Source organism: Salmo trutta, chromosome 10 (genome assembly GCF_901001165.1).
Source record: "Salmo trutta chromosome 10, fSalTru1.1, whole genome shotgun sequence".
Classification (NCBI taxonomy): domain Eukaryota; kingdom Metazoa; phylum Chordata; class Actinopteri; order Salmoniformes; family Salmonidae; genus Salmo; species Salmo trutta.
In genome coordinates, this window is record NC_042966.1 from 22048471 (window position 1) to 22336828 (window position 288358).

Genomic DNA, 288358 nt, shown 5'->3' on the forward strand with positions numbered 1-288358 from the left:
ATCTCTGAGAAATTGAAGATGGACCACAGGAAGATTGAGGTGGAGCTAGCCCACAGGACTGGAAAACCCACCACCGGCCCAGGTGACAGGCCAAGGCTGATAGTGGTCAAGTTCCTGAGGTTCAAGGACAAGGTAGCTGTTCTGGAAAGAGCCAAGAACTTGAGAGGAATGTATATCTTCCTCAACGAGGACTATCCTGAAGCTGTGCACCAGAAGAGGAAAGAACTGATCCCAGCCATGAAAGCTGCCACAGCGTGTGACATTGCATCAATCTGCCATGACAGGCTCATTGTCCACCCTCCCTCCCAGAAGCCTGGGAGGGAGGGTGGAGAGAGCCATGGGTTCATAGCTTCAACCCCGCAAGCACACACACACACACACCAATTCATTAATGGAATGCTGAATGAATATATTGTTTCTCTTGCTTTGTTTGCTCTTTTCAGTGTTATGTCTATATCTGATGAGCTACCCAGGAAAGGGCTGAAAATAGCCCATATTAATATATGTAGCCTTAGAAATAAGGTTAATGAAATCAATAACTTGCTAACATCAGATAACATTCATATATTAGCCATTTCTGAGACTCACTTGGATAAGTCATTTGATACAGCAGTAGCAATACAAGGATATAACATCTATTGAAGAGACAGAAATATTTATGGGGAGGTGTTTCTGTATATATTCTGTGCCATATCCCTGTAATGCTTAGAGAATATCTTATGTCAAGTGTTATTGAAGTGTTGTGGTTGCAGGTTCACTTAGCACATCTAAAGCCTTTTCTTTTGGGGTGTTGCTGTAGGCCACCAAATGTGAATAGTCAGTATCTAAATAATGTGTGAAATGCTTGATAGTGTATGCGATGTAAACAGAGAGGTCTACTTTCTTGGGGACCTGAATATTGACTGGTTTTCATCAAGCTGTCCGCTCAAGAGGAAGCTTCTCACTGTAACCAGTGCCTGTAATCTGGTTCAGGTCATTAATCAATCTACCAGGGTGTTTATAAACACTACAGGAACAAGATCATCCACATGTATCAATCACATTTTTACTAATACTATAGAACTTTGTTCTAAAGCTGTATCTGTGCGCATTGGATGCGGTGATCACAATATTGTGGCTATATCCAGGAAAGCCAAAGTTCCAACAGATGAGCCTAAAATAGTGTAAAAGAGATCTTACAAAATATTTGCGGTGAGCCTTATGTGGATGATGTGTTTAAATGAGGAGCATCCAGATGCTGCACTTGATGAATTTATGAAATTGCTTCTTCCAATTATTGATAAACATGCACCTGTTAAGAAACTGACTGTTACATGCTGACCACACCGCTCATGTTGTGCCAACGAGTGTTGCCAAGTGCTAAAATAGAAGTCAGTTCTATTTGTGACGCTGAGGTCCTGCCTCTCCCATCTCCTCATTGGTTATACCCACGTGGGTGATTTGAAAGATGAACTGAGTTCGGTCGGTCGTCGTGGTAACTATGAAAGTTAGATGCCAATTGCCATATAAAGTCCAAAGAAGAAAAATCCTGGAAGGAGGAGAGATGACTAGAACGATTCGGTTGACCATTTTATGAGTGGATTAATTGTCGGAGTAGAGGACCTTTTGCGTTTTTGCATTTCAGGTAAAATAACAACTCAACATTTATATCCCAAGACAAATTAGCTAGCAACAGCTGGCTAGTTAAATAGGAGAAATTAGCTAGCAACTGCAAGCTAGCTAGCTAAATTGCCATAAATGTTTAATGCTTTTCGACCTGTCCCCAAATTAACATAATTGGTTCAGAGTTTGTTTTGATATTTAAACCTGCGTGTCGTGATCACGTTTGGTGTGGGGGGACAAAATCAATTTGCGCATGATGGCGCACGAGCACAGCCAGTTTGGGTACGGTGTTAGAACTGTTATGGCTCCATACAACAATAATCTTTTCACCTCTTTCACACTCACTTAAGAGAATAAAAACATTCAGTAATGGGGATCCTAATCACAGCTGCCACCCTAGTGTTTGAGCTTCCAGTTTCTCCAGTAGTCCCAGAGCTTTTCCACTCTCCTAGCCCAGAGTTTCCCTGTCAGGACAAAAGTTTTCAGCACTACAGTAGGCTCCCACCCTTCAGCCATTCTAGTTTCGCTGTCTCCAGCTCTACTCAGCCCCTAGTCCGCTGCTCCGACAGGCTTTAGGTTCTCTGCCCCACTAGGTCTGCAGTCTCTGCCATTAGTTGGTCAGCTGCCTCCAGCCTCAGTCAGCAAGCAGTCAGCTACGCGCTAAACCTCCTGCCCTAGTTCTAGGCCCTCTATCTCCTGTCCCGCTGGGTTCTGAGTTATTTGCTCCTTTAGATCTGCAGTCCCTGCCCTTTGCCAGTTTGCAACCCCCAGGCTCAGCCTGCGCCCAGTCACCTGTCCTAGTGCCAGGCACCAAGATCCCTACTCAGCTTGATTCTGATTCCTGACGTACCTAGCTTGTAGCCCTCAGTCTTAGATTTGGGTCATATGTCCCCTGCCCTGTCAGGCCCCAAGTTTCCTGCCCTGCTAGGTCCTCAGCCCCTTGACCTGGGGTGCCCACTGTTTCCTGACCCAGGGGGCCTGCTGTTTCCAGCTCTGGGTGGCTGCCCACCTTCTGCACTAAAATACCCTCTGTCCCTTGCACCTGGGAAACTTCCTGACCTCATCTCTGGGCCCAGCCTGCCCCTGCCTACGGATCCTTAATGGGCCCCGCTCCTGCTCCACCGTGGTAGCCATTGCCTTGCAATTTAAAATACTTTGATTGCCTGAGTGAGTCACCAACTTCAGCCGCAGGCAGTATCCTGCCAATGACAGTTGTGGCTAATTCATGACTCTGGCACCAGAGGGACATTTTTTTTGTTGTTGTCAGGGACTATGGACAACATGCCATTGCACCATATTCCTCTATTGTGATGGCAGCATCATGTTATGGGTATGTTTGCCATCGGCAGGGACTGTGGAGTTTGTCAAGATCAAAATAAATATAAAAGGAGCAAAGCCCGGATAAAACGTTTGAAGAAACCCTGCCTCAGTCTTCTGATTTCTTTTTCTTGCGGGACAATTACACAAATTTAAATGCCAAAGACACACCAGATGGCTTTCCAATAGGTGTTGTGTTCCTGAATGTTCCAGTCTCTGTCCTGACATAAATCAGTGTGCGAAACAAAGACAAGATTTTAATATTGCTGTCCTTTAATGACCAACAGAATTTGCTGAGCTTGAGCAATTTTGACAAAAACAATGAATATAGTGGGGTCCAAAATGTTTAACACCCTTGATAAAGATGAGCAATAATGACTTGATAAAATAATTCAAATACTGAGATATTGTATGATAACAAATTTGTGAACTTATGTTATACTAATACAATTGCTCAAGTAATATACACTGCTCAAAAAAATAAAGGGAACACTTAAACAACACAATGTAACTCCAAGTCAATCACACTTCTGTGAAATCAAACTGTCCACTTAGAAAGCAACACTGATTGACAATAAATTTCACATGCTGTTGTGCAAATGGAATAGACAACAGGTGGAAATGATAGGCAATTAGCAAGACATCCCCAATAAAGGAGTGGTTCTGCAGGTGGGGACCACAGACCACTTCTCAGTTCCTATGCTTCCTGGCTGATGTTTTGGTCACTTTTGAATGCTGGCGGTGCTTTCACTCTAGTGGTAGCATGAGACGGAGTCTACAACCCACACAAGTGGCTCAGGTAGTGCAGCTCATCCAGGAAGGCACATCAATGCGAGCTGTGGCAAGAAGGTTTGCTGTGTCTGTCAGCGTAGTGTCCAGAGCATGGAGGCGCTACCAGGAGACAGGCCAGTACATCAGGAGACGTGGAGGAGGCCGTAGGAGGGCAACAACCCAGCAGCAGGACCGCTACCTCCGCCTTTGTGCAAGGAGGAGCAGGAGAAGCACTGCCAGAGCCCTGCAAAATGACCTCCAGCAGGCCACAAATGTGCATGTGTCTGCTCAAACGGTCTGAAACAGACTCCATGAGGGTGGTATGAGGGCCCGACGTCCACAGATGGGGGTTGTGCTTACAGCCCAACACCGTGCAGGACGTTTGGCATTTGCCAGAGAACACCAAGATTGGCAAATTCGCCACTGGCGCCCTGTGCTCTTCACAGATGAAAGCAGGTTCACACTGAGCACGTGACAGACGTGACAGAGTCTGGAGACGCCATGGAGAATGTTCTGCTGCCTGCAACATCCTCCAGCATGACCGGTTTGGCTGTGGGTCAGTCATGGTGTGGGGTGGCATTTCTTTGGGGGGCGGCACAGCCCTCCATGTGCTCGCCAGAGGTAGCCTGACTGCCATTGGGTACCGAGATGAGATCCTCAGACCCCTTGTGAGACCATATGCTGGTGCGGTTGGCCCTGGGTTCCTCCTAATGCAAAACAATGCTAGACCTCATGTGGCTGGAGTGTGTCAGCAGTTCCTGCAAGAGGAAGGCATTGATGCTATGGACTGGCCCGCCCGTTCCCCAGACCTGAATCCAATTGAGCACATCTGGGACATCATGTCTCGCGCCACGTTGCACCACAGACTGTCCAGGAGTTGGCGGATTCTTTAGTCCAGGTTTGGGAGGAGATCCCTCAGGAGACCATCCGCCACCTCATCAGGAGCATGCCCAGGCGTTGTAGGGAGGTCATACAGGCACGTGGAGGTCACACACATTACTGAGCCTCATTTTGACTTGTTTTAATGACATTACATCAAAGTTGGATCAGCCTGTAGTGTGGTTTTCCACTTTAATTTTGAGTGTGACTCCAAATCCAGACCTCCATGGGTTGATAAATTGGATTTCCATTGATTATTTTTGTGTGATTTTGTTGTCAGCACATTCAACTATGTAAAGAAAAAAGTATTTAATAAGATTATTTCTTTCATTCAGATCTAGGATGTGTTGTTTAAGTGTTCCCTTTATTTTTTTGAGCAGCATATTTTTTCTCCCGAAGAAGTAGGGGTTCAAATGATTGACATCCCTAAAGATTCTTATAATGTATTTGGTCCCATATTCGTTGCATGCAATGAATACAAACTTGTGACAATCTAAGCTTGTTGGATGCATTTGCAGTTTGTTTTGGTTGTGTTTCAGAGTTCAAAGATCATACCCCCATGCTAACCTCCCGTTATTGGTAATTGTGAGAGTTTAGCATGTCTTGGGGATATGATCTTTGACCTCTTTCTTACTCATCATTGTTCACGATTTTTCAAGATTATCCGTAATCATGGTTGCATCCACATTAATGTGTTTAGAAACATATTCTATTCTTATTTATAAAAAAGTGACACAATAAATGACATTTATATTGGGCACAAAATAAGCTGAAAAACCAAAACTAACTGCAAATGCATCCAAGTTTGTAGTCACAAGCTTGTAGTCGTTGTGTGATAGGAATATGGGACCAAATACTGAACTACTTTATAAGACTCTTTAGGGGTGTCAATAATTTTGACCCCTACCTTTTTTGAGGAAAAAAATGATAACTTGTTAAACAAAATCTCTTTCTCTGATCAATTATATTAGTATAAAGTAATTTCCCAATATTATGAGCATTGAGCATTCAATAAAGCTCAATATTTGAATTATTTTATGCAGTGATTATTGCTCATCTCTATGAAGGGTGTAAAAACATTCAAACCCCACTGTATGTCACCCTAATTTCTATTTATTTACAAGTCATTTGGAAAATGTTCTATAATTTGTCGGTTGAGTACATTGGGAGGGGAAAAAAAGTAATTTAATCAATTTTTGGGGTTAAAGTTTAAGGCAGTAAAATGTGAAGACTGTGCAAGGGGTGTGTAGACTAACTAGACACTGTATTTGTGTTATAAACATCTCTCTTCTAACATCACTATGTCTTCACTGTTCTAGTGCTGCTATCTGTATCTCTTCCACGCTGTATACAAGGTCATATTGGGTTAATGTTTCTCTGTAAAACACAGGATCTGACCAGAAGGACATAGGGAGACTCAAACTATTCCATGTGTCATCCATGTGGAAATTGACTTTCATGGTATCTAATGCAGTCTGACCATAGTTAATAAAATGGAGGTCAGGTTTTCAAACACATTAACAGCTTTATTCAACCGCTAGACCTGCATTGTCATGTCATTGGTACTGTTGTATCACCCGCAAGGACTTGAAATGAGTTGGCTCTGATTGAAAATGCCACTCCTATTTCTTTCAGACTAGAATCCTTGTTACATGCAAATGTATCTATTGCTACTGCAAATCCAGCAATTTCCTAATTGAATCAAATAAATCTTTAAGTGCATTCAAGGTATTAACTTTACATTTCTATTCGTAAGAAACTATCGGTCTTGGCAATACATTTTTAGACTCTGAATACATAAACACTTTTTAGTTCACAAAACAATGGCACATTAAAAACTTGACTGGTACCTGGCTTGCACTTTCTCCAACATCCAGCAAACCTGCTCAATGTTGTCTGAAGGTACATTTAGAAACAATGAAATGAAGTCTAGGGGTACAGTCCTTTCCAATGTCTTGTCATTCATATCACACTTCCAGCACAAACTTCTCTTTCCTTTCACAAAAACATGCTGGGAGACAGTGGGTGCACTTATGAGATGCAAAGGAAACACATTAAGTAGAATTCTTCTGATGCCAGAAGTTTCCCATACTTTATTTGAAGCAAAGACAGACAGGACTGGAGTCTGATGTGAAGGTGTTAACGGGTTCCTTCTTCCTTACATGGTGGTGTTGATCATGGCACAGAGAAACAGGCTTAAGACAGACGGTGCAGTCCAGGTTCAGAAAGCAACTTGTGAGAGTCCTGGAACAAGCAGACAATAGTGTCATTGGTGATCTTATAATGAACAGCAATTTAAATTAAAAAACAATGTTCTGTATCCAAATGTAAAGACTTAAAAATAAACTTTGTGGCAGTACTCTAACCCATATGTACCTAGCTTGAGCTTGTCCTTGGTGGCCCAGCAGATACTGTAATGTTGGAGGAGCTGCTGCAGAAGTTCCTTCTCATCCAGAAATTCCAGACGCTCTATTCTGTATTAAAAAAAGATGGAGAAACTAAAGAGTTTAACAAAACAAACTTGAGCTAAACAATGTGAAACTGACAACGGAGAAATAACATGATGCCTAATGTATTGAACAGACTTTATACAACAGGTGGGTCTAATCCTGAATGCTGATTAGTTAAAAGCGCATTCCAGCTGGTGTCTATTCCACAAGTTACCACCGGCTTAATCTATGATGTTAAAATGCCTATTTACTCTGTTCCATCTGACTGCGCAATCGACTCATCAGCACAGCCAGGCAATTTATAAACTTGATCTCCACTATAAAAATCTAGACATTATCTCATTTCTTTTAGACTAACATTTAGTTTTCAACAGCGGAGATTTGTATAAACCTTGCTTTCTGTCTCTCCGAAATTTTCAAATTTCGATTTCCAACTGTCCCACAGTAATGAATGTGTAGGGGTCGGGACGAGAGAGGCAGGCAGTGTTTCTTAGCCAGTCTAAATCATTAATCAGCTGGCATCATTTTTATAATTAATATATACATACATACATACACACAAAGAATATACAATCGAAACAAAGTGCAGATAGTTTGCAGTCTTTCCTGCTTCAGTTTGAAGTTGTGTTAGCTGTGTCCTCTGAATAGTGTCCTAACAAGAGAGCACATTTTCTATGCCAGGTAAAATCGTCCCTCATTAGCTCATTGTTATGGATGTATCCAAATAAATGTCACTAGAAAACAGCTTAAACAAATGCAGCTACTGTTGTTAGTCACGTCAAACAGTGCAGACAGAATAAGTTAGCCAGATAGCAAGCAAGGGATAAGAAAGTTGCCAGCAGGTATAGCAATGGAACATTTAGAACGAACGACTGGGTCGTGTCTGTTGACACAGAACAAAAAGACTGAACGACTGGGTCGCGTCTCTGGCAACCAAACCAATAGAACGAACAACAAGTCAGATTGGGTTGCAACCCTATATTTGTTTCTGGACTATATAAATACAATTTAATTTTATTGTTAATATCTAACAATTTCACAACAATACACACATCTAAAGGAATGGAATTAAGAATATATAATTATTTGGATGAGTAATGTAGGAGCGGCATAGATTAAAATACAGTATATACACACACGATGAGTAATGCAAAATATGTAAACATTATAAAAGTGACTCTTGTGGAAGGATGAAATTGCATGAATCAATTTATCAAAATAACGTTTTTTTAATGAAAATATCATTATTTGAATGTGTTATATAAAAGGGATAATGCCCTCGAAGCCAGTGTTTGGAGGATATATTGGCACGGTTTGCAGGCCCTCGACTAACAACACCCGTGCCAATATATCCTCCAAACACTGGCTTCTCTAGCATTAACACTTAAGTGTCTTACCTTGCCACGTCATCCTGAGGTATAACACTGTACACAGTCATCATGTCCAGAGCATCTGCATTCTCCCAGCCCGTCTTTAGGAAGCGCTCTTTCTACAAATGCAAGCATGTTTCACTTCAGGACATGTCTTGCACAAAATCAACACTTGGGATTTGTTGTTTAATTGACATGATTGAGTACCTATATGTTTGGGGTGACATTTGATCAAATTTCAATACTGAATATTTACAAGCAAAGGATTTAAGTCATAATGACTGTGAAACTTTTTCAAAAGGAAGTGAAACTCTTGACCAAGTGACCTCATAAGTCTTCGGCCCTGGGACCTTAAGTTTGGTTCCACAGACAGAGATCTGGAGACTGACACAGCTGCTGTAAATACAGAATTGTGGTCTTCTAATCACAACAGTGTTGCTCTATGCAGGCCTGGAAGGCACCCACTCAGCATGTATATACAGTGCTTGGGTCACAAAGTGAACCTCATCTAACTGTGCTCCATAATCACTGCTGCCTTCAGATTTATTTAGCTAATTCTGTAACTTCACTTCTGATCTAATACAAAGGTGTTTTAAAGTGTTGTTGTAAAGTTGCTGTACCTGCGATTCCAGTGACTGACACACCTCCACTCCTGCCAGATTACACTGACGACGCTGCAGATTCTCAATCATCACCTGGCCAAAACGATCCAGCATGTTCACCTAGAAAGAGAGAGAGAAACAATTAGCCGTGCAGCAATATAAATGGAATCAGCAGAGGCAGTCTACCTCGCCATAGTTCAGAGTCTGATCTTGTTCCTTTACCTGCTCATAGTTGACGAACATGGCTGTGTGGAAGGTGACTGAGGCCCAGTTCACCAGCTTGGATGACTGATCTGGAGTCATGTAGACCAGCACACACTCTGACAGGAACAACGTAGGCAACCTAGAAGAAGGAGAACAAAACATCCCCAAGTTCGAAAAAAGCAAGAGGATTCCTAATCAGTTCTGCATGTAAAAAAAGGTATAAATTTCATGTCTGGGATGCATCCTACATGTAACAAAGGTGAAATAGACAACATTTATTTGCATCTGCTTAATTCCTCCTTTGAATGTCAGAATCTGTGACATAAAACACCACATCCACAAAGCCTTTGGCACGAGCGGCAGACATTTTTGAAGACACTTGAATCCACAAAAAAACGTATTCTAACGTCATTGAGGCTTGGCTGGTAGACCAGACCTCACAGGAAGACGTTAATACATGCACTAAAACAATAAGCTCGAAGAAAAACAGAACCCTTGGTTGACACTGGGCCAGTGACTATGTCTCATAGGCTGAGATCAAAGGAGATGGGGCTCTTTTACACACAGGTGGAAAGGATGGAAAATCAAAGAGCACCCAAGTGTATGATTGTTGTCATCAGGAACTGACTGCCAAACACTCAGCCACGTCTGGCCAAGACCATAAATATGAGTTAGGTACAGGGAAAGAACACAGTCAGCCCAAGACATCAATAGCATGCCAAACATCCTACTGTAGAGCTACAGCAAAACTAGTGATCCACTGATATGGTTGGATACTGCTACCTCAAATGGCTAGACTCTTGCAAAGCTGTCCAACAAAATGAAATAAAAATAGTGCACCGGTGAATGCTAGGCCAAACATATTCAATATAATGTTATTTTCACTGACTCTGGGTTGAGGTGGAACTTCTTCAGTTTGTCATCTAGGCCTGGGATGTCCCTGAGGTCAGCACCGATGATGCAGTACCTGTCTGAGTCTAGGCTGTGGCCATCTGAAACAGACACAGACAATACAAATGAAGACTAGGTGAATATCAAATGTTACCATAAGAGACAACTACATACAATTATTATGTTGATTTGTATCAGCCAATGTCTTTTACGTCATTACCTAGTAATAGTGAGTCTGTGGAGTGGGTCTCAATGAGAGGTTTTGACAGTGGTGGTTTTGTCCTGAAGAGAAGGTTCACAACATTATAACTACACACTAAATTCTGTTTCTTATTAACAGATTATCACACTACAAGTGTAGCTGGACAGACCATTTCCAAAAGTGTTTATAGACAGGCTCTGCTTCCCTCTACAGGTAAATTTCTGACATTACTGAGACCACAGTGACATCAAAACAAATTAAACCAAAAACTGATGTATATGAATTATTCTAAAGAGGATAAGTAGAACATCTTACTTTATGTTGTGTATTTTCCTGGCAGCAATCATTGGAAAGTCAACTTCAAAGTATTTTCTAGGCATGAGGTTTTCATCCTAAAAACATACAAACGACAAATGAAAGACAATGCAAGTAAAAACCCAGACCAAGCATGAATTGTACTCTAAGATTAATACATTTCTTTAATGGGATTATTAGACTATACCTTTAGCCTCCAGAAAGTGGTGTCCAGCCCTGCCCCCAGGTTCACTATCTGACAGTCACACTTTGTTTTCCTGAGGAAGGCATCCAGGAGATGGTTCATTCCCTGCACGCGGGCATAGTAACCTAACAGAGGACAACAAAGATTTAGTAATACATTTAAGCAAGCCTTCTTCACGCCAAAAAATTAAATAAATGTGTTTTTGTCTCTGGCCAACATTGACTTGCCTCTGTTAATTTCTGGAGCTTTTCGTTCCCCTACCGACCTCACAAAATACTGGACATAGGGGTCTGTCCAGTAGCCTTTACTGGTTGCATATCTGAAAATCAAACAAATGGTAAGTATTGCATGTCCAAATGCAGTATAAAAAAATACTACACTCCCATTTATGAAATAAGTCTTATTGAATATGGTTGTGTCATTTACTGTGTAAAATCAGAATAAATACTAATGGCAAGCTGATTATTTATTCCACCACTATGTGGTTCAATATATACACTTTTCATGTTGCTGGTAAGCAGGTGGCTACAACTGGGGGAGGCAATTGACGTGTTGCAAACGCACAGCAACAATGTTGCAATTCGGATCACCTAGCTGAGCAGCAGCTTGTACATGTTATGAATCTAGCTAGCTAGCTACCTTTTGCATGTCGTTGCATCATCACAAGTCGACCTCACTGCTTCGTCGGCCGTGTCTAAATCTGTGAAGGGTTGTCGGGCAGCCATCTAACAGTTTCACACCTCATACAAAAGTCCCTGTTGTTGATATTTGAAGAAAAAAAACGGTATTCTCTGCAACTCCAAATGCATCAGCTGTTCCAATGTGGCTAACACTGTATAACTTTGACCGTAGCTTTGCTGCCGGGCAAAACAACTTGACCAGCCGGTTGGTCAAACTCAATAGTAGATGGACGAATTGATATTAGAAGCAGTTAAATCATTTAACTACTGCCACATAACATATGCAAGAAATTCTGTTAAATTGGCATTATTTAGCTACCACTGCTCAGCTGAAGGAGCTTGCCAGTCTTCAACATCCGGTGCCTACAATGTATGTGTTCTTCTTCGATGAGGTTAAAGAGCGGTTGGCATCCTTTAAATGATGCAGTACCGCCACCTACTAGACTGGAGTACAACTCCCTTATACCTTGCTTGAAAATAAATAAATAAACAAATACCCTACCATCTAAGACTACAATCACAAAAATAATAAAAAATAACACCACCCTAATCCTCTATTTAAATATATTTAGTCCTACTTCAGGCCAACAACCTGAAAGGATGGGACACCACTTAACACACCCCAAAGCTTTCCCTCGCCCTCCATTTGGAAAATCTGACCATAATACTATACTCCTGATTCCTGCTTACAAGCAAAAATTAAAGCAGGAAGCACAAGTGACTCGGTCTATAAAAAAATGGTCAGATGAAGCAGATGCTAAACTACAGGACACTTTGGCTAGCACAGACTGGAATATGTTCCTGGATTCCTCCGATGGCATTGAGGAGTACACCACATCAGTAACTGGCTTCATCAATAAGTGCGTCGATGACGTCGTCCCCACAGTGACTGTACGTACATACCCCAACCAGAAGCCATGGATTACATGCAGCATTCGCACTGAGCTAAAGGGTAGAGCTGCCGCTTTCAAGGAGCGGGACTCTAACCCGTTAGCTTATAAGAAATCCCGCTATGCCCTCCGACGAACCATCAAACAGGCAAAGCATCAATACAGGACTAAGATCGAATAGTACTACACTGGCTCCGACGCTCGTCGGATGTGGCAGGGCTTGCAAACTATTAGACTACAAAGGGAAGCACAGCCAAGAGCTGCCCAGTGACACGAGCCTACCAGATGAGCCAAATAACTTTATGCTCACTTGTGCCCAAGAACACTAAGGTAACCTGCCTAAATGACTACAACCCGTAGCACTCACGTCTGTAGCCATGAAATGCTTTGAAAGGCTGGTCATGACTCACACCAACACCATTATCCCAGAAACCCTAGACCCACTCCAATTTGCAGACCGCCCCAACAGACCCACTGATGATGCAATTTATATTGCACTCCACACTGCCCTTTCACACCAAGATAAAAGGAGCACCTATGTCAGAATGCTATTCATTGACTACAGCTCAGCGTTCAACACCAATCTCATCGCTAAGTTAAGGACCCTGGGACTAAACACCTCCCTCTGCAACTGGATCCTGGACTTCCTGACGGGCCGCCCCCAGGTGGTAAGGGCAGGTAGCAACACATCCGCCACGCTGATCCTCAACACAGGGGCCCCTCAGGGGTGCGTGCTCAGTCCCCTCCTGTACTCTCTGTTCACTCATGACTGCACGGCCAGGTATGACTCCAACACTATCATTAAGTTTGCCGATGACACAACAGTGCTAGGCCTGATCACCGACAACGATGAGACAGCGTATAGGGAGGAGGTCAGAGACCTGACTGTGTGGTGCAAGGACAACAACCTCTCCCTCAACGTGATCAAGACAAAGGAGATGATTGTGGACTACAGGAAAAGGAGGACCGAGCACGCCCCCATTCTCATCGACCGGGCTGTAGTGGAGCAGGTTGAGAGCTTCAAGTTCCTTCGCGTCCACATCACCAACAAACTAACATGGTACAAGCACACCAAGACAGTCGTGAAGAGGGCATGACAAAACCTATTCCCCTCAGGAGACTAAAAAGATTTGGCATGGGTCCTCAGATCCTCAAAAGGTTTTACAGCTGCACCATCGATAGCATCCTGACGGGTGGCAACTGCTCGGCCTCCGACCACAAGACACCACAGAGGGTAGTGCGTACGGCCCAGTAAATCACTGGGGCCAAGCTTCCTGCTGTCCAGGACCTCTATACCAGGCGGTGTCAGAGGAAGGCCCTAAAAATTGTCAAAGACTCCAGCCACCCTAGTCATAGACTGTTCTCTCTGCTACCACATGGCAAGTGGTATTGGAGCGCCAAGTCTAGGTCCAAGAGGCTTCTAAACAGCTTCTACCCCCAAGCCACACGACTCCTGAACATCAAATAAAATGGCTACACAGATTGTTTGCACCCCCCCCCCCCTTCTACGCTGATGCTACTCTCTGATATTATTTATGCATAGTCACTTTAATAACTCTACCTACATGTACATACTACCTCAATTACCTCGACACCGGTGCCCCGCACATTGACTCTGATCCGGTACCCCCTGTATATAGCCCTGCAATTGTTATTTACTGCTGCTCTTTAATTATTTTTTATTTTGGGGGGTATTTTCTTAAAACTGCATTGTTGGTTAAGTAAGCATTTCACTGTAAGGTCTACACCTTGTTGTATTCGGCGCATGTGACAAATACAAATTTATTTGATTTAACTCTTCTGATGTCAAGTCTCGGACACCCAAATACCTCTCTGCAGCTGCCACCACAACCTCAATTGTCTGCGACTTACATTCCATCCCTGCAGTACAGTTGATAACCATTGCTATCAATGCTCAAAATCCAATCTTACTAAAACATGTATCACTTGTTGGCCTATCCCTCTGTACTGGTACAGATCTACTACTCACACCACTCCTCTCAGGATCCCTCCCCCTTGACCCATCTTCCTCTACTTTCTTCACTGCCTCAGTATATGACAACTTCTGCACTATTCTAACCCTGGAAACCTGCCTCTTCCGCATGGGACATTTCTGATCCCCAGCCCCATGGGCACCCCTACAATTAACACGTACCAATACTTTCCCCAATGCTACACATTCCTTTGTCTCATGCCCTTCTGTACACTTCTCACACCTAGGGACCTCCCTCCTACACACTGCTGCCACATGCCCATAAACTTGGCACCGCTAACAACGTAATGTATTCGGCACAAAATCTCGTACAGGATAACTTATATATCCTAATCATCACTTTGTTGGGCAAAGACTCAACATCAAATCTCAAAAGAACAGATAATGACTCTTCTGTTTCACCACTCACGCCACCATGTCTGTGTCGCACCAAACGACGAGCATCTTCCCCTTCTGTTGGTCAACTTCTACATTTACTGCTACCCCAGTAATCCCTCTTTTCAATGGCACCCTTTTCTTGAGAGCAAAACAATTCACATTTCTGGCCCCTATTCGTTTAATGCGGAGCGCCTTCTCCCTCTGACCAGCAGAAACACAAGACCACTTCTGGTTACCCTCACCGATTCCACAGCACCCACCCTGAAACCACAAATGGATCAGCCAAAAGGCAAGGGACCACTTTTTCCAAAAACTTCACTCCTACTGCCACAGACTCATCTTTATCCTGACCCTCGGTGCAAGCCTCGGGCTCTGAGAACTTCACTACACCTACCACCTCTAATACTTCAACCTCGTTCACTTCCATTTCTCCTCCTGTCTTCAGCTCTCTCTGCTTACACTTTCTACCATTCTTCTTTAACAAACCATCTCCCTTTTTTCCCGACATTTTTAACAGACTCAAGCTCACCCTCTTCCTCCCTCCCTCTCTCTCTTAGACCTCCTCTGCCTCTCTTTTTCCCTCCATTTCTCCTCTGTATTCCAAGTATACATCTCCTTATGATAATACTGCACTTCTCCTGACATACATATTGTTCTTGCCTTCTCAAGGGACGCCATTTAACCAGTTGTCACAATCTCCGTACAATCAGCACGAACCCCTCGGGATGTAGCGCTCAACAGTACATCCCACTTGTAAAGCAGCCGCCTCGTCTTGATGTTCTTCTTTATGAAAAGCTACCGCAAAGCATTTTCCATTTCAAACAAGCGCGCTCTTCCAACCACCATCCACCGTCCACTGTCTTGCTTCTTCGGAACTTGGGCTACGGGTATATGTGTCCCACAATGCAACGTATTCATTTTTTTAACGTTTTCATTGCCCTACTCTCTAGCCGCCACAACCAATAGATTAAATGCATTATAATGACATCAGATAACCTCTCAACAGATCTGGGATTGTTATTTTAGATGCATCAAATTTCATTGGGATTGTTACGATGTTACACTTATATTTTATCTCTATGGTATTAAGTATGGTCATATTATGATCATATTGACTTCAATTAAGCCATATAGTTTTGTGCATGCAATAACGACATTTAGTTTAATGCCAGGCTTGGTGGGCTCAGCCTCGAGGGCAAGTGTAAATCTGGTTGTCACCTAACTCATGATTTGCGTCAGCCAGGCTAGGCAAGTGCTGCTAATCCAAGTGGAATTGGATCAATAAAGAATGGCAGCCATACTAATAAATTATCCATACTCCCCGTGGCCATGGCAACTTTATCAGTAAAACCTGTCTCTCTCTTCTGTTTTTCTTATCTTCAAGATTATTTTAATAAATTGAATTGTTTTACATTTTTCATGAGGAATCAAATGACAACACATGTTCATTAGGGCTGAATATTTTCCCGGGATATTTTAGAAATGTTCCACCCCGAGAATAAATAGGGCCAAATTTTTCTCCCGGGTAACCCGGTATTTCCCGCCAAAACCGGAAGTGCCATTCAAAAGTATTATAAAGCATTTAAATATGTCTGGGTTTGATTAAAGCTTTGATCAGCATGAGAATTCAAACCTGATGCTACCTGAGCCTGATGAGCCATATATTAAATACATTTTACGAACCCTACATTAACAACATTTAATGTTAATGAGCCCAAGCCCAAAAAAGGCCAAATGATTGTGCCGTTATCCAATATATATTATATAGATTTATTTATATTATATATATATAGATTTATTTTATATTATTATATTATTTATATTATATAGATTATATAGATTTATTATATAGATTTAATATAGATTTCCGCGCTTATAAACCCAGGGTCATTACAGTATAGAGAGTGATCATTGCAGGTGAGCTTTCATAACTCATGCATATTGTGCAACTTGATTGTATAGCAGGGCTAAGTGTTAAGTATTCAATGATTTTCTTGTTTTTTGCCCCTAAACAGAAAATGTGTGTCAGTCTGTCTCTTGTGAAAACAGTGAACAATTTGTGAACATTTCTGAATTATAATATATACTGTGGCTACTTCACATTACGCACGGCAGAAAAACATGAAAGCCATAAATGTAACTAGCTATATGCTCTCTTGGGTAAATAAATTAATCAGTAGGCTAATCTTTTTGAGTGTGAACTGTATTACTGTACTGTATTGTATTATGCAGTATTTTATGGACTGGAATTACGCACATAGTTCAAACCAGGATAAAGCGGAAGAGAACATGCGATTCTGCTGCCTACAAAGTTACAAGTATAGGCTAGCGAATTTTATTTCATTTTTGAAATATAATATTTCTATAATTAGTAGGCTGATGCATATATATATTTCCCCTAGTGTTATTAGCCTACCTCTTCTGTCTCTCTCTATTGTTGCTTCAGCCCTTCCTCGCTTTAAACAGTTAAATGAAATACGTTTCCTTGTCCTTATCTTCATCATTCTAATGACACCCTTGAATAATATAGGACTAGAATTAGATGCAGAATGCTTTGACTTCTCTTCACAAAGATTGATTGAATGGTTATGGGTCTGAATAAATAGCTGCTATAACCTATCCCCCATCTCGCGTTCACTCTTCCTTCAAACTGGGTGAGATCTATTGGCTGCTGTATTTACAAAGACAGCCGTTGGAACCAAAAATCTAAAATGTGGACTCATCAGACCAAAGGACAGATTTCGACCGGTCTAATGTCAATTATTTGTGTTCCTTGGACCAAGCAAGTCTCTTCTTCTTATTGGTGTCCTTTAGTAGTGATTTCTTCGCAGCAATTCGACCATGAAGGCCTGTTTCACGCAGTCTTCTCTGAACAGTTGATGTTGAGATGTGTCTGTTACTTGAACTCTGTGAAGCATTTATTTGGGCTGCAATTTCTGAGGCTGGTAACTCTAATTAACTTCCTTTCCTGTGGCGGTCCTCATGAAAGCCAGTTCATCATAGTGCTTGATAGTTTTTGCGACTGCACTAAAAATCTTGACATTTTCCGCATTGACTGAACTTCATGTCATAAAGTAATGATGGACTGTCGTTTTTCTTTGCTTATTTGAGTTGTTCTTGCCATAACTTGGTCTGTCTTCTGTATACCGCCCTACCTTGTCACAACACAACGTTTGGCTCAAACGCATTAATTAAGAAGGAAGTAAATTCCACAAATGAACTGTTAACAAGGCACACCTGTTAATTGAAATGCATTCCAGGTGACTACCTCATGAAGCTGGTTGAGAGAATGCCAAGAGTGTGCAAAGCTGTCATCAAGGCAAAGGGTGGCTACTTTGAAGAATCTCAAATATAAAATATATTTTGATTTGTTTAACACTTTTTTGGTTACTACATGATTCCATGTGTGTTATTTCATAGTTTTGATGTCTTCACTATTATTTTACAATGTAGAAAATAGTAAAACAATAAAGAAAAACCCTTGAATGAGTAGATGTGTCCAAACATTTGACTGGTACTGTATGTCATTGAACAACAGTTTGATGTTTCAACTCAACTGACTGTTTTAATAGCTATGGGTAAATGTTACTGTATAATTCTGTAGGCATGTTCAATGTCTTCATGATCACAATTCTACTGAGGTTGTAAGGTCAGTGCAAATTATTGCAGTACTGTATTGTATCACGGGAGCGAGCAAGATTACTTTCGTAAAGTAGCCCAAGCTACACAGTCTGCACATTTAGCAGTGCTGGTGATGGTGTTAGACGGATGGATGCTTTTGCTACGTATACTTCCTGCCACCCATTCAACGCCCTCAGCTTGTGCTGGCAAAGAGGGGAGAGGTGTGCTACAAGCTGGTTGGGAAAAGCGGTCGACGTTGAGTAGCCAGCCAGATATTCAGCAATGTAAAGGCTGCAATCAGTCAGTGGAACTCTGGATAGCTTGCTAGCTTTTTGATCATATACATAGCTTTAACCATGTCGTCAGCTTGCGAGGGAATAGCTTTTTTCTGAAACAACTACTTGAAGGCTAGACTAAACTAGCTCAAAAGTGACTAGCTACAGTAAGTTAGCTATTTTAATTGGTTCATAGCTTAGCTAGCTGCAAGCTAATCTTCGACAAAAAGCTAGCTGGCTATTGTGAACTTCATGACCAACCTAAGGACTCTCGACTGATGAAGCACATCGCAGGAGTTACTTTTCCAGCTCTAAAACGCAGCAAGACTCCACTGGAGAAGGACGCAAAATGAAGAAACAGTTCAATCGGATGAAACAACTCGCCAACCAAACAGTTGGCAGGCAAGTAATGTTGGCTGTTGTTAAATTTAGCTAGCTAACGTTAGCTAGTTTTGTCTTTATTGCGGCGTTGGGGGTAGGGATGTTGCCCTGATTTTCTATGGCGTTCGTATGCCGTATTGTCAGTTCAGTTGGCTAGAAAATAAATGTTTTGTATCAGTAACTGGTCATGTCAAGGCTAGAGTTAACGTGAATGTTGTCCCATTTTAATTTGGAGCTTTGTTCATCGAGGAAAAAGTGGTGAGGTTTCCTAAACAGTTCACATCTGTTGCTTGCTATGAACGGTTTGTGCCATGGCTGGAAGTCTAAACATGTTGTTTCATGGTGAATTTAGCATCACATCTATACGCCAGCATGCATACCGCACATTTACATCGGTAACGGACAGATTTGCACATCTACTGCTGAGCTAAAGACATTTGACAGCTGTTATCCAAGGACTGTGACGACGTTGTACTTCACGTGGCCGAGCCACAAATGGCTTATGCTGGAAATGGTACAAGAAGTGCATGTCTGCAACAGTTTTTTTTTTTGTCTCCAGTTTTAACTGACATTAACCTGGCTGGTTATTCATCCAACAATTTCATGCGGATAAATGAACGTTACCTGACGCATGAAAACAATCACATCCCGTCTGGTGGAAAGGTGAAATGCCGGAACAATTTTATAAATGCAATTTGTTCGTTCGACATGGTGGGATATTTTTGTGTCGGTAAAATGTATCATGCGAGAAATGGCAGTGGAAACGCCTTCATGCCAAATATTGATATAATAACCATCATATCGAAGTAAACTTGGGACTCACGCTATGATATGTTGCGTGGTCCTCCCACTATGACTCGGGAAAACATGCAGGTTATTAGGCTACAGATGAACTAAATGATGAACTTCACAGGTGATGAGCTTGATGCGCCTTTCCAATGAATATCGAGGGTCTTATTCTGGTGACATGATGATCAATGCTTGGCTGCCGTTTGGCAAATACAAATAATATCGCTGTTATCCATAATAATCTCATACTGTAGGTAGGTAGTCTACCCGCACTGTATCTGCGAGCTGTTGGCTAGAGCTCATGTACCAAGACCAGAGTGGGCACATTTGCTACTGGATATAACGCAAGTTTTTGTGACAACCTCAGCAGAGTTGAAAATGCGATGGAAACCAATTTAACGCACAGGCTTTTATCCACAAAAATGTAGTTCGATGGAAACATCTCTGGTGGGAAAATGCTCATTTTTTTATGAAGATTTTAGAATATTCACATGAAAATCTGTCTGAAATTGGATGGAATCCTACATAGTGAAGCGATTCAAGCAATGTTTTGGGATGCCAGTCCATCAGTGAGTCACCAGTCCTCCAGCTCTGTTGGCTGGCCATGTCACTTCAATGCCATGTCAGCCTAATCTGCTGAGGCAGCCAGGATGAGGGATCAAGTTCATATTAACTGATGCTAACCAAGAGATAACATCCTTGTTTACCCTTGTGTGGCTCAAAAGAGCACAGGTGTGCTTGTGGTAGAAGGCCCCCAGAACAGTTTCACCTCTAGTACTTATGGGGGGGACGGACACTAAACGATCAAGTAATGGAGTCACGCCATGCTCTTCCATTCCACTTTCACTCAGACTAAAACTGAAACTGCCGATTCAAACAGTCTAGAGTTGCATTTGGCATGCAAAATTACACACAGTCAGCAAGACTTAATGCATTAAACAAGCTAGTGTCTAATGCCTGAGATAAGTATGGCACGATAGTGCCTCAATGTCTCTTCTCACTCTCAACCATAGTCTAGGGCCCCTGGCATAATCACCAGTAATGGAACTACCCTTGAGAGAGCAGCCCTTTTGAATAAGTGTAATCTTTGGGACTATCTTGGCAACGGATCACTAATTCCGTAGGCTTTTATCCATGGAGAGAGATATAGAACCTCCCTGTAACAGTATCCTTGAAAAGGAGAGGCCTGCCCTGCCTTGCAGACAGTAGCTAGTAGAATACACAGCCAGTGTTGTTATCTGGCCAGGGCCAGGTTTCCCAAAAGCATCGTAAGGCTAAGTTCATCGTTAGAAGCTTCGTAGGAGCATCGTTTAATATCTGACAGGTTTCCCAAAACCATCGTTATTAATGTTGCACTTGAAAACGCTCTTAATCTACCGCCTGCCTCGTACCACTCGTAGTCTACCGCCTGCCTCGAACCACTCGTAATCTACCGCCTGCCTCGGACCACTCGTAATCTAGCGCCTGCCTCAGACCACTCGTAATCTAGCGCCTGCCTCGGACCACTCGTAATCTAGCGCCTGCCTCGAACCACTCGTAATCTAGCGCCTGCCTCGGACCACTCGTAATCTAGCGCCTGCCTCGAACCACTCGTAATCTAGCGCCTGCCTCGAACCACTCGTAATCTAGCGCCTGCCTCGGACCACTCGTAGTCTACCGCCTGCCTCGGACCACTCGTAGTCTACCGCCTGCCTCGGACCACTCGTAGTCTACCGCCTGCCTCGGACCACTCGTAGTCTACCGCCTGCCTCGTACCACTTGTAGAACGGCAAAGTGTGTCGTCAGATGCTTTATTTTGCTCTCCAGCGTCACTTAATACACAAGATCTCCTCTAAACACAGAATCACATGAGTTATTCGTCTCTCTGACCGCTGATAACTTCAGAACAAAGTTGACCACAAATACAACGTTGCCAATGTCTTTGCAATGGTATAAACAAGCAATGTCTAAAAAAGATGCTTGAAATTAACTGAGATGAGTGCATTAAAATATAAACAGTAGGCTATAGGCCTATATTAATCATATTGAAATACATTTTAATGTTCAATTGAGTTTTATTTAGCAACTTTTAGACCACTATCTAATTTGTCTTGGTATTTCATGTGTAGCCTTTCATGTGCGCGATGATGTGCCAAATCTGTGATTTAGTGAATTTTTATTAGAATAAGCCGCCTCAATATTTGCAGCTATAGGTGGTAATATAATTCTAATGTTAAGTAAAGATTTGAATCACGAAAGCTCATCCAAGAGCAGCACTCCCTTTCTTTCAATCCTATCAGTACCGACATATTCTCTAACGACGCACTTAGCTACCTTTCTCTCTGCAATGGTGTTTTGGGAAACGCATGTTACATCTTCGGCCGTTGTAGGAAAGATGCATCCTTAAAACACCTAAATTCCATCTCTATCGGGAAACCGGGCCTGTTATCATTATGTGGGGCTGTAGTGTGAGGGGTGCTGCGTGGGAGTATGAATATAACTTTTAGCTATGTGCTAGGGGTGAGCCCAGCACGGGATGGTACGGAAGGTCTCCTTGGCTTCTCTGAGTGAACACATGACCAGAGATGACACACACTGCACAACAAGCAACGGTTGTGGCTCTAATAGTTTTAACTAGCTTCATGTTCCTACTGCCATGATCTCTGATCTGACAGAACATAATGATAGGTGAAAGAACAAGTTGGAAACCTATCCAGTCCTTTCAGTGCTGATGGAGAAAAGGTGACTAGGGAAGGAAGCAATTGAAGAGTTTTGAGACACAGCCAAGATAACATCTCAGACTGGGGAATCTTGCTCTGCTCTGGTCTAAGGATCAAAAGTCACCTAGAATGCCACATGTGGATTGTGGAATGGAACATAGCTTTGAATTGGAATGTCCATCCGTTCTACAAACTCTAATTCTATGGGGAGAAACAATGTTCATAGCTCGAATTCTAGAAAATATCTGCAAGGCTAAGCTACTCTGTACTTCTTTCCAATTGGCACCTTTTGAATGGCAGTGTAGTTAGCATAGAGAGGCATCCAAGTTGCCGTACCCAGATAGTCCTGGCGTGTTTGAGTGTAACCGTATCCTGAGTGCTCAGAGTATCCCCTTAACGTACCTTCAGCACTGTGCCACTGGCTCAGGGTGAACAGACAGGACTGCTGGAATACTAATCATTTCCTCACTGTATTTGACTAACATTAAATCAGGAGTGTGTGGGATCCAGAAAGCAGACCTGTGGGAGAGTGTAAGTACAAGTATACATGTGAGGGTATGTGCGAGCTTCAAGCGTGCATGTGACCATGAATGTGTGTGTGCTTGTTGTGTGTGATAGAGAAGGGCCTTTAGCCTGTCCCTGGGTTCCTGTGATTGTGCCGGAGCAGAACACTGTGTTCAGCAGTCAGCCGCTCAGAGGAAATCTCTCCTTATTCTTCTCCAAACAGGAAATGGCCTGCCAGAGAAGTGCTGTTTCTAAGAAGAGAAAATGGGTGAAAAAACACTGGCGTTCCGAACGCTAGAGAAGTACCTGTGTAGAAGAGGATGTGAATGTGAATCCTTGCCTACTCTTGTTTCTTGATTTTAACTCCCGTGTTCTGATGGACTTCAGACAGAACCTGGCGAGGTAACTCTGCTGATACTAGTGTGATTAGCTCTGGTGATAAGACCGAGCCTGTTCCAGCAGAGTGGTAGAAGGATTGAGGAAAGAATCTAGCCACAGTTTGTCACAGGCAGACAGGTTGCACATCTCAGCGCAGTAAGTTGTTTAAAACCACAAGACATTCTTCAGTTCCCTAATTTCTCAAAGGGTTGGGTGTCTAGGTGTTAGGTCCATGCGACACTGAAATTGACTGGTCAGAAGAAGTGGGCTCAGTGGCACAACATCTCCTTGTACAACTGGACATAGTAGGGGTGCTGAAGATACTGCAGCACCCCCTGCAAAATCAGAATAATACAAATAAATAAATAATAAAATCTTCACAAAAGTAGTGCTCTGGGCCTGTTCTAGTCCTGTATTAGCGGACCCCCCCCTCGTTGCTGAAAAAAAATCGCACCACCCTACAACATTTTCCCATGGCTATGAAACCAGACAGCAACAGTATGCTACGTCACAATTGTAAGTATTCAGTTGTGCGCGAGTCCTATCATTTCATCTGTGTCCAACATCCATTATGTTGTGTGCCCTGAGCTGCCAACTGTTGCTAACATGACAAACTCAACCTCCTCTCCAAACTGATTGAGTGGTGAAAAGGCCAGCAACAGCCCCTCTATTGTAGAAACCGGACAGAGTATTAATTTAACCTCTCCAGCACGTTGCCATGGGGATCATTCTTAGGCTGGTGGCGGGGTGCAGCCTAACTTATGTTGTTCAGTGATCCAAGTATCTGTTGTTGCTATAGCTAGCTAGGTCACAAAGCTACCTCGTGGTGAGTGTAACAGTTCTACAGAGCCTGGTGTAGTCACTCAGCTCCATTCACTTTGATAGCCCAGGTCAGCTGAGAGAGGCTAAACAATTGTTTTGTTGTTGCTCCTGGGCTGGGACATTATACTAGGTCTATTTTTGTTTTTAGTGACGCAGTTTAGTTTGTCTGGATGAGCGAGTGTTGATTTTATGTTGTTGGATATAGGCTACTGCTACTCATATTTGTTTATACACCAAATAACCATGCACATATAATTGATTGGTGCTCCGAGTCAATAATTCCATGCAGACGCATTCCATGCACTCTGAACTGTTATATAACACAGAGGCAATAAAGGGGAGACAGCTAGAGGGATTCTGACCTGTGGTTTAGTAATATGTTTTAAAGTGTGTTTCTCTCTGGAGTGCTGTAGATGTGGTGAGTGACGTGAGTCTCATATGTCCCCTCTGGCCCTGGCTGCCTGCTGTTGCTAGAACCATGCATGTCCCAAATGGCCCCCTATTAGTGCACTACTTTTGCCGTTTGGAACGCAGCCCATGTCTTCTGGTTTCTGAGGTTGAATGTCCACACACTTCATGTGACCTCACCAAGCTGCTTGGCTTCAGGCACTTCTCCAGAAAACTTCTCGACTTGAATCCTCGCTGGATTTGGTTTTGCGGCTTGGCTCGCAGCCCCTTTCTCTCGTTCTCCTTCTCTTTCTGCCTCCATCTTTCTCTCTTAGCCTCCATCTCTTTCTCTGCTTTTTTTCTCTCTCCCCCAGCCTCTCTCTGGGTTATAATTGGAAGCAGCTGTCCACCACTGTCACAAGGTTACTATAGTGCACAGAGCCCAGTTTTTGGAGGAGAGGAGGGACTCTGCTGAGTTTAGGGCTCCAGTTACTGACTGTCTGCTTTTTAACATCTGACCTGAGAACTTTTTTTGCTGTACATCAGCCTAAACCTAAGCAGTGTGACCTTAACAGTGAAACTGTACCAGGACCAGTTGGCAAGGGCAAATGTTACAAGCTACAAAATGGGTTAAGTTACTTGTAGGAGTAGAAAGGCATGGGGTAGGGGGAGAGAGGGAATGGACTATGGAGTCTTGTGTGAAAGCACCATTTTCAACATATTGGTCACATGCAATATTACACCGTCTTTTTGCTGATGTATGAAATGACAGAATCCTACTCATTACTTCACATGCTTAATCTAGCCTAAGTTATGTCAATTTTGTTTTGAGAAAATTTCACTTCACCATTGGCTTTGAACGGGGCACCTGGCTCCCGCCCGGGAAGCAGCTCGATTCCTAAATGAATGCAGCCTGGAATCGAACCAGGGTCTGTAGTAGAGGTCGACCGATTAATCAGCATGGCTGATTAAATTAGGGCCGATTTCAAGTTTTCATAACAATGGGTAATTGGCATTTTTGGATGCCGATTACATTGCATTCCACGAGGAACTGCGTGGCAGGCTGGCCACCTGTTATGCGAGTGCAGCAAGGAGCCAAGGTAAGTTGCTAGCTAGCAATAAACTTATCTTACAAAAAACAATCTTCATGTAATCACTAGTTAACTACACATGGATGATATTACTAGGTTAACTAGCTAACATCAATGCCTTTCTTAAAATCAATACACAGAAGTATATTTTTTTTAAACCTGCATATTTAGTTAAAAGAAATTCATGGTAGCAGGCAATATTAACTAGGAAAATTGTAACTTCTCTTGCGTTCATTGCACGCAGAGTCAGGGTATATGTAACAGTTTAGGCCGCCTGGCTTGTTGCAAACTAATTTGCCATACATTTTTTTTTACATAATTATGACATAACATTGAAGGTTGTGCAATGTAACAGCAATATTTAGATTTAGGGTTGCCACCCGTTTGATAAAATACAGAACGGTTCCGTATTTCACTGAAAGAATAAACTTTTTTCTTTTTCGAAATGATAGTTTCCGTATTTTACCATATTAATGACCAAAGGATCCTATTTCTGTCTTTATTATAATAAAGTCTATTATTTGATAGAGCAGTTTGACTGAGCGGTGTTAGGCAGCAGCAGGCTCATAAGCATTCATTCAAACTTTACTGCGTTTGTCAGCAGCTCTTAGCAATGCTTGCTTCACAGAGCTGTTTATGACTTCAAGCCTCTCAACTCCTGAGATTAGGCTGGCAATACTAAAGTGCCTATTAGAACATCCAATTGTCAAAGGTATATGAAATGCAAATGGTATGGAGAGAAATAGTTGACGCGTCATAATTCCTATTACTACAACCAAAAACTTCTGGATCGGATGTTTACATACACTTAGGTTGGAGTCATTAACTCGATTTTCAACCACTCCACAAATTTCTTGTTAACAAACTATAGTTTTGGCAAGTCGATTAGGACATCTACTTTCTGAATGACACAAGTAATGTTTCCAACAGTTGTTTACAGACAGATCATTTCACTGATAATTCACTGTGTCACATTTCCCGTGGGTCAGAAGTTTACATCCACTGAGTTGACCGTGCCTTTTAACCTCTACGGGCCACGGGGGCAGTATTGAGAATTTTGAAAGAAATATGTGCCCATTTTTAACTGCCTCCTACACCAACTCAGAAGCTAGGATATGCATATTATTAACACATTCGGATAGAAAACACTCTGAATTTTCTAAAACAGTTTGAATGGTGTCTGTAAGTATAACAAAACTCATATTGCAGGCAAAAACCTGTGAAAAATAGATTTAAAAAAATGAGAATTTTGTGACTGTACTATTTAGTGTCATTGTTTTAAAGATACCACAGTGAGAAAGGATTCAGTTCGCAACTCCTACTGCTTCCACTAGATGTCAACGATCTTTAGAAAGTTGTTGGAAGCATCTGTCATGAATACAGACCGAATTAGAAAGCTTACAAGTTGACACGTCATCACTTCATTTTTTGCGCCTGCACATGAATCTGAGAAGAGTGCCTTTGTCATTATCGTTTATTCTAGACACTTGATAGGTTGTGTGAAAATATTACTGATGTTTACTGATGTTTCACGTTAAAAATGGAACAAAAGATTAGTGCTAAACAACGTTTGACATGTTTAAACAAACGTAAATAGATTATTTACTAGCTTTTCTTTAGCTTTTCGACGTGACTTTACACTGCCCACCTCATTTTGTGGGAGCCTACTGAACGCTAACTATTTGGACATAAATTATGAACTTTGTCAAAAGAAACCACATTTGTTCTGGACCTGGGATCTCTGGCAGCGCCTTCTGATGGAGATAATCAAAGGTAAGGGGATATTTAGAATGTTATTATCGATATTAGATGATGCTAATGCTAACGGTATAGCTTAGCTTAGCTTAGCATATAGCTTATTGTTGTTAGCATAGTACCCAGTTTATGCAAAATGTGATTTCCCAGTAAAGTTATTTTGAGATCTGGCCATTCGGTAGCAATTACGAGATGATAATATATTATTCTTTGAATGACAATATTATAATTTACCAATGTTTTCGAATAGTAATTCCGTGATTTGTAATGCTGGATTCACTGGGTGCATTCGAGCCGAAAAAAATTCTGAATTTCACCGCGACTGTAAATGCTGTTTTTGGATATAAATATGAACTTGATGGAACTAAAAATGCATGTATTGTATAACATAATGTCCTATGAGTGTCATCTGATGCAGATTGTCAAAGGTAAGTGCATAATTCTAGCTAGTTTTCTGTCTGTTGATGCCCTTCTTTGAATTGGCTAAACATTACACGCAGCTATTGTCAATGTACTCTCCTCACATAACCTAACTTTATGCATTCTCCGTAATGCCTCTGAAAATCGGACAGCGTGGTTAGATTTAGGAGATATATCTTTCAAATGGAGGAAAATAGTTGATTATTTGATTTTTTGAAATGATTACTCTTGCAGTTTTGAATTCCCCGCCATGGTCACATGACAATGAATCCCAATACCGGGATAAGATCGGGATAAGATCCTCAACAGGTTTTAAATAGCTTGGAAAATTCCAGAAAATGATGTCATGGCTTTAGAAGCTTCTGATAGGCTAATTGACATAATTTGGGTCAATTGGAGGTGTACCTGTGGATGTATTTCAAGGCCTACCTTCAAACTCAGTGCCTCTTTGCTTGACATCATGGGGAAAATCAAAAGAAATCAGCCAAGACCTCAGAAAAACAATTGTAGACCTCCACAAGTCTGGTTCATCCTTGGAAGAAATTTCCAAATTCCTGAAGGTACCATGTTCATCTGTACAAACAATAGTACGCAAGTATAAATACCATGGGACCACGCAGCCGTCATACCGCTCAGGAAGGAGACGCGTTCTGTCTCCTAGAGATGAATGTACTTTGGTACGAAAAGTGCAAATCAATCACAGAACAACAGCAAAGGACCTTGTGAAGATGCTGGAGGAAACAGGTACAAAAGTATCTATATCTTCATTAAAACGAGTCCTATATCGACATAACCTGAAAGGCCACTCAGCAAGGAAGAAGCCACTGCTCCAAAACCTCAAACATAAAAATGCCAGACTACGGTTTGCAATTGTACTTTTTGGAGAAAAGTCCTCTGGTCTGATGAAACAAAAATAGATATTTTTGGCCATAATGACCATTGTTATGTTTATAGGGAAGGGGGGGGGGGTTTACAAGCCGAAGGACACCATCCCAACCGTGAAGCACAGGGGTGGAAGCATCATGTTGTGGGGGGTGCTTTGCTGCAGGAGGGACTGGTGCACTTCACGAAATAGATGGCATCATGAGGAGGAAGGAAAATTATGTGGATATATTGAAGCAACATCTCAAGACATCAGTCAGGAAGTTAAACCTTGGTTGCAAATTGGTCTTCCAAATGGACAATGACCCCAAGCATACTTACAAAGTTGTGGCAAAATGGCTTAAGTACAACAAAGTCAAGGTATTGGAGTGGCCATCACAAAGCCCTGACCTCAATCCTATAGAAAATCTGTGGGCAGAACTGAAAAAGCGTGTGTGAGCAAGGAGGCCTACAAACCTGACTCAGTTACACCAGCTCTGTCAGGAGGAATGGGCCAAAATTCGCCCAACTTATTGTGGGAAGCTTGTGGAAGGCTACCCGAAATGTTTGACCCAAGTTAATCAATTTAAAGGCAATGCTACCAAATACTAATTGAGTGTATGTAAAATTCTGACCCAATGGGAATGTGATGAAAGAAATAAAGCTGAAATAAATCCCTATCTACTATTCATTCTGACATTTCACATTCTTAAAATAGTGGTAATCCTAACTGACCTGAAACAGGGATTTTTTTTTTATTAGGATTAAATGTCGGAAATTGTGAAACTGAGTTGAAATGTATTTGGCTAAGGTGTATGTAAACTTCCGACTTCAACTGTATTTTGATTTAACACACTTTGGGTTACAACATGATTCCATCTGTTATTCCATAGTTTTGATGTCTTCACTATTATTCTACAATGTAAAAATTACGAAAAACCCTTGAATGAGTAGATTTGTCTAACTTTTGACTGGTACTGTATATAATATCTGTTCATTTTCTGTGGAATAAAGACCTATAGAAATATTTCTGTGAAAGGCTAATATCAGCCGACAGTATTGGTCAACCTATTTATCGGTCGGGCTCTAACCCCCACCATGTAAACCGATAGTGCTCAGGCTTTCATGTGGTTTTCTATACTGGGTGCCAGTCTGTGCTTCAACCAACTCCCTGTTGTCTCACCAAGCAACAATGTACTGTAGTTGTGTTGTATAATACATTTCAACAGTGTGGTTGGTAACCAGGCTGGTGCAGTGGTTCACATGAAGAGATGCCTGCCCATAATACTTGACCCTGTTCTTCTGCACTGTGTGGAATCTAGTCTGTCTGGAAAGGCCTCATTGCATTGACAGTGTTTGCACATACAATCAGTAGCTGTCAAACCAAATCTATCTCCTGTTGTGTTTTCTCGTCCACAGAGCAGAGAAAACAGAAGTTCTCAGCGATGACCTTCTACAGGTAAATAAATCATTACCTAGGCTACATTTTATGCATTTACTCCACCAACTCTCCCATTACGTGCTGTACAGTAAGTCAATGGAACTGCGGACTCAGCATATGTGAATACAAGAGGCTCTTAGCTGAGTTAGATGTCATTCTTCCTCATGTTGGTAACAATCTGCCAGGAAATCTGACAATCTTTGGTACTAGTAGTGCCAAAATAATGACAGTGTGTATATTCTATTCATTTCAGTTCAATTTAGTTTGATGCTCTAGGTCTCCTCCGGTGCTGTTCATAGTCTGGTTCCCAGAGAAATTCCCATTGAGTCTAGAGACAGCAGGTGGAGTCCCTCAGAATTCCTGTTGCTCAGTGAAGACATTCCATACACTCAACACTTTATTTCTGTCATTCCGGAATGTTATTGTTCTTTTGGTTTTCTCCACCCCATTTAAAGTCAGAGAGTGCGTGCGTGTACGGAAACAATGCTATTGAAAAGAGACAGCCTCCTGCTGTTGCTTCAAGCCTTTTTCTCTTTGTCATGTTAGATAAATAACATGCGTTTGACTGGAGAGAAGTATACTGGAACAAAACAGTCATGGGACCCAAACACACAGCATTTGAGTGACAACTAGCATGACGGTGTTCTATTTAGAAGCAGTATGAGGCGTTGTCATGGAAGGAGTAAGTGTCTGTCCAACAGCAGTTATGAATAGCTGCTACTGAGGTGGGGACACTTTATCGTATCTGACAGTTGACTCCGTTTTCCCTCCAAGGCGTTTTGTGTGCGACCTTCCTTTAACAACCTTCCATGGCCCACTGTGACTCAGACTCCTCTGTATTCTACATGTCACATCTCTCACGCTACCATGTCAGTCTGAGAACACACTGTTGGATCTTTCTCCTGTCCCTAGAAGCTCTGGAGTGTCTGGTGCTTGATCATCACTGATCGGTTTTCTGCTTCAGCCAACTCCTCTCTGCAGTGTTTGTTGTCATTCCATACGTGTATGCTCTGGGTTAGTGGGTTTGGCATCATGTTTGCTCTGGTTTTGCCTGCTGTAAATGTATGGCATGCATGAGATGACATGAGTAGGCTAAAGAGTGGTCAACAGCACAAACAGATGAGACATCTAGTAGAGCTGGATGTGTAGAATTGCAGAATATGCGCTTTAAAACTGTCAACTTTTCTCTGCCTCCCATGACAAAATGTATAATATATAGAACTGCAGGAAAAAGCTTTAAACCTTCAAAATGTTCTCTCCCCCAACGAGGGGTGTGAACAGTTGGTCATGAACTGTGCTTGTGCCCATAGAAATAGACGTGGAGGTGTTCCCCAATGCTGGGAGTGGAGCCGGAGTGATACAGTTTGGGAACCCCTGGTTTAGGCTACTGCTGTTTTTGTTTGGACACAGACAAGCTCTCACACCCTTCTTTGGCTAAGCGTGTTGTGCACTGTGTGCTTGTCTGGACGTGTTCTCATCAGTCCTGGCACACACACTCCTCAGTCACATTACAGTGGAGATTCCCAGCTCAGTGGATGCGTCATAGACCTAACTAGGCTCTGAGCTGATCACAGTTAGTACAACAACTTCTGTCTGGCTCTTTCACATCCTTCTGGTTTGTTTGTTTAGTCAGTGTTTTCCGCTGCAGTCATTTAGCTGTGGTGCTACGCCACGGCATAAAAATATGGAACATGTAAAAATAGGCGCACTTTAAAGATGCTAGGACAGTCCACATTTTACTTTTCCTCTGCAAACAAAATGAGTAATGAATAGAAAAGTCAGACAACCCATAGTAGAATAGTTTATCTATTTACCTAGTGTGCTTGTTGTGCCTTCAGAAAGTATTCATACCCCTTGACTTATTACACATTTTGTTACAGCCTGAATTCAAAATGGATTCAATAGATGTTTATTTTGTCACCCATTTACACACAGTAATTACAGTGAAAACATATATTTTTTGCAAATGTATTGAAAATGACATGCAGAAATCTAATTTACAGAAGTATTCACACCCCTTTGCTATGACACTCCAAATTGAGCTCAGGTGCATCCAATTTCCTTTAATCATCCTTGAGACATCAGTACAACTTGATTGGAGTCCACTTGTGGCCAATCCGATTGTTTGGACGTGATTTAGAAAGATGCACACCTGTCTATATAAGGTTGCCACCCGTTCGATAAAATGCGTAATGGTTCCGTATTTCACTGAAAGAATAAACGTTTTGTTTTCAAAATGATAGTTCTGGATTTGACCATATTAATGACCAAAGGCTCGTATTTGTGTGTTTATTATATAATTAAGTCTATGATTTGATATTTGATAGAGCAGTCTGACTGAGCGTTGGTAGGCAGCAGCAGGCTCGTAAGCATTCATTCAAACTTTACTGCGTTTGCCAGCAGCTCTTAGTAATGCTTGCTTCACAGAGCTGTTTATGACTTCAAGCCTATCAACTCCTGAGATTAGGCTGGCAATACTAAAGTGCCTATTAGAACATCCAATTGTCAAAGGTATATGAAATACAAATGGTATGGAGAGAAATAGTCGACGCGTCATAATTCCTATAATATCTACAACCTTAAACTTCTTAACTGGGAATATTGAAGAACTGGGAATATTGAACCACCAGTTTTCATATGTTCTGAACAAGGAACTTAAACGTTAGCTTTTTTACATGGCACATATTGCACTTTTACTGTCTTCAACACTGTTTTTGCATTATTTAAACCAAATTGAGCATGTTTCATTATTTATTTGAGACTAAATAGATGTAATGTATTCAGTTAAAATAAGTGTTCATTCAGTATTGTTATATATAAATAAATAAATAAATAAATAAATAAAAATTCGGCCAAAATCGGCATTGGCTCTTTTTGGTCCACAAATAATCGGTATCGGCGGTGAAAAATCATAATCGGTCGACCACTAGTCTGTAGTGACGCCTCTAGCACTGAGATGCAGTGGCTTAGACCGCTGCGCCACTCTGGAGCCCCGAGATTAAGCATGTGGCATAGGAGTGGGATTCTATGTTCTCACATGCAAAAGTGATTGCTTTTGATGCTTTATCTGCCTTCCAAATGAAAACTAGTTAGAATTTTCTAACATACACTATATATACACGGAAGTATGTGGAGACCCCTTCCAATTAGTGAATTCGGCTAGGTCAGCCACACCTGTTGCTGACAGGTGTATAAAATCAAGCACACTGCCATGCAATCTCCCTAGACAAACATTGGCAGTAGAATGACCTTGCTGAAGAGCTCAGTGACTTTCAACGTGGCACCGTCATAGGATGCCACCTTTCCAACAAGTCAGTTGGTCAAACTTCTGCCCTGCTAGAGCTGCCCCGGTCAACTGTAAATGCTGTTATTGTGAAGTGGAAACTTCTAGGAGCAACAACGGCTCCGCCGCAAAGTGTTAGGCCACACAAGCTCACAGAAAGGGACCGCCAAGTTCTGAGGCGCGTAGGATAAATATCGTATGATCTGTTGCAACACTCACTATCGAGTTCCAAACTTCCTCGAAGCAACGTCAGCACAAGAACTGTTTGTCGGGACGCAGAACACGCCTAAGATCACCATGCGCAATGCCAAGCGTCGGCTGGAGTGGTGTAAAGCTCACCACCATTGGATTCTGGAGCAGTGGAAAAGCGTTCTCTGGAGTGATGAATCATGCTTCACCATCTGGCAGTCCGACGGGTGAATGTGTGTTTGGCGGATGCTGCGAGAATGCTACCTGCCTCAATGTATAGTGCCATATGTAAAGTTTGGTGGAGGAGGAATAATGGTCTGGGGCTGTTTTTCATGGTTTAGGCTCCTTAGTTCCAGTGACGGGAAATCTTAACGCTACGTTATACAATGACATTCTAGACAATTCTGTGCTTCCAACTTTGTGGCAACAGTTTGGGGAAGGCCCTTTCCTGTTTCAGCATGACAATACCCCCGTGCACAAAGCGAGAACTTGACTGTCCTCACAGAGCCCTGACCTCAACCCCATCGAACACCTTTGTGATGAATTGAAACGCTGACTGTGAGCCAGGCCTAATCGCCCAACATCAGTGCCCGACCTCACTAATGCTCTTGTGGCTGAATGGAAGCAAGTCCCAACATCTAGTGGAAAGCCTTCCCAGGAGAGTAGACGCTTTTATAGCAGCAAGGGGGAACTAACTCCATATTAATGCCCCTGAGTTTGGAATGAGATGTTCGAAGAGCAGGTGTCCACATACCTTTGGTCATGAAGTGTGTATTTTATGGAAAATAGATGTTTCTGGACAATGCACAATGCTGTCTTGTTGACAGCATGACTGAGCAGTGCAGATTACTGTTCTATTTAAGAAGGGCACTCCTCCCTCACCGCGTTTGCCCATTCACGTCACGGGCCATAGACCCGGTACACCACGGCTCAGGTTAATAGAACTCCCTCAGTGACTCGGATAATCCTACAGTAGTATCAGTGTTGTCCATGGCAACTGTAGCAGTCAGCTGCCCTTCTGTGTGCTGTGCTTAAGCGCCATGCTGAGGGTATTGATCAACTATTTAAGCTCAGCCAGTGTTTTCTCCTCTCCCTTTAAATGAATCTAATCTGTCTGACCCTCACTATGTTGACTATTAATAGCCCTGGGCCCGTGGGTAAAGGAAGGCAGACACGCTGAGGCCTGGTCTGGCCCTGGGAAAGTGGACCTGAAGAACCCCTTACCCATGTCTCTTAACAAAAAAACAAATCAGATGTGTGTCACATGCTTCATAAACAGCTGTAGACTAACAGTGAAATGCTTACTTGCGGGTCTGTTTCCATCAATGCAGAATTAAAGAATAATAAATATTTTATAAATATAAATAGTGACATGAGCAATAAATACACAGTGAATAACAAAACCTAGTAAAAATAACATGGCTATATACCGGTGAGTACGAAGTAATTGAGGTAGCTGTTAGAGGTCGAACGATTAAAATCGGCATGGCTGATTTTTAATTAGGGTCGATTTTCAAGTTTTCATAACAATCAGGTAATCAGCCTTTTTTGGACTCCGATTATGGCCGATTACATTGCAATCCACGAGGAAACTGCGCGGCAGGCTGTGACCACCTGTTATGTGAGTGAGCCTGCCACGCGAGTGCAGGGTCAAAAGGACCTTGTGGATGCAAGGAGCCAAGGTAAGTTGTGTAGTTAACCACCATGTGTAGTTAACTGGCTTTTCCTGCGTTGCATGTAATCAATGCGGTGCCTGTTAATTTATCATCGAATCACAGCCTACATCAACTTCGCCAAACGGGTGATGATTTAACAAAAGCGCATTGCCGAAAAAAGCACAATCTTTGCACAAATGTACCTAAGCATAAACATCAATGCCTTAAAATCAGTACACAGAAGTATATCTTTTTAAACCTGCATATTTAGTTAAAATAAATTCATGTTAGTAGGCAATATTAACTAGAGAAATTGTCACTTCTCTTGCGTTCAGTGCAAGCAGAGTCAGGGTATATGTAACAGTTTGAGGCGCCTGGCTCGTTGTGAACTAATTTACCAGAATTTTACATAATTATGACATAACATTGAAGGTTGTGCAATGTAACAGCAATATTTTGAATTAGAGTTGCCACCCGTTCGATAAAATGCGGAATGGTTCCGTATTTCACTGAAAGAATAAACGTTTTGTTTTCAAAATGATACTTCCGGATTTGACCATATTAATGGCCAAAGGCTCGTATTTGTGTGTTTTATTATATAATTAAGTCTATGATTTGATATTTGATAGAACAGCCTGACTGAGCGGTGGTAGGCAGCAGCAGGCTCGTAAGCATTCATTCAAACTTTACTGCGTTTGTCAGCAGCTCTTAGCAATGCTTGAGGCACAGCGCTGTTTATGACTTCAAGCCTATCAACTCCCGAGATTAGGCCGGCAATACTAATGTGCCTATAAGAACGTCCAATAGTCAAAGGTATATGAAATACAAGTGGTATAGAGAGAAATAGTTGACGCGTCATAATTCCTATAATAACTACAACCTAAAACTTCTTAACTGGGAATATTGAAGAACTGGGAATATTGAACCACCAGCTTTCAAATGTTCTGAGCAAGGAACTTAAACGTTAGCTTTTTTACATGGCACATATTGCACTTTTACTTTCTTCTCCAACACTTTGTTTTTGCATTATTTAAACCAAATTGAAAATGTTTCATTATTTATTTGAGACTAAATAGATTTTATTTATGTATTATATTAAGTTAAAATAAGTGTTTATTGTTCATTCAGTATTGTTGTAATTGTCATTATTACAAACGTGTGTGTGTGTGTGTGTGTGTGTGTGTGTGTGTGTGTATTCAGCCGATTTAATAGGCATAGGCTTTTTTTTTTGGACATCCAATAATCGGTATCGGCGTTGAAAAATCTTAATCGGTCGACCTCTAGTATGTACCTTATTTCAGTCCACTGAATCAACGCAGTCTTATCAGTCTACTCTGGCCTACTTGGAGTAGGCTAAGGGAAAGGGGGATACCTAGTCAGTTGTACAACTGAATGGATTCAACTGAAATGTGTCGTCTGCATTTAACCCAGCCCCTCGGAATCAGAGAGGTGCAGGGGGCTGCCATAATCGACATCCACGTCTTCGGCGCCTGGGGAACAGTGGGTTAACTGTCTTGCTCAGGGGTAGAACGACAGATTTTTTTACCTTGTCAGCTCAGGATTCGATCCAGCAACCTTTCGGCTACTGGCCCAACAACACAGTGAGAGCGTGTGTAATTGTACATGCTGAAAGGCTTTCAATATCTGGGAAAATATCCACATCGGGCAGCAGGTGAGCTAGTGTCGGACAATGTGGTGATGCGGCTTGTAGAACCTTGTGTTGGCAAGGGGAGCCATTTATTCACTGTCATTGGCAAACAAGTTTCTTGCAAAGAAAACAAGTCTGGATGGCACCATGAACAAAATGGGACTGGAGCTCCCTCCCTCTGCGCAAACAAGGCACCTGCACAGCCGTTGTATGCCTTCTAAACATTCCATCTCTGAGATCTATGGACAGTTCCTTGGACTTCATGGTATAGTTTGCCACCCGTATGTTAAAGTTCTAACTAGTTTTCATTTGGAAGGCAGATAAAGCATCAAAAGCAATCACTTTTGCATGTGAGAACATTGAATCCCACTCCTATGCCACATGCTTAATCTCTGGGCTCCAGAGTGGCGCAGCGGTCTAAGCCACTGCATCTCAGTGCTAGATGCGTCACTACAGACTAGTGGTCCATCGATTATGATTTTTTACCGCCGATGCCGATTTATTAGAGGACAAAAACAGCCGATACCGATCAATTTTCCGAATTTTTATTTATATACACTGCTCAAAAAAATAAAGGGAACACTTAAACAACACATCCTAGATCTGAATGAAAGAAATAATCTTATTAAATACTTTTTTCTTTACATAGTTGAATGTGCTGACAACAAAATCACACAAAAATAATCAATGGAAATCCAATTTATCAACCCATGGAGGTCTGGATTTGGAGTCGCACTCAAAATTAAAGTGGAAAACCACACTACAGGCTGATCCAACTTTGATGTAATGTCCTTAAAACAAGTCAAAATGAGGCTCAGTAGTGTGTGTGTGGTCTCCACGTGCCTGTTTGACCTCCCAACAACGCCTGGGCATGCTCCTGATGAGGTGGCGGATGGTCTCCTGAGGGATTTCCTCCCAGACCTGGACTAAAGCATCCGCCAACTCCTGGACAGTCTGTGGTGCAACGTGGCGTTGGTGGATGGAGTGAGACATGATGTCCCAGATGTGCTCAATTGGATTCAGGTCTGGGGAACGGGCGGGCCAGTCCATAGCATCAATGCCTTCCTCTTGCAGGAACTGCTGACACACTCCAGCCACATGAGGTCTAGCATTGTCTTGCATTAGGAGGAACCCAGGGCCAACCGCACCAGCATATGGTCTCACAAGGGGTCTGAGGATCTCATCTCGGTACCTAATGGCAGTCAGGCTACCTCTGGCGAGCACATGGAGGGCTGTGCGGCCCCCCAAAGAAATGCCACCCCACACCATGACTGTCCCACCGCCAAACCGGTCATGCTGGAGGATGTTGCAGGCAGCAGAACGTTCTCCACGGCGTCTCCAGACTCTGTCACGTCTGTCATGTGCTCAGTGTGAACCTGCTTTCATCTGTGAAGAGCACAGGGCGCCAGTGGCGAATTTGCCAATCTTGGTGTTCTCTGGCAAATGCCAAACGTCCTGCACGGTGTTGGGCTGTAAGCACAACCCCCACCTGTGGACGTCGGGCCCTCATACCACCCTCATGGAGTCTGTTTCTGACCGTTTGAGCAGACACATGCACATTTGTGGCCTGCTGGACGTCATTTTGCAGGGCTCTGGCAGTGCTTCTCCTGCTCCTCCTTGCACAAAGGCGGAGGTAGCGGTCCTGCTGCTGGGTTGTTGCCTCCTCCACGTCTCCTGATGTACTGGCCTGTCTCCTGGTAGCGCCTCCATGCTCTGGACACTACGCTGACAGACACAGCAAACCTTCTTGCCACAGCTCGCATTGATGTGCCATCTTGGATGAGCTGCACTACCTAAGCCACTTGTGTGGGTTGTAGACTCCATCTCATGCTACCACTAGAGTGAAAGCACCGCCAGCATTCAAAAGTGACCAAAACATCAGCCAGGAAGCATAGGAACTGAGAAGTGGTCTGTGGTCTCCACCTGCAGAACCACTCCTTTATTGGGGGTGTCTTGCTTATTGCCTATCATTTCCACCTGTTGTCTATTCCATTTGCACAACAGCATGTGAAATGTATTGTCAATCAGTGTTGCTTCTTAAGTGGACAGTTTGATTTCACAGAAGTGTGATTGACTTGGAGTTACATTGTGTTCTTTCAGTGTTCGCTTTATTTTTTTGAGCAGTATATATTTATATATAACAACAATACTGTATGAACACTTATTTTAATATAATAGTCTATTTAGTCTCAAATAAATAATGAAACATGCTCAATTTGGTTTAAATAATGCAAAAACAGTGTTGAAGACAGTAAAAGTGCAATATGTGCCATGAAAAAAGCTCATGTTTAAGTTCCTTGTTCAGAACATATGAAAGCTGGTGGTTCAATATTCCCAGTTCTTCAATATTCCCAGTTAAGAAGTTTTAGGTTGTAGATATTATAGGAATTATGACGCGTCAACTATTTCTCTCCATACCATTTGTATTTCATATACCTTTGACAATTGGATGTTCTAATAGGCACTTTAGTATTGCCAGCCTAATCTCAGGAGTTGATAGGCTTGAAGTCATAAACAGCGCTGTGCCTCAAGCATTGCTAAGAGCTGCTGGCAAACGCAGTAAAGTTTGATTGAATGCTTACGAGCCTGCTGCTGCCTACCACCGCTCAGTCAAACTGCTCTATCAAATATCAAATCATAGACTTAATTATATAATAAACACACAAATACGAGCCTTTGGTCATTAATATGGTCAAATCCGGAACTATCATTTCGAAAACAAAACGTTTCTTCTTTCAATGAAATATGGAACTGTATTTATGTGTTCTACAATGTAGAAAATAGTAAAAATGAAAAAAAAACCTTGAATGAGTAGGTGTGTCCAAACTTTTGACTGGTACTGTATACTTAATTATTTGAAACCTGAACATTTTAATAGATCTTATGAGGCATGTCTTACCTTGCTTCAAAGTAGCGTATTAGATCTCCTCTCTTCATACATTTCTAATGGATATTTTCATCTTGGTCACATGAAACCACTTGCATGTGCAGCGCCCTTTTGACAACTCTGTTTTCCCGCAAATTGCGTTATGGAACAAACATTCACGCGTGGCTTATTGCCTTGTGTGCATTGCTGCGCTTATAATGTGAAGAAATAATAGGTTATCAACATTTTTAAGCTAAACGTTCTGATCTGTTTCATCAGACTCATTGCTTATAAACTTTTTTTTATATATGTAATCTAGGCCTACTGGCTGTATGAATTTGGGACCTATTGTCCCCCAACTGTCCCAGAGTATGTTTGGAATAGGCTATTTCTTTCTTGACAAGCTGACCAATAGAATAGTCTAAACTTTTCTACTATAGTAGATTGACATAGGCTTGTGATTTTGCTGTTCGTTACTCATCTTGTTGGCTGAGGAAAAGTCAATGAGGACAGTTATTCTAACATGTTCAAAGTGCACATCAGAGTTCGGTAAGAAGGACGACACATCGTTGCATCATCCACTTCCATGTTCTGTTAATATGAATTACCATATTTTAACTGTTATTTCTGTCATGAGCACCGTAGGTGGACACACTAATCAGGTTACGCACCCAATGCATATGGGTCCAGTAAATTTCTAAAACCTCGGTAAAATTAAAATGTTGCCTGTCAAATGTCCAGCGCCACATTTTCCTAACGGAAACCCTGGATGCAGCTCAATATTAAGGTGTTCCGATTGTTTTGTACACTCAGTGTATGTAATTTATTGTCAGAGTAAAATCTTAAACATTTGCCTATGAACTCACTTGGTGAAGTCCACAGGACTTAAAAGGAATGAATTCAACAACTAACAAATACAGTCATGGTTGGTTACTCTACAATTCACTTGATAATGCAAGGCAGGATCCCACAGAAATATACGAATTAGGCTTTATTGAGACACTAACACCACAGGTGTTAATTTCTTACACTGAGAAAGTGTGACAGCGTCAGCACTAAGCAGTGTTAAATTAACACTGAAACGTGTGGGTCCATATAGACACTGGAATAGTTTTAATTTTAACCCTCAGTGTTGATTCAACACTGGAACATTTGCTGTGTGTGGGAAGTCTTTGTCTCTGTGTCTAATTTAGGGGGTGTTTTTTTTGTGTGTCTCTGCATGTAAGAATATGGTGGAAAAGGGAAACAGTGGCACCCCTAGCTCCATGTAATCAAAACACACACACATTCCCAGGATCTCCCACTCCAGTAAGAGGAATCTCCCTTTCCTGTGCCAGGTACTAGCAGGACCCAGTTTGAACACATGACTTTCCCCCTTAAGCCATGGGCTTGTGGAAGAGGCAGGAGACGCCCTCCACACAGTTTCTGTCATAACAGCTGTTTTGGGAATGCTAGGGGCCTCCTTGAGTCGGCAAGGACGTGTGAGAGAGCGAGAGAGAGGTGGAAAGAGTCTCTGCACACCTCTATCTCCTCTGTCCTAATCCAGCCAGTGGAATTCCAGACTTCTGTTTTTAGAACACAATTGCCATGGTTTCTGTTTCTGTTCTGACTCTGTCTGTCTGTCCCCTGGCTGTTCCGTCTCTTCCCAAGGCATTGTTCTGTTTCTCCCTCCCCCAGCTTTTTAAAAACAGACACACCCCATGTTCCACACTGCGCATGTTCTGTACCTAAGTTGGTACAACCGACACTAGTTATGAACTGACAATAAATGGCATAACAATGCTCAAAAGAAGCGTTAAATACCATACAGTTTCACCATTTACAGTGCAGTCGGAACATATTACTTTTCCCACATTTTGTTACGTTACAGCCTTATTCTAAAATTAATTACATCGTTTTTTTTCCTCCACAATCTACACCCAATACCTCATGACAAAGCAAAAACAGCGTTTTAGAAATGTTTGCAAATGTATTCAAAATAAAAAAACAAGTATTCAGACCCTTTACTCAGTATTTTGTTGAAGCATCTTTGGCAGCGATTACATCCTAGAGTCTTCTTGGTATGACGCTACAAGCTTGGCACACCTGTATGTGGTGAGTTTCTCCCTTGTCTGCAGATCCTCTCAAGTTCTGTCAGGTTGGATGGGGCACGTCTCTGCACAACTATTTTCAGGTCATCCAGGGATGTTTGATCGGGTTCTGGCTGGGCCATTCAGAGACTTGTCCTGAAGCCACTCCTGCGTTGTCTTGGCTGTGTGCTTAGGGTTGTCCTGTTGGAAGGTGAACCTTCGCTCTGGATGAGGTTTTCATTAAGGATCTCTCTGTACTTTGCTCTGTTACCTTTCCCTCAATCCTGACTAGTCTCCCAGTCCCTGCCACTGAAAAACATCTCCACATTATGATGCTGCCACCACCATGCTTCACCGTAGGGATGGTGCCAGGTTTCCTCCAGACGTGACGCTTGGCATTCAGGCCAAAGAGTTTTAATCTTGCTTTCATCAGACCAGAGGATCCTGTTTCTCATGGTCTGAGCATCCCTTAGGTGCCTTTTGGCAAACTCCAAGCGAGCTGTCATGAGCCTTTTACTGAGGAGTGGCTTCCATCTGGCCACTCTACCATAAAGGCCTGATTGGTCTAGTGCTGCGGAGATGCTTGTCCTTCTGGAAGGTTCTCCCATCCCCACAGAGGAGCTCTGTCAGAATGACCATTGGGTTCTTGGTCACTCCCCTGACCAAGGCCCCTCCCCCGATTGTGCAGTTAGGCTGGCGGCCAGCTCTAGGAAGAGTCTTGGTTGTTCCAAACTTCTTCCATTGAAGAATGATGGAGGCCACTGTGTTCTTGGACTTTCAATGCTGCAGAACATTTTTTGTACCCTTCTGCAGATCTGTCTCGGAGCTCTACGGACAATTCCTTCAACCTCATGGCTTGGTTTTCGCTTTGACATGCGCTGTCAACTGTGGGACCTTCTTATATATAGACAGGTGTGTGTGTGTGCCTTTCCAAATCATGTCCAATCAATTGAATTTACCACAGGTGGACTCCAATCAAGTTGTTGTAGAAACATCTCAAAGATGATCAATGTTAACAGGATGCTCCTGAGCTCAATTTTGAGTCTCATAGCAAAGGGTCTGAATACTTATGTAAATAAGGTATTTTCGTTTTTTTTACTTTATACATTTTCAGATATTTCTTAACCTGTTTTTGCTTTGTCATTATGGAGTATTGTGGGTTGATTGCCAAATATTTTGACATTTTTTTTAATCCATTTTAGAGCAAGGCTGTAATGTAACAAAATGTGGAAAAAGTCAAGGGGTCTGATACTTTCCGAATGCAATGTATATCAGCTCTTCATTTGGGAGATCGACGAGGCGGTCCGTCTTATGGCCTAGTATGAAGTTGTTTTCTGCCTTGTCTTCAGAGTGCCTTGAAATCACAACTTCCAAGGGGAGAGCATTAATCTGCCCTTTCACTCTCCAAACAGCAGTCATAGCCCAGCTACGGTCTCCATGGAGATGCTTCTGATGAGTCATCCGTTTCATAGAGAACATTCCTGTGTTGCCCCGCTGGGAGCGGCCGGTATCAATCATGCCTGACCTTTGACATCCAGCCCTGGCCACTAATCAAAACAGGCCATGTATCTGAATGGACTTCCATGAGACAGCAGTCAACAGGCAGGAATGAGGGAGATTAGAGGAATATAGTGACCTGTGGAAAGACGTCAACACCATTCATTCTACAGACAGTTATCATAGGACCAAAATGGCTGGGAAGATGGATCAGGGCAGTTATAAACTACAGGCATAACTTTTCAACTCATTGTCCCTAACCCCGGGAACTTTTGTCTGCATTACAAAGTTCCTCCACCAACATTATTTTTTAAATAAACAACGAGTTGAGTTAACTTTGCCTGTGACAGCAGTGCGGAACATAAGGAATTCATAACCTTTTTACACAATGAACAACAAAACGATGCATTTACAGGAGTTTACTTATTCAACACACTGCCTCAATGAAACTAGTTCCCCATGTCTATAGGCTGTAGTTGCTTTACCACTGAGTTGTATGCTACTTCACAGTAAAGGTCTGTCTATGTAAGTGGTCGTGTGTTTCTCCCTTCTCGTGCACAGATTGAGCGGCGCATGGAGATGGTGCGCGTGGTGTCCCACAATACACACAAAAGGATGGTCACGTGTCTGCAGGGCCACATTGGCACCGACGCAGAGAAGAGACATGTAAGTACACATATTATTAACATTATTCCTGGCCAAATTGTCTGAATTACTAGATCAAATATTAACACATATATTTATGATTTACAGTACCAGTCAAAAGTTTGGACACCTACTCATTCAAGGGTTTTTCTTTTTTTAATAGTGAAGACATCAAAACTATGAAATAACACAATGAATCATGTAACCAAAAATGTTTAAAAAAATCTAATTTTATATTCTTCAAAGTAGCCACCCTTTTCCTTGATGGCAGCTTTGCACACTCTTGGCATTCTCTCAAACCATCTTCACCTGGAATGCTTTTCCAACAGTCTTGAAGAAGTTCACACATGCTGAGCACTTGTTGGCTGCTTTTCCTTCACTCTGTGGTTCAAACCATCTCAATTGGGTTGAGGTCGGGTGATTGTGGAGGCCAGATCATCTGATGGATCACTCCATCTCTCTCCTTCTTGGTCAAATAGCCCTTACACAGCCTGGAGGTGTGTTGGGACATTGTCCTGTTGAACAACAACTGATAGTCCCAATAAGCGCAAACCAGATGGGATGGCGTATCACTGCAGAATGCTGTGGTAGCCATGCTGGTTATGTGTGCGTTGAATTCTAAATAAATCACTGACAGTGTCACCAGCAAAGCACCATCACACCACCTCCATACTTCACGATGGGAACCACACATGCAGAGATCATCCGTTCACCTACTCTGCGTCTCACAAAGACACGGCGGTTAGAACCAATATCTCAAGATTTCCACTGGTCTAATGTCCATTGCTTGTGTTTCTTGGCCCAAGCAAGTCTCTTCTTATTGGTGTCCTTTAGTAATGGTTTATTTGCAGCAATTCCACCATGAAGGCCTGATTCACGCAGTCTCCTCTGAATACTTGATGTTGAGATGTGTCTGTTACTTGAACTCTGTGAAGCATTTATTTGGGCTGCAATTTCTGAGGCTGGTGACTCTAATGAACTTATCCTCTGCAGCAGAGGTAACTCTTGGTCTTCCTTTGCTGTGGCTGTCCTCATGAGAGCCAGTTTGATCACAGTGCTGATTGGTTACTGTGACTGCACTTGAAGAAACTTTCTGGATTGACTGACCTTCATTTCTTAAAGTAATGATGGACTGTCGTTTCTATTTGCTTATTTGAGTTGTTTTTTCCATAATATGGACTTGGTCTTTTACCAAATAGGTCTGTCTTCTGTATACCACCCCTACCTTGTCACAACACAACTGATTGGCTCTAACACATTAAGAAAGAAAGAAATTCCTCAAATTAACCATTAACAAGGCACACCTGTTAATTGAAATGCATTCCAGGTGACTATCTCATGAAGCTGGTTGAGAGAATGCCAAGAGTGTGCAAAAATGTTATCAAGGCAAAGGGTGGCTACTTTGAAGAATATAAATTATATTTTGATTTGTTTAACTCTTTTTGGGTTACTACATGACTCCATGTGTTATTTCATATTTTCGATGTCTTCACTATTATTCTACAATGTACAAATAAAGAAAAACCCTTGAATGAGTAGGTGTCAACTTTTGACTGGTGCTGTATATCCCACTGAATCTTCACTTATCCCGATTTAACACTAGATTATTCCACCCGCTTGAAAATAATATTCTATATCAGCAATTTGTTTGTTTTTTTTACTTCTCATGATCCAACATGTACAATTGTGTCAATGCCAGTCCGTACCACGCCTTTACACAGGAAATGGTCAGGTAAAAACATACATTTTACTTTTCTCATAGCTACATTTCCAGCCTTGCTCATCCCTCCTTCCATGCTTTTCATTCCAGCTTTGAGAATAGAAAGGAATGAAAAGGCATCATACTGTATCTAGTTTTTACAGTATGTCACAGTACTGTAGCTATTAACACAGCAATAACAGTAACATCCTTATTCTTTCTACCATTCTTTATTGTCCAACTTCATTACAGTGGAAATTGACTTTCCACTGAAACCCTAAAAAGCTAATCATAAACATTTTGTTGACCTTTAGAATGAGTAAATTGTTGGTGCCTCAGCTGTGGTATCTAATAAATATATACATCTCTCTCTTCCCTCTTTCTCACACACCTCACAGAAAAAGCTTCCTCTGACGGCGCTGTCTCAAGCCATGGTGGACGGCGGCAGTCAGCTGGGAGAGGAGTCTCTGATTGGGTGAGTGAGGGTGATTGACAGGTTAGACAACCAACCATTTGTCTGACACTGGTTATATGGAACAGATGAACCTTAGAGGGGAAAGGGGGATACCTAGTCAGTTGTACAGCTGAATGCCTTCAACTGAAATGTGTCTTCCGCATTTAAACCAACCCCTCTGAATCAGAGAGGTGGGGGGCTGCCTTAAATCGACATCCACGTCTTTGGCACCCGGGGAACAGTGGGTTAACTGCCTTGCTCAGGGGGATGGAGAATGTGGGGCTATGTTTTCAGAGCTAACAAACTGGCCTTATTATTATTATTATCGACTATTTTCTGTCATTTTTTGTTTTTGTGGATGATCAGGAAGTGCTTAGTGTGGTTGTTTTGTATCCACATAATGAGGATGTGTGCCAGACAGTTCCTCAATGTAACAACACTAGCTACACCGTTGCCTTGTTCGCATGGTAAGACAGTGGCAGAAATGGACAGGCACTCAAACAAGAGGATCTAGAAACTGTGACTGGATGCTACCCATTGATTTTACTGTTACTACCAAGGGATCCATCGGATCTTTTTATGGGAGTAAAGTACATGTTGGATAAAAAATGTCTTGACAGGCCTGATTTGAAACTGAACATTTGTCGTTAACTTTCCAAATGTCATCAAAACAAAATGCGCTAGACAAGGTGGGATCTTTTTGTGTAGGTAAAATTAATTATGTGAGATGTCAGTTGAAATGCTTTTATGCATAAATATTTCTATAAGAACTATCATATCGAAGTAAACTTGGAGTCATGCGATGACGTGTGGTCCTCCTTAGAGGTCGACCGATTATGATTTTTACTCTTTTTTTTCCGCCGATACCGATTATTGGAGGACCAGAAAAGGCCGATACCGATTAATCGCCCGTTTTTATTTTATTTAATATAATTAATTAATATAATACATAATTAAAATCAATTTAGTCTCAAATAAATAATGAAACATGTTCAATTTGGTTTAAATAATGCAAAAACACAATGTTGGAGAAGAAAGTAAAAGTGCAATATGTGCCATGTAAAAAAGCTAACGTTTAAGTTCCTTGCTCAGAACATAAGAACATATGAAACCTGGTGGTTCCTTTTAACATGAGTCTTCTATATTCCCAGTTAAGAAGTTTTAGGTTGTAGTTATAGGACTATTTCTCTCTATACCATTTGTATTACATATACCTTTGACTATTGGACGTTCTAATAGGCACTTTAGTATTGCCAGCCTAATCTCAGGAGTTGAGAGGCTTGAAGTCATAAACAGCGCTGTGCCTCAAGCATTGCGAAGAGCTGCTGGCAAATGCAGGAAAGTGCTGTTTGAATGAAATGCTTACGAGCCTGCTGCTGCCTACCACCGCTCAGTCAGACTGCTCTATCAAATATTAAATCATAGACTTAATTATAATATAATAAAACACACAAATATGAGCCTTTGGTCATTATTATGGTCAAATCCGGAAACGATCATTTTGAAAACAAAACGTTTATTCTTTCAGTGAAATACGGAACCGTTCCGTATTTTATCTAACGGGTGGCAAACCTAAATCTAAATATTGCTGTTACATTGCACAACCTTAAATGTTATGTCATACTTATGTAAAATTCTGGCAAATGAATTAGTCTTTGTTAGGAAGAAATGGTCTTCACACAGTTCGCAACAAGCCAGGCGGCCCAAACTGCTGCATATACCCTGACTCTGCTTGCACAGAACGCAAGAGAAGTGACACAATTTTCCTAGTTAATATTGCCTGATAAAATAAATTCATGTTAACTAAATATGCAGGTTTAAAAATATATACTTGTGTATTGATTTTAAGAAAGGCATTGATGTTTATGGTTCGGTACATTGGTGCGGCGGCGGTGCTTTTTTTGCGAATGCGCTTGTTAAATCATCACCCGTTTATCGAAGTAGGCTGTGATCCGATGATAAATTAACAGGCACCGCATCTATTATATGCAACGCAGGACAAGCCAGATAACTACACATGGTTGATGATATTACTAGTTTAACTAGTGATTATGTTAAGATTGATTGTTTTTTTTATAAGTTTAATGCTAGCTAGCAACTTACCTTGGCTCCTTGCTGCACTCGCGTAACAGGTGGTCAGCCTGCCACTCAGTCTCCACATGGATTGCAATGTAATCGGCGTCCAAAAATGCAGATTACCGATTGTTATAACTTGAAATCGGCCCTAATTAATCGGCCTTGTCGATTAATCGGTCGACCTCTAGTCCTCCCACTACGACTTGGGAAAGCGTGCAGTTTATTAGGCTACAGATGAAATAAATGACGATGTACTTCACAGGGTGGTGAAAGTGCACGGTGATGAGCTTGATGCTCCTTTTCAATAAATATTGAGTGTCTTATTCTGGTTACGTGATCACCGATGCTTGGCTGCCGTTTGACAAATAAAAATGATCTTGCTCTTATGTCCCTAATAATCTCATCTAGTAGTCTATACCCGCACTGTATCTGTGAGCTGTTGGCAAGAGCACACGTGCTAATACCAGAGTGGGCTCGCTATATAACACCCATTGTTTTGGTGCGAAAACCATCAGTAGAGTTAAATGCCATGGAAAGACATCTAACTTGTATTTTTTATTCAGTACATGGGAATTTAACCGCAAAAGGTATTTTTATGTGCAGTATGTCATTACACACAGCCTTTTATCCACAACAAGTCAATTTGATGGAAACACATCTCTGGTGGGAAATTGCCCATATTGTTTTTATGCAGATTTTAGAATGAAACGCTGTCACCATTTGGATGGAAAACTAGCTACTGTCTGCTTTTAGGAGAAGGTCAATCTCTCATTTGACACATTTGTGCAAGATGTGTGGATGATGAATTTGAAAGGTGGTGCCAAAGAAGACTAGTGACGAATGCGACATGTAGATGGCCCTCTCTGCTGTTATCAGTCATTATTTATATTATTTGAAGGAAAGTAATGAACTGCTTATCCGGTGGCTCTTCCTGTGGCGTCTGAATGACCTGTGTGTATGGGTCTCCTCCTGACAGGAAGATGATGGAGGTGTGTGGGGAGGCAGAGAACAGGCTGGCGTCAGAGCTGCTGCAGCACGAGGTCCAGATAGAGAAGGATGTCCTAGACCCACTCAACCAGCTAGCAGAGGTGAGAAGGAGAGATCTAGCTAGTGCCTTATTTCATCCAAACCGGTCTCAAGAGTATCCAATATATAAGTAAATTCTTACTCCAACACAGCATCAAAGAATCATTGAGTCAATATGTATTTGGAAAAGTACCATACCTTATTAATATGCATGTGATCTGTCCATATTCTCAGGTGGACATTCCCAACATCCTGAAACAGAGGAAGCAGCTAGCCAAGCTAGTGCTGGACTACGATTCTGCCAGAGCGAGGTGAGCCTACGTACAGTTGAAGTTTACATACACCTTAGCCAAATATATTTAAACTCAGTTTTTCACAATTCCTGACATTTAATCCTAGTAAAAATTCCCTGTCTTAGGTCAGTTAGGATCACCACTTTATTTTAAGAAGGTGAAATGTCAGAATAATAGTAGAGAATGATTTATTTCAGCTTTTATTTTTCATCACATTCCCAGTGGGTCAGAAGTTCACATACACTCAATTAGTATTTGGTAGCATTGCCTTTAAAATTGTTTAACTTGGGTCAAACGTTTCGGGTAGCCTTCCACAAGCTTCCCACAATAAGTTGGGAGAATTTTGGCCCATTGCTCCTGACAGAGCTGGTGTAACTGAGTCAGGTTTGTAAGCCTCCTTGCTCGCACACGCTTTTCATTTCTGCCCACACATTTTCTATAGAATTGAGGTCAGGGCTTTGTGATAGCCACTCCAATACCTTGACTTTGTTGTCCTTAAGCCGTTTTGCCACATCTTTGGAAGTATGCTTGGGGTCATTGTCCATTTGGAAGACCAATTTGCGACCAAGCTTTAACTTCCTGACTAATGTCTTGAGATGTTGCTTCAATATATCCACATCATTTTACTGCCTCGTGATGCCATTTATTTTGTGAAGTGCACCAGTCCCTCCTGAGGCAAAGCACCCCCACAACATGATGCTGCTGTGCCCGTGCTTCACGGTTGGGATGGTGTTCTTCGGCTTGCAAGCCTCCCCCTTTTTCCTCCAAACATAACGACGGTCATTATGGCCAAACAGTTCTATTTTTGTTTCATCAGACCAGAGGATATTTCTCCAAAAAGTACAATTTTTGTCCCCATGTGCAGTTGCAAACCGTAGTCTGGCTTTTTTATGGTGGGTTTGGAGCCGTGGCTTCTTCTTTGCTGAGAGGCCTTTCAGGTTATGTCGATATAGGACTTGTTTTACTGTGGATATAGATACTTTTGTACCCGTTTCCTCCAGCATCTTCACAAGGTCCTTTGCTGTTGTTCTGGGGTTGATTTGCACTTTTCGCACCAAAGTACATTCATCTCTAGGAGACAGAACGCATCTCCTGAGCGGTATGACGGCTGCGTGGTCCCATGGTGTTTATTCTTGCGTACTATTGTTTGTACAGATGAACGTGGTACCTTCAGGCGTTTGGAAATTTCTCCCAAGGATGAACCAGACTTGAGGTCTACAATTTTTTTTTTTGTGAGGTCTTGGCTGATTTCTTTTGATTTTCCCATGATGTCAAGCAAAGAGGCACTGAGTTTGAAGGTAGGCCTTGAAATACATCCACAGGTACACCTCCAATTATATGGAATACTAAAATTTGTCAATTAGCCTATCAGAAGCTTCTAAAGCCATGACATCATTTTCTGGAATTTTCCAAGCTGTTTAAAGGCACAGTCAACTTAGTGTATGTAAACTTCTGACCCACTGGAATTGTGATACAGTGAATTATAAGTGAAATCTGTCTGTAAACAATTGTTGGAAAAATTACTTGTGTCATGCACAAAGTAGATGTCCTAACCGCCTTGCCAAAACTATAGTTTAACAAGAAATTTGTGGAGTGGTTGAAAAAATAGTTTTAATGACTCCAACCTAAGTGTATGTAAACTTCCGACTTCAACTGTACATGTATCACCTTTATTCATGTTATATTGTGCTTATGACATGTTTTCTGACGTTTATAACAAATGTCTAACCGTGTGTGTGTGTGTGTGTGTGTGTGTGTGTGTGTGTGTGTGTGTGTGTGTGTGTGGTCTACCCCTTCCAGGTGGTTGCAGGCAACCAAGTCAATAATCTCAGGAACAAACACGCAAGCACTGACGGCCAAGGCAGACCTGCTCAAAGAAGAGGTGGACGAAGCTATGAACAAAATGGAACTCTGCAAGGTAAGTTTGTCGGACGTCCAGTCTGCTATATGAATTAGGATAAATCACAGACCTCAATCCCGAATGTTAACTGCTCGCAGAAGAGGAAGTTGAAATATGGAATGTTTGGTACTGTATTTCTGTCAAATCAAGTTTGGACACACCTACTCATTCAAGGGTTTTTATTTATTTTACAATTTTCTACATTGTAGAATAATAGTGAAGACATCACATCTATGAAATAACACATGGAATCATGTAGTAACCCAAAAAGTGTTAAACAAGTCAGAATATATTTCATATTAATGACAGCTTTGCACACTCAAAGGGTGGCTACTTTGAAGAATCTCAAATATAAAATATATTTTTTGTTTATCACTTTTTTGGTTACTACATGATTACATATGTTTTTTCATAGTTTTGATGTCTTCACTATTATTCTACAATGTAGAACATAGTAAAAATGAAGAAAAACCATGGAATGAGTAGGTGTGTCCAAACATTTGACTGGTACTGTACATGAGAGCAGAAGTGGACATTCCAACCTCAGTGACGTTGTGGCTGCTTGCTTTAGGAAGAATGCCCAGTCAGCCGTATGTGTGTGTGCGCGTGTTTGTGGGCGCATGTGGCCTCTCTGTGTATGTTGCTGACTCAGTGTATTGTTTTTGTATGGAGTGGTGTGTGTCAGGTCATCTGTCCAGGAAACTACATGGCTGTGTGTTTTCCTTCCTCTACTCTCCAAGTCTGTTTAGTCCTACGAACCCTACAGCTCTACCAGGCCCTGTTAACAGCAGACAGATTTGATTCACTGTGGGAGGCCCAATGGCCATACCCACCGCTAACACTAACAGAGCTGCCACCTGAAATACATTGATTCGATGTTGATATAATGGAGACCAGAGAGGTGGATAAAAAAAAATACAAATATATTTTACCTTTTATTTAAATAGGCAAGTCAGTGTAGAACAAATTCTTATATACAATGATGGCCAAACCCGAACGACGCTGGGCCAATTGTGCGCTGCCCTATGGGACTCACAATCACGGCCGGATGTGATGCAGCCTGGATTCGAACCAGGGACTGTAGTGACGCCTCTTGCATTGAGATGCAGTGCCTTAGACCCCTTCGCCACTCACCACTTAGGTCAATAATAAAACGGGCATAGGGAAATGACTGTTGATGTGATGTTTTATCATTAAATGGATGATGTGTTTTAAGTTTGAAATGTAAGTTCTGAGAGCTGGTTCTTCTGTCATCTGGTTATAATGATCTCTGGTCTGTGCTCCTCTCTCTCAGGACCAACTGGCTGCAGACATGTACAGTTTCTTCTCAAAGGAAGGGGACTATGCCCGCTACTATGTAATGGTGGGTGTGCATGTGTGGGAATGTTCACAGCTGTAGATTGACTGACTGGGTGAGCTGTTTATTTTTAAGTCCTCATTGTTGATGATTGACACTCTCTCTCTCTCTCTCCCCCCCCCCCCCCCCCCTCCACAATGTTCTGTTCTGTTGTGTTCCCAGCTCTTAGAGGCCCAAGCTGATTATCATAGAAAATCTCTGACTGTGCTGGAGAGTGTCCTGCCAACCATCCAAGCACAGCAAGGTACACTACACTCCTGCCCCCCCAAAACCCTCTGACAGTCAGGTGCAGTACAACAGTCTTCTTCTCCCCGTGCTGGTTGAACATGCCCAGAAGTTATCCTCGTCCAATCCTAGCCTTAACCATGATGGAAAGAAATGCAGTACTACGTCAAATGTGTCTAGGGACAACTTCATTGTACTCCCCCCTAAAACCTCTCTCAGCAGGATACAGTGCATTCGGGAAAGTATTCAGACCTGTGGCTAGAGGGGGGTGGGCTGGAGAGTATAGATTTTTTGGGAAGGATGTGAGGATTGGTCTGTACAGTGCATTTGGGAGGTATTCAGACCCCTTGACTTTTTCCACATTTTGTTACATTAGACTTATTCTAAAATGGATTTCATTGTTTTTTCCCCTCATCAATCTACACACAATACCCCATAATGACAAAGCAAAAAAATGTTATTTTTTGGTTTTTTTGCAGCTGTATTAAACATTTAAAACTGAAATATCACATTTAGACAAGTATTCAGACCTTTTACTCAGTACTTTGTTGAAGCACCTTAGGCAGCGATTACAGCCTCAAGTCTTCTTGAGTATGACACTACAAGCTTGGCACACCTGTATTTGGGAAGTTTCTCCCATTCCTCTCTGCAGATCCTCTCAAGCTCTTTCAGGTTGGATGGGGAGCATTGCTGCACAGCTATTTTCAGGTCTCTTCAGAGATGTTTGATCGAGTTCAAGTCCGGGCTCTGGCTGGTCCACTCAAAGACATTCAGAGACTTGTCCTGAAGCCATTCCTGTGTTGTCTTGGCTGTGTGCTTAGGGTCGTTGTCCTGTTGGAAGGTGAACCTTTGCCCCACTGAGGTCCTGAGAGCTCTGGAGCAGGTTTTCAACAAGGATCTCTCTGTTCTTTGCTCCATTCATCTTTCCCTCAATCCTGACTAGTCTCCCAGTCCGTCTAGCTGAAATACATCCCCACAGCATGATGCTGCCACCACCATGCTTCACCGTAGGGATGGTGCCACGTTTCCTCCAGACGTGACACTTGTCATTCAGGCCAAAGAGTTCAATCAATCTCATGGTCTGAGAGTCCTGACAGGTCTTTTACTGAGGAGTGGCTTCTGTCTGGTGACTCTACCATAAAGGCCTGATTGGTGGAGTGCTGCAAAGATGGTTGTCCTTCTGGAAGGTTGTCCCATCTCCACAGAGGAAGTCTGGAGCTCTCAGTGACCATTGGGTTCTTGGTCATGTCCCTGACAAAGGCCCTTCTCCCTCAATTGCTTAGTTTGGCCGCGGGGCCAGCTCTAGGAAGAGTTTTGGTGGTTCTAAACTTCTTCCATGTAAGAATGAAGGAGGCCACTGTGTTCTTGGGGACCTTCAATGCTGCAGAAATGTTTTGGTACCCTTCCCCAGATCGACACAATCCTGTCTCGGAGCTCTACGGTCAATTCCTTCCACCTCATGGCTTGGTTTTTGCTCTGACATGCACTGTCAACTGTGGGACCTTATATAGACAGGTGTGCCTTTTTCTAAATCATGTCCAATCAATTCATTTGACCACAGGTGGACTCTAAGTTGTAGAAACATCTCAAGGATGATCAATGGAAACGGGACGCACCTGAGCTCAATTTCGAGTCTCATAGCAAAGGGTCTGAATGCTTACGTAAAAAATATATTTCAGTTTAATTTTTAATATATTTGCAGATATTTCTTAACCTGTTTTCGCTTTGTCGTTATGGGGTATTGTGTGTAGATAGATTCGTTTTTTTCCCTCATCAATTTTAGAATAAGGCTGTAATGTAACTGTGGAAAAAGTAAAGGGGTCAGAATACTTTCCGAATGCACTGTACAGACTAGAGGTCGACCGATTTTAATTGGGGCCGATTTTCAAGTTTTCATAACAATCGCTAATCGGCATTTTTGGACAACGATCATGGCCGATTACATTGCACTCCACGAGGAGACTGCGTGGCAGGCTGACTACCTGTTATGCGAGTGCAGTAAGGAGCCAAGGTAAGGTGCTAGCTAGCGTTAAACTTATCTTATAAAAAACAATCAATCTTAACATAATCACTAGTTAACTACACATGGTTGATGATATTACTCGTTTATCTAGCTTGTTCTGCGTTGCATATAATAGATGCGGTGCCTGTTAATTTATCCTCGAATCACAGCCTACTTTGCCAAACGGGTGATTTAACAAGCGCATTCGCAAAAAAAGCACTGTCGTTGCACCAATGTGTACCTAACCATAAACATCAATGCCTTTCTTAAAATCAATACACAGAAGTATATTTTTTTAAACCTGCATATTTAGTTAAAAGAAATCCAGGTTAGCAGGCAATATTAAACTTGGGAAATTGTCAGGGTATATGCAACAGTTTGGGCCGCCTGGCTCGTTGCGAACTAATTTCCCAGAATTCTACGTAATTATGACATAACATTTGAAGGTTGTGCAATGTAACAGGAATATTTAGACTTGTGGATGCCACCCATTAGATAAAATACGGAACGGTTCCGTATTTCACTGAAAGAATAAATGTTTTGTTTTCTAAATGATAGTTTCCGGATTTGACCATATTAATGACCTAAGGCTCGTATTTCTGTGTGTTATTATATTATAATTAAGTCTATGATTTGATATTTGATAGAGCAGTCTGACTGAGCGGTGGTAGGCAGCAGGAGGCTCGTAAGCATTCACTCAAACAGCAGTTTCGTGCGTTTGCCAGCAGTTCTTCGCTGTGCTTCAAGCATTGAGCTGTTTGACTTCAAGCCTATCAACTCCTGAGATTAGGCTGGTGTAACCGATGTGAAATGGCTAGCTAGTTAGCGGGGTGCGCGCTAATAGCGTTTCAATCGGTGACGTCACTCGCTCTGAGACCTTGAAGTAGTTGTTACCCTTGCTCTGCAAGAGCCACAGCTTGCATGGGTAACGATGGTTCGAGGGTGGCTGTTGTCGATGTGTTCCTGGTTCGAGCCCAGGTAGGGGCGAGGAGAGGGACGGAAGCTATACTGTTACACTGGCAATACTAAAGTTCCTATAAGAACATACAATAGTCAAAGGTATATGAAATACAAATTGTATAGAGAGAAATAGTCCTATAATAACTACAACCTAAAACTTCTTACCTGGGAATATTGAAGACTCATGTTAAAAGGAACCACCAGCTTTCAAATGTTCTGAGCAAGGAACTTAAACGTTAGCTTTTTTACATGGCACATATTGCACTTTTACTTTCTTCTCCAACACTTTGTTTTTGCATTATTTAAACCAAATTGAACATGTTCCATTATTTATTTGAGGCTAAATTGATTTTATTCATGTATTATATTAAGTTAAAATAAGTGTTCATTCAGTATTGTTGTAATTGTCATTATTACAAATAAATAAAAATAAAATAAGCCGATTTAATCGGTAGTAGCTTTTTTTTGGTCCTCCAGTAATCGGTATCGGCGTTGAAAAATCATAATCGGTCGACCTCTAGTACAGAACAATCCTCACGTCCTTCCAAAAATATATTTCTCTCTCCACCCACCCCCCTCTAGCCACAGGCTCTTTGTTTTCTACTTCAGGCTTATAAAGGTTTAACTGAGCGTGATACAGGAACTCTGTCCACTATATTATGATGTTATTGTTAAATTAGGCTTAAGTCTTAAAGGAAACATCCACCCAAAACCATCAATTCTTATAATTTGCAGTGTTAAAAATAACACTACGTGAGAACATTTTGTTATAATAAGGTTGGTAGCAACGTGAAACGTTGAAGTCTTTTGCAGCTCGAGTCGACTACAAAACCCACAGTACAATGCTCTCTCTATGGGCTGGCTGGCTAGCTAGCAAACGTAGCTACACACAATAATATAAAAGTCAATATCAGCATATGAAGGAGCTAGTTGTCTGTAAAATCGCTTAAACAAACTGCACTATCAATTTAGGAGTCTACAATCTCACCATGTTCAACCACAGATCGTGTGCCTCGCGGAGTGGAGTGGTTCGCAACAGCAGCATGCAGTGCACCCTGAACTGAAGAAGCAGAAAAATAGGAGAAATGTGGTGGACCCTCTTGTTAAATTATACATTTCTCGAGGTAGGAATATCGCAAAAAATATGATCAATGGCTCATTCAAGAGGGAACAACATCCCGGGTTTTGACATTGGCCAGTATTGAAATCTGACATGTATGATAGACATTTTGGCGATCTAAAAGTAATCTAACATATTAAAGAATGACATGCCAAACCCGTTCAAAGGGTTGGTTAACTCTTCAGATTCCTCGGGTCTCCACGGAACTAGGTAAATCCGCTTTTAGTTTTCACGCCCCAAATGTTTGGAATCAGTTACAAAATGAATTACATTTAGATTCCCTGGTGCCACTAAGGCAGTTTATAACCTTGATGATAAATGAGTTCAACGAGGTGTGCAATTGTTTTGATTGATTTTGAATAACTTGTTTATGATGGCTGATGTTCAAATGTAATGTACTTTTTATTGTATCTTGTTATATGTATTTTACTTTATGGTCTCATGACACCATTGAAAATGAGGTCCTGGTCTCAATTGGTCTACCCTGATTTAAATAAAAGTGAATAATACATAAATAAAACAAATGCTACGCCATACCGGCTATATTTCTGCCTGCGTGAACGGCAAGAGCTCAGATACACAAGAAAACAAAATGGCCCCCAGAATCGATAGAACATTGTTTAGAGATGGCTAAAAACTATATAACATTCAAAATGGGTGAATCTTTCCTTTATTGTCTCCTTTATTTCCCCCTGCCAGCTAGTCTACAGCTGTTTGCTTCTTGTTTATTTCTTAGACCATTTCAATCACTTATAACTATATTAAAATGCCACATCAACCATCTCTCAGTCAAAGTAATTGCTTATTATTCTCAATGGTGGCTGAATGCAACTGGCAGGCACTGTCAAATATAGAAAATTCCTTATTGTTTCTGTAGGACTGAAAAGGATTACAGGAAGACATTTTATTTTGGCGTCTCCACTCTCTTTTTAGTATGGGCATCCTCCCTCTCTTCTCTCTCTCTCTGTGGTTGTAAAGCTGTGTCCTGTTGGCTTGTTTTTATCTAGTAAACCGAACACATTTGGTCTAAATCAGACAGCCTTGCTCTCAGCATGTAAGATATGATGACTCAAAGTCGAACACTATTTACAGCTCACGTCAGACCTACCTGGGCTTTCCTTTCCACAGAGTGGGAACACATACCATGGATGGAGACCGTGTGGTTATTCGTTACAGCTAGCTTTATTGGAGGAGGGAGTGACTGATGGTTGGCCAGAGGGGACATTGTTGACCTAGAAATCGACCATTCCCAGGCCTCCTAACCTCTCATCCACACTGCTCTTCCTGGGGTGACTACCTACCGCCCTCTCTCGCTGCAGACCCGTAACAACTTTAGTGTTGTTACTGCCATGCTTAGTGCTACCATTCTCTCTCTACCACTCTCTCGCTCTCCCTTCAGACTCGTGGACGGAGAAGCCAGCGTTTGGGACGGGGTTGGAGGAGCATCTGAAGAGGAGCAGCAGAGAGATCGCTCTGCCCTTAGAGGCCTGCGTCATGATGCTGCTGGAGACTGGCATGAAGGAGGAGGTAGGGAGATGGAGGGGGGGAGAAATGAGGGGATCATAGTAAGTTGAGGACTGAAATCTAATTATGGATGGGTGGAATAATAGGATGGAGGAAATGGATTGAGCATTTTTGGCGAAAGTGGACCCAAATACAAAACATAAAATGCACTTAAACTGGTCCTACATATAATTGAACCCATCAATTTGAAATGTTTACAAAAATGAACATGAGGAGAGACGGGACAAAAACATTCAAATCTGTTGCAATGTTCTAAGTTCTTTTCACTTATTAGAAATGTCAGCAATTATGCTGCAATTGCGATTTATTAGGATGCTATGTTTGTGTTTGCACAGTTTTAGAATACAACAAAGTATCTTGTTGGTCATAATAAATCAGCTGTGTTTACTCCTCCCAGTCTTTAGTTCTCAACACATTGTTTGTCTTCCTGTTCATTCTATGGGTGAACACAACACAGTCAGTGTGGTGAGAAGAGAAGGACTGTTTGTTTGGGAGAGAGAGTGTGGAGGTGTTTGTGTGTGTGTGTGTGTGTGTGTGCGCGCGCATGTGAGAGAGGTGAGTGATGTGTGTTTGCATTTGTGTGTGAATGAATACAGGGTTGGGTGTCTGTGTAGTGATTTAAAGGAGAATTTAGCTTTTTAACAACCAAATCTCTATTTTGCATTTAATGTTATGTTTTTGTGATTTCACGAATTTTTATTTTATTTACCCAACCAGCGATTCACTTCCTCGTTGTGCAGTATGGGGGCTCGGAAAAAATACATGATCAATAGGGTATAGTGTTTAGATGTAGACATGCAATTGTGTAATTCTGAAATGTATCTGCAACGTTATATTACATTGTTTTGGCGACTTGAACAATACCGCTCCCTCCGTTCTAGCAGCAGGCTACACAATGGAACAGCTGTATGGGGTTAACTGCTCCAGTCATACAAAATGGAATAAAACGTTGCAGATAAAGTTCGGAAGGACACAATTTCACGTGTACAACATCTAAAGACCTGCATCACTATACTGAAAGCGTTTCTGTTTCTAAAGGACGTATTTGGGTGTTTTTGGAGCACTTGTTAATGTTCTTTCAGAGCCCCCGTACTACACAACGAGGATGATTATTTTAATCAAGTGAAATCGCCAAAAAAGTGTCTGGACCCTTCTATGACATGCCATTTACATAAAACAGAGATTTGGTTGTAAAAAAGCAAATGTATCCTTTAAGCATTGTTTGTGGACTGTGTGTCTGTGTGAAATCAATCGTGTCTGTGTTGTTGTATCAGGGCCTGTTTAGGATCGCAGCAGGGGCCTCTAAACTGAAGAAGCTCAAGGCTGCTCTGGACTGTTCCACCTCACAGCTGGAGGAGTTCTACTCAGACCCCCACGCTGTCGCTGGTACGGTGCTAACCCCTACTCACGTTTTATACACGTTTCAGCAGGAGTTTTCAAGTAATAGAACTGAAATGACTGTCAGACCATTCCTCACATAACTGTCCTTTCATTGCAGGAGCCCTGAAGTCTTACCTGAGAGAACTGCCGGAACCTCTGATGAGCTTCCAGCTTTACGACGAGTGGATTCAGGCGTCTAAGTAAGCCACCACACACCGTCTTCAATAGCTGTAAAAGGAAGTGGAACCAAGTAGAGCAGTAATAAAAGAGAAGTATGAGAAATGAAATTAAAAAAGGAGTGAAATTAGAGCAACCATGAAACAGGTCCGTGATTGTCCCTCTGTCCCTCTGTCTCTCTGCCCAGCGTTTCAGAGCCAGACAAGCGTCTGCAGGCCCTATGGGTTGTATGTGATCAACTACCGAAGAACAACAAAGCCAACCTAAGGTGGGTAACCGATGGACTGGTTCACACAACTTTGCTTCACAACAAAGATGTGTGTATTATGAAGATATGCTACCCTGTTTCTTAGCATCTAATGTTTTGCCTTAACTGTGCCCGTCTCTGTGTCGTAGGTATCTGGTGAAGTTCCTATCCAAGCTGGCTCAGGACAGTGAGGTCAACAAGATGACTCCTAGCAACATCGCCATTGTACTGGGACCAAACATGCTGTGGGCCAAAACAGAGGGGTGAGAAAGGGGGAGTTACTTACTTTTCAAACTGAAAAACTAATGTTTGTTAGTGTTTGTTTATAACATGTCTGCTCTCCTCTGTATGCCTGCAGGACTCTAGCTGAGATGGCTGCTGCTACCTCTGTTCACGTGGTGACCATCATAGAACCCATCATACAGCACGCTGACTGGTTCTTCCCTGAGGGTATGTATACATGCCCTTTGACCAGGTCCTCAGGAGGGAGGTACTTAGTCTCCTGTGTACAGGATCATGAACAATGGAAACGGGAATGTCATCAGATTTGCTCTTTCAGTGGTATAAATCTGATTCCCAGGCTACTCAAAAAGATAGATCTGTTTGTTTTTAAATGGCGCCTAAAGGAATTCTACTTGCCTGTTCTCCGCCTTTGCACAGATGTGGAGTTTAATGTATCGGGGATGTTCGCCATGCCCACCCCTCCTTCCAACCACTCGATGGAGTACGACTGTTCCACCATCGAGAGGAAGAGGCCTGGTAGTATGGTGGGGCCAGAGAACGATAACCCTCGCAAGGACAGGTAACCACCAACAGTAGCTAGGGCTACACCGGCAGTCACCAGTCATGAAGGCAGTCAAATTCCACGTGACTGTTTAGTCTTGGTAATTAAGCTTCTCCAAGCTCTGATGCTGCTGGTCATTAGTAGCCAACCAAACTTGCTAACTGCCTGGTACTCAGCACTCTATTGTCTCTAATCACTCTGGCATCAATGCAAATGTCTTTGTAAATCTAATCAAACACTTCATGAGAGCCCATGAGCTCATGTTGCGCAACATTTCAATAGGCCATGTAATTGCTTGAGAAAACAGAGTGATGGTCTCTTAAAAGAGGAGGAACCCATCAGCTTTCTATAGGCTACTATATTTATTTCTCAACTTTCCTAATGTTAAACACATTGTTTCTCTTTACAACAGGAGTATAGCCTACATGGCTGGCACAAAAATTAAACACAGGGGAAAAGAGTCCTCCATTCGCTATTTAAGTGCATAGATGACATACATTTTTTTTCCTGCTGCCCCTATTTCAAGACAGGTGCATTATAATGGTCCATTCTAAATTAAAACAAATTTCACACATATTTATTATTTAGTATATGTAAAGACAAGATGAAATCAACAATAGGCTAATATTTTCACCCATCACACTATCACTTGTGAATGATATATTATCACTTGTTGAATGATGCCCAGCGCAGGCAAGAAACAATGTATACCTTTTTTTGTTGCGACTTTCATATCATCGTCGCACACCTCATGTAGGCCCATAGGCCTATATGTTTTAATAAGGTTTGAATCACAACTAAAGTGGCCAAATAACTTCTTTAAATTTAAGCACATTATCCGCTTTACAACAGGGTGTAGAGCCTAACTGGCATGCATAAGCAGCGCGTGAGTTTCAAGTTTGGGTAAGTACATTTTCACCATAAATGCACCTTTTTATAATAAAAGCATAACATGCATAATCGCATTTGCGGTCACGTTTGATAATGGTGTTTTCATGTTAATGGAACATTCACGCTTATAGCCGACTGCCGTGTGCGCATTGCTGCGCTTATAATGTGAATAAATAAACTATTAGGCTATCAACATTTTTAGCTAAATGTTGTGATCTGTTGCGTCAGCCACATTGCGTAAAAAAGTTTTTTTTGATGCTAGTGGTTGTATTAATTTGGGTCTATCGCAACCCACAACTGTCCCAGACTGTTTGGAATATTTATTTCTCGCACAGAATAGAATAGGTCGACTTTTGTACTATGGGGGATAGTAGATTGACTTAGGTTAGTGCTTTTGCTGTTCGTTAGGTCTACTCATCTTGTTGGCTGACAAAAAGTAAATGTGGACAGTTCTTCCAATATCTTCAATATGCGCGTCAAAATTGGATAAGGACGCGCGCAGTTGCGTCCCTGATGTCTGTCTTCACTTGTAGCCTGTGAGAAAGACCCGATCACGTGACAGAGAGTCATGTGAGTGAGAGGTGATTCGGAGTAAGCAGCACGCAGAGAAAAGTGAATCATAATGATTATATTCAGCCCAAGGGCACAACGGCCACTGGCCGCAAAAGGCATGGACATTTTTAGGGGGCATTACGGCCACACAAAGGGGATGCCGCCGGGAAATTCGAGGCATTATCAAGTGCTTGTCAAATTGGGAATGAGAGACTGATGAAGTGTGTAGAACCTGCGCAAAAAACACAGCAAAGCTCATGCCTTTCATGCAACTTTTCAAGTCATTAGTCGCATCATGCAGCCTTGGAATGTATAAACATCATGCAGCCTTAGAATGTATAAACATCATGCAGCCTTAGAATGTATAAACATCATGCAGCCTTAGAATGTATAAACATATAGCCCAACGTTACATGAATAACTCTAAATTAAGCATATTGGAGTACCTGTTTCTTTGTTAATTGCTCAACGCACTCCCTCAGATCGTTTGGAGAATCTATAATTTATATTTTATTCCATTGTATTCTTCATACTATAAAATAATGCCACGGAATTCTAAGCAAATATTGTCTGCTAAATGAACTAGTGTAGCCCACAGCCATATGGCATAGCCAGATCAGTACCTAACATAAGGACAACTCAGTATGCTATTCTCTTGTACTGAAATACACTACATTTTGTTCATATCATGTTTCTTTAGACCTGTCTAAAATAAATAATGGATTTATTGTGAAGTTTAGGCTATATTACATGGATTTATTAGATGTTTTAAAATGTAGATGTTCTTAAGGTCTGCATCAGTGGCTTGTAGGCTGTGTGGGGAAGCCAGGAGATGCTAAATGTGTTAATTAACGGTCAATTACCATCAGACAGCAGCACCCCATCACCACTAGCTCCATTCCTCTACTTTGAACTGCCATGGGGTGAAAGGTCAGAGGCGGATTCTATACCTGCCAGTGCTCTGAGCTGAGGATATGCTATTTAAATCTAAAGGATTTTCACTTGTGTAACTCAACCAATAATATATTAATTTACACTTTGAATGTTTGGTTTGATTGGGAGCTCTGATGATTATCACTACTTACATGCGGGTCTTTTTTTTATTGTATTTTTGGATATCTTAAGTGCTATAGGCTTCTAGTTGCTTCTAGTTTTATCTTTGTGAATTTAGACTACAAATCTACATAACATCCCTTTTGACTATTTGGTGTGGAGTATCTCTCGCTCTCTTTCTCTCCACTCTCTCACGCTCTCTCTCTACTCTGGGACTTGGGGATTCTGTCCTGTCGCCCGGGTTTCTTTCTCAACGTGGCTCTGCCGTCTGTCTGTCCTCTCTCCTCTCTGTAGTTTTGCTAACAAACTGTCGGACCATAACACCATCCCCCGTAGAGGCAGCAACACCTTAGGTAGAAAGCAGCATGCTTCACCCGCCTTCCAGCCCCCCTTACCCCCGGTGGAGGCCCCAGGGCCTGGGCAGGTTACAGGGTGCGTGGCTGAGCTCCAGGCCCCACCAGGGGGCATGGCGTTGGAGGGCTGCCAGCCTAGCCTGGCACTGGGTATGGCTGCCCTGGTGGCAGCGCAGCAGCTTCTCGCTACTACCACTGAGGAACTCAGGTAAGGGTGTGTAGTGCACTGGGGAGCACAGACACGCATGCCACTCCACTGCATGGGAAGGAAATACCCTTTTGCCTGCAACCTTTTGATGATAATTTGCTGATAAGTGTGTGTGCACTTTTTATGGTGATGTCGCTGCTCTTCTACAAATGGATGCGTTTCATGGTAATTTGAATGTAATTTTTGAATGGAAAATGATTACAGAGCATAGAAAATGTTGAAGTGACCGCATGGGTTTCTCACGCATTATTTTCCTAGAGTTTTTCTCTCGCTGTCTAACTGCATTTTCCTCAAACAATTAACAAGTAATCATTATAATAACACTGTGGGTACATCTCAGTTCAGACCACTGGCTCTACAACAATGGTTGGTGTGAGCCAGCCATCCTCAGAGGGCCCTCCTCACGCCTCTGCTCTCAGGCTAGAACACATGAATCAGCAGAAATGTTGTTTGACCATTAGTTCTGTCCTCTCATTGAGCTTATGTAGCTTTTAAAGGATGTTTTTGAATCCGTTTATGAAAGGTTTCCATTCAATCTCAGTTTGACTGTTCTATTGAGCCATTGGACAGAATATAGAAGGTAAACCGAAGACACCGCCCAGTGCAGTTAAGGACAAAAAGCTCACAGAACAGGCCTTCAATTTGATGGACATTTTCATAGCACTACGCTAAAATCTGAGTGTTGTACTTAAAATTAGGACCTCTGTCTGTCTGTTAAGCAACCCAAAGCGTGAACCCACTTCCACCCCGACCCTCCACCAGAGGAACGGTTCAGGTGGGGGCCACCCTGGCACGGCCAGCTCAGCCGGAGGAGTGGGAGGCCCTGGGGCTGGATCCATGGGGCCCAGTCCACACATGATGCGCAGAGGTGAGACACTCCTTAAAGCAATTCAGCTTAGCTTTATTAGGTTGTTTGACATTTATTTGGAGCTATATGCATAATGGTTTCATGAGGGCATTTTTATCAAGAACCTATTCTTTTCTTTTTCATTAGTAAGCCTCTTATTACAAGGTAATTTCCACTAGCAGTTATATTGTTACATTTGACATAGATTTACAAGCATGCTACACTGGATGTGTAACTTTTGCAGAGTGTAAGACACTCCTATTCATGTGTAAGAAACACAGATCTTTAAGAGGCCTGCGCTGCTTAGCGTAAAATGGCGCTCTGGTTCTATTTTTAGGAATTTAACGCGCGCCTCATGCCAGAGAACACTACAGAAAGTGGCTTGGGCTTTGCTCAGCCTGGCTATAGTTAACCAGTCCAGTGTAGCAGCTGAAAACCCACTGTTTTTGTGACGCCCTAGTGTAGCTCCCCTGTTAGACGGAGACCTACAATTTCAAGTAGCCTAAAATAAAGTATATGTAGACATAAGATCCTTTCTGAAGTCCACCTCTCTCCACTATCCAGGTACAAAGAAGCCGGCCCCTGCCCCTCCCAAGCCTCTCAACCCCCCTTCAGGCCAGCCCAGTAACCCTACCAACCACCACCCCTTCTCAGGCCAGGGCCAGTCCCTCACCCCCTCTCCCAGACCCCTCTCCTCCTCAAGCCACTCCCCTACCTCCCCCATCTCCCAGCCCTCTACCACCCCCCGCCGCCAATCTAGCAACCAGCCCCCCATCCAGGCCCCCAACCACCCGCCCCCACAGCCCCCCACACCTTCACAGGTCAGTCCCCCGCCCCAACCTAGGGCCCTCAGCCAGCCCGCAGGAGACTACCCGGGGGTGGACCAGTCTCCTCCAGACACCCCCACCCCGCCTGACACCCCTCCACCCTCCATCACCCTCCAGGACATACCCGGTGCCCATCCTGGCTCCCCCTCTCCCTTCCAGTCAGGCTCCCTCCCCCGGCCGCGCCCCGTCCCCAAACCCAGAAACAGGCCCAACATCCCTCCGCCCCCTCAGCCCCCAACACAGGGAAACGATACCAACGGGATCTGCAGCACAGCCTACAAAATCATGGGTGAGTCCAGTCAAGTGACGTGTTATTGTCCCATGAAGGGAGATTCATTTGGCAACACGCCACATAAATACATTCACAATAGTCTATGAACAGACATATCACAACAATCCCTTCTTTCAGTTTATAGTATTGGTTCAGTATTCAGTACCTCCTTTTCCTCTAGTGTTGACAGTATATTGACAATGTTTTATCTAAAAGTCCTGTGTCCACAGGTTCAGGAGCCTTTATGAAAGGTTTATCAGGTGATACTTGCATTTTGCAGCTCCTGCACTCCATCTGTTTTGGCATTACTCCATTACCACATCATACTGTAGAAACATGCCACTTGTGCCTGCTGTTACAATTGTTCCCATTGATTGTGAATCATCATGACGTTCAACCTTCATTATTAAATCATTTAAATATCAGTAACATTTTGATGTGGAATTTGCAAAGGACATCTCTAATGGTTGGTCTGTAAATTATGAAAGCATACCAGAAACTAAAGAAATATTTGATTCGTGGAATTAGCAGAATATAAACTTTTTGAATTTGCTTGATTGTGTCAGGATGTCTTTTGCAAACCCTTAAATTGCATTTGTTCGCCCTCTGGAAATGTTTTTTTTGTTAAGACATTGTTGTCATCTTGAGTGGAAGACTTGTCCCCATAATGGTCTGCTCCTTGTCTTGGCCTATACTATTGTACATCAGAATAGTAAGCATGATCATAGACTTTCATACATATTCACTTTAGGCTAAACACACTGCATGCCTAACGCCTAACTTAGGTGTGTTTTAGTGTTCTGCTATGCATGGATTAGGATTGTACTTAAGGTGCAAGCCATGGATGCATTTTGAAGCTCTCTTTAACTCCGTGCTGATGATGGCAGTGATGTGGTTTTCAATAGAGAGGGCTGTGTTATTTGCCTTTATGATGGAATGTGGATAGCATTAGCATGACTCTGTTTAAGAATAAATCTGATGTCTCAGCATCTCTGATATGCTACGTAGTGTGGCTGGCACTTAACGCTACTTGATGGTGCACTGCTATTTTCCTGTTTTTATCTTTAAGCCAATGGAAAATGGCAATAGATTGCATCGGTTGAAACCACTATTTGGATGTCAGATCCTTCAGATGATGGTACTGCAGGTAGTAGCATGGGGGAAGTGATTGTCTGTACTGGAGGTTAATTTTGCATTATGCTTGTCTTTTTAAGCATGTCAACCATCCTTGCCAAAACAAGCTAACATTGAACACAAGTCACCATTTGATTCTAAAATCCACTTTTGTTTTCTCCTTTAGGCATTTCTATTAATTGAATTCTTAGTATTTTTACTTAGTTAATCCACAATATTTAGCTAAAGAATAAGTTAGTAATTTTATAGTCTCTCAACAAACTACTACAGCTTAGCAGACTTTTAACATGAACTCCTCAGTCAGCTGCAGCACTAACATTTCACTGTCTCTGTCCTGTCCAGACCCAGCCCTGTCTCTCAAAGGGTTGACCCGAGCCTTCGTCCCTGAGTTTGCTGTGGACCAGCAGCCAGTGACTGCCCAGCCCAAAGACTCAGACCTGGACACAGAGAGTACCGTTCTATAAAGAGGACTGGCCTTGTCTCTCTGTCCCCTCTCCATCTCCTCTCCAGGCGTGGTTAGAAGTTGACCCTAACCACAGGTCCGGGGTCAGAAATTAGTGTCATCCCCTAATGGTTAACTGTAGGTCTAAGGGTAGGGTGATCCGGTCCTAGACTTGTGGTTAGTGGCAACTTCTACCTCAAGCTCCCCTCAGATCACCACACATCTGCTGCTCTCTCCCAACTCCCGGTGTCCTCCACACACTAACTTTCCCATCACCACCCCCTTGGTCCGCTCTACCGCAGGCCTGTTACAGCTACAACGCCATACAATCAACTCAACCACCCCAGTGGAACTACAGAACAGGCCTCCCCCTGGCCCCTCCCCACCAGGAAATCGTAACTGTAGCACTGATGAAGCCTCTAAAGCTTTGTAGATTTTTTGGGGGGGATGATGAGGTTTGGAATGAAAACTGTATGCATTTGCATGGGATGTTGCACCTTAATGAGTTTTAAGGGCCCGGGGTTGGATTTCTAAGCAAACATACGGAATTGTTTTAAGATGCTTAAGGGACTGCTAGTAGAGTGGGTTGTTAACAGTGGACCGACAGACTTCTTTGATATTGGTGTGTTGTTCTTGATGATGGCCTTAGTTCAAGAAATGAAAAATACTATTTGTAAATGTAAAGCACAGTTAAACGTGGGTAAAAGTAGAAACCCCCAAAAAATAACTGTTGCTGAAATGTAGCTGGTCACTGCAGGTTTCCAGTCACTCTCACAATTATACCTTCTTATCCCTGTTTTTGTATGAAACCCATCCTTCGCTCTCTGTATTTATTTCCTAAAACACATTCCCTGTAGCTTGAGTTAATAATCATGCCGTTTTCTGAAGCATGCCTTACTGGTTCCATAACCCGTTGTAGCAGGGGTAGGTCTATATACTTTCAGTGTACATGCTTGACCCTCTTGGCTTGTAGGTGCCTTCCTAATCTTCTGTGTTTATGTCAATGTTGCTGGGGGCATTAAAGTGACAGTTCCTGTGTAAGTGAATATAGGAAAGGACTGTTTTAAGCGCTTCTACTGTAGCTACCTTGTCATCTGACTAGTGAATCACTTCAACAGTTGATATTGCACTTGAACCAAGTCTAAACCCCACAAGCGCTTGCTTTCCAGGGAACAGGTTTCTATATGGAAGATCATTCTGCTCTACCTTTTCCACTGAGCTGGGTTTTACACACATACCAATGTAACAACCTAGTAGTGAGGTGGTGTTGGATACACTAGACCAGAAAAGCTTCATTATCTTTTATTTTTATACGCGTTGCTTTTTCCTTGAGTATAATGCAGGGTTGTGCTCCTAAAGAACAGCCCCTGAATGGTATCAACTAAAGGGCACATTTCTGGATGCTTTAGTTGCACTGAAAACATGTTCAGTATTTGTACAGCTTTTCAGAGACCATCATCATCCTTGCAGTCTTGCTGAGATTCCCCTCTATCTCATCTTTTACTTGCTGCCTTATCCTTCTGCAGAAAGAGTACCTTGTTTCGAGGCTCTGAAAGATGAACAAATGCCATTAAACTACAAATGTTAAAGCTGCGTTTTGAGCTCAGCTAGTTTTGTATGCAAACTGAGCTGAAACAAGAAATAAATCAAATGTAAAATGACTGCTTGGTTATACTCCCTTTCTGAATAAAGTATATGAAGAAAAATGTGAAATGGTTATGAGTCATGGCTTGATCACTCACATGCTCATTGCTCATACATGAACACAAAATGAGTAAGAAAATTATTAATTTGGTCTTATTGATGGGAGGACGATTGTCTAGTAATCATTTCTTCAATCTCCTTCTACCAGTAAAGTCTGCGGGGTGTCGGCCACACAATTTCTAAAATAAAAAACGAATAGTAGTTTAAAACACTCCTGATTCTGATTCAAGACTAAGGTGTAGATTACTGTATCCTCCTCTAACAGTAAAGCTGGCTCTGAGCATCCTGGCCTGAACTGCTACCCTGTAACACACGCATACACTGAACAACTACCCTATAGAACAACACACACTGAACAGCTAACCCACAGAACCCTCAAATCTAGACCTCGAAGCCAGTTCTGCTGCATTTTTTCATTGCTCCCCTCTAATCAGGGACTTATTTAAGACCTGGGACACCAGGTGTGTTAAATGAATTCTCTACCTCGACTGAGGTAGAGTATCTCATGATAAGCTGTAGACCACACTATCTACCTAGAGAGTTTATCTGTATTTTTCTCGTTGTTTACATACCACCACAGTCAGAGGGTGGAAACGAAGACAGCATTGAATGAGCTGTATTCTGCCACAATAAAACGCTCACCCAGAGGCAACGCTCCGAGTAGCCGTAGACTTTAATGCAGGGAAACTTAAATCAGTTTTGCCAAATTTCTATCAGCATGTTAAATGTGCAACTAGAGGGAAAAAAACTCTGGACCACCTATACTCCACACACACAGATGCATACAAAGCTCTCCCTCGCCCTCCATTTGGCAAATCTGACCATAATTCTATCCTCCTGATTCCTGCTTTCAAGCAAAAATTGAAGCAGGAAGCACCAGTGACTAGATCAATAAAAAAGTGGTCAGATGAAGTAGATGCTAAGCTACAGGACTGTTTTGCTTGCACAGACTGGAATATGTTCCGGGATTCCTGCGATGGCATTGTGGTGGCAGGTAGCCTAGTGGTGAGAGCATTGGGCCAGTAACCAAAAATTTGCTAGATCGAACAACTGAGCTGACAAGGTAAAAATCTGTCATTCTGCCCCTGAACAAGGCAGTTAACCCACTGTTCCTAGGTCGTCATTGTATATAAGAATTTGTTCTTAACTGACTTGCCTAGTTAAATTAAGGTTAAATAAAAAAAGGAGTACACCACATCAGTCATTGGCTTCATCAATAATTGCATCAATGACGTCGTCCCCACAGTGAGCGTACGTACATACCCCAACCAGAAGCCATGGATTACAGGCAACAGTCGCACTGAGCTAAAGGCTAGAGCTGCCGCTTTCAAGGAGCGGGACTTTAACCCGGAAGCTTATAAGAAATCCCAATATGCCCTCCGACGAACCATCAAACAGGCAAAGCGTCAATACAGGACTAAGATTGAATTATACTACACCGGAACTGACGCTCATCGGATGTGGCAGGGCTTGCAAACCATTACAGACTACAAAGGGAACCACAGCCGAGAGCTGCCCAGTGACACAAGCCTACCAGACGATCTAAACTACTTCTATGTTCGCTTCGAGGCAAATAACACTTAAACATGCATGAGAGCACCAGCTGTTCCGTAAGACTGTGTGATCACGCTCTCCACAGCGGTGTAAGACCTTTAAATAGGTCCACATTCACAAGGCCGCAGGGCCAGACGGATTACCAGGACTTGTACTGCGAGCATGCGGTGACCAACTGGCAAGTGTCTTCATTGACATTTTCAACCTCCCCCTGTCCGAGTCTGTAATACCAACATGTTTTAAGCAGACCACCATAGTGCCTGTTCCCAAGAACACTAAGGTAACCTGCCTAAATGACTACCGACCTGTATCACTCACATCTGTAGCCATGAAGTGCTTTGAAAGGCTGGTCATGGCTCACATCAACACGATTATCCCAGAAACCTTAGACCCACTCCAATTTGCATACCGCCCCAACAGATCCACAGATGATGCAATCTCTATTGCACTCCACACTGCCCTTTCCCACCTGGACAAAAGGAACACCTATGTGAGAATGCTGTTCATTGACTACAGCTCAGTGTTCAACAGCAATAGTGCCCTCAAAGCTCATAAATAAGCTAAGGACCCTGGGACTAAACACCTCCCTCTGCAACTGGATCCTGGACTTCCTGACGGATCGACCACCAGGTGGTAAGGGTAGGTAACAACACATCCGCCATGCTTATCCTCAACACAGGGGCCCCTCAGGGGTGAAGGGTCAGTCCCCTCCTACACTCCCTGTTCACTCATGACTGCAGGGCCAGGCATGACTCCAACACCATTATTCAATTTGCCGATGACACAACAGTGGTAGGCCTGATCACTGACAACGATGAGACAGCCTATAGAGAGGAGGTCGGAGACCTGGCCGTGTGGTGCCAGGACAACAACCTCTCCCTCAACGTGATCAAGACAAAGGAGATGATTGTGGACTACAGGAAAAAGAGGACCAAGCATGCCCCCATTCTCATCAACGGGGCTGCAGTGGAGCAGGTTGAGAGCTTCAAGTTCCTTGGTGTCCACATCACCAACAAACTAACATAGTCTAAGCACACCAAGGCAGTTGTGAAGATGGCACAATGAAACCTATTCCCCCTCAGGAGGCTGAAAAGATTTGGCATGGGTCCTCAGATCCTCAAAATGTTCTACAGCTGCACCATCGAGAGCATCCTGACTGGTTGCATCACTTCCTGGTATGGCAACTGCTCGGCCTCCGACCGCAAGGCACTACAGAGGGTAGTGCGAACGGCCCAGTACATCACTGGGGCCAAGCTTCCTGCCATCCAGAACCTCTTTACCAGGTGGTGTTGAAGGAAGGCCCTAAAAATTGTCAAAGACTCCAGCCACCCTAGTCATAGACTATTTTCTCAACTACTGCACAGTAAGGGGTACCGGAGCGCCAAGTCTAGATCCAAGAGGCTTCTAAACAGCTTCTACCCCCAAGTCATAAGACTCCTGAACATCTAATCAAATGGCTACCCAGACTACTTTCATTGCCCCCCCCCCCCCCCCTTAATAACTCTACCTACATGTACATACTACCTCAACTAACCGGTGCCCCCGCACATTGAATCTGTACCGGTACCCCCCTGTATATAGTCTCACTATTGTTATTTTACTGCTGCTCTTTAATTACTTGTTACTTTTATCTCTTATTCTTGTCCATATTTTTTTAAACTGCATTGTTGGTTAGGGGCTCGTAAGTAAGCATTTCACCTTAAGGTCTACACCTGTTGTATTCGGCGCATGTGACTAATAACATTTGATTTGATTCGATGATGGCAAAGGATTTACTGCCATTGTCCTGTTACTATGGCAACTGCATCACCACAAAACAAATTCCACTTTATTTGGTCCATGATTGTCATTAGCGCCAAAGAAGCTCGAGGGTATCAGGCAGATTTATTTGTCAAGCATTCATGTTTTTTTTTACGGATCCATAACAAATACAACTGATCCAGAAGCAACCATATGGCCAACATAAAAAGTCAACATTTTTTTAACTATACAAAGTACTCCAATAATATCAATGAAAACATATAAAAGACACTTTTACAAAATGAACATTTCAATAAATGAACAATAAACTTCAATCGACCAAATGTTATAATAGGCCTACATTTCAGACCCAATTTGTCAGAATAGAATAAAAGTAAACAAATCCAGATATAACACAAAACACCTATACAAACATGCAAATGCTTCGGACAGTTGCAGTACAGTGTCAACACTGTACTGCACTAGTGGCAATATTTAAATGTGCTGCAGTGTCTTTTTGAACATGATGACAAATTGCAAGCCTGGTACGATAGGTCTGTAAATAAATACATCTGTATTTTCATGATGGCAGCTCTGACTGAAATTCAAATGTAAAAAGGAATTATGGAGGGAAAGTAGAAACACGTAGAGTATTAAAGAAATACCATCAAAACAGCTATAAATTAACATCAGAAAAAAGTGAACATTTGTTCTAAAACAAGATACAAAATAAAGTTATGGCAGTGAGATGGACGGTTCATCAATAACAACCACAGTGACAGTAAGAGCTGCCTAGACCACTCAATGCTAAAATGGATTGATGTCTTTCCGTAAGCAGCTATCCATATATTAGCCCCAGTGGGTTAACCCTCTTATTTCATGTGGTTCATCATACTGTAAAACACTTCAAACCCGCAGGAGTCTGGAATTCTTTTTTGTTTCCGCTGCCAAGTGCAACTTTTGAAACGCCAAACGTTAGGATGACTGCGGGTACGTTGGCACCAGAAAGCTTCTAGAATAATTCACAGTACTATTGTCATGCCAATGTAATGATTCTTGGTAGGTTAATACTGCGTTCTATCATCACATAATCTAAGAGGCAGTGAGTGTGTGTGAATGGAATACGAGTTTCTGTTGTTGTGCACTTTTCAGATCAAGTCCATCTGTAAAAATAGTGCTCAGCTCTAGGTAACATTCCTATACGGTTGACTATCAGCCATCTAAAATGTCATTTCCAAATACATCTATGCTTTACAATTTCAATATAATTTCAATTTCATATAATCCAATATCAAATATATACTCTTATCTAAACATATTCATCTTCATTACTAATTTCTTGTACCACTTGACCTTACCAGGGACAACTGTGGGCCCTAGGGCTCAGAGTTCTTTCTGGTCAGATCACATGGTCAGGAAGAACTCCTGGCCATAGGTCATTCCGCAGTGTTGAAGATCATGTTGTTTGTGTCCAAGTAGCTGTGACTGTATCTTTGTGTTGTCTTGGCACTTTGGTTGAGGAGAGCAGAGGGGTTATCCAGTCTCTCGTCTTTACCAGGCCAGGGGAGAGGCCACTCTGGGGATGCAGGGGTTCTCTGTAGCCTGGGTCTCATTCAGTGCTCTCTGGAAAACATGAACCAATCAAAATCATGCATGAGTCACAGACACACTTGAATGCTGTCAAATTGTACGGTCAGAGACCTATCAAGGGCATCACTATGGCTACCGGCTCACCTCAAACTTGGAAGTAAACTCAGTGAAAATGGCGAAGAAGGCCTCAGTGGAGGTGGCTTTGCTGTCCTCTCCGAAGTAAGAGGCCACCTTAGTGAACTCGTCCATGGCTCTCAGCTGCAGAGAGTCCAGAGACTGAACCGCAGGGTGACTGTTCTCCAGGAAGCCCTTTATCTCCAGGGTCAAGGGTAAAACCGTCAAACTGTCAGACCATTTGAAGCACAGTGAAACATTCTGACTAGTAACATCCTGACGACTGTTATGTATGGCTTAATTATATACAATTACAGTGTAATTACTTACTACAAATTACTACAGTGTGTTACTGTGTAGCACACACTAACTATACTGTCTACTATGATTATGTGTGTGTGTGGGAAACGTTCTGTTGTGAAGGGATTTGTTGTTGTTGATAAAAGGATACACTCATGACGGCAGCGAAGTGGTCCTCAGCCGTGGCAGGGATCCTCTGACACGCTGTCCTGATGTCCTGGATGGTGGAGTGGAGGTCACCCAGCTCAGCTGTCAGGATTCGCTGATTCACTGCAGAGACATTTCAATACAAAACCATACAGTATGACTCATATGAGACAAATCCCTTGCAAATCCAAGGGTCTAATGTGAATGCCATTCATTATAATGTAATTGCTGTAGTGTTTCAGTCTTATGCGATAACTGCTGGAAGGCATATTGGAATGTTGAAAAGGAACGATCAGGAAACGACCGGGGATTATCAGGAAACTGATAAGAACATGACTTTTAGTACATATTGTGCACTGTGTAAATGTACTAAATGGAACTTATTCATTCTGCTAGTGAACCTCAGAGTCCAGCTGAAGGACGGAGCCAGGTAAAGAACATTGTGTGGTGTCGTCTTACTGTACCTTTGGCTGCGAGCGGTACGGTTGTGAGGTCCCTGGCAAAGTTCAGCAGTTCTGGGAAGTGTTGGCATAGCGATTTGGCAAGAATGTGGAGGAAGGTGGATTTACCATCCACTGTTTTAGTGGTGCTGAGCTGTAAGAATTAAGGTGAGATAGGATTTGGCATTAGAAAGCAAAGACAACACAAATAATATAGCGCAGGGGTTCTCAAACCTCTCCTCGGGGACCCCCAGCCGTTCCATGTATTATAACTATTCCACACCTAACACACCTGATTCAACTTGTCAACTAATCATCAAGCCCTTGACTAGGTAAATCAGGTGACTTAGTTCAGGGCTACAACAAAATTGTGAAACGTTTGGGGGTCCCTGAGAATTGGTTTGAGAACCACTGCTATAGAGGCAAATGAGGCTAAAGCACAGTCAGCTAGAGCATGAACATCCATCCATACCTCAGTGAGAAAGTTGATCTTAAAGCCAGTGGTTTTGTTTGTCTTGGGTTGACCATTATTCAGGTAATTCCCCATTGCCAGCACAAACTGTCAACAGAATCAGAGGTTTAGAAACCGTTTACAGGTAACACAACACAATAAAAACATTATTCATACCTCGAAGTCTGTTTCTTATTACCTATATGATTTTACAGACAGACAAATCTTCAAAATTGCAATTCTTAACTGAATCATCTTGGGTCTTTGGTCTTAAATCCTCCTGGTTCTTTAATAACCTTAGATTTTGACAGCAGGGTACCATAAAGAATATGAAATAAACAGTCGTTTGCCATTTCTCAAGCATTAAGCTTCTGTATTCCACTCTCACGGAGCGAGTTACAGTAGTTGTATTACCTCGAGGATCTTGGCCAGCTTCTTGCTGCTCCTGAGTTCCACTGAGGCCTTGTAGATACATTCATATCCAGCCTTCATCTCCTCTGCCTTCTCCTGCAGGGTCGTCTTAAAATGGAGGCTCCGCAGACGAGTCTTATACTCAGGGACCATCAGCATCTGGGCACACAGATTATCAACTTGAAAAATATTGTTGCTATTGCTAGTATAGTAGCATACTACAGTGGTAAACTACTACTATAATATACAGTAAAATACTGAAATAGATATTTTTAAACATTCCAGCCACAGCCTAGACAGATTTTCACTACACCCGCAATAACATCTGCTAAACACGTGTATGTGACAAATAAAATTTGATTTGATTTGACTGGACAACGTCATTGGGTGAAACCACCAGTGGCTCCCAATCCACCATTTGGGAAACATTGAGACAACAGTGTCTCAGTTACCTGCAGGACAAACTGGTCAGGGTCGCTGAGTTTGGCGGAGTCCTGGTCGAAGCGTTGATACTGTTTGACCTCCTGGTCATCGGGGGCGTACAGCAGCAGCTGCTTGATGTGGGCCGGCTCTAGCCTGTCTGTGGTCATTGTCAACAGCACCTTACGCAGCTCACCTGGAGATAGCTTCAGGTGGGCGATCAGGATGGCTGGGGAGAGGAGGAAGGGAATGGAGTGATGGAGGAGACTAGCTTTATTTTTTTTATTTGGATCTGTTACAAAAGCAGCTGATACCCTTCCTGGGGTTCACAGAAAACACACTACAAAACAGTCATTGACAGTCACAGGCCTTCATTGATCAAAAACAACAACAATAACAATACCATTCAACTGCTTCTGTAGAAATCAGAGAACCTGTGTTTGAGCCACGTGGCCATAGAGGGTATGTTCAGATCATTGAGATAAAGGTTCAGATCCCTGGGGGCTACGGCATGGTCATACTCACAGGCGTTGTAGGCCTTCTTATAAGACAGAATCTCCACCACGTCTTTCTTTTTGAAGCTCTCGGGCAGGAAGGCTGGCTCTGGAAGAGAGACTGACACATTTAATCACAGTGTAAGGATGCTGCTCTCCAGGCACCAGGGTTGGAAACACTAACAGCCACTAAAGATGGACGGGTAATGAGAGAAGAGAGGAGAGATAGGATGGGAGGTGGTGCCATATGGATCATGGATTTGATGAGCAGGTGAATGGAGGAGCTTAGTAGACCATGGGACAACTTGGTGAACTGTGAAGGCAACAACATGGAATATCAGCAAATCGCATACACAATGAAACACAAAACAAGCCATGTTGAAATCATGAATGTGATGTACTCAAACACAGCGATGATATAAAATCATTATATATGCAGGGCTCCGTTGCAAAAGAGACCTTCAATGGGACTCCATGTTAAAATACATAAATATCAAATCAGAGACAATGACGGTAGAAGGACAATATTAAAAAATTGCATCATAGAGGTGGTTTAACTGGTAAAACAGAAGCGGTGATATGAATACATAATATGACACTATGAGATGTTTGATGAAAAGAGGTCATAATAGAGAACTTACTGGAACTCTGTTGGGTACCAAAGTGCAGCTCTAGATCGAGGTACTTCACCATGTCACTCAGCTTGTCATAGTCAGGGTCCTCTCCAAGCTAAAGCAGACAAAGTATCTGTCGATACATGTCTGAACAAAACAACAACAAACAGTACTGATTCCAGGTTCAGGGTTAATATAATAGACTCCACACGTACCTGTCCCCAGATGGTCCCCTCAGAGTTCTCTACCTGCTCCCAGCGTAGCCTCTTGACACTCATGTGGTTGGTGTCCCCAGCACAGGGACTGGAATTGGGCAGTGGAGGCGGGTCGCACGGGGGCGGCAGTGGTGGAGGGGGCGGTGGGGGCACCTTGTGTTTCTGGAGCTCTGACACTGAGATAGGGGTCTCATAGGTCTTTGAGTGAGGGGGCTGGGACAGGTGAGGGGCCTGGGGGGGGTGACTCTGGGGCTGGGACAGGTGAGGGGCCTGCGGGGGGTGACTCTGGGGCTGGGACAGGTGAGGGGCCTGGGGGGGGTGATTCTGGGGCTGGGACAGGTGTGGGGCCTGGGGGGGGTGACTCTGGGGCTGGGACAGGTGTGGAGGCTGGGGGGGCAGGCTGTGGCTCAGCTGGGGCTGGTAGGGCTGGTGGCTCAGCTGGGGCTGGTAGGGCTGGTTGCTCAGCCGGGGCTGGTAGGGCTGGTGGTGAAGCTGGTGGTGCCTCTGGAGGGCGAGCTGGCTTTGCCTGTTGGGCTGAGGGGAGGGCTGGGGACACAGGATGGGCTGGGTCAGGGGCTGAGGCTGGCTGGCCTGGCGGGGCAGGTTCCTGGGGCGAGAGGGCTGGGGAGAGTAGCAAGGGGCCAGGGGGAGAGTCATCGGGGGTGCTTGGTGGTGGAAACGGCCCTGTAGTTCATCCCTGGTCGGCAGCACCTTGTGTAGGGTCGGCCTGTTGTACGTGAAGGTCCGTGGAGGGGGCGGGGGAGGGGGGATGATGGGGTGCTGCGGCTGGAAGGACATGCGCGCCCGGGGGATGTGTTCAGGGGAGAAGTGAGAGAGGACCGAGGTAATGGGGAGGGGGTCGGAGAAGCCGAATGGTGGCGGGGGTAGGGGGGTGGGGAAGGGCGGGGGCGGCGGGGCGCTCTGGGGGGGCGGGGGAATGGGGATGTGTTCTGACCCGGAGGAGTAGGTGAGGGAGGTGGCGTCATCGTTGCTGCTGATGTCCTCACTGCTGGCACTGCTCAGCTGACGGGGGAGGTAGCTCACTTCCTGCTCATCCTGGAAACTCATCTGGACACAGCAGATAATCATCATTCTCATACTTTATAATCAGACACACCATGTCATCTGATTTACATATTATAACCTTATACAGTTTTCAGAAACCTTACAATCAGACGCACATACTGAATAATCTGATGGTCATTTTATCACTGTATACATCCTGAATAGTCTGCACACACCTTATAATCAACCTTTATTGTACGACGATATTGTATCTAATCATTTCCTATTCATATGCACCGCTTTTCTTCAGAAACAATGGAAACCAACTCCATAAATACTGTATCTGTCGACGCAATAACAACTTCACAAACTGTACCGTCTGTATCTTATTCATAAACATTGAATTTACTACACTGTAGAATCTTAAATAACTTGTTGTACATAACTGTTTCTTCACTCAATGACACTACTGTAGGCACAGACGGCCTGTTGGCGAATTTGATCTGTTATCATTAACATTTCACACCAATTCTCTTAGAGCTCACATTGTCTAATTGTGACTCTCTGGCTCTCTCACCTCCTCACAGTGACTATCTCTTCATCTACTGTCTCTGTCTCTCACCTCCTCACAGTGACTATCTCTTCATCTACTGTCTCTGTCTCTCACCTCCTCACAGTGACTATCTCTTCATCTACTGTCTCTGTCTCTGACCTCCTCACAGTTACTATCTCTTCATCTACTGTCTCTGTCTCTCACCTCCTCACAGTGACTATCTCTTCATCTACTGTCTCTGTCTCTGACCTCCTCACAGTTACTATCTCTTCATCTACTGTCTCTGTCTCTCACCTCCTCACAGTGACTATCTCTTCATCTACTGTCTCTGTCTCTCACCTCCTCACAGTGACTATCTCTTCATCTACTGTCTCTGTCTCTCACCTCCTCATAATCGTTCTCTCCAGGGAGGAAGTTATCCACCAGAGTGACACGGTGTCCCAGCTGTTCGCTCAGAGCATCCAGGAACTTGTCCGTGTCTCTGCTCCGGGGGGGTCTGGAGAAGGTGAACAGCTTCCTGCGTCTGGACAGGGGGCTGGTGGGGTCGTCAGAGTGCTGGGGAGACGGAGGGGGGCTCTCCAGGCTCACGTAGGGGTTGGAGTCAACGCTGCCGGGAGATGGGATGGTTCCCTCATGATAGAACTCATACAGAGGGTCGGGCAGAGGCTCCTTCCATGTCAGAGACAGACCTGATTTACGGTTCCCTGTGTGGGGGAAGAAGAAACGCTGCATTATTTCAAAGATATCTAACAGAGGACTTTGTGACTCAGCGTTTTATTTGGTTTAAATAAAACTTGACCCACGTGGCAGCTGTTTGTTTACTCTAAAGAAGTCTCTTTAAACCAGATGGGTTCCATCTTAAATCATCTCATTTGTCATCCTTAAAGCGAGCATGAGTGACAATGTTAATGGTGATGTTGTTGTAACCTTTATGATATACTGACCATTGGCTTCAAGTGGTTGCCATGTCAACGGTGTGTGTGTGTGTGTGTGAGTGGGTGTGTGTGTGTGTCTGTGTTACCTGTGCTACCTTGACTGAGGGAGGAGCGAGCAGGAGACTGGCCATAGGCGTCAGTCTGTCCCAGCTCCTCAAAGTCTGGTAGGGTCAGTGGAGAGCAACGACTGTGACTCTGTTGCATGGCCTTCATGGCATTCTTCCCTGTGTGCACACTCTCCAGCTCTGTGTACACACTCTCCAGCTCTGTGTACACTCCTGACATCTACGGGTCGTAGGGGGCGTGAGCAGGCCGTTAGCACAAAGCACTAGGAACTCTTTATCACAAGGTCTGCTTATAAACTCTTTCTGAATCATTACTAGAGAGTTTGCTAACCATTATTAACCTTGAGTAAAAATCCTAAACATGCGTCATATTTGTTTTTTTTAAACGTTAACATACTGTAACTATGTAATACTATTTGCAGACAGTTCGTGAGCAGACGTCCAGATAAAGTGTTTCCCAAAGCACTGGTAAAAGCATTGCAGTACAGCAGAGCCCTGTAAGTATTTCTCTTTATAAATAGATGGCTCATAATTAGCACCGCTGGCTCTGCATGGCTGACCATTGTGTTGCAGTTTTATACCCACGTGATTCAGGTCAGGGGACTCTGGGAAGGAGGTGCCGTCTCCACACTGTCTCTCTCCAGGTGTCCCACTCCCTGGTGCATCCACATGAATCCCTGCGTCCACATGAAGGGACAAACAGTCATGAGGATTCACCTCCTCTCAAGCCCAGAGAGGAGGGGAGACAGCGGGAGACAGCAGGAGACAGCAGGAAGCGTCATAATGTCCTTAACAGCATGGAGAAGCGACAGAGGCCTAGTGCATTTTGATAGCTATGGGCTGGATCCTAACTTGAGATTTACTGTGCACTACACAGTACACCTGTAACTTCAATTTCTGCACAAATCTCCCATTGGCGTCAATATGAGGTTTATGCTAAATTCCAAGTTATTGTAGGCATTTCTCAAGTTAGGATTTGGCCCTATGAGAGTAAAGATGGACTTAATGCAATACTTGGCTTGGATAGATGTTCTCTGTTAGAAGCAGCAAGTCAACCCTCAGCCCTGGAGTGGCTGGATGAGAGGAAACCATTCCAATCAAGAATAAGGACAAATAGTTGTTGAGCTGATCACATTCGTACCCATTCCCAGGTGTGTTCCGATGATGCAGTCGTCAGAGCTCCTCTCCCGTACGGTGCCTCTGTAGGAGGTGCCTGACACACGCACTGAGCTGCTCCTCCTGTGGTGCTCCTGTCCTGCACCTGGCTCTGGCTCAGGCTCTGCTGCTGCATACACACACACACACACACACACACACACACACACACACACACACACACACACACACACACACACACACACACACACACACACACACACACACACACACACACACACACACACACACACACACACACACACACACACACACACACACACACACACACACACACACACACACACACACACACAAACACATGCATGCACGCACACACACACAGAGAAAGAGAGAGAAGAATTCAAATTAATTAGAATGACAGGAGAAAATATCTAAGAACATTCCACCCCACTCCCACTGAACAATAAATATATTCTCTAGTTCTCAGCTATTGTAACATCTAGTTCTCTACGTTTTTGCCTCTGCAAAGCCTTGCCTGTAAAGATGCAAAGCAATCTTCCACTATGAAAGACAAAACATGATATAAAATCTAAACCGGTGAGAGCATAGCGAGACAGAGACCCCACATGTAACTCAACTCACTCACACACAACAGACCCAACCAAGCAGGCAGAGAGATGTTGCTAATGGCTAACCCACCTGCGGTCTTGAAGCCCAGGAAGCGTGAGATCTTGCTCTGACAGTGTTCCTGCTCCTCGTAGGTCAGCAGCTGGTAGATGAACTGCCAGATCACCTGCTTGGCTGGAGTGTCCAACACCGGGAACACATCAACAATCAGGGTGTCCACGTTCCTGAACATATACAATGAAAAAGTCACTATTTTAGATACTTCTGAACAGCACAGACAAAAAAATCGAAATCTGACCTTTTTTGTTGCTACAAAAAGTATTTTAAAACATGCTAAAAATAAAAATAAATAAAAAACTCAAGCACACTGGTAATATTCATTCGTCCATTAATTGAATAGATATTTTAACCAATGTTTCATCAGGGTATTGGGGAGGTACAACTCCAGTACCGGTGTGCTGGAGTTTTCCTTCTTTTTATTATTAAGAATACTTTTTCCATGCACCTGGTAGCTTGTTAACGTGTGCAAGTTCACTTTCTCAAACATGCTAAAATAAAAGTATCAAAAGAAAATCCTACTTTCGAAAAGGTTTATTGCTATTCAGTAATGTTGATAGGGAATTTGTCTTGGTGACTCTTTGATTCTGTACTCTGTAAAATAACATGTATTGCTTTAGATTAGACAAATTTACCATTATATAATGTATATAATTATAAAATGTACATTTAGTGCATGTTATTAGCTATCACCATATTAGGATTCAAGCAGATTGTTGAGGGGTAGGATGTTATTTGGTAGGGAACTGTCAGATTATGTTTCTGTAACTTTCCTTTAGGGTAGGTAAACATAAAATGTATGTAATATTTACTATTGATTTGTGAGTCATTTGAAATGAATAAATCATCATTCCTGACATTTGAAAAGAGATAAAATACCTTTATCTCCCTCTCCTACTTCCTCTCCATCCTCTAATACCCCCCCCCCCCCCCCCCCACACACACACCTGTGTTGGAAGAAGGTCTCCAGGGCCTTGCAGATGGTGTATCTCTCCTGTACGGTGAGCAGGTGATCCAGCTGCTGGCTAAAGGTGCGTCCGTGGACCTTGATGCTGGGGGGGAGGATCTCAGCCACCCACTGCAGGGAGCTGAGGGGGACTGGGGAGCGGGACCTTGGGGCCACTGAGGGGGCCACGCTTGGGGAAGTGTCCTCCTGGTCCCCCTGGTCAGGGAGGGAGTAACCAGAGGGGCCGCTTTCCACCACCAGGGTTGGCATGGCACCACTGCCCTGCAGCATGGACACCACCTTCTCATGGGAACAGCTCCTGAAGACCCACACACACACAGTCACTGTCAGTAATAAAATCAATGTGGACACGATCTTGCAAGGATGTTGTCATTGGACTAGCTCCTACAGACACTGATAGGTACAGAGAGTTACTATCTACTGTATTCAGTAGTGCGCTCTACTACTCACCCATGTGACCCATAGTTTACATGGTTACGAGGGTGGTATAATGAGGTATTTGTGGGTGATACTGTGGGTGATATTGTGCTATGGGCGGTGAAATATTGACAGAGCCCTCCTGAACAAATGTGATTCCAGCCAGGCTGTGTTCTAATGGGCACTCCTACACTTCTTCATATTCAGAATAAAAAGGAAAAATAAGTAAGTTTAAAGGGCATAAAAGGACTTCCCACAAGAATTTTCTCAAATACCATTCCACACACACATCCACGCATGTGCGTGCACACAGAAGCACACCAGCTCAGCTTGACTCACTCTCTTGTGTGCATCATAAGGTGAAGTAAAGTCCTAACAGGTTTGTGTACCTCATGTCCAGCCCATTGAGGAAAAGAATACGGTCGCCTGGTTTGAGACCACAGTCTTCAGCTGGGCTGTCTGAAGAGAGACAAGGGGATGAGAATCAGAGAGAAAAGGAGGGAAGACATAACAATCCATGATGATACGCAAAAACATAACATTTATAAAAGCCTCATTAATCAAATCAGCACGTGGTATTTGCCTGTTGTTGTTTTTATGCACTATGTGTTGTCTGATGTATTGGGCTATGCCAGTGGGCCTTCAGGAACCAATTTAGCATAATATTATTATCTATCGTTCTTAAGTAGGTGTACAGTACCACATGGCCATGCAGGCTCTCTGACATGAGACAGTGTGTTCTTATGGATGCCTGTGGGGATGCCTGTACATCACGATCTTATCTCATCCACCCACAGCATCTCCATGTACAGCTGTCCTGAGTCAGTGAGTAACTTACTGCTGGTCTCCGCTCAGATCTGTAGTGGGTGGACGGCATCATACACACACGCACACACACTCCTCCCTGCCTCAACCCTGACAAAGATGAGCATCCGGTAAACCCCATATTATTATACTCTGGTACAACGTTTGACATTTTAGTAATTTAGCAGACACTCTTATCCAGAGCAATTGGAGTTAAGTAACTTGCTCAAGGGCATATCAACAGATTTTTCAACTAGTTGGCTTGGAGATTTGAACCAGCTACCTTTTGGTTTCTGGCCCAACACTCTTAACCACTAGGCTACCTGCTGCCCCAACCTCCACATTTAGAACTACAGCACAACATCTCCATCACCGCACACAGCAACATCCACATCCATCCATGTATTCACCCTCCTCTTATCCCCTTAAATGGCCCTTAATCAAACTAATACAACAATAAAAGCATGACGCAGCATGACTGTCCTGTCTGTCTTATTGTACAGTGGGTGGATGTTGGACAATGTGTACGTAACAAATACAATTTGATTTGATTAGTTATTGACTCAGAGACACGCCTCCACCTCCTGAAACATAGTGTATATTCAGGTAACACCCCTCTAGATCAGATCACCCCAACAACAACCCCCACTGCTGACCACAGCATCCCCAACACCTAACAACCTCCACTACTGACCACAGCATCCCCAACACCTAACAACATCCACTACTGACCACAGCATCCCCAACACCTAACAACCTCCACTACTGACCACAGCATCCCCAACACCTAACAACCTCCACTACTGACCACAGCATCCCCAACACCTAACAACATCCACTACTGACCACAGCATCCCCAACACCTAACAACCTCCACTACTGACCACAGCATCCCCAACACCTAACAACCTCCACTACTGACCACAGCATCCCCAACACCTAACAACCTCCACTACTGACCACAGCATCCCCAACACCTAACAACCTCCACTACTGACCACAGCATCCCCAACACCTAACAACCTCCACTACTGACCACAGCATCCCCAACACCTAACAACCTCCACTACTGACCACAGCATCCCAAACACCTAACAACCTCCACTACTGACCACAGCATCCCTCTTGCCCAGCATCCCAATGACTTGCCTAGTTAAATAAAGGTTAAATAAATAAATACATAAAATACTGATCACAGCATCCCAAACATCTAACAACCCCCACTACTGACCACAGCATCCCAAACATCTAACAACCCCCACTACTGACCACAGCATCCCAAACACATAACACCCACTACTGACTACAGAATCCCCAACAGCCAACAACACCCACCTGATACCAGCCCAGTACAATACAGTGTTACCCAACACAAAACATAGAAGTTCCTTCACCCAACGCACCACAGAGGTGTAATCAGCAGTGCGTCATAACTTACCTGGGATGACAGAGTCGATACAGACAGGGGCATGCCCCCTCAGGGTGAACCCAAAACTCTTCTTCCCTCTGTAAACCCTTACTGTCCTAGGGGGAGCACGGAGGCTGAGGGAACATTACAAAGTGTGTATTATTTTCTGTCAGAACATACATTTGTATACATTTTTACAGTAGAAGTAGTAAAATATATGGTTGTAACATTATAGTTGTAATATTTCAGGAACTACATTACTAACTTTGTTGTGTACTGATGTTTTATCAATGGGCTTTCAACAGCTTTCAACTGTATTTATCAAGTACTACTGGGTGTTTAGAATAGCCTAGCATTCTCAACAGTAAATAACAATTCTACAGGGATTTCATATTATCATGCGCACATCACGCTGTCTGCTATGTAACTTGAATATTGTTATGTAACTTGAACAATAAAGGAATGTGAATGAGTAAAAAATAAACAGCAGCTAGTGTGTCCAGTAGGAATACTACATAACAGGTATAATTTCCAGCTCAGAGAGTGATGCCTCTGTTCCCTGGCTCCCAGAAAGAAGCATTACCATCAAAGACTGGGATGGCGATATCACAGTTGCCATGGAAACTACTCAAGGCAACATCATATGATATAAACAGAGTTCCATAAAGCAGAAGAAGGAGAGGAGAGGAAATGGGTAAAATTCATTATTTGATTGTCTTTATGCTTGTTATGTAAGACGGGACAGATGAAAACTATTCAAATGGGTTTTTAGAGTACTGTACTGTGCTATACGTACAGAGACACAGAGGGTAGGCTCAGCACTGCAAAGCACTGGGGATAAGAAACTGGTGGGTTAGAAAAGATGAAGATAACAGATCTAATCTCTCATTTGTACTTTATATACATCAGTACCATTCCATAACCCAAGAAGCAGCACAAAAGAGGAGCTAAAAGCACGATGTTGATGATTCAATTAACAATCAATCAAGTAACCTATCATCACTGGAGATTTCAATATTGATCTATTCACTATTCCATATTGACTTGAAACCTTACCCCTCGAAAGGCAGTTTACCATAAATAATGGTAGATGATTACACACAGGACATATTCCAACATGCTGCTCATTAGGATATAGGCCATGGGGAGGGGAGGGAGCTGTTTGTAAAACATGGACTTGAGTCTACTGCAAAGTATATCTGTAAAACTGGAATGGAGTGAGCTACTGTATGGCTTGAGCTGAGCCTGCTGGATGGTACTGACTTTCTGAGTCATAATCTTAATTCCTCCATGTTATTATCGGTTGGACACTGAAAGCTATAATCGTTGTGTGGCGTTATAATATTAGGTGAGTAAACAGACTCAATGGTTAACAGGGACTGTTCCCTAATCAACAGGTGCTTCCGAATCATCTATCAACAAACATCACATTTAAACACTTAGAGAATTACCCAGATATTATTGGAACACTTATTTTTTAAATGTCATTCAGTACTAATTTTAAGTCCATTATATGTCCATTATTTCCAGCTCCAACCACACAAACAGCATCTTCTAAATCTTCTCTCTCTCAGGTGAGTGGGAGTCATAGCTAAATACACCATACAGTATACTAACCTCTGATTGGCTCCTGATTGATGCACATGTATGCCCGACATAGACTTCCTGTACCCCCTCTCTCCTCTCTCCTTTCCCCCTCCGTCCTCCCCGGGGTCCCGGGGTACTGAGCTGGCCCGTTTGGAGCCGTAGTGGCGGTCGGGGTGGTCCTCGCTGCGGCTACGTCTCAGACGGCCCTGCGGGCCCGGCTCGCTGATGCTCTTACTGCGACAGATCCTCTGGATCAGGCTCTGGGAAACGGCCTCGTCAAACCGCTGCCGGTGCTTCTTGGGGATGAAGATCCTGGTGAACATGGTGAGAGAGGGACCACCATGTAAAGAGGAAGGGAAAGTAGGGGGAGGGGTGGAGAGGTGGATGGGTGGAGTTCCCCCTGGATCCAAGGGGCTACCACCAGGTAGACCTCAGCAGTCACCCCTCAACAGGTTGTCACCTCTGCCCAGAGGAATCAGAGATGATGAAGACAGAGATTATGTAGATCTCCGGAGATCTCCGGGAATCAGAAGGTGTTAGTAGATACCTCAGTAGTCTGTATCAACTCTGGTGCCCAAAACCACACCACTCATACCAAAGCCCTGATCTGAGATTCAGAGGAAAAAGTCAGAGCTAGAACTGAGAAACAAGCATCCGGTTTGGAGAAGAAAATTCACGCAGCTGAATACATATCATTGTTGACTTGGTGAAAGAGAATCATCATAAAACATACTTGGAAATCCATAGATTGACGAGAAACAAAACAAACGCACTTCTTCTAAAAAGTCGCTACGCTTCCATTTAGTTGCTGTAGTCCATGGATAAAGAAGAGAAGTGAAGGTTGGATAGCGAGAAAGAGGGAGAGAGATGTCTCTCAGCCCTCTGTGCAGTGGCGTCATTTGCTACAGTGTGGATTCACTCTGCTGCAGCTTGAGATACCAACACAGCAACAGCAAAGGTGTGGGAGTCAGCAATATATTACTCTATCACTTTTCTCTCCCTTTCTCCCTCTCTTGCTCTCTCTCTTGGTGTCATCTATCTATCTATCTATCTATCTGCCTGCCTATCTATCTGAGGAGCAGAACAATAGCTTTTCTGAGCATCTCTAGGAACTGTGGGATTCTCAGAGGGAGAATGATATGAGGTGAAGGATTATCATCTTCTCATCATGTAGACAACCACACTGATCAAAGCCATCATCTTGTCTGTCTTTAATAACATAACCAAGAGAACAGTGGTATGGTGTTATTTAATCAGAGAACTAATTGTTTGCTAATTGAAGATATAAAACATACGGTTCATTACAGCAATTGTGACACAGATGTAAAAGCAACAGCTGATGATGAAAACAACACACACACACCCACGAGGGCAGCGGACAGCTGGTTAAACAGGAACGGTGTGTATGCGTTAGCAAATTACAACTGATGAACAACATTGCATTAAAACAGATGGAATTGTTTATGGGAATTAAAACAAATTAACACATCATCCAATACAGATTGTGTGAGTACATACAGTATAAATGTAACGAGTGTGCTGAGAGTCGGGAAGCAAGTTCAGGGAGTGAGTGTTTTTATAAATAAACAAAACAATAAACACGAAACACACCGACATGAAACTGAGTCAATAACACCTGAGGAAAGAACCAAAGGAGAGAGACAGATATTGGGAACATAATCAAGAAGGTGATGGAGTCCAGGTGAGTGTCATGAGGCGCAGGTGACGATGAGTGGCGAGACAAAAATTATAATAAAGTGGAGAACTCCGGGAAACAAACTAACTGGCCACGCAATTAAAATATGACACAAACAGAACAGAGAGAAAGAGAGAGAGAGAGAAAGAGAAGCAACATGCAGAAACGTGTGAAAATGAACTAGCTAATTATGCAAATTCAAACAAGTTGGACAGCTAAATCAAGAAAATTGGACACAGAGAGAAGTTCTTCAGAGACAATAAGAATTCTAGCCACCATAGGGGAATGTTCTGCTAATTAGCCATGATTCTACCACAGTGCTACTGAGTTATCCAGACATGGAGATATATTTGGAACTCGTGTAGAACCTGCTGTTCTATGGAAAGCGATTTGTGGACACTCATTACCGTTGTGATGTACTTATGCAGCATCGTTTAGCTTGGTCTCTCACCAACCCACAGAGTCGCTTTCTCTCTACTAGCTTTTCTACATCTCTAGCCATATTATTATCTGGCATCCTTTTGTCATTCAGTGGTATTTCTAAGAAAACCTTATCTGCCACCACAACTACAATTGAGCCTTCACTGCTCAATACAAGATTTTCTTTTTTCAAACAGCCACCTCATCATAAAAGTTGTCGAAACTGTCTTATCTTTGGAACTAATTGAGTTTTCAACCAATGTGACCTCATTTGCAGCAGAGTAGAGTGGTGCTCTATAATTATCTAAGACTGTGAAGGGAGGATGGATGTCTCCAAAGGGAGAAATGACAAATAGAAATCTAACTGGGAGACCTCGTTTAATTTCTATTCCAGATGTGAGAGACTGTACTGTCGCTATTTATTGCTTTGCATTGCCACACTGTCGCTTGCCAGGCACTAAATGACCGGTGGACATTAAAGATTGAGGGGAGGGATTTAGGAGATAATTATGTGGTTTAAACACCAGTGATTAGGGTCACTATGTCGTTGGTCAGTGGCCATCAGAGCCACATGTTGGACTTTTAACGGATCGCTGACATTAACACATACAGTACTGGAACATAATGGAGATTATGGAGCTTCAAAGAATATCTCTACAACATCATTAGTACACAACAATATTGTGTTATATTGCCAATTTGCCATTCAGCTACCAACAGAAACATCAGACAGCCTTGGTTTGTCTGAACACACCTGTGATCAGTCTCTTACCCACGACATGCAAACAATCAGAGAAGAGAGGGGCACTCTAGAAACAGACATTTGTCACTCTTTGTATCACATGCTGCCTGCATCGCCTACCTATATAGATATAATAATAATAATAATAATAATATGTGATTCTGCTTGTAGTTAAATAGTGCCGTTTGAAGGGGTTGTTGAGTCTTCCAGCATTAGGAAGCTTTTTAAGGCCAATAAAGCATCGTCCAGTAATGGAGGTGATTATGCAGCTGAAACCTCCTTTATTACTCTAATACACCTATCAAATTCACTCCAAACTGTCTGGAAATGGAGCGTTGCAGTGGGAGAGCAATGTGATGATGACCTATGAGGGAAGATCAATGGTTGAGAGTGGATGTAAATTGTAAAGTGATTTGCTAGATGGAGTAATGCTGTAATTTACTGTAAATGTGTGAGGGGGCTTTTGTAGTTACAGTACATTACACTTCTATGGCATGCACCACCACATTAAAGAAGACTGTTTTTGTTGACATTAGTTTAGCTTCCTTAAACACAATCAATATGGCAGCAATAACTCATATACCAATATATCAAACATGGCAGGATCAGTAAATCAAATGATCAATAGCACCTTAAGTTCAGTCATTTTTAGGGTAACTTTTTCACAGACTGCAATTACATAATAGCCTGGAGCTTCCATAATCCACATTTTTAGCTATAGAAAAAACAACAAGAGATTAGATACAAAAAAAGCCCCATCACTTATCATGATGAGTTCTAGGTTACCGCTTATTCTAGGAATCGCTAGAGACAAAAAGTATGAATCATATAATCTGGTTGTCACGCCCTGACCTGAGAGAGACGGTTTATTTCTCTATTTTGTTAGGTCAGGGTGTGGGGTGGGCATTCTATGCTTTAGAATTTCTATGTTTTAGCCAGGTATGTTTTCCAATCAGAGGCAGCTGCCTATCGTTGTCTCTGATTGGGAACCATACTTAGGCAGCAATTTTCCCTCCTTGAGTTGTGGGATGTTATTTTTGTACTGCTCATTATAGCCTGCAAGACGTGACGGTCATTTGTTTATTATGTGTTCTGATTTAAAATAAATATAAAGATGAACACTCACCACGCTGCACCTTGGTCTACTCCTTTTGACAATCGTGACAGAAGATCCCACCACCAAAGGACCAAGCAGCGTGGGCAGGATGACTGGACATGGGAGGACATCCTGGATGGCAAAGGATCCTGGACGTGGGAGAAGATCCAGGCCGGAAGGGATCGCCTCCCATGGGAACAGGTGGAAGCAGCAAGGGAGGAACAGCGACAAGATCGACAGGCAAGGCAACAACGGAAGCCCGAGAGGCAGTGGCACAAAAAAAAAATTGGGGGGGCACACGGGGAGATTGGCGAAGTCGGGGTTGAGACCTGAGCCACCTCCCCGTGCTTACCGTGGGGAGCGAGTGACTGAGCAAGCACCGTGTTATGCGGTGATGCGCACTGTGTTGCCAGTACGCACTCACAGCCTGGTGCGCTCGGTGCAAGCTCCTCACCGTTGCCGTGCTAGAGTTGGCCGTCAGCCAGGAAGAAGTGTGCCGGCTCAGCGTTCCTGGTCTCCAGTGCGTCTCTTCGGCCCAGGTTATCCTGCGCCAGCTCTACGCACGGTACCCCCCCGTTCACCAGTACAAACCAGTTCGTCCTGTGCCAGCGCTCCACCCTTGCTGGGCTAAAATAACCATCCAGCCAGGACGGGGTGAGCAAGCCCTAAGCTCCAGACCTCCAGTGTGCCTCCACTGCCCAGTATACCCTGTGCCTGCTCTGCGCACCCAGTCCCCTGTGCGTCACCCCAGTCCGGTGAGACTGGTTCCAGCTCCACGTAGGAAGCCTCCAGTGATGATCTGTGGTCCGAAGCCTCTAGTGATGATCCATGGCACGAAGCCTGTAGGGATGATCCATGGCCCGGAGCCTGTAGAGATGATCCATGGCACGAAGCCTCCAGTGATAATCCATGGCCCGGAGCCTCCAGTGATAATCCATGGCACAAAGTCTCCAGTGATGATCCATGATGCGGAACCTGTAGTGATGATCCATGGCACGGAGCCTTCAGCGACGCTTCCCAGTCCGGAGCCTCCAGCGACGCTCCCCAGTCCGGAGCCTCCAGCGACGCTCCCCAGTCCGGAACCTCCTGAGACGGCCCGCAGTCCGGAACCTCATGAGACGGCCCGCAGCCCAGAGTCTTCAGAGGCGGTCTGCAGCCCAGAGTCTTCAGCGGCGGCCTGCAGCCCAGAGTCTTCAGCGGCGACCTGCAGCCCAGAGTCTTCAGTGGCGGTCGGCAGTTCAGAGCCTCCGGCGATGATCCACGGTCTGGTTCCTCCGGCAACACAGAAGCGGGGGGATCAGCGGGCGGTGTGGGGGCTACGCCCTGAACCAGAGCCGCCGCCAAGTATAGATGCCCACCCGGACCCTCCCCTATAGGTTCAGGTTTGCGGCCGGGAGTCCGCACCTTTGGGGGGGGGGGGGTACTGTCACGCCCTGACCTGAAAGAGATGGTTTATTTCTCTATTTTGTTAGGTCAGGGTGTGGGGTGGGCATTCTATGCTTTATATTTCTATGTTTTGGCCAGGTATGGTTTCCAATCAGAGACAGCTGCCTATTGTTGTCTCTGATTGGGAACCATACTTAGGCAGCCTTTTTCCCTCCTTGAGTTGTGGGATGTTATTTTTGTACTGCTCGTTATAGCCTGCAAGACGTGACGGTCGTTTGTCATTTGTTTATTATTTTGTTGAAGTGTTCTGATTTAAAATAAATATAAAGATGAACACTCACCACGCTACACCTTGGTCTACTCCTTTTGACGATCGTGACACTGGTAGAAAATCCTAGAATGTTTCATGTTGTCTCATTCAAGTGACGAGAGTCAGTACGCAAGCAAGAAAGTATACAGTTAACACTGAATTCAATTCTGCAAAAAGTCATTCAGACCACTGCATTAAATCATTGCACAACAATAAATGGTAGAAAACATTAAAACAAGTCTCTGAAAAAGAGCATGGGCTGCCAGCCAACACACACTACCCCTCAGATAATTATCTGCCCACCTACGGCAAGTCTGACACACTACACTGCGGTGTCCCTTCCTGTACTGAAACAGATGTGTGCATTCAGCAGTACACCACTGCAAGACAAACGCAAGTACCACAGCCAAAAACACCCAACAGTAAAACCAGTACTCACCCCAAACAGCTCATTACTGTTACTAGTCTGTCATATTTCAGAATCAGAAGGAACGTTATGAGGATTATAAAATAATAAATGTGAGTAAGTGCATAGGTTCAAAAATGGTAATATTGAAGTCTTAATGCAGTATAACGGTATGGGACAGAATCAGCATGGTGCATCCAAGAACCATCGCCAGCAGTGAACTGTCAAGGGGGAACGGTCACCAACCACAGACGAGCAAGAGCTTAAAGCACAATAATTAAGATAAAATCCATCACAGAAAATCCACACAAAGAGGGGGGGAGTGGGGGGGTTAGCGATAAAAAGAGAGAGAGAGAGAGAGAGAGAGAAAAAGAAAGAAAGAGGAGGAGAGGAGGGAGAGAGTAGAATTCAGTGGAATAAAACAAACACATTTTCATGGCCTGTTAAATGCCACTCAGTCTATATTTAGAGAATAAAGAAGGAAAGAAGTCTCGCTGTCCTCTGGGGATCAGGAATCACTGTCGTATTGAACAAAATAGCTTTGCATTTGAATATGAAATTATTCATACACAACCTTATAACCATAGATAGTACAGTATCTTACAGTATAACAATTTCTATAATGAGTATCTAATCATATCACTAAGACTTTTTTTCTGGTCTGGTCATGTGTTCAGGAAAAACTCAGGACCTACATTTTTAGGCATCACTACCTACCTGATATACCATATTAATGGTACCCATAGGATCTGACTTTATATTGCACTGACCCTACGCAGGCTCACCAGACTATATATACACACCATATACATACTCACTCTCACACACTGCATTGACACTCCCACACAAAACCCACACACATTCACATACACTACATATGCATACACACACATAACACACACACGCATACCGACATAACACACACGCGCATTACGACACAACACAAACACACATACATTCACAATACACAAACTTTATTTGACTTTTATTATTATCTATCCTGATGCCTAGTCACTTTACTCTGCCTTCATGTACATACGTTCAAATGTTTGGGGTCACTTAGAAATGTCCTTGTTTTTGAAAGAAAAGCACATTTTTTGTCCATTAAAATTACATAAAACTGATCAGAAATACAGTGTAGACATTGTTAATGTTGTAAATGACTAGTGTAGCTGGAATCGGCAGATATTTTATGGAATATCTACATAGGCGTACAGAAGCCCATTATCAGTAACCATCACTCCTGTGTTTCAATGGCACGTTGTGTTAGCTAATCCAAGTTTATCATTTTAAAAGGCTAATATGATGAGTTTGCAGCATATTTCAGAGATAAGATAACCAACATTCGGCTGGGTATCAGTCAAGCGAGACCTGATGAGAAGTTTGATGATATGTGCCCGAGCTTACCACGCAAAGGCACGATGGATTTATTTTTCCTGGTTGACACAGACATGCTCAGGAAAGTGATATCACAACTTAAGCCTTCTACCTGCCTTCTTGATCCTATCCCCGCCACCTTCTTCAAAACAGTTTTTAATTGCATATCTGAAGAAGTGCAAGCTATTGTTAATCACTCCCTCTTCACACGCACTTTCTCTACTGCACTAAAAACTGCAATGGTGAAACCCCTTCTGAAGAAATGTCATCTAGATTCTTTAGCTCTTAGCAATTTTCGGCCAATCTCCAAACTTCCATTTGTGGAGAAGTTGGTTTTCAAGCAGCAAAGTCATTTTTTAAGTGCCAACTGTATTTTTGAAAAAAATCCAATCTCGTTGTTGTGGCCACCACAGCACAGAGATTGCCTTAGTTAAAGTGGTAAATTATCTTAGAGCCAACACAGATGCCAAACAGCTCTCTGTCCTTGTACTCTTGGATTTAAGTGCTGGATTCAACACTGTTGATCATGATGTCCTTCTGGACAGACTGGAGAGGTTGGTTGGCCTCTTCGTTCGAGTTCAAAATGTTGTTATGTTACAGTCTTATTCTAAAATTTATTAAATTATTTGTTTTCCTCATCTAATCTACACAACACCCTATATAATGACAAAGCGAAAACAAGTTTTTAGAAGTGTTTGCTAATTTATAAAAAAACAGAAATACCTTATTTACTTAAGTATTTAGAAACTTTGCTATGAGACGCGAAATTGAGATCAGGTGCATCCTGTTTCCATTAATCATCCTTGAGATGTTTCTACAACTTGATTGGAGTCCACTTGTGGTACATTCAATTGATTGGACATGATTTGGAAAGCCACACACCTGTCTATATAAGGTCCCACAGTTAGTACATGTCAGAGCAAAACCAAGCCAAGAGGTTGAAGGAATTGTCCATAGAGCTCCGAGACAGGATTGTGTCGAGGCACAGATCTGGGGAAGGGTACAAAAACATTTCTGCAGCCTTGAAAGTCCCCAAGAACATAGTGGCCTCCATCATTCTTAAATGGAAGAGGTTTGGAACCACCAAGACGCTTCCTAAAGCTGTCCGCTCGTCCAAACTGAGAAATCGGGGCAGAAGGGCCTTGGTCAGGGAAGTGACCAAGAACCTGATGGTCACTCTGACAGAGCTCCAGAGTTCCACTGTGGAGATGCGAGAACCTTCCAGAAGGACAACCATCTATGCAGCACTCCACCAATCAGGCCTTTATGGTAGAGTGGCCAGACGGAAGGCACATGACAGCCCACTTGGAGTTTGCTAAAAGGCACTTAAAGGACTCTCAGACCATGAGAAACCAGATTCTCTGGTCTGATGAAACCAAGATTGAACTTTTTTTGCCTGAATGCCAAGCGTCACGTCAGGAGCAAACCTGGTACCATCCCTACGGTGAAGCATGGTGGTGGCAGCATCATGCTATGGGGGTGTTTTTCAGCAGCAGGGACTTGGAGACTAAGATTGAGGGAAAGATGAACGGAGAAAAGTACAGAGAGGTCCTTGATGAAAACCTGCTCCAGAGCACTCAGGATCTCAGACTGGGGCGAACGTTCATCTTCCAACAGGACAACAACCCTAAGCACACAGCCAAGCCAATGCAGGAGTGGCTTCTGGACAAGTCTTTGAATGTCCTTGAGTGGCCCAGCCAGAGCCCAGGCTTGAACTCGATCGAACATCTCTGAAAAGATCGGAAAATAGCAGTGCAGCGACGCTCCCCATCCAACCTGACAGAGCTTGAGAGGATCTGCAGAGAAGAATAGGAGAAACTCCCCAAATACAGGTGTGCCAAGTTTGTAGCGTCATACCCAATAAGACTTGAGGCTATAATTGCTGCCAAAGGTGCTTCAACAAAGTACTGAGTCAAGAATCTGAATACTTATGTAAATGTGATATCAGTTTTCCATTTTTATACATTTGCAAGAATTTCTAAAAACTTGTTTTTGCTTTGTCATTATGGGATATTGTGTGTAGATTGATGAGGGGAAAAAACAATTCAATCGATTTTAGAATAAGGCTGTAACGTAACAAAAGGTGGAAAAGGTCAAGGGCTCTGAATACTTTCCGAATGCAGTGTCACCAGAGGATTTTAGCTCCACGGATTATTAGACTGTATTTGTGATTTAAATACTTGGATGGCTCACAACTTCCTCCAGCTAAATCAAGACAAGACCAAGGTACTTCTTGTTGGTGTCAAAGCACAGAGAGAGAATCTGGCCTCACATTTTAATCCACAGGCAATAAAGATAAAACACTAGGTGTAATTTTAGATTCTGAACTTAATTTCGATTCAAGACAAGACCAAGGCACCGGTGTAGTGTGCTCTCCGTCTGGTCTTGGAGCCCTGTCTGCAGCAGTTGGGGCCTTGTGATAACGTTCACAATGCTTGACACTAAGCAAGCTCCCCGTAATCCCTCCACCAGCAAAATGAGCAAAAGGAAAAGCCTGTTTACACACCCATCGCAAAATAATCCCCATAGATTACCATTACTTTTCATTGGGACTCCGAAATTGGGATTTTAGGAGGCTGCATCCCATCTGGGTTGTACTAGGATGTCTATATGTCGAAATGGGAAGGTTTGAATGTATCTCTGTGGGCATAATTTGAGTCATGTTCAGCAGGGAGTACAGGTGGTAGGCTACCTCCTCTTTCTCAAGAGCCTATACTGAACACAACTGCAGATTAAGTCTACAGTATTTATCTTTATTTACATTCTATGGATGAAACCATTGGGAGCAGAGACTCAAGGGTAGGTACCTGATGTGGCCGATGAGCGTCTGCTGCTCGTCAGTGGTGAGGATGTCTGGGAGGACAGAGGCCAGCCAATCAACCTTCTTCTCCGCAGCATACTGCTTCAGCACTGCAAACAGCTTCTCCTTCACCTCAGGCTCCTCCCCCAAAATCTGGTCAATCTGAAAGATATCAATAACTGTTGTTGGAGGGCCTATATAGTAGTCCCTAAAGAAAGATGGTATACCTTTACAAAAAAGTATCCAACTAGCTAACTAAGGAAGTAAGCTCAGTAGGCTTGCATAATGATTTGTTTTCTCTGGACATCAATACTCCCCTGAATAGCTTCAACTCATACAACAGTTAGTTTAATAGAAAGCCTCACCTTCCTGTTGAACTCCAGGGCCTTGTGTTTGCGGTCCGTCCTCATCCCGTCTCCCTCAAGCTGTATCTCATCCATACTCTCACTGCTGCGTATTTTCCGTCTGGGCCCCAGACACAGCACCCCTAGCCTCAGCGTACGCCCCTGGGACGCCTTGATCAGCGCCGCCGCCATCTCGTGGTGCCTCACCGGGATCCTATTGACCTCCATGACGTAGTCACCGGCCCGCAGGCCACCTCGTCCTGCCGGAGAGCAGGGGGAACAATCCTCCACCAGGAGGGGGCAGTCTCCCACGATGGTGAAGCCGAAACGACCGTCAGGACCCGGGGTGATGTCCATCTGAGAAGCAGAGATTTAATTCTTATTTAACTTTCACTGTATTATATTAAGATAGAGAGAATTTATTTTCACCAATGAATTGAAAAGTATGGCCTTGCCGATGAAATTAGCACGGCAAATCCAGGATTGCCCCTACAATTTCTGAGGTTACATGAGGTATCAGAAATACAGTGAGTCGGGGGCTCCCGAGTGGCACAGCAGTCTAAGGCACTGCATTGTATGCTGTAGTGCTAGAGGCGTTACTACGGTCCCGGGTTCAAATCCCGGGCTGTGCCACAATCGGCCGTGGTCGGGTTGGGTTAGGGAAAGGTTTGGCCGGTGAGCCTTTACTTGGCTCATCGTGCTCTAGCGACTCCTTGTGGCGGGCCGGGTGCCTGCGGGCTGACCCCGGATGCCAGTTGAACGGTGTTTCCTCTGACACATTGGTGCGGCTGGCTTCCGGGTTAAGCTGGCAGGTGTTAAGGAGCACGGTTAGGCGGGTCATGTTTTGGAGGACGCATGACTCCACCTTCGCCCCTCCCGAGCCCGTTGGGGAGTTGCAGCAATGAGCCAAGATCGAAAGAATTGGGGGTAAAATACAACAACAAAAAAAGAAAAAAATAAGAAATACAGTGAGTCAGATTTTCAGTAGGCACAAACAGAATTACAGAAAAAGGAACTTAAAATCAATCAGAAGTATCAAACATTGTGCTACAACATGATGGTGCCAGGTGAGTCCCAGTCAGAGCGAGTTCAGACCTGCTGGATGCGAGACACAACTCCGATGCTGGGAGGAATGTTCCTCTGGGCCTGAGCGATGGCGATGACAGCCTGGAATCCCAAAGTGGACACATTCTGGCCCTCGATCTCCAGCACCTGATCACAGAGAGACAGTATAAGGAAGAGACCGAGAAACAGCTTTTCCAGTATAAATCCCTGTTTATACTATTACACTATTATCATAACATCGTAGTATAACATACCTGTAGTACTATTAAATGCATGTTTGTCAATTGTCTTGCCTTGGTAAATAATGGTTAAATAAAGGATTTAAATAATTACTGATTAGGCCTTTCGGTTTAGCTTAGAATCTAGAATCTCTCTGACCTGGTCACCTGGCTGTAGCCCCGCCAGGTAGGCACTGCTCCCCTCTTCTACAGACAGGATGTAGCTGGGACCACTTCCTCCCAGCTGGAAGCCAAACTCCTCTGGCCAGCACTGATTGGACATCGGCATTGCAATGACTACACGAGAGAAAAGATGAATGACGAAGAGGAGAGGAACATGAAGAAAAACATGGAGTATGAAGAGGATCAACTGAAAGATGTTCTGTCGCCTGCGGATTGAGACGAGAATAAGAGAAGCAATGCAGTGCTCTCAGCCCCTGTCAAACCCTTGGGGTCGCTGACCTCGAACACAACTCCAAAGGCATCTCAGAGTACTTGACCTTGAGGAGCGGGAAGCACTCTCTTCCAAAGTGAATCCAAGTTCACGGAAACTCTATCTGACGGAAGGCTCTGAAATAATACCACTCTATTACTTGTATGAGAATGACTCAAGCGTATAAGAAGCAATGTTTTCTATGCAAAAATATCTGCCATAACCAAACACAGAAAACACATTTAAATCGAGGAGTGCAGATCATTGTGCTTTTTGGGGTAATCCACTCCAATCACTAATGTTTCATTTTGGAAGCTTTATAACATTATATAAACTATAACCGGTATAGGGCATTAAAACAGGATCAGAATGAATACATGAGTTTGCTTCCAAAAACGTCCCTGGTCACACATACCAAATATAGAGTTATACAAATATCTATTCTGTTTGATCATGTGCAACAGATAATCTAACATTAACCCTGCAACAGAAACAGTTTCTGCATTCAACCTCCAAAGCCTTGAAACAGTACAGTCATGTGTTTCAATAAGTCGATAAAAGTCATAGACAGACAGACTTACAGTCATCTTTAGATGGATAGCGAGGAACGGCAGGCTTGTTCTGGTTCCTGAAAGAGTATCTGCCTTTCTTGTTCTGCAGAAATTTCTTCATCTTGTATCAGACTTGATCAAACTGCAGGTGGCCTGCCTGTGAGCTAGTATCCAACCTGGCTTTCTAACTGTATCACAAGAGTAAAAAAAAAACTCGGACCACAACAACAACCCCCATTTAAACAAGAGGGGTTGCCAATTAAAAATGACTTACATTCAGAGTCTTCCACAGAGTCATCCACATTGCCACCTCAACACGACAAAAGGGTGACAGTGCATGAAACACCGGTGAAGACCTGACACAGAGTTGCTCCAGCATCTCCTCTCAGAATGTGCCCTTGCAGTCCTCCAGCCCGTTTACACAGTGTTAATCATAAAACTGGGACACCCTCGCTCCACTCTGCTCCTTAATAAAACCTCTCTCCAAAAAGGGTATTGTGAGGCCCCATTTTCTTCTATAAATACTCCTCTGTCTCTTTTCCTGCTCTCTCTCACGGCTAGGTACCTCTCCAAGGGATGGAGACTGGCCCAGAATCACTGTGTGTGTGTCGATCGGCGAGGGGTCGATGAGCACACTAATTGGAGCGTCTGCCTGGGCGCGTTAATATGTGTGGTGTGTATTGTAGTGTATGTGTTCTGGTGTATAAGTGTGTGCCACAATGCTCAGTCCCATTGAGAAGGAGCAGGGGCAATTTAAGACTTTGCTCTGGATTAGTGGGATTACAGGCTGAGTCTTAAACTCCCCCTCCACCCCCCATCAGGACAGGGACACATGCCCCCCTTCAATAGGGTTAGGGTTGTGGAGATATCCACACGGACTCAGTCACAGTGGTGTGTATGTATGCCTCTGATCTGGGTTACTTTAAAACATTGCTGCAGCAACCTGTCCCTTAGGCAATTTACAGTAAGATAGAGTATTGGGAAACATAGGGGCTATCAGTAGGCTAGTTAGTTAGTCACATGGCCCTCAGTCAATACTAATTGAGCACTGCCAGTGAGTTGTGGAATATATGTCAGTGCATGTGCAGTACATGAATTCAAAACGAAAAAGGTTCATCACACACACAATACGGATAATTGAATTACTGATCAGAGGAGGGTGTAACAATAAACCTACACAAAATAGCAGGGGGTTAATGAGAGGGGTTCATTGTAGAGAGAGACTCTTATTGGAGATGAGGGACTTTATGGAGCATGGCACAGGGTTACTGTGAGAGTAGTTTTCCATTTTACTTCTAAATGAAATCAGTAATAACATTGTAATAGCATAGTAATAACAAATGGATGTAGTAACAGTAATAACACATGGCCTATAATTGGCCTAAATACTGTACACTAGTATGTATACTAAGACAGCTACGTAAATGACTTGTTTTCCAACAGAAAACAGCAGAGGTGGAAACAGTACTCATGTCATATTTAAGTTAAAGAAACAGCACAGCCCTGGTTATACATACAGGGCCAGGTGAATTATTCTCCAGTCATGCTTGTATCTCCAAACACACACTGTTCCCCTCAAACTCTCATCTTACACCTCGCTCAAGATGGTCACTTCACTTGTATAGAGGAATAAGGGAGAGCAAGTGAGAGAAAGTGACGTTATACAGGTCATTGAGCCTGAGGTAAGAAGACCCACCCTGGTCGGTCGGTACCGGACTATTTGTGCATTCAGCAACATTGGCAAGACATTACGTTGTTTAAAGCAGAGACCGACTAGAACAAAATGACAGCAATATTCATTCCCACAGCCAAACAATCAAGTCATTTAGATAGTGAAACAAATGAATACAACTGCGAGAGTTGATAGCTGCTGAAACCATCATCATGTAACAACAGCCTAAATTGAAGCAGCTGGTGACTCAGTGTGGAAGTGAAGACAATGAGGCGATTCCCAACAGTAAACAAACTGTGGAGTCTACAACCAACATTATTATTTTAGAAAGAGTAGAATAAGATGCAGTCTTACCTTTCAAGTCCCTGAGAAGATGAAGGAATACACTACAGAGCAAGTGCCTCTAAGTAACACTCCTCTCACTAACTGTAATGTGTAACATGAGAGCAGGGCCTGTTTGAAAATGCAGGCAAAGCACCGCAACCAGATCCAACAGCTTGTGTCATCATTATGTATTTTGTGTTGTGTGCAACTGAGGAGCAGGTGCACAATATTGAAATGGGGTAAAATGGTGACCATTTCTACTTATTCATGAATTTTCAATGTGTAGTCAATTTGCAAAAAGCTTGAGTTAATGTAAAGTCAAACAAGTCTAAAGCAATTTAGTCTAACTGAATTGAATTTAGAAACTTGACTGTAAATTACTAACAACAAACCTTGCCATGCATAACATAAAATATCAATAATTAATGACTTATAATGTATCCATTTGTTTACAATGTGTCGAGTAACAAGCCGAGATAAGCCAAGAAGCAACACTACCGTTTTTTGACGTCACACCAGCAACAGCTGTGCTAATCGTCCCGGAGGTTACAGAGCAATGGTAGATGTTCTGAGAAACAAGGGACTTTTGGTAGTTTGAGTCCTGTGGGTTTTGAATATGGAGGTCGAGAACGGGAGGTTGATAGGCGTCAAGTACAAAAATGGAAAACAGTATTTCAGTAGCTTTGAAGAAAGCGGAAAAGTTGAAGAAACAAAGGGGGAAAAACCTGGAACAAGAGAGGATGTTGAGAGAGAAGTACAAAAAAGTAAAAATGTAATTTAGTAGCTCAGAACTTGAGACTGATGAGAGTGACATAGAGTTTGAAGGAGGAGCGGATTCGAAGCTGCAAGATTTCGAGTTTGATATGCCTGGGAAGAGTGGGAAGAAAGGAAAGGATGACAGAGATGATTCTTTCCCAGTGAAGGTGAGATTTTTGTAGAGAATGGATCCTTGCCTTCTGACTGATCCATATCTGGTGTCAGGTTGGGTGAAGAAGAGTTTGGGGACTGTTGAGTCAGTGAAAGTAACTTGAAGTGGACTCATGATAATTTTTTCAGTTTCTTCCGTCCAGAGGGAGCAGGCGCTCCGCACCACACGCCTAGGGACAAGAACTGTGACTTGCTTTGATCTCTGGAGCAGGGCACTGGTGAAAGGAGTGATAACTGGGGTGGTGTTAAGGGTTGAGGAGGATCAACTAAAATGGAAGATTCCCGGTGTCTGTGACGCCCGCCGTTTGGTGTGATGCAGACCCGGTGGAGAGCGTGGTGAAACAGAGAAGACACTGTCTGTCCTGTTAAGTTTTGATGCTGAGTCTTTACCCGACAAAGTCAAGTTAGGATGTGTCAGTTATCCCATTAGAGCTTTTGTCCTGAACCCATTATGGTGTTTTAGGTGCCAAGCTTATGGTCATGTTGCAGCAGTGTGTAGGAGGGAGATTCCTAGATGTGAGAAGTGTGCAGGAGGGCCTGAGACAAAGGAATGTGTAGTATCGGTGGAAAAGTTTGTGTGTGTTAACTGTAGGGGACCTATAGTGTTGGAGATTAGAAGTGTCTGGTGAGAGAAAGACAGGTTGGAGTTGCCAGGATCAGCTCAGTGCCATATGCTGAGGCAGTAAAGAGCGTAGTAGAGGAAGATGGGTCCAGGGCGAGGGATCCTAAGAGGCTCCCTATGAGTAGGCCGAGGCTAATAGAGAGTGATAGGAATAACATGTGCTTCAGAAAGGTTGGTTTCCTCCCAGGCAGCCAGGCTGGTGTAGGATCAGATAGGGCCAAGTAGTGGAATAGTGGTGAGGTTTTAATAGGTGTAGGGTTAGTTGATAGGGCAATTATTCTTCCCTTTTCACCAGCCTAACACTACAGTACAATAGGTGGCGGTATATTTTTTTTATTTTTTATTTTTCCGTTATTTTACCAGGTAAGTTGACTGAGAACACATTCTCATTTACAGCAACGACCTGGGGAATAGTTTCAGGGGAGAGGAGGGGGATGAATGAGCCAATTGTAAGCTGGGGATGATTAGACAGCCGTGATGGTATGAGTGCCAGATTGGGAATTTAGCCAGGACACCGGGGTTAACACCCCTACTCTTACGATAAGTGCAATGGGATCTTTAATGACCTCAGAGAGTCAGGACACCCGTTTAACATCCCATCCGAAAGACGGCACCCTACACAGGGCAGTGTCTGGGGCATTGGGATATTTTTTTAGACCAGAGGAAAGAGTGCCTCCTACTGGCCCTCCAATACCACTTCCAGCAGCATCTGGTCTCCCATCCAGGGACTGACCAGGACCAACCCTGCTTAGCATCAGAAGCAAGCCAGCAGTTGGATGCAGGGTGGTATGCTGCGCTATAAAAAAAATGTTACAAACGTTAGCTACATGCTATGGAAGTTTTCCATTTTGTATCGTAAAGTATAATGGATTTATACTATAGTCCAGTTGGGGGCGGTAATGCGACATATTGGATGCCAACCGCTGTTAAACTCCACCGATGAAGAAGAAGAATGCTACGGAAGTGAAGACACCCACACCGTGCAAGAGAATGGTCCAAGGAAGTAAATTAAGTTTACTGCAACGCTAGTTAAGGCACACATTTAAATGATGAATTGTACTTCCCACAAAGAGGGTAAGCAACAAGGTGACTCGATTAAGTAATGGTTAGATAAGTAGCTAACTCTTAGCTACTGTTCAACTTGGCTAGTTATGTCAGTGAAATGTGGAAGGAAGCAAGCTAACTGCTAAGCTAGCTAGTTAACCTGTCGTTGCTAACCAACCTGAGCACCTGCGTCTTTTAACATTAGCAAAGGTTTAGTGTTATTCGTCATCATCGAATAACACTAATCATCGTAGTGTAAGTAGATGTAATTATAAGTTAGCTAGCTAACGTTAGTTATTTCTAGGCAGTGCTTGACAGCCAGTTATCTAACAGTAGGCTGTTTCCTACTCTGACAGGTTAACAAATGGATTTCCTCACACTTTTTGCTATCTATGTGGTGGTTGTGCTGACCTGCATTGCCTTGGTTTGTAAATATTCTGGTCAGCAACAAACTCCTTTTGGTTTACTTTTCGACTCGGTGACAAAGGTAAGAGACTGTACCAGAGTACGGCACTTCTCGAAACGTACACAAAGTGGTGCTATAGCGCCATTGTAATTATAGCCATAACCATAGAGATGTTCATTTATGAAAGTATGCTCTTATTTTGTTTGACAGGTAATTGCACCTTGGACACCACTATGGCTTCAAAGCTTTACACAGAGGACCTTGCACATGCTATTTCATCAACGGTAAGTGAACAACCTGGAAATCACAACTTTTTTCTTCTTTCTTTTAGGGCTGTCCCGACTAAAAAGTCTTCTGTTCTTTCAACCAATCGACTGGTTGAAATTTTAAAACGTAGTTTTCCATATATAGACACCCGACGTGTTTTAATGAAATCAACAAGGCTATATGAAGTCTACTGAGCTTGTCTGATGCTTTAAGCACACTGTGATTAAATAATTAAGAGACACAAATGACTCAAGGGAGCCAGAGATCAAGATTGCCTAACCAGAAGAGAAAAACCTGTTCCCGAACACCACCACCTCCAGCTACTGCTGGACTTCTCAGATTCTGCCATTACCCTCCCAAAATCGGCGGTAACGGGCTACACCAGGGGTCGGCAAACTTTTACATTTAGAGTGCCAATTTATTTGACCATTTCTACCGATCTGCGTGCCAGTTATGATTTTCACATTTTCGTGGAACAGTTTCATTTGTTTTAAAATAAAGTATTCGTATCGCAAAATCATTGTCATGTGATTAATAAAAATGCTATCTAAATGAAAATGAGGCTAAACAAATCTAAAAGTAACTTCTATTGACATTGCCAACTATGTAAAAAAATTGCCTACATAAAAAGCCAACAAATTAAAACATTGCAGCTTGCAGGTAGAACATATCCTGAATTTTTTTATTATTATTGTTTTTTTTGAAATCACATTGGTTAAGCATGGCCTTTCTGCAAGGAACTTAAAACATTGTATCAACTTGGTCCATTCAGTCCTGCTAACAAACTTGCAACATTGTATAAAATATGTTGGACCCTCAGTTTCCCACACCAGTGACCCCGGACAGACACAGCTGTAGGCTATTAGTGAGCTCCGGACAGACACAGCTGTAGGCTATTTGTACAAGGCATAATAATTTCAGGTAGGTCTATTTTATGACTTTTCCACCTGGTCAGAGAATTACATTTTATTTCTTTTTTACACCAAGTGGTTATCACAAGGGAGAGAGCTGGAAAGATTGAGGAACTATTGTCATTCTCAATGGATGTAAAAAATACAATTTTAAAAAACTTGCTGTTTTGAGTTGAAAATATATATTTTTAGAAGCTCTACAGCTCATTAGTGGTGTTGAGTTAAGACAATCAGAAATACTATCAGATCCCCAAATGGGCACATTTTAAGCCTACATTTGACAACTCGTAAATGGAATGAAACAAACCTAAACTGGTTTCTCACGAGTGTAGCCTAGGTTGTGCGCTCTGCAGACAAAGTTGTCAATTGAAAATAAGAATTGTAAAATAAATGACATTAACAGAAATTACAGTAACTAAACAAACATTGTAGATTAGAAATGATGGGAATTAAAGGGAAATGTACTACTGGTGTGCCATCCCCGCAGCCTCTGCAATGGATTGGACATAAAGAGCCGTTGTGTTGAACACTGTGCCGTGTTTAACAGTGAGAATGTCAGAATGGTGAACTTACTAAATGACTGAGAGTTTGACTGTGATATTAGGTTGCTTCTTGTGTAAATATTTTCCATCTGGATTTTAATTTAATGACTTGGCAGAATTGGTTGTTTTCTTTGCAACTTCCCGACTAAAAAAATAAATTAAAAAAAAGTAAAAAATATTGGTTGAACAACAGCCTGTCGACTAAATGGGGTCAACCTTAGTTTTGAAAATTGTTATATTGAATAGATTAAAAAAACAGTCCCTCTGGTTAACTGTTTGCCATTGTCTCCTCATAGGAACAGAATGTTTATCTATCTCCATATCTTACTGGAGGGGGCTGTGTACACAGAGTTCACCTATGAGGTGTTTGGATACTGCAGGGACATGGACACCACTCTCTCCAGCCTATCAGTCCCTTATGTTCTACTGGTGGTCAAATCCTGCTTCTTCTACCTCTGCATTACAAGGGAACCTGGTTAGTCAACTATAACCCAGACTAGGGCCTATTTAGTAGACAGAAAATCACATCAACATAGTAATGTATTATCTGAAGTGAACGATCTGTAAAGTTTCCTCCTGAGGAATATCATGACACCTACTGAACAGGCTCCTGCTAGTCCTTTTATAAACTCTTATGGATGCACATTGTATTGTGCAGGACAATCCCACCATGAATATAATTAAGTACGCTCTTTCTCTGTAGGTACAGTTACAAAGAAGCGACATTCTGGTCAGCTCCAGGTATACCCATATGACAAGAGGATGTTCCAGCCAGGAGTCTGCTGTCCAACCTGTCAGCTGGTCAAACCTGCTCGTTCAAAACACTGTAGTAAGTAGTACAGATTGGCCTTTGGCTTTTAGTCACAGGCATTAGATCTAATACTGTACTTCTGAATGTCTACTATATAGGCATAGTACAGTCTAAACTATACTTCTCAGAACAGTGTATAACATCCTAAGATGCATTGTTACATAATAATGTATAACTGCTATTATTGTCTCTAAACTGTATTGAATAGCCAATGTGTTCCCCTTGTCTTGTCCAGGAGTCTGCAATAGGTGTGTGCAGCGCTTCGACCACCACTGTGTCTGGGTCAACAACTGCATCGGCGCTCAGAACACCCGGTACTTCCTTCTCTACCTGCTGAGTGTGTGTGCCATGGCAGCAGACATGGCACTACTGACGGTGGACATGTTACTGCACGCTGTGGTGAGGTCAGGCATCCTACAAGCCCGTTACATAGATGATGATGGGCAGCAGCAGCAGGCAGGGATGCTCTTTGTCATACAGGTGAAAGACTGGACACACACACACAATGATATCGGTGCCTGATGTTTACATGGAGTTAGTATTTCCTTCTGCCTGTTTAAACCCAGCAAGTCTAATTTAAATATGAATGTCATGAATTAAATCCCATTAATGTGCCACAGAAAGCACCACACACGGTCTCAGTTTAGATGTACTATTTATTTTTTATTATATTTAAATTCACTTCCCACATATAGCCTGAGTGTACAAAACATTAAGAACTCTACCCCCACGCCCATTTTCCCCTCAGAATAACCTCAATTCATCAGGGCATGGACTCTACTACAAGGTGTCGAAAGCGTTCCACAGGGATGCTGGCCCATGTTGATTCCAATGCTTCCCACAGGTTGGCTGGATGTCCTTTGGGTGGTGAACCATTCTTGATACACATGGGAAACTGTTGAGTGTGGAAAAACCCAGCAGCATTGCCGTTCTTGACAAACCGGTGCACCTGGCACCTACTAACGTACCCCATTCAAAGGCACTTAAAAATCCTTCTTTAAGCTGTCTCCTCCCCTTCATCTACACTGATTTTGAAGTGGACCATAGCTTTCACCTGGTCAGTCTCATGGAAAGAGCAGGTGTAAATGTTTTGTACACTGTGTATATTTCCTCCACCTCTCCCTAGCACCTGTTCCTGACCTTCCCCAGGATCGTGTTTATGCTGGGCTTCCTGGTCTTCGTCTTCCTGCTCCTGGCGGGCTACGCCATGTTCCACTCCTACCTAGCTCTGGTCAACCAGACCTCCAACGAGTGGTACAAGGGACGAGGGAATGTCTGCCAGCACTGCCACCCCTCACCTGACCACCTCTGTGGTCTGCCAGCCTCTGACCAGTCCAAAAGGTGGTTCTATAGTAGAGGGGTGCTTAGAAACCTGGGGGAGATATTTTTCCCCCTCTGTCCCGTGCAGAAAAAAGATAATTGAGTTCAACAGAGGCAGTTTATAGGCCCACTAGCTACAATACTGAATGTTTGTCATTTGTATTTATTTTTTAAAGATGTTGGTATGTGGATTTTAAATATTTTTCTAACTGGCAATAAAGCTTCTGTTTACACCTTTTCCCTGTTCTGTTCCTTGAGATGAATTTGCAGATGGTCTATGCCAATCAAGTTTAATTGTGTATTAGAGGAAGCAAGGATTCATATCATGCCTACAGGTAATTCATTTTCATTCAATGCTTGCTGTGTATACACAGACATGCATTTGGAGCTTTGCGCGCTGCTTGCACAACACACCCAGCCATCACCAACCATTTCTTGAGATATCTGAGATGTTTTAAGACGTCTGTCTTTAGACACGTCTTGGAAATATGTCTTGACGTTTTATTAGTTCTAAATACTAATCACTCACTCCAGAACTCATGCACATCCATAGCACAAATTGACCTGCACACCAAATCAAAGTAACCTAGATTTATTGACAAGAGGCAGAAGCAACAATAACTTGGTAAAGGTGTTATAGAGCTCCAAACGACTATCTTCAAGTCTTTACAGCCAGATAGTCATCTCTTGTTTGGGGATCTCAGAGCTTCTATTGCTTAATCTGCTGGAAAGTATGTAGTTATGTATCATAAATACAGCAACATCAATAACAATACTGCCTCTACCCTGCTATTTTCTTGTACCTTAATTCTGAATAGCTCACCTGAAGCAGAAAGCTCTATCATCCACGAGGGCTTAATGTTTGACACCAGATAGGACCCTAGTTTTATTCTATGTCCAGTCAAATAGAATGAATCAGTTAAGCACTGTTCTCATGGGAAGAAATTAACATTGCATGCGCCTTGTTCATTTTTGGATGCACTGCTCTCACTTGTATTTGCTGGGTGACCGCTTACCTTGATTGAGTTGGAGTTGTTGACATGTATTCCATCCTTATATCCTGACAAAAGAGATGGGCCATGTTCATTACGCAATAACTCTTAAAGCACATGTGAAAGCAAAAAGCAGATACAAGCATCCAGTCATCATTTACCTCATCAGCCGATCCATGCATAGAGGTCAGCACTCATAAATCCAGTCTACTCAGCGATGATGATCAACAAAACAAAAAAATCGAATCTACTAGCCATTTATTTTGAGCTCTGAAATCGTACATAGCCAAAGTTAATTTACAAACGCACCCTTAACATGTATATTTTGAACCGAGCAAGGAACATGGAAGAGGGCACATGGATGCAGTGGCGGTTCTAGACCATTTCAAGGGGCCAAGCTGTACTGTTCGAGGGGCCAGTTACATTAGACGTTATTGTTGTCATATCGTTTTCTTCACTGCATTGCAGGCAAAAGACCATGTTCATAATCATTCAACAATTTATTTGCATTTCCATTATAATTTTTATTTGGATTACATATTCAGTATCAGGTCATATCAACTGTATTCTCCAGTTTCTGTGTTTTTTTGCAAAAAGATCAGCAAATTCATCTAGACTCAAAGCCTTTGCCCTCCTTGACTCAATACTTAATATACCTAAATTGCTTAATCTGTCATCTGACATTGTGGACCCGAGATACGTTTTCACCAGCTTTAGTGCAGAAAAACTCTGTCCACAAGAAGCAGTACCAACAGGGATTGAAACAGCTATCTTGCACAGTTTAAAGAGCTCAAAGAAAACTTCTTTATAAGGCTCAATGAATAATGCCAGCTGTACTACACTGGAGGGTCTCTGCATGCCACTCTGTATTCTCCTTTCTAAAAGTCTTCTGAACTGATGTAGTTCATGCCCCAAGTCCTCAATATTTGATTCATACATTCTAGCAAATGGAAACAGGACACATCTCTTTGAGAAACACATCACTTGTAGGGTTTAGAGTTTGGATGCCATTCATTATGTCACAGTTTTTGCTAGGGAACCTTCTGTTAAGCTCATTGAGCATATGATCTAAAACAGGGTAGAAAAGGGTTGTACGAAAACTGCCCTTTTCTTGTTCTGAATCTGACCCCCTGTACTGAGTACAGTCTCCATTAAATTGAGAGCGTAGCTTTTTTGGTCGTTTTGCAGGGGGGTGTATTGCAGTACCAAATTGCTCAGCTGCGTTCAACACTTCATTCCATAGGTCATCAAAAAATGACTCATCCCTGTAGTCATTCAAAGTTTGAACTAAGGCTTCAACTAAATCAACAGCCTTTGACAGGTCAAGTGATGAAGACTGTAGCATATCTGATAGAAATGTTGCTTCTCCAAACACTTTATGGAGTGTAATAAGGCACACAATGACTTGTAAATCTATCTGTGCAAGCAGACCTCGTGCCTCAACAGATCTGTCACCATTGTGTTCTTGGACTATGTCTTTCAGGACTCGCTTAATGGCAGCTAATCTATCCATAATAGTATGTTGAGCCATATATCGACATGCCCAGCGAGTGTCACTTAGTCTCTGAGGCTCTCTAGGTGCACCTGGGTACATCTCTTTTTGTATGCTAAGCCATTTTTGATGCACATATGACCAAGATGTGAAGATGAAAAGTCTTTCTAGTAAGGAGAACTGTCCTACCTCAGGGACAGCTTTGACTGTATCCACTAAAACTAAGTTTAGACAGTGTGCACTGCAGTGGATGTAAAAGGCATGCTTTGCTTGTTCTTTAATGCGTGCCTGGACGTCTGAATGCTTGCCACTCATAACGGAAGCACCGACATATGCTTGGCCTACTAGGTTGTTTTTGTATTCAAGACCATGACTTTCTAATATGTGTATGATTTTGTCAGTAAGCCCTGCTGCATCTAGTCGATCAGCCGATTCAAAGTGGAGAAAGCTCTCATGGACAGCTCCTCTGAAATAGTACCTGAGTACTAGCGATATCTGCTCCTTTAAAAAAAAAATGTTTTGTTGTCTGCCATTATGCTAAAGCCCTCACTGTCTTTCACTTCTTCTATAATTTTTGTTGGAACCATGTCTGCCAAACAACTCAGAACCTCATTCTGAATCCCTTTGCTTGTATATTTTGCATTATGAATGGAAGTCAACCTTTTTTCACAGTTGTGTCATGCTTAGCTGTTGTTTCTGGGATTACCACGAAGTTCCCTTTGTTATCTGACTCTGCAGACTCATCGTCTCCTCTTTGTGCAATGTTTGTGTGGCTGTAAGTAGTAGTACTTCTACTGTTTTAATATAGTCCCGATTTTCTTGAACCTGTTTGTTGTGTTCCTTGTTTAGGACATTTACCAGTGTTGCATTACTTTCTACAGCTTTCTGATAGTCTCTCCATGTGATCATTGCTTGTTTGTGCCGCTCAGACCTTGCATGAATTGCAAATCCTCCCTCTTTGTAAGTTGCCTTCTTCCAGTTGTTAAAACCCAATTGTGAATCAAATACAGTCTCAGACTTTGGGAGGGCTAAAATGCCTGCAGGCGTAACAAAACACAGAGTCTGATTTTTTTGAATATTCAAGCCAGGGGTGGATATGGTACCGGGCCGCCTTGACGCTCCTCCGCCGGTCCCCCATCAGAGTTCTTGTGTATATGTTCATCATTGGCTGCACCGGTGGTTCCTCCCGGGATTTGCTGATATCTGCCAAATAAAATATATATAATTAAAAGTATCTATTTGGGTCATTATCTATATCACAAGCCCAATAGCATGTTAAATAAGATTTCATTTCAATCACACACTGACTCATTTCTATACACCATATAAACTGACTAATTGCACTGCTTTACAAGTAACCACAGATTTATTCAACATCACCAACCTGATGGTCCACTGCTTGTGGACGCACGAGGTTCCTCTGTTGGTGTCTCACTCTCAGCCTCTCCATCTGTCTCACTTTCCTGCTCTACTATGCCTTCACTCTCACTCTCAGTCTCTGCATCTGTCTCACTTTCCTGCTCTACTATGCCTTCACTCTGTCTTTCCAATGGACAAGTCTTCCTGCTCTCTCTCTGCAGGCTCTCTGCTCTCTCCACACCTGAGCCATCTGGCTCTGTCTCACTTTCTGCTTTGTCTTTTCTTTGGAAGAAGGACATAATGTCCTTCTTTCTCTTCATTTTGGTGAAAACTAAAGAGCAAAAGTAATGGGGACCACGCTTATTAATTCCTTTACTTAAAATAACTGACTTGCTAGGTAACTACCCTTTATGTCTAACCGTTTTACGTTACAATGCGTTCAGCACCATGAGTTTGTTGATCATATATTTTATCATTTTTCATACTGCCACAAAGTAACAACCGGCCAGGTTAAGATAAGCTGATCTAACGTTACACTTCTGTAATGCATTTAATACAAATCAACATATTAACAGTTTTACTCACCTCTATATTTCCTTCTTTGTGCTTAAACTATAATATTCGTGCGGAATTTCTTACAACTTCTGAATAGAAAAAAACTTGCAGATGCATGTTCTACGATACTGTTGTGTTCCGCCTAAAGCCGTCCCTCTAGAAAATGTGTGGGTTAAATTAGTGTTCCGCGTTGCTACTGTCTAATAATGGATGTAAAAAAAGAGCGATAGCAAAAATTAGTTATGTAAAAATGATTTTATACTCCACATTTAGGGGGACCACAAGGGGTCCAAAATTGTTGTCACTGGGGAACTGCCCCCCGCTAGTGCATGGATGCTCGTGTCACTTTAAACCGGTGCGGAAGTGTGTTACAGTATGGATTTGATGCAATGATATAAGGTCAGGAAACTTCGCAATAAATCGTTATTGAAGACACCAAATGATTCAACTACAAGATCAAACGAAATAGTACTCGTGCTTAAATTGAATGTCATATTTCTTCGAGGAGATTGTTCTCGTACATTTTGCGCTAAACATCGTGGCTAGTCTGCAAGAAAGTGGTAGCATACAGTGACGTTAGCTAGCCAGTTCTTTTTGAACACTGACTGATCGAGGAACAAGAGATACCGGTAGCTGACAGTACGCACACCTTTTCCCAATGGCTGTGTCAAAATGCACCCGGCTGAACGGTCCCTTAATAAAGCAAATGTTAGATTCTGTGGACAGTGTCCTCTTCGACTGTGATGGTGTCATCTGGCGAGGGGATCAGGCAATCCCTGGCGCCCCTGACGTTATCAACCTGCTCAAGAAGAATGGAAAGAAAGTGTTTTTCGTCACCAACAACAGCACTAAAACTAGAAAGATGTATGCAGACAAACTGGCATTGATGGGATTCAACGCAGCTGAGGATGAGGTGTTTGGGACCGCGTACTGCTCTGCAATGTACCTAAAACATGTCTCCAGACTACAGGGCAAAGTGTATCTCATAGGAAGCAATGCAATGAGGCAGGAACTAGAAAAGGTTGGGATCCAGCAGACGGGTGTGGGGCCTGATCCGATATCAGGTGTCCAGATCGATTGGGCCAACGTGCCCCTGGACCCTGAGGTGAAGGCTGTGGTTGTTGGGTTTGATGAGCACTTCAGTTACATGAAACTGAACAGAGCCCTGCAGTACCTCAACAACCCTGACTGTCTACTGGTGGGAACCAACACTGACACCAGACTGCCCCTGGAAGGAGGCAAAGCTGTCCCAGGTAAGTAGGATGTTGTCTCTGCTGGAGTATGAACCAACAAGACTGTGGTTACCGTACACATGGAGTGCGCACCATCTGTGGCAGAGTCCGTAGTGCTCACATACAGGGAGGCTACATGAGTGCTGTGTTAATGATCTTTAGTAGCTTACAGCGAGCCAGTGTGATGCAATAACATGAGGGGTTTTCCACTGCCCCAAGTCAGATCTTTCATCTCTTACTGTATGTTTAAGCATGTGTCAACAACACTGAATGTCTTCCCCTCTCTGTCTCCACCAGGGACGGGCTGTATCCTGAAGGCTGTGGAGACCGCAGCCCAGCGCCAGGCCCAGACGGTGGGAAAGCCCAACCACTTCATGTACGACTGTGTGGCCAGCCAGTTCGGCCTGGACCGCACCCGCTGCCTCATGGTGGGGGACCGGTTGGACACGGACATCCTGCTGGGGTCCAACTGTGGCCTGAAGACTCTGCTGACCCTGACCGGGGTGTCCACTGTGGCTGACGCTGAGGCCCATCAGGAGAGTGGCTGTCCAAAACGCCTTGGGATGGTGCCTGACTACTACGTAGAGAGTATTGCAGAACTCCTGCCTGCTCTACAAGGATAATCAGTCAGGGCGTGGAAAAGAAAAATAGGTTTTTATCTCAATGAGACTTTAGCCTTGATAGATGATAATTCGATTAATATTGATTAATTATAAAGGACCGTTAAGGACTGTGTGCGTCTGAAAACCCAGGCTTGTTTCCGGGTTACGGATGTGAAAATTCAGGAAGGTACAGAGAGTTAATCAACTGCTTCGATTATACTAAGACTGCAACAAAACAAACCTATATTAAAGTTATTTTAACTACAGTATGCTATGGCTGAATATATATTCAAGATATACAGCCGGTGTAGCCGACTCCTCATGGAGAGCTACTGGGTGTGCAAGCCTTTGTTCTAGCCCTGCTGTAATGCACCACATAGATTCAGCAGCAAAAAAGGAAACAAATAGCAGGGCTGGAACAAAAGCCTGCCCAGCACACCCAGTAGCTCTCCAGGACGAGGGTTAGCCACTCCTGATTTCCAGTGTTGATAAATGGATTTCGATTTTTTTTCAAATGAGTTGTTCATGAAATGGTAGAGAAGTATGTGCTGTGTGTTTGGGTGAAAAGGAAGAAGGGCTATGCAAGGCCTGTGTTCTTTGCTCAATATCCCTCTGTAGCAATGATCTCAAACACAGAGGAAATGTGTACACACTGCTTTTGGGTATTTCCCTCATCTGTGTGCATACATTTGAAATCACGTCACTCAATATTTATCTAAGGCAGAGAGCTATGCAGAAATACAGTAAACTGGAGTGCACTGACAATTCATCAGGAATTATATATCTTATGTTGTCCACTCTCATGTTCACTGTACCAATGCTGTGTTTATTGCCATTTACATTACCCATTCACGTGAGGAAGTATACATAAACTGGGTTATACTCTTATTGTATCCTGATGTATTGTAAATGTAAAAATAGAACTACCTTTTGTTCCCATTCAATTAGAAGGTTAGGGGTTTGCGCAATAATCAATGATCTTGTTAAGTGTGTTTTAATGTAACATAATGTCAGTCTTAGTAACTAAGTGTCTATAATATGTTAGATTGTCTGTACTGCCAATACAATAATCAAACTACTGTATCATCCTCTGTCCTTGACAACAGTATTCACCTTGACTCAAGTAAATCAAACACTGATAAAAAATAAACATACCTTTTCCAAAATGTAAGGCTTCCCTGTGGATTGTGTTAACTTCAACACAGTGGGCTGTGCTGGGCCCTGGTGTTATTATCACAGAAGCTCTTAAAGTCACCTTGGCCTTTCATCGACTGGACGGTCCTTCAGTCCATTCCTCATATCACCCTGCCATGGCCGATGACAGAGCCTGTCCACAGAGGTGAGTTTGTCTCACCCCTTTGTCCATTGTCTGGGGTGAGGGTAGCCGGCCAAAGGGTTTGGACTGTCACGTGTGTGTCTGTGAGGGGGAGGTAGGCGAGGAGAGGGGGAGACGGGTCTACAGAGAGCGAGAGAGAGAAGTTGGCCAGGTGTATTGCAGAGCGTCTCACTCAGTGCTGGTCATGACCGCAGCTCGATGCAGATAGGTGAGAGAACAAGGGTGAAGTCGGAGTGAGAGAAGAGAAGTCACCGGACGCAGGATGGTGAGGTGTTGGAAACGTTCAGAAACCACCGGGTTGGAGGATTCACAACGCATGGTAGGAGTGGGACTCATCTATACCTCGCTCAGTGGTGGTTCAAATGATCTGTGGCAAAAGTCCGATTTGTTTTTGTTAGCCTCAATGATTTTGTTGCTCTTGGAAAAGTTATTTTCATATAGATAGAAAGACTTTTGGTAATGTTATGGTAATGTTATTTGTGCAATACTCACAGAGCAGGGTCCCCAACTTGCGGCTTTATTTGGCCCCCCAAGCAAAAAATACCAGGAAATCAGCTCCAAGTGATTGAAATTTTGGAAATCTGTTCCCAAGCATTATATAGAGAGAGACATGATCGTATAGAAATGTAAGCAAGGTTTGAAATTATTATGTTTTAGTTAAATATGATATCTGTTTGGGCTTGCGGTCAATTTGCAGTCTACAAATGATTTGTCATTATGTTCCGCCCCCCTGACCATCCGCTCAAGAAAACATCCTCCCTCGGCTGAATCCAGTTGATGATCCCTGTCATAGGGTATAGTGTCATTCTATTTCAGTTTGAACAAACTTGTTGTTGAAGTCAACAATGTTGTTGAATCCAGAAACAGTCAGACACTCACCCAGACAAGTGGCTATGTAGATTGTGATAAGCTGTTGTGTATGGTCTCCTCAGGACGAGGGTCCAACAGTGTCCTGCCAGTTCCCACACAAGGCATTCTGGGTGACCCTCAGTGCCACTCTCCTCCTGGTCATCACCGCCCTTGGCGTCAGGGGGCATCTATGGGTCAGACAGCCCGACGCACAGGTGGGAGACACAACTCTCACCTGATTCACCTGTCGGAACACGTTGCTTTGTATTTGGCATTAAAACTGTGAGGTGTTGTAGCCCAATCTAGCATAGATGCATACATGACTGTGGTTGATGTACAAAATATTCGCTCACACTTGTACAATCACAATGTTGATGAGGAGTTTACATTGAGTAAACTTATCCCTCTACTGTGGTCTTTACAGGTTGTCAGAATCACAGTTCCGGATCTGACTGGAACCCTGATCAACCAATCAGCATTGGTTGACAAGCACAACGACCTGGTGACCTATTCTGTGACCTCACCGGCCAACCACACAACCACCGTGCTCTTTGACATCAAACATGTAAGGAGCAGACCTGTTGAAAGTGTATTGAACTGAGGCAAGCTGCAGTGAACCTTTCTGTTTGTATGGCTGTTTCCTTATTCAACATTGTTGCATTGTAAAAGGCTGGTTGTCTAGAAACAGTTTCCCATGCTAGAACTGAGCTTCAATGGATGCTGAGCTGACATTGTGTTATGTTTGTTTGTGCAGGGTTTGATATGTTACAAACCTATGAACCAGGAGACTTGTTACCTGAGTAAGATGGAGAGATCTGACTATGAAAACATGCAGTCCCTTCTCCAGCAGTCAATGCAAAAGGTAAAGATGTTTCACCTTTCCAACATATAACAGCGTATGAAACATACTATTTTGGATTTCACTTTATATGAGCCTGTTACCATGCAAAGGAAATATGTCACATAGGGACTTATTGGCATGGCAACAAGTAAAGAGTATGCAGAAACACCCTACTGTGTCAGCTGGCTCTCAGTTGAGGGTGCCCCGTTACCTTACACTGTTGCTAATGTGTGAGTTGGCAGTGGGGGTGGATCATTGTAAGTGACTGATAGCTTAGTGCCACCTCTGTCTCAGTCCATGGCCAGCCAGACCCTATTGGACTTAGGAGTGTTGATTTTAGCATCCCTCTCCTCTCCCTGTCCAGAGAACGAGTGGGAGGTAATAGACTGAACAAGGCCTTAAATGTTTATAATGTAGTGTCTCTCCAGGACTGAATTCCTCAGGGCATCTGATCCTCCTAGACCTCTCTCTTTTTCTATCCTTCCCTGGATCCCCTTACAGGTTGGGACAGCAGTGAGGCTCAGATCTGCACAATGGCCACTCTGTTTGGGGACTACTGGGTTTGTTAAGGCTTCATTGGGCTGGAGAAAGTGGCGAGACTATGGTTGGTTAGCGAGGGAAGGGCCAGTCCTACAGTGGACATCTTTAATGAGGTGTGCTTTTTTTTGCTATGTTTGGTCAATGTCAATGGTCATTGCAGAATGGACGGGTTGCTTTTCTGCTGTGGTACTGTGTATCTACAGGGCCATGACGATATCTACCGTTGTCCTTGCTGGGTATTTGTTAGTTATTTTATTTTGAGGCCCATTAGCTTTTACTTTATGAGTCGATTACTTGCTCATATCAGATTGAATCATGGTTATCAGGGCCTAGGATAATTCATTTATTCACAAGAGCTGGTGTATGATTACTCATGTCATTAGTTAATTACCGGTTCATTACTCCATAGTTATGGACCATTGTGCAGCTGGACTCGTTCAATCATTAATTGGTTGTACAGACTTAAGTTGCATATAAACTCAAAAGAGAAATATGCCACGTATGTCACAATGCCAAGTGTTTCATCCTTTTCTCATGCTATCTGATAGAAACATAGTCGTTTGTGTTTGCATTTGAGTTCTGACTCTCACGGTATCAAGTATCTCGTAGAACTATACTTCAGCACGAGAACCACCCACTGATTGTGGTCATTAAGTGTCTGATTTAATGGATAGACTTCATCCACATAGAAAAGGCTGAGAGCAAAATATCTGTTCTGCAGCATAATGCTCTTTAGAGTGGAGGGAATCGGGCTGTTAGAAGGCTCGCTCAGGCATAACGGCACTTTAAGTGGTCCCTATCGGACTCATCACCAGTGTAAATGGTGCAATTACTAAATGGCCATTGTGCCAAATGAGAGAGAGCAGAGTTCAGCTGAGAATGATGCAGGGTTGAGTGTTTAACCTGGCATAGACCACTGAAGTGATCTAATAGAGATACTGCTCTATAATGGCAGCTTGAGTTTCATGTCTGCAAAAGCACACTGTTCTATCCTTATAGAATCTTAATTGACACTTGTATTTGTTGTTAGAAAAACCACTGAGGTGACCTCACAAGCAAGTGCAATCATAATTCCTCTTTTGCTGTCTCTTTAGCTTGCTCTCATCATTCATAATCCTGAGAAAAATGTGTTAATCTTCTGCCAGGAGGTGTTGTTGGGGAATGAGACCCAGAGACAGACAGAGTTCCTGGGGGTGATGGGGGGCAGTCAGGTTGATGTGTCCACCCTGGAGGAGCCTTTACAGGCCCTGTGTCGACACAGCTCCATCCACTGGACCAGGAGACAAGACGGTGAGAGTACCCTTCTTCACATCATTATAGCTTCATGCTAAATACACATTCACTTGCCTTGGCATTTATACAATGACATACATTTATGTAACTGTGGACTGTTTTATTTTAATGTGGGTCCAATTTTATATTAAATTCTGGGATAAATCAATAGTCATACAAAGGAAAGACCAGAGGCTCTTTTGTAAAACAAGTTCCTCAGACTGAGGGAGAGCTTTCTCCCTGTGTCTGTGTGTTGGCAGCTCTTTCCAGAATAGGGCAGAGTGAGAAACATAATCCTAAACTACTGTGCTATGTGACCTTTGCAGTGTCGCAGCAGTAAACTTTCAGACTTTTACTCAAGTAATATTTTACTGGGTGACTTTTACTTGCCATTTTCTATTAAGTTATCTTTACGTTTACTCAAGTATGACAATTGGGTACTTTTTTCATCACTGCAAAACCCCAAAGTATGCAAGTCAACTACAGTCTGTTAATGGAATCGTATTTCCAGTTTTACTCACTTGGTGATTCAGAGGAGCCATCCTCTCAAATAGTTAGCCATCAGTGCTCTCTGCTATAGTAAGGCTTAGATATTGCACTAGTGATCTACCTGCTACAGTTAGTTAGCATAATGCTAAACTGCGGTGCTGTGTGACCTTTGCAGTGTGCCAGAAGTAAATAAGAAGCACAACCTTCAGGCTGAACTCACTGCTATTTATACTTAAGTACTTTACACCACTTGGGTTTTGTTGGTCTTCGCTACCAAACTGCTTGTTCAGTAACAAACCCTCTCACTTTCTCTGAAGGTCCAGGTAAACAGCGTCTGGTCTACTTCTGCATTGACATCTGCTTCCCTAGTAACATCTGTGTGTCTGTCTGCTTCTACTACCTGCCGGAGTGACCTGCCATCATCCACTCTCAGGCAGCACATACCAGCGCTGATCAGGGAAACAGAGTGCTCCTTCTCATCCCTGCTAAGTCGCCGGCTGCAAAAAAAAAAACTATTTGAATACAACCGGGGAACAGCAGCCAGCTTTGACTCAATACTGCAGCTACCTTAGTCCCTTCTAAGCTTTCGCCTCAGTCCTTTCCATTCCGATGGACGGAAACAAGCTGTCAAGTTTATCTGCAGCCTCCCCTCGTCACCCTCCCTTGATGTTTAATACCTTCCCTTGTGGCAGAGTTTTGGAGATTATAAGAGTCCGTTTTTTTGTGCTTGTTATTTCCTGTACTGCAACCCACAGCAGATGAGTCATTGTGTGTGTAACCATTCCTGTTTACTGGAGTGTGTTAAAATGACTTGATCCCTCCAATAAAGAACAGTTGTGTAAAACACGGACTGTCTCTTTTACTATAGAGAAATGAAATAGAATCTTTCCAACACTTCATACCAAAAAACAAAGCCTTCTTTGTGGTAGTTCCTGGTATGATGTATTAAAACAGAGAATCAAGACAAAAGCACCACAGAGTAAATGTTACACACCAGTTAGTCTTTACTGGAATTCATCATATCCTGTACAGTCACACATGGGACTCAGTCCACATTTCAGTTTTTCAAAGACCTCACATTTGAGACTTTCCACCTTTGATTAAGCTACTGAACCTAAATACATTAATCTAGCTATGGCCCAGAGTTTTTCATGGTAAGGAAACTCCTCGCCCAAGCTATAAGACACAAACAAGCCCATAGACCTTGTATCCCCAATGTGTTCCTTATGAGAAATATAAAAACAGCCTCTCTCCTATCCTGATAAATCAAAAGCTTTTGTGGAAGCAGAGACAGACGGGTGTGTGGATGTATATACACACACACACACACAGTCACAGAGCTTCGCTGTAGTGCAGCTCCTCCTCATCCACTGGAGTCCACTGCTGCTGTCTCCTCAGCCCAGCACGCTGTCGTTAAAGGCCAGACACACCACAGCTTTCTGATGGCCGCTGTACTCCCTCTTGATCTCACCAGTCTCTACACACCACAGCCGTGCCAGGTTGTCAGAGGAGGCTGGAAGGAAATTCATCACATTTACTGATTGATCCGTTGGAGCACAAGTCAGAACTGCCCAAACGTGAGTTAACTAATGAGTTTGAGGCTCCAAGCTGTCGCGGCTCAGGATTAATCATCACAATCTAGCCACACTAGAAAGGACGGAAGTCAGTCACTTTCCAACAGCAAAAACCAATCCCTTACCCTAGATCAGGGCTCTCCAACCCTGTTCCTGGAGAGCTACCAGCTAATTGTTAAAGTCGGGTGCGCTAGATTAGGGTTGGAGTGAAAACCTACAGGAACAGATCATTTAGTTGTTATCGTGCATAATAAAACCCACTGTGAAGAAATATAACACTGACCTGTTACAATGTACTGTGAGTCTCCAGAGAAGGCACAGTCCCACATCCAGCCTCGGGACGTCTCTCCAGGGTTGTTACTCTTGATGCTCAGCTCCGTCATCAGAGAGAAGTTAGACGTTCTCCAGATCTTACACGTCTGGTCCGCCGAGCAGGTCGCCAGCAGACTGTGGGGAAAAGACACAGTTAAGTCACATATACAGTAACTATACAAGACATGCAATCAAAGCTTCCTACTTCTAAATAGTTAATGTTGGATTATGCACACATTCCTTAAAGAAATGTGTGTGGTGTACTCACGTGGAATCAGGACTAAATTTACAGCGGAGGGAGTAGCGCTTGTGAGCGGGGATCTTGGTTTTGGGGATGAGCTGCGTCACCTCGTCACCCATCCCTCCTGCCAGGTTCCACACGTAACAGTTTCCCTGTGAGAAATGGACAGTGATCACAATTTAAACTCAAATTAGCACTTTTTTTTATTGGTTAATTATTCTGAACAAGAATATAAACGCAACATGTAAAGTGTTGGTCCCATGTTTCATGAGCTGAAATAAAAAAGATCCCAGAAATGTTCCGTTTTCTATACGCACAAAAAGCTTATTTCTCTCAAATTGTGTGCACAAATTTGTTTACATCCCTGTTAGTGAGCATTTCTCCTTTGCCAAGATAATCCATCCACCTGACAGGTGTGGCATATCAGGGTGGTGATTAAAACCTCTACAGGATCGGTGTCCCCCCTGCGGAACAGTTGAGATAACATGCGCTAATGTGATTAGCATGAGGTTGTAAGTAACAAGAACATTGCCTGGGACATAGACATATCTGATATGAGCAGAAAGCTTAACTTCGTGTTAATCTAACTGCACTGTCCAATTGACAGTAGCTATTACAGTGAAAGAATACCATGCTATTGTTTGAGTGCACACAGTTATGAACTTGAAAATGTATTAACAAACCAATTAGGCACATTTGGGCAGTCTTGATACAACATTTTGAACGGAAATGCAATGGTTCATTGGATCAGTCTACAACTTTGCACATACACTGCTGCCATCTAGTGGCCAAAATCTAAAATGTGCCTAGATTACTAAGTCATATATTGGCCTCTCTCTTGCATTTCAAAGAAAGAACAAAAATATGAGCTAACAGATCTAATGTGTTATATTCTCCTATATTAATTTCACATTTCTACAAACTTCAGTGTTTCCTTTCAAATGGTATCAAAAATATGCATATCCTTGACTGAGGTCCTGAGCTACAGGCAGTTAGATTTGGGTCCGATCCTTATTAAACAGCATGATCATTACACAGATTCACCTCGTGCTGAGGACAATAAAAGGCCACTCTAAAATGTGCAGTTATGTCACACAACGACACAGATTGCCACAAATTGGCATGCTGACTGCAGGAATGTCCACCGGAGCTGTTGCCAGAGAATTACTGATTGATCCGTTGGAGCCCAAAGTCATTTTAGAAAATGTGGAAGTACGTCCAACTGGCCTCACAACCGCAGACCACGTGTAACCACCTGCAGGATTGTCTGAGACCAGCCACCCAGACAGCTGATGAAACTGAGGAGTATTTTGGTCTGTAATAAAGCCCATGTGGGGAAAAACGTATTCTGATTGGCTGGGTCTGGCTCCCCAGTGGGTGGGCCTATGCCCTCCCAGGACCATTCATGTCTGTGCCCCTGCCCAGTCAAGTGAAATCCATAGATTAGGGCCTAATTAATTGATTTCAATTGACTGATTTCCTTCTATGAACTGTAACTCAGTAAAATCTTAGAAATGTTTGCATTTATATCTTTGTTCAGTATAGTTTAGCAGCCAGATATCTAAACTTATCATGGTCGAAATGTTTAGAATTGCATGAAATTAGCTCTAAAACAGCTAATTTTCCTCTCCGACCAATTGCAAAATTAGTACAATTGAATGAAATTAGTTATAAAATTGCTAAATCTTCTCTCAGCCCCATGGCAAAATGTGTACAATTGCAGCAAACATGCTTTAAAACATTTGCTCTACACCCCATGGAAAAATGTGTCGTATTAGACAAAATGAACTCTAAAACAGGGATGGGTAACCGGCCATTCTTGAAGGCCCTCAGTCGGGGTTTCAACTTACTGTTTCGAGTTCGAATAGACACGACAGAAGGTGACATTTCGAAATGCGCCTCTTGTTATGTCAGTCAGCTAGCTTTTTTAGATTGCCAAGTTAGTTTAGCGCCCAGCTATCTAAACTTGTTATCAATGTCGAATTACCGGCTGGGGGGCCCCCGTTGATTTGGCTATTGAGTCTCACTCAGATATAATATATTTTGATTTGTTTTAAAAAAAATGGTTACTACATGATTCCATATCTGTTATTTCATAGTTTTGATGTCTTCACTATTAATCTACAATGTAGAAAATAGTAAAGATAAAGAAAAACCCTTGAATGAGTAGGTGTGTCCAAACTTTTGACTGGCACTATAGTTGCACAGACCCGTGAGAAACTGTGGCACCTCATGATGAGTTCAGATTTTTTCTGGCCCCAACCCCATCAAAGTTGCCCATCCCTGTACTAAAGTGTCCAGCATAACTAAATTATATTTTTCAGCATACTGACCGAGCTATTGACTGCTGCCATGTAGCTGGCGTCTGGGTCGATGTGGACTGAGTTGATGGACACTTCTGGTTCAGGAATAAGCTGCTCGTTGTGATCGGTCTTCAGATCCCAGATATGGATCACACCGCTCTGGTCCCCCACGATCAATTCAGCCTGGAAAATACACAAGCCTGATTGAGAATCAATTAGATACAATAAGCAGAATAAAAAAAAAAAGGGGCAATATGCAGTTGCTACATACATTTTTGGACTTATAAATTAATTATATGTACCCATGAGCTAAGTTCAACTTCCATACCCCATCAAAACCCCAAATAAGCTTGTTTTACTCCTATGTCTGTAAACAAAGTAAATGTAAACAAACACTGTAGACCATCAGAACATGGCTAAAACTATAATTGTGTTATCATGGATAGTCAGTCCTTGCATTTATAGCTCTGTCCATGAATTTGAGAGTGGTTACATTTCTCCAGCCCAATCCCTCTGCTATTTACCAAACAGTGGCAGGGACCAGCTGGCTGGATTGTTTACGGACATGTTCAATCTCTCCCTATCCCAGTCTGCTGTTCCCACTTGCTTCAAGATGTCCACCATTGTTCCTGTTTCCAGGAAAGCAAAGGTAACTGAACTTAATGACTATTGCCCCGTAGCACTCACTACTGTCATCATGAAGTGCTTTGAGAGGCTAGTTAAGGATATCACCTCTACTTTACCTGACCTCCTAGACCCACTTCAATTTGCTTACCGCCCAATAGATCCACAGACGCTGCAATCGTCATCGCACTGCACACTGCCCTATCCCATCTGGATAAAAGGAATACTTATGTAAGAATCCTGTTGACTGACTACAGTTCAGCATTCAACACCATAGCACCCTCCAAGCGCATCATTAAGCTCGAGGCCCTAAGTCTGAACTCCGCCTTGTGCAACTGGATCCTGGACTTTCTGACGGGCAGCCCCCAGGTGGTGAGGGTAGTAAACAACACCTCCACTTCGCTGATCCTCAAGGGTGCGTGCTCAGCCCCCTCCTGTACTCCCTGTTCATCCATGACTACATGACCACGCACGCCTCCAACTCAATCATCAAGTTCAGAAGACACAACAGTAGTAGGCCTGATTACAAACAATGACGAGACAGCCTACAGGGAAGAGGTGAGGGCCCTGACGGAGTGGTGCCAGGAAAATAACATCTACCTCAACGTCAATAAAATGAAGGAGCGGATTGTGGACTTCAGGATACAGCAGAGGGTGCACACTCCCATCTACAACGACGGGACCGCAGAGAAGGTGAAAAGCTTCAAGTCCCTCGGCGTACACATCACTGACAAACTGAAATGGTCCACCCACACAGACCGTGTGGGGTACAAGGCGTAACAGCGCCTCTTCAAACTCAGGAGACTGAAGAAATTCGGCTTGGCCCCTAAGACCCTCACAAACTTTTACAGATGCACAATTGAGTGCATCCTGTCAGGCTGTATCACCGCCTGGTATGGCAACTGCACCGCCCGCAACCACAGGGCTCTCCAGAAAGTGGTGCGGTCTTCCCAACGCATCACCGAGGGCACTGCCTGCCCTCCAGGACACCTACAGCACCCGATGTCACATGAAGGCCAAAAAGATCATCAAGTACATCAACCACCCGAGCCACGGCCTGGTCACCCCGCTATCATCCAGAAGGTGAGGTCAGTACATTTGCATCAAAGCTGGGACCGAGAGACTGAAAAACAGCTTCTATCTCAAGGCCATCAGACTGTTAAATAGCCATCACTAGCTGGCTACCACCCGACTACTCAACCCTGCACCTTAGAGGCTGCTGCCCTATATACATGGACATGGAATGACTGGCCACTTTAATAATGTAACAGTAGTCACTTTAATAATGTTTACATACTGCTTTACTCATCTCATATGTATATACTTTATTCTATTCTACTGTATTTTAGTCAATGCCACTCCGAGATTGCTCGTCCTAATATTTATGTTTCTTAAACCCATTCATTTAGATATGTGTATTGTTGTGAATTGTTAGATACTATTGCACTGTTGGAGCTAAGAACACAAGCTTTCGCTACACCTGCAATAATATCGGCATGTGACCAATAACGTTTGATTTTAGTACACTTTGTTTTTGTTTCAACTGCTGATTGCCGCTAAAGAAGGCAAGGATTAACCTAGGTGTTTATCATCAGTTACAGTACAACCACAGAGTTTCTGAACTCAGAGGCACAACATCGCAAGACTTCCGGGAACACTTGCAAAACAAACCAGGCAGAGCAGGCAGGGACTTGGGGTTTGAGAAGTCAATGTTGTTCATTTTCTGAAAATCTAAAGGGACAACCTAGATTTGAGCCAATGTCTTAAGTAATTGAACATGTTATTACTCCAACCTCGTGAAAGTGACAAACTGCCGTTTTCATTTTCGTCAAAACAACTTTTATATCGAAGGAGTGCCTTTGATTTGACGGCCTGCACATGCGCAGTTCGGCGCGAGACGACAGTTAGAAACACGTCATTGGGTCTACGCATGAGCCTAGCTAGCCAACGTTGCTATGACATCGCCTACAAGTGTGATCAGGGATTTATTTTGTAGAAGCAGTTTTAGCCTACCTTCATACTGTATCGTCTTTGGTACAACTCACAGTACTGTATCAGTCACAGTGCTCCCTCTAGTGGTGGCATATTTCATTAATCGCTTTTGAGACACTGACTTACCTGGTTGGGATGAAGACATACACAGTTGATGGGAGCATTGACCTGAAAGATCCTCTGGCATTGCAGGTTCCTTGACCTAGGACCAGAGCAATATATGTAGCTTGGTGAGAATTCCATAGCAGGCAGGCAGACACAGCAGGAAGCGACAGTCGACATATTATCAAGAGTACCTCAGGTCCCAGATGCGAGCCATGCAGTCCTCTCCTCCTGTGTACATCCAGCGGCCGTCCTCATGGAAGCCCACTGACGTAATGTTCTTACTGACGCCATCATAGTTTATGACCGGGTTTGGGTTGTTGGAGTTTAGATCATACATACGGATGTGTTGATAACCTTTGGAATAGAAGAAAAGATACACAGTCAAGTACCATGTTAATGATTATGATGAGTATGGGTGTGAATATTTTATTTCTGCACAAACCTGCAGCAGCAATCATACTTCTGTCAGGAGTAACTTCAAGGGAGTTCACTTGCTGAAAATATTGGTTAAGAAAATAATTAAAGGTGGCTAAGCTATAATGATTGTGCAATAACAGCCTTAGGATCAAAATACGTATTTGTTTGAAAATATGTTATCAACATATTGTGCTCACTAGGGGATGTTAATTTAAAAAAAGATCTCTAATCAAGGAGTTGGAGGCCTTTCTAAGTTGTTACAACCAACAATGACATGGGATCTTAGAAACGAAATAAAGGCAAAACCAGCAAGAAATGTCTCTTGATAGATTTGTGTGAAGCAGGCGAAGGTAAGGATACGGAGTCCTGGTGCTGGACTGTCCTGGTGCAGATGCCGCTGTGGGCCTGCCAGAACCGCACTGTGTGGTCATATCCTGCGGTGGCCAGAATCACCGGGTCACTCCCCACTGTCCCCTGGCCCTGGTTCACGTTCATGCTCGAGTGCTGTATGTTGTCACTGCAAAACGAGCGGTAAAACAGTGTCAAATATTGGAGGCATTGAAGAGCAATAATGTCAGTGAGTAATAATGCCAGTGAACAATAACTTTATATCACTGTTACTTAGCTATCAAGTATTTCTGACAGCACGTCAACAACTTGCCAGACGTAAGCCGAGCTATCCTTTAGTAGCTCTGGTCCATTGTCATGCGTTTGATATTGTGTCAACCAGAGCTACATTTAGTGTTTCTCCAGCACAGTAGTAACATCTTTACTTTGGTGAGTTTCTAAAATATATTAAAGTCAGTCAGTCATTAAAAAATCTTCAATCCTCTATGAAATAATCAATTTAACGTGCCAGAGAGCAAGGGCAACTCGTATTGTCATCGCGCGATGGACTAGAGCAAAGTTAGCTAGCTATGCTAGCTAGTCGCCTTGTCTATTTAGTTTGTTAAACCATTTGGTGACATGGATGACATCCAGACAAATCGTGTGCAAATGGCACTAGCAAAGAAAAATATTATCTTACCTCCAAGGTATGTAATATTTTAATGACAAAAGTGATGTGAAAGCTGTAAATAGCCTTGCTTATGTTTTTTCCGGAAATACTGTAGGGCGTCGGACTAATAGTTCCCCCACTACAATAAGTAAGTTCCGGCGTCAAACTGGTTCCGGTTAGCTTCTTCCTTACTGGTCTATTATCACCGCCTACTGGCTTCATATACGAAAATGTGTCTGATAGCTAGGTAGCTCGATATGTTTTTTTTTTTTTTTTTCAAGTAACAATATAATATAGACAAAGGGTGCGTTCGTAAATTCAATCTGGAGTGCCAGAGTCCGCGTTTGTAAATTCAGAGCGTTTCGCTCTCGGAGCGTTCAGAGCGCACACTGGACGCTCTGGCGGAGGAGTAGGGTTGATCCGAGCGTTCTGACTTCACAACGGCAGTCAAGCACCCAAGCTAAGTGGCTAACTTGATAGCTACTTCCAGACACAAATGAGAGAACACCTCACTCTGACCATTTTACTTGGCCTCGCAGAGCTGGTTAAGCTGTTTTCATGACATCCAGAGCGCTGGTGACTAACTGTGCTGCTGGCAACAACTTAATTGCTTTTTTTGCCGACGTTTACCGGCACAGGTGTAATAAATATATTTGATAAGCTGGTCTATTGCGCAACACTTATCTGCTGATACAAAAGACACATTCTGTGTTGAACTGATACTAGCTATACACGCACACCCAGAAACAGATTGGCCGAATTAGACCTTACACAGCACTGATAAAACAGGAAATGCCCTGATCACAGGGGCCAACGTCCAGTCTCGCAATAACATCTTGTGACTACAGAGATACACAGACAAGGACTCAGCACAAAGTACACACACACACACACAAACCCATCCCAGAGGGCTGGGTCAGCGGAACAAAGAACACACTCATGGACCAATGGGGAGTCGATACCGACCCGAGACCAGATCGTCACTCCACTCATCGACCAGTCAGGAGGACGAATCTACAAGACTCAACATACGTCATTACATTACAATCATGTTGTATAAAACAGATGCACACTATGTGTAGGCGCTCGCTTCCGCTAGTTCCCTAAGAACTAAACGAACGAGTCCGTGCACGTTTTGCCAAATATCTTTGTCTCTTAATAAAGCTGCCTTACTATAATTGAATCCACCCGGTCCAGCGTCTTGACTTGGTCTCCTTCTCAAGTAACTGATCATCAACACAGGCCATATTCAACGGGTGTTGAGCATTCATAAATTCGTCAGTTATTCTGCGCTCTGGCACACTGACAAGGGCTCTGAAATTGGAGTAGATGGCTAGAGTGAATTTACGAACGCATCCAAAATCAGGCAAGAATGCTTCACAAAAAAAACACAAATATAAATAAAATAACGGAGTATACTACCTGTATAGTGCCCTTAAAAAGACACTACAGTATTCAAAAGTTATAATAGCCTTAACCTAAAATCTGCTGTATTTTGGTAAATTAAAGGTCTGTGGTATATAAACATAGCATAAGAGGTAATGGTCCATGACGAGATAATACAAAACATATACAGGAGAAAGCATTTTGCTCAATGGCCCCAACACAAGGCAATATGCATCACATTATGTGAAAAAAATGAAGGCATCTGAATTTCCCTTGCGCACTTGTGAGTTTTAGTCCTTTTTGTCCTTGACCACCTCATCATCAGTGTACTCGGTGGGTTCCTCTCCAGGTTTCAGAGGTTTGCCAACATAGTCATACTTTTCTGTGAAAGGGAGGAAGAAGAAGTTCCTGAGAGACATTAGCTAGACACAACATCACAACCCTTCTCAAGGACATTGTAATCACTGAGTGGAGAATAGCCTTCGCTTAAAAAGACTCCCTCCCATGTGTGGGTTTGAATTCACAGCACTACTCAATGTAATGACAGTCTGGGTTGAACTGAAAGTGTTAATTTGATGCAACATAGTGTTTACGCCGTTATGTCCTAGTATGGTGCCATAGTGAATATGCTGTAGCTGCTAACTCTTCTATCGTAGTCAAGCAAAACAACAAACACAGAAGTTGGCTAAAGCATAAACAGACTGGACCACCATACGGCTAGGTGCATCAACACCAGTGGAGGCTGCTGAGGGGAGGATGGCTCATAATAATAGCTGGAACGGAGTAAATGGAATGGTATCAACCACATGAAAACCACGTGTTTGATGCCATTCCATTGACTCCATACCAGTTATTATTATGAGCCATCCTCCCCTCAGCAGCCTCCATCGATCAACACCTTGCACTGCATTTTGTTGAGTGGAGTGTGTGCATGTGATGTTGACCGCAAGAAGTCCAATTTGCTTGAGGTAGAAGTTGAAAATACAGTATCTGACCAAGTGTTTTCTAGCAACTTCTACCAACTCCACCATCAACTCACAGGTGAACTGGGTCTCCCATTTGTTAAGGGTCTCCTGTTGCATGGCGCTGAGACTCGAGAAGTCGTTGTGAGTGTCATTCAGGGCCTCCTTCTCCAGACAGAACGTGGTCAGGCCCCTGGAGGCATCTTTACCAGCAAGCACTCCATAGGGACCCACTGGAAAACATCACACACAGACAGAGTTTGATTTGAAATTCTGACAAGTATTTTCACAACTAAAATGTGATTGTGAATAGACACAGGACCTAACAAACTAATTGTCAAGGCTTATAAATGGGACAATGACAACCATTTAATGAAAGTAGTATTCACTGTTTCTTAAATATGGTGAAAATAAAGTTCAACTTCCACATGAAGGGAAAGAATAATAGTGAAGACATCAAAACTATGAAATAACACATATGGAATCATGTAGTAACCAAAAAGGTGTTAAACAAATCAAAATATATTTTAGATTTAAAAATATAATAAAAACTGAAAAGTGGTGCGTGCATATGTTTATTTTATTTTACCTTTATTTAACCAGGTAGGCTAGTTGAGAACAAGTTCTCATTTACAACTGCGACATGGCCAAGATAAAGCAAAGCAGTGTGACACAAACAACAACACATAGTTACACATGGAATAAACAAACATACAGTCAATAATACAATAGAAAAAGTCTATATACAGTGTGTGCAAATGAGGTAGGATAAGGGAGGTAAGGCAATAAATAGGCCATAGTGGCGAAATAATTACAATATAGCAATTAAACACTGGAGTGATAGATGTGCAGAAGATGAATGTGCAAGTAGAGCTACTGGAGTGCAAAGGAGCAAAATAAATAAATAACAGTATGGGGATGAGGTAGTTGGATGGGATATTTACAGATGGGCTGTGTACAGGTGCAGTGATTTGTGAGCTGCTCTGACAGCTGGTGCTTAAAGTTAGTGAGGGAGATATGAGTCTCCAGCTTCAGTGAGTTTTGCAGTTCGTTCCAGTCATTGGTAGCAGAGAACTGGAAGGAAAGGCGGCCTAAGGAGGAATTGGCTTTGGGGGTGACCAGTGAAATTTACCTGCTGGAGCGCATGCTACGGGTGGGTGCTGCTATGGTGACCAGTGAGCTGAGATAAGGCGGGGCTTTACCTAGCAAAGACTTATAGATGACCTGGAGCCAGTGGGTTTGGCGACGAATATGAAGCAAGGGCCAGCCAACGAGAGCATACAGGTCGCAGTGGTGGGTAGTAAATGGGGCGTTGGTGACAAAAGGGATGGAACTGTGATAGACTGCATCCATCCATGTATTCACTCCCTTTGCTATGAAGCCCCTAAATAAGATCTGGTGCAACCAATTACCTTCAGAAGTCACCTAAGTAGTTAAATAAATTCCACCTGTGTTCAATCTAAGTGTCACATGATCTCAGTATATATACACACCTGTTCTGAAAGGCCCCAGAGTTTGTAACACCACCAAGCAAACGGCACCATGAAGACCAAGGAGCGCTCCAAACAGGTCAGGGACAAACAAAGTTGTGGAGAAGTACAGATCAGGGTTGGGTTATAAAAAAATATGCGAAACTTTGAACATCCCACAGAGCACCATTAAATCCATTATTAAAAAATTAAAAGAATATGGCACCACAACAAACCTGCCAAGTGAGGGCCGCCCACAAAAACTCACCGACCAGGCAAGGAGGGTATTAATCAGAGAGGCAACAAAGAGACCAAAGATAACCCTGAAGGAGTTGCAAAGCTCCACAGCGGAGATTGGAGGAACTGTCCATAGGACTGCTTTAAGCCGTACCCGCCACATAGCTGGGCTTTATTGAAGAGTGGCCAGAAAAAAAGCAATTTCTTGAAGAAATAAATAAGCATACACGTTTGGTGTTCGCCAAAAGGCATGTGAGAGACTCCTCAAACATATGGAAGAAGGTACTCTGGTCAGGTGAGACAAAAATGTTGCTTTTTGGCCATCAATGAAAACCGTATGTCTGGCGCAAACCCAACACCTCTCATCACCCCGAGAACACATCCCCACAGTGAAGCATGGTGGTGGCAGCATCATGCTGTGGGGATGTTTTTCATCGGCAGAGACTGGGAAACTGGTCAGAATTGAAGGAATGATGGATGGCACTAAATACAGGGAAATTCTTGAGGGAAACTTGTTTCAGTCTTCCAGAGATTTGAGACTGGGACAGAGGTTCACCTTCCAGCAGGACAATGACCCTAAGCATATTGCTAAAGCAACACTCAAGTGGTTTAAGGGGAAACATTTAAATGTCTTGGAATGGCCTAGTCAAAACCCAGACCTCAATCCAATTGAGAATCTGTGGTATGACTTAAAGATTGCTATACACCAGAGGAACCCATCCAAAGGAGCTGGAGCAGTTTTGCCTTGAAACATTTTCAAAAATCCCAGTAGCTAGATGTGCCAAGCTTATAGAGACATACCCCAAGAGACTTGCAGCTGTAATTGCAGCAAAAGTTGTCTCTACGAAGTATTGACTTTGGAGGGGTGAATAGTTATGCACGCTCAAATTCTGTTTTTTTGTTTTATTTCTTGTTTGTTTCACACATTTTTGTATTTTGCATCTTCAAAGTGGTAGGCATGTTGTGTAAATCAAATGATACAACCCCCCCAAAAATCTATTTTAATTCCAGGTTGTAAGGCAACAAAATAGGAAAAATGCCAAGGGGGTGAATACTTTCGCAAGCCACTGTATATACAATACCAGTCAAAAGTTTGGACACCTACTCATTCCAAGGTTTTCCTTTATTTTTACTATTTTCTACATTGTAGAATAATTGTGAATACATCAAAACGATGAAATAACACATGGAATCATGTATTAACCAAACAAGTGTTAAATCAAAAGGTATTTTATATTTGAGATTCTTCAAAGTAGCCACCCTTTGCCTTGACAGCTTTGCACAGTCTTGGCATTCCCTCAACCAGCTTCATGAGGTAGTCACCTGGAATACATTTCAATTAACAGGTTTGCCTTGTTAAAAGTTAATTTGTGGAACTTCTTTCCTTCTTAATGCGTTTGAGCCAATCAGTTGTGTTGTGACAAGGTAAGGGTGGTATACAGAAGATAGCCCTATTTGGTGAAGACCGAGTCCATATTATGGCAAGAACAGCTCAAATAAGCAAAGAAAAATTACAGTCCATCATTACTTTAAGACATGAAGGTCAGTCAATCCTGAAGATTAAGAACTTTAAAAGTTTTTTCAAGTGCAGTAACAAAACCATCAAGCCCTCCGATGAAACTGTCTCTCATGAGGACCGACCCAGAGTTACCACTGCTGCAGAGGATATGTTCATTAGAGTTAACTGCACCTCAGATTGCAGCCCAAATAAATGCTTCAAAAGAGTTCAAGTAACAGACACATATCAACATCAATTGTTCAGAGCAGACTGCGTGAATCAGGCCTTTGTGGTCAAATTGCTGCAAAGAAACCACTACTAAAGGACACCAATAATAAAGAAGAGACTTGCTTTGGCCAACAAACACGTGCAATGGACATATTAGACCAGTGGAATTCTGTCCTTTGGTCTGATGAGTCCAAATGTGAGATTTTTGGTTCCAACCGCCGTGTCTTTGTGAGACGCAGAGTAGGTGAAGGGATGATCTCTGCATGTGTGGTTCCAACTGTGAAGCATGGAGGAGGAGGTGTGATGGTGTGACGGTGCTTTGCTGGTGCCACTGTTAGTGATTTATTTAGAATTCAAGCCACCCTTAACCAGCATGGCTACCACAGCATTCTGCAGTGATACGCCATCCTGTCTGCTTTGCGCTTAGTGGGACTATAATTTGTTTTTCAACAGAACAATGACCCAACACACTTCCAGTTTGTGTAAGGGCTATTTGACCAAGAAGGAGAGTGATGGAGTGCTGCGTCAGATGACCTGGCCTCCACAATCACCCGACCTCAACCCAATTGAGATGATTTGGGATGAGTTGGACCGCAGAGTGAAGGAAAAGCAGCCAACAAGTGTTCAGCATATGTGGGAACTCCCTCAAGATGGTTGGAAAAGCATTCCAGGTGAAGCTGGTTGAGAGAATGCCAAGCGTATGCAATCAAGGCAAAGGGTGAGTGTTTTGAAAAATCAAAAATATATTTGGATTTGTTTAATCCTTTTTTTGGTTACATGATTCCATATGTGTTATTTCATAGTTTTGATGTCTTCCCTATTATTCTACAATGTAGAAAATAGTACAAATAAATAAAAACCCTTGAATGAGTACGTGTGTCCAAAGTTTTTCACATGCAAATATCACTTTTTTAATATAAATGTTAAATATATATATATTTTTAAATGCAGTAGTGCTCAAAGCATGCCATTCCATAAACAACAGAGTAGGGCTGGCTAATAAGTTCTTAGTTTTGGGGTTATGCTCAGGTAAAACAATTTGGCTCATCTATACTTCCATATTTCCAAGTCCTATTCTTGAAAATCAAGGGGTATAATATTTATTGGAATGACTGGAATTCTGATAGACTTTGGTTTTCAATGTAAATATATAATTGAATCATATTATTATATGTAGAAGAAAGCGATGGGTTGGAAGAAGCCTACATAACCAACCCTTAAAGTCAAATGTAACATCCATATTGCCTGCTATATAAACTTTAACATTGATTTATCCTGCAATAGATGTGGTTCAATTGGTAACATACATTTTTGTCTTATTCTAATGCCTCTTAAGGGGAAAGTAATCTAAAAGTTACATTACTGAGTTTGGGTAATCCAAAAGTTGCATTACTGATTACAATTTTGGACAGGTAACTAGTAACTGTAACGGATTACCTTTAGAAAGTAACCTACCCAACCCTGCCTAGATGTACATATTACCTCAATTACCTCAACTACCTTGTACCCCTGAACATTGACTTGGTACTGACTCCTTGTATATAGCCTCATTATTTTTATTTTAATGTGTTACTATTTCCTATACATTTTTTATCTCATTTCCTTAATTTTTTTTACTCTGCATTGTTGGGAAAGGACTCCTAAGTAAGCATTTCACAGTGAAGACTACACCTGTTGTATTCGGCGCATGTAACAAAATGTGATCATAAAATCATGATTGCAAAGTCTCAAATGTAGGATAATACTAATACAGTCATAGTTGTTACATACCAGGCACATTTCCAGGCCTGTCATCCTCATCCAAAAGATTCAGAGACCTCTTTGGCATTGCTGAACAGAAGGCTGGCTTCCTTCGTGTCTTTATGTATCTCAAAACATAACCACATGAATTACTGTATTAGGTACTGTATTAAATGATTCATGTGAACATTAAAATATACTCTTAGAAAAACAATTGTCTACTGTTTCTCAATGCAGAAAAGGCACATGTGTTGTAAACAGATATGATCAATCCAGATAAAGTGATATCCTTACCCGGGTTGACAGTGATTATGGCTATAGAATTGACTGTAGCTGTCATGCAGTTCCGGAAGCTGTCAAAACCAATCCTGGCATGCGAGATAAAGAGCACTTGAAGTACAGAGAAAAGTCAAATTCAGTCAATTACCTTTTAAACAAACACAAAATCTCACACATTTCCATTTAACAAGTAACAGAGAATAAGTGCCCACTGTATACCAACCTGTTTCTCTTGGTATTGGAGTCTAAACTAGCTGAATCGCCTCTCTGTCCCAGCTGTGTGATACAGAGGTTGTTATGGTTACTCAGGGGAGAGGATGGGGATATTGAAGAAGAGGTACAGTGGTACATCTTAGTTCCTATCGTACTAAGGGAAAGGATGTGACAGAATCATCAAAAGCTTCCCTTCCAGCCTCTGCCCTTTGCGTCCATCGGCCGTGGTGAAATACTTTGGCTCTGCAATCTAGAGGGCAGAAATAGTGGTTTGGAAATGATTTACAACACTTCTCTTTTTCTTGCTGAAAGCTTTTAGTGTTTCTAATACATATGGTACTTATACTGCTGGACATGTGATGACAGGGCCTAGTTTATGGCTCTTACACAACCCTACCAGATAGTACCCCACTCAAGACCTACTTTACTCTATGTACTCTCAGATCTTACCGACCGAACGGCAGCAAGTATGTCAATGACATTCCCATCCAGGCTCTGTCCGCTGGCCACGATGTCTCCCAGAGAGTAGAAGTCCCTTCACAGGCAGGTGGAGCAGAGGCAGCAGCCTGTTCGTTAGTTCTATGTCAGAGCATATTGATAGCTGGGAGTGAGCTTCACTTACCAGCAACCTGTAGAAGCTGAGACAGAAATTGGTTTTGTTACTTATATTACTTTGAGCATAGTAATGTTTAAAAAGAGAACTAACCACTTTACTACAGTACCTGGGAGTTGAGGGGCAGAATCTATCCTCTTTCTCAGGATCTTTGGTAGCAACTAAAGGATTTTCTATAATAACTTAAGGGGCATAAAGTACAGATAAATTATTGTAATTATAAATGTCTTAGAAATATCATAAAGACTGACACATTGTATTTGTAGATGATCTATTATCTATCTTCATAGCGAGATAATTGAATTGAATGTATAATCTCACCACAGTCTCCTATGCTGAAAGTGTTAGACAGCCCATTGATGTATTTATTCATCATTGCCCCACGAGGAGAAATTCATGAAATAGTCTGGCGAGTCCTTGATTGTGAAGCCAAAAGTGAATCTTTCAAAACCAGTGGCGATTTCAGCATGTAAGTCTTGGTGGGGGAAAGTGGAATGCATGCCAGCAAAGCCACTACATAACACTAAACAATACAATAATTCTGCCATAACAAGCAAAAAGGCAGTAACTGCTCATTTGGTCAAAAATGTGTTTTTGTCATTTTTTGCTACATTAAATACATGCTTAATCATGTGGACAAGTATCCTGCCTCTATTGTATTGTGTTTTGGAGAAAATGGGGGTCATGTTAGCAGTAACAGCATAAAGCTACTGTGAAACCAAGGTAAATAAAATAAAGTTTTCTTCGTTCCACGCTATGAGCAGTTCCTGCCTTTTTGCTTGGCAGGACAGAATTGCACTATAACGGTGACAAACGGTGCCCGCAAACTGTTAGGGCCTACATAAAGCTGTCCCAACAGCAGTCCCAACATCTTACCACTGCTACACCTGACTATCAGAGGAGCCTTGTCTGGCAGCGAAACAGTTCATTCAGCCTCATTTAGTATCTTTAAAAAAAACATAGCTGATATGGCTGACTTGCTTAAACAAATGTGGTTTCTAATGACAATTGAGATGTACAAACTATGACATAAGGGGACGACAAGCAGATAAGAGGCAATCCGTATTTTCGATTAAGACATTAATGAGCGAGCTAGGACGGATGTAGTCAATATAACTATTTGTTTAGAACTTTTGAAATGTATAGCGTGTAACACCCTGATCTGTTTCACCTGTGCTTGTCTCCACCCCCTCCAGGTATCAACCATCTTCCCCATTATCCCCTGGGTATTTATACCTGTGTTTTCTGTCTGTCTGTGCCAGTTTGTCTTGAATGTTCCAAGTCAACCAGTGTGTTTTTCCCGTGCTCCTGCCTGTTCTATTCACTTTTGCTAGTCATCCCGATTTTGACCCTTGCATGTTTTCTGGACTCTGTACCCGCCTGCCTGAGCATTCTGCCTGCCCTGACCTCGAGCCTGCCTGCCACACTGTACCTCCTGTACTCTGAAGCGGTTTTGACCTTTTGCCTGTCCACGACCGTTCTTACAGTGTTCTCCCTGTACACCAAGTCCTGTATACCATGTGCTACTAACATCTTACTACACAACATACACTTAGTATTACTTTCTTAGCTACAGTATACATATCTCCCTGGCATATTACATAATTTATGCAGCAGCATACAAGACACTTTTGGACTCACCTTGTTGTGCTGTGCTCACTTGAACAGGAAGGTGGCGCAGCGGTCCTGTGTGGCCAAATTTTGTCATCAAAGTCTGGCATTCTCTGGATTTATGGTGCTTTCAAAACAACTGGGAACTAGGAAAAAAAAACAAGGTAGAATCATGATGACGTCAGTGATCTTCAGGTTGTAGCTCTAGAAAGAGGACGGATTTACATTCTGAGTTGGATGACTGTTGAAAACGTTGTTTATTCCCGACTTCCCAGTTGTCTTGAACTCACTGAAGTAAAGTTTCGAGTTAACAGTTGTTATGAGCGCGGCACAAATCATGCTTCATTGACAGCATGGCCAATGTTGAATGTTTATCATTTTAAACTTGGAAAAGAGCCTCTTAATCTCAGATTTGGGACCACACAGCCACTGTCACTGATTCCTTCCAAACCACTCACTGTTGAATTTGCGATTTCCAACTTGTTGTGTAATGTTTATGTCCAATGGTCGATGAGCACCGATACGTTTTATCTTTAATTTCTCTTCATTATTTATCTTCATATGACAAGGATTGCAAAGGATTTGCCAGTAGATTGTCGACTTGATTCATGATGATGACTGCGGGCTAAGATTTTGAAACTATGATTTTGACATGATCAGTCTAATCAAAGCTACTGTACATATAATGTGATTTGATGTCATTTTATCTGTGGCCAATGATCTTGAGCCTTCTTGGATAGGCACTTCTAATGTAACTCTATGACAGCACCTAAGGGCTAGAATGTTTTAGGTCTACCCTTAGACTTGGTGGTGACGTAGTGTCCCCATGAGTGACAGAACACAAAGCCCATCATGGCGCAACGCTTCGTATTTTCTGCTGGCTTGCCCCACCACCACAGAAAGCACTGAGCTAGGCTGAAACACCTGCATTTTGGAGCTGCCTTACTCAAGAAAACAAAAAATACACCATGTTTGTATGCGGCTTTATTAACTCAATTTAAAATATATTTTTTACATTGTTTGCAAATTGATATGTGACATGTATTAATGCCAAAATAACATGAAAAACAGGCAAGCCCCACAAAAATATATATATATTTTTTGGTTGATAAAAATGTTGGGCTTTGCCTCACCTGCCATGAATGACGGGTCGCCACTGGTCAAAACCAATACCTGAAATGTTGAGAAACGAGAGAGTTCAGAAACCTGCCAGAAGAGGATACTAGTGAGCAAGTAATAAACTTGAGCACAGTGCAGGCATGCCTTGGAGAAAGTTTGGGGAGGACAGTCAAGAGGCCTCACTGCATTTGATACCAATCATGAATACTTGAAAATGTATATAGACTATTTGATCCCAGTATTCCCCAGTATTAAATTATGGGGTAAATATAATGAAATTGAATCCTCAACTTTTCCTGTCTGGATGGCTTTTGACATCAGTTTTTCCAATGATGACTCCAGCCACTCTCTGAAAAACACAATATATATTTCAACATTTTGTAGGCTTCAAACCTATTTAGCCAAATCAATACAACAGTCACGATTCAAAATTATTGATGTAGTCTTGACAGTTTATTTCACTTCATGGTATTTATTTTCTTATGACAATGAGTCCACACAACTTAGGCTACTGTATCAATTGTATCATATCACATGAATTTTTTTATTTAACTAGGCAAGTCAGTTAAGAACAAATTCTTATTTACAATGACGGCCTAGGAACAGTGGGTTAACTGCCTTGGTCAGGGGCAGAACGACTGATTTTTACTTTGTCAGCTTGGGGATTCAATCTAGCAACCTCTCAGTTACTGGCCCAACGCTCTAACCACTAGGCTACCTGCCACCCGAAATGATGTATTGTGTTTTGATGTAAATCAGAAATGGCAACAAAGTACTGAGCTTGGCCGTTGTATGCCATTTAAACATTTTTTTTATCCTGTTCTAAGGTGGAGACGCTGCTGAAATAAGATGAATAGAAAACACACCTGTCTGATATCCAACCTGTGTGAGTTAGTAAATAATTACTGGCAAATGTGACATTATTGGCCTAGCTAGCTAACTGCTCTGGCAACTGCTTCCTTCCAAATTACCTACCACAACTCACCTTTGCAGGCTAAAAGCCAGGTAAGGCAAACATTTTCTTGAAGGTCAATGAACAAACTATGTCAAATAAACTCAGCAAAAAAAGAAATGTCTTCTCACTGTCAACTGTGTTTATTTTCAGCAAACTTAACATGTGTAAATATTTGTATGAACGTAACAAGATTCAACAACTGAGACATAAACTGAACAAGTTCCACAGACATGTGACTAACAGAAATGGAATAATGTGTCCCTGAACAAAGGGGGGGGTCAAAATCAAAAGTAACAGTCAGTATCTGGTGTGGCCACCAGCTGCATTAAGTACTGCAGTGCATCTCCTCCTCATGGACTGCACCAGATTTGCCAGTTCTTGCTGTGATGTTACCCAACTCTTCCACCAAAGCACCTGCAAGTTCCCAGACATTTCTGGGGGGAATTGCCCTAGCCCTCACCCTCCGATCTAACAGGTCCCAGACGTGCTCAATGGGATTGAGATCCAGGCTCTTCGCTGTCCATGGCAGAACACTGACATTCCTGTCTTGCAGGAAATCACGCACAGAACGAGCAGTATGGCTGGTGGCATTGTCCTGCTGGAGGGTCATGTCAGGATGAGCCTGCAGGAAGGGTACCACATGAGGGAGGAGGATGTCTTCCCTGTAACGCACAGCGTTGAGATTGCCTGCAATAATAACAAGCTCAGTCCGATGATGCTGTGACACATCGCCTCAGACCATGACGGACCCTCCACCTCCAAATCGATCCCGCTCCAGAGTACAGGCCTCAGTGTAACGCTCATTCCTTCGACGACAAACGCGAATCCGACCATCACCCTTGGTGAGACAAAACCGCGACTCGTCAGTGAAGAGCACTTTTTTCCAGTCCTGTCTGGTCCAGCGATGGTGGGTTTGTGCCCATAGGTGACGTTGTTGCCGGTGATGTCTGGTGAGGACTTGCCTTACAACAGGCCTACAAGCCCTCAGTCCAGCCTCTCTCAGCCTATTGCGGACACTCTGAACACTGATGGAGGGATTGTGTGTTCCTGGTGTAACTCGGGCAGTTGTTGTTGCCATCCTGTACCTGTCCGCAGGTGTGATGTTCGGATGTACCGATCCTGTGCAGGTGTTGTTACACGTGGTCTGCCACTGCGAGGATGATCAGCTGTCCGCCCTGTCTCCCTGTAGCACTGTCTTAGGCGTCTCACAGTACGGACATTGCAATTTATTGCCCTGGCCACATCTGCAGTCCTCATGCCTACTTGCAGCATGCCTAAGGCACGTTCACGCAGATAAGCAGGGACCCTGGGCATCTTTCTTTTGGTGTTTTTCAGTCAGTAGAAAGGCTTCTTTAGTGTCCTAAGTTTTCATAACTGTGACCTTAATTGCCTACCATCTGTAAGCTGTTAGTGTCTTAATGACCGTTCCACAGGTGCATGTTCATTAATTGTTTATGGTTCATTGAGCAAGCATGGGAAACAGTGTTTAAACCCTTTACAATGAAGATCTGTGAAGTTATTTGGATTTTTACGAATTATCTTTGAAAGACAGGATCCTGAAAAAGGGACAGTTCTTTTTTGCTGAGTTTACAATATAAAAAAACAAGTACCCTTAGTATTTGTTAGGAAAGCCATAGAGATTACCTGGTTTGGCTCAGGAGTTAAGTGAATTTTTGCTGCAAAAAAAGCCTGCCTGCTCGAGCCATGTTGTTAACCCACCCACTGCACCCTTGTGGATGGATGATAGACTAACACATGGTACTCTATGGCTGATGCTATTGTCTCATCTGCATTGAGAGAGCGCATCGTTTAACTTTTTTGTTGTTGTGAAACTGGATTTATTCTGATTCTTTCAACCAAGGTATTCTTTTAGGCATTTACATCATGTGCTTGTTCTTTGATTGTAAGGCTTGTATCAGGGATGGGAAACTTTGATGGAAATGGGGCCCACAACAAAACTGAGCTCATCATGCCACAGTGGCTAGTTTGTCTGTGTACCCATATCCAGTGGTGTAAAGTACTTTACTTTAAAGTACTACTGAAGTAGTTTTTTGGGGTATCTGTTCTTTACTTTACTATTTATATTTTTGACTACTTTTACATTTACTTCACTACATTCCTAAAGAAAATAATGTACTTTTTACTCCATACATTTTCAATGACACCCAAAAGTACTAGTTACATTTTGAATGCTTAGCAGCATAGGAAAATGGTCCAATTCATGCACTTATCAACAGAACATTCCTGGTCATCCCTACTGCCTCTGATCTGGCGGACTCATTAAACACCCATGCTTCGTCTGTAAATTATGTTTAAATGTTAGAGTATGCCCCTGGCTATCCGTAAATTTTTAAAACAAGAAAATGGTGCCGTCTAGTTTGCTTAATATAAGGAATTTGAAATGATTTATACTTGTACTTTTTACTTTTGATACTTAAGTACATTTTAGCGATTACAGTTACTTTTGATACTAAAGTATATTGAAAACCAAATACTTTTAGACTTTTACTAAAGTAGTATTTTACTGGGCGACTTTCACTTTTACTTGAGTCATTTTCTATTAAGGTATCTTTACTTTTATTCAAGTATGACAATTGGGTACATTTTCCATCACTGCCCACATCCATAACCACACATGCAGTCAGAGCCGGCCCTAGCCTTTTGAGCTAACACAATTTTGTTTAGTGGGGCCCCGCACCATGCGAGCAAAACAATTTAGCGGCGCTTTTCTTGACAGCGGAGATTATAATACATTTTTTTCATGCAAGTCTACACATTTTGCCATGGTCGTAGAGAAAATGTTACAGTTGTAAAGCAAGTTTGCTGCAATTCTACACAATTTATCATGGGGCACAGAGAAGATTTAGCCGTTTTATAACACATTTCATGCAATTCTACTCATTTTGCCATATGATGGAGAGAAACACTTGCAGTTTTACAGCTAATTTCCTGCAAATTCTACACAGTTTTGCATAGAGTGGGAAGAAATGTTAGCATTTTTTAATATGATATCTGAGTGTTAGTGACTAACAAAATCATTGGGAGCCCCCCAGATGGTAATTTGACAATGATTACTACGTTTTGGATAGCTGGCTATAATTTACTAATCTAAATGTTTTTGCTGACATGGGTGAGTGACTGTCAATGACTGACATAGCAATAAAAAACTACTGATGCACAACCAAATTTAGAAATGTTGCCCATCCCTGACTTATGTGATAAAACTGTTCCTTGGACACAACTTCCTCTCAGTAATGTTCTTCTCCACCGCCCACTTTTCTTGGCATTCATTTAAAAAATAGATAAACATTTATCAGCAGCATCCAAGGACTTCTCACTCCTTATTGATAGGATTTATGACTTGTGGTTGAGGATGAATAAATTCCCTTGGCTACAGACCTAGTCCTTGACATGGAGAATGGGTCTACTGCAGTAGCCTGCTACGTCAATCCAGACCCTTTTGAGACATGACCTTACTGAACTGTCATGATGTAAACCAGCCGGTTTCCACATGTAGACTTTAGGCTACCTCAGTAGTAAGTACAGTGTACGTTGTAAAAGCCAGACATTACATTACACTATCATAGAGGAGGCCCATGATGTCCTAGAGCAGTTTATAGCCAGAGCATTAAAAGGGGCTACGAGATGGGCTCTATCTTTTTTATGAGGTAAACACATCTCAATCACTGACCTGTGTTTTGCAAGCAGCCCAATCCTTATAGACTATGGGCAAACCAAATATGTGAAGGCTATGCCTCTCCACCTTTGGCTCACTCAGTTTGAGATTTCATTCAAAATGTTATACTGTAGATCTAGCCACAGTAAGATTCTGGCTAGAATTAAGCTTTAACTTTCAGATACAACACTGTTTAATAAACCTTCCAAAGAACGGTCATGCAGAGCAGGCAGCTGTACAAACACAAAACCTACACGAACAATGACGAAACTGCCGATGATGCACAGGTGCGATCTACACGTAGAATATCAACGTCTGGCACGGCCTGGCTGTTCTGTTCCGTAGCATTGACATTTGAGATGTTTTCATTACAAAGAGGGCATAACAGCAGTGCCACAGGCTACGGTATTGTCCCTATTTTGAGACCGAAGATGATCGTACTTGCCTCTCAGTCGTTGGTGTCTGTATTTGATGAGACAGCTATGACAGCTCCTCCCTTCACCAAATGCCGGGAGCTGCTTTGATACACTAAGCAGGAGCTGGAACACAATATAGTGTGTTTCACAGCTGAATGGATAACAAAAGGTGTAATTGGAAACCACATTGTTTGCTGTCAGTCAAGTTCCTTACTGTAATCCTTTTCGCTGTGTGTTGTGTTTTTGGATCAGATACTGACTGGTGGTGATTTTCATATGCCGAACCATGTTTTCTGTTTTTAGTTCACGTCATATTTGAAATCGGGATGTCATGCAAGATACTGTGCATTCGGAAAGTATTCAGACCCCTTCCCTTTTTCCATTTTTTTTTAATGTTACAGCCTTATCATTAAATGGATAAACAAAAATGCCTCATCAATCTACACCCAATACCCCATAATGACAAAGACAAAACAGGTTTTTGCAAATTTATAAAAACCAAGCAGAAATACCTTATTTACATAAGTATTCGGACCCTCTGCTGTGAGATTCAAAATTGAGCTCAGGTGCATCCTGTTTCCACTGATCATCCTTGAAATGTTTATACATCTTGATTGGAGTCCACCTGTGGTAAATTCAATTGATTGGACATGATTTGGAAAGGCAAACACCTGTCTATATAAGGTCCTACAGTTGACAGTACATGTCAGAGCAAAAACCAAACCATGAGGTCGAAGGAATTGTCCATAGAGCTCCGAGACAGGATTGTGTCGAGGCACAGATCTGGGGAAGGGTACCAAAAAATGTCTGCTGCATTGAAGGTCCCCAAGAACACAGTGGCCTCCATCATTCTTAAATGGAAGAAGTTTGGAACCACCAAGACTCTTCTTGAGCTGGCCGTCCGGCCAAACTGAGCAATCGGGGGAGAAGGGCCTTAGTCAGGAAGGTGACCAAGAACCCAATGGTCACTCTGACAGAGCTCCAGACTTTCTCTTTGGAGATGGGAGACACTTCCAGAAGGACAACCATCTCTGCAGCACTCCACCAATCAGACCTTTATGGTAGAGTGGCCAGACCGAAGCCACTCCTCAGTAAAAGGCACATGACAGCCCGCTAGGCACCTAAAGGATGCTCAGACCATGAGAAACAAGATTCTCTGGTCTGATGAAACCCACATTGAACTCTTTGACCTGAATGCCGAGCGCCACATCTGGAGGATACCAGGCACAATCCCTACGGTGAAGCATAGTGGTGGCAGCATCATGCTATGGGGATATTTTTCAGCGGCAAGGACTGGGAGACTAGTCATGATCGAGGGAAAGATGAATGGAGCAAAGTACAGAGAGATCCTTGATGAAAACCTGCTCCAGAGCACTCAAGACCTCAGATTGGGGTGAAGTTTCACCTTCCAACAGGGACAACCCTAAGCACGCAGCCAATTTAACCGGTGTGAAATGGCTAGCTAGTTAGTGGGGTGCGCGCTAATAGCATTTCAATCGGTGATGTCACTCACTCGAGACCTTGAAGCAGTTGTTTCCCTTGCTCTGCAAGGGCCACGGCTTTTATGGAGCGATAGGTAACGATGCTTCGAGGATGTCAGTTGTTGATGTGTGCAGAGGGTCCCTGGTTCGAGCCCAGGTAGGGGCGAGGAGAGGGACGGAAACAAAACTGTTACACCAAGACAATGCAGGAGTGGCTTCGGGACAAGTCTCTGTTTGTCTTTGAGTGGCCCAGCCAGAGCCCGGACTTGAACCCGATCGAACATCTCTGGAGAGAAAATAGCTGTGCAGCGACTCTCCCCATCCAGCCTGACAGAGCTTGAGAGGATCTGCTGAGAAGAATGTGTGAAACTCCCTAAGTACAGGTGTGCCAAGCTTGTAGCATCATACCCAAGAAGACTCAAGGCTGTAATCGCTGCCAACGGTGCTTCAAGAAAGTACTGAGTAAAAATGTGCAATCATTTCAAAAAACCTGTTTTGCTTTGTCATTATGGAGTATTGTGTGTAGATTGATGATTGAAAAAACCCCCGATTTAATCCATTTTAGAATAAGGCTGTAATGTAACAATATGTGGAAAAAGTAAAGGAGTATGAATACTTTCCAAATGCACTGTATACATAGACTACTTAAGAGCCTTATGTTATAAATGGCTACAATGTATGCTAAAACACCTGTATGTTGTTATATGACAATATGCTATATTATATATCAAATATAGTTTATTTGACAGCTTTGAAGTTATGTTGATAGTGGCAGTGATCAACATTATAATTCCATGCAAAGGCATGTAGGCCGACATTCGAAAGTCATTTAGGTATTCATTTATCATATTACAAATGAAAACTTCATTAGGCCTTTCCTAACATGGTTTGTGATTCCATTGACTGCACCGAATACTAAATTACACAAAAATAAGTATGTTAAATCTACATGTATGCTAATGTACTATTATTTTGTATTCAACATAATGGAGAATCAACGTTTACTAGACTAGGCCCTATACACTTTATTCATAATTTGTATGAATTTAGAAATCACATTTATCACCTATTGGATGCTTTGGAATGCCACTTGTGACATTGCTTACATGTCTCATTCTGAGTCGAGCAGGAAATACACAGGCTTTCAAACAGAGGCACTGATGGAATGCTCTGTGATTGGCTGGCCCCTCGTCTGAGGGTCGTCTGACTCGGTTTCCATAAGTCCTCACCAAGGAGGACTGGAGTGGTCTGCTAGCCCCTGTCCATTGACCGTTCACCCTCCTGAACTATTCATCAAACCAGTTAACCTATTTCAGTGGCCTAGAGGGCAGCCATGTTACACCTGACCTGTGACTCTGACCAGCCCAGAGCCAGGTCCATGTTGTCCACTGGGACTAAAGCAGTCTCTATGGTAAGGCTATTGTCAGCATTGTCCTCACTCAACCCTCCAGTGAAAGCATTTTATAGTAGGCATAATCTGATGATTTCTGAACACTTGTCCAATGTAGTTTTTATCTTGGTTATATGAGTAATACCGTTATCTGTCACTCCATATTCCCAAACAGGGGGAGAGAAGCAAAGTTGTGGTACAGTCATGTGCCATTTGGAAACTGGAGGGAGAGCTAGACTACTTAACATTTCCAGGGGTTAGGTTACAGGTGGAACAAAGAGTTAGAATCCACAGACTAACAATGGAACTATTGTCAAGAGTCAAATCAGTGGTGCAAAATGGTAATACAATGACCACTACATCAATGCTGTAGAGTTAAAATCAAACCAGAAAATATAGCATTTTACAAGCACTGGCCAAGGAACATGGTGGTGCGTGAATGGGTGTGTGTTTCTAAAGTGGAAAAAGTCTAAAGTACAATAGAGGTACTCTATGTATACTTCTCTGGAATAATCCTAACACCTGTGCAACTGCTTTTCTTTAAGCCTACACTATAGTATGTAGCCATTTGGGCCTACACTACAGTATGTAGCCATTTAGGCCTACAGTATAGTAGGTAGCCATTTGGGCCTACAGTATAGTATGTAGCCATTTGGGCCACCAGTATAGTATGTAGCCATTTGGGCCTACAGTATAGTAGGTAGCCATTTGGGCCTACAGTATAGTATGTAGCCATTTGGGTCTACAGTATAGTATGTAGCCATTTGGGCCTACATTATAGTATGTAGCCATTTGGTCCACCAGTATAGTATTTGGCAATTTGGCCTACAGTATAGTATGTAGCCATTTGGGCCTAATCCAGCTGAGAGCTTTATTAGAACAATGCTCTCTGTCTGTTGTCTATCAGGTTCAATAGACCTGGTATTATTTTGGAGGAGGCCTTATTAATAATGTTAATAAGGTGCTGAAGTGCCGAGGTAGAGAGCAGTGACATTACACTGCATGATGTCAGCAATCAGCACATCAATGCTGAGACATTAGCTGGTCTACTTTTAATGAGTGTGCTTGTGTACCAGTATAGCTTCCGTCCCTCTCCTCGCCCCAACCTGGGCTTGAACTAGGGACCCTCTGCACACATCACCAACTGACACCTACGAAGCATCGTTACCCATCGCGCCACAAAAGCCACGGCCCTTGCAGAGCAAGGGGAACAAATACTTCAGGTCTCAGAGCGAGTGACGTCACCCGATTGAAACGTTATTAGCGCGCACCACCGCTAACTAACTAGCCATTTCACATCGGTTACACTTGTGTATGCTTGCATTATGCATTAGTTTATACCTGTATAAACTGCTTTCATCTCACTCAATACTCACTTTTTATCCACTCAAAATAAAACTCCAGCTTGTAATGCAGTGACTGCCTCTCAGTATGACGTTACCTAGAGAGATTTCTCTTCTGTTTTCATCTTTACTGTGGAAAGACCCAGTGCAGTATTTCACCAGCATCAAAGGTCCAGCCCGTCTCTATCTGAGATGCATTCAGTCAGAACAGATCATGTTTAGGTTTGTTCTCCTCAGAGTCGGCCTTGACAGACAGAACTATCTCACTTTGAGTTTGACCCCAGAGTTCTTCCTTTTCTATAAAAAACAAGCCTTTGAAGTGCCAAATAAGAAGGAACACACATTTGTTCAATTATATTTGTGAAAACATTTTAAACAGAAGCTTTCATTTCTCTCTGCTGCATGTGCTCCGCTGAACAATGAGTCCATTTAGTTCTCGAACACAAAAAGGGGGGAATGAAGTGGGACATGGTGAGTTCAGTTTCATGGTGAGTTAGGCTCTTACAATAATGTCATTCAATAACAGGATGTGGAATTATTACACTGTTTATGAGCTGGTTCGATATGCTAGCTTAAGTATGTAACATGTTTGAAAATAAGATTTTTTACATGAATCACCAATTATATTTGTGCTATTGTGCATTAAGTTGCATAAGCGAAATCATGTGTAAGCCACTCTAAACTGAGGCAAGATGCAAGTGAGGTGGTGCCTGGACCCAGACATTGTGTTGACGCTCACAAAGGGTTAAATACATAATGATATGAAGGTCCCTTAACCTATTGATATTCAGTATTTATAGCATAATCTGTCATTCACCCGAGCAACGCTATGGAGGGTTTTTCTCAGCATTTACTATAGATCTCTGCTGCCTGTCACCCGCAGTAGAAGATGTACTCCTCAGGGGTTGGTCAGGGGAGTCATTCAGTTTCACTGTTGATGTATCACACCAGCCCAAAACACCATGAATCTCCCAAGGACATCACAGCCTCTGTGTGCTATCTTTAGTCCAGGTTATCCATCCAGGTCTCAAGTGGCTTATTGAAGGTGGACGGTATCGGATTCTGTGGTACACTGGAAATAATGCTGAGAGAGGATCTGTGAATCTGTTATTGGTAAGGTTGTGAAAATGATATGGTAAAATATGGAATCCTGTAGTAGCATCGATATGTCTCTCCTCCAAGAACTAAATGTCTCACTAATTTGCCCTTTTCAATGACACATTGGCTTCTTTCAAATCCAACTCTGCTATTAGACCGAAAGGGTCGGTCTCACCCGTCTCTTTCAGTTAATCTCATGCTGGATGGTATGCTGGTACTGGTCGTTATGTCACATATGGTAGCAATCACATTCTGTTATAGGCAACCCTTCATGAAGCATTAATAACAGTGTGGCTTGGTTTTTAATAAAAAAGCGTGGAACGAGTTATGGACTTATCCCATTGAAGTAGAGCACAAGTGTGGCCACAAGCCATTCCAGGGATTGGAGAGATGACAGAGTGCAGGAATTTGACTGGTGGAAGAGCAAGGCTTCCCAGTAATTACTGAGCAGGCCCTTGGGATTCGTACAGTGGTTGGGGGGAGAACACACAGCAAGTCTATAGACATCACAGACACAGAACTGACAGCGAGACTACAGACGTCACAAACCCTACTACTGCAGCAACACACAGCAAATCCACAGACGTCAGAGACACTGACCACACAGCTAGTCTACAGACGTCAGAGACACTGAACACACAGCTAGTCTACAGACGTCAGAGACACTGAACACACAGCTAGTCTACAGACGTCAGAGACACTGAACACACAGCTAGTCTACAGACACCACAAACCCTAGACAGGCTCCTCAGAATATAACAGGCTCCTCAGAATATAACAGGCTCCTCGGAATATAACAGGCTCCTCAGAATATAACAGCTCCTCAGAACATAACAGGCTCCTCAGAATATAACAGCTCCTCAGAATATAACACCTCCTCAGAATATAACAGGCTCCTCAGAATATAACAGGCTCCTCAGAATATAACAGGCTCCTCAGAATATAACAGGCTCCTCAGAATGTAACAGGCTCCTCAGAATATAACAGGCTCCTCAGAATATAACAGGCTCCTCAGAATATAACAGGCTCCTCAGAATATAACAGGCTCCTCAGAATATAACAGCTCCTCAGAATATAACACCTCCTCAGAATATAACAGGATCCTCAGAATATAACAGGCTCCTCAGAACATAACAGGCTCCTCAGAATATAACAGCTCCTCAGAATATAACAGGCTCCTCAGAATATAACAGCTCCTCAGAATATAACAGCTCCTCAGAATATAACAGCTCCTCAGAATATAACAGGCTCCTCAGAATATAACAGCTCCTCAGAATATAACAGGTTCCTCAGAATATAACAGCTCCTCAGAATATAACAGCTCCTCAGAATATAACAGGCTCCTCAGAATATAACAGGCTCCTCAGAATATAACAGGTTCCTCAGAATATAACAGCTCCTCAGAATATAACAGGCTCCTCAGAATATGTAAAGATAGTGTCGAATCAAAATGTATACTATTGGTCGCGTTCACAGATTAAGCAGATGTTATTGCAGGTGCAGCAAAATGCTTATGTTTCTAGCTCCAACAGTGCAGTAATATCAAGCAATACAATAACCAAAAAGAAAACCCCCACAAAAAACAAGAAATGATAAATATCAGTGTAAGCGCTAAGCGGTGACCGTCTTTGTGGGTGGGCAGAGAAGACCTTACCCCTGTCCCTAGAGCGAGTGACATCTCTGTCTTTCAATCAGCCCCTACACACACATACCACCCCTACTGTACTCACTGTGCCAGTGAAAGTGAGGTTTCTAGTGGGTTGGCAGAGAAGCAATCACGGCTGCCCCTAGAGGGAGCGACATCTCTGTCCTTAAATCAGCATCCATTCTGTGAGGTGACAGGTTAGATGTACAGCACAATAAGTTGGGGCCCTGGCTCCGCTATCCCTCATAGACTGTCTGCGTCATGTTATATTTGGTCCCTAAATGTAGTATTTATGTCTTGCTGAGTGTCACATCATATTTGGTTTCCAAATTGGCCTTCATGCCACCCTGGCTGTATGGATCCTTGATGCCAGTATGTTATTGCTTTAGACAACTTCTAGTTTCCTAACCAAATAAGGCAAAAATATGATGCTCATTTTGTTGTCATGTTATTAGATGTCATGTTTTTACATGTAATAACATATCACCAGGCGTGTAGTCATAATAACGTATCACCAGGCGTGTAGTCATAATAACGTATCACCAGGCGTGTAGTCATAATAACGTATCACCAGGCGTGTAGTCATAATAACGTATCACCAGGCGTGTAGTCATAATAACGTATCACCAGGCGTGTAGTCATAATAACGTATCACCAGGCGTGTAGTCATAATAACGTATCACCAGGCGTGTAGTCATAATAACGTATCACCAGGCGTGTAGTCATAATAACGTATCACCAGGCGTGTAGTCATAATAACGTATCACCAGGCGTGTAGTCATAATAACGTATCACCAGGCGTGTAGTCATAATAACATATCACCAGGCGTGTAGTCATAATAACGTATCACCAGGCGTGTAGTCATAATAACGTATCACCAGGCGTGTAGTCATAATAACGTATCACCAGGCGTGTAGTCATAATAATGTATCACCAAGCGTGTAGTCATAATAATGTATCACCAGGCGTGTAGTCATAATAATGTATCACCAGGCGTGTAGTCATAATAATGTATCACCAGGCGTGTAGTCATAATAATGTATCACCAGGCGTGTAGTCATAATAAGTATCACCAGGCGTGTAGTCATAATAACGTATCACCAGGCGTGTAGTCATAATAATGTATCACCAGGCGTGTAGTCATAATAATGTATCACCAGGCGTGTAGTCATAATAATGTATCACCAGGCGTGTAGTCATAATAATGTATCACCAGGCGTGTAGTCATAATAATGTATCACCAGGCGTGTAGTCATAATAATGTATCACCAGGCGTGTAGTCATAATAATGTATCACCAGGCGTGTAGTCACGGTTAAATCTATTGAAGTGAAGGACTAGAGTGAATCTACTGTGAGTTACTTACTGTGATGCTTGTCTTCCATTACACTGTAATGACGGCATTTAGCACTTCTGATGAGCTATCCCATTACTCAGATGGGGCTGTGGCTACTGTTCAATCAACTGGTTTGTCTTGAGTAAGAGCAAATGCACTGCTCTTATTAACAGCACACTCTCTGTCTCATTGATTTCCATTAGTCTGAACGCACCAATACGTCAGCTTGATCAACTCAGGCAAGATGAAACAGAGTATGCAGTGGTTAGAAATACATGGGAATGTCAGCCTGTGTGAAGATACATTTATATTGTTAGAATACACATTAAGTTAAACACACACACACGCACGCACACACACACACACACACACACACACACACACACACACACACACACACACAGACCAACCCTTCTCCATATCCCCTTACCATCGGGAGCCCATCAATATCATATTACCTGTTCTTTTAGTTGTGTATTGATCCCAGCAGGCCCTGAGCCTGGCCATGTGTGGACTAGGACATGCTCTATTACCTGTACCTGACTGTCAGATAGTGGCCTGCACACTGGACAGCATTATGGTCATCAGGCTGCTAGCTGCTGATTGATCGCTGGGAGTGTGAAAGGTCTCTGATTGCAGTGTGTCTCGTCTCCATGGTATAGATGGTTACCTATTGTCTCTGGAGGAATTCTCTAAAACCCCTTGGCACTGGTCAGTGTGTTACAGTCGACTGATGTAGTTTTAAGATACTCCATAGTCAGGGTTCTCGGTAGCTAGCTTATATGCACATTGCAAATGCGGCCATAGCGTAATGCCAGAGCTTAATGCCAGTTTAAACAGTCTGTTTACAATTTTGTGTGGTGAAAGGATGTCATTGCAATTGTCTGTCTTTGGACATCTGGAGTGACAGTTAAAATATTGGGCAATTAGTATTCATATATTCAGTTTTTTGTCTATGTCAATTTGGTTTTTCTCATCCCTCAAATCACAGAATGTCAGAGTGATCTATTGTCTTTAGGGAACATTTGGCCTAAGGATGACTTTATTTCCAAAGTATGACAATGGCAGACAGAATGGGAGACAGAAAGACATGAATAATAAATAATTGTACCCTCGGTTCTCTTGTCATTTTCTTGACATCACAAACAGTTTAATGGTGAAGCCAATTGTTTCTGATCCTGATGGTTGTTGATGATGTCTATGAACATTATCATTAGGCGTGTGTGTGTGTGTGTGTGTGTGTGTGTGTGTGTGTGTGTGTGTGTGTGTGTGTGTGTGTGTGTGTGTGTGTGTGTGTGTGTGTGTGTGTGTGTGTGTGTGTGTCTGTCTGTATTTGACAGTGTGTGGTACAAATCTATGAAGTCTACTTTCCTCAATCCAGTGTCCCCTTCTCCAGAGATGATGATACACACACACACACACACACACACACACACACACACACACACACACACACACACACACACACACAGGCAGGCAGCAAATCCACTGCTCCAAGGCCATATGTGACACGGGTCTTATTGAATATCGTCATAAATCTCTGACCCCCAATCAGCCTTTCACACAAGCACTTTAATATTAAATAATGAGAGTTGGGGAGGTGTTCTCTGCTATAGTTCAGACCCTGGGGGTTAGAGGACTTTTTCTTGACCTAGAGATGTGGTAATGAACCGAAGCCAAGGAATGCCCACAGGAAGTGGACATTGTCTCAGATTTGGTCACTAATTGCTTGAGAAAATACTTATTCAATGTGAGCAGAATGTCACCATTTTGTATGGGCCTGCCCATTTTGTCTGGTGATCTGTGAGGATAAATATTTAATATCTAAAAAAACAACATGATAAAATAACACACACAGGAGAGGTCATTTTGAATGAATCATCTTTGACTTCTACACCATCTAGTGAATCTAGTAAATTGAAAACACTTATGTTTATACAATTGGCACCGAAGTGACCTCACTGTGTTGTGAATGAGTTTAAACATGCCCCTATGTCAGGTCCCCAGTGTTCTGCTTCATCCACTGAATGACCTAGGGGCTCCCTCTCTCCTTTCCTCCTCTCTCCTCACTTAGATGGAAATGAAGTGGCTGAAAGCTGATCGGGCACCATGTCTCCCTCCTCAGAGAGAACAATAGAGAGGCCATCCCATCCAGACCATAGAACGTTAGTCTGAGGCATCACCTTCCATCCACCAGACCAGAGGAGATCTGACTCCCTCTCCAAGGAACATTGAACATCTGTTAAGTGGGATTGGATCTAATTTACTTTTTGGAGGGTAACCAGTTTTGAAAGGGGTGAGGGAAGGGGGGTGAGGGAGTCCCTTGTTCCCTCTGAGCAGTGTAGGGGGTTTGTAGTGGGCAGAGTACAGGACAGGTGGTGAGCGTAGGCTTTGGAAACATCCATATAATCACAGGCTGAACACAGAGACGGAGTATAGTAATAATAGGTACTATAGGGAAGTGAAGCCACTCAACCATTCTATTGAACAGACATTGTCCTCGTAGCTTACACACACACACACACACACACACACACACACACACACACACACACACACACACAAGGCAATCTGTCTCTGGGCATTAGTTTTGCTATAGTTTCAGATGGAGAGGGCAGAGATCTTCAAAATGCACTGAAGAGGTCAGAGGTCACTCATGAATATCCACTCAGGGGTAAGCTTAATTTACTATCAATGACTCTCCCTGAGGGCAAGCTGGCTGCTGCATTCTCTCTCTCCCCTTTCCTCTCTCTCTCGCTCTCTCTCCCTGCTTCATCTCATGAAGGTTTGAATCAGCTTTTATCATGAATTAACTCAGATCCTCCTCTTGTCTGATGATCTGTTGATCCCTGTGCTGATATTTCTCCATAGCTCTTACTTGCTCTTTCTCATGTCTTTGATTCCTCTGTTAACGGCCAGTGAAGTAACCAGGCAGGCTGATATCATGGTCATGAAACCCCAATGTCCACTGCTCAACATATGGACAAATCAATGAGAGGCCTTTTCATTAGACAAGCTGTCACCGGGGAGCCCCTTCAATAACAGCGGAAATGGCAACGGCAGTGCAGGACTCAGTTGTTTCTTTCTTGGTTGATTTATAATTACAGCAGATGTTTGACTGACTTTCTGCTTTTGATCAGCTAATTATAAAGGAAACACGGGTGCTAAATAATCTTCTGGTGCATGGAGGAATGTGATCTTAAGTTTCCACCAGCCTTAATGTTGTAATTATAGACTGAAGTCTTCAATAGAGAGAAGGAGCCCTCATATTAAACATATCATCAGAGAGACATATTTGTTTGACATCTGCTCAGACTGCCATGTTCTTGCATCTGGAAGGGTACACGTGTTGAGGCCAGTTTTGATCTAGCCTACTTGTTTGGGTACTCTGAATGTGGCTCTTCTTGTCCATAGCACATTTTACCTGTGTCTTAAAACACTTTACATGTTGTCCATAACTAATCATAAACACCTCCAATAGAGATAGAATACCTGACATGTTTATAATGTGGTACGTGTTTAGGATAGAGAGGATGTCGGACATATCCATTATAGTACAGGTATGTCTGTCTGACGGGGACTACCCATGACACTGCACAGCTGTTAAAGAGCAACAGTTGACTCAGAAACACTGTACATCTAATTAGCACGGTCCTTTGAATTATGTTTAGTTGTCTTCATGTCCTGTATTCTATTTATTTCTGCTACATGTATGTTCCTGTAGCACGTGTAGAAACCTGTGAAAGAGTACCAGAATGCTTTACAGTAATGTTCAACAGTCTACAAAAAAAATATCACACTCAGCCATAATATATTAGAAAAATACATTTCCCTCCAATTTCTCCCCCTCAATATTTCAGACAGTTAATCAGACTGCATAGTCCAGAACATTCTCAACATATTTGTCACTTTCTCCCTGTCTCTCTGAGAATAGCCTGGCCTGTAGAGGGTATATGGGTCAGAGAGGTGACTTGGTGGTGGAATGCTCTCTCCCCATGAACTACAGGCTCCAGGGTCACCAGGGCCAGATCAGACTCCCACAGAGAGAGCTCTATCCTGGACCAGGAGAGACCAAGGAGTGGGCAGTTGCTTTAGTCAGTTGAGGGGTGAAGAGGGAAGACTGTGTATGGCAACTCAATCAGGGAAAATAATAGATTTGACCTATAGTATGTGGACAATTATATGTGCCCCTATATTGAAGCATGCTGGACTTACAGGCTGCTATAGATGGTGAATACTGTTATTGGGATGAGTTTAACATGAATTTCCATGACTGAACAAACCCAAAACAAACCTCCAGTCCAGTACCTGTATTGGTCACGGTGACATGAATTTTGACCAGTTGGTCCTAGTTTGGAACCATTGGGCTGGCATTGTAGTGGCCTCTTAACAGTAATAATAGTCTTGCCAAATGCCCCTTCCTGCTACAACAGCTGCTGTAGAAGACTGATGTAAGCTAAACGGTGTCCATAACAGACAGGCAGGCAGGCACTCCGGAAGTGAAGAATGAGGATTGGATTAGCAGCCCTTTGTGATGTCTGTCACCTATTAGAATTCATACGAATTTTCAACAGAGGAGGACAGCATTCTTCTGTCTGTTCCTCGTAATGTCTTGTGTTGAAGCAGAGTGCCCATGGCAGGCAGACAGGCAGGCTGGCCTGAATTGGCAGCTACTTGACCTCCACTGCAAGGGTCACTAATCACTTTCATCTGAGGTGATCTGAGGGCTAGGGTGACTTCCAGGCTCCAGCCTTATCCGGGTTGGCTTCATCCCTGGACCCTGGCTTCATGGGCCTTATTCACCGACTATGGCTAAACCGCAGTCAGGCCTTCACAGGGAGCACTAGTGTGATGTCTGGGGAGAGGTGTATGAGGAGAAATCTCAGGACCTGTCTATAAAAGCCCGCTCTACATACCTTGTGTTGAGCCTGTCTGGCTCTTTGCATATTAATATGTCCAAGCCTCAATGCAATGTATCCAGTCAACTGGTGAATAGATGGCTATCCGCTTTCAGGGCTCCAGTACTGAAACATAAAGGGAACTTTTAGCTGGGGGAACTCTCAAATACATTCCCCTCCTTCTCTCCTCTCCTCTCCTCTTTCATGAATGGAATCCTCTGACTTTCAACACTCTATACCCAAAGAGCAACAAGCCACTATTGTTGCTGGTTTTGTTGTTGTATTGTTATCATTTTTTTTACCTTGTTCCCCTCTTGTTCATTCCCCCTCTTCATCCCCCACTTCTACATTGTTGAACCTTGGCCTGCCCATTCTAATCACTAGGCTCTCCTTTTTAGTACAACCAATGATTGAAAAGGTGATTGTCAAGGCAATTTTATCTTGTATCAGATTCCTTAAATCCAGTAAATTCACAGTGTTATGAGATACCTAGATTATAGAAAAAGAGGGACTGATGGCAATGAAATGAACATGCACAATTCATAGCGTAGCTTATAGTGTTCATAGTGTAGTCGTTTTTAGATTGGTGTTCATTGTGTATATCAGTGGAGGCTGCTGAGGGGAGTCCTGCTCATAATAATGACTGGAATGGAGTGAATGGAATGTTATCAAACACATGGAAACTTGTCACACCCTGATCAGTTTCACCTGTCCTCCTTATTGTCTCCACCCCCTCCAGGTGTTGCTTGTCATCCCCAGTGTATTTATCCCTGTGTTTCCTGTCTCTCTGTGCCAGTTCGTCTTGTATGTTCCAAGTCAACCAGTGTGTTTTTCCTGTGCTCCCGCTTTTCTATTCTCTTTTACCAGTCCTCCCGGTTTTGACCCTTGCCTGTTTTCTGGACTCTGTACCCGCCTGCCTGACCATTCTGCCTGCCCTGACCTCGAGCCTGCCTGCCACACTGTACCTCCTGTACTCTGAAGCAGTTTTGACCTTTTGCCTGTCCACGACCATTCTCTTGCCTACTCCTTTAGGATATAATAAATATCAAAGACTCAAACCATCTGCCTCCCGTGTCTGCATCTGGGTCTCGCCTTGCGCCCTTATAAAAACCATGTGTTTGATACCATTCCATTCACTTCATTCCGGCCATTATTATGAGCAGGACTCCCCTCAGCAGCCTCCACTGACGTACATTATGTACAGTATGTGGATTGTGTTAATTCTGTGTCTATATCTTGTCAGTATATTCTGTTTATTGTGGCAGCACTATTTCACTGAGTCAAATTCCTGTACATGCAAATGTATTTGTCGAATAAAGGTGATTCCGATTCTGATTGAAATAAGTTCTTCATGACTACATAAATAGGACACCAAATGAATGAAGTATAAACCACAAACAGTCAGTAAGCATATTAGTATGTAGGCCAGTAAAGATAAGGCTCCAAATCACGGGCCAAAATGATATCCACATACATTTCTACTTAGGCCCTACATCGATTAGATGTGTATGAGCGATAAATCACACGTTAAATAATACTTTACAAATGTGTGATAGCGTCCTGTGTCCGACCTGGCCTAAATCACTGTGACAAGGGGACATGGTACGTATAAGCACATATGCCATAGTCTATAAACTAAACAGGCAGTTATTGATTCAGCTCCCTTCAGCCCGGGTCCCAGAGGTTGAGTTTGCAATATTAATGGATACTCTAAAATAGGGAGTATATCTGCATCCCAAATGGCATCCTATCCCCTATAAAGTGCCCTACTTTTGTCCAGAGCCCATATAGTGCACTATATTGGGAAGCACCCTTGGAGTATGGCTGGGCCTGGGCGGCTCCACTGGCCAACGCCGCCGCAGCACTGGGGTGGTCAGCAGTTTACGGAGGCGAGGCCTACAGGTCAACAGAGTGTCAGGGGTCAAAGATTGCCATCCCAAAGGTCTCCAATGACCCCGGCCAATTGATTGCTTACACATCAGAAAGCTTCCTTTCTGCGTTAACTTCAAATGTTGCCCTGGAGGCTACTGGGCCTATGACCCCCACCACCACCACCACACACCACCCTATCTGCCTTCCCTCTCTGTGGTCTGGTGTGACTGAACAGTGTATCATATGGTGTGGATATTTCATAGAAAGGCATTTCATACTGAAATGTTGATTTATATGATGAAAAAAGTATGTCCATTTTAGAATAAAGGCTTTAGTAATATCAGCAACTTCAAATACAAAAGTAGTAGAGAAAACATCTCAAAACATTGTCATTTTAATAAATTATACTTCCAGAAATGTACAGTCAAGGAGGGGTACAGTTTATGAGTTTGGAATGAAACAAACAATGAAGAAAGATAAGGGATACAGATATAGCATATACCACAATTCTCAATAGCATAACACTTGCAACATAAATAATAGCAATTTTACAGCACACAGAGTAAATCAGTAATATATTTTGTTAACAAAAAAATAGAACACAGTCCAGCGTTTATACCAGCAATAGTCTTCTGCATTGTTAAAAATAATGTCACCTAAACATCATTGCGATTGCATTTTAAAACATGAGAATGGGATAACAGTAAAAATGATGTGTCATTAATAAAATTATTTTAGAAATGCACTTGGCTTATTGTAGTCTAGTTTATTGAAATAGTATTAGCATATTTGGGATGAATATTTGGCAGGCTCGTGGAGCAGTTTTGTCAGAATATTTATTTTCTATTACATTGTAGTAACACAACAATCATACTAGTAAAATCACATCTGTTTATACAAGGAGATTTAAACCCTCTCTTTAAAAACCAAAATATACTAGTCTGTCTGTTTCCACCAGTCCCAGCCGAAGTCACGAGGACCTGTCATTTGGCAAAACCTCAGGTTAAGTGGCCATTACAAGGCCTGTAGATCCTCTGGAGACACGTCTATGCTCTATCCCGTCCCATTTCCATCAGTCCCAGCCAAAGTCATGGCCTGTCATTTGGTAAAACTTCATATTGAATGGCCTATAGAACTCCCTGAGCCTGAGAAGCACCTCTGGAGAGATCTGTGGATGAGGCCTTCCCTTAGACTTCCCCAGACAGCGTGGCCTGCTGCTCCCCTCAGGCTTCTTCAGGCAGGGGAAACCCTTGGTCTGGTTGAAGTAGAAGTGTTTGTCCGTGACCACCCTTTTCAGCCCCAGGAAGTCCTGCACCCTGCCCATCTCCCCAGCCGGGTCCGTCACCAGCCGCTCCCCGCTGACGAAGAGGAACTTCGAGAGGGGGAAGTAGCGCAGCCAGTTCTCCAGGTGCTTGCTGTAGATCCCGATGCGCACGGCGCTCCAGGAGGTGTCGATGAGGCCCGTGGTTGAGTTCCGGAATGTCAGGCTCTGGAAAGACGGAAGGCCGGGTTGTTTGGACAGCGTCTGGGTGTAGTCGGACACGGCCCGGGTTACGGGGTCTCGGACCACCACGATCAGCTTGGTGTGACGACTCAGGGCGAAGAGACGCCGAGGAGCCTCCTTGGTGACAAAGTAGCTTGGTGTCTTCTCCATGGTGATCTGGCTTTCCAATGTCCGAGGCATCAGGTTTCTGAGAGGAGAGGAGAGAAGAGGAAAGATTTGATTAGTGGTTCCCAAACATTTGGTAAACTAACCCACTAAAAGCTTCTGGGAATGCAACAAACTTTAAGACCTTTGGAACCTGGTTTATGTGTCATAAACATGACCTGATCTGCTTCCACATGTTTTATATTACAACATTTTATGGAATATTAATATTCCATGCGTTATTGGAGTGTTCCAACCGTCCCCTTTGATGCTCCCCAGCCTTGAGGGCTTCTGATTTAGCTTTGTAATTAGTTGGTTAGGTCTGTGATTACATCAATATAAACATCTACATTAGACGCTGGCCTCGCTGAAATGCATGTCAGATGGAGAGGAAGTCAATGAGTGGGTGCTTAAGGGAAACCACAAAACCATAATAACCAGTGAAAAGTCATTTCCACAGGACTTCCTCCTCCTTCACAAGCCTGTCAGAGCACCTCTGAGAGCTAGGCTGAGAGCTGGGCTGAGAGCTGGGCTGAGAGCTGGGCTGAGAGCTGAGCTGAGAGCTGGGCTGAAAGCTGGGCTGAGAGCTGGGCTGAGAGCTGGGCTGAGAGCTGGGCTGAGAGCTGGGCTGAGAGCTGGGCTGAGAACTGGGCTGAGAGCTGAGCTGAGAGCTGGGCTGAGAGCTGGGCTGAGCGGGCTCTCCTTCAGGCTGCCTGGACAAATACAGTGCATTCGGAAAATATTCACACCCCTTGACTTTTTCTACATTTTGTTACGTTATGTTTTTTTTTTAAATCCCTCATCAATCTACACACAATACCCCATAATGACAAAGCGAAAACAGGTTTTTTGAATTATTTACATAAGTATTCAGACCCTTTGATATGAGACTCGAAATTGAGCTCAGGTGAATCCTGTTTTGAGATGTGTCTACAACTTGACTGGAGTCCACCTGTGGTAAATTCAATTGATTGGACATGATTTGGAAAGTCATCATTGAGGGAAAGATGAACGGAGCAAAGTACAGAGAGATCCTTGATGAAAACCTGCTCCAGAGCGCTCAGGACCTCAGACTGGGGTGAAGGTTCACCTTCCAACAGAACAACGACCCTAAGCACACAGACAAGACAATGCAGGAGTGGCTTTGGGACAAGTCTCTGAATGTCCTTGAGTGGCCCAGTCAGAGCCCGGACTTGAACCCGATCGAACATCTCTGGAGAGACCTGAAAATAGCTGTGCAGCGACGCTCCCCATCCAACCTGGCAGAGCTTGAGAGGATCTGCAGAGAAGAATGGGAGAAACTCGCCAAATACAGGTGTGCCAAGCTTGAAGCCAAGAAGACTCTAGGCTGTAATCAACAAACCACTGAGTAAAGGGTCTGAATATTTTGTATTTTTAATACATTTGCAAAAATGTATACAAACTTGATTTTGCTTTGCCATTGTGGGGTATTGTGTGTAGATTGATGAGGGGAAACAACTATATAATCCATTTAAGAATAAGGCTGTAATGTAACAAAATGTGGAAAAAGTCAAGGGGTCTGAATACTTTCCGAATGCCATGTACTGTCTATCGTATACCACTGACACTGCAATAAACTCCCCAACAGACCAGCACCAGTCTGACAAATGAGAAATAGACTGGCACCCAGGTTAGCAGTAAAGAATCTGATGATGAGCTAAAGAGATGAAAGACAGCTAATAGTCTCCAAATTGTTTCATTTTTATTTTATTGAACTATTATTTAACCTTTAAAAATGTGTCCTTTGACAGTTGGAACCTAATGTTGGAACACTATCTAAAGTGGAATCCCAGAAGTTCCATTTTAGAATCCTAAGGACAGAAAACAGGAATCCTTCCAACTCTCCTCAGAAAAGGACCACCTTCATTTCATTTCAAATGAGGGGATTCAAATCTTACGGCGGGTTTATGTTTTAGAAGTCCAAGCATGAAGGAACGTTCCAACTCCTCAGAAAATCCCTCATTTAATTTCCACGGATGGTTCCCCCCGTAGCATAGCCATGTGGTAGATACTGAGAGTGAGTCTCAAATGGCATCCTATTCCCTAGAATACGGTGCACTAGGGCTCTGAACAAAATTTGTGCACTCTATAAGGAATAGGGTGCCATTTGAGACGCATTCCAAAAGCTGTCATCAACGTGGTTGGTGTCTGGTCTCTAAATGCAGGGCTCTGGCCTGAGCTGTGTGGGGAACATACTCCTCTCTGATCCAAATCTGACATCCCCACCACGAATGTGCCATGAAGCTAATCCTGAAAACATGGCCTATGTTTTTACAACAGACCACCTCTTTTTTTACTACAGCCTGGGCATGAGTGGATATGAGGATCAGGTATATAGATAACACTCATACTACAGCCTGGATATGAGTGGATATGAGGATCAGGTATATAGATAACACTCATACTACAGCCTGGGTATGAGTGGATATGAGGATCAGGTATATAGAGAACACTCATACTACAGCCTGGGTATGAGTGGATATGAGGATCAGGTATATAGATAACACTCATACTACAGCCTGGGTATGAGTGGATATGAGGATCAGGTATATAGATAACACTCATACTACAGCCTGGGTATGAGTGGATATGAGGATCAGGTATATAGATAACACTCATACTACAGCCTGGGTATGAGTGGATATGAGGATCAGGTATATAGATAACACTCATACTACAGCCTGGGTATGAGTGGATATGAGGATCAGGTATATAGATAACACTCATACTACAGCCTGGGTATGAGTGGATATGAGGATCAGGTATATAGATAACACTCATACTACAGCCTGGGTATGAGTGGATATGAGGATCAGGTATATAGATAACACTCATACTACAGCCTGGGTATGAGTGGATATGAGGATCAGGTATATAGATAACACTCATACTACAGCCTGGGTATGAGTGGATATGAGGATCAGGTATATAGATAACACTCATACTACAGCCTGGGTATGAGTGGATATGAGGATCAGGTATATAGATAACACTCATACTACAGCCTGGGTATGAGTGGATATGAGGATCAGGTATATAGATAACACTCATACTACAGCCTGGGTATGAGTGGATATGAGGATCAGGTATATAGAGAACACTCATACTACAGCCTGGGTATGAGTGGATATGAGGATCAGGTATAGAGAACACTCATACTACAGCCTGGGTATGAGTGGATATGAGGATCAGGTATATAGATAACACTCATACTACAGCCTGGGTATGAGTGGATATGAGGATCAGGTATATAGAGAACACTCATACTACAGCCTGGGTATGAGTGGATATGAGGATCAGGTATATAGATAACACTCATACTACAGCCTGGGTATGAGTGGATATGAGGATCAGGTATATAGATAACACTCATACTATTGAACGAAATCTGTTAGGTGTTAGGTTTTAGAGAGGATTTATCTCAATGGGATCTCCTGGTTCAATAAAGGTTAAGTAAACGAAAAAGAAAACCATGTAGATAACGTTTCATTGGCTCACCCCAACTAGGCCTATAGCATGTTGATATTAATATTACAACATAAGAGGTCAAATAGTAACATAGAAAACCTCCTTTCAAGAGCAACAACTCCACTGGGATCCAGCTTTAGAGGGACATATCTCTACACATTCTCTCCTGTCTTCCTCTGTTCTGAACGACTCCCACGGTGGCCGATCAGTTACGTAGGACAGCATTGTGCTATAATTCTATATCACTTTATAACTCTGTTCATTTCAAGATATAAAGGAGACCATTTCCTTTACAACTACCCCTATGACCCATTACAACTAAAGATGTATACTTATTTCATTTGATACTTCTTTTGCTCTTTCTTTTTGTAAATTTTTTTATGTTTTACAATAATTATTTTGGGCTGCCATACGGAGGTGCCAGTCTGTTTGTGTAGTGTGTACTCAACAGTAACTGAATGTTTAATTCTGGACAAACAGGCTAATGGCATCCATGCTGGGCATGTCCCGGCTTCCATTGCCATCATATTTACATTCTTTATTAAAATGTATTATTTATTTAAACTTTATTTAACTCGGCAAGTCAGTTAAGAACAAATTGTTATTGACAATGATGGCCTACCCCGGGCGATGCTGGGCCAATTGTGCGCCGCCCTACGGGACTCCCAATCACGGCCGGTTGTGATACAGCTTGGAATCGAACCAGGGTCTGTAGTGACGCCTCTAGCACTGAGATGCATTGTCTTAGACCACCGCGCCACCCGAGAGCCCCAAAACACTGTCCTGTAATCACGGAACTCTCTGGCTACAACACAAACCCAAGTGGGAGGGAGGGAGGGAGGGAGGGAGGGAGGGAGGGAGGGAGGGAGGGAGGGAGGGAGGGAGGGAGAGACCCACATTAACCTGGTCAGCCTTATCTCACAGTATTAAAGTGAGACCATATACTAGAGTGTATACCTATTCAACTGCTGTTGTTGTTCTTTATCAGATGTTGTTGCTCTCTGTGTGGTTTCCAACGGCAGCCAGGTTAGCGGAGGCTAGCTAAGTGACCCGCTGTTTGTTTTGATCACACATTAGCCTAGCGGTAGCACTGTTAGCATCTGGCGCAAGAATGCAGGTCAGAGGGTCCACAGATGTGTGTTTATCTCCATAGACCTGCTGTACTCACCGTCTGGGTGGCCCTCAGCTCTATTAGGCCCTGTTGTAAAATACCTCATGTTAATAGGCTACTGTTTATGACCGTATTGTAGAGACTGAACTAAGTACACCGACCTGAGTGTGTGTCAATGTCATCTCAAAAACAAGGGGAAAAGACAAGCTACACACTAATTGTGGAAACTTTAATGTTGACAAATATTGACTTGATCGTTTTTGTACTAAGTAGGTGAGCGCACTCGTAAAACGCAGCATCTGGGCATTAGCATGCGTGTGTGTAGGGGCATCATGCATCTCCAACATCTGAGGGAGCACAAAGTACGTGAGGATGGCTGGGGAGTGGAAGAGAATTTTAGCATTTTTCAAACACCTCAAACAGATTGACACACACACACACACACACACACACACACACACACACACACACACACACACACACACACACACACACACACACACACACACACACACACACACACACACACACACACACACACACACAAAGTGCTCCAACCTGGGCTTTTAACTCTTATTTGTCTTCCTATTGTTAGCTCTCCTCTCCCCTGTGTGTCATACAGTAAGAACCCATGTGTGTAAACATAGGACAGGAGCTTTGATTTAAAAGTTGACCACACTCTCAAAAGAACACACCTAGACACACCCACCTACACACACACACACAAACATATGGGCATGCACATACACACCCTTACACCCTTATGCAGGAGCAGCTTAGACTCGGCACTGTTACCAGCAGGACAGGATGAGGTTCTCTGTGTGTGTGTCTGTGTCTGTCTGTCTCTGTGTGTGTGTGTGTGTCTGTGTCTGTCTGTGTGTGTGTCTGTGTCTGTCTGTCTGTGTGTCTGTCTGTCTGTGTGTGTGTCTGTCTGTCTCTGTGTGTGTGTCTGTATCTGTCTGTCTGTCTGTGTGTGTGTCTGTGTCTGTCTGTCTCTGTGTATGTGTCTGTGTCTGTCTGTCTCTGTGTGTGTCTGTGTGAATGCGCACACATGCAAATGTTTGTACCAGTATGAGCACGTGTGTGAAATGCAGTAGAGGATATAAAGATTTGTTGCTAGGTAGGAAAGGTTTTCCCTGTTGGTCCCAGGGCTCAGACCCTGTATGCTGTGATCTATGTTGGCTCTGTGTAACTTTACACTGTGACCCCGCCAGACCCCTCTGGGAGAGAACATGGGCCTTTCCACCCTGAATGTCAGAGGCAGACACTTATGATTCAGTGGGTGAGACCATCGGGCCCACGGGGATGCTTATAATGCAAGATGTCTTCAGCTCAGCATCTCTTTCTCCCTCTCTTTACTTATTTTCTCAGGGATACTTCCATAGGACATTGCAAGTTACATTATGAGTACACACAGTGTGCAGGAATGTTGAGAAGACATTTTGTAAACCAATTCCCATCACTGGGGGACTGCATTTCTGTCACTACAAGTTCAATGTCATCTGGAGGCTTAAACACAGGGCATGTTGCCTCTGAGAGCTGAGACATGCCTTTGACTCTTTGTCCCCTGCGTTAGACTCAGTACTCTGCTACTCTGCAGAGGGAGAGGCTTGTCATTCCTGGGAGAAGAACATGGAGGCCTCAGGAGTTAGTGAAGAGTAATTAGAAGTCCAAGTCAGCAGGAAACAACAATAAAACGTGTGTGTGTGTGTGTGTTTGTGTGTGTGTGTGTGTGTGTGTGTGTGTGTGTGTGTGTGTGTGTGTGTGTGTGTGTGTGTGTGTGTGTGTGTGTGTGTGTGCGCGCAGTACAGTAGCATAGCATAGTAGAGTCTAATGGTGTAACGTACACACCAAGGCTGTCGGACAACACACCCACGCTGGTTTAATACAGCAGCCAGAGAGTGGTGAGAGTTGTATTTGTTGAGGAGGTTTAGGCCTACATCAGTGAGGTAGGTCGGTAAGAAAGACCTAAAGAATGTGTCTACGAGGGGGAAAAGTGAACATGACAGTTAATACAGCGATTATTACAGCAGGCAACTTTGAGAAGAGTCAGTGGGAAGCGGTCTCACAGTTTCCTCGGGAGAGATAATGACAGTGTAGAGAGAGACAGAAAGAGAGAGAGAGAGAGACAGAGAGAGAGAGAAAGGGGGAAACAGCTCAAGCCTCCAGACTGTCTACTGCAGGATAAAGCCTGACATTCCAACTCCAGAATTAAAAAGAGAGAGAATTGGAGAGATACTAGTGTGAGAGAGCAAGAGACGGTAGAGTACGTGTGAGAGAGAAAGACAGAAAAAAGTGTGTGTTCCTTGCTGTAATTGCCCCCCTCTGTCTTATCGAATGGGAAAATCAGCCTGCGTTCCTCTGTGTTCCTGCCTGGCCCACAGTGGGTTAGCTGTGCGGCTTTATCAGTGGGTGACCATGGGCCAGGGGCCCACACCCTGAGATGAACAGATGAACAGACAAGAGGAGGAGGAAGAGAGAGATGGACAGATAACTGGAGGGTCACTTCCTTCCTCCTTCCTCCCTCAGCCTGACCCCAACTCAACGAATTGTGTAGTTACTGTAATAATTAGATTGGTTAAATTACTTAGAGGGTTTCAGTGTGAAAGCATGCACTGCACTGTAGTCATTCTTTACAAAGAACTACAGAAACCCCGTTTTTAAGAGAACCTCCGCCTTTAAAACAGTACTCTACTTCTTGTTCTAAATTAATATTTCACAAGGGCTTCTAATGATTCTCAGAGCCAGGTTGAAGTGTGTTTTTCTGTGCACTTCATAAAAGCAACTCCATCCCTTTTGAACCAAAGTTAAACATTATCATCTAATACTATACATCAAATCAAATCAAATCACATTTTATTGGTCACATACACATGGTTAGCAGGTGTTAATGCAAGTGTAGCGAAATGCTTGTGCTTCTAGTTCCGACCATGCAGTAATATCTAACAAGTAATCTAACAATTTCACAACAACTACCTTATACACCCAAGTGTAAAGGGATGAATAGAATATGTACATATAAATATATGGATGAACGATGGCCGAACGGCATAGGCAAAATGCAGTAGATGGTATAGAGTACAGTATATACATATGAGATGAGTAATGTAGGGTATGTAAACATTATATAAAGTGGCATTGTTTAAAGTGACTAGTGATACATTTACTACATCCAATTTTTAATTATTAAGTGGCTAGAGATTTGAGTCAGTATGTTGGCAGCAGCCACTCAATGTTAGTGATGGCTGTTTAACAGTCTGATGGCCTTGAGATGGACGCTGTTTTTCAGTCTCTCGGTCCCAGCTTTGATGCACCTGTACTGACCTCGCCTTCTGGATGATAGCGGGGTGAACAGGCAGTGACTCTGGTGGTTGTTGTCCTTGATGATCTTTTTGGCCTTCCTGTGACATCGGGTGTTGTAAGTGTCCTGGAGGGCAGGTAGTTTGCCCCCGGTGATGCGTTGTGCAGACCTCACTACCCTCTGGAGAGCCTTACGGTTGTGGGCGGGGCAGTTGCCGTACCAGGCGGTGATACAGCCCGACAGGATGCTCTCGATTGTGCATCTGTAAAAGTTTGTGAGTGTGTTTGGTGACAAGCCAAATTTCTTCAGCCTCCTGAGGTTGAAGAGGCGCTGTGGCGCCTTCTTCACCACGCTGTCTGTGTGGGTGGACCATTTCAGTTTGTCCGTGATGTGTACGCCGAGGAACTTAAAACTTTCCACCTTCTCCACTACTGTCCCGTTGATGTGGATAGGGGGGTGCTCCCTCTGCTGTTTCCTGAAGTCCACGATCATCTCCTTTGTTTTGTTGACGTTGAGTGTGAGGTTATTTTCCTGACACCACACTCCGAGGGCCCTCACCTCCTCCATGTAGGCCGTCTCGTCATTGTTGGTAATCAAGCCTACCACTGTAGTGTCGTCTGCAAACTTAGGCAAGATGCAGTAGATGGTATAGAGTACAGTATATACATATGAGATGAGTAATGCAGGGTATGAAAACATTATATGAAGTGACATTGTTTAAAGTGGCTAGTGATACATTTAATTACATCAGATTGCAAGATGCAGTAGATGGTATAGCGTACAGTATATACATAAGAGATGAGTAATGTAGGGTAAGTAAACATTATATAATATAAAGTGGCTAGTGATAAATTGATTACATCAATTTTTCCATTATTAAAGTGGGTGGAGTTGAGTCAGTATGTTGGCAGCAGCAAGACATCGGGGTCCGCGACGGGGCTGGTTTTCTTTTTGTAGTCCGTGAGTGACTGTAGACCCTGCCACATACTTCTCGTGTCTGAGCCGTTGAATTGCGACTCTACTTTGTCTCTATTCTGACGCTTAGCTTGTTTGATTGCCTTGTGGAGGGAATAGCTACACTGTTTGTATTCGGTCATGTTTCCGGTCACCTTGCCCTGATTAAAAGCAGTGGTTCGCGCTTTCAGTTTTGCGCGAATGCTGCCATCAATCCACGGTTTCTGGTTGGGGAAGGTTTTAATAGTCACCGTGGATACAACATCACCAATGCACTTGCTAACAAATTCGCTCACCGAATCAGCGTATACATCAATGTTGTTGTTTGACGCTATCCGCAACATATCCCAGTCCACGTGATCGAAGCAATCTAGAAGCGTGGAATCAGATTGGTCAGACCCGCGTTGAACAGACTTGAGCACAAGCGTTTCCTGTTTTAGTTTCTGTCTATAGGCTGGGAGCAACAAAATGGAGTTGTGGTCAGATTTGCCGAAAGGAGGGCGAGCGAGGGCTTTGTATGCGTCGATGACGTTAGAGTAACAATGATCCAGGATTTTGCCAGCCCGGGTCGCGCATTCGATATGCTGATAACATTTAGGGAGCCTTGTTTTCAGAATAGCCTTGTTAAAATCCCCAGCTACAATAAATGCAGCCTCAGGATATGTGGTTTCCAGTTTACATAGAGTCCAATGAAGTTCTTTCAGGGCCGTCGAGGTGTCTGCTTGGGGGGGATATACACGACTGTGATTATAATCGAAGAGAATTCTCTTGGTAGATAATGCCGTCGGAATTTGATTGTAAGGAATTCTAGGTCAGGTGAACAAAAGGACTTGAGTTCCTGTATGTTGTTGTGATTACACCACGACTCGTTAATCATTAGGCATACACCCCCGCCCTTCTTCTTAACAGAGAGATGTTTGTTTCTGTCAGCGTGATGTGTGAAGAAACCAGGTGGCTGTACCAAATCTGATAACGTATCCCGAGTGAGCCATGTTTCCGTGAAGCAGAGAATGTTGCAATCTCTGATGTCTCTCTGGAAGGCAACCCCTGCTCGGATTTCGTCTACCTTGTTGTCAAGAGACTGGACATTGGCAAGCATTGTAGTATACTCGGGAGCGGTGGGCAATGTGCCTGTCTACGGAGCCTGACCAGAAGACCGCTCCGTCTGCCCCTTCTGCGGCGCCGTTGTTTTGGGTCGCCTTCTGGGATCTGATCCATTGTCCTGGGTGGTGGACCAAACAGAGGATCCGCTTCGGGAAAGTCGTATTCCTGGTCGTAATGTTGGTGAGTTAACGTTGCTCTTATATCCAATAGTTCCTCCCGGCTGTATGTAATAACACTTAAGATTTCCTGGGGTAACAGTGTCAGAAATAATACATTAAAAAAATACGAAATACTGCATAGTTTCCGAAGAATGTGAAGCGAGGCGGCCATCTCTGTCGGCGCCGGATGTAGATAGCAGGAGGTTGGTGGCACCTTAATTGGGGAGGACGGGCTCATGGTAATGGCTGGAGCGGAATAGGTGGAATGGTATCAAATACATCAAACACATGGTTTCCATGTGTTCGATGCCATTCCATTTTATCCGTTCCAGCCATTATAATGAGCCGTCCTCTCCTCAGCAGCCTCCACTGCTATACATCATGCTGCATTACTCTTTCCCCAGCGTCTGCTACCGTAACACTGTTGGCGAGGGAAAAATAACCCCCCCCTTCATTTTCCCATGAATTACCTACCTTTTCCAAATTAATTGAAATTACAAGTACACCTCAGAACTCTCTAATGGACTCCAACCATTGGCCATCTGGTGTCTACCCAACTCTAGACCAATGAGAAGACTCAATACTGGACTGCAGTGAATGCCACTTCCTAAATTGTTAAATGTCCCACTCCTTGTGGTTGTTGCCCATCCTTGAATTGTTTTAACTGAGGAATGGGATTACAGTTGGCAGAAAACCGGGACTGCAGCTGCTGGGAAAGATAGTGTTTGTCATTAAGGGGCCAATCCTGACCCAGTAAATTGTGTGTGTGTTTTTGTGTGTAACAGAAAGAGAGTCTCTAAAATACACAGCACAACTGAGAGAGAGAGAGTCTCTAAAATACACAGCACAACAGAGAGAGAGAGTCTCTAAAACACACAGCACAACAGAGGGAGAGAGAGCGATGTCGGCATATGAGAAAGCATTTATTTCGTTTTCAGATTTCTTTTTTTGAACTTCCTAGATAATGTTCACATTCCGAACACAAAAGGACAGAGTTCTCCTTCAGACAGAGTTCTCATTTTAATCAGTCACATTTCCTCACAATTAAACATAACTATTGTCCAAGAAACCAATTTGTGTTACATTATTAAAGACAACCCATAAAATGTTTCCTTAACTGCTTTTCATAACAAAGAAAGGTGTGTTCCTATGATTCCTATAGCGAGTCTACGTTCTCACGCTCTCTCCACTTCACCCTCACACTTCTGCCCTCCTTACCCTCTCACCCACTCACCCAGACGATCAGTCGGTCAGTCGGTCAGTCAGTCAGACATTAAACAGAGATGGTCAGGCAGGGCAGAAGGCAGAGGCCACGGCTGAGACAACAATACACACTGTGCTGTCAATGATTCACCAGCCTCTCCAGACAGAAGATGGTATGCTGGGTGATGTGGGTAGAGGGTCAACCTAAAGGGTCCTGGGTAAAATTATGCGCCAGACAGCTCCTGGATGAATTATAATCCAATAACTGCCCTTGTTGATAGACTAGGGCAAATAAGCAGACTCTGATTGGGACTGGGCCCTGGTTAAGATAAGTTTAGACAGTTTGAAGTGTAGGGATTCATGTGTAACTAAACAGAGCAACTCTGGTGTTGGTGCAAAAACAAAGCTGCCCTTTTCGACTGTCACACTTGTATCACTATCCTACAGTCGCTACAACGACTAGGCCTACTACAGTCTCTGATAACTAGAATTTCATTAGTCCACAAATGTATAATCACAGCTTTACAGAAAACAGAAGACATTTCCCTCTGGTCTTCAACGTTGACTGGGTGTGTATTAGGATTCCAAAGAGGTGTAGTGCTATGTGAGGTTATTATAGCTGTGACATCCATCTTGCTGTGACAGGGACATGGGAGGATGAGGTCTGGAGGGAAGGAGTGGGGGGTCATTTTTTACACTCCACCAAACATGAACCCTAATCAGTCACTGTAACCTGGGAGTCATGTTAGAGACCTGCAGGCTGACAGGAATCCAGGCCACTGGATCAATACTGTCATAGCTCTGTTGCTCTATCTGTTTAAAATGGATTTGTTTATAATGAGGGGAAAGAAGGTAGAAAAGGCTTGGTAATGTGGCAGTGAAAACATCTCTGGGTTAGTCTTACATTATTATAGTAAATGAGCATCCAAGTAGCCTACATTTGCTAGTTAAAAAATAAACATCATACCTTTTTGAAATTCCACAACAATATTAATATACCGTATGTGCGAATGCAGCAGTAATTGGTAAACTGTATAGGGAACACCGTTTTAACTAATACATTGCCATGTAGTTCTATTCACTGAGCAAATGATCAGTTAGCTAATGATGTATATAGACCTAATTAGGTTAGGCATCTGGCTATCGAGGACATTGATTTGGAATAGTCAGTCCCTTGTTCTATCACACTAAGAGGGTTGGAAAGGAAGTCCAATGGACTTTTCCATTTGTCCAATACTAAATACTCATATTATTATCATTTTCACATCTCCTATACATGTCCCTTTATTTCATTAACTATCATCTGATTGGATAGGGCATAACATGTGGAAGGTGAAAGGTCGTCCAATGACGAGCTGTCAAAATATTGAGTTGGGCGATTAGGTTTTTCTCCAGATTGAAAATCCATACCCATCCCAACCCAATTTATCAAATCATGTTTAATTATTCAGTTATATTTGCCCCATTTCATTTTGCATATTGACATCAGTCTTGAAGACATTCCTTTGGTTTCTTGAAAGCATGCCATGCATGTATTGTAGATCTCTATTTGACCGTACACCGCCATAGCCTGAAATAATGACACAGACTAGCCGACCAGTGGACCTTGTCAGGGAAACAAAGTCTCCTTTGTTCAGTCCAATTCTATATATTTGATTTATTTCAGAGACACTTTGACCATGAAAGGCCCTCCCAAAACCTTTTTGTTGGGCCAAAGAACTCTCTCTCTCTCTGTCTCTAACACTATTTCAAAACCTTAAAAATGTGCCTGGGAATTCAGCAGTGGAAGAATCCCTTGTGATTGATTTTAAAAAAGGCAGTCAAGAAATAAGAGCTGGACATTCCTGTCTGCATACTGTGACCAATGCTACACTGAATTATGCAAGAAAATATACTTCTGAAGAATCCTGTCCCCCCAATCCCCACACGTTTCAAAGTCTTCACAATGTGTGTAGGGTATAAATGTCGGTGGTTGAAGGATCAACGACACCTTGTCAACAAGATTGAATATTCAGCCGTTAAGGAACCTCCCCTGCAGTGCCCTGGTAAAGGTACCAACAGCTGAATCAATAGGAAACCCTAGTTTAACAGATCAATATTGGAAATGACATCTACAGTATATCCAATGGATATTCATGGTGTCATGAAAAGGTGTGGTTTAATGGTGGATCGCAGAGTAGAATGGGGAGAGGGAGATGTGACACTTGACTGGCTTGGATCTGAAACGCTTATGCTACTTGCACACATGCAATGGAAACACACACACACACACAGAGAGAGAAAGAGTAGAAAGAGCTAAACCCTTTAAACATGTTCTCTCCCACAAAGCCACATAACCATTTCCAAATGCATCGAGAGGCCAAGTTTTTTCCACATATAAGCATTTCTTCTAAAACAATTTGCCAAATGCTTCTTTTTAACATGTCCATGTGTTTTATTTGGTTACTAACTGAAGACAGAGGACAGTGTTCATTTTCAAACTCAAAGCAGTGTAATAATACACTTTGAAATTAAGAGCTCTGTCAAATTACATAATGCTTAAGTGATATTTTCCAGTCCAGTCTAAATGCTTTATGCTGCTGTCTTAAATGGTGCCTGGAGTGATTCCAGTCCAGATACGAATGTATATCCAATGGGTTTTTACTTAATTCTATGTCCATGTGAATAGCAACACTTTGCCCTTATGCCACAGAGTTACTCTATAACCGATTTGGTAACCAGAATGTTATTGCTCAGCCGCACACATAAAACAGTGATTGAATTGCCTTGAAAGGTCAGATTCTGTTTCATATCAGTTACTGTGTAGTTACACAAGTTACTATACAAGACATCATAATCCCTTGTGTAATACCTTGGTTAAAATCAAAGACCCCATCAATTAGGATACAAGGCCTTTCACACAAATGAGAGAAGATGGGAGGGAGGTGAGAGGATGGAGCTGGTAATGATAAGGGATTAGACTGACTGATTTGGGTGCTTTGACACTATTCTCATTACTCCAACACAGTACTACATACTACGTCTTAGATAACAACCAATAAACCATCACACCCTTAGGCACAGATCTAGGATCAGCTTTCCCTCCCCAAATCCTAACCTTTACCGTTAGTGGAAAATACCCAATACTGACTTTAGATCAGAGCCTTGGCTTGGGGCAACTTCCCCCTACACTGACAAGCTGGTACTCCACAACGTTATGTCATCCCTGCTTCCCTGAGCTGTCTGAGCTAATGCCTGACCTGTCATTACAGCAGGCCAATCCACACAGTGTTGACAATGCCTGTCGTCAGATTAGGAAAGACTAAGACCACACTTATGAGATAGAAGAGAGACTAGAGAGCTGCTGTGCAGCTGCAACAAAGCACTACATGGACTGTGACAGTGTTAAAAGATGTGTTAGAAGGTCACTGGTCTCCCAACACCATCAAAGGCTGTAGCCAGTAACTGATGTAGTGCCACAATGTAGGCTACTACCCAATCATCTGCCTGGCCTCACAAACTACACTGAATAAAAATATAAACACAACATGCAACAATTTCCAAGATTTTACTGAGTTACAGTTCATATAAGGAAATCAGTCAATTGAAATAAATTCTTTAAACCCTAATCTATGGACTTCACATGACTGGGAATACAGATATGCATATGTTGGTCACAGACACCTTAAAATAAATGTTGGGGTGTGGATCCAAAAGCAATGCATCGCAACACATCTCCTTCGCGTAGAGTTAATCAGGCTGTTGACTGTGGCCTCTGGAATGTTGTCCCACTCCTCTTCAATGGCTGTGCAAAGTTGCTGGATATTGGCAGGAACTAGAACACGCTGTCGTAAGCGTCGATCTAGAGCAGTGGTTCCCAAACTTTTTATAGTTCCGTACCTCGTCAAACATTCAACCTCCAGGTGTGTACCCCCTCTAGCAATTTCGATGAGGCTCTCTTGTTCAGATATCGGTAAGTGGATAGGAGGCAGGGCATGAAAGGGATAACGAATCCAGTTGTTTGTGTCGCCCGTTTCAGGAAAATACCTGCGTAATTGCGTACCCAGCTCACTCAGGTGCTTCGCTATATCACATTTGGCCATGTCTGTAAGTTTGAGTTCATTTGCACACAAAAAAAATCATACAATGATGGAAAGACCTGTGTGTTGTCCTTGTAATGCAGACAGAATAGAGCTCCAACCTCTTAGTTGCTGAGAGTCCCTGTAATCCTAGATTCAGATCATTCAGGCGAGAAAAAACATCACCCAGACAGGCCAGTCGTGTGAGAAACTCGTCATCATGCAAGCGGTCAGACAAGTGAAAATTATGGTCAGTGAAGAAAACTTAAAGCTTGTCTCTCAGTTAAAAAAAAACGTGTCAATACTTGATAACCAGCTCACTTCTGTATGTTGTAAAAGCGTTACATGGTTGCTGCCCATGTCATTGCATAGTGCAGAAAATACACAAGAGTTCAGGGGCCTTGCTTTAACAAAGTTAACCATTTTCACTGTAGTGTCCAAAACTTCATTCAAGCTGTCAGGCATTCCTTTGGCAGCAAGAGCCTCTTGGTGGATGCTGCAGTGTACCCAAGTGGCGTCGGGAGCAACTGCTTGCAAGCGTGTTACCACTCCACTATGTCTCCCTGCCATGGCTTTTGCGCCATCAGTACAGATACCAACACATCTTGACCACGAAGTCCATTTGATGTCACAAAGCTGTCCAGTAATTTAAAAATATCCTCTCATGTTGTCCTGGTTTCCAGAGGTTTGCAGAAGAGGATGTCTTCCTTAATTGACCCCCCATAAACGTAACGGATATATACCATGAGCTGGGCCAGGCCAGCCACATCTGTTGACTCATCCAGCTGTAATGCATATAATTCACTGGCTATAATTCACTTTCAAAACATCTGCTGACATGTCACTGATGCATCATGAAACAGTGATGTTTGATGAAGGCATTGTCTGTATAGTTTTTTGGGCCTTGTCCCCCAGGATTGTCCAAGGCATATCCTCGGCAGCAGGAAAAATTAAGTCCTCTACAATAGTATGGGGCTTGCCTGTCCTAGCCACTCAATAGCTCACGATATGAAACGCTTCTAGCCCCTTCTTATTAATGGTATCTGTTGCTTTTATACATGTCTTACTACTCGAAAGTCGTCTTTATTCTCGCTCAAAAAACTCCTGTGGCTCATTTTTCAAATTGTCATGTTTCGTTTCTAAATGTTTGCACAAGAGTGAAGGTTTCCTGCGAGAGAGTAACGGTCAATGTGATTGGATGTTAATAACTTGACGAGGCTACCTGTATTTGACATTGTGTTGTTATTTCGCTGAACACTAGATGGCTTAATTTTATTTTGGGCTGTGAAACGAGGCTACACAGGCAAGAAAAAAATCTCATCCAAATGTATAGCCCCGTTGGAATATATAAATGTACTGTTTGAAAATGTGAAGAAAAAATATATATATTTGGCGTACCCACGACGGCATTGTGCGTACCCCAGTTTGGGAATACCTGATCTAGAGCATTCCAAACATGCTCAATGGGTGATATGTCTGGTGAGTATGCAGGCCATGGAAGAACTGTGTCATTTTCAGCTTCCAAGAATTGTGTACAGATCCTTGCGACAAGGGGCCATGTATTATCGTGCTGAAACATGAGGTGATGGCGGCGGAAGAGTGGCACTACAATGAGCCTCAGGATCTCATCACAGTATCTCTGTGCATTCAAATTGCTATTTGTCCAGAGCTTATGCCTGCCCATACAATAACCCCAATGCTAACATGGGGCACTCTGTTCACAATGTTGACATCAGCAAACCGCTCGCCCACACGAGGCCATCTCCCCAGTACAGCTGAAACTGGGATTCATCTGTGAAGAGTGTGCCAGTGGCCATTGAAGGGGAGCATTTGCCCACTGAAGTCGGTTAAGACGCTGAACTGCAGTCAGGTCAATTCAAATCAAATTGTATTAGTCACATGCGCCAAATACAACAGGTAGGCATAAGCAGGTAGACCTTACAGTGAAATGCTTACTTACAAGCCCCTAACTAACAATGCAGTTTAAAAAAATATGGACAAGAATAAGAAATAAAAGTAACAAGTAATTAAAGAGCAGTAGTAAAGTAACAATAGTGAGACTATATACAGGGGGGTACTGGTACAGAGTCAGTGTGCGTGGGCACCGGTTAGTTGAGGTAATATGGACATGTAGGTAGAGTTATTAAAGTGACTATGCATAGATGATAACAACAGAGAGTAGCAGTGGTGTAAAGGGGGGGCAATGCAAATAGTCTGGGTAGCCATTTGATTAGCTGTTCAGGAGTCTTATGGCTTGGGGGTAGAAGCTGTTTAGAAGCCTTTTGGACCTAGACTTGGCATTCCGGTACTGCTTGCCGTGCGGTAGCAGAGAGAACAGTCTATGACTAGGGTGGCTGGAGTCTTTGACAATTTTTAGGGCCTTCCTCTGACACAGCCTGGTATAGAGGTCCTGGATGGCAGGAAGCTTTGCCCCAGTGCTGTACTAGGCCGTACGCACTACCCTCTGTAGTGCCTTGCGGTCAGAGGCCGAGCAGTTAACATACCAGGAAGTGATGCAACCAGCCAGGATGCTCTCGATGGTGCAGCTGTAGAACCTTTGGAGGATCTGAGGACCCATGCCAAATCTTTTCAGTCTCCTGAGGGGAAATAGGTTTTGTTGTGCCCTCTTCACAACTGTCTTGGTGTGCTTGGACCATGTTAGTTTGTTGGTGATGTGGACACCAAGGAACTTGAAGCTCTCAACCTGCTCCACTGCAGCCCCGTCGCTGAGAATTGGGGTGTGCTCAGTCCTCTTTTTCCCGTAGTCCACAATCATCTCCTTTGTCTTGATCACGTTGAGGGAGAGGTTGTTGTCCTGGCACCACACGGCCTGGTCTCTGACCTCCTCCCTATAGGATGTCTCGTCGTTGATCAAGCCTTCCACTTTTGTGTCATCAGCAAACTTAATGGTGGTGTTGGAGTCGTGCCTGGCCATGCAGTCATGAATGAACAGGGAGTACAGGAGGGGACTGAGCACGCACCCCTGAGGGGCCCCTGTGTTGAGGATCAGCGTGGCGGATGTGTTGTTACCTACCCTTACCACCTGGGGGCGGCCCGTCAGGAAGTTCAGGATCCAGTTGCAGAGGGAGGTGTTTAGTCCCAGGGTCCTTAGCTTATTAATGATAAGCTTTGAGGGCACTATGGTGTTGAACGCTGAGCTGTAGTCAATGAATAGCATTCTCACATAGGTGTTCCTTTTGTCCAGGTGGGAAAGGGCAGTATGGAGTGCAATAGAGATTGCATCATCTGTGGATCTGTTGGGGCAGTATGCAAATTTGAGTGGGTCTAGGGTTTCTGGGATAATGGTGTTGATGTGAGCCATGACCATCCTTTCAAAGCATTTCATGGCTACGACGTGAGTGCTATGGGTCGGTAGTCATTTAGGCAGGTTACCTTAGTGTTCTTGGGCACTGGCATTATGGTGGTCTGCTTAAAACATGTTATTACAGACTCGGACAGGGAGAGGTTCAAAATGTCAGTGAAGACACATGCCAGTTGGTCAGCGCATGCTCGCAGTACACGTCCTGGTAATCCGTCTGGCCCTGCGTCCTTGGGAATGTTGACCTGTTTAAAGGTCTTACTGACATCGGCTGCGGAGAGCGTGATCACACAGTCTTCCGGAACAGCTGGTGCTCTCATGCATGTTTTAGTGTTATTTGCCTCAAAGCGAGCATAGAAGTTATTTAGCTCGTCTGGTAGGCTCGTGTCACTGGGCAGCTCTCGGCTGTGCTTCCCTTTGTAGTCTGTAATGGTTTGCAAGCCCTGCCACATCCAGTACGATTCGATCTTAGTACTGTATTGACGCTTTGCCTGTTTGATGGTTCGTCGGCGGGCATAGCGGGATTTCTTATAAGCTTCCGGGTAAGAGTCCCGCTCCTTGAAAGCGGCAGCTCTAGCCTTTAGCTCAGTGCAGATGTTGCCTGTAATCCATGGCTTCTGGTTGGGTATGTACGTACAGTCACTGTGGGGACGACATCCTCAATGCACTTATTGATGAAGCCAGTGACTGATGTGGTGTACTCCTCAATGCCATCGGAGGAATCCCGAAACATATTATAGTCTGTGCTAGCAAAACAGTCCTGTAGCTTATCATCTGCTTCATCTAACCACTTTTTTATTGGTCTAGTCACTGGTGCTTCCTGCTTCAAATTTCGCTTGTAATCAGGAATCAAGAGGATATAATTATGGTCAGATTTGCCAAATGGAGGGCGAGGGAGAGCTTTGTATGTGTCTCTGTGTGTGAAGTAATGGTGGTCCAGAGTTTTTTTCCCTCTAGTTGCACATTTAACATGCTGATAGAAATATGGTAAAATGGATTTAAGTTTCCCTGTAGTTTCCCTGCTACTAGGAGTGCCGCCTCTGGGTGAACGTTTTCTTGTTTGCTTATGGCGGATACAGCTCATTCAATGTTGTCTTAGTGCCAGCCTCTGACTGTGGTTGTATGTAAACAGCTACGAAAAATACAGATGAAAACTGTCTAGGTAGATAGTGTAGTCAACAGCTTGTCATGAGATACTCTACCTCAGTCAAGCAATAGCTCGAGACTTCCTTAGATATCGTCCACCAGCTGTTATTTACAAAAATGCATATTCTGCAGCCCCTTGTCTTACCAGACGCCGCTGTTCTATCCTGCCGGTGCAGTGAATAACCAGCCAGCTGTATGTTGATAGTGTCAAGCATTAGATATTACAGTTTTGAATGTCCCGTTGGTACTGTAGTTTAATCTTCCGCGTAGGTCACCTATTTTATTGTCCAAAGATTGCACGTTTGCTAGCAGAATGGAAGGAAGTGGGGGTTTATTCGATCGCCTACGAATTCTCAGAAGGCATCCCGCCCGCCGACCCATTTTTCTCTGCCTCCTCTTCACACAAATCATGGGGATCTGGGCCTGTTCCCGAGAAAGCAGTATATCAATCGCGTCAGGCTCATCAGACTCGTTAAAGGAAAAAAAGGATTCTGCCAATCCGTGGTGAGTAATCGCAGTCCTGATGTCCAGAAGTTATTTTTAGTCATAAGAGATGGTAGCGGCAACATTATGTACAAAATAAGTAAAAAAATTAGTTACAAACAACGCAAATAAACAAACAAAAAAACACAATCGGTTGGGGGAATGTAAAATGTCTTCTTCTCCGGCTTCTTCTCACCAGGTCAAGACCCAGGTGAGGACGACGAGCACGTAAATGAGCTTCCCTGAGACGGTTTCTGATAGTATGTGCAGAAACTCTTTGGTTGTGCAATTCTACAGTTCAATCAACTATCTGGGTGGCTGGTCTCAAACGATCCAGCAGGTGGAGAAGTCGGATGTGGACGTCCTGGTCTGGCGTGATTGCACTTGGTCTGCGGTTGTGAGGTACTGCCAAATTCTCTAAAACAACGTTGGAGGCGGCTTATGGCAGAGAAGTTAACATTCAATTCTCTGGCAACAGCTCTGGTGGACATCACAATTGCATACTCTCTCAAAACTTGAGATATCTGTGGTATTGTGTTGTGTGACAAAACTGCACATTTTATAGTGGCCTTTTATTGTCCCCAGCACAAGGTGCACCTGTGTAATGATTATGCTGTTTATAATCAGCTTCTTGATATGCCACACCTGTCAGGTGGATGGATTATCTTGGCAAAGGTGAAATACTCACTAACAGGGATGTAAACAAAGTTGTTCACAAAATTTTTGAGAAATAAGCTTTTTGTGCGTATGGAACATTTCTGCGATCTTTTATTTCAGCTCATGAAACATGGGACCAACATTTTATATGTTGCGTTTTATATTTTTGTTCATTATATAGTAATTATAGTGAAAGGCAGTACAGTCAGGTAACTTGCAGAAGACCTAGGTTACACTGTCAATGCTTAGAAAGAGTACTGTACATCATTATAGGCATTTTTCTGTGTAATCCTGATTTCTTTAGTAAAAAATAATAGGTGTATGCTTGGAGACTTTCATCCCTCCATTGATGCTGTTTACATTTGTACCCAACGTCTGCAATATTCATGAACAGACTGTATTGATTTCTCCCTCTTCTTGGCTCTGTGTCACATCCTTATGTGCTCTCCTGCCTTCTGCCTAACCAGCTGATATGGGTGACAGTGAGGGCTCCCCAGGGACACACACAGAGACACTTAGAAATGCAGCACATCACGTCAACAAACAGCATTTTATTGGCAGGGGACTGAATACCCCGTCGGACCGAGGGGCTCTGAGAGAGGATCCTTATTGGCGTTAGGGGATATTAATGAAGTGACACTGAAGTAAGCAGGGGAAGATGGGAACCTGTTCAGGAGAGTTGATCAATGGCAAAAATAAGGCACCTAAATATACAGTAAATCCACAGACATTGTTCTCTTTTGGTGGCTGTGATGACAGGCAATTTCACACAATATTTTGGGATGAATTATGACTAAATTATGACTTGTGATTTACCAAGCACCTATGTCACAGTGCAATAACATGATTTTACCTGGGTATCAGGTAATCTGCATTGACTGATTCAAGTGAAACATTAGGCTATTTATTATAGAAAATCATATCTCTTTCCATTTTTTGGCCATGTTCAATATGTTTTCACTGCTACTGTAAATTAAAGCATACAAGAAGAAACAGATTTAATTAAAATTCAAAACAGCCCTTACTCACCTGTACCATTCCAGTCCGTTATCATAGAACCTGTCGAAGAAGTGGGGTTCGGCGCCCACAGCTCTGACATCCGGGTGAATGCGCAGAAACTCCAGAAGCGCGCGCGTGCCTCCTTTCTTTACTCCGATGATGATTGCCTGAGGAAAAGTTTTACTACCGAAGTTATTGGCTATAGAGATGTTGTTATCCGGTCGCAGTTCGTTATCATTGCCCTGCAAGAGTGAGTCAACACTGTCAAACCCGGGGAGTTCGCGAACAACCGAGCCGGGAGAACTGTTCTTGTGCGGGTCGAGCTTTTGCTGCTTCAGTCCATCATTTAGGCCTAAGATTTTGTTGATAAAAGTTGTCTGTTGGTCGTATACAGGTCTAGGTAAGGATTCGCAGTACCCAGAGAGACAGTAAAATAAGTAAGTGAAAATGATGATCATGGTAAGGAAGACAGAAAGTTTGGACTGCGCCTTCAGGTGTCCAAAGTTGAACACAGCTCTCCATTTGCTACATCCCATGAGTCGCTATACTGAGCTGGAGGGTAACACGCAGAAAACATGCCTTTTTAAATTAGATAAATTCAATGCGTTTTAAAATAAAGATTAGGCCTGGTCTTTCTTTATAAAGTTACCCATAAAAACATCGTTCATGATGAAGTCGTGCCATTACGCACTTAAAAAAAATCCATGAATATGTTTGATCATCCACTTAATAACACATAACTCTTGTTGAAATAAATATTTGTAGGCCTAACTGGGTCAATGTCAACTTGTCCAAAGTGCACAGTGCTCAGAGAAACGGAGTTTGTCCCATCTTGCTCCCTGCTCCTCTCCCTTGGCTCGCGCGCAGCCCTCTGGCCCCCATCACCAGACTACAGACACACCCCTTTCCTTCTGGGTGTGAATCCACGCCCTACTGGTCAAATTCCCTCCCCTTACATTTTCAGGCATGATTCTGAAAATAACACGAATAACTGGCACACTGAGATAAATCACAAATAATAATGTGATTGAATAGCTTTTTAAATTACTATGTAGGCTAATTCAAGAATATATAGTTATCTTCCAAGAAATAACAGTTTGTTTAGAAATATGGTGTTATACCATTTAAATGTAAAAAGGATAATACATTTTTTTATAGATTTGTCTATGTGAAGTGTTGTTTAAAACCCTCTGTTTGGGGCTTACTGTGGTCAGTGTGTCTGTGTGGGCTGTGGGGTAGGGGTTACCCCTGTCCCCACCCAGGGCTGTAAAAGGGGCTACACCCTATGGAGCCACCTGTCTGTCTGCTAGCCCTCCTTGGCCACAAACCCTATGGAGCCACCTGTCTGTCTGCTAGCCCTCCTTGGCCACACACCCTATGGAGCCAGCCTGCCCAGCCATGACACACAAATGAACCTCTTCCTGCTATAACAGGGCCAGACAGGTGCAGTCAGTGGTCAGCTGAAGGTCTGTGTGTGTGACCAGCATGCTGTATAAACAAACCTTCTCCCTCTTCAAGAGACAATGGTGAAAATGCAGACAGACAACCATCAGTTTCTCTCAGGTCAACTTTCTCAAGTCAGCAGCCTACAGTCAGAGCAGTGTAGCTAGACTACAAGATGATCGTAGTCTGCAGTAATTTCATCTGTGGTATTACATATTCTTTCATCAGGTAGAATGCAGTAAGTATTGGAGGAAATCAAAGTACTAGAAACCCAGCCCAGCTGCTGCTGATAACAGCGACAAGGAAGTAAATGAGTAAAGAAAACAACAAGTGTGTCACGCCCTGACCTGAGAGAGCCTTTTTTATGTCTCTATTTAGGTTTGGTCAGGGTGTGATTTGGGTGGGCATTCTATGTCCTTTTTTCTATGCTTTGTATTTCTTTGTTTTTGGCCTGGTATGGCTCTCAATCAGGGACAGCTGTACATCGTTGTCACTGATTGGGAGTCATACTTAGGCAGCCTGTTTTCCTTTGGCGTTTGTGGGTAGTTAATTTCTGTTTAGTGTTTTGCACCTGACAGAACTGATTGGCTGTTGGGTTTTTTTTGTTTAAAGTGTTCTATCTTTAATAAATTCATGATGAGCACTAACCACGCTGCGCCTTGGTCTACTCTCTTCAACGACGGCCATAACAAAGTGGAGTAAAGGACTCCTGAAACTGGATCAAAGGGCTAGGGTTTCCTCTGTTACCTAAGAAAGGCTGGAGGATGGGCCAGTAAAGTTGATATTACCACAGACATTACCAATCAGAATGGTTGAAACTGAACACACACATACACACGCACACAGTTAATAAGATGCAGACTTGATAGTTAGTGAACTTAGAAGGGGGAAAAAAAGGAAGCTGCACTCTAATACATGTTTAAGAAAGGAACAGCAATTAATGACACATTTATTTAAGGGCAGAAATAATGCTTGAACATTCATATTTTTTGCCTGTCCTTGTTCAATCTGTGCTCCTTGTGTCTGACTGGAGCCCATCAGTCCATAGTCAACTCTACTGTGTTATATTGGAGGCATGCTGTAGTGATAACATGGCTGCAGTTCATATAATCCGACTTGTGGAAACCCATTTCAGACTGATCTGGACAGCCCATTTAATTTCAATGCTTCCTTTCAGACTCAGTTCTCTCTTCATCAGCTACCAATGTCATACATCCAGTTCAGATAGAAGATGAGACAGGGATGTTTAGCGTATTCTGTAACTCACTGATGTAAAAAGAGCGAGCAGAGACCTCAGAGAGGAGACCGATAGTAAGCTGTATGAAACATTTTGCTTATGATTTTGTCTACCGAAAACACTTACTGTTAACATAATGTGTGAGAACTAATCATCAGCACATCCGTTATCTGCAGCAGACTGTGGTGTTGTTGGGTCTACCATGTGAGCAGAGTGGAAAACAAGCCTCTGGTGACACAGTCTGACATGACAAAATGAATTATTGGATTAACTGATAGGTATAGCACATGCCAATGCAAAAGTTGTGTTGTTATAGAATGTTAAAGTTCAGCAACATCCTTTTGGGATTGCAAAAAGAGGAGATAGGGTCAGGGATTCACTGATGTCAGGTGGGGAAGACTTTGACCTGTTGGTTGGAAGACAAATGAGTCTCTACATGACAACCCATCTACACTGAATGGACAAAACATTAGGAACACCTGCTCTTTACATTAAATAGACTGACCAGGTGAATCCAGGTGAAAGCTATGATCCCTTATTAATGTCACTTGTTAAATCCACTTCAATCAGTGTAGATGAAGGGGAGGAGACAGATTAAAGAAGGATTTTTAAGTCTTGAGACAATTGAGACATGATCATTTTTTTTTCATTGAACCTTTATTTAACTAGGCAAGTCAGGAACAAATTCTTATTTACAATGACGGCCTACCCTGGGCCAAACCCGGACATTGTGTAAAGCTACACACATATACCTGTGTGTATCAAGAATGGTCTACCACACCCAGAGGACATCCAGCCAACTTGGTACAACTATAGGAAGCATTGGAGTCAACATGGTCCAGCATCCCTGTGTAACGCTTTCGACAACTTGTAGAGTCCATGCCCGGACTAATTGAGGCTGTTCTGAGGGCAAAAGGAAGCATTGCATGCGCAGTTTGAGCTACTCTAGGAAGTGACGTTGCAGGCTAGCTCAGTGCTGCCCCCTCTCATGGAGTAGCTGAAATTTAAGGCTGACTGAGGTACTGCAGACTGCCATTAGCCACAAATTATCCTTATAACTTTGTCTGTGTGTGATTTGAAAGTAATCGGTTCAAGGACATACATCTGGTGAAATAGAAGCAATTATTGGTGCCATGATTGTGTTTTTTTTATTTTTATATCCACGAATATTGACTACGAAGATCGACATTTCCCCATTCACTATAATGGGGGATCCTGTTTTTCTGGAAACAATGTCTGCAGTACCGTGGTCGGCCTTTAACTGGAAATCCTCAATGCGAGGGGGCAGTCATTCTCCCCTGACTGACCTGTTACTCTTACCTGGCAGCCTGTCAATGTGATCCAGTCGTTAAAGCTAAAATAAATGATTTAGCGTTTATTTATCTGTTTTGAATGTTGAAAAACAGCAGGATTTGCTTCTCTGTTCTTTGCCTCCCTGCTACTTTGGTCAAACTGATAAATAGATAAATAATACTCAAATTAAAATATGTTTTATGGTCAGTTGTATTGCACGCACGCACACGCATGCATGCACACACACACGCACACGCACACGCACACACACACACACACACACACACACACACACACACACACACACACACACACACACACACACACACACACACACACACACAGTGACACCCCCCGTGTTGAATTCCTACCGGCCTGTGTAAGGTGCTAGGTGTGGGAAAGAAAGCGGCTGTATAAAGCTTGGCAGCAGATTATTATGGTCTGTCGTCCTGGGTAAGTACCTATGACGATCTGCCCTGGCTCTTCAAAGAGAGGATCCATTTCAAACGTCTCCTCGACTCAGATCCCCTCAGGCTTAAAGAGGATAGACACAACTACAGACTTGTTTTATGATCATACTGACGTGTTATTGTTTACAGAAATATAAACGTTATCGCTTGTCGTGTCGTGAGGAGCCAAAATCCTCTTTCATCGAAGCTGAAAGTGACATTGAGTTGGAATGTATGGATCAGGGTTTGGGAAGGAGGTGGCAGACTACCAAACAGTTCCGTTTTGTGATAGAAAAATACTTTTCTGTTTCAGCATAATAGCTTTGTTCAATGCTTTAAAGCTTTACACAATGGTTTAGCACTTCACTGTCTCTGGTGAAACTGTATGAGCAACACTTCTCAAGTTTAACGTTTTGAAGAGGATGACAGATAGGGAGCTGGTACAGTTGTCCCGTACGAGAAAGACAGTATTGTGTCAATATGATACAGGTCTACAAGAGATACAATGCATGGGGCTATCTGCTGAAGAGGTGCTCTTGAAACTGGCCTATTGAGTCACCTGGATGGAATGTCTGCCCTGGCCTCACTCTGAGGGACAGTAATCACACGCGCGCGCACACACACACACACACACCTAGTGAGCCCTTCTGTCATAAGGGATCATACACAGGCACCACAGGACAAAAGGGAACATGACACATCATGCTGAACCCGACAGCTCATCCCTTTCAAAGAACTGGAGCCTGCTGTAATGAAGGAAGCGATCTGGCTGCTCCCTGGCTGTTTATCCAGCAGAGAAAAGACAGTTGTTGAAAGGTGCAGCCATGTCCTATCAGCTTCCCCTGTTCTCACAGTCCTCTTTAGAAAACATCAAATCAATATCATCACCCCCCTGAGGTGCCGATGGCAAGGGCTGGACTGAACACAGTCAAACCAGAGGGAAATATCCTTGCGGTAACACCTGAGTGAACTTTAGTGTGTCTCTATAAACTTTAGTCTTTCCAATCTCTGCAAGATGTTGTTTCCATTCAGCTTTAACAGTAGGCCTATGTAGATTTCATCTATATTGTTATGTAGGGCAGTCTTGCCAACCATGTTTGCTCAAAACAGCTGAATAGCAAACGAGCAAACTGCCTCTAAACTAACGAGTCTCTTCTAATTATGGAGGGGAGGGACTGAAGATCCCAGCATCCTCTCTCTCTCTCTCTCTCGCTCTCTCACACTCTCTCAGCCCTAACTGCAGGGCAAAGTACTGCGGTTAGCTGGCTAAGTATAGTTATCGCAGGGCTAGCAGGCAAGCAGCGCAAAAATGCTTTCAAACGGGAGCAGTTTTCAGGGTATAAGTAAGTGCCAGGCATGCCCATGCAGGAACATATTCCTGTAAGATGTGAGAATTTGGGGAATAATAACAAATATTTATCAGCCTGTGAAATGATTAAAGATGACAAAGAGGGTGTGGAGGCAGCTGCTGCTGGGAGAGCCAAGCTGATGCCTGACCAACCACCATTAACGGCTTTACTGCACTGCATTGTGGTTATGTACCCTCATCGTCTCTAGTAAAAGGAGAAGGGGTGAAGTTGACCCCTGAGATGTTCCCGTTCACTTCTGGTCTGATTGTTTCGCCGTACTCATTACTTAATGTAAACTAATATGTATAACTTTATATAAACTGTTTGAGATCAGCCTTTAGGTTTGGAAAGAGAAATAGCTGAGGCCATCAGCTGGGTTATGCTGAGTGAAAACAGTCAGGGCCTCACGTTAAAACAAATACTTTGACCATGATTACTGGGTTAAGTCCTTATAAAACTGACATTCTATGTAGGGACTGGGGGGGAATGCACAGTGGTCTTAAATTCAAAGTTGAGTTTTTCTGTACCAGCACCATACCGTGCTGTCAGCAGCTTGTCACAACTAGAATCTGAACTCTAACCTCATTCCTTTGATTGGGATAAGATATCCCCTCAGGTGTGATACAGTTTGGAGAGCCAGACACAACATTGGGAGAGAACCACTGGAAATCTAGAGGCCTGAAGTACATCTCTACTGCTGCTACTGCTAGATGGAAAAAGCAGATGAATGTGACTGAGTGGCAGATTTACAGCAGTTACAGGAAGACTACATTAGTCCATTGTTGACACAGTCCCAACATGTTTTGCTTGTCAGCACGCAAGTTTTCAAGGTATGTAACTTTCGAAATACAGAAATCATCCCAGTATGATGCATTTTGCATCATATGATGCTGTGTTTTGCATCATATGATGCTGCGTTTTTGCATCATACGGGGATGATTACTGTATTTTGAAAGTTACATATCTTGGGAACTTGGACAACTAAAATTGGACAATACGCACTCCCAGGAACGATGAAATCATGACGACAAGTCAAATAGAAAAACGACCTCAGAGGTAACAGAGCATCTGGCCTTTAGTCTACAGGAGTAAGCAATTAGCCCAGCTTTGATAGGTTGTTATCTGAAAGGTGTAATTCACCGTGATAAGACCACCCGTAACAACCTGCAGTGGACAGCATATGGACCCACATGAAGTGTGTGTGTGTAGTGTACCACATATACTGTGTGTGTGTGTGTGGCTGTTTGTGTACCTGCCTGCCTGCATGCCTTTGTATGTGTGCGGTATGTGTGTGTGCATGTATGTACACATGGGGTCGTTCTTGACCTGATGTTTCCCTCCAGCAACAAATCCGACCACTTAGCCTAAGCTCAACAATACAGTATGCATTTCATATACATTACTGCATAGTGGGACACATACAGAGAGAATCCCAAACCACTCGATGATATGATCTATGATGTCATCTATGGAATAAGGAGAGGCCTGTAATCATGCTGGTCTCTTCTTCGTCAGTGATGGCTTCCACAGAGAAAGAGAATGTATCACAAACCAGCTTATCCATAAATAAACAGAAGTGTCCAGGGTGGCTAACCATTTCAGAGAAACTTCTAGAAACCAAAATGCAAATAAAAATGAGTAACGAGACTGAGATTTATGTCAGTATGTTTTTCGTTGGAAAAGAGTAAATGTATCTCTATGTTTGATATTCAAATGTGATTACGTGATCCTGATTCTGCAGGACCTTGGGCCTATGAGTTGTATGATAAAAAATATATATTTTTTATCATCAACCAAACTATTGTGAGCCTGTTCAACAGCTTGACTCATCATCTTGTCAAAGAACAGGACAGAAAAGGAGCTACATAATGTATTTCTCCTCAGTTAAACTCCCACAAACGGCACCCTATTCTCTACATAGTGCACTACTTTGGACCAGAGCCCTATGGACACTATATAGGGAATAGGGTGCCATATGGGATGCAGACATAGTTCCAGGTTCCTGCAGAGGGAAGGAGGAGATAACCTGATTAAATAGTTTCAGGGCCCGCATCGTTTCAGGGCCCGCATGGTCTGGGACATTGTTTCTTTTGAAGTCTTCCCCTGGTTCGGTTGATGTGTTTCAAGGTTATCTCTCTCATAGGAAAGATAACACTACAGGACAGGAATCAGAGGTGATGTTTACTAACATTCACTACCACAGCCTTCCTCTACGTAGTGACAGGCAGAGATACATGTCTAGCAGAAGCAACTCTGGAAACCCAAGCTATTTAGTCTTGAATGCATTGAATACTATTTGTATTTGTATTTATTATGGATCCAAGGCAGCAGCTACTCTTCCTGGGGTCCAGCAAAATTAAGGCTGTTAAACAATAAAAAAAATGTTTTACAATACATACACAGATTTCACGACACACTGGGTGCCCTCAGGCCCCTACTCCACCACTACCACATATCTACAGTACTAATCCATGTTTATGTGTGTGTATGTTATTGCGTGTGTGTGTGTATGTATGTGTCTGTGCCTATATTTGTGTTGCTTCACAGTCCCCGCTATTCCATAAGGTGTTTTTTTATCTGTTTCTTTTTAATCTGATTCTACTGCTTGCATCATTTACTTGATGTGGAATAGAATTCCATGTAGTCATGGCTCTTTGTAGTACTGTGCACGTCCCATAGTCTGTTCTGGACTTGGGGACTGTGAAGAGACCTCTGGTGGCATGTCTTTTGGGGTATGCATGGGTGTCCGAGCTGTGTGCCAGTAGTTCAAACAGACCACTCGGTGCATTCAACATGTCAATACCTCTCATAAATACAAGTAGTGATGAAGTCAATCTCTCCTCCACTTTGAGCCAGGAGAGATTGGCATGCATATTATTAATATTAGCTCTCTGTGTACATCCCAGGGCCAGCCGTGCTGCCCTGTTCTGAGCCAAAATGCAATTTTCTTAATTCCTTTTTGTGGCACCTGACCGCATGACTGAACAGTAGTCACGGTGCGACAAAACTAGGGCCTGTAGGACCTGCCTTGTTGATAGTGTTGTTAAGAAGGCAGAGCAGCGCTTTATTATGGACATACTTCTTCCCATCTTAGCTACTGTTGTATCAATATGTTTTGACCATGACAGTTTACAGTTCAGGATTACTCCAAGCAGGTCCAAGGATGTGCATAGTTCACCAAGCAAATAAAGAATAGAATGTGGATAGATACAGTATACTGTATATATAATTACAATTGTGATAATATATTACCAACAGCATCTACTGTGCATGTTGTATATTACCTCCAACTGATCTGTGAACTGTGTCCCTAACTCACATCCTATAGAGACGAAACATCCTTAGACAAATAGACTGTCACTAATATGAAGGATCAACCACAACCACAACCAATCTCTGCCAGAGATAACAGAACTATTTTGATCCTTCCTCCAACTTCAAGTTCCTTGACTTGCACATCACTGAAGACCTGAAATGGTCCCACCACACCAACACCGTGGTGAAGAAGGCGCAACAGCGCCTCTACAACCTCAGGCGGCTGAAGAAATTCGGCATGGCCCATTAGACCCTCACAAACTTCTAGAGATGCCCCATCGAGAGCATTCCATCAGGCTGCATCACCGTCTGGTACGACATCTACACTGTGCGTCACTTGGGGCACGCTGCCTGCCCTCCAGGAAATTTACGCCACTTGGTGTGAAAGAATGGCCAAGAAGATCATCAAGGACCTCAGCCACCCGAGCCACGGTCTGTTCACTCTGCTACCTTCTTAGCAGACAGAGACGGCACAGATGCATCAAAGCTGGGGCCAAGAGACTAAAAAACAGCTACTATCTCCAGTCCATCAGACTGTTGAACAGCCATCACTAGCTGGCTACCTGCCCGGTACACTGCCCTGTGCCTTGAGACTAATGCCCCATGTACTGTACAGAGCCATTTCATTCAGGTCAACTCATATTCTGTTTACACACGGTGTATGTATATACTGTATTCTCGACATAGCTCATCCTAATATACATAATGTACTACTGTACATACCATTCTCTTTTCCAAATTATATACCTTCTATACACACCCGTATTTATATTCTGGGTGTATTTATTTTCTGGTCTATACACACCGCGTATTTATATTCTGGGTGTATTTATATTCTGGTCTATACACACCACATATTTATATTCTGGGTGCATTTATATTCTGGTCTATACACACCACGTATTTATATTCTGGGTGTATTTATATTCTGGTCTATACACACCACGTATTTATATTCTGGGTGTATTTATATTCTGGTCTATACACACCACGTATTTATATTCTCGATTCTGACAAATGCTCACTCTATGTCTACTCTGGATTGTTAATTGGACCCATTTGTCATTTCTTTATACAGTATCTTGTTTAGGTTTTTTGATTATTTGTTTTGTATTTGCATGACATTTACTGCACTGTTGGAGCTAGTAAGAGAAGCATTTCACTGCACCTGCTATAACACCTGCAAATCTGTGTAAGTGGCCAAGTGACTCCATATTTACTGTGGCCTACATGTACTCTGCAGATGTTTAGTTACACACATCTAAGCATGATGCATTCTGTGTGAAAACACATCGGGTGCCTTTATACTGTAGTATGACAAGCATATTGTCAATTATAAGTTCATTTGAATGTGTGAGTCTTTATATGCACACACAGTAGTAGAGTGCAGTGTAAGGTCCAACTTAGCCTTCTTGTAATAAAACTATGATTAAATCCACCTCAAAGACACAAAGGCGATAAGTCATCTTGTTCCGTTGTCGATTTCTAACTTCATATCAAATCCTATATGGATTTGAAATATGTCAATACTATTTTCTTTGACTGTAAATTGATCATTAATCAGGCACAGCCTGTCGCCTGTATCATGGTATTTGATGCATTGCTGAGTGTGTGTGGTCTTGAGGGACTATGCGGGTTACATGGGACTATGTGGTGCGGTCTGGGGCAGCATACAGCATGTCAGAGGATGAAGATGGATGTGGCTATATGCCAGCCACCCATTGGGGGAAATGGAGGCTGACGCAGCCCAGATGTGGTGTGATCCTGTCCCATTTGACAGGTGAGGGCCCCTGCAGGCTTAGAATGATGTGGATAGAGATGTATTTATTTAATCCAATAAATACCCCTCTATCCACTGTCTAGCTAATTCAAATGTTGGCGGAGTAAACATTTTCTAAAATGTTCTAGAATATTTTAGCATGTTAGTGGGATTAAAAATGACTGTAGGAATTACGAAAATGGCAGTTAGGATTTCTCTACTCAGACTGAAAGCCACCAACTGCAAATTGAGAAATCATGTGACTAAACTGAATAAAAGAAGAAGAAACAACACTATGAAACAAAGATAAATGCTTTAAAACTATTAAAATGCTTTGGATCACCTTAAATGAAATTTTGGGCAGAAAGGCAAACTCCACTCCATCATTCATTGAATCAGATGACTCATTCATTACAAAACCAACTGATATTGCCAACTACTTTAATTATTTTTTCATTGGCAAGATTAGCAAATTTAGACATGACATGCAAGCAACAAACACTGACACAACACATCCAAGTATATCTCCCCTAATTATGAAAGACAAGCATGGAAGAGTGTGGAAGAGGTGAAAAATTATTGTTGTCTATCAACAATTACAAGCCACTTGGGTCTGACAACTTGGATGGAAAATTACTGAGGATAATAGTGGACTATACTGCCACTCCTATTTGCCATATCTTCAATTTAAGGCTACTAGAAAGTGTGTGCCCTCAGGCCTGGAGGGAAGCAAAAATCATTCCCCTACCTAAGAAGAGTAAAGCCCCCTTTACTGGCTCAAATAGCTGACCAATCAGCCTGTTACCAACCGTTAGTAAACTTTTGGAAAAAATTGTGTTTGACCAGATACAATGCTATTTTACAGTAAACAAATTGACAACAGACTTTCAGCATGTTTATAGGGAAGGACGTTCAACAAGCACAGCACTTACACAAATGACTGATGATTGGCTGAGAGAAATTGATGATAAAAATATTGTGGGGGCTGTTTTGTTCGAATTTTGTGCGGCATTTAACATTATCGATTATAGTCTGATGCTGGAAAAATGTATGTGTTATGGCTTTACACCCCCTACTATATTGTGGATAAAGAGTTACCTGTCTAACAGAACACACAGGGCGTTCTTTAATGGAAGCCTCTCCAACATAATCCAGGTAGAATCAGGAATTCCCCAGGGCAGCTGTCTAGGCCCCATACTTTTTTCAATCTTTACTAACAACATGCCACTGGCTTTCATTAAAGCCAGTGTGTCTATGTAAGCTGATGACTCAACACTATACACGTCAGCTACTACAGCAACTGAAATGGCTGCAACTTAAAAAGAGCTGCAGTTAGTTTCAGAATGGGTGGCAAGGAATAAGTTAGTACTAAACATTTCAAAAACTAAAAGCAACTAAACCTCAACTAAATCTTGTAATGAATAATGTGGAAATTGAGAAAGTTGGGGAAATTGAAAAAGTTGGGGTGACTAAACTGCTTGGAGTAACCCTGGATTGTAAACTGTTATGGTCAAAACATATTGATACAACAGTAGCTACTGTAAGATGGGGAGAAGTCTGTCCATAATAAAGCGTTATTCTGCCTTCTTAACAGCACTATCAACAAGGCAGGTCCTACAGGCCCTAGTTTTGTCGCACCTGGACTACTGTTAAGTCGTGTGGTCAGGTGCCACTTAGGAACATGTCAATTGGCTCAGAACAGTGCTGGCCCTTAGATGTACACAGAGAGCTAACATTAATGATATTCATGTCAATGTCTCCTGGCTCAAAGTGGAGGAGAGATTGACTTCATCACTACTTGTATTTGTGAGAGGTATTGACATGGCCCTGTGTGGCTCAGTTGGTAGAGCATGGTGTTTGCAACGCCAGGGTTGTGGGTTCGATTCCCACGGGGGGCCAGTACGGAAAGAAAATGTATGAATTGTATGCATTCACTACTGTAAGTCGCTCTGGATAAGAGTGTCTGCTAAATGACTAAAATGTAAATGTTAAATGCACCAAGCTGTCTGTTTGAACTACTGGCATGCAGCTCAAAGGAAATGATTGTGGACTACAGGAATGTAGGGTTGAATACATTCACATCACCAACAAACTGTCTGCAGCAGCTAATGGGGATCCATAATCAATACAAATATAAACACGTCCCTGGATGGGTGGTGTGGATATACAGATGTAGGATCTTAATTTGATCACTCTGTTGCTGGATAACTTTCCTTCAATGCAGAAAATGTAAAACATGTAGTGTATTTAAGGTTTAAAAAGGCATCTGAAGTAGTAATTTCCACTTTGAAATTTCAGGCTTGATTTTCCCTTACAAAAATGTATCAACCCCTAACAAAATATCCATTAATTATAATCCACATAATAATTCACATTTTCTGTTGCTGCCAGATTATTTTCCTGCTGTAGCAAACTGGCTCAAATAAAGATCCTACATCTGTCTGTACACGCAGGTGTGTAAATACCCTTAGTGTAGAACCCCTATGGGACAAGGCATTTCCGTTTGAACCTTTACAGGTGTTTTTAATGGCAGTAATCAGACAACACAGTGCTTGAACTCTCCCATGACGACGGCATTGTGATGTAAGTGTGCGTCTGTGCGTGTGTGTGCGTGTGTGTGTGAATGATGGAGTATGCGGGTCCGTAGGTCCCATGTACACTAATAACCAAGACACACCTGCTGTCTCACTGCTAGGGTTGGTGACTTTATTTGTGTCCCTGTCCTCAGTGATACCGATTGGACAAAAGCAGCTGCAGTGTGTACTGTAATAAGTACAGTATAAGCGCATTAAGGTCCCGTGTGGCTCAGTTGGTAGAGCATGGTGTTTGCAATGCCAGGGTTGTGGGTTTGATTCCCACCGGGGACCAGTACGGAGAAAAAATGAATGAAATGTATGCATTCACTACTGTAAGTTGCTCTGGATAAAAGTGTCTGCTAAATGACTCACGTAAATGTAATCAAGTGCATATTCCTGTTTTTCTGGTGTGTAGCTAAGACTTTCACACTTCTCTGAATGTTACCTCTGTATCAAACATTAACCTCATCCCCCCACTTTACCTGCCGTGTATTTGGAGTGTTAGATTTTCAGCGACTGTGGTTTCAGATGAATGCATGACAAGTCTCTGCTCTGATCAAGTTCATTAACTCAGGTTCAGCAGTGTCCTCAAATCACCTTCAACTCAAGTCCTGTAGATGACTCTAGGGTAGGGGGCAGTAGGGGGCAGTATTTTGACGTCCGGATGAAAGGCGTGCCCGTAGTAAACTGCCTGCTACTCAGGCTCAGAAGGTAGGATATGCATATCATTAGTAGATTTGAATGGAAAACACTCTGAAGTTTCTAAAACTGTTTGAATGATGTCTGTGAGTATAACAGAACTCATATGGCAGGCAAAAACCTGAGAAAAATCCAACCAGGAAGTGTGGAAATCTGAGGTTTGTTGTTTTTCAAGTGATTGCCTATACAGTATACAGTGACTTAGGGTTCATTTTGCACTTCCTAAGGCTTCCACTAGATATCAACAGTCTTTAGAACGTTGTTTCATGCTTCTACTGTGACTGGGGAGAGAATAAGAGGTCCTGGAGTCAGATGACTGAGAGAATGACATGAGTTCAGTGGCGCGCGATCACGTGAGAGTTAGCTGTGTTCCTTTTCTTTTTTGAAGACATTGGAATTGTCCGGTTGGAATATTACTGAAGATTTATGATAAAAACATCCTAAAGATTAATGCTATACATCAAACATGAACTTTATCGAGCAAAACATACATGTATTGTGTAACATGAAGTCCTATGAGTGCCATCTGATGAAGATCATCAAAGGTTAGTGATTAATTTTAGCTGTATTTCTGGTTTTTGCCGCCCTGCTATTTCACTGGCTGTTGAATAGTGTGTCCCGCGGGTGGGACGCTAGCGTCCCACATACCCCAGAGAGGTTAAGAAGACTGAGAGAGTTGCATTGTAATGACTAGGCCAGAAAGTACTACGTAAACAATTGAACTTGACTCACATGCATACAGTATTCATGGATTTTACTGCTAAGCAAATGTAGATTTACATAATATCTTACACATAACTGTTACAGTTAATATGAGGGTAAATCCCTGTGGCTAAAATGTCACTGACCTTGGTGTGAAGAGCTACATGTCAGAGCACAACTGGTCGTCTACGTCTGCCTCAACAGAATACACTGTTCAAACCAGTTTGTGGCTTACCTAACAGCTTTGTGGTCGAGACGCATACTTCTCTGAGGCAGCCAAAACATTGCTTTGTGTCGGGCTGGCCTGCACTACCCAGGATTGTGAAGTGATGTCTATTTTCTTCAGCTGTACCCTGATTACACATTTCTGCTGCCCAGTTATCTAACGTTCAGATCATCCTGTGTGTGTGTGTGTGTGTGTGTGTGTGTGTGTGTGTGTGTGTGTGTGTGTGTGTGTGTGTGTGTGTGTGTGTGTGTGTGTGTGTGTGTGCGTGTGCGTGTGCATGTGTGTCTGCGTGTGCGTGCACGTGTGTGTGCGTGTGTGTGTGAATGATGGAGTATGCGGGTCCGTAGGTCCCATGTACACTAATAACCAAGACACACCTGCTGTCTCACTGCTAGGGTTGGTGACTTTATTTGTGTCCCTGTCCTCAGTGATACCGATTGGACAAAAGCAGCTGCAGTGTGTACTGTAATAAGTACAGTATAAGCGCATCAAGTGCATATTCCTGTTTTTCTGGTGTGTAGCTAAGACTTTCACACTTTTCTGAATGTTACCTCTGTATCAAACATTAACCTCATCCCCCCACTTTACCGGACATGTTAGTTTAAAATACTTTTAGATACATCATCTATTTGAAGTGTTAGATTTTCAGCGACTGTGGTTTCAGATGAATGCATGACAAGTCTCTGCTTTGATCAAGCTCATTAACTCAGGTTCAGCAGTGTCCTCAAATCACCTTCAACTCAAGTTCTGTAGATGACTCTGCTTTAAGAAGACTGAGAGAGTTGCATTGTAATGACTGGGCCAGACAGTACTGCGTAAACCATTGAGCTTGACTCACGTGCACACAGTATTTGGTGCATTTGACTGCTAAGTAAACATTTATTTACGTAATGTCTTACACAGTTTCAGTTAATATGAGGGTCAATCCCTCTGGCGGAAAAATGTCACGTAGCTCTTCACACCGAGATCAATGTCAGAGTACAGCATGGCACAACTGGTTGTTTATGTATGTATGCCACAACAGAATACACTGTTCAATCCCGTTTGTGTCTTACCTAACAGTTTTGTGTTCGAGAGGCAGTCAAAACATTGCTTTGTGTTTGGCTGGCCTGCACTACCCAGGATTGTGAAGTGATGTTCAGTCTCTTATAGGACGAGCCATGACTAGAATACATTATATACATATAAAACAGTATGTAAACATTATTAAAACCTTTTAAGGATCGGAACCTTAATCTAACTGCCTGTAGCTCAGTACCTGAAGCAAGGACATGCATATTCTTGATACCATTTGAAAGGAAACACTTTGAAGTTTGCGGAAATGGGAAATTTATGTAGGAGATTATAACACATTAGATCTGGTAAAAGATAATACAAAGAAATAAACGTGATGTCTTTTTTTCTTATTTTTTATCATCTTTGACGTGCAAGAGAAAGGCCATACATTCAGATATTATTTACCTTCAGAGGTGAATGTATCAAACCAGTTGCCATGATAAAAGTGTTTTGTTGTTGTGCACTATCCTCAAACAATAGCATGGTATTGTTTGCTCTAATAGCTACTGTAAATTGGACAATGCAGTTAGATTAACAAGAATTTAATCCTTCTGCCCATATAAGACATGTCTATGTCCCGGAATTGGCTGTGTTTACAACGTCATTCTAGTCACATTATCGCATATTGAGAAACAACTGTCCCGGTTTAGGGACACCAATCCCGCAGAGGTTTTAATGTGCCCAGTGTTCAATAACTATGTACATAGAAATTTAAATGGGGTCCCATAAGACAATCTTTATTCTCATCAAACACATTTATAACTTTATTCTCTTCAAATGGGTATAGAATACAACATTTTATAGTCCACTAAGGGCATTTTACACTGGTGCACTTTATCAGTTTACAATATAGAACACTGAATTGCAGTGCAGCTCACATAAGATACTAAGAGCATGAACGTAATTAAAAAGATAACAAAGTTGAATATAAACATCGGCACATCCTATTTTCCTGGACTTTTTTGGTGTCCAGTCCAAATTAACTATTTTGGGAGGGATGTGCATTTTGTGTCATTGTTAACTACAGGAAATTACATTAGGCCTTCTTGCCTAAAGACCTGCATGAAAATGCAATCAAACAATACAGTTCTGAAAATGTAATATATTTTGGTTTATATCGGTGGTTGTTCGTCTGATCTCGATCGCCCACTGGAGGTTATAGTTTACCCACCTTTTTTTACCACTACATCACTGGTTGTCAGTGATGTACAAGCCGAGAAACTTGAAGCTTTAGACCCTCTCCGCTGTGGCCACGTCGTGCTCTCTCTGCTGTCTCCTGAAGTCCACAATCAGCTTCTTCGTTTTGTTGATGTTGAGGGAGAGTTTATTTTGCTGGCACCATTCCACCAGGGCTCTCACCTCTTCCCTGGAGGCTGTCTCATCATTGTTGGTAATCAGGCCTACCACTGTTGTGTCATCAGCAAACTTGATGATTGAGTTGGAGACGTGCGTGTCCACGCAGTCATGGGTGAACAGGGAATACATGAGGGGGTTGAGCATGTACCCCTGTGGGGCCCCCGTTTTGAAGATCAGCGTGGCGAAGGTGTTAAAGCCTTCCTTCAACATGTAATTAGAGTGAAAGTGCAGAGTCATGTGTTGGATCTGTCATCACTGCTAGGAACACTAGCCTCGTCGCAAAGCCTGGGGAATTTCCATGGCAGAAATAAGCTGAAGAGGGGTGGGAACCCTGTGTAAATCAGTGACACCTCGTAACAAATCAAATGGCTTGCATTTTACAATGTTTGCAGCACACTGGTTTTCACAGAATTTCTGTTATTACGAGATGAGCTATAGCTGCAGCAAGAGGGGAGAAATGATCTACAATGCTGGCCATATCAACATTTTACATTTTGACGTTTCTGAAGTGATATTTGGCTGTAAAGACTAGCATGAGGGACAGGAAGTAGATGGCAACAATGAGGTTTGTTTTGAGAACAGTCAGCTAACCTTGTAAGCTACCTAGGTATAAAGCTACCTAGGTTTAACTAGCTAGCTACTAGCTAGTTATATTTCTTTCATGATTATAAAGCCAACAAAATGTTAATAAAAACAGCATATTATTGACCTAAAAGGTTGGCTGTGTTAGCCCAGTCACTAGCTTATCCTTCAGTAAGGCCATTCTACTGCCAATGTTTCTCTATGGAGTGTGTGCTCGATTTTATACACATGTCTGCAACGGGTGTGGCTGAAATAGCCATATCCACTCATTTAATGGGATGCCCACATACTTTTGTCTATATAGTGATTAATCAACTAAATCAATTAAAACAACTTTAAACACTTCACTTGAAAGAATCAACACTTCATCACTTCAAAATGTACAAATAAGCTAACTGGTATGTAAAGATTAGATATCTTAGTCTAAATAACAATAGATAATTGAGTAGTAACAAGTAGGATATTATTACTAAAGCATGATTTCTAGTGAAAAAAAAAACTCCATACGAGCCCTAGCCAACCTTGCTCCACTCCCTGATCTACTGGGTGAGCAGACTTCTATTCCAGCCCAGCAATAATACACTTGATTATCAACTCATTAGATTTGGTAGCAAAGCACAGCCATGTGGACGAATGGAGACAAGGAACCGACCACTGCGACCTGTATGCTCTCGTCGGCTGGCCCTCGCTACGTATTCGTCGCCAAACCCACTGGCTCCAGGTCATCTATAAGTATTTGCTAGGTAAAGCTTCACCTTATCTCAGCTCACTGGTCACCATAGCAACACCCACCCATAGCACGCGCTCCAGCAGGTATCTCACTGGTCATCCCCAAAGCCAACACCTACTTTGGCAGCCTTTCCTTCCAGTTCTCTGCTGCCAATGACTGGAACGAATTGCAAAAATCGCTGAAGTTGGAGACATATCTCCCTCACTAACTTTAAGCATCAGCTATCTGAGCAGCTTACCGATCGCTGCAGCTATACACAGCCCATCTGTAAATAGCCCATCCAACTACCTACCTCATTCCCATATTGTTATTTAAAAAATGTTTTGCCCTTTTGCACACAAGTATTTCTACTTGCACATCATCATCTGCACATCTATCACTCCAGTGTTAATTTGCTAAATTGTAATTACTTTGCTACTATGTCCTATTTATTGCCTTACCTCCTTACTTCATTTGCACACACTGTATATAGAATTTTCTATTTTTCTATTGTGTTATTGACTGTACTTTTGTTTATCCCATGTGTAACTCTGTGTTGTTGTTTTTTGTCGCACTGCTTTGCTTTATCTTGGCCAGGTCGCAGTTGTAAATGAGAACTTGTTCTCAACTGGCCTACCTGGTTAAATAAAGGTGAAATAAAAAAATAACTTGAAAACTAGCATAGGCAATAACTACCTGGATGGAAAACAGTGACGCACACACACAGCACCCGTTCTACGGTTCTTGAACTGTAATAAATCTTTCCGCTGGGTGTCAGCGGACCATTCAACCAGTTTTTGCAATACAAAATTCTCCAGACCTCAAAGGGATGCGACAACGACATGATTTTGGAGGTATGGCAAATGGACACTAGAAACAATATAACAAAGATTATTTATATCTGACAAGATACATGTCTCTCCGCCCTAACAATGGTAGTTGTTGTCCATAAAGCGGCCCGGCGGGCAGTCTAGCTCCCGCCTATCCTTTCTTTGGATTGGTGGATACATCTAGTTATTGTCATCCTTTTTTGAATATTCAATGAGGGTTTTTGACTTCACCTGCCTGTATGCAATGGAGAGAGATGCTACTAGCCTCATTTTATGAATATGCATAGCTACCTCGAGACAATTCCGATATAAAGTGTTTTTCTCAAAGTTGCTGGGATGTCTTGTGTCCTACTTATATTAGTACACTCATAACAACTTAAGCATTACTAAACTTCTATTAGATCAAATTAACCTCAAGTATTAGCCAAATACAACACTCATTGACCTCCATGCAAACACTCCTTGCTTGGTGGGCGAAACAACGAAAAGACGCCACCTGCTGGAGGGAAACAGATTGTCTTCCTCTTCTTTTCTGACTACAATGACAACAGCCAGGTCAGACAGTTTAACCCTAATGGAGTTGAGATCATATGTTGGTTTTCAAAGGGCGTAACTGAGGGATATGTAGGTCAAAATGTATGCATTTATACTCATGTTTAGGTCTTGAGTGTGTTGATTATATATGTTTAAAAATGTCTGAACTCTGCTTTGTTTTAATGGGCTCTAGTACACTCTCTTAAACATTGAGTCATACAGTAAATGTTCACTACAAGGATCAATCTTTTTAAAGAAAATAAGCATAACACTTGTGGTGAAATCCACAAAAACACACAGCAGCTCCCTCAAGACACATACAGCAGAGTAGGAACTGCTTCAGATACATGATGTCAAGAGCGAGTATGTGATGCTTAAGAGGGCAGTGTGTCTGTCGGTAGTGCTGGTACAGTAAATGATACCCCTCTGAGTCTAGCTGGTCTGCAGGGCCACTCCTTCCCCCACAGGGTCCGTCCGTGCCACTGCCAAGGCCCACAGAATGACTTCCAGCTGGGGCACAGAGAAAGAGACCAACCCTGGCCCCTTGGTACATAATCAAATGACTAAAAGGCAGCTTGCTGCCAAAATGTTGGTGACACACTATACACTGCATCACGAAGACGTTAAACACAGTACGGTGTACAATGTTCAGATACATTTTTTTGTTAAAACGATCTACACTTCAAGTTCCACCAACCTAAATCTGGCCAATTCAGGTGAGTGTTTTCCTTACTTTAAAATACTCCTTTCCCATGACCAGGCATACAAAATCCGATGTGCCAAGCTGGGGGTGCTTTCAGTGGCTCATTTACAGAGAGATGGCCCCACCAGCTGGACATGAATTGCAAATGTCTATAACCTCAATTCGAACGGATTTCTCAATTTCTGAGTAAATAATGAGAGACAATGTAACAGAGGCAATGGTTTTAGTAAACTATAGTCATTTATTGTTATCAATATAATAGAATCATGACAGATAAACAAAGCATCTGCATTTCATCAGTGCAATTGTATTCATACTGGAAAAATCATTGTTTATTCCATTTGCATTGCCAGTTAGAACATGTATTAATTAAAATAATGTCATAGGAATCACACAACCGAAGACTCATAGTCATAAATGACATACGAGATCATATAAATAATAAGCAATCATGCTAGTCAATTCAAGTATGCCATTTTACATGGCTCAATGTGCAAATATACTGTAGCAATGTTAAATCACAAATGGTCCATTCAAACAAAATTCAGCTAATTGTTCAAAATGTATCTAAATAATATAAGGAAGTGATATTTCAATGAGAATTATACATGTACATCAAATGCATAGATGTGATAGCAAGCCTGCGTATGTCTTTGGCTAAGTTGCAGAGAGTTTTTTTCAAGAAGATGACACCTTGCACCAACTGTGTCACCTTTTTACGGAATATATTGTAAGTATATTCAAACAAATCATCAAATAATTAAATACAAAAAAAACTACAATTGCTTCACATGCTTGAGCTGCTACAGAGCAATGGAGTGCAGATTAGCATAAAAAGCATATAATCCACCATAGGCCTATATCTTAACGCAACCTATATCTTAAAGATGAACCAAATTTGCATGCTTATTATAAGAGGTTTTCAAGGAATGCTTTTATATCTGTAATGCACTGAAAAAACTACCACATCTATAGAACAACTATCTTGGGGGAAAATAATGTTTCTCTAGAATGTCCCTGTATTCCAGGCTGGTCATAGAGTCATCAGTGTACAGGGTGTCCCTCCTGGGCCTTGTTCCTGTCCACGTCACATACTGACCAGTCCCTTACACAGGGCTGTGATGTGAGGCTACAGCTACCTGCTTGGGCTCCTCAACTCGACTTACTGTTTGTCTGGAGCAAGGTGAGGAGAGCAAAGAGAAAGAGAGAGAGGAGAGTGCATTTTAGTACACACTCAAATAGAAAAGCAAATGTGAGTCAAAATATGGACGTTTTTATTTTGACAAAGGCAAATCCTCATTCAACTAGGTTAATATTAACACAACTATACATAAACAAAACAGTTATTTTTTTCTGATTAGTCTTTTGGCACGTTACCTTTATTTGGGACAAACTTGAGCGAGTTGCTGAATATTCAGAATCGTGAGATGCCTTCCTCCGGACCGTCGTTGACAAACTCATGGCCCAGTCCGTTACCACACTTCCCACAAAGCACCTGAACACCATTACCACAACATCACACCACTATTGAGGTAAGAAGAGACACTGATTTTGGGGCTAAACAATCCCATTAAAGGTCAACTCTGATATTTACAGCTATTTAAGATTGGGTTTAGAGGCACAATCTGGGATATTCATGTAAATCTCTAGGAGTCAGCCTACCTTGAAGGCTGTGAGTGACTCCATCATCTTGGTGACACTGTCCTCTTTGATGGTCTCAGTGAAGGCAGGCCATGGGGAGGAGTGGGGGAACTTAGACCTGCTGGAGAACAGCGGGTTGTTGCACTGAGAACACACATACATACCTAGAAAGAACCAGGTAGAGGGTTGTAGGGGGTTAAGTCATCATTAAGGAAAGATACACATTATGTATGTAACAACATATTTATATTGCATTATAATACATGTAATGGCTATTTTAGATGTAGTGAGGTTTTTATACAAACCTTGTATAACACATAAGAATAGTAGCCTAACCTGCAGCTTAGATAACTGATTAATTAGCCTGTAGTAACAGTTCAGTAGTATTTAATCCTGATACAAAAGCAAGTTACAACACCAATCAAAGCAAAAATGTGCTTAATCACAGAAATACTCACCTGGTTTAAAATGGTCTTTATAGACCTCGCCATCAAAAAATGAGCAAAAAGACATTCTGAATGTAAAGAGAGAACACTATTTGTGGAGATGAGCTTTGACAGCGACACTTAAATAAACTGGCAGCACAGAATGGGTCGGGCTACAAGATAAGCTTCCGCACATGTGACCAAGTTGTATTATGCAAGCCTGCCCACGGTTCAAATCTTGACCACTAGATGTCAGTGTTGGACAAATAGTGAGACAACAAGTGAATCTTGGAGAAAGTCCTGGCGATGCAAGTGAGTTACAAGTAGCCTAAGTAAGTGATACATCCAGAATACTTTTCAGGACACACGAACAGCGGACACAAATAACTGTATGGTAGATATAGGAGGAAAATAGATCATAAGAAGTTGATGTCATCCATTTATTTACCAGTTTTCCATAAAAGCATCTCTGACATACCAAAAATAATATGTCAATCATTAATTAAAAACATAACTGGTAAGAGACCAGGGATTCATTGTAAAGAAGATCTCAAATATATAAACACATGAAGTACATTTATCTTTTCTGAAATGCATAAACCACTTGGATCTTAAGTTCGGCTCTCGTGAGAAGCTTCTTCAGGAGGTGCTCAGTCCAAAGTGCTCTGTCTGTCATTCATACTTGCAGTAATGTTTGAGTCTCTCAGGCAGTTCCAGCCAGTCCAGAGCCATCCTGTGGACTATGTTTTTCTGGATGCACTTTCTACACAGAGTCTGCAGGGAGGAAACTGAAGCAAGGTATGAGAAAAGAGAGAAAGAAAAGCCTTGTTAAAACGAATTAATAGAAACTACAACGACCTCAATCTGAAATATTTGTATGTGTATATTGTATATGTTTTGGTTTCATTCACTTGACACTTACATCCATATTCCACCTGGACAATGCGAACTTGCTTTGTAGCAGAGTACACATCAACCACAGCATACAAAGGCTGCAGCATTGGGATGCCCTTAGCTGATGCACCCATATCCTCTCCGTTAATGACAACATGCATGTCAGCCAGGCCCTGTCCTTTGGGCACATACAGCACCCCTATCCGACTACGTCTGGCAGTGGGGGGGAGGGCATTGGTCTTGTACAGGTCATCCAAGATGTGGCTGAAGCGTCCGGGTCGACTCCGACCAACCAGCTTGTCCATGGGGATTTTAACTTTCTCAATGTGCAGGTGGGAGTCTGTGAAGAACGTCTTGGGTTTGGGATTAATCGCTTCTTCTTCCACATCACCACCCCCCAGCCTAGGTAGCCTCCTACCTCCCTCTTCCCTACCGTCCCCTAACCTATGACCCCCGGCCAACCCTCCATCTCCTGCCCCCTCTCCCTGAGGTGCCACAGCCTCCTCCTCCACCACCCGGTTGTGGTTGCGTGTGATAGCAAACACCCAGCTGTCCCCCAGGTCCATAAGGTCAGGCAGGGAGTACTCAGGCACCATTTCGAAGGTCAGAGGGTCTCTGGCGGTCAGCCCGATCCGCAGGTGGCCACACCAGCCCAACTCCTTCTCCTCGATCTCCACCAGGAAGATCTCCCCAGGACTCAGGGGCTCTCTGCTGAAGCACACCCCGTTGGCAAAGCTTTCCACTCGGGTAGCCTGGGTCCCCGTAGGGTCTAGCCGCACGTTGGTTCCATGGATATGGTGGAATTCCTGAAACTGGTCAAGAAAAGGTAAAGGTTCCATGTCACAAAGTGACTTGGTGGACTGGATACAGTCACTTCAGTGGAAATGATATGCCTAAAGACTAGGCCTGTTGCCTGTGGATCTGAATAAAATAATAAAATAAACAAATACACTCCCAACCAAAACCATACAAAAGGTGTACAGTGTCCCTCTATCCAAAGCTCTTACGGTGTCTTCCTTATTTTGAATAGAGTCGGTAATAAACGCATGGTCATTGTGCAGACACACACTCGCATACACACAACTAGCCCTTAGCCTAGTGCCTATCTGTTGGCTACCTAGGGAAATTTCTGGTGCCATGGAGAGGGCTATTTTTGAACAGCTGCATATGTCAACAGATGGCAAGGTATGCAAGGGGAGACCCATAAACACACACATGGACGGATGGGGAGTGGTTAGTTAGAGAACCCCCTGGGCCCAAGTGCTCATTTAATTTCAGGATGTAATATTATACAGTAGTCTAATTATCATAACACCTTTAGGCCAGATAAGACCATGGATCTACAGTATTATATTATTAAGTCTAAACAAAGTCTGAACAACATTGTCTGAATGCAATTTGTAGGTAAATCAGTCATTAGGCCAATATACTGCAATATAGAGTTGTCTAATTGCTGTATGATAATACCTAATTATCATAGTATCATATGTTAATAAATTCATATGTTGCTAGATGTACTATCTGATATCAGGTTTCTAAATATAGTCAGTGCAAATGTATTCTTATGTAAATCAGTCATTATAATGATATCTTAATGTACCCCACAGAATAAATGTGTCTTTATTCATTTATATCAGGGACCTCTGAGGAAGCCATCGGTCCCAAATGGCACCCTATTCTCTACATAGTGCACTGCTTTTGAGCCCTGGCTGAAAGTAATGCACTATATAGGGAGAAGGCTGCCATTTAAGATGCAGACCATGTATATATAGGACTTGAAAGAGATGACTCTGCTTGATGTAGATGATGTATTCAGTATGTTGGCTCTGCTCCCATTGTAAGAAAAAAACATCAGTGTTGTGTTAGAGGAGAGGGATGAACGGTATGATGTCACAGTATCCTTGAGAATAGCTACAACAACAACTGTTCCTTTGGGCAGAGAAAGGTATCCTCTAATAGGGGGTTATCCTAGAGCGAGAGAGGGGATTGAGAGAGAAGAGAGAGAGAGCGGAAGAGAAGAAGAGAGAAAGCAGGAGAGAAAGAGCGAGAGGGAGAGAGGGCGAGAGAGATGGTAGAAAGAGATGGGGGGGGGTATTCCCCAGCTGCAGCAGTGAGTCTGAACACTATGTATGCCCTGTTCCTTGTCATTTCCAGAGCTTTCTGTATCTAGGCCAAGATAGATGGAGTGCCCTATTCATTATTTTCTCCCTTTCCCCTGCTTTCTTAAGTGTTCTCCTGCTCCAGGCCAGAGAGCTGACTCCTGCTCGTTGTATCTATAGGACAAGTTAATAAAGGTTTCTATAGAATGGGGTTGAGAGCGTTGTCATAGCATCCATGGCCTGTGAAAAAATAGACTGACTCAAAATGTGATTGTATATTTTTTTATTGGCTTGCTTGTGTGAAATAATATATTGGCCATTTCATATGTGGTTTCACAATTGTTTGAATTCATATAATGACTTCAGAATAAAGCTAAATCTTCTATAAAAAAGAGAGGTAGGCTATAGAAGCAACACCAACTGAGCATCTCTGTTTCACTCTAGGTGTGTGCGCGTGTGTGTGTGAGAGTGTGTTGAGGCTGGAGTATTTAATCTGGATTAAAGTCCACTGCGGCCATGGTTTTTATAATCAGATTGGTGAGAGGAGCTCTAGAGCTTCTGCTGATGATGCTGGGAGCGCGTGTCATATCTAGAACAGAGTCCGCAAGTGGGAGGTGTGCACGAGCGCAGCGCGTGGTGGAACTGGAGTCACTATCTTTTCTATTAAAAGATCAGTGGGCAGCGCACCTTTCTCTTTTTAATAGACAGTCACTACACATCACTGAACACGAACAACCGACAATTATTCTTACTGTGATCCGTCGTGAAGAATTAACATTGTTGATACAAGTGGGCGCAGCAAACCAGGCTTGTGATGTGACAAGCGCGCACTGTGAGCATTTCGCAGGACATCTCTCTAGGTCGCATCTGACAACCTTGACAAACCGTTATTTTGGAGAATAAAAACTATCGAATTTTAACTCCTATTGTGAAGTTAATCGTGGAGACTGGAGTTCGCTTCTCGATGTGTCAGTGATAATTGAACAATAGACGAGAAGTGGTGTGGTTTGTGTCCATGCTGCAGCGATAACAAGGTAAATTGAATTCAGTTTTGGTACTTGATATTATTGCTTTTTAATTGAATATGTTTTGGAGCCTCGAAATATTTAATTTCAAGTTCAAATACTTTAAAGGGTAACGGTCAACCCCAATTTCAGCCTTTGCCCAACCCCTTCAAAATGTACATTTGTCCCGGCAGCAAACACAACATCTCATGCATTCAGGTGAGAAGCTGTGGGTGAAGTTGTGGGTGGGAGGAATTGCTAATAAATATGAATTTTGTTGGTGGGTGAACGTAGATGTATCTGTCCCAAAACTTTCTCAGTAAACATACTTAGCAGAAGTCCACTGACACGCTCTGATAATAACACTGTGTGCATCGCGAGAAAAAAAACCTCTGGACAGTTAGCTCACAGTGGTAAGGCGCCGAGTTCCTGACATCTGTTGCCACTTGAAGTGTAAATTCGAATCCCTAATGGGGTATAAAATAAATCTTTGAAATGTGGACTCACATGTATTGTGTTGGGAAGAAAAGTGTAATCATCATCATTAAGATTAGTGGCTCAATTCAACCTGCATCGCAGTAGCTCTTTTTCCAGTGGTCAAATGAACTCACATATTGGTTTTGGATACTGAATAAAAACCTACAACTACTACCAGGGCGACCTCTCACACAGGTATGCTTTCACTTATCAGAATTAGAAGTATGTGGGCAAGGGATGAATATTGTAAATAAAGGATACACAAATACACAGGTATGTACAGTTGAAGTCAGAAGTTTACATACACCTTTGGACTTGTGAACAACTGAGTTTAATTTTATTTGACTGACATTTAATCCTTGTAGAAATTCCCTGTCTTAGTTCAGTTAGGATCACCACTTTATTTTAACAATGTGAAATGTCAGAATAATAAGAGAGAATGATTTCTTTCAACTTTTATTTCTTTCATCACATTCCCAGTGGGCCAGAACATACACTATATTAGTATTTGGTAGTATTGCCTTTAAATTGTTTAACTTGGGTCCAACGTTTCAGGTAGCTTCCCACAATAAGTTGGGTGAATTTTGGCCCATTCCTCCTGACAGAGCTGGTGTAACTGAGTCAGGTTTGTAGGACACTTGCTCGCACACACTTTTTCAGTTCTGCCCACAAATATTCAATAGGATTGAGGTCAGGGCTTTGTGATGGCCACTCCAATACCCTGACTTTGTTGTCCTTAAGCCATTTTTCCACAACTTTGTAAGTATGCTTGGGGTCATTGTCCATTTGGAAGACCCATTTGCGACCAAGCTTTAACTTCCTGACTGATGTCTTGAGATGTTGCTTCAAATATCTACATACTTTACCTCCCTCATGATGCCATCTATTTTCTGAAGTGCACCAGTCCCTCCTGCAGCAAAGCACCCCCACAACATGATGCTGCCACCCCCGTGCTTCACGGTTGGGATGGTGTTCTTCGGCTTGCAAGCCTCCCCCTTTTTCCTCCAAACATAACGATGGTCATTATGGCCAAACAGATCTATTTTTGTTTCATCAGACCAGAGGACTTTTCTCCAAAAAGTATGATCTTTGTCCCCATGTGCAGTTGCAAACCGTAGTCTGGCTTTTTTTATGGTGGTTTTAGAGCAGTGGCTTCTTCTTTGCTGAGCAGCCTTTCAGGTTATGTCGATATAGGACTCGTTTTACTGTGGATATAGATCGTTTTGTACCTGTTTCCTCCAGCATCTTCACAAGGTCCTTTGCTATTGTTCTGGGATTGATTTGCACTTTTCGCACGAAAGTACGTTCATCTCTAGGAGACAGAACGCGTCTCCTTCCTGAGCGGTATGATGGCTACATGGTCCCATGGTGTATATGCTTGCATACTATTATTTGGACAGATGAACGTGGTACCTTCAGGCATTTGGAAATTGCTCCCAAGGATGAACCAGACTTGTGGAGGTCTACAATTTTTTTCTGAGGTCTTGGCTGATTTCTTTTGATTTTTCCATGATGTCAAACAAAGAGGCACTGAGTTTGAAGGTAGGCCTTGAAATACATCCACAGGTACACCTCCAATTGACTCAAATGATGTCAATTAGCCTATCAGAAGCTTCTAAAGCCATGACATCATTTTCTGGAATCTTCCAAGCTGTTTAAAGGCACAGTCAACTTAATGTATGTAAACTTCTGACCCACTGGAATTGTGATACAGTGAAATAATCTGTCAGTAAACAATTGTTGGAAAAATTACTTGTGTCATGCACAAAGTAGATGTCCTAACTGACTTGCCAAAATTATAGTTTGTTAACAAGAAATTTGTGGAGTGGTTGAAAAACAAGCTTTAATGACTCCAACCTAAGTGTATGTAAACTTCCAACTTCAACTGTATGTATCTGCCCCATGTGGGATTAGAACTCATAATCATTGAATTTTGAGCCAACTAGGCAACTGTGCCCCCAATCAGTCATAGTTGTGTGTTGGGAAACATACAAGGAGTTGACATGATCACCATTGTCCTCTATTTCTTGTTAAAATGGATTTAGCTACAAATATAAAGTATAATCCTCATAGCCTGCATGCTGTTGTTTTGTTTTCGTAAAACACATAGGTGTGTAGGAAATGGTAAGCAAAAACATTGATTTTGGTCATATCTGGAAATGTGCCATCTACCAACATATGAATGTGCCCTAGTCAAGGAAGCAACATGCAAATTATATTAGCACACTCCATTTACCAAAACCATTGCCAAATAAAGCACTGTCACCTGCTTTTATAGTAAGCCTTGGGTTGGTACCACCCAGCACATCTAGAAGGGAGTGTATTTCATACTGAACCCCTCCCTTGAGATATTATTTCCGTGACAGATTGACCAGGTGAATCCAAGTGAAAGCTATGATCCCTTATTGATGTCACTTGTTAAATCCACTTTAATCAGTGTAGATGACGAGGAACTTTGGGACAATTGAGACTTGGATTGTGTGTGTGTCCCATTCAGAGGGTGAATGGGCAAGACAAAAGTTTTAAGTGCCTTTGAACGGGGTATGGAAGTAGGTGCCAGATTTTTCATGCTCGACTTTTTCCTCTGTATATCACGAATGGTCCACCACCCAAAGAACATCCAGCCAACTTGACAGAACTGTGGGAAGCATTGGAGTCAACATGGGCCAGCATCCCAGTGGAGGCTGTTCTGAGGGCAAAAGGGGGTGCAACTCAATATTAGGAAAGTGTTCCTAATGTTTTGTACACTTAGTGTATGTCATGTTTGCAACAAACTGTCAAAATGAAGACCAGAATTGACCTGTTTCTCTATAACTGAGCTCCTGAGTGGCACAGTGTTAGAGGCATCACTACAGATCCTGGTTCATTTCCAGGCTCTATCACAACCGGCCGTGATTGGGAGTCCCGTAGGGCGTCGCACAATTGGCCCAGCGTCGTTAAGGTTTGGCAGGGGTAGGCTATCATTTTAAATCAGAATTTGTTCTGAATTGACTTCCCTTGTAAAATACATCTGATTTTTGATTTAAAAAATTACCTCTTTAAGGAATTATATAAACTTATTGCTTGAAATGTTCTATTTAATTTTATGTCATAACAGCATGTCAGCAACTTTTTGTTTTTTGTCTCTAGACAGGGCATAATTTGTAACCATAACTGATCACCATTTATTTATACCATACATGTATCAATGAGCTCACTAGTCATTATTATCCTGTACCACTTCCAGTTTAAATAGAAGATATCCATAGGCCTCCTGTCACTCATCTCTCTCAGTGATGTTTGCATAAAGCAAACAGAGTCATCATGCATAAACACGTTTCCAGATTCCAAACATATCCGTTATTATTTTTGTCCATAATCCTCCTAGCATGATTTGTCTGACTTTACAGTGAAAGCCTGCATTATGGTTAATCCAGTTCTTTGGCACTGTCCCCCTGTCTGATCAGACTCAGACTGATCAGACTCAGACTCAGAGAGATGTATTGACACTGCATGGCCTGAGAGGAGAGCAGCAGTAGGAACAGACCTGCCTGCTTGTCTGTCTGTTTGTCTGTCTGGCTTGGTCTGCGCAATAATTCTCTCATTGCGATGGAGAATATTGACTTGCCCTAGGAGGAGTAGAATAACAGTCATCCTCCATAACTCCTATATAGACAGAATTAAATCTCAGATTATCAGGGCAAATACTTGCTGCTTCCTATGAAGTTTTTCTCTATAGCCTGTATTGAATAGTGCAGTACACATGAGATTTGGAATCAATTTTATGTCGAATTTTACTTTTATTGAGGGGTCAACCCCACAACAGAAAGTCCACGGTACCACGTACCACTGCAACTGGTAAACTAGTTCATAATCATCTGGTTTGTTCTATACTGCCAGTGTGGACCAGCAAAACGCCTCTCTTTGCATGTGCCACTGACTGGATGAACTCCTTCTTGCTCTTTACATCACGTCAAATCTTCATCATCGTGTGTCATGAAGTTGACAGGATCAGAGGCATTATATTAGCCAAGCCATGGTTGAGCCTGTCTAGGATAATGCTGATTGATAGATAATGCTGAAGCGTTTCATAACCATGGACGCTTCCCGAATGGCACCCTATTTTCTATATAGAGGGCAGAGTCCTACAGGGCCTTCATAAAGTATTCACACCCTGTCACGTCCTGACCATAGTAAGTTGTTATTTTCTATGGTAGAGTAGGTCAGGGCGTGACAGGGGGTGTTTGTCTGTTTTTGTATTTCTATGTTCAGTTTCTAGTTTTGTACTTCTATGTTAGTGTTGTTTGGGTTGATCTCCAAATGGAGGCAGCTGATCCTCGTTACCTCTAATTGGAGGTCATATTAATGTTGATGTTTGTCCCACCTGTGTTTGTGTGTGGGACATTTTGAGTAGTGTGTTTTCTCTCTGCGTCACGGTTTGTTGTTTTTTGTTAGTTCAAGTATTTAATGTATTGCATTACGTTCCACGAATAAATAAAGATGTGGAACTACAAACACGCTGCATTTTGGTCCGCTCCTTCAGACAGCCGTGACACACCCTTTGACCTTTTCCACATTTTGTTGTGTTACAGCCTGAAAAATGGATTACATTGAGATGTTTGTGTCACTGGCCTATACACAATACCCCATAATGTCAAAGTGGAATTATGTTTAGACATTTTTTACAAATTAATAATAAATCAAAAGCTGAAATGTCTTGAGTCAATAAGTATTCAAAATCAAATCAATTTTATTTATCACTTACAAATGTATTGATCAGATACAACTGATGTAGACTTTACAGTGAAATGCTTGCTTACAAACCTTTTCCAACGATACAGAGTTTATCAAATAATAATAAAAAATGAAATAGTAACTAACACGAGAAATAAAATAAATACACAAGAATGGAGCTACAGTATATACAGGGAGTACCAGATCAATGTGGAGCTATATACAGGGAGTACCAGATCAATGTGGAGCTATATACAGGGAGTACCAGATCAATGTGGAGCTATATACAGGGAGTACCAGATCAATGTGAAGCTATATACAGGGAGTATCAGATCAATGTGGAGCTATATACAGGGAGTACCAGTACCAGATCAATGTGGAGCTATATACAGGGAGTACCAGATCAATGTGAAGCTATATACAGGGAGTACCAGATCAATGTGGAGCTATATACAGGGAGTACCAGATCAATGTGGAGCTATATACAGGGAGTACCAGTACCAGATCAATGTGGAGCTATATACAGGGAGTACCAGATCAATGTGAAGCTATATACAGGGAGTATCAGATCAATGTGGAGCTATATACAGGGAGTATCAGATCAATGTGGAGCTATATACAGGGAGTATCAGATCAATGTGGAGCTATATACAGGGAGTACCAGATCAATGTGGAGCTATATACAGGGAGTACCAGTACCAGATCAATGTGCAGAGGTATGAGGTATTTGAGGTAGATATGTACATGAAGGCAGGGTACAGTGACTAGGCATCCGGATAGATAATAATAAGAGTTAAATAAATAACAGACTAGCAACAGCAAATGATGAGTGTAAAAGTGTGTATGTATGTGTGTTTTTGTTGTCTCGGTATGCGTGTGTGTTGTGTGTGTGTAGTATTTGTGAATGTGTGAGTGAGTGTGTATATGGTGTGTGTATATAGTCTAGTGAATGTGCATAGGGTCAGTGCAAGATAGAGTCAGTGCAGACAGTTAGGGTACCATTAATTAACTATTTAGCAGTCTTATGGCTTGGGGATAGAAGCTGCCTCGGCGCCTGGTGGTCCGAGATCCAATGCTCCGGTACCGTTTGCAGGGCGGTAGCAGAGTGAACAGTCCATGACTTGGGTGGCTGGAGTTTTTGCAATTTTTTGTGCCTTTCCTCCGACACCAGCTGATATAGAGGTCCTGGATGGCAGGGAGCTCGGCCCCAGTACTGGGCTGTCCACACCACCCTTTGTAGCGCTTTGCGGTCAAGGTTGGTGCAATTGCCATACCAAGCTGTGATGCAGCCAGTCAAGATGCTCTCGATGGTGCAGCTGTAGAACTTTTTGAGGATCTGAGGGCCCATGCCAAATCATTTCAGTCTCCTGAGGGGGAAGAGGTGCTGCTATGCCCTCTTTCTGACTTTGCGGGTTAATGTGGACCATGTTAAGCTCCACAACAGCCCCGTCGATGTTGATGGGGGCCTGCTCTCCCCTCTTTCTCCTATGGTCCACAATCAGCTCCTCAGTCTTACTGCCGTTGAGGGAGAGGTTGTTGTTCTGGCACCACACTGCTAAGTCTCTGACCTCCTCCCTTTAGGCTGATACATCGACGTCTGTGATCAGGCATACATCCATCATGTTGTCAGCAAAGTTGATGATGGTGTTGGAGTCGTGCGCGGCCACGCAGTTGTGGGTTAACAGGGAGTACAGGAGAGGACTAAGCACACACCCCTGAGGGGCCCACATGTTGAGGGTCAGCGTGGCGGAGGTGTTGTTGCCTACCCTCATCATCTAGGGGCGGCCCGTCACGAAGTCCAGGATCCAGTTGCAGAAGGAGGGGTTCAGTCCTAGGGTCCCTAGCTTGGTGATGACCTTGAAGGGGACTATGGTGTTGAATACTGAACTGTAGTCTATAAACAGCATTCTCACATAGTTATTTCCCCTCTTGTCTAGGTGGTAGAGGGCAGTGTGAAGTGCAATTGAGATTGCGTCATCTGTAGATCTGTTGGGGCGGTCTGCGAATTGGAGTGGGTCTAGGGTGTCTGGGATGATGATGTTGATGTGTGTCATGACCAGCCTTTCGAAGCGCTTCATAACCCCTTTGTTATGGCAAGCCTAAATGAGTTCAGGAGTAAAATTGTGCTTAAAACTAGTATGGGCTATGTGGGACGCTAGCGTCCCACCCGCGGTACAGCCAGTGAAATAGCAGGGTGGCAAATTCAAAACAACAAAAATCTCATAATTCAAATTTCTCAAACATACAAGTATTATACACTATTTTAAAGATAAGATCCTCCTTAATCTAACCAATAGCGTATTCATTACAGAGGAAAAAGAAGGAGAGGCGCGCCAATGTGCCTGCGCAGTAAATAACTCACTGGTCCCAGGCAGTCCACTGATTGACTGAGCTCCTATTCTCTGCCCAGTAACAGTAGATGGATGAAACAAGTTTCTAAAGGCTGTTGACAGCCAATGTAAGCCTTAGGAAGTGTAAAATGACCCCACAGACACTGTAGTTTGAATAGGGATTAGATAGAACTACAAGTCACTTCCTGGTTGGATTTTTTCTCAGGTTTTTGCCTGCCATATGAGTTCTGTTATACTCACAGACATCATTCAAACAGATTTAGAAACTTCAGAGTGTTTTCTATCCAAATCTTACTAATAATATGCATATCCTACCTTCTGGGCCCGAGAAGCAGGCAGTTTAATTTGGGCACGTATTCATCTGAATTTCTGAATACTGCCCCCTGTCACCAAGAAGTTAATTAACAAGTCACGTAATAAGTTGCATGGACTCACTCTGTGTGCAATAATACTATTTTACATGATTTTGTAATGACTGCCTCATCTCTGTACGCCACACGTCATATTAGTTATCAGTCGAGCAGTGAATTTCATACACAAATTCAACCACAGAGAACAGGGAGGTTTTCCAACGCCTCACCAAAAAGAGCACCTATTGGTAGATAAACAATAAAATGCATATAATATCCCTTTGAGCATGGTGACATTATTAATTACACTTTGGAGGGTGTATCAATATAAACCCTGTCACTACAAAGATACAGGCGTCCTTCCTAACTCAGTTTCCGGAGAGGAAACCACTCGGGGATTTCACCATGAGGCCAATGGTGACTTTAAAACAGTCACAGATAGTTACTCCACAATACTAACCTAATTGACAAAGTGAAAAAAGGAAGCCTCTACAGAATAAAAATATAACAAAACATGCATCTTGTTTGCAATATGGCAGTAAAACTGCAAAACATGTGGCAAAGAAATGAACTTTTTGTCCTGAATATAAAACGTTATGTTTGGGGCAAATCCAACACAACACATCACTGAGTACCACTTTTTAATATGTTGAAGCATGGTGGTGCCTGCATCATGTTATGGGTATGCTTGTCATCGGCAAGGACTAAGGAGTTTTTTTGTATAAAATTACACGGAATAGAGCTAGGCACAAGAAAAATCCTAGAGGAAAACCTCATTCAGTTTGCTTTCCACCAGACACTGGCAGACAAATTCACCTTTCAGCAGGACAATAACCTAAAACACAAGGCCATATACAGTGCATTTGGAAAGTTTTCAGACCCCTCGACCTTTTCCAAATTTTGTTACGTTACAGACTTATTCTAAAATGGATTAAATAAATACAAATCTCATCAATCTACACACATAATGACAAAGTGAAAACAGGTTTTTAGAAATGTTTGCAAATGTATATATTTTTTTAAACAGAAATACATTATTAAGTACTCAAACCCTTTCCTATGAGACTTGAAATTGAGCTCAGATGCATCCTGTTTCCATTGATCATCCTTGAGATGTTTCTACAACTTGGAGTCCACCTGTGGTAAATTCAAATGATTGGACATGATTTGGAAAGGCACACACCCGTTTATATAAGGTCCCACAGTTGACAGTGCATGTCAGAGTAAAAACCAAGCCACGAGTTTGAAGGAATCATGCATAGAGCTTTGAGACATGATTGTGTCAAGGCACAGATCTGGGGAAGGGTATCAAAACATTTCTGCAGCATTGAAGAGAGCTGGCCGCCCGACCAAACTGAGCAATCGAGTGAGAAGGGCCTTGGTCAGGGAAGTGACCAAGAACCCGGCGGTCACGCTGACAGAGCTCTAGAGTTCCTCTGTGGAGATGGGAGAACCTTCTAGAAAGACATCCATCTCTGCAGCACTCCACCAATCAGGGCTTTATGTTAGAGTTGCCAGACGGAAGCCACTCCTCAGTAAAGACCATGAGAAACAAGATACTCTGGTCTGATGAAACTCTTTGGCATGATTGGACTCTTTGGCATGAATGCCAAGCGTCACATCTGGAGGAAACCCAGCACCATCCCTACGGTGAAGCATGGCGGTGGCAGCATCATGCTGTGGGGATGTTTTTCAGTGGCAGAGACTGGGAGACTAGTCAGGATTGAGGGAAAGATGAACGGAGCAAAGTACAGAGAGAGACTTGATGGAAAACATGCTCCAGAGCGCTCAGGACCTCACACTGGGGCAAAGATTCACCTTCCAACAGGACAACGACCCTAAGCACACAGCCAAGACAATGCAGAAGTGGCTTCGGGACAAGTCTCTGAATGTCCTTGAGCGGCCCAGTCAGAGCCCGGACTTGAACCCAATAGAACATCTCTGGAGAGACCTGAAAATAGATGTGCAGCAATGCTCCCCATCCATCCTGACAGAGCTTGAGAGGATTTGCAGAGAAGAATGTGAGAAACTCCCCAAATACAGGTGTGCCAAGCTTGTAGCGTCATTCCCAAGACGACCCAAGGCTGTAATCGCTGCCAAATGTGCTTTAACAAAGCACTAAGTAAATGGTCTGAATACATATGTAAATGTGATATTTCAGTTTTCTATTTTGAATAAATTTGCTAAACTTTCTAAAAAACGTTTTTTTCTTTGTCATGGGGTATTGTGTGTAGATTTATGAGGGGAAAAAAATATTTAATCAATTTTAGAATAAGGCTGTAACATAAAAAAAGTGGAAAAAGTCAAGGGGTCTGAATACTTTCTGATTGCACTGTATACTCTGGAGTTACTTACCAAGACCACATTGAATGTTCCTGAGTGGCCTAGTTACAGTTTTGTCTTAAAAGTTCTTTGGGATAGGGGGCAGTATTTTCACGGGCCGGATAAAAAACGTACCTGATTTAATCTGGTTACTACTCCTGCCCAGAAACTAGAATATGCATATAATAGTATATTTATATATATATAGTAGATTTGGATAGAACATACTCTAAAGTTTCTATAACTGTTTGAATGGTGTCTGTGAGTATAACAGAACTCATATGGCAGGCCAAAACCTGAGAAGATTCCATGCAGGAAGTGCCCTGTCTGACAATTTGTTGTCCTTCTGTTACATCTCTATCGAAATTACAGCATCTGTGCTGTAACATGACACTTTCTAAGGCTTCCATTGGCTCTCTAAAGGCGCCAGAAAGTCGAATGGGGTGTCTGCTGTCTCTGGGCAAAGTATAGGAGCAGAGTTTGTAAGTGGTCAGCCTGGGGACAGTGAGACTGGAGATGCGCGGTCACGAGAACTCGGCATGTTTTTCTTTCTCTCTTTGAATGAATACAACGTTGCCCGGTTGGAATATTATCGCTATTTTACGAGAAAAATAGCATAAAAATTGATCTTAAACAGCGTTTGACATGCTTCTAAGTACGGTAATGGAATATTTTGAATTTTTTTGTCACGAAATGCGCTCACGCGTTACCCTTCGGATAGTGACCTGAACGCACGAACAAAACGGAGGTATTTGGATATACCTATGGATTATTTGGAACCAAAACAACATTTGTTGTTGAAGTAGAAGTCCTAGGAGTACATTCTGATGAAGAACAGCAAAGGTAATCCAACTTTTCTAATAGTAATTCTGAGTTTAGGTGACCCCGAAGTTGGCGGATGTCAAAATAGCTAGCCGTGATGGCCGAGCTATGTACTCAGAATATTGCAAAATGTGCTTTCGCCGAAAAGCTATTTTAAAATCGGACATACCGATTGCATAAAGGAGTTCTGTATCTATAATTCTTAAAATAATTGTTATGTATTTTGTCAACGTTTATCATGAGTAATTTAGTAAATTTTGATATAAATATGAACTTGGTTGAACAAAACATGCATGTATTGTATAACATAATGTCCTAGGTGTAACGGTTGTCGTCTGGAATGGAGGACCAAAATGCAGCAGGAATGTGGATGCTCATCTTGTATTTATTTTAAACCAAGAAAACACCAAAATAACAAAAGAAGAACTCACGAACAACAAAACAGTCTTGTCAGGCTCACACACGCAAAACAAGAAACAATCTCCCACAAACACTAAACCAAACACATACCCATATATAGGACTCTCAATCAGAGGCAACGAGAAAACACCTGCCTCCAATTGAGAGTCCAACCCCAATAAACTAGACATAGAAATACAAAAGACTAGAGACCACATAGAACATTACCCAAAAACCCGGAAATAATAAATCAAACGCCCTACTAAATAAACCACCACCCTGAACCACATAAAACAAATACCCTCTGCCACGTCCTGACCAAACTACAATAACAAATAACCCTTATACTGGTCAGGAGGTGACAGTACCCCCCCCCCCACCCCTGAAAGGTGCAGACCCCAGATGCACCTCATAAACAAACCCCCCCCCCCCAAAAAAATCCCCCTAAACTAAAGGGAGGGAAGGGAGGGTGGCTGCCGTCACCGACGGCACTTGTGCTACACCCCCCCCTCCCCACCCCACCTATACAGGAGGTGGTTCTGGCTCCGGCCTACTGTCCTCCAGAATGCAGACAGACTTGATTAGTTTCGGGCCGTAGGCAGACTCCCCTTGTTCCGGATCGTAGGCAGACCTCTTCCTTTCCACACTGTAGGCAGACTCATTAAATACATAGTTAATCATTTTTAGTTCCGGATCGTCAACTGACTTAGTTCCGGGTTGCTGATAGACTCCTTTGGTTCCGGGTCATACGCAGACCCACCCGGTTCCGGGTCGCAGGCAGACTCCCTCGGTTCCGGGTCGCAGGCAGACTCCCTCGGTTCCGGGTCGCAGGCAGACTCCCTCGGTTCCGGGTCGCAGGCAGACTCCCTCAGTTCCGGATCGCAGGCAGTCTCCCTCGGTTCCGGACTAGACACTGTTGCCGGATACTCTGGACTGCACACTGTTGCCGGATACTCTGAACTGCACACTGTTGCCGGATACTCTGAACTGCACACTGTTGCCGGATACTCTGGACTGCACACTGTTGCCGGGTACTCTGGACTGCACACTGTTGCCGGGTACTCTGGACTGCACACTGTTGCCGGATACTCTGGAATGCACACTATTGCCAAACTCTCGAGGCTGGGCTGACGCACTGGAAGCCTGATGCGTGGTACTGGTACTGGATGTGCCAGTCTGGGGACACGCACCTCAGGGCTAGTGCGGGGAGCGGGAACAGGCCGAGTCGGACTGGGCTGACGCACTGGAAGCCTGATGCGTGGTGCTGGTACTGGAGGCATCAGCCTGGGAACATGCACCTCAGGGCTAGTACGGGGAGCGGGAACAGGCCGAGTAGGACTGGGTTGACGCACTGGAAGCCTGATGCGTGGTGCTGGTACTGGAGGTATCAGCCTGGGAACACGCACCTCAGGGCTAGTGCGGGGAGCGGGAACAGGATGAGTCGGACTGGGCTGACGCACTGGAAGCCTGGTGCGTGGTGCGTGGTGCTGGTACTGGATATGCCAGACTGGAAACACACACCTTAGGGCTAGTGCGTGGAGCGGGAACAGGACGAGTCGGACTGGGCTGACGCACTGGAAGCCTGGTGCGTGGTGCTGGTACTGGATATGCCAGACTGGAAACACACACCTTAGGGCTAGTGCGTGGAGCGGGAACAGGACGAGTCGGACTGGGCTGACGCACTGGAAGCCTGGTGCGTGGTGCTGGTACTGGATATGCCAGACTGGAAACACACACCTTAGGGCTAGTGCGTGGAGCGGGAACAGGCCGAGTCGGACTGGGTTGACACACTGGACCGTAGAGGCGAACTGGCGGTCTCGAGCGAAGAACTGGCATCGCTCTTACTGGCTGGATGCCCACTTCCCCCTGGCAAATGCGGGGCGCTGGTATTGCGCGTACCGGCCTAAAAATACTTGGCCTCGCCACAGTACCCATTACCCCGAAGCACCGGACCTGTCCATTCACTGGTTGCCCAGAAAATGTACAGGGATTTGGCCTGGGGCTCACTCCTCGCCCAGCCAAACTACCCGTGTGCCCCCCCAAAAAAAATTATTGGGGCTGCCTCTCGGGCTTCAACGCCAGTCGTGTTCCCCGGTAGCGTTCCCGGTCCTCACTAGACTTCCTCCATGGGCCCTCTCCGGCCAGAATCTGCTCCCACGTCCATTTCTCCCGTTGGTACATATTGAATTCCCCTTGCTCCTTACTCCGCTGCTTGGTCCACTTGTGGTGGGAGATTCTGTAACGGTTGTCGTCTGGAATGGAGGACCAAAACGCAGCAGGAATGTGGATGCTCATCTTGTATTTATTTTAAACCAAGAAAACACCAAAATAACAAAAGAAGAACTCACGAACAACAAAACAGTCTTGTCAGGCTCACACACACAAAACAAGAAACAATCTCCCACAAACACTAAACCAAACACATACCCATATATAGGACTCTCAATCAGAGGCAACGAGAAAACACCTGCCTCCAATTGAGAGTCCAACCCCAATAAACTAGACATAGAAATACAAGACTAGAGACCACATAGAAATACAAACATAGAACATTACCCAAAAACCCGGAAATAATAAATCACACGCCCTACTAAATAAACCACCACCCCGAACCACATAAAACAAATACCCTCTGCCATGTCCTGACCAAACTACAATAACAAATAACCCTTATACTGGTCAGGACGTGACACTAGGAGTGTCATGTGATGAAGATCATCAAAGGTTAGTGCTGCATTTAGCTGTGGTTTGGGTTTATGTGACATATATGCTTGCTTGGAAAATGGCTGTGTGATTATTTGTGTCTATGTACTCTCCTAACATAATCTAATGTTTTGCTTTCGCTGTAAAGCCTTTTTGAAATTGGACAATGTGGTTAGATTAACGAGAGTCTTATCTTTAAAATGGTGTAAAATAGTTGATTGTTTGAGAAAATTGAATTGTGGTATTTTAGTTGGTTTTGTATTTCACGCCGTGCGATGCCATTGGCTGTTGGCTAGGGGTTCCGCAGGCGGAACGGGGTTCCACTAGCGGAACGTCTGTCCTCAACAGGTTTTAAATTGTCTGTAAATCTATGGCAAGACTTGAAAATGGCTGTCTAGCAATGATCAAAAACCAACTTGACAGAGCTTGAATAATTTTTTAAAGAATAATGTGCAAATATATTACACAATTCAGGTGTGTGCAAAGCTCTTAGAAACTTATCCAAAAAGACTCACAGCTGTAATCACTGCCAAAGGTGATTCTAACTGACTCGGGGGGTTGAATACTTATCTAATCAAGATATATGTTTCATTTTTCATATTTTTTACAAATGTTTGAATTTTTTCTTCCACTTTGACATTACAGAGTATTTTGTGTAGATTGTTGACAAAAAAATGACAATTAAATCCATTTTAATCTCACGTTGTAACACAACAAAATGTGGAAAATGGATGAAAGGGGTATGAATACTTTCTGAAGGCACTGTATGTGTTGGTTAAAAGTAGTGCACTATAAAAGAAATAGGGTGCTATTTGGGATGCAGAACATGTCTGTGACAGCACAGTGCTGCCACTGGTTTAGGTCATGGATTACTACAGACTGAGCAAAGGTCTTTATTCTCAGAATATGTGGTAACGCTTTGTTTGGATAGATGCTCTACAGACTATCAGTAACATTTCAACTAACTATCTACTAAACCTAGCCCTAACTCTACACTTAACCCTTATCCTAAACCTAAACTTAACCCTTACCCTAACCCTTATTCTAAACCTAACCCTAACTGTAACCTTAGCAAGCAGTTACTTATCAACAGATAGTTTGTTGATAGTATGACCATCTGTAGAGCATGTTTGTGTGTGTGTTTGTGTGTGTGCACTCATGCACCTGTGTACATTTCTACTATTCATGTAAATGCACTGTGCACCCATTTACCCTGCAGAACTTGCCTTCTATCCCCCTGTCCCCAGGCTGGGAGGCAGGTCTAATGCTGTCTGCGACTCTGTGACTCTAATATCTGATGGCTCTCCAGCCCATTTTGTCTGAAGGGATTACAGAGAATCTGCTGCCAGATGCTGTAGAATTTGTGCCATAGCTCCATAATGCAGTTACATAACCAACCACAGATGGTGGAGTTTAACTCACAGAGTAATTGACCTAGTCTGCATCTGAAATGGTATCTTATTCCCTGTCTATACATTACATGACTGAAAGTATGTGGACACCTGCTCGTCAATCATCTCATTCCAAAACCATGGGCATTAATATGGAGTTGGTCCTCCCTTTCTGCTATAACAGCCGCCATTCTTCTGGAAAGGCTTTCCATAAAATGTTGGAACATTGTTGTGGGGACTTGTTTCCATTCAGCCACAAGAGCATTAGTGAGTTTAGGCACTGATGTTGGGCGATTAGGCCTTGCTCACAGTCGTTGTTCCAATTCATCCTACAGGTGTTCAATGGGGTTGAGGTCAGGGCTCTATGCAGGCCAGTCAAGTTCTTCCACAGCGATCTCGACAAACCATTTCTGTATGGACCTCGCTTTGTGCATGGGGGCATTGTCATGCTTAAACAGGAAAGGGCCTTCCCCAAACTGTTGCCACAATGTTGGAAGCACAGAATCCTCTAGAATGTAATTGTATGCTGTAGCGATAAGATTTCCCTTCACTGGAAGTGAGGGGCCTAGCCCAAACCATGAAAAACAGCCCCATTATTCCTCCTCCACCAAACTTTACAGTTGGCATATGCATTCGGGCAGGTATCGTTCTCCTGGCATCCGCCAAACCCAGAATCGTCCGTCGGACTGCCAGATGGTGACGCTTGATTCGTCAATCCAGGGAACGCGTTTCCACTGCTCCAGAGTCCAATGGTTTGGCTGAAATAGCCACTACTTTTGTATATATACAGTGCATTCGGGAAAGTATTCAGACCCCTTGACTTTTTCCACATTTTGTTACGTTCCAGACTTATTTTAACATTTATTTTATTTTTATCTACAGTACCAGTCAAAAGTTTGGACACACTTACTCATTACAGGTATTTTTTTTATTTTTTTACTATTTTCTACATTGTAGAATAATAGTGAAGACATCCTAACTATGAAATAACACAAATGGAATAATGTAGTAACCAAACAAGTGTTCAAAAAATGAGTAGGTGTTTCTAAACTTTTGACTGGTACAGCAAACACAATACCCCATAATGACAAAGCTACATTTTTTGGAATTTTTTGCAAATGTATTACAAATAACAAACATAAATACCTTATTTACATCAGTATTCAGACCCTTTGCTATGAGACTCGAAATTGAGCTCAGGTGCTTCCTGTTTTCATTGATCATCCTTAGAATGTTTCTACATCTTGATTGGAGTCCACCTGTGGTAATTATATTGATTGGACATGATTTGGAAAGGCACACACCTGTCTATATAAGGTCCCACAGTTGACAGTACATGCCAGAGCAAAAACCAAGCCATGAGGTTGAAGGAATTGTCCGTAGAGCTCCGAGACAATATTTCTGCATCATTGAAGGTCCCCAAGAACATAGTGGCCTCCATCATTCTTAAATGGAAGAAGTTTGGAACCAGCTGGCCACCTGGTCAAACTGAGCAATCGGGGGAGAAGGGCCTTGGTCAGGGAGATGACCAAGAACCCGATGGTTACTCTGACAGATCTCCAGAGTTCCTCTGTGGAGATGCGAGAACCTTCCAGAAAGACAACCATCTCTGCAGCACTCCACCAATCAGACCTTTATGGTAGAGTGGCCAGACGGAAGCCACTCCTTAGTAAAAGAAACATGACAGCCTGCTTGGAGTTTGCCAAAAGGCACCTAAAGGACTCTGACCATGAGAAACAAGATTCTCTGGTCTGATGAAACCAAGGTTGAACTCTTTGGCCTGAATGCCAAGCGTCACGTCTTGGGGAAACCTGGCACTATCCTTACCGTGAAGTATGGTGGTGGCAGCATCATGCTGTGGGGATGTTTTTCAGCTGGAGGGACTGGGAGACTAGTCAGGTTCGAGGGAAAGATGAACAGAGCAAAGTACAGAGAGATCCTTGATGAAAACCTGCTTCAGAGCGCTCAGGACCTCAGACTGGGGCAAAGGTTCACCTTCCAACAGGACAACGACCCTAAGCACACAGCCAAGACAATGCAGGAGTAGCTTCAGGACAAGTCGTTGAATGTCCTTGAATGGCCTAGCCAGAGCCCAGACTTGAACCCGATCAAACATCTCTGGAGAGACCTGAAGATAGCTGTGCATCGAAGCTCCCCATCCAACCTGACAGAGTTTGAGAGGATCTGCAGAGAAGAATGGGAGAAACTCCCCAAATACAGGTGTGCCAAGCTTGTAGGGTCATACACAAGAAGATTCTAGGCTGTAATCACTGCCAAAGGTGCTTCAGCAAAGTACTGAGTAAAGCATCTGAATACTTATGTAAATGTGATATTTCCATTTTTTTATTTATATATTTGCAAATATTCTAAAATCCTGTTTTTGCTTTATCATTATTGTATATTGTGTGTTGATTGATGAGGGGGGGAAATGATTTAATCCATTTCAGAATAAGGCAGTAACGTAACAAATATGGAAAATGTCAAAGGGTCTGAATACTTTCCAAATGCACTGTAGTGCATCTCATAGGGTCCTTATCATCATCTTCCTTCTGTCCACTGATCTACACATGCTCTTTTCTTGGACTAACTTGGACTACTAGCTGCCTTTAATGCCTATAATGTTATAGCCAGGCCTACTGCCAATTCTGCCATTCAGCTCTTTAATACCATGGTGTAGAATAGATGTTAAAATGCAGGCTGTCAAAATGGCTGCCCGGAGGAGGTGATTGAAAGCATCTCTGACTACCGTTCATCTTAGTATTACATAAGCTGCTCTTTAAGCTGCTGAAGCAGTCATCAGATCATGTTGGCGGGCTGCTCTGGACTGTTCTGGGTTCTGACGGCAGGGATCAGAGTAAAACCAACTGATGTCTCTTAGACGAATGAGTACCAGAGACACATACAGTACATCTTATTTTCTCTGAGAGTGGAATCTGAAGTGCCTTGATTGAGATTAATCTAAAAATCACTTGGTTGCATGGCAACAATGCAGAGACGTGTGTATAATAGATCCCCAATCATACGATTGGTCAGAGCTGAAGTGCACATTGGCTTACTCTATGATGTGATAGGCCAACACCCCTACAAACAGTGTTTACATCAGGCTTATATGAAAAATTTATTTTCCCTGTTCATATACATGAAATTATTCATATATTAGTCTAGCCTTGTGAATGAGTGTAATCTTACCTTTTAATCAGTACTTCTTCCACCCCAAATCTGCATGGTATTTGGAGCAACAGGCCCCCAAAGTACAGCATTGGAGTCAAGCCCAGTGCTCTGTCCTACTTTAAACAACATTTGGGGAGGAAACTCTCTTATCTATTTCTGTATAGGCCCTACTTTCCAAGCACACACCTACACACATACAGTACACACACACACACACACACACACACACACACACACACACACACACACACACACACACACACACACACACACACACACACACACACACACACACACACACACAAATCACTAGTCAGTTTAATAATGCCACTTCAATCATGTTTACATATCTTGCATTACCCATCTCATATGTTTATATTGTATTCTATACCATCTATTGCATCTTGCCTATGCCGCTCAGTCACTGCTCATCAATATATTTATATGATATATTCTTATCCCATTCCTTTACTTAGATTTGTGTGTATTAGGTAGTTGTTGTAGAATTGTTATATTACTTGTTAGATATTACTGCACTGTCGGAACTAGAAGCACAAGCATTTCACTGCACTCGCATTAACATCTGCTAACCATGTGTATGTGACCAATAAAATGTCATTTGATTTGATTTGAAATGTGAAGTGACAGCAGCGGGAGACAGAGAGGTTGTTAACGGGGGCCTAATTCAGATGTAGGCAAATGTCAACACAGAGATTTAAAATTATGTCATTTCCCTTTGCTTGCCAAGCTACATTCACACCTCCTTGCATGAACACGACGGGCGGTCTCTCACTGAAAGGAATGCTAATGATGAAAATGAGGCGTAACATATGAAAAGAAGCTCTCTCTCTTTCTCTTCTCCCATTCTCCTGGGACTTAATCGTGAACAGTAGCTGACTGGGTTGCTCTTTCTTTTGCTGACTCCTAGGTGCCTCGGGTCTACAATGATAAGACAATAAATGGCAGAGATAGGAGAAAATGTGGCAAGAGGAAGAGAAGGAGGAGATGATGGAGTGGGAGGTTTAAGGCCACCTCATGACCCCCAGAGCCCGGCCCACTTTCCCTCTTCTGCTCCCCCAGTTAGGGCCCACCATGGTGGGCTCAGGAGGGGCATCGTGATCCAGCTAACAGGCACAGAGGGTGAGTGGGACAGTCTGGATGACAACGAGCTCATCTTCCCCCTTGAACACAACGACTATGACGACCAGACTCCCTACATCTCCCTCTCCAAGGAGAGACAGAACTCCACGGAAGAGGAGAAACAACACTGCCTGCACTCCCCAGCCTTCCACGTTCCCCTCTCCCCCTCCTCACCTGGGTCCCTGGGGGACTGCTCCAACTCAGCCCCCAGCTTCCTCTCCCCCAGCCCAGCCACCCCCACCCACCGGCCACTGGCTAGCCTGGTCAAGTCCCTGTCCACGGAGCTGGAGCTCCCTCATGGCTCATCCCTCAGACCCAGGCCCTTCCTCAGCCTAGTCAAGTCCATCTCTACTGAGATCTCCCGCTCAGAGCCAGAGGTGTCGCAGTCCAAGTCTGACTCCCGCCTCAACCTGCACCTGCAGTGGAAGAACCTGACTCAGCCTAAGGGAAGGAGTGACGGAGACTCCCGTACCGCGCCACCCTCGCCCATCGCTCTATCCCCGTCCGAGGGCACCAAGGCGGGCTTCTTCAAGATGGAGCTGGAGGACACAAAGCGGAAGTTCTCTGAGGCCATGCAGGAGCCTATGTTCAGTAAACCTATCAGTATTTTCAGTAAGATCATGGGGGATGAGAAGGATAATGCAGCAGCAGGCAGCCCCAAGCACCAGAGAGCTACAGGCTCCCCCAGCTCCAGAGGTGTCTATGTGGGGAAGATGGACAGCACGGAGGTGGGCGTCACAGAGTCTCCGCTGCGGAGCGCCAAGAGAGCGGACGGTGACTCTCCGCCGGTGTTTGACTGGCCGTGTGCCAGACATCCCAGGAAGGGTCTGCCCACTAGAACATGTTCTGTCCACGATCACCACGGTAACAAACTCAACGACAATTCAGAGGAACTGGAGATCTGCACCTACGATGAAGTCATGCAGGTCGTGGCCATTGAGAGTCATCATCACAGGCGCCCGCGGAGATTGCCTGGTTCACTGATCTCCTCAGGACCCCATCGTGTGATTGTTCAACCCACCTCTCCACCTCCTCCACCACACATGGTGTTGTTCTGTGTGGCTGTGTTGTCCTACGCCTACTTCATCCTTCCCCTGGGCCCCTATATGTCAGGCCTGGCTCTGGGCACGGCCTTTGGCTTCCTGCTGGGGCTGCTGCTCATCAGGCTGGGCTCAACCAGACACACAGCTCAGCCACATCCACACAGAGACGTTCAGGCCCTGACGGAGGTTGTTAAGCAGGCTGATGCCCTCGGCAACGAATCAGACGTCCTCAAGGTAAGTTAATGTTCAATAGTGAAAACTTTTTCCTCCAAAAAAGATAAGAAGCTGAAGGTGAATTCCTTTTTGTACACTTCATTTCTCTCAGCACAAAAGACCAGCTAGGTCTGAATGGGAACTTATAACCATGGAGCCAGAAAATGGCCTTGGTCTTTACAGATCTTGACATCCACACAAGAATTGGCTGAATAGAAAACTATCTTTTTAAATCCTCCATACTGTGGCATGCACTTCTTAGAACTTTTGTTCCTAAAACAAGTCAGCACTTCCCATTCCCCCCTCTCTCCCTCACTGAGCCTGAATCCTTTCTAATGTGGTGCCTGTGCGATAGCTCAAAGTGCCAGGAATGCAATTAACGTCGGCCAATAAAAAGTTCCTCCAAACTTAAAGAGATACAGAGCCTCATTAGTGTTGTCTCCCTTGGCCGAGAACAGCAGGGCAGAGCACAGAAGAGCAGAGCACAGCCCTGCCAGATGCAGGGTATAGCTCCGACCCAGCATAGTCAGCTCTAGAGGCAATTAACTGAGCAAGAGAGGCTGGGGCTGTGCAATTTCCCAGGTTCATTGGCAGGCAAAACATTCTTATCAGTGGTAAAGTGTAGCGCCACCGGGGGAAAGAGAGGTTATCTTCGCGAGGAGGGATAATTCTTTTGGTTAATTGGTGGGTTTGTTTATAAGGTGGATGTCAGACTGAGCCTTGATGTGAACAGTTAGTCGTGGACATCAGTGCAAGGGAGTTTTGAGACTTTTCCTCTAACACTAACACCATTTAAATGACCTCGGCACCCCGAAGAGTCAAGTCTAATATTGCTAGATATTTTGCTTTGTAGCTTTCTCTATTTGTCATGGTGTATGTTCACTCTTTGACTAACTGCATTGAGATGTGTTCTGAAGGACAAGCTATTATCAACATATAAAATAGCTGGTTACACAACAGCTTGTCTTAGTCATTGAAGCATGCTCTCTCACTGTATTCCCATGTAACGTTCAGGTATTCGCTTACTGTCTCACTATATAACTGGGTATATTCCCATTGGTTTCAGGGCTGGCTGAACGAGATGTTTGAATACGACCCAGAGACCTACCACCTGTCCCTGACCCACTCTGTGTTCGCCACCCTGGAGGGGCACTGCCTTCGCCTGGACTACCCCAGGAACAACATCAGCCGCAGAGCCACCTACGATGAAAAGCCTCCCGAGGCTGTGGTTGTCAGCTCACGCTGCTTCCAGCTACGACACAGCAAGGTCTGTCTGCTTGGTCTGTCAACTTAGCCTCGCTGTTCAAAGCTTAACGCTTCATTTGAGGAAATATGACGCAAGGTTTTATATTTTATTCATTGACTTCATAAAACATTGAGATGTTTTAAAATTTATTTTATGTGTGTGTTACATACAATAATCACATCAGTAGTGGTCCTCTGTAGCTCAGTTGGTTTAGCATGGCATAGCATGGCGCTTGCAATGTTTTTTGAGATGGTCTGAAAGCATAATAACCAGATGTATTAATGTTGTGTTATAAGAGGTTTCTAATAAGTCTAGTTGTAATACCAGGTGTTCCTGCTGCCCTCTGAGCTAGCCCGTAAGAGGCTGTGGAACCTGAAGTACCCTATCTGCATTGAGCTGGCAGAGGGAGAGGGGGTCATGGAGGAGGAGAGGGGCACAGTGGAGACCCCAAGAGAGGAGCAGGGGGGAGACCCCCAACTCCAAACACGACCCACCTCCAACCCCAAACCAGCAGCCAACCTCCCTACAACCCTATACCTCTTCGGACGGACAGGAAGAGAGAAGGAGGAGTGGTTTCATCACTTCCTGTCCGCGTCCACGGTAATGGAGAAGGAGAAGGAGAATGAGAGGCCTGGCAGATGTGTGTCCAGATCAGGTAGGATAAACTGTTTTTGTTGTTTTGTATGGTTGTCTTTTTTCCTCATTTAATTGACTTTGTGTTAGTATTTTATTTGTGTTTTTTGCGTAATGACAAAGCTTCACAGTACATATATTGGCCATGAAAATATAATGCATTAGCAATACATGTGGAAAGGGAAGGATAAATCAAGCAAATGTTACTCTAGTGGATTATATGCTCCAGTTCCATGTATTCCAGGATGATTCATTTCTAGATTACAGATGCGTGGACATGTAGGAGAATATAGTACTGTCGTGATGCTCTCAAAGCACTTAACCACACATGTTTCTGCCCCTGCTCTGGTCTGTCCTGGTAGTAAACTGAACAGTGCTGTCCTCCATCTTAGACAGTCCACTAAGTCCCCTGAAGCTAAATCTATCGCTGAGAATATTACACATTTCCATACAGATGCACTCTCATGTAACACTTAAAAGAAATGATCACAACAATGTAAAATCTGTGAACCGACAGCTGTCATGTCTGTATCTAGATGTGCCGGTAGTGCGAGGGGTGAGCCCCTCAAGACGGTCCCAGGACAGCAGAGGTTCCAGCAGGATTGGGAGCACTGAAGAGGACCTCCCCATTCCCCCTTCTGCCCCTTCCATCCAACCATCCAGGGTGGGCTCTCCGCTGCTGGACTACCCCACCTACATGGCTCGTTTCCTGCCCTCAGAGCAGCCCAGCCCCCTGCCCAGTCCACCCCTCAACAGCACAGAGACAAGCCCCACCAACAAAGTGAGGATGAGATCCGCTGACCACCTTAATGAAACATCTAGAAACAGATAGATTATATAATTAAATAGTGTGTTAATCTGTAGTGGCGTATCTATTTCCCTACAGTGCACCTGTGATTTCCCAGAGTTCCCGGGGGAGGGCCACACTGACTGGGTCAATGCACTGATTGGTCGAATATTCTGGGACTTCCTGCGCGAGAAATACTGGGTGGACATTGTCTCCAGAAAAATCCAGAAGAAGTTGAGCAAAATCAGAGTGAGTATGGGAGCTCTCACAGTGTAAAATCCCCTCTTCAGAAGTAAGGGGAGCTTGTACAATGTTTCTATTTGGTCATTTTCTAGTAGTATATAGCCAACGTAACCACACAATCCACTGGAAACAAGTAAAACAGAGGAGCGAAATGACATTTCTTTGTTTGTTTTGTGTGCAGCTGCCTTACTTCATGAATGAGCTGACTCTGACTGAACTGGACATGGGCTCCTGTCTGCCCCAAATCACCAGCGTGTCCAGACCTGTGGTCAACAGCAGAGGCGAGTGTCAACGAGAAAGCTCACTCTTCCTTTTTACTCTCCCTGATGTTTCTGCCGTGATGACTAGGGCCTGGTGTTTTCCAGACCATGTGACCTGACCAGGAGAAACTCTGCGGCCCAAATATGGTCAGGAATAACTCCTGACCCTAATGATGACACAGCGATACAGCCCACTCTGCATACAGTACATGAAACGCTCAGAGCACCAATTAGTGAAAGACAATGACAGCGTGTCATACTTAGTCTAATCTAGATTCTGGAGGGGTACTTAGAAGCAGATTAAATGGATTTGCCCTGATTATGAAGGTCTGCAAATTACAGCAAATTACGACAGATTATAATTCCCCAAAAGAATGATGGTGACAAATGTGGACTGTGCAGGGGGAGCTCTGTATAAATCTGTAAATGGGATGGTGTGTGATTAGAGAGGCATGGATGTGACGTAGGTCATGTTGCCTTGCGCAAATTGTGATGCAAGCAGAGAGACATGAGGAAAGGGCTTATAGACTAACCCTCTTTGGAGGTACTAAGCTAACACATGGAATTGTTTTAAGATGGTCATACCATGGATAATTTAGCTATTTTAGGACCCCCTTATGTGTAATAATAATAATAATAATAATTATAATATTTGCAAAAATATTTAATTTGGCCTTTAGTACTATCGCCCATAGAAACACATTGAATTCATAAATGGCAAAAAATATTGTAAAAAAAACTTAGCATAAGGAATAAGGTTTTGAAGTATCTGTCCTATATCTAGCAGATATAAGAAAGCTCAGGAAATATATATATTTTTTGGGACACATATTTAACCCCTTATTTTTTGGGGCACAAAACTACCTCTATACTTCCATTTGTTTGTATGGGGTTCCTTCAGACGAGTCCCATGGCTATTGTGGGGTTTATATAGCAAAATGGAGAACACCATCGTGTTCCTGAGAGTCTGCTCTTTCCATAGAAGGGTCATAACATTCGGACGCTACATAAATTTCTGTGAGAAGACCGATTTTCGGGATGTCTCATGGTCTGACAAACAACGCTGTAGCTCAGCCACCTTCCACCGTAGATGTGATATCTCTAGCATAATCTGACAGATTGAGATGTGATATCTCTATTATGATCTGACAGATTGAGATGTGATATCTCTATCATAATCTGACAGATTGAGATGTGATATCTCTATCATAATCTGACAGATTGAGATGGGATATCTCTATTATGATCTGACAGATTGAGATGTGATATCTCTATCATAATCTGACAGATTGAGATGTGATATCTCTATCATAATCTGACAGATTGAGATGTGATATCTCTAGCATAATCTGACAGATTGAAATGTGATATCTCTATCATAATCTGGCAGATTGAGATGGGATATCTCTATTATGATCTGACAGATTGAGATGTGATATCTCTATCATAATCTGACAGATTGAGATGTGATATCTCTATCATAATCTGACAGATTGAGATGTGATATCTCTAGCATAATCTGACAGATTGAGATGTGATATCTCTATCATAATCTGACAGATTGAGATGTGATATCTCTATCATAATCTGACAGATTGAGATGTGATATCTCTATTATAATCTGACAGATTGAGATGTGATATCTCTAGCATAATCTGACAGATTGAGATGGGATATCTCTATCATAATCTGACAGATTGAGATGTGATATCTCTAGCATAATCTGACAGATTGAGATGTGATATCTCTATCATAATCTGACAGATTGAGATGTGATATCTCTATTATAATCTGACAGATTTTGATGGGATTGTTTTATTATGTTACTTAGATTGACGCACGGGTGCGTCAATAGACTATTAAGGACAAGCCAGCAAATCCTGTCCAAGCACTATAAGTGCCCCCGTTTGTATGCGTTCGCAGATGCACACACTCAGAGACACACACACACATAGACACACATAGACACACACACATATAGACACACCATCACCAAACCAATATGCTGCATGTCCCCAGCAGGAGGTAACAGCTCCCTGGCTCACTGAGATTACAACAGATTACTGTAATAATATCGACTCATCTGATGCTCAGTACTCTATCATAATCAGATGACATGAGCAATGGACCATCTCTTCCCTCTCAATCATCTGATCTGTCTCTTAATCTCTGTTCTTGTGTGTGTGTGTGTGTGTGTGTGTGTGTGTGTGTGTGTGTGTGTGTGTGTGTGTGTGTGTGTGTGTGTGTGTGTGTGTGTGTGTGTGCGCGCGCGTGTGTGTGTGCATGCGTGAGTGTGTGTGTGTGTGTGTGCGCGCGCGCGTGTGTGTGTGTGTGCATGCGTGAGTGTGTGTGTGTGTGTGCGTGCATGCGCACGTGTGTGTGTGTGTGTTCTCCAGGCTTGTGGCTGGAGCTGGAGGTGGTATACACTGGGGCCCTGCAGATGACCCTGGAGACCAAGATCAACCTGTCCAAACTGGGCAAGGAGGGCAAGGAGGGCAAGGAGGGCAAGGAGGGAAGCCTGGACACTGACAGCCTCACTGATACTGGCAGCCTAGGGTCAGTCACATTACAGTTAGTACTGCACTCGTCTAAAAGAAAATATATGGTTTACTGTACAACATGCATTTTACGTAGTACAACTAACATTATTATTTAATTGTAAATTGAACTGCAAAATTACTAGCCTGGGTTCCAGTCTGTTTGTGCTATTATGGAATTTTTGCACAAAACAGATCTGGATTTCAGGCTACAATATAACCACTGCCTTCTATGCTGACATCCTGGTAATGATTAGCTGCTATGCTCTGTCAGAGGGGGCAGACAATTAATGATAATTAAGAGACCAACCTACAAAATCCCTCTTACTCTGTCAAACTCCTCTAATAGTGAATCTTTGAACAGAGCCTGTGGATGACAGAGCTCTCTATACATGACAGAGCTCTCTGTACATGACAGAGCTCTCTATACATGACAGAGCTCTCTATACATGACAGAGCTCTCTGTACATGACAGAGCTCTCTGTACATGACAGAGCTCTCTGTACATGACAGAGCTCTCTATACATGACAGAGCTCTCTATACATGACAGAGCTCTCTATACATGACAGAGCTCTCTATACATGACAGAGCTCTCTGTACATGACAGAGCTCTCTGTACATGATAGAGCTCTCTATACATGACAGAGCTCTCTGTACATGACAGAGCTCTCTATACATGACAGAGCTCTCTATACATGACAGAGCTCTCTGTACATGATAGAGCTCTCTATACATGACAGAGCTCTCTATACATGACAGAGCTCTCTATACATGACAGTTGATTAGTTGGTCTGTTTCCAGATTTAAATGGATTCCTACAGTAGATCCTTGTTCTGTCATAAAAATATCCTCTTATTTGTTAAGCATGTATGAGCTTGTTTTTACAGCATGTTTGGCTCTGCTGAATATGGTTTTATTTAGGTGTCAAATCCATAAAATGTCTCTATTAGGTTTGTGGATAAAGCTAGGGTTGGGGCTGAACTGTGGACATGAAGCTAAGGTTGAACTCAGATGAGGATTAAGGTTAGTCTCAGTGAGAGCTGAAATTATTTTTCTCTCATGCTTAGCCAGAGCGACTTACAGTAATACATTTTCACTCTTTTTTGTATTAGTTGCCAATGGGAAGCGAACCCACAACCCTGGCATTACAAGTGCCACGTTACACCAACTGAGCCACACGAGACACTCAGGAAGCCTGTGTTGTTGTGTTTTGTGTCCAGGTCCAGACCCATCCTCAGTGTTTTGGCTGACAGTGATGAAGAGTCCTCCAGCGCCGGCTCTTCAGATGAGGAGGAAGTACTGCTCTCAGAACACCAAAGCATTGTGGGAGAAAAGGGGACTCTACCTGGTGCTGAAGGGTAATTGATGTCTCTTTCTCACCAAATATAGACGGCCATGTAGAATGATGCGGCCAGGAGTTTTTCCTGACTGTGACCTGGCTGTGACCTTGTGCTGTATTTGCCTCGATTCAATCCGTAGCGATGACATTCGGTTTTGTAGCTCGTTTTACATTTAAAGGCAATGTTCCCACGTTAGCAGAGACTGCATTCACGGTAAACGCTGCATATGTCGGCTTAATCGTAAATGATCTTGACATTTCAAGCGTGCTATAGCGCTGAACTTGGAGCCCTAATATCTTCTATAGTCACAACCAGAGTTGTGGACTCGAGTCACATGACATGGACTCAAATATGACTCCAGTCACAAATTTGATGACTTTAGACTCAACCTGATAGAAAATAAAATAACTTGGGACTTGACTTTGACTCGAGACTGATGACTTGAACTTATCTGGCCAGGTTTTGTAATGTTTTGTCACTCATTTTGGGGCAGTCTATGTGGATTACTGTACACCAAGCCAGAGACAGCAGCACAGCATCGCCCTTGCAAAAAAACCTGCAACAGATTGGCTAGTGAAACGCACACTCGGCACTGTGATTGGACCAGCAAACTGTCAATCAACACAGGTCGGGTGGCGAGCTAGTGAACAGATTGCTAAATTGCTGTACAGCTATGGGATCGGGTGCACCGCAAATGTCAAATTATAGAAGAGTGGATTGCCGTAATACATATACAGCTCCAAAAATTGCTTGGTGATTAAGAACACTTTGCAAGCTCATCAGTAATGGGGCAACAATTGCTAGCATAGGCCTTCTGGTATTTTGGTGTGCAACAATTGCTTTAAATTGGTAATTTACATATGAAACTTGCATTTTGAATTAGTTTACAATGTATTATTACTGTGGTAAAGATGCACCATTGCACACCTCTTCACTTATGCTCTCCAAACTGCTTTTTTTCTCTTGTTTAAGTGTTTGCTGTTGCTTTCACACGTTAAAGTGCATAGGCCCTATCTGGTAAATCTATATTCCATCTAATACTACAATAATTGATAGCGTTTCATCATTCCATCCCTGTACCGTTTATTGTGCACATGAACGTTCACAAGACTTATCTGTCACGTCCTGACCAGCAGATGGAGCTATTGTATTAGTTTTGGGGTCAGGACGTGGCAGTTTTGTGTGTGTGAATGTTTGTTGGTGATTGGGACTTCCAATTGAAGGCAGGTGTGTTGAGTTGCCTTTGATTGGAAGTCCTATATACGTGTGTGTGTTTTTCTTTGGGGTTGTGGGTAGTTGTTTTTGCACTGCGTTTAATAGCCTGCAGAAATGTTGCTGTTGTCATCTTTATTGTTTTGTCAAGTGGATGTTTTACTCCTTTTTTTGGTCATTAAAATATGAGTATCCATATTCCCGCTGCGTCTTGGTCCTCTTCTCTCCAGTACGACATTTTCTGTGACGAGTACGACATTTTCTGTGACAGAACTACCCACCACCAAGGGACCAAGCAGCGGACGAACGAGGAGGAAGGATGGACCTGGGAGGACAAGTTAAGGGAACCCGAGAGGCAGCCCCAATCCTTTTTTGGGGGGGGCACAAGGGCTGTTTGACAGGGTAAGGATGGAGCCCCAGGCCAGCTCCCCGCACTAGCCCTGAGGTGCGTGTCTCCAGGTTGGCACATCTAGTACCAGCCCCACGCATCAGGCGTCTAGTGCGTCAGCCCAGCCTCGCCAGTCAACAGTCACCAGAGCTGCCCGCCAGTCGTAAGTCACCAGAGCTGCCCGCCAGTCGTAAGTCGCCAGAGCTGCCCGCCAGTCGTAAGTCGCCAGAGCTGCCCGCCAGTCGTAAGTCGCCAGAGCTGCCCGCCAGTCAGGAGTCGCCAGAGCTGCCCGCCAGTCAGGAGTCGCCAGAGCTGCCCGCCAGTCAGGAGTCGCCAGAGCCGCCCGCCAGTCAGGAGCCGCCAGAGCCGCCCGCTAGTCAGGAGCCACCAGAGCCGCCCGCTAGTCAGGAGCCACCAGAGTGGCCCGTCTGCCCGGCGATGCCAGAGTGGCCCGTCTGCCCGGAGCTGTCAGAGTGGCCCGATTGCCCGGAGCTGCCAGAGTGGCCCGATTGCCCGGAGCTGCCAGAGTGGCCCGACTGCCCGGAGCTGCCAGAGTGGCCGACTGCCCGGAGCTGCCAGAGTGGCCCGACTGCCCGGAGCTGCCAGAGTGGCCCGACTGCCCGGAGCTGCCAGAGTGGCCCGACTGCCCGGAGCTGCCAGAGTGGCCCGACTGCCCGGAGCTGCCAGAGTGGCCAGACTGCCCGGAGCTGCCCGAGTGGCCCTCCTGTCCTCCGGCCCAGCCCGAGTGGCCCTCCTGTTCTCCGGCCCAGCCCGAGGGGCCCTCCTGTCCTCCGGCCCAGCCCGAGGGGCCCTCCTGTCCTCCGGCCCAGCCCCAGTGGCCCTCTTGTCCTCCGGCCCAGCCCGAGGGGTCCTCTTGTCCTCCGGCCCAGCCCGAGGGGTCCTCTTGTCCTCCGGCCCAGCCCGAGGGGCCCTCCTGTCCTCCGGCCCAGCCCGAGGGGCCCTCCTGTCCTCCGGCCCAGCCCGAGGGGCCCTCCTGTCCTCCGGCCCAGCCCGAGGGGCCCTCCTGTCCTCCGGCCCAGCCCGAGTGGCCCTCCTGTCCTCCGCCCAGCCCGAGTGCCCCTCCTGTCCTCTGGCCCAGCCCGAGGGGCCCTCCTGTCCTCCGGTCCAGCCCGAGTGGCCCGTCTGCCCAGCGCAGCTATCGGCGCCACCAAAGTGGGCGACGCCGAGGGTGGAGCAAGGTCCACGTCCTGCACCTGAGCCACCTCCAGGATAGGTGGGTTGGGGAGGGAGGGTGTAGCACAGTGCCGTCGTTGACGGCAGCCACCCTCCCTTCCCTCCCTTATTGTTTAGGGGTTATTGTTTAATGGGTTTTTGTTGGGGGTTTTTTGTTGGTGTTTTCTGTTGGTAGGTGCATTCCGGGGTCTGCACCTTGAGGGGGGGGGGTACTGTCACGTCCTGACCAGCAGATGGAGCTATTGTATTAGTTTTGGGGTCAGGGCGTGGCAGTTTTGTGTGTGTGAATGTTTGTTGGTGATTGGGACTTCCAATTGAAGGCAGGTGTGTTGAGTTGCCTTTGATTGGAAGTCCTATATAGGTGTGTGTGTTTTTCTTTGGGGTTGTGGGTAGTTGTTTTTGCACTGCGTTTAATAGCCTGCAGAAATGTTGCTGTTGTCATCTTTATTGTTTTGTCAAGTGGATGCTTTACTCCTTTTTTTGGTCATTAAAATATGAGTATCCATATTCCCGCTGCGTCTTGGTCCTCTTCTCTCCAGTACAACATTTTCTGTGACGAGTACGACATTTTCTGTGACATTATCTGGTAGAAGTTCTGTTTATTTCATATTTCCTGGGTTATGTCGGACTTCCGTTTGTCTGCGCTTTGGAGTCAGAACGTTAAATAAGAGAAATTGGTTGTTGGTGTTGAAATATCATTAACAATCATTCATCTTGATTAAAAGGAATGTAACAATGGAAGTGGAAATGGCCTTTTACATTGTAGAACCAGTTTAGGGGTTGTAATTGCCAATTGGGTAATTGTATGGTTCTGGGGACCAAGTGATTATATCATATAGGCCTACCTGTTTGAGCTCCTGTTAGACAGATTCCATGTGGTTTCTCAAGGGGAGGCTGTACAGTCCTGTCCTCTACCTGTTTGAGCTCCTGTTAGACAGATTCCATGTGGTTTCTCAAGGGGAGGCTGTACAGTTTTGCCCTCTACCTGTTTGAGCTCCTGTTAGACAGATTCCATGTGGTTTCTCAAGGGGAGGCTGTACAGTCCTGTCCTCTACCTGTTTGAGCTCCTGTTAGACAGATTCCATGTGGTTTCTCAAGGGGAGGCTGTACAGTTTTGCCCTCTACCTGTTTGAGCTCCTGTTAGACAGATTCCATGTGGTTTCTCAAGGGGAGGCTGTACAGTTTTGCCCTCTACCTGTTTGAGCTTCTGTTAGACAGATTCCATGTGGTTTCTCAAGGGGAGGCTGTACAGTTTTGCCCTCTACCTGTTTGAGCTCCTGTTAGACAGATTCCATGTGGTTTCTCAAGGGGAGGCTGTACAGTTTGCCCTCTACCTGTTTGAGCTTCTGTTGGACAGAGTCCATGTGGTTTCTCGAGGGGAGGCTGTACAGTCCTGTCCTCTACCTGTGCCCGTTCAGATAGGACAGGTTAAGCCTGATACAGAGGCGATTTCTTTTGGCCTATTGCCCTTGTATATTTTGTATATGGCGCATTCACCATTGGATCACCTGTAAATAAATGTACACTCCGAGCACTTCAACCTGCCTTGCCTTCTGCTGATTTCATGCCCTTATGGCTGCTACAAATAAAGGGCCGTCTGGTAGCCTCAATAAATAGACAAGGATTTGTAGTTGAACAAGTAGATTTTATTTTTTACTCGACTTGAGACTTGACTTAAACTTGTGACAGGACTTGACTTGACTTGCTCTTAGAATGCACGATATGGACTTGACTCGAGTTTTGCCCCGTCCCGCTTGGGACTCTACTTGAGACTCGGACCTTGTGACTTGAGACTTGCTTGTGACTCGAAAAATAGTGACCTGGTCCCACCTCTGGTAACAACAGATACAGTGCATTCGGAAAGTATTCAGACCCCTTCCCTTTTTCCACATTTTGTTATGTTACAGCCTTGTTCTAAAATTGATTGAATAAAATATGTTCCTCATCAGTCTGAACACAATACCCCACAATGGCAAAGCAAAAAGAGGTTTAGATATTTTTGCAAATGTATATAAAAAAAAACTGAAATATGACATTTCCATAAGTATTCCGACCCTTTACTCAGTACTTTGTTGAAGCATCTTTGGCAGCGATTACAGCCTTGAGTCTTCTTGGGTATGACGCTACAAGCTTGGCACACCTGTATTTGGGGAGTTTCTCCCTTTCTTCTCTGCAGATCCTCTCAAGTCAGGTTGGATTGGGAGTGTTGCTGCGCAGCTATTTTCAGGTCTCTCCAGAGATGTTAGATCGGGTTCAAGTCTGGGCTCTGGCCGGGTCGCTCAAGGACATTCAGAGACTTGTCCCGAAGCCACTGCTGTGTTGTCTTGGCTGTGTGTGTAGGGTCGTTGTCCTGTTGGAAGGTGAATCTTCGCCCCAGTCTGAGGTCCTGAGCGCTCTGAAGCAGGTTTTCATCAAGGATCTCTCTGCACTTTGCTCCGCTCAACCTACCCTCAATCCTGACACTTAATTGTTTATTTTTTAAACCTTCATTTAACTAGGCTTAAAAACATCCCCACAGCAGGATACTGCCACCACCATGCTTCACCGTAGGGATGGAGCATGATTTCCTCCAGATGTGACGCTTGGCATTCAGGCCAAAGAGTTCAATCTTTGTTTCATCAGACCAGAGAATCTTGTTTCTCATGGTCTGACAGTCCTGACAGTCCTTACCATAAAGGCCTGATTGGTGGTGTGCTGAAGAGATGGTTGTCTTTCTAGAAAGTTCTCCCATCTCCACAGAGGAACTCTGGAGCTCTGTCAGAGTAACCATTGGGTTCTTGGTTACCATGGCCCTTCTCCCCCGATTGCTCAATTTGGCTTGGCGGCCAGCTCTAAGAAGTGCCTTGGTGGTTCCAAACTTCTTCCATTTAAGAATGATGGGGGCCACTGTGTTCTTAGGGATTTTAAATGTAGCATGAAATGTTTTGGTACCCTTCCCCAGATCGGTGCCTCGACACAATCCTGTATTGGAGCTCTACGGACAATTACTTCGACCTCATGGCTTGGTTTTTGCTCTGACATGCACTGTCAACTGTGGGACCTTATATAGACAGGTGTGTGCCTTTCCAAATCATGTCCAATCAATTGAATTTACACCAGTTGGACTCCAATCAAATTGTAGAAACATCTCAAGGATGATCAATGAAAACAGGATGCAATTTCAAGTCTCATAGCAAAGGGTCTGAATACTTATGTAATTAGCAAACATTTGTAAAAACCTGTTTTGACTGTCATTATGATGTATTGTGTGTAGATTGATGAGGATTTTTTTTAAATCCATTTTAGAATAAGGCTGTAACGTAACAAAATATGGAAAAAGTCAATGGGTCTGAATGCTTTCCGAATGCACTGTACTTTGACATCACTTTCCCAGAATATAGCTTACATTTAAGCTACTAAGGCTGGATTCAATCCGTATCGCAAAAGATCTCTATTAAAATATGTGAATTGTTAATCGCGCTATGAAGTGGATCTTCAGTGCTATGGATTGAATAGGGCCCTTAGTTTTAGATCACAGCGGTGCAGGTCATAGCAGTGCTGTTTTCATTTGTGACCGGTGTGACATTTACCTCTGAAGGCATAAGTTCTCTCATGTATGTCCTCTCTCCTCCTCTCCTCCCCTCTGCAGGATTGCTGCTGGCGGCGGGAGGACAGGCAGGCGGATTTTGAGATTTGTAGACAAAATTGCTAAGTCTAAGTACTTCCAGAAGGCGACAGAGAATGAGTACATCAAAAAGAAGATTGAGGAGATGTCCAACACGCCCCTGCTGCTGGCAGTGGAGGTTCAGGAGCTTTCTGGAACACTCGCTGTCAACATCCCTCCTCCCCCTACTGATAGAATATGGTACGGACCACACTCAACATCCCTCCTCCCCCTACTGATAGAATATGGTACGGACCACACTCAACATCCCTCCTCCCCCTACTGATAGTATATGGTACGGACCACACTCAATATCGCTCCTCCCCCTACTGATAGAATATGGTACGGACCACACTCAACATCCCTCCTCCCCCTACTGATAGTATATGGTACGGACCACACTCAATATCGCTCCTCCCCCTACTGATAGTATATGGTACGGACCACACTCAATATCGCTCCTCCCCCTACTGATAGTATATGGTACGGACCACACTCAATATCGCTCCTCCCCCTACTGATAGTATATGGTACGGACCACACTCAATATCGCTCCTCCCTCTACTGATAGTATATGGTACGGACCACACTCAACATCCCTCCTCCCCCTACTGATAGAATATGGTACGGACCACACTCAACATCCCTCCTCCCCCTACTGATAGTATATGGTTACGGACCACACTCAATATCGCTCCTCCCCCTACTGATAGAATATGGTACGGACAACACTCAATATCGCTCCTCCCCCTACTGATAGAATATGGTACGGACCACACTCAATATCGCTCCTCCCCCTACTGATAGAATATGGTACGGACCACACTCAATATCGCTCCTCCCCCTACTGATAGTATATGGTACGGACCACACTCAATATCGCTCCTCCCCCTACTGATAGTATATGGTACGGACCACACTCAATATCGCTCCTCCCCCTACTGATAGTATATGGTACGGACCACACTCCATATCCCTCCTCCCCCTTCTGATAGAATATGGTACGGACCACACTCAATATCCCTCCTCCCCCTTCTGATAGAATATGGTATGACCCACTCTCACTCAAAGTTACTCTATGACAGAGATCATGAACTCGATTCAGCCGCAGGATGATTTTTTCTTAAGCAGAAGGTCAGGGGGGCCTGAACATAATTGCAAATAATTTGTAGACTGCAAATTGACCTGAAGAAGCCCAAACAGATATAATATTTGACTAAAACATAATCATTTCAAACCTTGCTTACATTTGTATACGATCACGTGTCTCTTTATTATGCACGGGAATACTTGGGAACAGATTTCCAAAATTATAATCTCTTGGAGCTGACTTCCTGGTGTTTTTACAGAACGCTGCAACCTGCTTGGTATTCAACCTTCCCACGTTCTCTCATCTCACCCCATTCTGCCGCACACCACTCCACTGGCTTCCATTTGAGGCTCGCATCCACTACAAGACCATGGTGCTTACTCCCCCCCCCCACCTCCCCAATTCAAACAACCTTCTAGCTCTGAGTCACAGCTCTTACTCTACATTATTGAGGAAAAATGTAAACTCAGCAAAAAAATACATCCTCTCACTGTCAACTGCGTTTATTTTCAGCAAACTTAACATGTGTAAATATTTGTATGAATATAACAACATTCAACAACTGAGACATAAACTGAACAAGTTCCACAGACATGTGACTAACAGAAATGGAATAATGTGTCCCTGAACAAAGGGGGGGTCAAAATCAAAAGTAACAGTCAGTATCTGGTGTGGTCACCAGCTGCATTAAGAACTGCAGTGCATCTCCTTCTCATGGACTGCACCAGATTTGCCAGTTCTTGCTGTGAGATGTTACCCCATTATTCCACCAAGGCACCTGCAAGTTCCCTGACATTTCTGGGGGGAATGGCCCTAGCCCTCACCCTCCGATCCAGCAGGTCCCAGACGTGCTCAATGGGATTGAGATCCGGGCTCTTCGCTGGCCATGGCAGAACACTGACATTCCTGTCTTGCAGGAAATCACGCACAGAACGAACAGTATGGCTGGTGTCATTGTCATGCTGGAGGGTCATGTCAGGATGAGCCTGCAGGAAGGGTAACACATGAGGGAGGAGGATGTTTTCCCTGTAACACACAGCGTTGAGATTGCCTGCAATGACAACAAGCTTAGTCCAATGATGCTGTGATCCACCGCCCCAGACCATGACGGACCCTCCACCTCCAAATCGATCCCGCTCCAGAGTACAGGCCTCAGTGTAACGCTCATTCCTTCGACGACAAACGCGAATCCGACCATCACCCCTGGTGAGACAAAACCGTGACTTGTCAGTGAAAGAGCACATTTTGCCAGTCCTGTCTGGTCCAGCGATGGTGGGTTTGTGCTCATAGGCACAACGTTGTTGTCGGTGATGTCTGGTGAGGACCTGCCGTACAACAGACCTACAAGCCCCCTAGCCCATCCTCTCTCAGCCTGTTGCGGACAGTCTGAGCACTGATGCAGGGATTGTGCGTTCCTGGTGTAACTCGGGCAGTTGTTGTTGCCATCCTGTACCTGTCCCGCAGGTGTGATGTTCGGATGTACCGATCCTGTGCAGGTGTTGTTACACATGGTCTGCCATTGCGAGGACGATCAGCTGTCCGTCCTGTCGCCCTGTAGCACTGTCTTAGGTGTCTCACAGTACAGACATTGCAATTTATTGCCCTGGCCACATCTGCAGTCCTCATGCCTCCTTGCAGCATGCCTAAGGCACATTCACGCAGATGAGCAGGTACCCTGGGCATCTTTCTTTTGGTGTTTTTCAGAGTCAGTAGAAAGGCCTCTTTAGTGTCCTAAGTTTTCATAACTGTGACCTTAATTGCCTACCGTCTGTAAGCTGTTAGTGTCTTAACGACCGTTCCACAGGTGCATGTTCATTAATTGTTTATGGTTCATTGAGCAAGCATGGGAAACAGTGTTTAAACCTTTTACAATGAAGATCTGTGAAGTTATTTGGATTTTTACGAATTATCTTTGAAAGATAGGGTCCTGAAAAAGGGACGTTTCTTTTTTTGCTGAGTTTACTTTCTTTGCCTGTGATATGTGGTTGTCCCACCTAGCTATCTTAAGATGAATGCACTGTAAGTCTGGTTAAAAGGTTAAAAGCGTCTACTAAATGACAAAAAAATGTATACATTAAGTTACATGTTTTATGTCCAACAATGATATGTATTGTTATTATTTATATTTTTTTATAAGAATCATTTTGCTCAGAAAACTCCCCAGTTGGGGAAGCTCTATGCGTTGTCCTGAAACAACCCCTAGCCTCTAGTCTACATTCACTCCGATTCACTTTATCTCTTAATTTACGTACTTGCGTCTTCAGCATGAAAGAGCATTACTTTTATTTTTGTGACAAGTTGAACAAAGGGTCAGGCAAATGATAGCAACCGATGATAAGACCACATTTTTTTAAAGGTTAGGTCAATATGGTAATTGCCTTCGGTTACTGTCTCTGTATTTATTGATGGTCCTATATTTGTGCATGTGTGTGTTCCAGGTACAGTTTCTGTGTGCCTCCCAAGCTGGACCTGCATGTCAGACCCAAGCTGGGGGAGAGGGAGGTCACCTTCTGTCACGTGACCGAGTGGATCGAGAAGAAGCTGCAGGATGAGTTTGAGGTTAGACTTCTCTTTCCTTTCCTGCTACTCCACCTCCTCTTTTCCTCTCTCTCTCTCTTTCTCTCTCTCCCCCTCCCTTCCCTTGTATCTCTCACCTCTTGCCCTCCCTTGTCTTTTCTCATTCAGCTCTTCCTCTTTTACTCTCCCCTTCCCCCCAAATCCCAAGTAAGACAATCTATCCCCAAAAAAACAATTAATCTCTCTTCTCTCCATTCCAGAAAGTATTTGTGCTGCCCAACATGGACGATATCTACCTGCCTCTGATGCATTCTGGGATGGACAGTCCTCCAGCTGGGCTGCTGGAGGAGTGTCCAGCCCAGTCGTCACACTCACAACACTCCTCCATGGAGTCCATCGAGAGGATCTCCCAGGACAATACTGCTGCAGACTTGGACTAGTGCCTCTCTGTGGCCCAATGACACTAAGACACCCCAGAAATTCTCAAAGCACATCAAGTACACTGAACAAAAATATAACCGCAACATGTAAAGTGTTGGTCCCATGTTTCATGAGCTGAATAAAGGAGAATTTCTGTCTGTAATAAAGTTTTTGTGGGAAAAAACTCATTCTGATTGGCTGGGCCTGGCTGCCCACCAAGTGAAATCCGTAGATTAGGAACAAATGTATTTATTTAAATTGTCTGATTTCCTTATGTGAACTGTAACTCAGCAACATTTTTGAAATTGTTGCATGTTGCTTTTTTTTTGTTCAGTATAGATGTGCCACCAAATGTAGTGAGATACTGTATATTACAGAACTTCAACCAACTTTAAGTGATACCTTCGGTCAATGTTTACATGTGAGGAACAGTAAAGAGATGTGTGTTTGCGTGTTGATTTGATTTTTTACAGTTCAATGTCGTTTTGATCAGACAGTCCATATTTAATACGTGAAAGATGAAAACGATCATTAAATAAAACCAAGACATATAGAAATGTTTTTATGTCGTTTTTTTAATCATTCAAGATTTGGATTTGCCAAAATACAATAATCAACCTAATAGAAACATTATGAAAATAAAACAATTAATCAGAATACATCTTCAGTATGTACAAAATACACCAAAATGAAATTAAAAGTTTAATTAAAATACAAATCTCTTTAATTTTCATAGTTACGCATAATCATTATTTTATATAAAAACCCTTATGTCATTTAAAATGTCATTAATAATTTGTAAAATACAAAAATAAACCCTGTTCCCATGCTACTCTCCCCTGTAGTCTCCCCCTCTCCATATCCCTCATACACCTCTCCTTCCCCCTCTCCCTCTCCATATTCCTCTCCCTCACCCGCCTGTCCCTCCCCTGCCTCTACCATGACCTCTAGACTCTCACAGATGAGTGCCACCTGCCTCCTGACTTGTCATGGTGGTCTGCATTCTCCTCATCTTCCTTCGGAGGGCGCTAGCGATGGCTCTGTGGTTCTGCCTCTGGGACTCCACCTGCTGCTTCAGCTGCCTGGGGTAACCATACTCATCATCAAGGATTCATCCATTTACACCAAGATCATTTCTATATTGTCAATGGGAAATTCTTGCCTGGAATCCAAAGTGAAAAGCATTCCTTTTCAGTGATATTCCATTTGAATTGACAGGAAAACTCACCTCATCTACTACAAAAGAAGGAAAGTGAGGAAAGCTGGTCCAGCTCAAGGTGTCATAAAAAACAAAAAAAACTATGTTAAACATATTTTCACGACCCTCCCCTGTACTGTAAAAAAATGTGCACATGTTTATGACCACAAATAACAATAACTGTAGCGACCCTGTGTTTATAAACGTGGATATCAACTTTACTACTTTTGTGGCGCAGTCGATGCCACGCAGGGCTACAGGCTAGAATGTTGAGGGTTCGCCGACCAGAACAGACGAGCTCAGTCTCCTCGCCTGTATCATTTACACTACGATCAGAGCCGGCTGCAGGCAACGATCAACTAGGAGGAAATCACATTTTCAACATTTTGAATTATTGGGACAGTAAAGTATTTTTTGTACTTTTGGCTCTATATTTGCCGAGTTTGGATTTAAAGTGCAGACTGTCAGCTTTAATTTGAGGGTCTTTTCATCCATATTGGGTGAACCGTTAGAAATTACAGCACTTCTAGGGGAGCAAATGTATTGGGCCAAATTCACTTACATTTTTATTAAAGTTAAGTATTTGGTCCCATATTCATAGTGCACAATGACTACATCAAGCTTGTGACTACAAATTTATTGGATGCATTTGCAGTTTGTTTTGGCTGTGCTTTATTTTTTTAGAATGAATGGTAAATAATGTATTGTGTCATTTTGGAGTCACTTTTATTGTAAATAAGAAAATAATATGTTTCTGAACACTTCTACATGAATGTGGATGCTGCCATGATTATGGATAATCCTAAATTAATTGTGAATAATGATGAGTGAGAAAGTCACAGAGGCACTAATATCATACCCCCATTGATAACTTTCTCACTCATTAATATTCACGATTTTCTCCCCTAAAATTGTGGCGAACATGTACGAACAATTGCTTCAAATTAAAGCTAGGATCAGTTTCTCAGATTGGAGGTTGTAGCAGTTCGCTTGTTTAGCTTTCCTTAATATCTAGGCCTGTTGGGGGCATATGTGGCCACATTATTATAGGATGACTTGGGAGAATGACGATCCTCTACAGACAGCACATCTCAGTATCAGAAGTAAAAATACAGCCTAGACTGGACTGCTAGTGCCATTTTAGAACTTATAAACTGTCGAGAGTAGACCCACAACTAATCCAAATGGAATGAAACATCCCAAGACCTTTGCACCGTTATTCAAATTACATTTTCACTGCAGCCTAAAGGCTAGAAACTCACTTGAAAACAATAATGCAAGTATACATTGTATTGTGGTGTTGTAGGCTAGTCTAGGTAGGATAATTGTATTGTGGTGTTGTAGGCTAGTCTAGGTAGGATAATTGTATTGTGGTGTTGTAGTCTAGTCTAGGTAGGATAATTGTATTGTGGTGTTGTAGTCTAGTCTAGGTAGGATAATTGTATTGTGGTGTTGTAGGCTAGTCTAGGTAGGATAATTGTATTGTGGTGTTGTAGGCTAGTCTAGGTAGGATAATTGTATTGTGGTGTTGTAGTCTAGTCTAGGTAGGATAACTGTATTGTGGTGTTGTAGTCTAGTCTAGGTAGGATAATTGTATTGTGGTGTTGTAGGCTAGTCTAGGTAGGATAATTGTATTGTGGTGTTGTAGTCTAGGTAGGATAATTGTATTGTGGTGTTGTAGGCTAGTCTGGGTAGGATAATTGTATTGTGGTGTTGTAGGCTAGGTAGGATAATTGTATTGTGGTGTTGTAGTCTAGTCTAGGTAGGATCATTGCATTGTGGTGTTGTAGGCTAGTCTAGGTAGGATAATTGTATTGTGGTGTTGTAGCCTAGTCTAGGTAGGATAATTGTATTGTGGTGTTGTAGGCTAGTCTAGGTAGGATAATTGTATTGTGGTGTTGTAGTCTAGTCTAGGTAGGATAATTGTATTGTGGTGTTGTAGGCTAGTCTAGGTAGGATAATTGTATTGTGGTGTTGTAGCCTAGTCTAGGTAGGATAATTGTATTGTGGTGTTGTAGGCTAGTCTAGGTAGGATAATTGTATTGTGGTGTTGTAGTCTAGTCTAGGTAGGATAATTGCATTGTGGTGTTGTAGGCTAGTCTGGGTAGGTGTTATGTATGCCTCTAGGAAGAGGGAATGCAACACCCTGCTACAACTCAATTCTCCGTGGTGTAAAAGAGGTATGGACTGTAGGTGCGAGTAAGGATGACAAAGGCAGAGAATTACCGTTTACAGGGAATTTACTCTGTCACACGGTAGTTTTGGGGAAAAGGGGCTGGACGGAACCAAAGCAAAGACAGCTCCCTCTCCTACCTTACCTGCCTACCCACTGCTTACCTATCTTAGCACCACCTGGTGCGCTAACCAAAATACAGGGGGTGGTCCGCCCAGGGCTTACCTAGTGTGTATAGACAATAAATACTACGGGTTATGTATGCCCGCAGGCCTCTTGCCTAAGCACTCCCTAGGTTCCTTCCCCTTCCCCCCTGGGAACAAATGAAACAGAATATTACAAACAATTTCACCAAAAAAACTCGGAGAAACAACACATGACATCAAATAATCTCTATCTGACTGAGCAACAAACTAACACAGAACATAACCATCAGCTCTCTCAGCAACAACCAACATATGATATAACCCTCAGCTCTATCTCTTACAAAGGAACACTGGCTTATATAGCTGGAGAAGGAGTCTCATGGGATACAGATAATTGTATTGTGGTGTTGTAGTCTAGTCTAGGTAGGATAATTGTATTGTGGTGTTGTAGGCTAGTCTGGGTAGGATAATTGTATTGTGGTGTTGTAGTCTAGTCTAGGTAGGATAATTGTATTGTGGTGTTGTAGGCTAGTCTAGGTAGGATAATTGTATTGTGGTGTTGTAGGCTAGTCTAGGTAGCATAATTGTATTGTGGTATTGTAGGCTAGTCTAGGTAGGATAATTGTATTGTGGTGTTGTAGGCTAGTCTAGGTAGGATCATTGTATTGTGGTGTTGTAGGCTAGTCTGGGTAGTATAATTGTATTGTGGTGTTGTAGGCTAGTCCAGGTAGGATAATTGTATTGTGGTGTTGTAGGCTAGTCTAGGTAGGATAATTGTATTGTAACGGCCGTCGCAGGAAGTGGACCAAAATGCAGCGGGTACGTGAATGCTCATATTTACTTTATTACGAACACCACACAAAAACAACAAAACGAAACCACGAACGACAGCTAACAGTTCTGCAGGCTAAACATAGCAGTGCACGAATACAACTTCCCACAAAGGGACAGGTGAAACAGGGCTACCTAAGTATGACTCTCAATCAGCAACAACGATGTACAGCTTTTCCTGATTGAGAGCCATACCAGGCCAACACAAAGAAATACACAACATAGAAAACCATAGAAATACAAAACAAGAACATTACCCAAAAACCCCAGAACACATAAATCAAACACCCCTCTTACATAAATACATATCCCATTAAACCCCGAACCACATAAAACAAATACCCCCTGCCACGTCCTGACCAAACTACAATAACCAATAACCCCTTTACTGGTCAGGACATGACATGTATTGTGGTGTTGTAGTCTAGCCTTGGTAGGATAATTGTATTGTGGTGTTGTAGTCTAGCCTTGGTAGGATAATTGTATTGTGGTGTTGTAGTCTAGCCTTGGTAGGATAATTGTATTGTGGTGTTGTAGGCTAGTCTAGGTAGGATAATTGTATTGTGGTGTTGTAGTCTAGCCTTGGTAGGATAATTGTATTGTGGTGTTGTAGGCTAGTCTAGGTAGGATAATTGTATTGTGGTGTTGTAGTCTGGTCTAGGTAGGATAATTGTATTGTGGTGTTGTAGGCTAGTCTAGGTAGGATAATTGTATTGTGGTGTTGTAGGCTAGTCTAGGTAGGGTACTTGTATTGTCCCTTAACAAGATCAAGCTTTCTGAGCTGCATGTCTTAGGTCTTCACTGTTTTTTCATGCGCAATAACGCACCTTGCCTCTCCCCTGCCTATCAGCTATTCCTAATTGTTCTTGTGGATTAATATTGAAAATGTATGCAGCTTTGAATGCATTTATGTGTGGTATGATTGCTAGTTAGACTATTGCAGATCTGGACAAACAATCTACCTACCACTATTGTCACTATGAATTGTGGATAGAGGGCAGGATAGACAGTTAGACTGGTAGATTATATAGACCTGTGGTATAGTTAAGCAATAAGGCACGTCGTAACCCCCACTCTGAAACACACACACTCACCCCCACAATCCCACACACACAAACACACACACGAGAGAAGTTAGTTAGGAAATATGATTGTTCTTCTTTAGGTAGCTCTAAATCAAAGGAATGTCAAAAGCAGTAAGTTAGTAAAATGAAAGCCACTTTGTTATAATAAATCAGAATCCATGAAAAGGAACACAGAAGAATCAAATCCCCACCCAACAAGGTTATGTGGTTGACGATTTACAAGGTCCAGGCACTTTTTTATATTTGATTTTCCATGTGCTCCTTTCAACGACCCCATTCAATATCAACCAACAGATGTATTTTTGGATACCTGTAGCTCTCTAGACACAAAGTTGTTCTCGAAAATCATAATCCATATTCCATCCGTAAAGTCACTATTCATTATAATTTACATTTTCTAACTCACCATATTTCACTGCTCTGTTTTCAATTGTCATGAGGTCACAGTTGCTACTGTTTTCATTCCCACAGCTCAGCCCCTCACTCCCTTAGTTAGGACTAGCCTACATGTCAACAGCACAAACACATACACAAACAAATAGTCATTAGTGCCGAGCCACAACAATACACTGCTAAAACACCCTGGAAATAAGACATCAACCGACCAATAATCATTCAGCTCCATGTCATTCCTCTTCTCTGAAGTTCTAGGGCCCACACTATAGTACTTACTGTTTGGCTCAAAACTCATGATAATGTCTAGCGCTAGTGACTTCACCACCTGGGTCTTTTTTTCTCTCCCTCTCTTTACTGCTTTGACGGGATGTTGCCATGGAAACGGAAATAGGGCTTTGAGTGGCGGCTGGCTCTAGAGCTTCCAAACCAAACACATTCTCTAGCTATTGCTCTGACTGACTGCCACATTGAATGGGCAACTATGAATAGGCTTCTTTCAGAACTCAGCTGAGGTCTCTATTCAATAAAAAGTACACTTTCAAGTTTAATAGCCTTTTAAAGGCAGTAACAGCCAACTTCATTTTGTAGCTTACTTTATATATCATGAATTTCAGTACTTTTGTCTGTGACATTGGCTGAAGGTTTCATGAGAGCCAAGGTTTTTAAACGCGTGCTATTATTTTGCATCTTTGAAAACCTGTGGTGTTTACAGATGTAGGATCTTAATTTGAGCCAGTTTGCTACTGCAGGAAAATAATCCCGTAGCAACAGGAAATGTAAATTATTTTGTGGATTATGAATCTTGGAAACACACCAACTTGCTATGTATGCTTGGAAAGACAATGCACAGATCTCACTTACTGGCTAAATGTTTATAAACATCTGGTAAGGATGGAAACAGGGCGAAGTTGTTGCTCAGCAATGTTGGTAGTGTGACAGTTATGGATACTGATTATTATTGATGCTTGTGTGACGAGTATCTGCAGATACCTGGCCTGTCGAGTGAGATGACTGAGATGATGCTTTGACTTGTCTTATTACGTCACGTTTCTTAAGCGCCATATGTATGCTGATCCCTCCTTTATTCTTAATTGAATGGATTCCAACTTGTGGCATGCTTTGAGTACATTGCACTGATCTCACTTACTGGAAAAATGTTACAGGCATCCAGTAAATTGGAGACATGGGAATGCTTTTTTATATATCAGCAGTGAGTTGAGTTAAAGGTCAATCGAATAATCTCCTGATGCATACAAATCTTTATTATCTTTCTTACAGTATTAACCTTCCCTTAAAAACATTCCCACCAGTAAATCATTGATCCCTAAACAATTCCCATCAGGAACGTTCCCTCATCTTTGCCATCACTTTCCATTAAATATGTTCACATTTGCCCAATAAGCCGTCAGTCTTTTAGCAACACCTGTGTGCAGTAAGCAAGCATGGCACTGTGCCATGTGACAAAATGTATCTACTCTTCCCAGCATCTACATGTTTTATCAGTGTTCTTCCTTGTGTTTGGATAAAGGAGTCATAATGTCAACACAATTAACCCTTTGTTACTGACCGCAAATGCCACTCCTAAAGTACACTGTTGATTTGCTTTAGCAGCAATAGTGGGAATTATAGACACAATCAGAGATGTAATGAATTGGAAACTCCACATTCTTCTCTTTTATGTATTTCCTTTATTGTTTTATTGACAGATTTTTCACTATGTAGATACAGTGGGCTACTGTAATCTGCTTGTGATAAGGCATGGATTGCTGCTGTGAGTCCCCTATTTCTCAGAGAGAAACTATGAGAATACCTTAATTATTTAACATGCTAATAAATGGGTCATAAACTGCTTTTTCTTTTTCTTGTTTTGAAAAGCAAAACATATATTGTCCATGAAGATTTATATTGAGTATGATACGTTTACGAGACATTTATGTCCAAAAATATATTTTTTAGATTTAGTCTAATAAGAATCCATTTTACTGTATTTATGAGTCATGTTAACAAAGGCCTTTTCTCAACATGCAGAGAAAGGTTATTGCCTACAACAACAACTTGAGAGACAAACTCATTTATCATCCAGCAGTGTCCAGGCCAAGGAGACTTAATCACTATGACAGACAAGACTGGTAGAGAACAAAGAGAAAGGGGGATACCTAGTCAGTTGTACAATGAATGCCTTCAACTGAAATGTGTCTTCCTCATTTAACCCAACCCCTCTGAATCAGAGAGGTGGGGGGTGCTGCCGTAATCGACATCCACGGCACCCAGGGAACAGGGATAACTGCCTTGCTCAGGGGCAGCACAACAGAGTTGTCAGCACAGCAACCTTTTGGTTACTGGCCCAACACTCTATCCACTAGGCTAGCTGCCTAAAACAACCATGTTACATAACATATTTGTCATGGGCGTCGTAGTGATTGGACCAAAATGCAGCGGGAATGTGTATGCTCATTTTATCTTTTATTGAAGAAACGAAACAAAAACACACGAACAAAAAGAATGACGAAAAACAGTCCTGTCAGGCACACAGCTAAACAAGGAACAACTACCCACAAAAACCCCATGAAAAACACCCCTACTAAATAGGACCTTGAATTAGAGGGAACAAGGAACAACTGCCTACAATTGAAGGTCAAAACAATAAACTAGACATAGAAATAGAAAAAATTGAAAATAGAACATAGAAATACAAAACATAGAACACTACCCAAAAACCCCGACAACACAAAACAAACACACCCCTGCCACGTCCTGACCAAACTACAATAACAAATAACCCCTTATACTGGTCAGGACGTGACAATATTGTTATTCTCACCTCAGTCAGAAGCAAATCTACAATCTCATATTAAAATGGCTGAAAGTGTCATGGCAATCCCTATGACTGCATTTAAGGAGTTTCATTATTCAGTTTAAGTAAGCTAGCAGGTAGCTTAGCGGTTAAGAGCGTTTGGCCAGTAACCAAAATGTTGCTGTTTTGAACCCCCGAGCTGACTAGGTGAAAAATCTGTCGATGAGCCCTTGAGCAAGGTACGTAACACTAATTGCTCGTGTAAGTCACTCTGGATAAGAGGGTCCTTGAAAATGAATCCATTTGAAATGATTGGAATTGAACTCATTTGGAAAGATAAAAGAGTACAAGAAAAAGTGTATCATTTGAATCAGAATCTTAGTGTGTTTTATCTTCTCCTTTTCATTTGTGTGTTTGTCATCTGCCTCCACCTGTGTTACAGGTTTTTTTCCATCGCTTTGGTACTATTTTCACAAGTATGTGGTGAATTTTCAAAACTCTTAGTACAAAACTCCAAACTGGTAACACTAGTAATGCAGCCAGTTTTACATTCAAAACCATTCGTTGTGCATTCATTTTGTTTGTAGAAGTCTTTCACCACATAACCATTGATCCAAAATATATGTTTACTGTGAAATATAATGAGTACATTGGTTAAATGACCAAAACACAACATAATGACATCTTCTCAATTTGATTATTTTAACAACCAAATAATTCCAATAGCAAAACATTTTTGGAAACATGTTTCAAAATTGCCGTTTGAATGTAGTATGCTACAGTATTGTAAATTACAGTACATTATACTGTTTTCACATTAGGCAACACACTTGCATTTCCCATTAAAATTGACTGAACATAACATTTCCATAATTTATATCCCATGTGGTATAGATCCCATCTCCAAGGGGAGATAATTTTACCAGTTTCTATGTAAAATCTATAGGTTTACCAAATGTTTTCTTATTGCTTTGGTGCAATTTTCACAAGTATGTGTTACATTTTCACAACTCTTAGTACAAAACTCAAAACAGATCATCAAAAAGGCAGTTGTTTCAAAACTCTAAGCACATTTTCAATTGACTAAGTACAACACACTTTTTCACCAAACTTAGTCAGTGTTTTGTCTAGAAATACTTATAAAGTAATTGCCTTTCACAATGCAATGCTCACATTACTTTTGATATGATTCTCTTCTCTTTTGTTAAAATAAATGTATTATTACTTAATCTGACTGCTCTCAATTGATGATCACTTGAATGTTTGGTAAACCTATAGATTTGACATGTCAACTGGTTTGTCAACTACTGATTGAGAACTACATCATGAAAATGATGTCTGTAAAGTAGAAACATAAAATGTATGATACAGTTGAAGTCGGAAGTTTACATACACCTTAGCCAAGTACATTTAAACTCAGTTTTTCACAATTCCTGACATTTAATCCTTGTAAAGATTCCCTGTTTTAGGTCAGTTAGGATCACCACTTTATTTTAAGAATGTGAAATGTCAGTATAATAGTAGAGAGAATTATTTATTTCAGCTTTTATTTCTTTCATCACATTCCCAGTGGGTCAGAAGTTTACACACACTATATTAGTATTTGGTAGCATTGCCTTTAAATTGTTTAACTTGGGTCAGACGTTTCGGGTAGCCTTCCACAAGCTTCCCACAATAAGTTGGGTGAATTTTGGCCCATTCCTCCTGACAGAGCTGGTGTAACTGAGTCAGGTTTGTAGGCCTCCTTGCTCACACACGCTTTTTCAGTTCTGCACACACATTTTCTATAGGATTGAAGTCAGGGCTTGTGATGGCCACTTCAATACCCTGACTTTGTTGTCCTTAAGCCATTTTGCCACAACTTTGGAAGTATGCTTGGGGTCATTGTCCATTTGGAAGACCCATTAGCGACCAAGCTTTAACTTCCTGACTGATGTCTTGAGATGTTGCTTCAATATATCCTCATACTTTTCCTCCCTCATGATGCCATCTATTTTGTGAAGTGCACCAGTCCCTCCTGCAGCAAAGCACCCCCACAACAGATGCTACCACCCCCGTGCTTCACGTTTTGGATGGTGTTCTTCGGCTTGCAAGCCTCCCCCTTTTTCCTCCAAACATAACGATGGTCATTATGGCCAAACAGATCTATTTTTGTTTCATCAGACCAGAGGACATTTCTCCAAAAAGTACGATATAACTCCCAATGTGCAGTTGCAAACCGTAGTCTGGCTTCTTTATGGCGGTTTTGAAGCAGTGGCTTCTTCTTTGCTGAGCAGCCTTTCAGGTTATGTTGATATAGGACTCGTTTTACTGTGGATATAGATACTTTGTACCTTTTTCCTCCAGCATCTTCACAAGGTCCTTTGCTGTTGTTCTGGGATTGATTTGCACTTTTTGAACCAAAGTACATTCATCTGTAGGAGACAGAATGCGTCTCATTCCTGAGCGGTATGATGGCTGCGTGGTCCCATTGTCACGGCTGTCGAAAGGATCGGACCAAAGTGCAGCGTGGTTGTAGTTCCACATTTTATTAAATCCGTGAAACTTTGCAAAACATAAATAACTGAAATGACAAAACAACAAACCGTGATGCAGAGAGAAACAAACACTACTCAAAATATATAATCACCCACAAAAACTCAGGAAGAAAAACCCCTACTTAAATATGATCTCCAATTAGAGACAACGAGGACCAGCTGCCTCCAATTGGAGATCATCCCAAACAAGCCAACATAGAAATACAAAAACTGGAACCGAAGAACATAGAAATAGAAAACATAGAAAAACACAAAACACCCCGTCACACCCTGACATACTCTACCATAGAAAATCACATCTTACTATGGTTAGGACGTGACACCCATGGTGTTTATAATGGCGTACTATTGTTTGTACAGATGAACGTGGTACCTTCAGGCGTTTGGTAATTGCTCCCAAGGATGAACCAGACTTGTGGAGGTCTACAATTATTTTTCTGAGGTCTTGGCTGATTTCTTTTGATTTTCCCATGATGTCAAGCAAAGAGGAACTGAGTTTGAAGGTAGGCCTTGAAATACATCCACAGGTACACCTCCAATTGATTCAAATTATGGTAATTAGCCTATCAGAAGCTTCTAAAGCCATGACATCATTTTCTGGAATTTTCCAAGCTGTTTGAAGGCACAGTCAGCTTAGTGTATGTAAACTTCTGACCCACTGGAATTGTGATACAGTGAATTATAGTGAAATAATCTGTCTGTAAACAATTGTTGGAAAAATGACTTGTGTCATGCACAAAGTAGATGTCCTAACCGACTTGCCAAAACTATAGTTGGTTAACCTGTTGGGGCTAGGGGGCAGTATTGAGAATTTTGAAAAAAATATGTGCCCATTTTTAACTGCCTCCTACACCAACTCAGAAGCTAGGATATGCATATTATTAACAGATTTGGATAGAAAACACTCTGAATTTGAAAAACGAGTTTTAATGACTCCAACCTAACTGTATGTAAACTTCCGACTTCAATTCTATATACTTGAATGTACTACTATGACGATTACTACTATGATTTGACTTTTCATTAAGTTGAAAAAAAACCTGATATTTTTTGTAACAAATCAAAATATGTAACGAATCAAATCAAAGTTTATTGGTCTCGTACAGGTGCAGCAAAAAGCTCCTATAGCGCAGTAATACAATACCAATACGCAAAAGTCCACAACAAGAAAGAAATGCATCCCCTACACAGTAAACATGTGTCCAAAATGAAGTTGCTGGGGCCTTTTTGATGGGTGGGGGAAATAGGGTACTGTACCGTAATATATGCCATTACGTAGCAGACACTTTTATCAAAAGTGACAACAGTGCACACATTTTGGTATGTGACCGCAGTGGGAATCGAACCCACAACTCTGGTGTTGCTAGTGCCATGCTCTTTTGAACTGAGCCATGTACAGGACCACTACAATACATAAGTACAATACAATACTGTAAAATACAATACACAATTACTATACAGGTGGAAGATATATGAAACATGACCACTGTAAAAAATAAGACTTGGAAAGAGAGAAGACAAATACATTGAAATAAATTTATAGGTTAATGTTGATTGCATATAAGGCATACAGACAGTAATGGTAAATACTTACAGTAAAATTCCAGTATGGAATAACAGTGACTTCAGACACCAATAGAAGAATGATATGTAGGCTACAACAAACAAACCAGTCATTGGTCAACTCTAAAGGGGTATAACTAGAGCATTTCCATGCATTTCAATAATACATTGAAACTGAACCCCCTTGAAAATGTCCCTCCGGGAACAAATGAGCAATTTCAACATCATAATGAAAATCATTCTACAATATTAAAGCAAAATAGATACAAATGATATCATACACGCATACTATATTTAATTCTGTGTCATCCCATATCTTTCAGAGACAACCGTGTCTCATTCCTTCATATTAAAATCATACAGACAGGAAAGGTGCATGAAAATATCATCAGAATATAATGTTTCATCTCAAAATAGAAAAGGGACATTTTTGTGAACATTTGTGTGCTTGTTTCAGCTGTTACCGTGTAGTAATAGGAGTAGTAGTAGTGACTAGTAAAATAAGTATTATTTGCATGTGAAATATTTTTTTTGTTTGGGGCCTACTCTTTAAGGGTATGCACAAATTAAGGAGTGTGGCTTTAAAAGGTTAAGACTCGTAGCCAATTCATTTCTACCTTTATAACCTGTGAGCATTTCATGCTAATTTAAATAAGTATAATTAAATAGCAATAGTTTATCAATTATAAATAACATCAGAAAGTTGTCAGCACATTTTAAAGTTCAACATTAGCTAGATTTCCATCAATTTGTCGAAAGATTTTCAAGCAAATATTTGAATATGCTCACCCAAAAAATATCCACATTTTACCTTTTGTCTGTTTACAAGTACCTGGCTTCATGAAAATGAAAAGCTGTGCGTAATGACGTAGCGCACATAAAAATCACTTAGTCATATAATTTTTCACTTAACTAATAATAAAAAATAAGTACAATGTGTTTCCATCCCATCTTTAAATCTGATTATGGATAAACGCAAGATCATATCTATTTGTCAATTGACAGTCAAGCCCCAATCAACACGTCACCAGCATAAAATTAGGACCCTCGATATTTTAAGGAGTATCAAACTCATCATCACCATGCACTTTCACCACCCTGTGAGGTTCATCACTACTAATTGAATCTGTAGACTAATAAACTGTGTGCTTTTCCAAGTCGTAGTGGGAGGACTACACAACATAGCATCACGTGACTGAAAGTTTACTGCCACATGAGGATTATTCCTCAACAAATGCGCATTAAAGCATTTCCACAGCATTTGGTGCATGATCTACACTATATAAACAAAAGTATGTGGACACCCCTTCAAATGAGTGGATTTGGCTATTTCAGCCACACCTGTTGCTGACAGGTGTATAAAATCGAGCACGCCGCCATGCAATCTCCATAGACAAATACTGGCAGTAGAATGGCTTTACTGAAGAGCTCAGTGACTTTCAACGTGGCAGTCATAGAATGCCACCTTTCCAACAAGTCAGTTTGTCAAATTTCTGCCCTGGTAGAACTTCCCCGGACAACTGTAAGTGCTGTTATTGTGAAGTGGAAATGTCAAGGAGCAACAATGGCTCAACCGCGAAGTGGTAGGCCACACAAGCTCACAGAACGGAACTGCCAAGTGCTGAAGCGTGTAAAAATCATCTGTCCTCGGTTGGTTGCAACACTCACTACTGAGTTACAAACTGCCTCTGGAAGCAACACCAGCACAATAAGTGAAATGGGTTTCCATGGCCGAGCAGCCGCACACAAGCCTAAGATCACCATGTGCAAAGCCAAGCGTCAGCTGGAGTGGTTTAAGACTCGCCGCCATTGGACTCTGGAGCAGTGGAAATACGTTCTTTGGAGTAATGAGTCACGATCTAACATCTGTCAGTCCGATGGACGAATCTGGGTTTGGTGGATGTCAGGAGAACACTTCCTGCCCCAATGCATAGTGCCAACTGTAAAGTTTGGTGGAGGAGGAATAATGGTCTAGGGCTGTTTTTAGTTCCAGTGAAGGAAAAACTTAACGCTACAGCATACAATGACATTCTAGGCGATTCTGTGCTTCCAATTGTTTGGCAACAGTTTTGGGAAGGCCTTTTACTGTTTCAGCATGACAATACCCCTGTGCACAAAGCGAGGTCCATACAGAAATGATTTGTCGAAATCGGTGTGGAAGAACTTGACTGGCCTGCAGAGCCCTGACCTCAAACCCATCTAACACCTTTGGGATGAATTGGAACGCCGACTGTGAGCCAGGCCTAATCGCCCAACATCAGTACCCGACCTCACTAATGCTCTTGTGGCTGAATGGAAGTACTGCTACAACATCTAGTGGAAAGCCTTCCACTAGGCTGGTAAAGCAACAAAGGGGAGACCAACTCCATATTAATGACCATGATTTTGGAAGGAGATGTTCGACGAGCAGGTATTCACATACTTTTGATCATGTAGTGTATTTCACAGACAAAAACGTATTCCCGTCTTACGTTTTTTGTTCTGTCGAGATTTAGAAAGTTTACTAACAATTATACCGTTTCCATCAGTCCTGTAGTGAGTTTTTTATTCAACAGGTACTTTACTCACATAAAAATGGTTGGATGGAATCATGGTTAATGTAACATACAGAATAGGCATTTTTATGCAAATGTTACCCTAGTATTGCAAGCCATACTCAAAGTATTGCGCTTCATGTAAAGTCGACCAGGAGAGAATAGTGTAATCCTAACCCCAAAAACCCCACTCTCCACCACCCACGGCTCCCCATAACCCTAACCCCATCTCCCAGTTCCCCCGCCACCGCTCCCAGCCTTTCTAGTGGATCTGGACGGGGTCCTGCAGGGAGAACAGCCTCCCTCTGGAGGCCAAGGCAGCCTTGCGGGTCATGGTGGTACACCGGGTCAGGATCTCCTGGGCTCTGGGTCGCGGGGGCACTCTGGGTGCAGCGGTGGGCATCTTACAGGACTCAGTCTCAGACCTGGAGCTAGGGCTGGTTGACAGACTCTTATCTGGGATGCTGCAGTCATTGTTGCTCTCCCTTGGCTGGGGTGAAGACCTGGGGCTGTTTGGGGGGCTCTGGGGCTCCTCCTCACTGCAGCTGGAAGAAGACGTCCTGACATTCCGGCCTGACGAGCTGATGTCAGAGTCGGAGGACTTGGCCCAGCTGATGCTGCTCTTGCGGATTGCTGGATCCAGATTTGACTCAAGCTCTTCTCTCTCTCTTTGGGATGGAGGGACGGCCATGTCGGGACGGGTCTCAGACAGGAGCTCCAGAGAGCGGGTCTTCTGGAGACGGGAGGCCCGGTACGGATCATCCCTGGGCTGGGTTGATGTGTGCTGCTGCAGCCCTGTCTCCTCATACAGGGTGGGTGGGTAACAGTTGCCAGATTGGCTGTCTCTGCTAGATGCCAAGTTGAGAGTAGAGCTGTCCATGTGGGTTGCCAGATTGAGAGAGGAGCTGTGCAGCTTCCTCTGCAGGTTGCGGAGGCCAGCACGTGGGTTGTTGTAAGGCTGCAGGTACATGGAGGGAGAGTAGCCCGTTCTGCCATTATACCTGGAGGGGAAAGAGTTGTGTCACTCAGGGTTCAAAGAGTTTGTTTTTGATTAGAGAACATCTGGTCATGACCCTCATGTCTTTGCTTAACAGAACGTTGAAGTGGCGCCGTTCGTTACCATCAATCGTCATTTGTCAAAGGGAACCACCAACAAGTGTTATGTTATCCCTACTCTCCTTACTGTTATTAGTTACCAAATACCTCTATAAGAAAACCACAGGATTCTCTGATTTATGTCATTTTATTTCAGGTATTAACCTTTGGTGGCCATAATCATGTTTGGAGCAACAATGCATTCAACAGTTCCTCCCACATACCTGCTGCCACACCATCTCAGCTAAGACAATGAGAGGTTGTACATTGTTTTCATGGTCTTGTATTACATACCCGACAACCAGTGTTGGTTGCTTTGTCTGTGTAGCATTCTGAGAGGCAGACAGGCAGACAGATAGTCAGGTTACAAGTTGACATACCTGATGAGCCACCATCCGTCATCTGATTTCCTCAGCACCTCGACCACAGAGCCAATAGGAACAGGCACCTCGTCATGCTTCTTTGTGGAGTAACTCCTCACAGCGCAGTAGAGAGTTCCTGAGGGACAAACCAGGAAGCAGATTAAAACAACAGAGATTCCTTTCTACATCATCTACAGCAAGCCTTCAGGGCATTTATTGATATTGGATCTTGAGAAATCTCAAAACCCTGACAGAACGTTTTGTAATGCAATCTTGTAATCTATAATGCAATCTGTCTGTCATTCTCCATGATTTATATACACTACATGACCGATAGGGGGCACTGTGTTGGAGGACACCGGGCCGGCATATTTCGTAAGCTATAGAAATGCATTTACTAATGTCTACGTTCGTTTTGCCACATGTATTCTATTACAGTCACCTTAATGCATACTTGTACATTATATTATGTGAGCTAAACATAAATATGTCAAATAAAAAATACATAAAAACATTTTTTTTAAGAATAACTGTTTTAGATTACAAATGTTACTGGCCCCACAACAACAAAAACTATATAGTTAAATACATGCAATCGTATAGAGCCTCACAGTGGAGTCATAATACCCATAAAACACAGCAGTCAAGCAGGGAAATGGTTCCAATAATCTTTCCACCATTCATTTTTCCCATAGGGAATTTTAGAAACATTTAAAATAAGGGCTGTGTTTCATATAGACTTACCCTGGCATGACATTTTGATAACCATGTAAATCTCTCTAGGACAATGTGACTTTTATCAATATATTCGGCACTATTTACGTTCAGATTCGAAAATGCTAATTATCATCAAAGTAGACATCATGCAAAACAACAAATCCCTGCAAGCTCCTGCACGTCATCTCTAGCTGACACCTTTGCTAACAGGTACATTTTCCATATGCACAAAAATATTATTTCACTCAAATTTTGTGCACAAATTTGTTTAGATCCTTGTTAGTGAGTATTTATCCTTTGCCAAGATAATCCATCCACCTGACAGGTGTGGCATATCAAGAAGCTTACTATACTGCATGATCATTACCAGGGTTGGGGAGTAACAACGGATTACATGTAAATGTATGCACTCATTACTGTAAATCGCTCTGGATGAGAGCGTCTGCTAAATGACTAAAATGTAAATGTCAAATGTTGCCAGAGAATTTCATGGTAATTTCTCTACCATAAGCCACCTTCAACATCATTTTAGAAAATGTGTCAGTACGTCCAACTGGCCTCACAACCCGCAAACCATGTGTGTGTAATGCGTTGTGTGGGTGAGCGGTTTGCTGATGTCATCGTTGTGAACAGAGTGCCCCATGGTGGTGGTGGGGTTGTGATATGGGCAGGCATAAGCTACGGACAGCAAACACAATTGCATTTGGCAATTTAAATACACAGAAATACTGTGATGAGATCCTGAGGCCCATTTTGAGGCCGATTTTTTTCTTAAGGTACTGTATCTGTGACCAACAGATGTATGCATATCTGTATTCCCAGTCATGTGAAATCCATAGATTTGTGCCTAATGAATTTATTTCAATTTACTGATTTCCTCATATGAACTGTAACTCAGTAAAATCTTTGAAATTATTGCATGTTGCGTTTATATTTGATTCAGCAGGCTCATCCAGATCATCATGGCATTTGTAGTTCTTTATGATAGCCACATTAGCAGCTAACTAGCATTTCATTTTGGGGGGGGGGGGGGGGGGGGGTACAGGCGAATGAATGAATGGTGGAAAAATGATTGGAACCATTTCCCTATTTGACCACTAGGTTTTAATGGGTATTATGACTCATACTGTGGTACTCCGTGGAGGACTGCTCCTACTGGGGAGTGCCAATATGGCCGACCAGTGGCTTAAAAGCCTCTCAATGGCCAATACATAGCATCAGCAATAAAAGGGGTTATATACATCACTGGTCATTCTCTACTATGCTGGCATGAGGGTTATTTATCACTCCAGTGTTTAAATGAAAAATTGTAATTACTTCACCACTACGGCCTATTTATTGCCTTACCTCCCTGATCTTACCTCATTTGCACACACTGTATATAGATTTTTTTTCTATTGTGTTATTGACTGTACGTTTGTTTATTCCATGTGTAACTCTGTGTTGTTGTTTGTGTTGCACTGCTTTGCTTGATCTTGGCCAGGTCGCAGTTATAAATGAGAACTTGTTCTCAACTGGCCTACCTGGTTAAATAAAGGTGAAATAAAATTTTAAAAATGGTATCTAGTTTAGGACTTCCCCCTAGTGTTTGGCTGGCTGTGGAATTTTCTAACCACAAAACTGAATGTTTGGAATGGTTTATCCATAAGCTAACAGCAATCCATAGTAGGCTTAGTATATTAAACAAACTTTCACAACATTTACTGTGATTAAGTTTGGACTGTGGACAGGATATGTATCAATATAGATTCAAAAGTATCTTACCCCCCAAAGGAATTCCATCCAATTCATCTTCATCCTTCTCTGCCTCACATATCTCCAGGTAAGGAGCAGGGAACCAGGCCAACTGTTTATCCTCGTTCTCCACTAGCCACCAGCCTGAATGAACACACATAAACAGAGACAGTATATACGAGGATTTATATTTATTTTATTGAGCCTTTATTTAACTAGGCAAGTCAGTTAAGAACAAATTCTTATTTACAATGATGGAGGATGCAAGTATCTATTATCCCATAAATGTATCTTAATTAGACTAGTCTTGACTTCCATGCTTCTCCACACAACGCTTGAAAGTGAAGCCTATCCCAGGTTAACAGTGGAGGGAGAAAATGTGGGCTAACCTATGTTCAAATTGTAAACTAGATCAAAGAGGACTCTAACCTGCTGGGTCTTTGATGAGCACGTCCAGCCTCTCACCCAAGGCCACTTTAAAGGGCCTGTTCTTAGTGTCCTTGGTGTCATAGGGCCCCACACAACAGTAAGACTGGCTCACAAAAGGGTGAGTCACATTGCCCAGGCTCAGACGCTGCCCGCTCATGTCCTCCAGCCCATCCTCCGATGGTAGGATCATGACGCTGTGGAGAGGAGACAAACAGACATTGTTAATGTTTTACCTGCTGGCAGAGATGGGCAGTATTTTTGTTACTTGTATTTGAAATATGCATTTCAATTACATCTGAGTATTATGTAATTTGTATTACACTGGGTTGAACTACATTCCAATGTATTTTGTAACAAGATTCTTTCGAGAGCTGTAATTTGTATTTTCAAAATACAAAATACTTTTCTATACTTTTTTTGTTGTTGCAGTTCACAATTTTGTGCCCCCCTTTCACCCTGCATTAACATCAGAATTCGGATGCCACTATGGTTTGATGAGAGCGTCTGCTAAACTAAATATAAATGTATATGTAAAAATTAACAATTGCAAAGCATGCCGAATAGTATTCTAATGAGCTTCGCAACAGAACAAGGCTAATAATAATACCCAGTGCGCTTTGCAGTTCATTTTCCCATTTCCATTTTGGTCATTTAGCAGACAATTATCCAGAGTGACTTACAGTCAGTGCATTCAACTAAGGTAGATAAACAACAACATATCACTGTCATAGCAACTAAAACGTTTCTGTAACCATTACTGAGAATGTTGTTGCTGTTCGGCAGGCAACTTGCAAATGTATTTCTGTATTTTAAGTATTTAAGTATTTTAAGTATTTAAGTATGTTGTAATTTATTTTTATGCATTGATCTTTATTCTATTTTGTAATTGTATTTAGTAATTTTTTGCCCATCTCTATCTGCTGGGTGTTTCTTTAGACAGAGGAACAGAGGCAACCTTGCAAGTTGCAACTCTGAAAGTATTTTTCATGAGAAGGCCCGAGTGCTAGGTGTATAAAATGTTGTTGTCATTTAGTAAGTAGAGTAGACGGTCTCATTCAGTACGATTTTTAATAATAAGTGTAGTGAAATAAGAAGGCTGAAAAATGACTTGTTGGCTGAAAGGCCCACATAAAAAGGAGGGATGTTTGTAAAGTGTTTACCTGTTTTTGGTGAAGTCTGCCTGCAGGTCGTGGTCTTTGGGCATAAAGAACTGGGTGACCTCTGAACTGCAGCTCACCACGGGGTCACACCTGAGCAGCTTGCTGCAGTAGTTTTCCAGTAAATTCATCCGACGCATTGACCAACTAGGATCCTTCTCCTGGATCTTTCTCCTCATAGCTATGGCTGGGGTAGACAGAAGAGAATGAAAAAGGTCAGCTCCGCACTCAGTATTTGCAGTGAAAGAAAGGAAAATGTCTTCCATATTTAGTGAAGAGAAAGAATGGAAAATGTTTTCTATATTTTTTAATTGAAGGGTTACACTTTTTCATTGAGTTAGGACACTTCATTGAAAGACTCAATCATGGACACTCTTACGACAGTTGTGGCTGCTTTGAAAGATGTATTGTTGTCTCTACCTTCTTGCCCTTTGTGCTGTTGTCTGTGCCCAATAATGTTTGTACCATGTTTTGTGCTGCTACCATGTTGTTGTCATGTTGTGATGCTACCATGCTGTGTTGTCATGTGTTGCTGCCTTGCTATGTTGTTGTCTTAGGTCTCTCTTTATGTAGTGTTGTATTGTTTCTCTTGTCATAATGTGTGTTTTTCCTATATTTTTATTTTATTTTATTTTTAATTCCAGCCCTCTTCCCGCAGGAGGCCATTTGTCTTTTGGTAGGCCTTCATTGTAAATAAGAATGTGCTCTTAACTGACTTGCCTAGTTAAATAAAGGTTCAATAAAAAATAGTAATAAAATAGGAAGAAGAACAACCTGAACCTGAGGAGGTGAGATAGGAGAGTGATGAAGGAGAGTTGAAATTGCTTGGGGTAGATTGTGAGGCAAAGATGAGACTTTTGTGATGTTGTTGATTTACCTCTGAATTTGGGAATCACTCGGTCTCTCTTGCGGAAAGGATTCTCAAGGGGAAACCTCTTCTTCAATTGCCTCTGTTGAAATAAAAGTAGGGATAGTGGTTTTGAATGACAAATTGTCAACACATCCGCTGATAAAGATGAATAAATACTTTTTTATTTTCTTTATTGAAGTACAGGTTACGTTTTAAACTTACGTGAAACTCCTTAAAATCCAAGAATGATCTGTAGACAATGACTTCACTCTCATCAGACCACAGAACGGAGGTCATAAACATCTGTAGAATTTGTTTTTATGGCATTAATTTATAATTATGTAAAAATTCAACGAATACAGATATAAGGAAACATTTATAACTTTATATTAACACAAATGGAATAACACACAAACAACACACATTACACTATGAATTTATATAGTGGTTTACCTTGATTTTAGATGCCTCTTTGTGCATCACTCCAATAATCCGGACACTGATGGCATAGCGCATCTGGTCTCCCATGTCTGAGATTATTGACCTATTTGTTTTCGTTGGTAATGGTCTCCTCTGCAGTCTCTTGTTTTACACTCTATCCGCTGCGTGAGTACAATTTATACTTGGGGAGAAGAGGCGGAGTCGGTTATCACACCAGCAGCCTGCCGGAGCGGTCCAGGTTGCACTGAGTTCGTTGGTTGTGCACGTGAATAAATATTTAAAACACGTGGCATATCCAACAAAATCATCGTCTCGGTGGCGCTTTGTATCAGGCTGTGGGCGGTGGGCTGTGGGCTGTGAGCTGTGGGAATACATATTTGCATGCCTTGTCTAGAAGTGAATTGGACGGTTTCGATAGATTTTTTTTATATCGGTCAATTTTAACCACCCAGTTCACCACCCACAGCAATCAATTACAGAAGAAACGGTGGATAGTACAGCATTCAGTATGAACCAATAAATCAATGTATAAAGTTAAACAAGGGTTTGTAATGGGTAGGCAGCAGCTAGGCCTACATTTACTCATCGATTAATTTGTAGGCATAGGGTACTAGGGGCGTAACTAGCCCCCCCTAATTGCTGACACAAAAAAGCAACGTTTGGGGAAAAAATTGCTGTGTGGATGAAGGTCATGCTTAGGCAAATAAACTATAAAGGGAAATAATTGGCAATTTTTTTGTAAAGTCCCTCTTTTTAACTCACCTGCACATGAATTGTCTTTGTTCTTTCTTTTCTGTACAATCCATTATGTACAATTGCACTAAATATCTATTTGAATAATGGAAGATTTTAAATCCCAGCAGCCTTTAAAATGACATTCAGGAGCAAAAGGTTTTCAATAGTTGTTTTTAATTCATACAAAAAAGTATTCATTGGAATGGAATATAACTTGGAATATAATTTAATGTGTAACATTAAACATTGGAATAAAACATTTAATAACAATAACGTAACTAATTAATTCAGTGTAACATTGATGTTGCATCTCTTATGCTCTGCTATTGCACATTTCTAATTTGTACATATGTCACAAATAAAACTATCCCCAGTCAAATTGGAGCACAACTCACGAACCCACCTCCTGCACTGCTCACATCTAATCCAGTCCCAACTCACGAACCTACCTCCTGCACTGCTCACATCTAATCCAGTCCCAACTCACGAACCCACCTCCTGCACTGCTCACATCTAATCCAGTCCCAACTCACAAACCCACCTCCTGCACTGCTCACATCTAATCCAGTCCCAACTCACGAACCTACCTCCTGCACTGCTCACACCTAATCCAGTCCCAACTCACGAACCCACCTCCTGCACTGCTCACACCTAATCCAGTCCCAACTCACGAACCCACCTCCTGCACTGCTCACACCTATCCCAACTCACGAACCCACCTCCTGCACTGCGCACATCTAATCCAGTCCCAACTCACGAACCACCTCCTGCACTGCTCACATCTAATCCAGTCCCAACTCACGCACCCACCTCCTGCACTGCTCACATCGAATCCAGTCCCCTCCTGTGACTTAAAACAGAGGGAGAGATGCCAATTGAAAAGCTTGCTCTTAAAAATGTAGCTAGCTATCTAGCTATATGACATAAAATGCTGTGTAAAATAGCTAAAAGGCTATAAAGTAACATTAACTGTAAAGCTATCAGTCACTAGTGGAAACATTTACAACTGCTATTAAGTTACGTTATCTTTTTAATGTATTGTAACGATCCTGGGTTTAGAAGCGCGGATATTGACTCTGCCGCTTGAGGATGCTTTTGCGGCACAGTCGATAGCGCGCTGTACTTCGGGCAAGAAGGTCGTGGGTTCGAGGCCTGCTCCCTGCTCCCTGCTGTTTTATTACAGTTTTTTACCTCAAACGATCTGGTAGTAAGATTGCTAGCTAGCCGTCCTAGCAGTTTATGCTAACTAGCTAGCTGGCTAGCATTTACTACTAATGAAGTTCCTAGCTAGCAAGTTAGCATAAACTAGCGCTAACCATAAAGGGGTAACTAGCCCCAGATATCTGGCCCCTGGTATCAGTATCAAAATGTTTCTGTCTGAACAAGTGGATTATTTATTTTGAGGCTTTCCTACTTGTATATTTTAAAAAACATTTTCAAAATGTCAAATGTTATCAATTTACCACAAAATAGCTTTGTTGAAATATCCCCAAAAGTTGTGATGATACAGAGGACATGTACACCCGCCTATTGACTCGGCATCGGTACCCCCTGTGTATATCCTCATTATAGTTATTTTATTGTGTTACTTTTTATTGTGTTACTTTAGTTTATTTAGTAAATATTTTCTTAACTCTATTTCTTGAACTGCATTGTTGGTTAAGGGCTTGTAAGTAAGCATTTCACGGTAAGGTCTACACCTGTTGTATTCGGCGCATGTGACAAATAACATATGATTTAATAATCTACTAGTACCAACCTTCCTCATTTGCACCTTTCTAACTGGGCCAAATTGTTTTGTTTCCCCTGGCTGCCACAGACCTCTGGCCCTGGCTCTGTTTATCTGACTCCTAATAAAAATCCTCCTGCTGCATGTGCAATCACTCCACACCTGTCATCCGGTTCTAATTTCCCCCGTCATGACTAGATGGGGGAGACAGTCCCAGGTGTCTCTTCAAAGTGAGGGTGGTGATAGGGGGTTGGATCTGAGGGGTGCAGGCTTTGGGAGCGTCTGAAGGTGTGCCAGGACCCCTCCCCCAGACTCCGTCAGTAAAGGTCAGCTCTGTCAGGACCTTAGTGGACGTCAACAAACACCTGGAGAAGACCCACATGTGCCTCGCTGGGCTGGACACGGGACACAGGACACGAGGGGGATGACTGGCTGTTTCTGGGAGGATTTACTCACTGTCTTATGGGGACAACGTAACGTGTGTGAACATGCATGTACATACACTGTAAAACCAAGTGTTTAGGATCTGAACACATAACTAAACATTTTTCTAAGTGGCAATATGTAACTTTTTGGGGGACCCGAACAAATTCACAAAAAAATGTGAGTTATATATATATATATATCTATAACGTAGAAGCGGTAGATTTCTTATTTTTCTTTCAGTTTTGTTCACCAGCTTCAAGCAGCTGAAACAACAACATTTTTGGTTATGGAAAATATATTTCACAGAGATTTAGATGGTACAATGATTCTCTACATTATACTATCTTATTTTTTCACATAAACTGAAATTAGGCGAATTGTTAGAGTTTTAGCAACCAGAAAATGGCGGCGTGATTTCTGCATAGTATAACTTCAAAAGCGTTTGTTTAGAATTTCAATGAAAACGTGTCACAGTGTTTAGATTGTAAACACCAGAACATGTTTATTCGCTGCCTGTTAAACCTTTTAAACACATGAACACGTTTATTCAGAGATACCCACCTATGACAGTGTTTTTTATGTGGATGTTGCTTTCAATTCCTTCCATTCCTGAAGCCTTCACCAAGTGACTGCCTAAGTGAATGTGTTTAAATTAAAAGTAAACCCTCTATGACCACAAATTATACATTTCATAAGGCCTTTCGTTATGGCCTAGTTATCCTCGACATTGTGGTCTGAAAATATTGGATCATGGGCCAAATCAGACCTGCAAATCACAATACACTGGTTTGTGAAGTGATAGGAATTACCAATCGGAATCCAGCCAGAGGGAGAATATCCATGACTTGAAATATTTTATCCCCCACAACCTGCACTCGGGATGACTGCTGTGGTGAAAACTACCTAAATCATCTAAACTGTAACAACAAGTAATAGGTGCAATAAGTCCACCCCTCACAGATTGGATCATTTTAGAAAAATGTATAAGATTAATTCATCAATCAATGTGCATGAGTAAACATAAATATTAAAACAAACTATTCAAAAAAATCCACCTGCAACAAAGCATTTTGGGAAACATGATAATTTGGCCCCTCCCACATATTTTTCACTCAGAGAGTTCATGGAAATTAACTCAACACAGTCGAGTAGCAATAACACCATGCGATTGAAAATATTTATTGAATCAAATGTCCGTTCCAGTTGTGCTGAAATATAGGTAAGGTGACAGACATTCCTAAAAATGATAAGAATAAAAGTCACGTCAATTTCTAATGACGAAATGCACTCTAAACAGGACGATGGGAAAGTAAACACTAATGTTTAAAATCTGAACACGTAGGGGGTATACAGTCCCTAAAAGTTATTCACATCCCTTGACTTTTTCCACATTTTGTTGTGTTACAGCCTGAATTTAAAATTGATTAAATAGAGATGTTATGGCATACACACACAATACCATATAATGTCAAAATGAAATAACTTTTTTCAAAATTTGTACAGATTAATAAAAAATGAAAACCTGAGGTATCTTGAGTCAATAAGTATTCAACCCCTGTGTTATGGACTCTGTGTGCAATAATAGTGTTTAAAAAGATTTTTTAATGACTACCTCATCTATGTACCACACACATACAAGTATCTGTAAGGTTCGAGCAGTGAATTTCAAACAGGTGAAGCTTGTGGGGGTGGTAGAGCAAAACTGAGAATAGTTAGTAGGCCGAAGACCGATTTTCGCGATGTCTCATGGTCTGACAAACACCGCTCTAGCTCTGCCACCTTTCACCGGAGATGCGGAAGGGCGACATCCGCAGATGCAGTGGATTGAGACGCAGCCCATGCAACAAAAAATTGTTTAAATTGACAAATTTTGATGGGGATTTTTTTATTATGCTAATTACAGTTCCGTATGCCACAGACTTCAAATGTAGGGGATATGTCACGTCCTGACCATAGAAAGCTTTTATTTTTCTATGGTAGAGTAGGTCAGGGCGTGACAGAGGGTTTTGTCTATGTTGGTTCTAGTTTATTTTTTCTATGTTGGGAGTTTTGTCTCGTTTATGTATTTCTATGTGGGGTTCTAGTTGTTGTATTTCTATGTTGGGTTTTTTGGGATGATCTCCAATTACAGGCAGCTGGTCATCGTTGTCTCTAATTGGGGATCATATTTAAGTTGTTGTTTTTTCCACTAGGTTTTGTGGGAGATTATTTTGAGTAAGTGTATGTTGCACCTCTTCGTCACGGTTTGTTGTTTTGTTCATTAGTTTATTTTGTATGTCTTGCATAGTTTCACAGTTATAATAAAATGTGGAACGATACACACGCTGCGCTTTGGTCCCATTCTTCAGGCAGCTGTGACAGGATAAGAATCCAAAGTATATTTTTTTAATTTCACCTTTATTTAACTAGGCAAGTCAGTTAAGAACAAATTCTTATTTTCAATGACGGTCAAGGAACAGTTTGTTAACTGCCTTTTTCAGGAGCTGAACGACAGAGTTTTACCTTGTCAGCTCGGGGATTCGATCTTGCAACCTTCTAACCACTAGGCTACCTGCCGCCTCACTTAAATGATTGTTGTAGATCATCAGTTTTATTTTTTCTATTGCCATTATTTTGTTTTTCTTCCACATTCATTTGATATCCTGAGATTTTTGAGTATTCTGAAAATATTATCAGCGGGGAGGCATTGAGTTTTCAGTATTGGTGAGGTATATCAGGAGATTATCTGCAAATAACTTTAGTATATATTAATGTTTACCAATACTTATTATGTTTGGGTCATGTCTAATTATTTCTGCAAGCGGTTCAATTGCCAGTGCTAACAGGAGGAGGGAGAGAGGACATACCTGTCTTGTGCCCCTTTCTAAAGCAATTTCATCTGACAATGTATTATTTGTGTATAATTTTGCTTTAGGACATTTATATAATATTTTTATTACATTTATTCTTTCAGTTGGAATGTTGAAAGCTGCCAAAGTTTTGAATAGAAAAGGCCGTTCAAGACGGTCAAAATACTTTTCCAATGGCCATTATTGATGAATCCGTCTTGTTTTTTAGCGTATTCTATTAAACTGAAATATGTTCTTGTATTTTTTTGGTATCCATTTTTTATAAACCCCGTTTGAATAAAGTCTGGTAAGACTCTTGCCATTCTGTTGCTTATAAGCTTTGTTATTTTATTGTCACAATTTATTAAACGTATTAGTCTATAATCAGCAAGGGACTCTCCAGATTTTCCAGGTTTTAATATAACTGAAATAACTGTTTGATACATGGAACTAGTAAGCACTGAATTGAGTGATGTGTGTTGTCATTTGTGTAAATAGGGGCGCGATATTGTCCCAAAATGTTAAACAGAATTCTGTGGGAAAACCATCCATTCCTTTTTCTCTGCGCTGTTCTAACAGTGTCTAATATTTATTTTTGGGAGACCTCTGTTTTTAATGATTATTTTTTTGTCTGCTGATAATTGCTTTAGGGTTTTTGAGTCTAAGAAGGCAGTAGGATCAGTCCCGCTGTTGTATAATTCTGATTTATATAGATTTTCATAGAAGCTTTTGAAATGATGATTAATCGAGTTGTTTCTATTTAACGTATCTATATTTTTTAGCTTTTTAATTTTCCATTCTAAAATGTCTGTGTCTTATTGGCAAATCTAAATGTCTATTGTTTATGTTTTAAATACAGACATTTAGGTTATAAACGTGTCACATGTTTCAAGGTTTTACAGTGTAAGCACGCATGCACATATGCACGCATGCACCTCAGAGGTGTAATAGTAGTGACATTGATGCTATAATACACTTTACAGTTTCATTTTAGGCATTTAATTTAGAAGTGCAATGTAACCATGCCGATTCCGCCCACAACAGTACTAGCGACCTAAAGCTCACTCATCTGACAAAAAAAAAAAAAACACACACTATCACCTTTCGTGCATCGATTTTTAGCTGCCATCTACGGATTGTGGATATTAATGTGATTCAGCTGTAGTGAGCTCCTCTCTATGCAACCTGGCCTCAGTGCAATTCGTAGCATTTGGGATGTAAATTTGTACCCCTCCAATTAGTATGTTATTTTACTTTATGGTACATTTCATTGTGAAATGAATATTGGTGGTACAATGTCATAAGAATTGGAGGAAGTATAGTATCATATGTCTTACCCGGTCGTACAATATCATACAAATTGGATGACATTCCGTAATCATAAGTCTTGGAGGACGTATAGTACTTTTACGTCTTTATCTGAGACTGGGATAGAATTAAATGTGTCTTCGTGCCATCACAGGTGGTTGGTGGCAGCTTAATTGGGGAGAACGGGCTAGTGGAAATGGTTGGAGCAGAAGAGATGGAATGGTATCAAATACATCAAACATGTTTTCCAGGTATTTGATGCTATTCCATTTGCCGTTCTCCCCTCAGCAGCCTTCACTGAGTGCCATAACTAAATAATAATACAGCATCATAATGTTTGCCAGCAAGCAATATGCTATACTTTTTTCTGAATGTGATAATACGATCAGTGTGCTATATTGATGTCTGTTTGTGCGTAGTTTGATTTGTAATGTCTAGGAATTCCTATAAGGGACTATAGAGCTCACCAGCTTATTCATTACAACTGACTCAAGCTGATGCTACATCCCTGTGTTGAATAATTTCAGGTACTAATTCATATTTAAAATGTATTTCTCATGTCAATATTTTATAAATGTTACTGTGTTAGATACTGATTAGGGAATGTGAAGTTAGTGATGACCAGCATTTAATTAGAAGGCTGTTCCCCTAGGCTGGTCATCATTAATTTTCACAAAATGTTTGCAGATAAGAACACAGAGGTAAGAGGATATGGATTTTACTTGGGGAACCTACAGACAAAATGGCAGGAAATATCTAACTGTCATCCATGTCTGCAGTGCAATACAAAAATATATTTTAAATAGACAAAATCTATTCCTGGTCTATGTAGTTGATATACTGTATCTATAAATGTGTGTTTGGCAGTGAATATTGTAGCTATGTGCCCTGTTCCAACCGGATGCTGAGGATGGACTTTAGATGGCCTGTGGCCGAAATGTTTCTTTTTTGTTTTCAACTTTTATTTATGCACTTTCTTGCATGATTTTTTGGGCACCATGATGTACAAATAAACACATTTATTTAGCATTTAAGCCTCAGTTTTGAATTTATTCATTTTTTCGACAGTGTGCAGGTCACCATCGCCTCCAGTATTGTTATTTTGACTCCTATGCACCTGGAACAGACACTATTCAGTAGTAAGGACCTTAAAAGAGAGCAGACGGCCTCAACATTTACCCTGTTCCAACCAGACGCGTTATCTATGCAAGCATCAGCATCTCTGCTCAACAACAGACAATAGATGAGAAGGAACCCAAGCTGGGCATGGCACTGGGACTGACATGCCAGCAACCTGTCATTCTACTTTGAAATACCAAGAACACTTTGGTGAAACACCTGGAGCAGAGCCACATGTGCCTTGCTGGGTTGGACACGGGACACAGTACACAAGTGGGTAACTGGCTGTTTCTGGGAGGATTTGCACACTGTCTTACAGGACAAACACGTGCATGAGCACATCATATGCATGCACATTCTGTATGCAGGTACGTAATCCTGTAAGCATGCACGCACATACACTTTTTCACTACATGATTCCATATGTGTTATTTAATCGTTTTGATGTATTCATAATTATTCTACAATGTAGAAAATAGTAAAAATAAAGGAAAACCCTTGAATGAGTAGGTGTCCAAACGTTTGACTGGTACTGTATGTGCCCTGTTCCAACCAGACACGTTATCTATCCAAGTATCAGCGTCTCTGCTCAACAACAGACAATAGCAGAGGAGGAACCAGAGCCGTGCGTGGCACTGTTTTACCAGCGACCTGCCAGAAAAGCTTATGCATGGCACGTGCATTCTACTTTCAAATACCAGTAACACTTCGGTGAAATCCTTTCCTCCAGTCAGTTCATGACCTGGAATCTTAACTTACCTTTTCTTATTGTCACACAATTTTTGGCCATATTATGGCCATACAGAATATCACAGTATTCTGAGGGCCTTTACTTTACTATAAAAAAGTGTTGGAAATCTGCAGAAATAGAAAAAAATTCCTATACCAGCTTTGTTGCCATCTTAGTTTTTTGGTACTGGTAGAGAATATGACAATGAGGCTGGTAGAATACTATTGAGGAGGTAGGTAATGGGGGGACCTTTGAAATATGGAATCTGTGTGTGCAGGCCTTTGGTTTAGTTTGTATCAGGCATGTGGCTGGCTCTCGCAATGCTACGATTGTGGGTTCGATTCCCGGGACCACCCATTATGTAAAATGTCAGCACACATGACTGTAAGTCGCTTAAAAGCATCAGCTAAACGGCATATATTATATTTTTTATTATTATTATATATTACATTATTTATTATATATATTATATTATGTGCATTTTGACTCATGATTTTAAAAAATGGCATTGGTTACTTCACCACCCACTTTTGCTGTAAACTGTATAGTGTATTAACATAATACATATTTTGCTGTAGGTGAATGTATTTAATCTTATTGTATTTGTAACCTGATGTGAAATAACAGTACATGTTTATAGCCACTTTGTGACTCCTTAGTCTCCAGTAAATGTGTTTATATGAAATATGTTAACTAAGACATAATAACAATAGAAGGGTATTGCCCATGAAGTGTGTGTGTGTGTGTGTGTGTGTGTGTGTGTGTGTGTGTGTGTGTGTGTGTGTGTGTGTGTGTGTTTGTGTGTGGCAAACACTCACAGGTGTAGTCAAAGCGGGAAACAAATAGTGTTAATAATTACCTCTCAATGAGCCTCATAAACACTTTTTGTTGAGGTTGAGGAAACAGGAATATTTTTCTTTTCATTCACATCCTGCAGAATGGTCACATGCAGAATGTTCCTTACCTCATCCAGGCAGCCACACCTGAGAGAGGGTAACAGTGACTGCCAGCCCTGATTTCTAATCCTCAAATGTGAATAACACGCCACTGAAACAAAAACAATACAGATTAATGACCAGGACATGTCAGAATGTTTGTCGATTAGAATAAACATTTAGTCAGAAAGAAAAATATGCTTGGAAAATACAATGTGCATTCATAAAGTTACCCAAAGAATTGACATATTGTATCAAGCGGTTGAACATCCTGTGCATATTGAATAAGATTAGAGTTCTTATGAGTCAACTGATTCACCACTTCACTTAAGCATTGTTACCTTTGCTAAACTTATTTTCTGTTATTTTAATGTATCTGTGAAGGCTATATAATCTTTTCTCTGTATCGGACCATGACCAAACCAATGAAGCTGAGGAGAAGGGAGTGGCGTGAGTAATGGTTTCTGAGAAGAGTGTAAAGCTGTATGTACTGTAACAGCGAGGTCAAGGAGGAAGTTTATCTATACTGTATTAGTCATTCATTGAAGATATGGAGTCCCTGTGCAGGGAAAGTTTTACTTTTGGCAATACTTTGTGTGTACTACACACAGAAAAACCCTTGAATAATTTGTAAATTACAAATTATGCAGCCTTAAAAGGAAAGATCCTTTTGTCACTTGCAATGCCAGGTAAAATGCATGAGCACCACTGAAATTCGAGTCAATTCAGGAAGTAGACTGAAATTCCAATTCCTATTCTCTATAATGCTTTTCAATTAGGAACATTTGGAATTACAATTTGGTTTACTTTCTAAAGGTATTTTTTAAGGAGTGGTGCAGACCCACTCCTTTCGTAATTAATTTATTTATTTAAGAGATAGTAAAGTGTTGGAAAGATGGGAGAGGGTGAGTCAAAGGGTAGTGGGACAGATTCAAACCCATGCCGACTCCGGCATACGTGTGCGGCGTGCCAGGGTCAGTCACTGTAACCGCTGGACCACACAGGCCATGGATTTGATTAACTTGACTGGAATTGAAACGGAACCCTGATGAGCACTTTCTAGAACAACCTCATCACATTAAGGCTGCTCCCTATTATTTGTTGTATAAAAATATAGATCTCACGCCCTGCCCTCTGCCTCATCCCTATCTCTGTACTTAACATTCAGTAGAACATTCATACACCCATCATCCATCTCTGAGCCTTACATAACTAGAATTATGAACTGGGTGGGTTGAGCCCTGAATGCTGATTGGCTGGCAGTCGTGGTATATCAGACCGTATACCACGAGTATGACAAAACATTGATTGTTACTGCTCTAATTACCTTGGTAACCAGCTTATAATAGCAATAAGGTACTTCGGGAGTTTGTGGTATATGGCCAATATACCGCGGCTAAGGGCTGTGTCCAGGCCCTCCCTGTTGCGTTGTACATAAGAACAACCCTTAACCGTGGTATATTGGTCATATACCACACCTCCTCGGGCATTATTTCTTAATTAACAAACAAGCCATATTATTGAATTAAAACACTACGCTGGGACCAGTGGAGGCTGCTGAGGGGAGGACGGCTCATGGTAATGGGTGGAATACGCAATGGAATGGTATCAACCACATGGAAACCACATGTTTGATACCATTCCATTTACTCCATTCCAGCCATTACCATGAGCTGTCATTCCCTTACCAGTCTCCACTGGCTGGAACACAGGAACATAAACACTTTATATCATTCCAGTGATACATTTTTGATTGTCAGGAAGTACAAGCCAGGCCCTTGTGTCACCGCAGAGCAACACTGACCTGCCTACACAGATCCATTGTGTTGGTGTGAACATGACTAGACAATGGGTTTTTCCTCCACTGCATACCATGGGAAAGAGAGGGATGGCTTTTCCAGACCTGCTACTATTTATGTTATCAAACCAAATGTGCCAACTAACCTACATTACCACATCAGATCTACAGGACAGTAGATTTACCTGGAGCTACAACATAAATGTTATGTCTATGACAAGGGCACAGGACAAAGGATGAGGTATGAGGATTTATGGACTGATTGACAGTGGTTTGTTACCCGGACAGGGGAGTTATTTCTCTATGGGTCATCACGAAACTCTGGGGAATAGAAATTTTGGGTGACACCAGAAAATGTGGTTATGTGAGTTATATATATATATATATATAAATATGACATTAAAAACATTTCTATGCAATGATACCTTCACAAATAAGCAGTTTATTAATCTATCCTGTAAACTCTTTTCTTTTAATGTTTCATACTGTATTATCAAAGAATAGATAGCAGGGTTGTATCAACGGGCTTTGCTCTACAAGTTTTATGCTGTTCTCTTGTGGTCATTTGAAAAATAGCAACAGCTTTGGTCCTGACTTGGAGCACTGACGTGGGATTAATCCAGTGGAGTGCACCATACTGTATAAAGAACACTGCACTGAATATAGAAATATACTGAATAAATAGCTCTCTAAGGTATCCAATCACTGACATGACAAGAGGAAAGCTGATGATGCACTAGCCAATAAAAAAAATGTCATTCTACTATTACAACTTTCAAGAGTAAGTTGAAAGCTGGACTGAGTTCCATATAAAAATATTCTTTTGGGGGGGAGGATTTCCCTTCCATCTGTGAGGTACAGTTAATGACCACAGCAATAAACGCCAAGAAGCCAACCTTACTAAAGCACAAACTGTTTGGGTCACTCTGTACTGGTCTACTACTCAGTGATCCTCTCAGGCTCCCTTATCCTTTGCCGACCATCCTATACTTTCCTAACTGCCTCCACATGACACTTTCTGCACTGCTTTCACCCTGGAAACTTCAATCTGTCTCCTTGCACAGAACATTTCTGATTCCCAGCAACATGGCCACCCCCACAATTGAAACTCCAATTTCTTCACCAAAACTACACACTTTTGACCCATGCCCTCCTGCACACTTCTCAAACCTCGGAATCTCCCTTCTACATACTGCTGCAATATGATCATAAACTTGGCACCTGAAACACCTTAGTGGGTTTGGAACAAAGCTCTCACAGGATAACTTACATACCCTAACATGATTTTAGCCTGGAAACACTGCATCAAAACTCAGAAGGACAGACAGGGTCTCGCGTCAGTCTCGTGCTCACCACCGGGTCTGTGTCACACCAAACGGCGTGCATCACAGACACCAGGGATTCCCAACTTCAATTGATCCACCTTAACACTCGACCCCAACCCAGTTATCACTGCTTTAAGCGGCACTCTGCTCCGGAGAGCAAAGCAGGACACCGCTTTCGTCCCGAGTCTTGAAACACGCAGCGCACTCTCCCTCTGAGCAGCAGACACACACCAGAAAAAATTCACCTTTGGATACTTTGACCAAATTGACAGAATCCAACTCGTTCTTACCACAAATGGATGCCAAAAGACATGGATCCACTTTCTCCCTGAATCGTACTCCCACTGGGACAGAGTCCTCTTGGGTATTTTCCTGATCATTAGGCTTGGAAGCAGTGGCAGACTTACTATTAGGCAGAAGAGGCAACTGCTTCAGGCCTCACATCATCAAGGACCCTTGTGAGCTGGAATTATAAACTGGGTGGTTCAAGCTGTCATGGGTTGCTTAACTCATCGCTGTCATTCTGTCTTGCTTCAGCAGGTTGGTCCAGCAGCAGCAATGTCAGGCGTGTGCGTACTGGTGGTGAAGTCAGGTGCAGGAGAGCAGAGAATTGTGAACAGGCGCACACTTTATTACGGCAGGAGAGATATACAGATGGACGCAGCTGCGTCAAAAACCTCATCCAGCCAACAAGGCAAAGTGTATAGCGCACACAAATGTCACACAACATAAATGTAAAGCAATACAAATAAGCTTAGTGAAAACACACGGAAAATAACAAACGCTTAGCCTAGTGCGTACAACACATAACACACAAATCATTTCACACCAAGACATGAGGGGGAACAGAGGAATAAATACAATTAGTGTGATTGGGGAATGCAAACCAGGTGTGAATGGAACAAGACAAAACCAATAGATAATTGAAGAATGGAGCGGCGATGGCTAGAAAGCCGGTGACGTCTGTCACGCTCTGACAACTCTTCCATAGAAACTAACAACTTACTATGGTCAGGACGTGACCGCCGAACGCCGCCCGAACAAGGAGAGGGGCCGACTTCGGCGGAAGTTGTGACAAGCAAAATATGTGGGAAGCTTCAAAGTTGCAAAGCAAATGGGGAGGGAAGGGGGTTTTGCTTGGCCACTGTGCCCAGGTTAATGAGGCCACATTGTTTACAGAAAAGGCCTCCAAATATGTAAATTAATCCATAAAGCCAAATAATAATTCATAATAGATAAATAATGTATTAATATAATCCACAGTTGTATCATAAATAGTAGAAACAAGTGTAATTAATCACCCACGGACTGGTTGATATTTATAATGAACTATTTCACCCTGAGTTCTGCCGGGTCATGGATAGAAAGCATCCAGCTTTTGTCAAATTACTTTTTGCAGTTAAATCAAATCAAAATCAAATGTACTGGTCACATACACATGGTTAGCAGATGTTAATGCAAGTGTAGCAAAATGCTTGTGCTTTTAGTTCCGACAATGCAGTAATATTGTAATGGCTTTCGTCGTAATGAGAAGGGGACCAAAACGCAGCGTGGTAAGTGCTCATATTTATTACTATAATGAAACACTTAAACAAAGAAACAAAACGAAAGCAAACAGTTCCGTCAGGCAACAGATAACTAAACGGAAAACAACTACCCACAAACACAGGTGGGAAAAGGCTGCCTAAGTATGATTCCCAATCAGAGACAAAGATAGACAGCTGCCTCTGATTAGGAACCATACTCGGCCAAAACAAAGAAATACAATACATAGAATGCCCACCCCATATCACACCCTGACCTAACTAAATAGAGAAAAACGTCTCTCTCAGGTCAGGGCGTGACTGTACCCCCCTCCAAAGGTGCGGACTCCCGGCCGCAAACCTGAAACTATAGGGGAGGGTCCGGGTGGGCATCTACCCTTGGTGGCGGCCCCGATTCAGGGCGTAGCCCCCACTCCGCCCGCTGATCCCTCCGCTTTTGTATAGCCGGACCGTGGATTGTCGGAGGAGGAACCGGACCATGGATCAGCGCAGGAGGGGCTAGACTGCAGACCGCAACTGGAGACTCCGGACTGCGGACCACCACTGGAGACTCTGGACTGCGGACCGTCGCTGGAGGCTCCGGACTGGGGACCGTCGCTGGAGGCTCCGGACTGGGGACCATCGCTGGAAGCTCCGGACTGGGGGACGTCTCTGGAGGCTCCGGCCTGGGGGACGTCACTGCAGGCTCCGTGCCATGGATCGTCAATGCAGGCTCCGCACCATGGATCTTCACTGGAGGCTCCGGGCCATGGATTATCACTGGAGGCTTCGTGCCATGGATTATCACTGGAGGCTCCAGGCCATGGATTATCACTGGAGGCTTCGTGCCATGGATCATCACTACAAGCTCCGGGCCATGGATCATCAGTGGAGGCTTCGTGCTATGGATCATCAGTGGAGGCTTCGGGCCATGGATCATCACTGGAGGCTTCGGACCATGGATCATCACTGGAGGCTTCTTACATGGAGCCGGAACAGGCCTCACCGGACTGGCTGGATGCTGGCTGGATGCTTACTTTAGTCCAGCAAGGGCGGGGCGCTGGCACAGGACGAACTGGGCTGTGCAGGCGCACTGGCGACACAGTACGTATAAGTGGCGCAGGATATACTAGGCTGTGGAGGCACACTGGAGGTCTGGAGCGTATGGCTGGCACAACTTGTACTGGCTGGATCCCCCCGTAGCCCGGCAAGCGCGGGGCGTTGGAACAGGCCGCACTGGTTTGTGCTGGTGAACTGGGGGTACCATGCGTAGAGCTGGCGCAGCATAACCCGGTGCCTGACCAGTCCTACTCTCCCCACGGTAAGCATGGGGAGTTGGCTCAGGTCTCCACCCTGACTCTGCCAATCTCCCCGTGTGCACCCCCCCCCCAAAAAAAAGTTTTGGGGGTGCCTCTCGTGCTTCCGTCGTTGAGCTAGCTCCTCGTAATGTCGCCGTTCCGCTTGCTCCGTCTCCACCTGCTTCCATGGCAGGGTCTTGTCACCTGCCATTATCTCCTCCCAGGTCCAGGGCGTCCTCCATTCTCTCTTCTCCCGAGCCCAGGATCCCTGCTCCTCCTGGGCACGCTGCTTGGTCCATTTTTGGTGGGTAGTTCTGTAATGGCTTTAGTCATAATGAGAACGGGACCAAAACGCAGCGTGGTAAGTGCTCATATTTATTACTATAATGAAACACTTAAACAAAATGAAAGCAAACAGTTCCGTCAGGCAACAGATAACTAAACGGAAAACAACTAACCACAAACACAGGTGGGAAAAGGCTGCCTAAGTATGATTCCCAATCAGAGACAACGATAGACAGCTGCCTCTGATTAGGAACCATACTTGGCCAAAACAAAGAAATACAATACATAAAATGCCCACCCCATATCACACCCTGACCTAACTAAACAGAGAAAAACG

General features: G+C 42.8%; 12 protein-coding genes across 27 annotated transcripts; 5 read left to right on the plus strand and 7 right to left on the minus strand.

Annotated features, from left to right (window-relative positions):
- Positions 1 to 6074: 6074 nt before the first annotated feature.
- lcmt1 (leucine carboxyl methyltransferase 1) lies at positions 6075 to 11844 on the minus strand. The gene is made up of 11 exons (XM_029764911.1): positions 11427 to 11844; positions 11015 to 11106; positions 10791 to 10912; positions 10604 to 10680; positions 10307 to 10368; positions 10085 to 10187; positions 9214 to 9334; positions 9010 to 9111; positions 8417 to 8508; positions 6946 to 7043; positions 6075 to 6813 (listed from the first exon to the last, which is right to left on the minus strand). Exons 1-11 carry the CDS (start codon positions 11510 to 11512, stop codon positions 6791 to 6793), a joined length of 978 nt encoding a protein of 325 aa, XP_029620771.1. The 5' UTR covers positions 11513 to 11844; the 3' UTR covers positions 6075 to 6790.
- A 6591-nt stretch (positions 11845 to 18435) lies between these two features.
- arhgap17a (Rho GTPase activating protein 17a) lies at positions 18436 to 69519 on the plus strand. Of its 6 annotated transcripts, none has more exons than XM_029764912.1 (22): positions 18436 to 19026; positions 30131 to 30170; positions 43921 to 44025; positions 45704 to 45736; positions 46102 to 46178; positions 49210 to 49321; positions 49494 to 49570; positions 51353 to 51470; positions 52747 to 52815; positions 52972 to 53053; positions 58516 to 58643; positions 59915 to 60026; positions 60139 to 60220; positions 60385 to 60465; positions 60594 to 60707; positions 60803 to 60894; positions 61105 to 61246; positions 64019 to 64285; positions 65005 to 65153; positions 65697 to 66248; positions 66461 to 66490; positions 67707 to 69519. In XM_029764912.1, exons 1-22 carry the CDS (start codon positions 18974 to 18976, stop codon positions 67826 to 67828), a joined length of 2637 nt encoding a protein of 878 aa, XP_029620772.1. In that variant the 5' UTR covers positions 18436 to 18973; the 3' UTR covers positions 67829 to 69519. The 6 variants fall into 6 exon arrangements, with proteins under 6 accessions (XP_029620772.1, XP_029620775.1, XP_029620774.1 ...); XM_029764915.1 differs by having other exon boundaries at positions 66447 to 66490; positions 67707 to 67798; XM_029764914.1 differs by lacking the exon at positions 45704 to 45736.
- Positions 69520 to 72931: 3412 nt separating this feature from the next.
- On the minus strand, positions 72932 to 101082 carry grid2ipb (glutamate receptor, ionotropic, delta 2 (Grid2) interacting protein, b). Of its 6 annotated transcripts, none has more exons than XM_029764920.1 (25): positions 100419 to 101082; positions 99565 to 99701; positions 99217 to 99333; positions 98143 to 98478; positions 97785 to 97939; positions 87575 to 87856; positions 85988 to 86091; positions 84135 to 84204; positions 83309 to 83626; positions 82884 to 82955; positions 82377 to 82528; positions 81700 to 81840; positions 81144 to 81235; positions 80580 to 80778; positions 79943 to 80262; positions 78001 to 79068; positions 77813 to 77900; positions 77203 to 77292; positions 76710 to 76906; positions 76261 to 76416; positions 75868 to 75954; positions 75420 to 75549; positions 74960 to 75078; positions 74539 to 74703; positions 72932 to 74427 (listed from the first exon to the last, which is right to left on the minus strand). In XM_029764920.1, exons 1-25 carry the CDS (start codon positions 100507 to 100509, stop codon positions 74356 to 74358), a joined length of 4758 nt encoding a protein of 1585 aa, XP_029620780.1. In that variant the 5' UTR covers positions 100510 to 101082; the 3' UTR covers positions 72932 to 74355. The 6 variants fall into 6 exon arrangements, with proteins under 6 accessions (XP_029620780.1, XP_029620781.1, XP_029620779.1 ...); XM_029764921.1 differs by having other exon boundaries at positions 77203 to 77280; positions 81700 to 81843; XM_029764919.1 differs by having other exon boundaries at positions 81700 to 81843.
- Positions 101083 to 104865: 3783 nt separating this feature from the next.
- On the plus strand, positions 104866 to 109472 carry zdhhc4 (zDHHC palmitoyltransferase 4). Its single transcript, XM_029764931.1, has 7 exons — positions 104866 to 105007; positions 105334 to 105464; positions 105594 to 105667; positions 107400 to 107578; positions 107807 to 107932; positions 108150 to 108394; positions 109041 to 109472. Exons 2-7 carry the CDS (start codon positions 105342 to 105344, stop codon positions 109335 to 109337), a joined length of 1044 nt encoding a protein of 347 aa, XP_029620791.1. The 5' UTR covers positions 104866 to 105007; positions 105334 to 105341; the 3' UTR covers positions 109338 to 109472.
- Positions 109473 to 113913: 4441 nt separating this feature from the next.
- On the plus strand, positions 113914 to 116632 carry pgp (phosphoglycolate phosphatase). Its single transcript, XM_029764932.1, has 2 exons — positions 113914 to 114885; positions 115162 to 116632. The coding sequence occupies exons 1-2, from the start codon at positions 114291 to 114293 to the stop codon at positions 115485 to 115487; spliced, it is 921 nt and encodes a 306-aa protein (XP_029620792.1). The 5' UTR covers positions 113914 to 114290; the 3' UTR covers positions 115488 to 116632.
- Positions 116633 to 116945: 313 nt separating this feature from the next.
- LOC115201361 (BRICHOS domain-containing protein 5) lies at positions 116946 to 121639 on the plus strand. Its single transcript, XM_029764933.1, has 6 exons — positions 116946 to 117121; positions 117735 to 117866; positions 118076 to 118216; positions 118406 to 118513; positions 120178 to 120322; positions 121111 to 121639. Exons 1-6 carry the CDS (start codon positions 117065 to 117067, stop codon positions 121203 to 121205), a joined length of 678 nt encoding a protein of 225 aa, XP_029620793.1. The 5' UTR covers positions 116946 to 117064; the 3' UTR covers positions 121206 to 121639.
- A 134-nt stretch (positions 121640 to 121773) lies between these two features.
- Positions 121774 to 137526, minus strand: mlst8 (MTOR associated protein, LST8 homolog (S. cerevisiae)). Of its 5 annotated transcripts, XM_029764925.1 has the most exons (12): positions 137381 to 137526; positions 136909 to 137268; positions 131784 to 131939; positions 131026 to 131126; positions 128722 to 128878; positions 128387 to 128438; positions 128136 to 128298; positions 127966 to 128041; positions 125254 to 125406; positions 122948 to 123072; positions 122651 to 122814; positions 121774 to 122306 (listed from the first exon to the last, which is right to left on the minus strand). In XM_029764925.1, exons 4-12 carry the CDS (start codon positions 131064 to 131066, stop codon positions 122188 to 122190), a joined length of 1050 nt encoding a protein of 349 aa, XP_029620785.1. In that variant the 5' UTR covers positions 131067 to 131126; positions 131784 to 131939; positions 136909 to 137268; positions 137381 to 137526; the 3' UTR covers positions 121774 to 122187. The 5 variants fall into 5 exon arrangements, with proteins under 5 accessions (XP_029620785.1, XP_029620788.1, XP_029620787.1 ...); XM_029764928.1 differs by lacking the exons at positions 131026 to 131126; positions 131784 to 131939; positions 136909 to 137268; positions 137381 to 137526 and adding an exon at positions 130532 to 130555; XM_029764927.1 differs by lacking the exons at positions 131026 to 131126; positions 131784 to 131939; positions 136909 to 137268; positions 137381 to 137526 and adding an exon at positions 130130 to 130161.
- A 23675-nt stretch (positions 137527 to 161201) lies between these two features.
- LOC115201362 (heparan sulfate glucosamine 3-O-sulfotransferase 6) lies at positions 161202 to 185541 on the minus strand. The gene is made up of 2 exons (XM_029764934.1): positions 184484 to 185541; positions 161202 to 162514 (listed from the first exon to the last, which is right to left on the minus strand). Exons 1-2 carry the CDS (start codon positions 184987 to 184989, stop codon positions 161896 to 161898), a joined length of 1125 nt encoding a protein of 374 aa, XP_029620794.1. The 5' UTR covers positions 184990 to 185541; the 3' UTR covers positions 161202 to 161895.
- Positions 185542 to 205489: 19948 nt separating this feature from the next.
- On the minus strand, positions 205490 to 207540 carry LOC115201364 (methionine-R-sulfoxide reductase B1-A). The gene is made up of 4 exons (XM_075074295.1): positions 207371 to 207540; positions 206934 to 207076; positions 206649 to 206766; positions 205490 to 206444 (listed from the first exon to the last, which is right to left on the minus strand). Exons 1-4 carry the CDS (start codon positions 207423 to 207425, stop codon positions 206434 to 206436), a joined length of 327 nt encoding a protein of 108 aa, XP_074930396.1. The 5' UTR covers positions 207426 to 207540; the 3' UTR covers positions 205490 to 206433.
- Positions 207541 to 207766: 226 nt separating this feature from the next.
- On the minus strand, positions 207767 to 209452 carry neurl2 (neuralized E3 ubiquitin protein ligase 2). The gene is made up of 2 exons (XM_029764935.1): positions 208260 to 209452; positions 207767 to 208125 (listed from the first exon to the last, which is right to left on the minus strand). Exons 1-2 carry the CDS (start codon positions 209068 to 209070, stop codon positions 208010 to 208012), a joined length of 927 nt encoding a protein of 308 aa, XP_029620795.1. The 5' UTR covers positions 209071 to 209452; the 3' UTR covers positions 207767 to 208009.
- A 1435-nt stretch (positions 209453 to 210887) lies between these two features.
- On the plus strand, positions 210888 to 250086 carry tex2l (testis expressed 2, like). 2 transcript variants are annotated; one of them, XM_029764937.1, is made up of 12 exons: positions 210888 to 211364; positions 230962 to 232450; positions 233496 to 233696; positions 234003 to 234330; positions 234845 to 235095; positions 235195 to 235344; positions 235520 to 235619; positions 237995 to 238154; positions 239357 to 239494; positions 245899 to 246114; positions 249442 to 249562; positions 249781 to 250086. In XM_029764937.1, the coding sequence occupies exons 2-12, from the start codon at positions 230993 to 230995 to the stop codon at positions 249958 to 249960; spliced, it is 3303 nt and encodes a 1100-aa protein (XP_029620797.1). In that variant the 5' UTR covers positions 210888 to 211364; positions 230962 to 230992; the 3' UTR covers positions 249961 to 250086. The 2 variants fall into 2 exon arrangements, with proteins under 2 accessions (XP_029620797.1, XP_029620798.1); XM_029764938.1 differs by having other exon boundaries at positions 234845 to 235089.
- A 14972-nt stretch (positions 250087 to 265058) lies between these two features.
- On the minus strand, positions 265059 to 272170 carry LOC115201366 (NADPH oxidase organizer 1). Its single transcript, XM_029764939.1, has 8 exons — positions 271995 to 272170; positions 271764 to 271844; positions 271569 to 271641; positions 270695 to 270878; positions 269535 to 269728; positions 269136 to 269249; positions 266673 to 266790; positions 265059 to 266198 (listed from the first exon to the last, which is right to left on the minus strand). Exons 1-8 carry the CDS (start codon positions 272067 to 272069, stop codon positions 265460 to 265462), a joined length of 1578 nt encoding a protein of 525 aa, XP_029620799.1. The 5' UTR covers positions 272070 to 272170; the 3' UTR covers positions 265059 to 265459.
- Between the last annotated feature and the right edge of the window lie 16188 nt (positions 272171 to 288358).

Excerpts from the sequence above, each read along its gene's own strand:
- lcmt1 (XM_029764911.1), bottom strand. The coding sequence starts at position 11,512 with ATGGCTGCCCGACAACCCTTCACAGATTTAGACACGGCCGACGAAGCA. Across the intron at positions 8,509-9,009 it reads GTCAGTCACTGGAATCGCAG|AAAGAGCGCTTCCTAAAGAC; the intron begins GTACAGCAACTT and ends TTGCATTTGTAG. Across the intron at positions 7,044-8,416 it reads CCTCAGGATGACGTGGCAAG|AATAGAGCGTCTGGAATTTC; the intron begins GTAAGACACTTA and ends TTTTTAATACAG.
- arhgap17a (XM_029764912.1), top strand. The coding sequence starts at position 18,974 with ATGAAGAAACAGTTCAATCGGATGAAACAACTCGCCAACCAAACAGTT. Across the intron at positions 44,026-45,703 it reads CCGACGCAGAGAAGAGACAT|TCCGTACCACGCCTTTACAC; the intron begins GTAAGTACACAT and ends TGTCAATGCCAG. Across the intron at positions 52,816-52,971 it reads ATGCCCGCTACTATGTAATG|CTCTTAGAGGCCCAAGCTGA; the intron begins GTGGGTGTGCAT and ends TTGTGTTCCCAG.
- grid2ipb (XM_029764919.1), bottom strand. The coding sequence starts at position 100,509 with ATGAAGAAATTTCTGCAGAACAAGAAAGGCAGATACTCTTTCAGGAAC. Across the intron at positions 99,334-99,564 it reads GGCTACAGCCAGGTGACCAG|GTGCTGGAGATCGAGGGCCA; the intron begins GTCAGAGAGATT and ends CTCTGTGATCAG. Across the intron at positions 81,844-82,376 it reads CCTGGGCTTCAAGACCGCAG|CAGCAGAGCCTGAGCCAGAG; the intron begins GTGGGTTAGCCA and ends GTGTGTATGCAG.
- zdhhc4 (XM_029764931.1), top strand. The coding sequence starts at position 105,342 with ATGGATTTCCTCACACTTTTTGCTATCTATGTGGTGGTTGTGCTGACC. Across the intron at positions 105,668-107,399 it reads CACATGCTATTTCATCAACG|GAACAGAATGTTTATCTATC; the intron begins GTAAGTGAACAA and ends GTCTCCTCATAG. Across the intron at positions 107,933-108,149 it reads TGCTCGTTCAAAACACTGTA|GAGTCTGCAATAGGTGTGTG; the intron begins GTAAGTAGTACA and ends TGTCTTGTCCAG.
- pgp (XM_029764932.1), top strand. The coding sequence starts at position 114,291 with ATGGCTGTGTCAAAATGCACCCGGCTGAACGGTCCCTTAATAAAGCAA. Across the intron at positions 114,886-115,161 it reads AGGAGGCAAAGCTGTCCCAG|GGACGGGCTGTATCCTGAAG; the intron begins GTAAGTAGGATG and ends TGTCTCCACCAG.
- LOC115201361 (XM_029764933.1), top strand. The coding sequence starts at position 117,065 with ATGGTGAGGTGTTGGAAACGTTCAGAAACCACCGGGTTGGAGGATTCA. Across the intron at positions 117,867-118,075 it reads TCAGACAGCCCGACGCACAG|GTTGTCAGAATCACAGTTCC; the intron begins GTGGGAGACACA and ends TGGTCTTTACAG. Across the intron at positions 118,514-120,177 it reads TCCAGCAGTCAATGCAAAAG|GAGGTGTTGTTGGGGAATGA; the intron begins GTAAAGATGTTT and ends ATCTTCTGCCAG.
- mlst8 (XM_029764925.1), bottom strand. The coding sequence starts at position 131,066 with ATGATGAGGTGGTCAAGGACAAAAAGGACTAAAACTCACAA. Across the intron at positions 128,299-128,386 it reads AAGTATGATTGCTGCTGCAG|GTTATCAACACATCCGTATG; the intron begins GTTTGTGCAGAA and ends TCTATTCCAAAG. Across the intron at positions 125,407-127,965 it reads TATGTCTTCATCCCAACCAG|GCTGAATTGATCGTGGGGGA; the intron begins GTAAGTCAGTGT and ends TGTATTTTCCAG.
- LOC115201362 (XM_029764934.1), bottom strand. The coding sequence starts at position 184,989 with ATGGGATGTAGCAAATGGAGAGCTGTGTTCAACTTTGGACACCTGAAG. Across the intron at positions 162,515-184,483 it reads AACGGACTGGAATGGTACAG|AAACCTGATGCCTCGGACAT; the intron begins GTGAGTAAGGGC and ends CTCTCCTCTCAG.
- neurl2 (XM_029764935.1), bottom strand. The coding sequence starts at position 209,070 with ATGGAACCTTTACCTTTTCTTGACCAGTTTCAGGAATTCCACCATATC. Across the intron at positions 208,126-208,259 it reads TGTCCAGGTGGAATATGGAT|TTTCCTCCCTGCAGACTCTG; the intron begins GTAAGTGTCAAG and ends ACCTTGCTTCAG.
- tex2l (XM_029764937.1), top strand. The coding sequence starts at position 230,993 with ATGGCAGAGATAGGAGAAAATGTGGCAAGAGGAAGAGAAGGAGGAGAT. Across the intron at positions 232,451-233,495 it reads ACGAATCAGACGTCCTCAAG|GGCTGGCTGAACGAGATGTT; the intron begins GTAAGTTAATGT and ends CATTGGTTTCAG. Across the intron at positions 239,495-245,898 it reads ACTCTACCTGGTGCTGAAGG|GATTGCTGCTGGCGGCGGGA; the intron begins GTAATTGATGTC and ends TCCCCTCTGCAG.
- LOC115201366 (XM_029764939.1), bottom strand. The coding sequence starts at position 272,069 with ATGGGAGACCAGATGCGCTATGCCATCAGTGTCCGGATTATTGGAGTG. Across the intron at positions 269,729-270,694 it reads GCAGACTTCACCAAAAACAG|CGTCATGATCCTACCATCGG; the intron begins GTAAACACTTTA and ends TCCTCTCCACAG. Across the intron at positions 269,250-269,534 it reads GCTCATCAAAGACCCAGCAG|GCTGGTGGCTAGTGGAGAAC; the intron begins GTTAGAGTCCTC and ends GTGTTCATTCAG.